Genomic DNA, 288,358 nt, shown 5'->3' on the forward strand with positions numbered 1-288,358 from the left:
ACATGATTTTAAATATATATTAAAAATGTATGCATAATTAAATTTTGTCATTTCCTTTTACTGATTTCGAAATAGCTTTCTAATGTCTGTAGGATGTATCTTTAATTTTGTGAGTTATCATCTGAGAAATAAATATGATTATTTAGCCATTTTAATTCAGTTTTATGAAAAAACTATAGGAAAAACTACGGAAGCGTATTGCATTCACTTGAGGAAAAAAAATCTACTCTGTTTTTCTGAATTAACGAGTTTATCTCAGAATTACGAGATCATTTTTCGTTAAAAAAAGTTTTTGCTCTGTTTTTCTGAATTAACGAGTTAATTATCTCAGAATTACGAGATAATTTTTCATTAAAAAAAAGTTTTTGCTCAGTTTTTCTGAATTAATGACTTTATCTCGTAATTCTGAGATAATTAACTCGTTAATTCATAAAAACAGAGTAGATTTTTTTTCCTCAAGTGAATGCAATACGCTTCCGTAAAAAACAGACAAATAAAATAAAATAAAAAATAAATCACTGATTTCTAAACAGCTTGCTAACTGACTCTTAGCCAAACTGAACGCTACAGGAAAGCTGTAAACAGAGTCTCTCTCTGTCTTCTAACAGTAGATGTTGGAGGGCTGTGAAAGCATCAGTCGCAGGTGCAGTGGGACGTCTGCTCTGCCAAATCCTTCTGTTATATTATCCAGCATCTCCAGCACCTGCAGAGAGTGAGACGAGCCCACCGGGTGTGATAGAGAACACCACACAACCACAACCACAGGCTGCATTGCTTTCCTCAGGTCAACCATCACTATTCCCTATAAATAGGGTTAGTGATCTGAATAAATCCTTGAGAGGGAGTGTGATGCAGACACTGTCACCTTAAATAGTGCAGCTATTACTTTTTGAAGCATTTATTTTGCTATTATTAGAAAATATTATAATTATTATGATTAAATTTGTTGCTTAGGACAATTTCGTAGTCACTGGATATTGTTAGGGACACGTCATAGCATCTCTATAAAACTCTTGGACACCAGACAGATCAATCACATCAGACCAAGACACTTACAAAGCTACATGCCAAATAATAACTTTTCCATTTACCAGGTTAATTAATCTACTTCAGATACTGATCTTTTGAATCACCATATTTCAATTACACCTGTTATCTATCTGAACACATCTGATGAAGCTTAATATATATGATAACTATAAATATAACTTGAGACTAACACCTAGACCTGTAAATTAAGTGAAAAATAAAAACATATGGACATGTATAAATTAATAAGCTGTTATAATTTAAGACCAACATATACACCTGTAAACTAAATGCGTTTCTATTAATGACTTAAGACCATTTATTCGACATCACAAACTACTAACGCTCTTCAGAAACAGCAATAAACCCTCCAAATAAAGCTAATAAATGCTTACTGAACACAGAAACACTAAGCATTTAACAGCACTGTTTCTAACAGCAGAGGAAAGACAAGGAATTTATGCACGTACAAAAGTTTAAAACGGTCAAGAAACACAAGGGACAGTTTATGGAACTGAAAAAGTCATTTTATTGTGATTTCAACAAGAACAGTTTATGATCTGGGTCTCTCCTTCTTGCCTTTGTACAGAGCCAGAAGAGAAACGTTGGCCACCTTCACCACCTTGAAACGAACACCGGGAATATCACCCACGGCGTGTCCCTTACGACCGAATCCTGCCACCAGAACCTCATCGTTTTCCTGGAGAGAAACCACACACTGAGAGCTGCAGACAGATATCCTCAAACTCAAATGAGTAAAGTTATTCACAGTTTACCTCAATGAAGTTCAAGCAGCCGTCGTTGGGGACGAAAGCTGTGATCTTCTTGCCGTTCTTGATCAGTTGGACCCTGACGCACTTCCTAATGGCAGAGTTGGGCTGCTTGGCTTCAACACCTCTGTCAACACGACAAACAAAGTCAGTCATTCCTTAGTTAACCCATCTATTCATCACCGTCTTGACAAACACGGCCTCTTACACTTTCTCAAGCACAATGCCTTTGGCGTGAGAAGCTCCACCGAAGGGGTTGGCCTTCAGAGCGGTGCCCAAATGGGCTTTCTTGTACTGTTTATCGTGCCATTTCTGTACGCGGCGGTGGTTCCGCAGTTTTCTAGCAGTACGCAGTCCACGACACTTGCCTGGAGGAGGAAAAAGAGAAAAAACATCACCGATCCCTCAAAATAGTTCAAATACCCAGCGTCATCCCACACATTTGGACCGGTTTACATTTGAAACACCTAACAATCTGCAAAAAGAGTAACTGGAGAAACTTATATTTACTATCAAATGGAATAGAATTGATTGTGAAAACAAGACAGAAGATGTAACTGAGCATCTTGACAGCCATCATCAAAATATAAACCATAATTCCAGGCCTTGCCGGTTCTGATGAACAGTTTTAAACAAAAACACAATTCTTCTAGTAGAGCAGGGCTGTCCAGACTCGGTCCTGGAGGGATTAGCTCCAACGTGCCTCAAAACACCTGCATGGGAGTTTCTAGCATGCCTAGTAAGAGCTTGATTAGCTGCTTCAGGTGTGTTTGATTAGGGTTGGAGCTCCTCCAGGACCGAGTTTGGACAGCCCTGTACTTGAGGTTCAAACTAGCATTAGCCGTCTTCATGCTGCCACAACTTTAAAGCAGCTAACTTATAATATACAACATGCAAGTCTGATTAACAATAAAAAAGAGGTATATAACAAATGGAAATACTGTGAGTGGGAGTGTAAATAAGATCATGTCCGTGTTTAATGCACTGTGTGTGCAGCTCTTAGCCGCTCCACGACGCCTCCGTTAGAAAACATTAAATAGCGACAAAAACCGCTTCATAGCGAGCTCCACTTTGTCGAAACTGATACATTACACTTTTAACAACACGTAAATCGAGATAATTGTGTAGTTACACCGAGTATCGAAGCGTTATGTGCCGTTTTTTCGTCGCCTCACACGTACCCATGATCGCGTGCTCTGAATCCGGACAGAAAGAAAGACCACGTGACGCCCTAAGCAAATGACTGCTGGAAGGACCCCGCGGGTAGCCAGAACGAGCGCCTGTTCATAAATCAGTAATGCTCATTTGATTGAATATCAGAGATTAAGAAAGGATTTGAATTTCTGCCTTTTTCTTTTTCATATCTCTATTTGTATTAATCTGATTTATCTCACCATCATCTAAGTATCAATCTTTACTTGATTGCGATTGAAAAAAAGCATATTGATTTATTATTAAAATATTCATGCAGAAATATGGTACTACATATTAAAGAATGCAATTATCTGAATAAAATAAATAAGTAAGTGTAAAAACTATGGTATTACCTTTCTTTTAATATTGTTTACTAGTGTTCGATTTTTTTTAATTTGTGTAAAAATACATGCATTTAAACTTTTGGTTTAATACTAAAATATATTAATATTTTTTTAACAACTATCTGTCTATGAATGTGAAATAAATACATACCCTTTGGATTTAATGCTGAATATATATTTTAATTAGCAATATGTATCTATCTATGATTTGTAAATTAATAAATAAATGCATTTTTCCTTTGGATTTAATACTGAAATGTATTATTATTTGAAAAAACTATCTATCTATGAATGGGAAATAAATAAATAAATTCCCTTTGGATTTAATGCTGAAATATATTATTATTTGAAAAAACTATCTATCTATGAATGGGAAATAAATAAATAAATTCCCTTTGGATTTAATGCTGAAATATATTATAAGTGTTATGAATATGTATCTATGAATTGTACGTAAGTAAATAAATTTTTCCTTTGGGTTTAATACTGAAAGATATTATTATTTGTAACTATCTCTCTATGAATGTGAAATAAAAAAAATAATATATAATATATATATATATATATATATATGTGTCAGCAGCACACGCTCTGTGAATGGGCGTGGATTAACCCTCCCGCTGGACGCTGATTGGCCGCCGCACCTGTCAATCATCGCTGAGGATGCTCCAGTCATCAAGGCAGCGTTCAGCATCATTTGGACTCATCTGGATGGATACATGGCATCAACGTGGCACCCAATGTCTCTTGCGTTATTTTCTTTTGTTTTCCTGCAGATATCCTCGTCTTATGAGCAGCTGTCTGCCTTTGTGGAAGGAAGGTGAGTGGATTATTGTGAATTAAACCAGAGATGTGGTCATTTAGGCATCTCGTTTATTCAAATGGTGAAACCGGGAGAAACAAAGACTATATGGCTATATATTGTGTTTATTAAATGATGATGAACTGGTCTGGCAGAGACAACTAGTGCTCGCCTTCTTTGTCCATCCTTCGTGTCTGCATTGAGACTCAACTGAAGGGCTCTTGCAGTGAAACACAAGAGAAAATCCATCAGCATCAGTTTACAGGCAAATCCACATCTGCTACTAAACCTGGAGGCAGAGATGAGAGCAGGAATGATCAGCATCACTGAAGGAATGTCAGGAATGTGGAGCATCTGTTTGAGCTTCATGCTGAGATGATAATATGAATGACAAAATATGAATTTTAAGATGTAAGTGTGATTCGTGTACCATTTATTCTTGGGCTGAGCGTCACATAAAACCATCAAGCTGCAGGATCGCATTATGAATCATTTATTTATTATATAAATGAGTCTGATGCGTGTTTATTATTAATAATTGCACTTTTGATGCACTAATGAATGAATAACTTTTAGTGTGAATGAGTTTGTTGATTTTGACTTGTTTATAGAGAGACAGGTAGATTTTATTAATCCACAGGGGAAAATCCTTCGAAGACAGCTGCAGATCATCAGAATATATCAATATGCAAAAGACCTGGTGCCATAAAAATACAGTACACACAACATGCACAATAAATGCAGCTGAGTGTGTAAAAAACGTAGAAACATTTTTATAATATATATTATTTAGATGTTCAATCAATCATTTAAATACTTGTTTGAGCATGCAATTTTAAATTCAGGTGTTTCAACAAGATGGCAGATTGGCATTTTATCTTTATCCACCAGATGGTGCCTAAGGTATTCATATTTTTGATTATTTTATTTTTTCAGAAAACCTCAATATATGTTTAAGTTGACACGTTGTAAAAATGCTGAAAGAATAAGTAAATAAACAGAAAATAAACCAGTAAAAATGCAATTTTATTTTATTATTTTTCCATAAAATTAATTTTAAATATCTATTTAATCTATAATATTTATTTAATCTTTTTATCTGTTATATCTATTTAAAAATATATTTAATTTGACGCACTTATATGTTGTTAAAATGCAGAAGGAATAAGTAAATAAACACAAAAAATTAACCAACTAAATTGTTTTACAGTTGCATTTCTTTATTTTATTTGATGGGTTTCTATTTAAGTTCTCGACGCGCTTATGCATGGAAAAAAATACGTAAATAAACACATAAATAAATCAGCAAAAAATACAAATGTGCCCCCCTAAAACATACACAAAACATGGTGTAGAAACAAAAATTGCTAGATAAATTTACAAATAAACAGCAAAAAAAGAAATTTTGAAGAAGAAAAACTGAGATAGTATTTTCTTGTAAAACAAATGCCAATAATTGTTTTATTTGAACTATTGAAAACGTGTTGTTTTCTAAGCAATAGGTATTTTTTGGGCCACATATGTCGAGTTCCTCCGCTGCAGCTTGTATTAAAACACAGATCTAATTGGCAGTGCATTGCTTCTAGGAGCTGAAAGCATGTAGCGTTTCTCCAGTTGCACAGATGGAGTTTTACTACATGTAGGCCAGTCTGGGCTTTAGCTGTGTATTAACAGATTTGATTTGGTGAAACATCTAGATGCCGTCAGAACTTGAAAGACACTCTAATCTGAGCGTCCCGAATGAAATATGCTACATGCTTTTTGAAGCAGTCAGCAGATTTCATTGATTATATAAATGTGCCAACTGTGGCCCTTCACTGGCCCACATGTTCAGGTGCAGCGCTGAACGGATAAACCACTGCCGAAGCAGACAGAAGGAGGGATTTGTGTTTCCTTCAGGCTTTCCTTCTCTGTCTGGTTGTTGTTTTGGATGGTGCCGTGCAGGTCAAGTTCGCTTGATGCAAACTCTCTGTTTTGCTAAATATAGTTATGCAACAATAACAGAACACAAACCCTCCCACATCTCCCTCGTGGGCTTCTGTTCATTTGATGCAGCCATCCGAGAGAGTGAAGCACTGATGCGGTTTATGAGAAAATCGGAAGAAACGTCACAGGTCTGCTGTTGTTTACAGGGCAGGTAAACAACAACACCTCCTGCGTGGACAAGGGCAGATCCGCACTCACAGGTCACTCCATCGGCTACGCTGAGGTCATAAATGATCTTCGATTGGCGTGACGATGCACAAGAATAACATATACATGCTTTTGGTATTGAAAAGCAGTTGTATTAAAGAAATATTCCTTAAATGTAAGTGTGTTGATGGCATTTGTGGCAAGCTGATGATAACTCTGACAAAACAGCCTTATTTTAGTATCGTTGAGATACTATAATAGTTTTATTAATATTTTGAATCAGTTTTTATTTTTATATTTTCCATTTTTATTTTAATTTTTTGTTACCATAAATGCATTTACAGAAATTAATTACACAATATTTGCGGGTTAATATATTTAAACATTATATGATATATGCAAAACAAAAATTAATTACTAAATCTAAAACCATAACAAACATTTTGGTTACTTGAAAAAAAAAAAATCTGCATTAATTGAAATAAAGTAATATAGAATTTAATTTAGTTGCCAAAGCAACATTTTGAAATAAAATGAATAAAAACTATATAGACATATTAAAAAACACACAACAAATTTACTAAAATAAAAATGTAACTAAATAAAACTGAAAAGGAAAAATATAAAAAAATATATATATTCAAAATATTAATAAAACTATAATAGTATTTCATGGATACTTAAATAACAATGATATAACAGTAATAAATGTGTATATGTGTGTGTGTATATATATATATATATATATATATATATATATAATCATTATGAATCAGTGTTATTTTAGTTTTATTTATGTGCTATTGTAGTTTTTATTAAAACTTTTACTATCTTTAATTTTTTATTTCAGTTTTTATGATTTTATTACTTAAACTTATTTCAGTTTTTATGTTAGTTTTTCATTAATCAGAATCAGAATGAGAATGAGCTTTATTGGCCAGGTATGTTTACACATACAAGGAATTTGTTGTAGTGACAGAAGCTCCACAGAGCAACAGAAAGACAGCAACAGGACAGGACACAGGTAATAAAAGAATAATATACAAATAGGCAATGTACAAAGCAGCAAAAACACAATATATAATATAGACAACTATGTATGTACAGGTCAAGTATGTGCAAATTAGAAATGAGAAATAAAGATAAAATAAGTGAGTGTGGTGAATGGATAGTGTATTATAGTTGTGTGTTCCACATTTATTTATTGAGTGTTCATGAGATGTATTGCCTGAGGGAAGAAACTGTTTCTGTGTCTGGTCGTTCTGGTGCTCAGAGCTCTGTAGCGTCGACCAGACGGCAGCAGTTCAAAGAGGGAGAGTGCTGGATGTGAGGGGTCCAGAGTGATTTTACCAGCCCTTTTGCTCACTCTGGATAAGTACAGTTCTTGGAGAGTGGGGAGGGTTGTACCAATGATTCGCTCAGCAGTCCGGACCACCCTCCGTAGTCTTCTGAGGTCAGATTTGGTAGCTGAGCTGAACCAGACAGTTATTGAGGTGCAGAGGATGGATTCAATGATGGCGGAGTAGAACTGTTTCAGCAGCTCCTGTGGCAGTTTGAACTTCCTCAGCTGACGAAGAAAGTACAACCTCTGCTGGGCCTTCCTGACAATGGAGTCAATGTGAATATCCCACTTCAGGTCCAGAGAGATGGTGGTGCCCAGGAATCTGAATGACTCCACTGCAGTCACAGTGCTGTTCATGATGGTGAGTGGGGGGAGAGCAGGGGGGTTTCTCCTGAAGTCCATGATCATCTCCACAGTTAAGATTGCACCAGACAGCCAGCTCCTTAACCTCCTGTCTGTAAGCAGACTGTAAGTCCTGGATGAGGCCGATCAGTGTGGTGTCGTCTGCGAACTTCAGGAGATTGACAGAGGGGTCTTTAGAGGTGCAGTCGTTGGTGTAGAGGGAGAAGAGCAGTGGGGAGAGTACGCAGCCCTGAGGAGCTCCAGTGCTGATCGTACGGGTGCTGGATGTATATTTTCCCAGCCTCACTAGCTGCTGCCTGTCTGTCAGGAAGCTGTTGATCCACTGACAGACAGAGTGCTGGGGGATGGTGTCTTGTAACTGGTGATATCTTTCAGACCTTTCCACACCGAAGCAGGATCACTGGAAGATAATTTGTTCCTGAGCTTGTCAGAATAATTCCTCTTTGCCACGCTGATCTCCTTTTCCAGTGTGTATTTGGCCTGTTTGTACAAGACTTTATCCCCATTCCTGTAAGCATCTTCTTTGGCCTGATGGAGCTGTCTGAGTTTTGCAGTGAACCATGGTTTGTCATTGTTGTAGATTAGATGAGTCCTGTTAGGAATGCACATATCCTCACAGAAACTGATATAAGATGTTACAGTCTCTGTGAGCTCGTCCAGATCGATGGCAGCGGCTTCAAAAACACTCCAATCAGTGAGAGAGAACATTTCATTTATATTTTATTTTATTTCACCTTTATTTCAGTTAAAAAAAATGATTTTAATACATTTAGTATTAGTTCACAATAACAACCGTGGTATGAATTTAAAAAGAACTGCATTTCTGAATTATCTGAGGAAAATGTGAGTGGTTGCTAAGGTGTTAAAGCAGCACAAATGCTGCAGGATGAGTTACACACTGAAGTGCTAGTGTAGTGACTAATGCTTGACTCTGACAGCACTATTAATTCTTCACATGCACCATAGATTATTTATGTGCACAGTTAATCGATCCAAACAGGTTTCGTCTAGTAGAGCTGTGGCTCATGCTGAAGAAAATATTCATTTATTTGTGTTATATATTTATATATGAGTCAGAATCTGTTCTCTTTCATCCTCGCTAACCAAAGACATCTCACGTCTTTCTTTGATCCCTGACCGACATTATGTGCCAGCGCCGGTCAGACTGACCCGGTCAAACATCACAATAATCCACACCACTCCAGTCCATCAATTAACATCTTGAGAAGACAAAAGCTGTATGTTTTTAACAAATCAATCATTAAGATGTTTTTAACTTTAAACTGTCTCTTCTGGCTAAAATATGAGTCCATGATCCATAATAATGCTTCCTTCAGAGAAAATCTCCTGTTGTCTCTCATAAAAATCCACCCACATATTTTGTTTAGAGCTTTTTTTGGCTTGTAAACTGTGCTTGACTTGAGTATACTTAGAGGATAAAGACTAGATGACTTTCTTTTATCAGGGAAAGCAATATTTTGGCCAACAGCAACAGTTTGAAGTTAAAATCGTCTTAATTATTGATTTAAAGGGGTCATATGATGTTATTTTAAAGATCATTATTTTGTGTATTTGGTGTAACAGAATATGTTGACATGCTTTAATGTTCAAAAAACACATTATTTTTCAAATACTGTACATTATTGTAGTTCCTCTATGCCCCGCCTCTCTCAAACTCTCAAACGTGTCGTTTCCTACAAAGTCCCTCCTTCTGACAAGCACAGTCTGCTCTGATTGGCCAACTGACCCAGTGACACCGCGTTGGAAATGTAACGCCCCTTTCCATAATTGCGAGCTTCAGCTTTCAAGTTAGTTTTATCAGTTCAAGCCCAAAACGGGAACAGAGTCACGTGACAGACACAGTGATGATGCTCGTATGTATTTGCACACAAGCTACGGTTAAGACGATTTCTGACGGGCTGTACACTCCGCTGTGATGCGACCCTGTTCCCCTCTCACACACACACACACACACACACGACGCGTTACATGCAAAACTCCACATTTGAACAGTCACTAGCAAATACTTGAACTAACAACAAAACATACTTACAGTCGCTGATTCAGAAGTGCCAGATTGTCATAGCAAAGTCAGAATTGACCTTTTTTTTTTTTTAAATAGCCTTCATGCACAGCCAGCCTTGTACTCTCCTCGGTTCACAAAACTGTTGTTCATAAAATGCGTTGCACAAATTCAAACATTTGGGTTGTGCTGTTGTGTTGTAAACAAATCTTAATCAGTGATTCCTAACTGCATCTACTTCCGGAAGGTCAAATAAAGTGCTGTCACCTAGAAACACACAGCGTCTCCCTGACACGGCTGCATCAACACTGCGGTTAATGAAACCACACCTTCTTTCTTTGCCTGAACATTTGGGCGGCATTATGCAAATATTTCCACATTGTGACGTAGACATGTGGGGGCGTGTTTAAATTAGGTGTTTTAGGGGGGCGTGGACGAGTCTTAACTTTTATAAAGCATATCTCTTTGGGTTTGAGACTTTAGTTTTCTCATCAATGCACGAACAGCTTGTAACACTCCAAAGAGAAAGGAAAACTTGAAATCACATCATATGACCACTTTAATTAATACAAACACACAGCTTTTGGCTTCTCAAGATGTTAACTGATGGACTGGAGTGGTGTGGATTACTTGTGGATTATTGTGATGTTTTTATCAGCTGTTTAGACTCTAATTCTGACGGCACCCATTCACTGCAGAGCAAGTGACGGAACGCTACATTTCTCCAAATCTGATCCCATAATGAAACAAACTCATCTTGGATGACCTGAGAGTGAGGACATTTTCAGCAAATTCTCATTTTTGGGTGAACTATTCCTCAATATGATTTCAATATGAACTCGAGCATTTCTCGTCTTATTCTCATCAAATAATCCAAGCTGCTCTCCATAGTGTTTTTATATCTCTTGCTGCATGTTAATTGACTCATTTTTGTGTGTATATTTATTTCTCCTGAGGCATTTCAGGAGAAGCGTCTGAAGCAAAGCTGACGCTTAAAGGAAATGTAACTGAGATCTCCTGAGCAATAGAAATATCCTGCGGGAACAAGGCAAAGTGTCATGAAAGCGAGTTTGTCTCAGTTCACGGACGGTGACGTTCCAGCAGTGACTCACAAAGCCTCCTGTCTCTCATTCATATTCATAACGGCAGCTCAGACTGAATGATTGTATCCGACTATAAAAATGATTTCAGTTGTTTATGAAGGTATTCATCTGATTAATAATGCACTCATTAAATTCTCATACTTACAGCTCAGATGATGCACCATCCCAAAACATCAGAATTCAACAAAGTAAGTTATTTTGATAATAACCTTGGTTTCTCGCTTCAATCCTACTGTATCATATTTGATATGCACATTTCTGAGGCCTCTAAGTGATCAAAATGATCAAAACTCAATCAACACAATCTACTCCATGCCTTCTGTCGTCTGATTGATGGTTTAGACTTTATCTAATCCAGTAAAATCTCTTTTAGTGTAATTGTACAAACATCAAGCTTCAGCTGTTGCTTCACGTGTCTTTTTGCTCTGAAATATTTACTGATTTTTATAAAGTAATCATCAGAATAGCACCAGTAATATCTCCAGATGTACACTGGATTGAAGCCTCCAAAACATCTCACATCTTCTGAGGAACGTTTATTTTTCATCTCTCAATCAGCATTGGAGTGCATTGCTTTATATGTTTGGATCATTTCAATCTCATCTTACTATGACATTTTATTGGAGATATAGATTGACAACTGATATTTATATCATTTTATGTAAGTATCTGCTATAATGTTATAAAAGGCTCATATATTGACATTACAAGCATCAGAATTTCATCACTTTTTGTCCATATAAATTGCTTTTTTTTCTTGTAACAATATACACTACCATTCAAAAGTTGGGAGTCAGTAATATTTTTTCCGTTCTTTTTTTATTTATTTGGAAAGCATGTTTTAAATCGATAAAAAAGAGTGATAGTAAAGACTTATATTGTTAGAAAATAAATTTTTGAATAAATGCTGTTCTTTTGAACTTTTTATTAATCAAAGAATCTTTAAAGTATTACAGGTTCCAAAAAAAAATAAAAAAATTAAGCAGCACAAGTGTTTCCAACATTGATAAAAAAAAATTAAATTTTCCATCGCAGAAATAAATTAGAATTTAAAGTATATTAAAATTAGCATCCAAAATAAAAGTTTTTGTTCACATAAAATATATGTGTACTGTGTATATTTATTATGTATTTATAAATACAAACACATGCATGTATATATTTAAGAAAAACATGTTCTGTTTATATATTAAATAATAATAATATAAATATATGCATGTAAATATTTTCTAAATATATAATGTATGTGTTCGTGTTTATATATACATAATAAATATACACAGTACACAAACATATATTGTGTAAATTTATTTTGGATGCGATTAATTGTGATTAATCGTTTGACAGCACTAATTAAAATAGAAAACTGTTATTTTAAATTGCAATAATCTTTCACAATATTACTGTTTCTTTAGTATTTTTGATCAAATAAATACAGCCTTGATGAGCAGAAGAGACTTCTTTAAAAAGCATTAAAAACCTGATCCCAAACTCTCAAATGGCAGTGCACACAGTTCTTTAGAAACATGCTTCTTTTTGCATATTTGTTTGAATAAATAAGATATAAATGTGATAATTAAATGAGTGTGAGTTGACCTGATGTCGGTGTTGTTGTGCAGATGGGGAGGATGCTGGCGGCCCGGTGTTTGTGGCTGAAGTGCGTCTCAGACGAGCACTGCAGGTGAGACGAGCCCGTCTGCCAGCCGAGCCAATGTGACCTTGTGCTGCCACTGGGGTGCAGATTTCCCTCCAAACGTCCAAAGCAGATCAGTTTAATCCTTCACAGACTGCATTGTCTTTGGAGAAACAGATTACAGACATGCTACATTTTTAATCAGGAATTTCACTCTGATTTAGGATATGTAATGATGCCCCAAAAGTCTCTAATTCCCTTTGCGAATATTATTTCTGTAAACTGTTTTTCATGAGTATTAAATGCATTTCAGAGCATGGGGAGAACGGGGCTAGTTGTCACATACAGATACAAGAGTATTTTTTATAAATGCCCACATGGGGGCGCTGACAGACTTTTATTCCTGCAAATAGTTTTTTAATTGCATTTAATTTAGTGCTGTCAAATGATTAATCGCATCCAAAATAAAAGTTTTATTTACATAATATATGTGTGTGTACTGTGTATATTTATTATGTATATATAAATACAAACATGCATGTATATATTTAAGAAAAACATGTTATGTTTATATATTAAATATATTTATATATGAATATAAATATATGCATGTAAATGTTTTCAAAATATATACTCTATGTGTGTGTATTTATATATACATAATAAATATACACGGTACACACGCATATATTATGTAAATAAAACTTATTTTAGATGCGATTAATCGCTTGACGCACACAATTTAATACTGTCTGTTGGCCAAAAAAATCTGGTTTAAACTATGTTACAGTTTACATATTTGCAGTTCAATCAACTGTTTGGTGGTTTATTATAAGTTTAGATATAACTTAAAAGCTAATGCTCTTTAATAGCAGGTTATATTGTGACAACTTACCCCATAGGTATGACACCTAGCCTATTGACGAAATACATTTTTTATTCAGCAAGAATGCATTAAATTGATCAAAAGTGACATTAAAGACATTTATTATGTTAAAAAAGATTTTTATTTAAAATAAATGCTGTTTTTAACTTCCTTTTTGATCAAAGAATCATGAAAAACTAAATTTATCATGATTTCCACAAAAACATTAAACAGTACAACTGTTTTCAACATTGATAATAATCAGAAATGTTCAAATCAGTATATTAGAATGATTTCTGAAGGATCATGTGACACTGAAGACTGGAGTAATGATGCTGAAAATATAGATTTGATCACAGGATTAAATTATATTTTAACATATATTCACACAGAAAACAGTTATTTTATATTGTAATAATATTTCACAATTTTTATACTTCTTCCTGTATTTTTAATCAGAAAAATGCATCCTTGGTGAGCAGAGGAGGCTTCTTTCAAAAACATTTTTTAAAAAACCAAGATGTGTGTTGCCACAATAATTTGTGCACATAAGTTCTATACTTAATTAGACCATCAAACTTGAGGATGATAGAGTACTTTGCTCATGTTACTGTGATATTATGCTCTTGTTTCAGCCGTATGGATGGCAGCTTCACACTCCTCCACGCAGAAAGTTGCTTCAGTCTCCAGGAATGTTGCCGTATTCTCCTCTGAGTGTTTCTTACAACGGAAAGACCTGCATCCTCTTCAGAGCCCGCAAACTGGCCATCAGGTACAGGAATCACAGTTTAGTGGATCTCACAGAGAGGACCTTCAGCCCAGACGCACCGGTGGACACCAAAGGCTCCTTCTGCAGCAAAGACAAAGCCATGTGAGTTCAGCTGCACACCGGTACGGCAAACGCAAATGTAGATTTTTCACCAGTGTATTTAACAAAAATAGTTCCAGACTGCATTTCACCCTAAAAAAAAAAAAAAAAAAACACTATTATTCTGTATGATTATAATATAATATATTTTGTTCTGCGTAAATTCACAATGCATTTTTGTTTTTGGAGTGAAATGTTATCTGAATGATCAAAGCCTGACCTACCTCAGCCTGGTGTAAGATGTATAATTGAGACGGAAAATTTGACAGTTAATGACAATTTTGACTTGATGGATATTTAATAATATTTTGGCATATTTTGTTATTCACCAGACTCAATCTACGTTTTGGCGATGTGGAAGATCTTAGAGGCCTCTCTATCAGGTTATTTCTTATTTATTTATTTCATATAAATACATTGTTATAATTTTATTTTAAATCATGTCATTTTTAATAATTTTTTATAACTACATTTTCAAAAATGTATTATATATTATTTTTATATTTTATTATTTATATATATATATACACTACACCACTACAATAGTGATTTAAAATTTTAGCGATATGGCAAAAGGCACCCATGTTCAATAATTAATGATGTTTTATTTTTAATATTAAAATATTTCTAAGAATCCTAAGATTATAAAGATTCATTAATAATAATATTGCAGTCAGTCACCAACAGATTTGGAATTTCGTGGAACAATATTCAAACCTCTTCTTTATGTTTTATATAATGTTAATGGTTACAATTTGTATCAAATACATTTTTTTATTTGTCATCACAGATGTGTCAATATTAGTTCATGTACAGTATCTTCAAATGTAGTTAATCCAATCAGAATTGATTTTTGTGTGTATGCTAGTAAAACAATCAGTTTGCACTTCTCATAGAAGAACAGAAATGATTTTTAAAATGCTTTGCAGTGAGATAAAGACGTGTTTATTTCCACAGGCTACAGATGTCAAACACCTTCTACGAGTCGGCGGGGCAGAACTGGTTCACTCTCGATTACGTGTACATCCATTACAACTGGACATACGAGGCCACGTTCAACGCTACAGATGTGTACGCGCCCTCCACCAACTCCTATCACTGCCAGCACGTCAGCAGCCTGCAGAAGTACGACACGCTGCTGGTGCCCAGCGCCAACACCGACCACGCCGCAAACTGGCACATAACCTTCACCGACTTCCAGGTTGGCAGGCAACTCTTTCCCTCCATCCTCCGCTGAGAAGCGCCTCATATTGGAGTTGTAGCATCTTGCGCTGTATTTTTAGCCTCTGGTGGGTGTAATGTGGTTACACAAGCTTGTGGTTTGGCGTTTTAAAAAGCTCACGGTCCAGAGTGTGTGGAAGAACACAAGGAGTTTGGGTGAAATGAAATGCTTTTTCATTTGGAATATAGAAAACTATGGATTATATTCTGCTGGAACATCAATGATCGTTTCTACATGACAGAGAAGTAGAAAAAAATACTTTGTCAAGTAGAAAAACAGACTGACAGATAGACAGATGGACAGAATGAACAAACGACAGATAGATAGATGGATGGATGGATGGATGGATGGATGGATGGATGGATGGATGGATGGATGGATGGATGGATGGATGGATGGATGGATGGATGGATGGATGGATGGATGGATGGATGGATAGATAGATAGATAGATAGATAGATAGATAGATAGATAGATAGATAGATAGATAATAGCTTTTAAAGATTCAGCATCTTACCATCTGTGGTTTCTTGTGTTTTTCCTCAGATCCAGGCATTTAACGTTCAATCCAGTAAGTTTGCGGCGGCCAGCGACTGCGCGACCTTCTTAACTCCTGCCATCCTGATGGGTCTGATCACGTCTCTGATCCTGCTGCTGGTGCTGGCCTACGCTCTGCACATGGTGGTTCATCTAAAGCACATCGATCGCTACGAAGAGCACAAGACCACTGTCTACTTCCCACGCAGCACAGAAGCGGAGAGCACAGAGAAGAACAACCTCTAGGGACCCTAAAGAGATGGACACTTCTGTGACTGTGAGCTCTGGCGGCCGGACAGGAAGAAAACGCCCATCTGAACGGAGAATCAGAGCTGTTTGGGACTGACTGCACCACGGCAGTGGCATCATTGTGGTGGGACAGTGGAAGTCCGAATCAGGCTCCTTCGGGAGCTTTAAGGCTCGGCACAACGGAGGATTTGGAAATATCAGCCAGTTCTCAGCAAAAATCTAGGAATTAAACATTCAGCGTCAGGTTACATGAGGGGAAGGAGACCTTCAGATGCGATTTGAAATAGCACAATAATCAATATATCTTGCATTTGCATCGTCTGTCTTAGCTTCTGTTTGACTGCTAAAGACCAGGTTTAACTTCAGTACTGATGCTTCTTTGAAGTCAACATGAAATGGTGTTTTGCAAGCAATTTTGCGGTTTTCATTTTAGATATTTGCGAATAAAACTTCTTGATTTGTTTCATCTGCAACTGATTGGATGGTATTATGGAAGCGCATTTCTGCCACACAATTGAAAATATCAAAACGAGTTAATATCTCGCAATTATGTTTATATCTCGCAATTCTGAGTTTTTATTTTGCAATTATGTTTTGCGAGAAAAAATCTGAATCAAGAGATTTAAACTTCAACTGAATTATGAAATAAAAAGTCACAATACCTTTTTTTATGTGTTATCCTGTGATGGAAACAAGCTGGTGAACAACATGCACAATGAATCCCAATAAATCCAGGAATGTGGATTAAGAGAGTATTTAGATTTCATGTTGACTTTGAAGTTTTAAACTGTGAATAAACCATTATGAGAATGTAATATAGTTCTAATTTGTCACTCAGTTGAATAGATGAAAAAAGCAATGCATTCCCCCATTGATTACGAAACCTAAAACTCGAATGAATAAAACACACTGTGTAATGGTTTCAATACAGTGTGTAACAGATGTTTCAGTTTTAACCATTTCCCCTTCAGGAGTTGCACAAAAACAATTGTATTAATTACTGATATTATTTTGAGAATCTGTATTTTTAAAATGATTGTGTTATGGTATTTTTGTGTAGACTGTATGTTAACTATTTTATTTTCGTGTATGTTTTTGGCTATGGTGAAGAGCAGCTTATTACTTGGATTTTTAATCGACGACTGGAGCAAAACAACAATGGAAGCAACATGACGTTTGTTGTAGTGAACATGCAGCATGCCAGTGGCTAGAGACGTTTCTGAACCAGAATAATCAGGTGGTTTGCTTTGTACCATGTAGTGTATATTGGTAATAATCATAATGTGCTAAATAAGGGATTTTTTTTTTATGTACACATGTATTTGGGAACATATTAATAGCTTAACTTTATGCAGATAAAATGGAGAGATGTGAAATGGGCTATGATGTATTAATGTTTGATGATTATTATTATTATTATTGTCCTCTCAGTTGAGTTCAATAAAACCAGCAGCACAGTTATGTTGCAAAATTATTTTGTTTCCAATTTAATCCATTTATATTAGGTAGACTACATTTATCAAATACGGTTTATTATAACAATGAGATGTTATTTGGACAAACTATTTATTACGAGCTCTAATTTGTGAACAGCGCCACCTAGTGGCATAATAAAATGCTCAGTTATGAGTTTAAAAGATCACTTTCTAAAATATCGTTAGAAGGCTTTTTAATATTTTAAATATTTATTTAAGAAATTGAAAGGCATCTATGTAGTTTCTTGTATTAAGACCCACAATTTAGCAATAAACAGATGCTAAGAGAGCAGACAGAGCCGCTGGGCAAGAAATCAGCCTGCGCGTTCCCGAGGAAAGCGTGAACGCGGACGCGTGGCAGAATAGAGCTGGGCTATATGTTGGGGATTTTAAGTATAAAGTGGAACTGAATCCTCCAACATTCACTGTATCTGAGCTCCCAGCATCTCTAATGGCTGGATTTCCAGTGTGTCCCAAGCTGGAGATCTGAGGACCTCTAAGTTCCTCTAAAGCTCTCCTAAAGCTCATATGGAGATCAAGAGTGCTGGACATAAACGTGTGTTCACACCATCCAATCTGGACATTGCTTTGAGGGTGATGTTAAAATGCACACCTGGGAATGAACCTAAGGAACTGGTATCTACAGGCGTAGTAGAAACCTTTGATAACAGGCACATGTACACTCAGAAGGTCACTGATAAGTCCTCACTGAGGGTTGTGTCTTATACCATCCTCATCTACACTCAAGCCGATCTTTCCAAAACGGCCTTGTACCCTTATTGTGCACCGTACGCTTTAGAAATGCACTACAGACAGAATCTGATCAAGAAGTGTCAGGGTACATTGTTTGCCTCCAGGAGGTGGAGAAGGGGGCTTCTATAGATAGTTTATCTCCTGCGTTGGATGCGTTTGGTTTGGAAGGGGTTTTTAGGATCAAGGAAAGGCAGCATGAAGGTCTGCCACGTATTTTAGGAGGTCTAAGTTGAAGTTGCTCCAGCAGTATGATATTATGCTGAGCGAGGCTTTGAAGACAGATCCTCTTCATCAGGAGCTGCTGGAGAGTGTCCACTAATCCCAGCTTGAAGGAGAAGATTGAAAACAGTTCAACGATGCTGCAGGTATTTCGCTGGAACTTGGTGGGTCTTTTTTGACTCCAGTTGTTCACAAAGGCTTCAAGACTTATCCAGTTGTTTTTGATTTACTAGATAGGAATTGTACCCAATTTTACAGTTTGGCATAACTAACAAAAAGTACATTTTATTTATATATACATATATATATATATATGTATAGCACTTGCACGTTGTTGCTCTTTTGTTGGTTTTGATAGCTTCTTATGTCCTCATTTGTAAGTCGCTTTGGATAAAAGCGTCTGCTAAATGACTAAATAAATAAATAAATATATAAATATTAAAATTTTATATATAAACATTACAATTTACATCATTTCCAGGTCTAGAAATCACATTTTTAAAATTCAACTACCTCCTATCTAGGATTTTTAAGACTGGAAATCCAGTTTTTTAAGAAAAAAAAATGAGATCAGTGAATTAAAATAAAAAAATATATTGATTTTTGGTTTATTTTGATCCTTGTTTTGTTTTACTTTAAATTATTTACAGTCATTTATTTTATCTCTCTTAACTTCTCTTATTCTTTTAATATTATCTTAATACATTTGTTTCTTGAATTGGAAAAAATAAATAATTTTTTTTGTTGTTTTGATTTATTCCTTGTTTTGTCCTACTTTAAATCATATCTTAATGTAATATTTATTTCTTTATCTTAATCTTATTTTATTATCTATTTATTTTGACACAGCTTTTCTCTAATTATTTTTTCTAATAAATATTTTCTTGAATTAAAATAAAATATATTGATTTTTAGGTGTTATTTTTTATTCCTTGTTTTGTCATTAAATCATTTCCTATTTATTGTAATGTAATTGTTCATTTATCTTAATCTTATTTTTATAAATTTTTTACACAGCTTTTAATTATTTTTCTAGTATTTTCTTTCTTGAATCAAAATAAAAATATCTAAATTTTAGTTGTTTTGGCTTATTTCAATTGATGTCTTTAAATAATTTATCTTTTAAATATCTTTTTATTTTAATGTTTTTCATGAATTATTTTCTTGAATTAAAATATTTTTAGTTTTAGTTTTATTTAAATCCTTGTTTTGTAATATATTAAATCATTTGAAATCATCTTGCTTTGAGGACAAACCCAACAAAAATGCATCTCTACCCGCTTTACTCAGGTGACCGTCTTGCAGTCGTTATGTGACCCGTCAAGGATATTATGTGTGGGAAACACACACCTGTACTGGAAGCCTAAAGGTGAGAATCAGTGTGAATAGAAGACATTTGCCTTACAGTGTGTTCAGGAGGAAACGTTCAACTGGTTCAGATTGCAGTGGCCCTCAAACACCTGAAGCAGGTAGTGACGGAGAAGCATCCCGGGGACGGGCTCATATTCTTGGGTGATTTCAACAGCACGCCCTCCTCCGGTCTCTTCCAGCTCGTCTGTGAGGGATCCGTCTCAGAGAATCATGACGACTGGTCCTCCAGTGGACCGGAGGAGCAGATCCAGGTGGAACTGATGAATCCGTTCCAGCTGGCCAGTGCTTGTGGGGTCCCGGCTTTCACCAACTACGTCGGGGGCTTCCAGGGGTGTCTGGACTATATTTTTGTGCTGCAGGTGGCGCAGGACATTCCTCTGCCCAGCCTTCAGGAGGTCACGACCTGCGTGGCCCTTCCGAGCGTCTCGCACCCGTCAGATCACATCGCGCTGGTGTGTGACCTCAAGTGGAAGTGAAACAATCACAAAGTTTGTTTCATCAAAAGCAAAAAACTTTTGGCAATTTCAGCTTTTTAATGATCAGATTTCAGCATTGTATTTATGACAGCTTCATTCTCACAGTTATTGTGTGATATTTATCAAATGCCAGTATTGACACCACCTTGGAAATATTAAAAGATGTATTTACCATATGGAACCGTTTAATTTTTTTTGCATTTAAATTCATTCAGCATTTTGTGTTGTTGCTTTAACTCTGCTTTTCAAACCAGAAGAATTGAAATAACCAGTTTCCCCTTTAAGGAACAGTTCATCTAAGATGCAGATCCGGGTGTGTGCACTTAGGATGGGTTAAATGCAGGGCACAAATTCTGAGTATGGGTAACCATACTTGGCCACATGTCACTTTCACTTTTTCAGCAATGTGCAACCTGTATATATATATAATTCTTAAAATGATTCATGAACCTTGAAAGCATTAAATGAGTGAATTTCTTTCGTGATCCTTCGTTATTAATACACACCCATACAACTGATGCATTTCAAACTCTTATTTGCTTCACTCTTTATTCATAATGTTTTAATGCATTTTTAAAAAGGGAACAGCTAGATGATTCCTAGCACCGGTCCATTTGAATATTTTCAAAAGCTGGGAATAAAAACAGTTGATTATATATCTTGCACATTTGCACTGGTTTGTTCTCAATAGAAATGCGAAATCAAAAGCGTATCTGGCGAGTGCATTCACATAGTAAAGCACAGCACGTTCAAGGCAACTGATTACGTACATAAAAAGGCTGCTTATTTACAACACAAACATCTGACTAGTTCCCAATATAAACTTAAGCATTAAAACTAATGCTTAAATCAATGCATGGCCAGTCTCTAAGTGTGCTACTATAAGAATTGTCTTTTATTTATTAAATGCATGCTTCTCTGAGAACATTTCCCTGGATGTATGGCATGCAAACGCCTGGGAATGAGCTGTTCGGAATGAACATAATGGAATAAATCAAGTTGAGGGAGCAAAAATAGGGCATTTTTTTATAAATACAAAAAAGTTAGCATTATTAACATAATGCTTGATGTTTATCCTTACTGTAACAAGAACCCAGAAGTACTGCAAGAGCTGCTTAACAAATCTAGTATTTTTCATACTGTGGTCAGATCTACAGAAAACTATAAGGCTACACACATCAAGTGGAAAGAATCTGGGAGAAATGTCAGAGGTCAAAGGTGCAATGAATTAAAAAAGGGAAATGTTAAAATGCACTTCTGTAGATTGATATCAGCTGTGAATTTTTGGTAACGATCAACTGAAAATGATACATGAACAGCTTCTGTGCCGCATCAACTCTGCTAATCATGTCCTTTGGAACAGCACACATCCTGCTTGAACAGGAAGTGCAGTTTAGCTTTTGGAGAGCTGCTCGGAAAGCCAGTCTAATCCCTCGTATAAACCCGTCCCTTGAGTCGCACAGGTCGCCTGGACATACCACTGATGAAAAGAACAATATAAACATTTTACCAATAGATGGATAGAGCATGCATTTAAGTGAATTAAAAAAATATATATTTTAAATGTTTTGAAAGTAGTCTCTGAAAGGCTGCATTCATTTCATAAAAAAACCCCAGTAAAAGTTGAAATATTGTTTAATATTATTACAACTTAAAATAACTGTTTACTATTTGAATATATTTAAAAATGTAATTTATTGCTGTGATCAAATCTGAATTTCTTCAGTGTCACATGATCTTCAGAAATCATTCTAATATGCTGATTTGCTGCTCAGAAAATATTTGTGGTTATTGTAAAGGTTCAAATTAATTCATTTATGTGGAAACTGTGAAATTCTACTAACTATTCACAAGAAAATAAATGTATTTAATTCAGCAAGGACACATTAAATTGTTCAGAAGTGGAAGTAAAAACATTTATAATGTTACAAAAGATTTGTTTTAAATAAATGCTGTTCCTTTGAACTTTCTATTCATCAATAAATTGATCTCAAACTGTTCTCAACATTAAAAATATTAATAGCACCCATTATTATTATTAATTGAACACCAATAATAACTAATAATTGAGCAGTAAATCAACATATTAGAATAGGATCATGTGACACTGAAGACTGGAGTAATGATGCTGAAAATTCAGATTTGATCACAGGATTAAATTATATTTTAGCATATATTCACACAGCAAAAAATTTAAATTTCACAATATTGCTGTTTTTAATATATTTCTGATCAAATAAATGCAGCCTTGGTGACCATAATGTTCCAAAACATTTTTAAAAGTTCCAAATGTTTCACCAGTAATACTTTTTAATAACCAAAAACCAGTATTACTATATATATTTTTAGTGGAGCTTATCATTATGCATGCATAACTATCATAATATTGCACATTAAGCATATAATAGCATAACTCACAGTTCTGCTCCTGAGTGCTTGCAGGCCGAGTTTGTCTGTCAACTCGCTGATGGGCATGGCGTTTGGTAGATCTTGTTTATTTGCAAAAACCAGTAGAACGGCGTCTCTCAGTTCATCCTCCTGAAGCTGTTGCAGACAGAATACGAGCAGATATTTACGGTGTTTTTAAACAGAACTACTTCACACAGACAGCTGTGCACAATAAAAGAAGCATGTGTTAGTATTCACTCATGTTGTACCGCAGGTTAGCTGTTTTTAATTTCAGAAGGGTGTTTCCTCACCATCTTCTGAAGCTCTTCTGCTGCTTCCTGTGCTCGCTCACGATCGTTACTGTCCACGACAAAGATCAGACCCTGAAGATACAACACGTCACATACTTTCAGTCAAAGAAATATTAAGCACAAGTTCCATTCTTAAAGATTTCCATGACTTCTGCAGGTTTTTGGAAGGTAAATTTAAATAAAACTTTAAGACCTTTTTAAGATAAAAACATTACTATACTGTGAAAACAACTTTTAATGCTTCTTCAGTATTTGTCGTCTTGATTTTCAGTGCAAAAGTCTAAAGATTTAATCAAAATACACCGAAAAAGTCTTGTTTTCGGTTTAACTAATCAAAATGTATGATTAAAACAAGAACAAATATCTGCCAATGGAGTCAAATCAAATACACTTAATTCACAGGAAAAACAAGTTTTCAATTCAGATATCCGTTTTTGTTTTAAGAATAAACTCAATTTTGTTTTTCCAAGAAAACAAAGACATCATATCTTCATTTTGCATTTCAAGTAGGCCTATCTTGATTTAAGAAAGTTTAGATATTTGTATTGGAAAACAAGACAAACATACGGAGGAAGATTTTTGAAACATTTAATACATTTCTTAAAGAGATAGTTCACCAAAAAAATTAAAATTCTGTCATTTACTGGGAATAATGGCATCTATCCTGCTTCTTTACCACACTTATTATAAATATAACACTTAAAACATTTGACTTATGTAATTTTACAGCATGCAAACTATAATATCTGTTGCACAGAGTAATAAAGTTTTACTATCATGACACAAGTTAGACTAGTGACTGACAATTTGGTTTTAGGCTCAAATGTCTCATTTTATTTCCCTGTCAGTGAGTTTCTACGACCTTAAGATCATCTGTAAACACATCTTTTGCACTCCTTTAGAAATGATCCACTCATAACGATTCAGGAAATAAAGAGATATTCTCTTACGAGCTTATTGATCAAAAATTCAGCAAAGAAAAAGAGAACTACACAGACAGAAGAGAAACTGTTCGGTTCTCCAAATCAAACTCTAGTAAAGGCCGTTCCAGTTCAACTTAATCCTAATAGTAACTCCAACATCCTCATGCAAAGCACAGCAACTGCAACCAGCCAAACTATAACTACACTCCCATAGTTGTTTTTCTAGCAGCTCACAAGGCTGGATGATCAAACTCAATCAGTACGGCCATGGCAGAATGAGCATTTCATCCTGCTGGAATGCTGCGACTCCATTGTTGTCTGACTATCTTAGTCCTGCTGCGATATAATGCATCTGTTTACCTGGGTATTCTGGAAGTAGTGTCTCCAAAGAGGCCTGATCTTATCCTGACCACCCACATCCCACACGGTGAAGCAAATGTTCTTGTATTCCACCGTCTCCACGTTAAAACCTAAAGGAAGGCCACAGGGTTGGGTGTGATAGCATTTCAGAGATGCACATCTTTGCAGTTGTTCCCATCAAGATGAGATTCATGTAATAAATCAATCACAAAACCTGTCAAGTGCATGTACGTGCCATGAAAAAAATTTAAATGAAATGTAAATAATAAAAAATGCTTCATTTTCTTTGAAGGTAAATATTTGATTTTAAACACAAATATGACCTATATTCACAATTATGCAAAAAAGTGCTGCTGGGGTGTAAAAAGTCCATTAATTGGTGCTCTTTGGAAGCAGGATTCTTTCGTATCATCAAAAAACTCAAATCCAAGGCACTCAAATAGTGTGAAAAAAAAGCCTTTATTCACACGGCTTAATTAAATTAAAATAGCCCCACATCATCACATAGCCGTCACCATACCTAGAGATTGGCATGGAGTACTTTCCATAAGTACATCTCTCAATGCAAATCAAACCAGCTATTAGGCTAACTGAAATAAAACCATGCCAATCTCTAGGTATGGTGACGGCTATGTGATGATGTGGGGCTATTTTAATTCCAAAGGCCAAGGGAACTTTATCAGGATGCATAGTATCCTGGATCCATGAAGTAACTGGCCTTTAAAAATAAAAATCTGCCTACCTCTATGGGAATTTAACATAGGGGTGCCCAAACTTATGCACCCTGTATTTTAAGGAAGAACATTTATTTATTTGCGATACATTATTCATTCACAAAGAAAATTGGTGTCCTTAAAGGTTGGATTTTTCCTAATTTTTTTAATTAAGGCATTAAGTTCAATTTCCAAAAGATGATTTTTTTATTCCTCTTTTTACTCAACTTTAGCATGGGTGCCTAAACTTATGCATAGCACTGTATATATAAATCTCAAAATAATCTAAAAATCTATCATAATTAAAGAAATCAATTACAAAAAAGGAGAAAAATCCAATTCTCCATTTAAAAACGGACAATGTGTTGCTTTCAAAGTGTAAATCCAGAAAGACCCTCTCTGCTGTAAGCTTTTTATCCTATCTCCTCTTCTTATTGACCTCGGAATATGTTCTATACCCACTATTTTCAATGTACTGGGGTTACCATGATTTTTATCTCTAAAACGCAAGGCCATGGGATATTGAGGATTACAAATCTGTACAGCATTCTTATGTTCTGCTAATCTCAGCTTTAATTTCCTTTTAGTCATCCCTATATAAAAGCAACCACATGGACACTCCAACCTATACACAACAAATGAAGTATTACCTTAAACTCGCGTCCTGAGTATGGTTGTCTTAACCATATTCTCACAATGATTGCACACATCTGTAATTTCCCACATTTGAACATAACCAGGTGATTGGTCTTATATGAGACAAATATAACCTATATATGTGTTTGTGAGAATATCTGCCTATTCAAAAAATACTTACTATAACCTAAAATCCATACAATATCTGAATATTGTAATTTTAAGCATATATTTTCTCTATGCAGAGATGTATATGATCTGCTATCTATGTGAGCCCACTTCTTCCACAGGATAAAACATAAACATAATAAAAAGGTGATTGCAATTAGGATTTCAACTGTCTTTTTCTTACAATTTCAAAGTCAGATTTGCAAGATAACTTTTTTTTTCTTTCTCAGAACTCTGGCTTTTTTCCTCAAGTTTAAGTTTATATTTTGCAAGAAGTCTGACATTTTAACTCGCAATTCTGAAGAAAAAACTCAGAATTCGGACTTTTTTCCCATCAGAGTTTTGTGTTTGCAACTCATGATTCTGTTTGTTTGTGCCACAGAATAATAAAAAAAAAATGAATTTATATCTCTCAGTTCTTGCAAGAAAAAGACAGAATTGAGAGGCAAAAAGTCATAATTACAGTTGTTTTTTTATTACCCCATGGCAGAAACAAGCTTCCATAGTTATCTTATATTTCTTACCTATAGTCGGAATTGTTGTGACTATTTCTCCCAGTTTGAGTTTGTAGAGGATTGTGGTTTTCCCAGCTGCATCCAGACCAACTGAAGAAGAACAGGAATCAAATCAAAAAACCTTAGTTTGCATAAACAGCTTCCTATTGCTTGGGAAACAACAAAGAAACTCTCTACAACAGCAAGTGACTGATTTACTGATTCATCAACAGTTTGAATTCATGTCAACATCTATAGGTCATAAGAGCATTCATACATGACGTGTACAGAAAGAGCTTTAAAAACATTATTTCATGGAAAATGTCAACAAAATGGCCATTTATCAAAGCTAACTCACAAAACAAACAACTTCCAACTCACCCATAAGAATTCTCATCTGCTTTTTCCCAAACAAGCGAGAAAAGACGCTTGAAATGGTCAAACCCATGTTAAAAACGGCTCAAAAAAACAAGAGAAATGTGTAAAAGTCAAAGTTCTTCGAGGAGTTAAAGTTAGCTCCGCTAGCGCTTTAGCACAGCAGCTTTCAGCGCTTCAGATCAAACTCAACCTCTGCTCAAACTCCAGCGAACATCAGCAGAGGTACAAGAACTCTTTCTTCTGTTTTCCGTCCCTCTTTCTTCTCTCTGTCCTGTTCAAAGCGTGTTTTCAGCAGCAGTTTGAGCGAGACCTTGATCTTCTGGACCACGACTTCAGCTCCAACGCGCTCGAAATGACGTCAGCGGTGCCACATCACGAAACATGATGAAGAGCGCGAGACAAAAAAAACCCCTAAAAATATGAAGAGGGCCAGACAAAAAAACCCTAAAAATATGAAGAGCGCGAGACAAAAAAACCCCTAAAAATATGAAGAGGGCCAGACAAAAAAACCCTAAAAATATGAAGAGCGCCAGACAAAACAAAAAATATGAAGGGCGCGAGACAAAAAAAAATTAAGAGCGCCAGACAAAAAAACCCCAAAAAAACAAAAATATGAAGAGCACCAGACAAAAAAAAACTAAAAAATGAAGAGCTACAGACAAAAAAAACCCAAAAAAACAAAAATATGAAGAGCACCAGACAAAAAAAAAACTAAAAAATGAAGAGCACCAGACAAAAAAAAACTAAAAAATGAAGAGCTACAGACAAAAAAAACTAAAATATGAAGAGCTCCAGACAAAAAAAACTAAAATATGAAGAGCTCCAGACAAAAAAAAACTAAAATATGAAGAGCTCCAGACAAAAAAAAACTAAAATATGAAGAGCGCGAGACAAAAAAAAACAAAAATATGAAGAGCTCCAGACAAAAAAAAACAAAAATATGAAGAGCTCCAGACAAAAAAACTAAAATATGAAGAGCTCCAGACAAAAAAAAACTAAAATATGAAGAGCTCCAGACAAAAAAAACTAAAATATGAAGAGCTCCAGACAAAAAAAAACTAAAATATGAATAGCTCCAGACAAAAAAAAGCTAAAATATGAATAGCTCCAGACAAAAAAAAGCTAAAATATGAAGGGCGCGAGACAAAAAGAAATTAATAGCGCGAGACAAAAAAAAACTAAAAATATGAAGAGCTCCAGACAAAAAAAACCTAAAATATGAAGAGCTCCAGACAAAAAAAAAGCTAAAATATGAAGAGCTCCAGACAAAAAAAACGAAAATATGAAGAGCTCCAGACAAAAAAAAAACGAAAATATGAAGAGCTCCGGACAAAAAAAAAACTAAAATATGAAGAGCTCCAGACAAAAAAAAGCTAAAATATGAAGGGCGCGAGACAAAAAAAAAGCTAAAATATGAATAGCTCCAGACAAAAAAAAGCTAAAATATGAAGGGCGCGAGACAAAAAGAAATTAATAGCGCGAGACAAAAAAAAACTAAAAATATGAAGAGCTCCAGACAAAAAAAAACTAAAATATGAAGAGCTCCAGACAAAAAAAAAGCTAAAATATGAAGAGCTCCAGACAAAAAAAACGAAAATATGAAGAGCTCCAGACAAAAAAAAAACGAAAATATGAAGAGCTCCGGACAAAAAAAAAACTAAAATATGAAGAGCTCCAGACAAAAAAAGCTAAAATATGAAGGGCGCGAGACAAAAAAAAAACAAAAATATGAAGAGCGCGAGACAAAAAAAAAAAAAACATGAAGAGACAAAAAAAAAAAATGAAATATGAAGAGCTCCAGACAAAAAAAAGCTAAAATATGAAGAGCTCCAGACAAAAAAAAGCTAAAATATGAAGAGCGCCAGACAAAAAAAAAACTAAAATATGAAGAGCTCCAGACAAAAAAAGCTAAAATATGAAGGGCGCGAGACAAAAAAAAAACAAAAATATGAAGAGCGCGAGACAAAAAAAAAAAAAACATGAAGAGACAAAAAAAAAAAACTAAAATATGAAGAGCTCCAGACAAAAAAAAGCTAAAATATGAAGAGCTCCAGACAAAAAAAAGCTAAAATATGAAGAGCGCCAGACAAAAAAAAAACTAAAATATGAAGAGCTCCAGACAAAAAAAACCTAAAATATGAAGAGCTCCAGACAAAAAAAAACTAAAATATGAAGAGCTCCAGACAAAAAAAACCTAAAATATGAAGAGCTCCAGACAAAAAAAACCTAAAATATGAAGAGCTCCAGACAAAAAAAAAACTAAAATATGAAGAGCTCCAGACAAAAAAAAAACGAAAATATGAAGAGCTCCGGACAAAAAAAAAACTAAAATATGAAGAGCTCCAGACAAAAAAAGCTAAAATATGAAGGGCGCGAGACAAAAAAAAAACAAAAATATGAAGAGCGCGAGACAAAAAAAAAAAAAACATGAAGAGACAAAAAAAAAAAACTAAAATATGAAGAGCTCCAGACAAAAAAAAGCTAAAATATGAAGAGCTCCAGACAAAAAAAAGCTAAAATATGAAGAGCGCCAGACAAAAAAAAAACTAAAATATGAAGAGCTCCAGACAAAAAAAAACTAAAATATGAAGAGCTCCAGACAAAAAAAAAGCTAAAATATGAAGAGCTCCAGACAAAAAAAAACTAAAATATGAAGAGCTCCAGACAAAAAAAAACTAAAATATGAAGAGCTCCAGACAAAAAAAAACTAAAATATGAAGAGCTCCAGACAAAAAAAAACTAAAATATGAAGAGCTCCAGACAAAAAAAAACTAAAATATGAAGAGCTCCAGACAAAAAAAAAACTAAAATATGAAGAGCTCCAGACAAAAAAAACCTAAAATATGAAGAGCTCCAGACAAAAAAAACCTAAAATATGAAGAGCTCCAGACAAAAAAAAACTAAAATATGAAGAGCTCCAGACAAAAAAAAACTAAAATATGAAGAGCTCCAGACAAAAAAAAAACTAAAATATGAAGAGCTCCAGACAAAAAAAAACTAAAATATGAAGAGCTCCAGACAAAAAAAAACTAAAATATGAAGAGCTCCAGACAAAAAAATGTTCAATATTTTTTTTCAATGTCAATGTCTATGTTCAATATTTTTCTATACAGTATAATGGCATGACTACTGTTATGTTCATTGGCTGTAATATGACTGACATTTAATAAAAAAAAAGTTTTTTAAATTAAATGAAGAGAGCGACAATTTTGTACTATTCAAAATAGAAAGGCAATTAAAACTATCCACCCGTGTTCTATCTTCAAAATCTCTGAATGATATAAAGCTGATATAAAGGTGATTGTAATTTTATATATATATATATTTTTTTTTTTCTTTTTTTTCTCTCTCCGTTGTCCCCCTGGGTTCATAATGTTTGATGTACTGTTTTATTTTTGTCATTTAAAGCATATTAAAAATAAATAAATTAAAATGTATTAATTAATTAAAAGCAACAACTTCAAATTCTTCTTTATTTACCTATAAGTGTGAGGCTTTTGAGTTGAAAATGTTAATACAGACTGAAGCGTAAACATACATGAAAACAATATATGTATGTAAAAACAAAAATATTGCATATAGTGACCTTTTTATTTTTTGTACTTTATTCTTTTTTCTGTTTTTTTTTACATTATTACATTTGTTTAATTATTTAAAAAAACATTATACCTATAATAAAATAAAAATATTATTATTAATAGCCTATTTTTAAGTTCTGTTTCAGTAATGTTTTATTTATTTATTTATTTATTTATTTTTATTCAAATGATTTTATTTATTTAACATATCATTAGGCATTAGGTTGCCTTGGTTGTTACTGTAAAGTTGCTTTAGATAAACTACCTAAACGAAAAATTTATTTTTAGTAAATTTCTAAAAAATGTAATCGATTTTTCAAACATGATTAGTTATTGAAAATGAAACATAAAAGTACTACAGTATAAATATATATTTTAAAATAAATGCATATTGGAGTAATTTGCTAGCACAGATTAATATTTTTGGAGCTGCAATTCTGTTTTTATTAATCTTTCTCTCTATCTATCTATCTATCTATCTATCTATCTATCTATCTATCTATCTATCTATCTATCTATCTAACCATCTATCTAACCATCTATCTATCTATCTATCTATCTATCTATCTATCTATCTATCTATCTATCTATCTATCTATCTATCTATCTATCTATCTATCTATCTATCTATCTATCTATCTAACCATCTATCTATCTATCTATCTATCTATCTATCTATCTATCTATCTATCTATCTATCTATCTATCTATCTATCTATCTATCTATCTATCTATCTATCTATCTATCATAATTGTGCAAAACATTAAATCTATTTCTCATGCATTTTTTTTATTCTGTAATATTTATTTATTAAAGGACACATAAGCACACTAATGTAAAAAAAACTCATTTATTGGAGATATCTGAAAGGCACAGATACATATATTTCAGATAGACATCAGTTTGTTCTTCCAAACTCCAAATACAACAAAACAAAATAAGTCAAAGGTGACATATATCAGCATGTTTTTTACAACGGTAAATTAACAGTAAATTAAATAAAGTAGTAGATAAATCAAATAATAGTACATAATTGAAAAATTCATAAAAAGGAACATAATGAAGGCAAACGTGTACATTAGAACCAAAAATAGATCGAAAATTATTTAAAATGTCTTGAAAGTGGTAAATTAACAATGCAGAATTAATTGTACTAAACTAGAATTATATATAAAAATATATTGCAATAATATCCCATAAATATTTCAATATAAAAAATAAAGTTGGAGACATAATAAAAAGACTACATTCATTTGTGATTTAGTGTCCTTTCTTCAAGTAGTTTAAACACTGAAGTGTTTTATCGTTTTGATAGTTGATCCGAGAGCCAATCCAGTCCTTCATATAAACCTGATCCTTGAACCGCACATGTGGTCTGAACAAACCACTGAGAGAGAGAGAAACACAGGTTTATTTCCCTGAAACACACTGACATGTCAAACAGAGTGTGTGTGTCTCACCTGTCTTCCTCTCAGTGCGTGTAAACCCAGTCTGTCCGTCAGCTCGTGGACCGGCATGGCTTTGGGTAAATCCTGCTTGTTAGCAAGAACTAACAGAACCGCGTCTCTCATCTCGTCCTCCGCCAGCATCGCGTTTAGTTCCTCTGCTGCCGTTTCAATCCGGTCATGATCACTGCTGTCCACCACAAAGATCAGGCCCTGAATCACACAAACACACACACTTACACTCAATACAGTACATGAAAGTAGCTGTTTAAATAATAAATCCTGAACACTAAATCATACCTTAGTGTTCTGATAGTAATGTCTCCAGAGGCGTCTGATAACGTCCTGACCGCCGACGTCCCAAACAGTGAAGGAGATGTTTTTATATTCAACTGTCTCCACATTAAAACCTAGAGAGAATCAGTCAGTTATTATCAGACACTATTCAAGCAGTCTGATTTACTTCAGTTTGGCTACAGTTGACGGTAGCCATCGACCTCCATAGTATTTTTCCAAGTCAATGGCTACCGCCAGCTGTTTAGTTACCAACATTCTTCAAAATATCTTCTTTTATGTTCAATAGAATAAAAAACCTCATACAGGTTTGGAACACCTTGAGGGTGAGTAAATGACAGAATGTTCATTTCTGGGTGACTGTCCCTTTAAATATTAGCCTACAACATTTGTGTGACCTGAAGTTTCTTACCTAGGGTTGGAATAGTTGTGACAACTTCACCGAGTTTGAGTTTGTAGAGCACTGTTGTTTTCCCTGCTGCATCCAGACCAACTTGGAGAAGAAATATTTACATTTATTCCACAATGAATATGTACAAGATTCATAATTGTAATATTTTATAGGCCATCTGTTTGCACTAGAGCGATATTTTCTCAGAAACTGAATAAGATATAGAATAAGTAAAACATGTACTCACCCATAAGAATCCTCATCTCTTTTTTCTCGAAGAGACGCGAGAAAAGCTTTGAGAAGAAGACGCCCATTTTTTAAAAAGGTGCAGGTAGAAGTCTGCTGTATTTGAGGATGAGGCTCGGGATGATTGTGTGATGAAGCTGTGTTTGTGTGCGGGTTTATATAGGTAATTTTTTTTTTTTACTTTCGGTTTGATTGACAGCTCAACACCGCCACGCGCTCCGTTTCTCTCGCGGCAAATCCAACGCGTTCCATATGACGTCACCTGCTCTTAGTCAAATAAACAAGAGTTATTTGTTTGTTTTTATATCAAAAAGGCAGTAACCTACAAGTGAAGCGCTTTAGGTGACATATGAGACAATATTGAAAATATTATTTGTGTATTTTATGAGTGACATTTCCACCACAGAATGTCCCAAACCCTAAAATAAAGAAATAAAAAGCTATAATTTGAAATAATTAACATTAGTTTGTATTAAAAGAAAAATCTTCAGCAGTAGTATATAATGTGAAATTAAACTTCAGAAATGAATTGCATTACAAAGCCTAAAAAAACACATTGAGCATGCTCGATTTATTCAGACAAGAGATTTTAAGCGCTACATTGTAACAAGATTTGTCTGAACACGTGATGCAATAAGTGACGTCATATCGAACGCGTTGGATTTGCCGCGAGAAAAACTGAGAGTGGCGGTGTTGAGCTGTCAATCAAACCAAATGTTTTTTTTTGTTTGTTTAAAAAGCCTATATAAAAACACACCATTACTAATCTGAGCCTTTTTGTTTTTTTCATCCTATTTAATTAAGTATTCATTAAATATTTTTACGGTTTATGTACTCCCTGCTCATATTTCCCAAACATTTGTTTAGTTAGGCTAAATGTTATTCAAATGAAATCAAAGACTTCAAACTGTACAAAAAAGTTTGTTTGGACACGTGACAGAGCAGGTGACGTCATATGGAACGCGTTGGATGTGCAGCGAAAGAAACGGAGCGCGTGGCGGTGTTGAGCTGTCAATCAAACCGAAAGTAAAAAATAATAAAGGCCTATATAAACCCGCAGACTCTGAACACACAGCATAACCAGTCTGAGCCGTTAACTCTAGGCGTTTATCTTCAGTCTTATTGCAAACATGGGCAACTCTTTCTCACAGATTTTCTCTCGTCTCTTTCAGAAAAAGCAGATTAGGTTGCTTATGGGTGAGTACTTTTTTTAAATAGTTTGGCTACTGTTCATGCCACTTTATTGTTATTATGTGCTTAAATAGGCTAATTTTAATGCCCATAAAGCAAAATTAGCATATGAATGATCTGATATAGACAATATTCATTGTGGAATAAATGTAAATATTTCTTCTCCAAGTTGGTCTGGATGCAGCAGGGAAAACAACAGTGCTCTACAAACTCAAACTCGGTGAAGTTGTCACAACTATTCCAACCCTAGGTAAGAAACTTTTAGTTGTTGTTAGATCATGTTTAACTGCCTTATATGGATTTATTGTCTGTTTTTATTGAATATTATCAATTTTCTCTCTAGGTTTTAATGTTGAAACAGTTCAATATAAAAACATCTCCTTCACTGTGTGGGACGTCGGTGGTCAGACCAAAATCAGAGGTCTCTGGAAATATTATTATCAATACACTGAGGTAAGAGTTTAACACAAACACGACTGTATGCAGTATGATTTTGCAGTTATATTATGTTTGAAAATGCCATTTTAATGGAGTGAATAAAATGTGTGTTTGTGTGATTCAGGGCCTGATCTTTGTGGTGGACAGCAGTGATCATGACCGGATTGAAACGGCAGCAGAGGAACTAAACGCGATGCTGGCGGAGGACGAGATGAGAGACACGGTTCTGTTAGTTCTTGCTAACAAGCAGGATTTACCCAAAGCCATGCCGGTCCACGAGCTGACGGACAGACTGGGTTTACACGCACTGAGAGGAAGACAGGTGAGACACACACACTCTGTTTGACATGTCAGTGTGTTTCAGGGAAATAAACCTGTGTTTCTCTCTCTCTCTCAGTGGTTTGTTCAGACCACATGTGCGGTTCAAGGATCAGGTTTATATGAAGGACTGGATTGGCTCTCGGATCAACTATCAAAACGATAAAACACTTCAGTGTTTAAACTACTTGAAGAAAGGACACTAAATCACAACTGAATGTATATATTATCTCCAACTTTATTTTGAAATATTTATGGAATAAATATATAATTTAATCTTAATACTTCTAGTCTGTTTTTGGTTCTAATGTACTTGATTGACTACAATATGTCTTTTAAATACGTTTTACTTATTTACTAAATAATAATGTTAAACATGTTTTATTTGTTTATTAATATTGTTATGCATCAATATTTTTTAATTTAATGCATGTTTCATAGAAAATGACCAATTTACAGTAAGTTTTACTGTTAACAATGATCATTGTACAATCCAAATCCAAACATTTATGCAAGTTTTCCTCAATTTTTTGCACAAAATGGTTTAAGCGCAACTTTTTAAAAAGATGACAACAGAATATTTGCCCCCCTTAAATTGATTTACAGGTGCATTTTTTACCTTTTATAGAGGCAAAGTTTGTCTAGCCTTATTAATCGTATGGAATCTTTTATGTCATATTCTTAACATTCCATGAAGTGTTTTTTTTATTTAATAAATAAAGCAATAAATGATGGCAAAAAAATATAACAATATTCTGTTTAATTTCAGATCATTCAATTCGCAAAATTGTTCACGAACCCACTTCGAAGTTGTGATCTAAATCAAATGATTCGTGAAAAAACACGAAAAGTTAATCAATTTGAATCACTTGAACTCAATTAAAAAAAAAAAAGATTTTTTTTTTTTTACACAATTCGACCACTGGTGGTAACCGTGAATGACAACAGTAAAATTTAGAATTAATATTTGATCAATTTTGGCTTATTTTGGGTACTAATAAACATGTCTGCTTACAATAGGCCTTTCAAATACCTTAAATACATTTTGTGTTTATTTACAAAATAAATTATTTTTAATTTTTCCATTTGAAATATAATAGAAAATAACCTACAATAATAAGATAATTACAACTGTTTTACTGTGGTAACAATTTTTCAGCGTACAACCAAACATTTATTCCAAAAATAATATCATTTTGAGTGATTTCTACACTAGAATACTAAAATTAAATGGACACTAGAATGAAGAGGCAATGCAACAGAAACCGATTTATGCCCAACAGCTCCATTATTGACATTTATTTACACCTGGAAAAAAAATATACTTGTTCTTCATGATGGTAACAGAACAATGAAATGCATTCTATTGAAAAGCTACTGTGCGTAATATGGTGGAAAAAACATTAGTGGTTAATGGTTTGATAGAAAAATATTGTTTATGCAGAAACAGCTGACTGTAGTTCGGTGTACATGGTTTACAAAAATCTTACTTTTCCATTTACATCATTCTATAATAATCACCACGGCAACAAATAAAACATCCTGTACAGTAACTACCAATATAAATGAGCAGATCAAAAATACAGATGTTAGAAAATATCCATCAGTATAACAAACAGGCATTGTGTCAAAAGCTATTCGTTATTTGTGTATTAGAATATACCTCTATAAAATTCAAGCATGTTAAAATAGGTCTGTTCTTCAAATATAAAACACCAATGGTTGCCCAACAACCAGTTTTCACAGGTTTGCACCATGTGCATAAAAGAAACTACATCCGTAAGGCGTCCCATGATTCTCTGCTGTGACAAAACAGAACCAGCATCCTACATAATAAAGCATTCATATGGATTAGATTGCGTGACGGTCTTTGGTCGTTCACCGGTTTGTCTTTCAAGCTCGAGGCACCAACAGCAAGGTTGCATTTCCATCTTTAAATATCCAACATGCATTTACTTCATGGAATATGACCAGCTGTGAAGCACAAGCCATGAAATGTGTTTTATAAGCTATGGTTATGTGCATTTTGAATAGAAACACCTAGAATATCGTCTTCTGTTGCTCAACACATTTAGCAGATAAAGTGCAACAAGCTCTTTCTTAAGGTCAACCAATCATTTAAAATGCATTTCATCCCGTCACGTGACATTAAAGCATCGCAAAACTACACACTTGGTCCTAAAAGATATGCAAAATCATTCAAATCGAACTAATCAGAAAATGAAAGGCACGAGAAAGCATGTGCATTTGAAGACTATATTGTGTGTAAGTATACAGTACAGAATCATTTTCTGAGTGATGATGATGTTTATGATATTGGAATCGAAGGAAGACCACAATCTCAATGCATCGGCACTGATGATAAAATAACTTTCAGGTCAGTGAATGTATAAAGGAAAGGAAAAGACGATGGCTATTTTCCCTTTTGTGGTTAGTCAGTTTATGAGTTAAAATTAAAATAAATACATATATAAAACTTTGCTGGGTTTGCCTTCATTATGCGAGTCAATTAATGCCAGACACCTGCACTAATGTGCTACTTGAGCTTGTAAAGATGAAATATATTCACTCTAGTGTCTCTTCATCATCAGTTATAGGTTAGTAGTGTTGGTCTCTGTAAAACAGACCCGTTATTGCAATATTACATCAGTGAACACGATTCAAAACATAGCTGACTTTCACAAAAACATTTCCAGGGAATATTTCACCCCAAAATATGATTGATAAAATATTGTATAAATAAAAGCCCATTTTGAGAGCCATTATGATTTTATGGCTTTGACATGTTCTTATTCTCTGTATCCATGATAATTCACATCACTGCATTGTATAACTTGCTTTAAATAAACTGAAATATTTACCAATTGAATACTTCTTATTCTCATTATCCATGACCGTTCTCATTACTGCATCATAACTCGATTTAAAAAAAGGCAAAACTATTACTGAAATAATATTTCACAATTTAATACTTTAATATGTCATTCTGTAATACGTAAAAAATAGATTTGTTGCATTATTGTAATGATAACTTGGGAAATGTGTTTAATTATTAAAATATCACAATGTAAAAATAAATGCAATTTTAATACAATGAAAAAAAAAATAAATTGAAAACGCTGTGGTGATTAATTACCATGAAAATATAAAATATTACTATAATGCAACAAATTCCATTTTAACAGAATTTACATATTTACATTGTGAAGTAATAAATGGTTAAATATTATTTCAGTAATTGTGCTTTTTTTACATAAAATTATGCAATAATTAGAATTGTCATAATATATATTTTATTATTAATATATACACATTTACACACACACACACACACACATACATTATATATATATATATATATACACACACACACAAAAAATTATATATATAAATATATACACACACACACACACACGCACACACACACATATATACATATACATATGTGTATGTGTGTATACCCCCTGAAGTTCAGCTGAAATGACCTGATTATAACAAAAACAATGCCACTGTATTAATTTATAGTAGGCTTCAAATAGGCTTAATTTTCTTTATGCAAAATATAATTTCCTTATTTTGGGGTGAAATATGACCTGGGCATGTTCTTGACAGGTTTCATGAGATTCACTGTTCTCGATCTTATGAAGCAGATTTGATGTTCTTCCTCCAGACGTTCTGGTGTCACAGCACAATCATTCACCGATCTCTCTTCCCTGACAGCATCTTCATGTTTAAAAGCGAAGGGAATGTTAATCTCACACGGTGAGACGTACAGCATAAAGACTCAGAATGTGTCCGTGACACGCGTGTGTCATTCTGCCATCATTCACACCTCTCGTGCTCGGGCGCAGTCACTTTCTGTGCGGTTTTGGCAATGCCAGCATTGTCCGTTCAAAGTGCAGCAGATCTGCAGCAACAATTGCACTTGAGGAGGATCCAGCAGGAATGCAGCACACACGTGGAAGTCCGGCGGGTTCGTGTTCGTTAACCCCGTCCGCTCTGCTCTGGTCTGTCAGTGCTGGCTGAGGGTCAGGGGCTCGGTGGTTTGTGCAAGATGCCCTGTAGGTCCTCTGGAAGAGACAGGATGATGCTCTCAATATGGGCCTGCAGTTTGGGTAGAGTTCCTGGTTTGACAGGAAGCTGATCTTTCTCGGCCTGAGTCTGAGACACAAGATGGAAAAGCAACGTAAATAGTGAAGTACATATTTATGCAATACATATTTATTTTATGTAAATAAAACAAAGATTGAGTAAATTTTATAAGCAAATACTATTTCAGTCTTTTTTACTTAAATATTTCACATTTAATTCAATTACTTACCTTTCGTTGTAATTGAAATTTACTAGTAATTTCTGAGTGAAACGGTTTCCTACACTGTACATTTTTTTTAAGTCGTAAACAAAGATTACTAAAGCATGTTTTACAAAAAACAAATAAAAATTAAAATTTCAGTCTACCTCAAAATTGTCAAAAAAATTAAATTCTGCTTCAAAATTTTCAGGTTTAATTCAATGCATTACTTGCTTTTTCTTTGTAATTATTTGTGAAATTTACAAGCAATTTCTGAGTGAAAATCATCTATACATCATTGCATGTGAAAATAGCTATTCTTCCAACCAAAATTGTGAATTAAATTGGAATATCGCATAAAATATTGCAAACAAAGAGCAGTTTTCATTCCATGTTTTCAAGGGAACAACATCTTCACTTCCCGTGAAACTGGAGTAAAATATCAGTTATTAAATAAGGAAAAGTTGAAAACCAGGCATGCATTCAAGACTTTTTTCCTAAATCTCTTGAAATGCAAAAAGAAATGTTGTCTTGCATTTGGATACATGCTTGTTAATTGAGTGAGACGATTCTGGGAAGTAATTTTACCAAATCAGATTTTGTCTCAGGCATTTCAAAACAATATTTTACATTGTGTGCAATGAGATTGGAGAGCTGGACTAAACGGCAGACCAATCACATGATCTGTCAAAACCAAGGCCATCCGACATATAGATGAGCTTATTTCTTCATCAGATTTGAAGTCATTTAACATAATTGTGATGTTTTTATCAGCTGTTTGGACTCTCATTCTGACGGCACCCATTCACTGCAGAGCATCCATTGCTGACGTAATGCTACATTTCTCCAAATCTGATGAAGAAACAAACTCTGCATCTTGGATGGCCTGAGGGTGATGACATTTTCAGCTGATTTTTATTTTTGGGTGAGCTATTCAGTATGAGTGCAGTACTCGCCAGTTTCTCCTTGAGTTTGAGCACCAGGTCGACCGTCTCCACCTCTGTGTGTTCCTGTATCCGCAACTGCAGGTCTTCCTCACACAGCGCCTCCAGATGAAGAGCTTCCAGCTTCTGCGTCATCTCCTTCCTGCGGTTCCTGAACCAGCCATCGAAGTTTGGAGACCTCAGGAATTGCCTGTGCGAGTCATGTTTGGAAACATTAAAGTCTCTTCTGCTCACCAAGACTGGATTTATGTGCTCCAAAATACAGTAAAAAGACTAATATTGTGAAATATTATTACAATTTGAAATGGCTGTTATCTATTTTAATATATTGTGAAATATAATTTATTCCTGTGATCAAAGCTGAAATTTTAGCATCATTACTTCAGTGTCACGTGATCCTTCAGAAATCATTCTAATGTGCTGATTTGCAGCTGAAGGAAGATTTTTGATTATTATCAATGTTGAAAACAGTTGTGCTGTCAAATATTTAGGCAAAAACAATTATATTCTACTATATATATACACCTGTAGAGGCCGATCCAGTCTCCTTTCAGTCGTGAGGTGAGCTGAGGTCCGGCCTTCTCCAGCGTTTTCATAAACTCGTCCTGGTTGAACGGCCGAAGCTGTGGGGGACTCTGGGAAATGAGAGAAGACATTGTGAGTCTTCATAAAAGTTGCAAAATCTATTCATTTCAAAGGAAAATATCTGGAAAAGAGAATTCTGTCTTACTTTCCAGGGAGAGATGCTCTTCTGTAAAGGCATCAGACTGGCCACATAACGCTCCTGCAAATCATCCATATACTATTATTATAACATTATTATATAATAAAATATCCTGAATTTACTGTCTGGAATTTAAAGCATGAGACTTCATTACTTTAGCTTGCATTTATCTTGAAGGTATTCAGAATAACGGTGTTATTTTACCATTATTTATATATTATTACAGCATTTAGTTTGTTAATTTTTAATATTTATATTTTCGGTTCATTTTCATTTTAATAATTTAGTTATTTTGTCATTTTGTATGCCGTTTTAAATATTTCAATCTAGCTTTATTTCCATTTCAGGTTTATTTTTAGTAATTTATTTTAATTTAGTATGTATTTCATATATACGAGGCAACAACTAAATTAATGCAATATTTATATTTAATTTTATTTCAGCTCTATTTCAATTAACAATAGCGATTTTAATCGTATTAGTTAACATTAACACTGTTCAGGACATACTATGGCACATGTAAACGACGTCGTTTTGCATGCAAAGAAACGTTCCTACCAGTGGAATGATGAAACTCTGCGTAAGTTCTAGGAAATATCGACGTAGAATTGCATTCTGGGCCGCTGAAGGGCGCTTCTGCTGGACTCCCTGATGTTAACAGCAAAAATACTGAATTAATAGATGCACTTGAATGTTTTAGCAGTGCTATAGTCCACCAGAGAGACACTCACCTTCTGCAGCTGCTTGATAATGTCCTCGTCTTTGTTCAGGAATGGTTTATATGCAGTGTAGACACCTGAGACCAGACGCGACACCAATAATCCTTCAGATACTTTATTTGCTTTTACAGTTTGGAGTTTATCGGTTAGAGACTAAAGTTGGTGGAGTACTAAATCAAGCTTGTATGAATTCAAAACAGAATAAATGAGAAACTTTCAGGAGTTCATTTTAAGTCTCACCAGGTTTTGAGTCCAAAGTCTTCAGATTTTTTAGTTTCTTCACTTTCATTTGTTTGGCCATCTCTCCTTTAAAAAAATGAAGATGTAGTAATAAAGAACAAAGCATGTTCAATGACCAACAATGATCTTTACGGCTAATATAAACTTTTGAGAGTCATAATATTCCTCAAATACATCCCAGTCTAATTATACATGCGGTTAGATGATATTTAAAGGTCAGAACCTGCTTGCTTCATGTCTCCGATGCGGATGATGTGAGGCCAGTGCTGGAGAGTTTTGGCGAAAAATGGGTTCGTAACTCCCAGAATGACTGAAGGCCTGCAGAAAAACACAATGTACGGTTAAGAGAGAGCCAATGAGAGCGTCACAAACACTTCCTGTCTGAATTCCAGAAATATCCTCATCCATCGATCTGAACGCAGAACAGCATCTCATCTGTCATCCGATCATTAATCGTGACACTGATTGAATTACACGCTGCGTTTGTAGGTCAAAAGAACGAGAAACTAAACATTACACACCTGTCTACACACACACACACACACACACACACACACACACACACACACACACACACACACACACACAGGAAATACGCACTATTGTTTTTATAGTTTCATTATATTCTAAAATAAAATACATTACAATAAAATATTATAATAAAATGAAATTAATATTACAATATTTAATACAGTATATTACCTGTCTTTATAAATAAAATAAAATTATTATAAATAAATGTGATGAAAACAATTAAATTATACAAATGTTATTATATTGTGTGTTTCGTATAATAATAAGGACAGGAACCGTCCTTGTTACTTCACTGGTTTTTATTTATTTTCTTTTTGGAAAAATATAATTTGTATATCTAAAATGGACTCAAATTATATTAATATAATTATGTTTTTTATTAACAGAATATAAATTTAATATTTCATCAATGAATACAATATATTATATATTAATAAATTATATAACTATATAAAATATAATTATACACACACACACACACACACACATATACATATATATACCCTCGGTGCAGCAGGCGCAATGATATTACGCAGCGCCTGAAAGTAGTCCCCAGCTATACCCCGCCCCCTGGATCTTTGTTCTGCAGTGAGGGGCTACTGAGTTACCTAGCTGGGGACTACTTTCAGGCGCTGCGTAATATCATTGCGCCTGCTGCACCAATGGTACGGCAGCAAAGTTCCTTGATTTATTACGCAAGAATAAGAGTATAGTTCCTAGCCATATCGGCCTAGAAAATTGCAACTTTTCATTTTCCGTCAGTCTTAGTACACGATGTAACTACAGAAGAGTCAAGCTTTAAATAGGAAAAATATCGAAACTTTTTGGTCATTTGTGAGCGAGATGCTAATGGTCTAATCCGATTCAATGATCTATGCTAAACTAAGCTAAAAGTGCTACCACCAGACCCGGAGAACGGCTGAATGGATTCAAAAACAGTAAAACTCAATTGTTTAACTCTAGGGGAGTTGTAAAATGAGCCTCTTTCCAAAAAAAAGTGGAGTGTTCCTTTAATTAGAAGTAGGCCAACAGTGCCCCCTACAGATTAAAACTCCTTACCAAACGGGCGTTAGGACCCGGGAGAAGCTGCTGCTTCTATCACACACCGAACGCCTCATTCTGTACGTGCTTTCATAGATTAAATGTAGAGATCCAAATCAGAGACCTCTACATCGTTTTCAGTCGGTTTCAGTGATTCCGTGTGGACGGGAAAAAAAAAAAAAGATCGGATACGGAGAAACCCGTCTTCGTGTGGACGTAGCCTTAGATACTGAATTTGGGACTTTCATTACTTGTCAGTTATAATCATCAAAATGAAAGGAAATAAACATTTGAAATATATCAGTCTGTGTGTAATGAATGAATCTAATATACAAGTTTCACTTTTTGAATGGTATTACTGAAATAAATCAACTTTTTCATGATATTCTAATTTTATGACGAGTTCGTTCAGAATCAGCTACATATAGCAGGTGACTCGATTTCCTTCTCATATATTCCCGTAGCATCAGTGTATTTGCCTGTTGAAGCCCAGCGTCCATTGACTTCTATGGAGCTGCTTTGAACAGTTTTTTTCAGTGTTTCAAAACTAGACGCTCATTGGATAAATGCTGCGATTATGTCCCGCCCCCGGACGCTCAGCGTCTCTGGGGGTGAATGGAGGAGTGGGCGGGGCTGGAGTCCGGGCTTCTGCGTGATGATTGGAGGGTTTGTCGAAAGACTGCATCTCCTTTTGATTGACAGCGATTGTGTCCTATAAGAAGTCGCTGATGCTGAAGCCATTCGAGCCAGTGTTGCCAATTTAGCGACTTTTCAGACCACCCTAGTGACCTTTTTCCCCAAAAGTGACTAGCGACAAATCTAGCCACTTCTTTGACAAACCTTAGCGAGTCTCTGTGATCGCTGGTACTGCCGCAACGGCGCGAGGTCAGCGCGCACGCATCTCTTTCTCTGTTCAGTGAGCGGCTGAGAGGAGCAGCGCGTTCAGTTCAAATAGATATTATGTTGCTTCTCTAATTTTACATGCAAATATAGCCGAAATCACAGCACAGGAATTGTCTTGTCTTATCTTGTGTGTATTATTTGATTTCATCAGACGACGGCTCGATTATAAATTAGGATTTTTGTGCAGACTAACTTCTTGGGAGGGAGAGCTGGTTATGTATTCTTAAAGGGCTGCGTTTCAGTCACTATTTCATATTTATCCCGTTGACTGACAACATAAACAGTAAAATATATAAAGGAGAACAGTTTTATTGAGAATGTGGCTGCATTAAAATACAGTATGAGCACAGAGAGACAAACAAATGTAAAAGGTAATATGACGCGATGACGTAATTAATATGGTAATTAGCGCATGACGTCACCTGGCGACATTTAGCGACTTTTCAAACTGGCTTTAGCTACTTTCCATCGAAAGAAGTTGGCAACACTGTTTCGAGCTCAGTCCCATAGTGGACTTTGCAAGTGTAGTCAAAAGACAAACTGCTGCAACCTATTTCTTGATATTTGCTTGGCGAAATTGCTGGCCAATGTTCATTATACGTTTCACACAATTATACACCACATTCCTTGTTTCAGTTTAACCTAATTCCCACATTTCCTCCGTCGAGTTTAATGTTTTTTTAGATCGTTTGTTCATTCATTCATTCATACAGTAGGCCAGGCGGTGAACTAGCCAGCTAGCAAACTGCACACGATGACAGAATTTACGTATAAATAAATGGACAATTTTTATGATGTAGGCCGAAAATGAGCTTCCCCTCTTTGAAAGACCAGCAGCCGCCACTGGTGCACGCATACATTACGTGATGAAGTCTAGACTAGAGTGCGTGCGCATTTAGAGTGTGTTCACTGCATGATTCAGTCTATGAAAATGCATTAAGAAAGATCACAAAATTCAAGATATGGGGCAGAAAATGTATATATAATTTCATATGATTAAAAATCACACGAACACTGCCGTTTTTCTTCTACAATAAGCATGATTACAAATGTGATATTGATTTTATACAACAGTTCAAGTAAATATTAAAGAGACATACGTTTTAGACACCATATTGCCTGTTTTTGACACATTTCGCCAACAAAAAATAATTCCAGACAGCTACAGCACTGTTTTGTGTCTCTGAGCAACATGTTTGTTCAATGACTCACTTATTAACAGTGACTTGCTGACACCTGCTGGCGATTTTAATTTCACATTCAAAATTCCAATCATTTCAAATATCAAAACATTATGCATTTGTAAGTACAGGTTAAAGCACTCCATGTCCCTCTGAGCTGCATTAAACAGTGTGTAAATACATCTAAATACCACTTCAGATGCAACTTCTGCAAAGATTCATTTTGTTGATACTGGTTTCATTGGTTTGGTAACAGCCTAAATGTCTTATTATTGTAATTGACTGATTAAATGTAACAATTTGATTCAAAATATGCACACTTTTAGAAAACAAATGGCATTATTAAAAGGTAAAATTGCCCATAAAAGGTAAAAATCAATTTTAAACTTATATGAAAAGATTAATTCAATTTCACACAGAATATGAAGAATATCAAAAACTGCAGCTGTCCATGGTAGTCAAATATCAGAACAATAACACATTCGGCAAAATATCATCTAATTATCGTTATCGAACAATCCCAAAAAATATCACACACACACACAGATCTTTTACACATGGTTTACTTACGGAGCTTGCGTTCGAGTGGTGTATTCCTTAAACTCACTGTCATGAATGGTGAAGTACGGCCGGAAATCACTGCAGTAGCGCAGAGGAGAGACACAACTGCATGGAGACAGAGGGGTTTTTAGAAAGAAATCTAGAAGTCAGCATCTGCTCTTTTGTGGGTGAACAATATTCTGCTCACGTTAAACACCAAGTATGTTTTGTGCGTAACAGTGTCTCTGGAGTCTCTATATCACACACATCATGTGACTTCTGACTTATCTAGCTGCCCTTCTTCAAGGTCGACCACAGCATGTGACTCAGAAAACATTCAGCTTCCAGAAACTCAGCAACACAGAGCCAGAAAACACGATCTGATGCTGTTTAGTACTGCATTACACCCCTTGTGCTTGGACGCTCACTGAATTTGTCTAGAGTTCACTCACCAATTTGCATTTTTAAAAACATTTCATGTGCAATCAGAGAGAAACATGATCTAAACGAATCATTTCAAATTACATCTTAAGGAATCTTAAGAAAAAAAAAAAAAAGGAGATTCGGCTCTAAAATATGACTGGATGGATTGTAAAACAGCACATGAATTTTATACCATATAAACACAATAATTATGTATTCCTAATGTTATTTTAGTATCAATGATATACTATTTATTTATTTATTTTATAGCTTTATTAATATTTTGAATCAGTTTTTTTATGCATGTATATTGAATATATTTAGTCATTTAATTCCGTTTTTGTCATTTTTAGTATTTAAATTTAATTATATTTATAACTTTGTTTGTTATTTTAGTGCATCAATTTAAACTAAATTAAAACAAGAAATGTTACTACTTCAACAACTTTTTTAATTTTTTTAAAGTTTATTTCATGTAATGAAAATATTTTTTATGATATTAGTAATATAGATTAATCCTACTTATTCCATTAATTATCATTAGTGATTATTCATTCAAAATTGAAGCACTGTTTTAGAAACGCCAGCTAGAAGAGGCCACGTTACAGTGATTTTAACAGTTAAGAGTTCTAAAGAGAGTTACTATAACACCACCTCTCATGGATTAATACTTTATTATTATTAGCCGTACCTGACCAATGCCAACACAGTGTCTGAAGATTCTGCCGGTGAAGGAGCCATGACTACCAACGCTTCACCGAGCAACACGAGCTCCCATAACATCTGAATATGAAAAAACACTGGATGGAAACACCTGCAACATAAGAAACAATGAAAACATTATGTGAAATTTGGAGGCAATTTGGAGTCGTAGTAAACAATTTATGACCAATACACTGAAGTTCAAAAGTTTGAGATTGAAATTAATGCTTTTACATATTAAATCGATCAAATATGACAGTAAGGACATTTACACAATAGTTCTTTATTATTTCAAATAAATGTTGCTCTTTTGAACTTTCTATTCATCAAAGAATCCTAATAAACAGAAAGCATCACAATGTCCACAAAATATAGAGCAGCACAACTGTTTTCAACTTTGATTATAATCGGAAATATTTCTTGAGCAGAAAATCAGCATATTAGAATGATTTCTGAAGGACCATGTGACAAAATATTACTGTGTTTACTGTATTTTTGATTAAATAAATGCAACCTTGGTGAGCAGAAGAGACTTCTAGTGTATGTGAACAACTTGCACTTTTCTCAGTCACCAACAGGAGGCCCAAGACGACAAGCAATAAACAAATGCAGCCAACTATGATGTATAGTACAATATGTACCAGTCACACTAGCATACAATAAACATGCTTTACCTGAAGAGATCCACTTCATGGACGGTGGGCAGGACGATGGACACCAGACTGTCGCTCTGTGAATGAAAGATTAGACTCATTACATGAGAGCAAACTGATGTGACCCCAGTGAACATGTCACATCAACAGCATGCGGTTCATACCGGCGCGGACTGGACGAGCTGAGACGTCCCAGGCTTGTCGTAACACGTGGGGATGCGCAGCTGAGGAGAGCAGACGGCAACGGTCGTTAATGAAGTGCTATGGATATTCACACACACACTGAGCTGATATCTTACAAAGAAAGAAAATACAAGTACCTTCATGACCACACCCATGATGGGGAGCGTGAGGATCTTCCCCGGACACGGCGTGGGCCAGCGGTCAATGTCATTACATGCTTCAACACAAAAACAAAACATAATCATCATTTACATCGAGTCATTTATATCATCAATACATAGATTTCAGCAAAAAAACAAGATTAGGCAACATTATAAATAGTACATACAATTTTATAATGGAGGAATGTTGCTATGCAGTTACTAAGATATGGCTGGAAAGTGAGTGTTGTATGTGGTTTCCAGAGTTTTCCAATAAGAAAAGGAAATTAAATGTTCATAACATTATGTGACCCACAGTAGTAATGAAGCTTGCTTTAGCAAACACCTCTAATTGTTATCATCATAACTGTTGGTTTTACAGTCTGTAGTCCATGTTTTCAGGACTCACCGGCCTCTAAACACGGCTCCTGTTTCTCAAAGTATTCTGGGGCGATGAGCTTCAGTAAAGAGTGGAAAAAGGTCACGTAGGGCAGCTTGCTGATGAGAACCAGAGACTGGAGCAGAGAAGTACACACATGCATACACGATGAGAGAAATGTCATGAAGCTCAAAAATCCTCTCGCAATCCAGGCCAAAATAACAGACAGATTCTTAAAGGAATAATTCAGCTATTATCTTCCATAGCACAGAAAATAGATACTATGTAGTACATTCACACTGGTATACATTCGTGGCCTAATGGTTAGAGAGTTGGACTCGTAATCCAAAGGTTGCGGGTTTGAGTCTCAGGTCCGGCAGGGATTGTAGGTGGGGGGAGTGAATGTCCAGCGCTCTCTCCACCCTCAATACCACGACTGAGGTGCCCTTGAGCAAGGCACCGAACCCCCAACTGCTCCCCGGGCGCCGCAGCATAAATGGCTGCCCGTTGCTCCGGGTGTGTGTTCACTGCTGTGTGTGTGTGTGCACTTTGGATGGGTTAATTGCAGAACACAAATTCAGAGTATGGGTCACCATACTTGGCCACATGTCACTTCACTTTCCATTTCAAATATGGTGCATTAAGTACCTTTATGACACATTAAGGGTGATTTTTGTCATTTCTGGAGTTTGGCAGCTCCCAAAAAGTTGGCCTATGTATTTTTACTGAGTGTCACATTTGATACATCAGGGCTCATATAGTATAATAGAAGTAAAAATATGGATGAAAAACAGTTGACCAAAAATGTGCAATTCAGTGCAGACGCTGATATTTATATGGCCAAAGACTGATGAAATTCTGATGCTTGTAATGTAAATCAATGTGATCTTTATAACAGTACAGCAGACTAGTTACATAAAATAATATAAATATCAGCTGTCACTCTGTATCTCCCAAAAATACTGTATGTCTAAGATGATGATAAATGCATAGTTTGATGATCAAAACATAATGCAATGCAATAAAATAAGTACAAATTGCTCAAAATTGTGTGCAACAGGTTTTGTCAGAAAACCAGTAGGGAGTGGTAAGGAAACTAGAGTAACCAACATGGTTCTGTTACTAAAGAAAACAAACTGGGTTATGTCCATTCATGTCACAAACCACAATGTTTTATTGAAGCGCAGTGAATCACCTCAAGAATTGCATAAGAAGCTGTAGGGCAGCAAAAGCCCCAGAAAGCTCCGGTGTCAAAGAGTTTAGGTGTCGAAATACTCAACAGCTTCAAAAATAACGAGAAGTAAACTCTCTTGAAAAGTTCCAGATCTCCCCTCTAATCTCCGCCTCTATTTTTAGGGTGTGAACAACGTTCGCTGGTGATAGATCAGACTCACACTTCTGTTGCGGCGATGTAGTGTTGGGACTTGTTCAGTGCTGCGCTTGATCTTAGCTGGGTCCATTTTCAGTTTTAATGTAAGGACATGGGAACCAAAACAAAGCCAAAAACCATTTAAAGCTCCTTACTGTCAAAAAACACCACTCAACTTTGCTCAAATCACTACAACACACCACTCGACCAATCAGAGTAGAGGACAGGAACATAATGGGAAACACATATGCATTTAAAAACAAGAGTGAATCCCCTAAATGATCGGTTTGTGCGTTTATGGAAATTGTGCCATCCACTATTTTTGACCAAATTAATATTAAAGTGACCATAGAGCAATTTTAACCACACCACTGTTGACCATTTTGGTTATGTTTGGGAAAGCTGCTTTGAAGGGCATGCTTTTGAAGTGTTGCCATGTTCATTTATTATAAGCGCCTTTGGGCTTATTGTTTGAGCTCAGCTTTTAAAGCAATCCAGTTCATTGAGTCAATAATGTAGGCAGGAGCAGGCCACAATAATTTGGTCTTACTTTCAATATTTGGCATTGTTTCACTTTATTATGGCTTTGTTCTTGTTTGCACTATTTTCTAGCAAGATTTGGCAACGCTGAGTCAAGATGTACCTCGTTTCCTACAGAAGAGAGACATGACTCTGATACGCATTTAAATACTGTTTTTCATAAAGGGATAGTTCACCCAATAAATTTTTTTTTTATTTACTCACCTCAGGCCATCCAAGATGTGACTTTTTCTTCAGCAGAACAGTATAAAAGATTTTCAGCTGAAACTGTGGTCCTTGGTGATTCATAAAGTGCAAGTCAATGGCTACCGTCACTTGAGAGTCAAAAAAAAGCTTATACAAGTTAATACCCTTGTCTCTTGATAAGAAGTGAATGAAGTGAAATCGTTTCACTTCATACGATCTCAATATGTCGTCAGGAGCCATGCATATTAATTGTGTGTTCCTTGATCTGCTTTTTTGACTCTCAAGTGACGGCATCTGTTCACTTGGATTTCATGAAATCACCAAGGAGCACGGTTTCAACTAAAAAAAAAAATTCTATATGATGGAAGTCAATGGGGACCAACAACTGTTTGCTTACCAACACTCTTCAAAATATCTTCTTTTGTGTTCAGCAGAAGAATGAAATTCACACAGGTGAGTAAATGATGTCAGAATTTTCATTTTTGGGTGAACTTTCCCTTTAAGCAACCAAATTTAGCTGCAGTGTGCATGTAACCAACGTTGCATAAGTTTTAATATGCACTAAAGGGCCAGGAATTAGCTCTTGGGTGGATGAGGCATAAAATGCTTCACTGGAAAATTTGAAAACAGTCGCATCCCCAGAAGCGACCTGCATGTTATAACAAATACCAGATGTCACTTTAAATTTATCACCTCTCCGATCAACATGAGACTTCAGGTTCACGTGAAGAATAAATCATCATGGTCGTACCTTCTGAAAGTAGCCTCTCTTGAGCGACTTGTCTCGCACCTGTCTGAAGTACACATACCCATAGTAATAGCCCTGATCTCTCTGGGGAAAGAAGAAAACAAGCACATTTCATATTAGTAATAATGACATGCAACAGACTATTTGCAGAAGTATCTCAGTTTAGGGCCGTCTTTACTTCATTAACAGGCTGAGTTAGGACTTGAGTTGATGTCCTCAGCACTGACCTTGAGACAGACTGGTGCATCCCGGTCGAAGTGGTCGAGGAAACATCCGAGTGACGACTTCCTGCCTGCGGCCTGCCGGAAACGGAAGCAGAACTGTGTGTCCCCGAGACAACCTGTGAGCAGAGGCACAAATACTCACGTTTATCTGCAGAACTACGCAGTGCAAACGTGCACCGGCTGAATCAAGGACATTTTATTGAAACCATGTTTTCATGCGACGTGCTTGGTTTTTTCCAAAACAAATTTGACTGCAGCCACAATATTTAGGCTGACAAATCAATCTATTGTGCATCATCTCTCGGAAATAAAGGCCACGGTACCAAATTTATGTGCTTTTGCATTTCAAAATAGCCTATAGGCTTTAGTTTACATCACAGTACAGCAAAACCACACTTGAAATCAATGAAGGCAGTTCAAATTTATTGGGAGAGAATGAACTGACATCAATTTTTATTTTCCATTACCATGAACATTTCCAATATTACAGAAAATTTATTACATTTAAAATGTGTATTTCAACTTTTTTTTTTTCCAGAGTGCACTACCAAAAACCAACACAAAAATAACAACAAAACCCTACTCAAAACCAACACATTCTTAAAAAAATATATAATAATAATAATAATACAACAATAGAAAAAGTCCATTTTGATGTCATGGGGTCTTTATAATTACTACATGAACTCTCAGTGAATCACTATGAATAACACAAAGTTTCATATATTTAAAAAAAAAATCTAAAACAAATACAAAACAATAAATAATATAGAATAGCATATAAAATATATTATTAATACTAAAATACAAAATAATGTAATATAATATAATATAATTGAATCACACCAACATTCAACATTCACCAACATTAAAGCTTCAGGTCTAAAAAGTACAAAATAAAATACAAAATAATAAATAAAATAATATATAACATGTATTATTTATATTATTAATAATATAATAATTTAATTACAGAATAACACTAACTTTCAGATGTAAAAAAAACAACTAAAATAATTAACAACAATAAAATGCATTATATTATATATAATAAATCAAAATATTAACTCAGTAAATAAATAAATGAATAAAATGATATACTAAAATATTATATTAATAATAATTTTTTTAAAATCTGTATGTGGTGTAACATGGATATGACATCCACAAAAAATTAAACACGGATGGAAAATCCATAAATTACGTAACCATCTGGAGATTATTCTGGAATAAGACACAGAAGCACCGACTCCTCCATCACTTATGATGTCTTCAGGATGGACCCGACTGTTCCGGTTCAGACTAGGACAGCCGTGTTTGTCTCTATTTCGGTCTTTTCTACATCCAGTGATGTGTGTGGGCCACAAGGAACAAGGAAGGTGGTTTGTGAGAGTGTGAATCCGGATTACTGGCTCTATCTATGGCCTGTGACTGATGGATTACATCACGCTCTCAGTTAACGCTTTCCTCAACACCACGGGAGTCTATAAAAAGCAGCGTTTATGCAACATTTACAGTCTAATCCTGCTGAGAACATCTCTGAGAACGAACATCATCTAGCTACATGCTCGTTACGTCCTGGATCTAGAAAACCATTTAAATAATCAAACGCAAGATGATCAGGATGATAATTTAATAATTGTGTTTCAATCAATAACTAGGGCTGCATGCAAGATAATTAAAGAGGCATTGTCATGGACAACACTAAAGAGAGATGTATAATAGGCTGACAAATATATCTTTATACATACTAGATACTATTTAAAAGGATGATAATTAAAAGGGCCTTATCATAGAAAACACTCTAGACAAAGAACAAATGTTGACCAATCAGGGTTAACTAAAATAGAAACTAAAATTAAATCATAAAAAATTGCTGAAATAAAATAAAAATAAATAAAAATTAAAGCTGCAGTCTGTAAGTTTTGCCTCTTTGTCGCCATCCCTGTTTGAAACCTGCAACTGCAGTTACTTGCGGAATTATCTTCATTATGTGGGTCGGTTCCAGCTCGGATGAATCTAATGTTTTGAGGAGTATGTGTGGCTGCCAGTCACCGCACCGGTGTGGATCTTGTACTTAGGAATCACAGATTCTAGCCTACGTCTTGGAATATATGACCCAAATAAGAATCTTCACCGGATATTGTCATTTGAACAAGTAACAAGTCTGCCAGTTTTGTTCTGACCAACTAAGCAAAAAAATAAATTACAATAAATCACACTACATTAAATCTAACGATTAGCTTATTTCAAATCAAACTGTGCAAATAATTATTATTTGTTCTCAAATTGTTAACGTTAACAACATAAGCATTGCGTGATTGTGTGCATGTAGTGTGTATTTGCCTTACATTTAGATTTCAATTTCTGTACAGTCTATTCTCTAATTGTCATACCATTTGAATTTCATATAAAGACATTTTTAACCCAAAAAGCTAATTATTCTTCCTTAGAACTGCAAAACTTGTGTAATCCCACGTAGGCTATCTGCATTCAGATGCACATTTAAAACTGGAATATAATCAAATTTCAATCACTTGTGTTTCATAAAAACACAAATTTCCCACAAATTCCTACCAGTACCACTCAAATGAGAAAACATTAAGCTTAACGTTGTGAATCGGGCTAAGGTAAAGAGATAGTTTTAAACACTGGCTGGTTATGCACTTGCTCAAAAATAGATTTTGGATCATTTTTAACCTAAAAAAAAAAAAAAAAAAGTTACAGACTGCAGCTTCAACTAAAAGAAAAGAAAATATAGGAAAAAAAAAATATTTCAGCTAGTTGCAACAACATTTGTCATTTTATAATTTACTTTAACTTGATGCACTAAAATACGTAAAACTAAAATAAAAATTAATAAAAAACTATTTAGATATATATATTTTAATAAAGTACTAAAATGACAAAAGCACTCTAAAACAAGCTCAAATTAAAATTTAAGATATAAAACGAAAAATGAATGAAAACTGAAGATATACAAATAAAAACTGATTCAAAATATTGAGGAAACTACATTAGTATCTCAATGATACTAAAATAATGTGACAAATATATATATATATATATTTTTTTACAGGGAGAAATTTTTATACTTTTTTTAAATATCAGTTCTTCTAAAAATGCCATTTTTCTGTAAAGTACAGCACAAAATGGATTGTTCAAAAATAGTCATGCTTGTGATGTCAGCCATAAACATTTCAATGTTTATTCAAAACATTGCTATTTTATAATTGATTTATAATTGAGGTATTACTATTCCCACTGCAAACTCCAATACAATGTACTTGCAGTTTTCTACACTGTAAAAAAACACACAAAAAAAAACATAATTGATTTTTGGAGTACGTTTTACAAGAAAACATCATTTCAAAATCTCAAGTTTAATTCAGTGTGTTACTTGCTGATTCTTTGTAATTATCTGTGAACTTTACCAGCAATTTCTGAGTGAAAATTGTTTCTATACCATATTTTTTCAGTGTATAAACAAGCTTCATACATTAATTCTCACCCATCGTATACATGTTAAGATCTTGCTAATTACCTATAAAACCCTGAATGGTTTGGCACCTCAGTATTTGAGTGAGCTCTTATCTCATTATAGTCCTTCACGTCCGCTGCGATCTCAAAACTCTGGCCATTTGATAACACCTACACTGTAAATCCTAATAAGTTCAGCTTACTTAGAAAAACTTTGGAAACCGATTGCCTTATTTTTGCAAAGCAAACTTAAAAAGAAAACTGAAGTTAACTTAATAAATAGCTGCAAGTAAAGAAAACAAACACAACCTAAGTAAATTAAATTACAAACAGGAAGTTAGTTTAACATAAATTGTTGTTAACATACTCTAGAATATTTATTAAACTTACTTAGGATTTAATAGTAAGACTACTTTATTTCATTAACTTAACTTAGTTTTATATTGTGTTCTGCAAACATATTCAACGCTATTAATCTCAACATGACTTTAATCTGCCATTTTAATAGACTGAAAAAAATACATGCAATCGGTTTCCACAATTTTTTCAGGTAAAGTGAACGTAATTTTATTAGTTGAACAAGTATGGACTGCACTTAACACAAGTCTAAAATTCTCTATTTATTTTTAGGAAAAACAGGTTTTGTTTTGTTTTGTTTTTTTACAAAAAAACTTTAAGAACATCACAAAAATGTTATTCCAAAATATCTGTGTTCTGTTAAGCACTTTCTTGAATAGACAGTATTGGGCTGTCATATTTTCTGAACGGGCACTTCAAACAGTAGCAGCATAGCAAAAAAAAATAATAATAATTAAATATAAAACGGGCCTTTACAGTCCTGAAATACAAACATTTGGAAAGGCTTTAAACTACCTAACAAAGACTGTAACGACTTACTTGAGCCATGCACTGGCTACCTGAAATTAGTGCAATTAAATATGCCAATATGCTAACATCTTGAACACTTTAAACATGGCAATGCAAGCATCCAAGGCAGAAAGTGAGAAGTTTAGCTTAAAAGCTGATTTTTCAGGGTCTGGAGCTTGGGTTTGACATTCTTCCCTCCCAAAGAAAGAAACACCCGCTGAATAAAATCAAATGTGTTCCTCATTGTCTTTGGGTAATCCAAATTTAAAGCATAGATCAAAGCAAAGAGAAGACATACAGCATGTGGAAAATTTGGGACATCATCCACAACAATTCTTCCCTCCAGAATGATTGCCCATGTTGCGTCCATTCTGAGGGCGTTTGGACGTTTGGCAGGCATGTCTTCAGTTAAAACTGTGAGAAGGCCAACATCTACTTCGCTGAAGTCAGCATCTACATCTATATCCTAAGTAGAAAAAAGGAGAATTGTGAATTTCTTTATTCAAACAAATGTTCTGCAGCATGCACTGACCAGGAGATCAAGAGCAAAGGTAAAAAAGCAAACAAACAAAAAAAAACATTTACTTGTCCTTGTGTTTGATTCATACTGATGGTGATGCGTCTCCCAAAAGCAACTATGGTGGAAAAGTTACAACCAATAGAGTTCAATTAACAACCACAGTTATCTAACAATGATTTTGGGACACGCACCTCAAAGAGGATATATTGAAGTTAACATTATGATCAACAAAGACATAAGATTCATAGTCTAAGAGTTGTAAAAACAAAACACAGTTTCAGAAATATTAAACCACTTGGTGAACTATTCTTTTAAATTCTGTTTTCTTTTCACCAGCACCTACTACATGCATTTAGACATCTTGGAATATACAAGTTCTGTAGACTACTTCATTATACTTTTACATTGTTCTGAATTATTAACCTCATACAACTGAATTAGGAATACATTGAACTTTAACAATATGGTATTTATACTGCTTGGTCCACCATTAAGATTTTAGAGCATTATCTTTTCGTTATGGAGAAATCAGCAATGTCACAAATCAAAATTGTTTCAGAAAAGACGAATACAGTATTTACTGCAAACCACCAAGAAGTTTTAGTATAGAACAAAATGGCTTAAAGGAGTTCACTTCCAGAATAAAAATTTACAGATAATTTACTCCACCTTCAACATCCAAGATGTTCATGTTTTTGTTTCTTCAGTCGTAAAGAAATTGTTTTAAGGAAAAAATATTTCAGGATTTCTCTCCATGTAGTGGACTTCTATGGTGCCCATGAGTTTGAACTTCCAAAATGCAGTTTAAATGCAGTTTCAAAGGACTCTAAACGAGCCCAGCTGAGGAAGAATGGTCTTATCTAGTGAAATGATTGGTTATTTAAAAAAAAAAAAAAAAATAAATAGTTTATATACTTTTTTTTACCTCAAATTCTCATCTTGTCTAGGTCTGCGTGTACTCTGAGTATTCCGGTTCATGACAGTTAAGGTATGTCGAAAAACTCCCATCGCATTTTCTCCAACTTCAAAATCGCCCTACAGGAGCACCGACCCAGTGTTTACAAAGTGAATGTGCAAAGATCAAACTCTTTACAAAAAAAGGTAAAACACCAATGTAGAACGATTTTAAAGTTGGAGAAGAAAATAAGACGGGAGTTTTTCTGACATACCCTAACTGTCATGAAGCGGAATACACAGTTCACACAGAGCTGGACAAGTTAAGAAATATATAAGCAATTTCTTTTATTTATTTATTTTTTTAAAATAACCAATCCTTTTGCTAGATAAGATATTCTGTCTCAGTTGGGATTGTTAAGAGCCCTTTGAAGCTGCATTTAAACTTCATTTTATAAGTTCAAACTCACAGGCACCATTGAATTCCACTATATAGAGAAAATTCCTGAAATGTTTTCCCTCAAAAAACTATTTGTTTATGACTGAAGAAAGAAAGACAGACATGAACATCTTGGATGACAAGGTGGGGAAGAAATTATTTGTAATTTTTTGTTCTGGAAATTAACTTCTCCTTTAAGAAAACAAAACACCAATAACATTACTTACAAAGCACATCCTGAGAAACTCCTCTGAGTCATCCCCCAGAAGAAGTGGAAGACTCTGAAGCACTGCAGTGCGAACATGTGTAACATTGGATGACTATGAAAAAGGAGAGACAAATAGACAAGTTATAGGTCAAAGATATCAATTATATGCAAATCATGATTCAAAGATGACATCACAAAGAAATACCGTTGAATCAACTTGTTGCAAAATTTCATCCAGTTTTTTCCCTGCTTTCCTCCTTTTTTCTGGGATATTTCAATCAAGCGAGCAGAATGCGTGTCCAATGCAGCATAGAACTCAGATGTCAGATTTTTTCCTGATATGCGGTTGAATTCTGCTAAGATCTAAGCACAAACATGGAGTTGTTAACATTCAAACACACAATTCATTAAACAAAAAAAAAACAAGGATTTAAAGAGAAAGGAAACAAACCTGGCTCTCCATGAAAAGTGCTGGCCACTTTTCCAAGATCTCACAGACAGGAGGTTCAGAGTGGACTATTTCTCTACGCCTCAGGGCAAATGTACCGTCCATCTTCTTCCCAATCAAGCTCATGTTTGGGGGCCTCTTTTTACATTCTTCTACTAGGTCTTTTCTTATACTCTCTTGACTTTCGTCGCCTTCCCCGTTCGGAAAGTTTGGCAAGAAATTTAATTCAAACCGTCTGGGTTTTTTGATGGCTGACTTTGCACCTCCCATTGTTGCACCTCTCTTTCCGACAACAGCAACATCACTACAGCCCGATTTACGCAACTTTGTTCTGTAGTTGGCCATCTTAAATTTTAGGCTGTTCTTCCACCCAGCTGAGCCTGTTGGTGAGCCCTGCTCAGTCAAACAGGGATGAGCTTTAATGAGAGCTGAGGCAACTTGGGCAAAATCTTCATCCCTGGGATACGCCTTATAGGTGTACATGGCCCCTGCAAGTGCTTCCAGTATGTCGTGCTTTATGTCTCTTCCAACATCAATAGTTGTGCCGTCTTTCATAAAAGCAAGGTTTCCCTGACGGAGACGGTACTCAACATGAACTGAGAATTTGGGTATTTCAAAATCCTCTGGCCATTCAAATTGTCGTTCAGCAGACAACTGATCTGATGTATCAGATCCAGAGAGAAGTACAGTGTCAGCTTGACTTGAGGAGGGAGATGTGTGTAGAGGAATTATTTTCAGTGTTGCTCTCTCTGGCAAATCATTAATGTCACTGACGTTACATAGCGCATTACCAAAGTCAGGGTCTTCGTATTGGACACTGAAGGTGTATGTGAGCTGCAGCTTCTCTTTCAGTGCTTGTTTCAAAGAATCAACATCAGCTGGTTTTTCAGGAATGATTACTTTTCGGATGTTAGCATCGTGCACAATAACGTGAAGTGTCATCGACATGGCTATGTGAAATTCTGAAACAAAGAAAAGAGCAGAAGTAAAAATGACAAGAAATAATACAATTCAATGTCATTTAACAGCAGATGTAATACTTCAATGTGACATAGCACCGGCCTCGGACATTATAACCAGCCAAAGGGAAGGGGTCATTTAGCTCAGAAGGCAGGACAACTTGCAGTGAATGTAAACTGCACTATTCATAAGAGCGTAAATGCTCAGTGTACCATGCAGTCTGGGGTTTGCAGAGGAACATAACATCAGTGTTGATTGTCAAGATTCTCTCAATTCGCATGAATTCTGGCAAACCTGAACAAGATCCAACTGAAACCACCATGTCTGGGCAGTACTTAATCCCATTAACAAGCTCTTTTACAACTGTGCCATCTACCTCACCATAGTGCTTTTCAATAGTTTGCCGTATTGTGTTATATAACAGTGGCTCAGACAATAAATTAATCTGATTGAACTGTTGGATAATGTCTTGTGTAGCGCTTTCAGAAATATGCAAGATTGTTTGCATTTTCAGTAAAAGTGATGCCAAATTGTGTTCCAGTTTTTGTTTTGTGTCATCCAAATTTCCATGTTCCTTATTACATTCATCTTCACTGCCAGAGCTGTCAACCAGCGGATGAGCATTATCTTCTGTGTGACCAGGTTGAGTTCTTAACATGATCCCCAATTTAAAATGTTCATGGCAGTGGTGCTGGTGTGCCTTACTTTTATGTGCATTAAACGTGGAGTAGATGTTTGTCTCAAATGAACAGTCTTTGAAAGGACATTGAACTCTCTCGTTATTCCTCAAATGAGTACGCAAATGGGCAAAATAATCTGACATGCTACATGGCTCTATTAAGTCACAAACATGGCACTTGTAACAAACTAAATCATGACCAGAACTACTTGATTCTGCAGTTCTTTGTTGGGAATGGATTTTTGATAAATGTACTTTTAATGCATTAAATGACTTAAAAGCACACGGACAGTCAGTATGGAGACATGGTATTGGAACAACTTGTGAATATGTTCCATGGCTTATGCGGTAGTGCTTAAGAAGTTGTGCCCTCTTTTCTGATGTGTAAATGCAAACCTTACATTTCCACTGCATAGCAGCTCCTCATCTATTGGAATTCTGGAAAGAAAATGAAAAAAGTTATTCCATCAATCAAATGTCAATTAAAAAAAACAGATGCAGTGTTTCTGTTTTGTTTTGTTTAATTGTAAGACACCTATTCAATATTAGTTATTTTAAAACTAACTAAAATTATCTACTTTTTTTCCCCCCAACAAGTTTACTGTGTTTTAAATTAAGGGAGACACTTCCAAAAAGAATGAAACAAATAAAATAATTCTTAACAGTTTGACTTAAGGAGCTGTAAATTCTTACATCAGGACAATAAGGTAATGCTTTTTATTTTAATGAGACATGGTATAACAAGAATATATATGGCCTTCTTAAGTTACTAATACCTGTCAGACGTGGAATGATGGGTACTGGCTTACAAACTCAACTAAAAAAAACACCTCAACATGCCCGTTTTATTTGCTGCCTACAGATTAACGTTATCGTAATCACCATAATAAGCACGCATATTTTCGTGGCAACAGGTTTGACTGGAGTGGAGTTCAACACTCCTAGCCGTGTTTTTAACACGCCGTGTCCAAGTACAAAAAAAAAGAACCTGTTTCAAAATGTCTGCCAGATATCTGACTGGATTGCGCGTTCTTTAGAGTGAATGCAACCATGTCTTTGTGCTGCCTAACGTTAGTTTGAAAGTGGCGCGCCCAGCACGTTTGATAGCATATAAATTATGCTTACATCTTATGAAAACTATTCAGTCACAGTCGCAAAATTAAAAAAGAGGTCACCATTTGACACGTTGTGTAAAATTGTCACTGAATTTCATATTATGTAAGTTAATTGTGCCACGTCACGCATTATCTTGATCAATCATCAATTCAGATTACCTGCACACTCCTGTACAAATGAATTAATTAATAGTAAGTTACTTCATAGGCGACCAGACAGCTGATACTTACAGATATCGAGCGGAAAGTAACTAGTTTGAAGAGAAATAGCTTCAAATAACGAGCTGTGTTTAAGACGTGTTACTGAAAGTTGTTAATATGAGCTAATAAAGTCCACAAAAGCATGCAATAACGAAAAAAATAACGATTAGTAAGACTAGCTAACAAAAATATCAGATAATTAGGTTCAAATTAAAAGAGATTACCTTAAATTCACCGATGTAGGTCCTCTCACTCTGAATCCTCAATCCATCTGCATTGGGTGGGGGCGGGGTGGCGCGAAGGAAAAATAATCCCCGACTACGCATGCGTAACAGCACGCCTTAGACATTTTGAGTAATTTTACTTAAATTACATTAGTTATGGGAGCTATGTGTTCAAATATTTCAGCAACAATTTAAAATTTTAAGTAAACTCAACTTTTTGGTTAAAATCAAGTAAACATACTAGTATTTCTATAGTAAGGAATACTATTTGGTTTTACAGTGTACAATATCAAAATCAACTGCGGGCGGGAGATCGTTTTCCTATTTAGCGCCCAAACTCTGGAACAATCTACCTAACACTGTTCGGGAAGCAGACGCACTCGGTCAGTTTAAATCTAGATTAAAGACCCATCTCTTTAACCTGGCTTACACATAATACACTATCGCATTTCTATAATTCAGATCCGTTAAAGGATTGTTAGGCTGCATTAATTAGGTCAACCGGGAACACTTCCTAAAACACCGGATGTACTTGTTACATTGTTAGAAGAATGGCATCTACACTAATATTAGTCAGTTTCTTTCTTATTCCGAGGTCACCGTCGCCACCCAGATCCAGACTGTATCCAGATCAGATGGTGGATCAGCACCTAGAGATGACCTCTACAGCCAGGACACCTAGATGAGCCCCAGAGACTGATCCCCAGTGAAGACCCTGTCTCCAAGACGGCCATCGGGACAAGACCACAGGAACCAGATGAGTCCTTCGCACAGTCTGATTTTGCTTTAGTCTAGATTTAAACTGCTGATTTTGTCTGGCCAGAGGAGAATGACACTATTTTGACAAACTATTTCCCGTCTAAATACTGCAAAGCTGATATAAAGCCACCCAGCTTTATATCAAGCCGATGTAAAGCTGCTTTGACACAATTTGCATTGTTAAAAGCGCTATACAAATAATATTGGCTTGACCCATCATTCTGAGTAAGACATTCACAGATTTACTGAACACAACAAACAAATGCGCAGTTGGCTGCATTGCTGCTGAGAGAGAACGAATGGCACGTAATGTCACAACAGACTCACTCTTTCACATCGCATGGGTTGGCAGGAACTCTGTTGCCACAGCAACTCGCATGCTTTTCCTGCCGTGAGTGGGTCGCCTCACCCACAGCATGCGAGAGAGGACACTAACGCACGCCACAAATATCCATATGCACAGCCTGACCCGCAGACGCCGGCATCTGACTCCAGACCTCCCTGAGGAAAACGGCTCCGGGAAACTGATATCAGAGATGAGAGACTTTTTCAAAACAGCACAATGGCAATAACTTGGGCGAATCACTGCAACATTGAATCATGGGCTATGAGAACTGGAGGTCCTCTAGTAAAAGGGCGAGTCAGATTTGCAGGTTACATCTGGATTTTTCTTCAACATCTGTCAAACAGACCATTTGCATCAGGATATCCTGTAAGCGCAGAATGTCTCATCTAAGCGTATTAATAAACTAAAATAATACAAAAATAAAATTAAAATAAATTTAGTATCTGCAATACTGTGACTTTACTTATTAATGGATGCCATAAAGTACATTACAGTTAAAATGGGTCTGTATAATTTTGGCTGCGGTTATTTGATTAGTAAAAGCAGTAATATTTTGAAGTATTATAACAATTTAAAATAGCTGTTTTCCATTTTAATATACATTATAATGTCATTTAATCCTGTGATCAAAGCTGTATTTTCAGCATCATTACTCCAGTCTTCAGTGTCACATGATCCTTCAGAAATCATAATAATATGTTGCTCAAAAAACATTTAATATTATTATTATTATATTTATCATTATTATCCATGTTTAAAACAGTTGTGCTGCTGCTTTTTTTGTGTGGAAACCATAATACTTTTAATTTGATTGTTTTATATAATGTTTGTGAAAAACAGTCAAAATAATGTTCCTTCAACATTCAGCGTAAGAGATATATTTATGCATCACTTATTCTGACCGGTACTTATTAAAATATATAAAAAAATATTTTATATTTAAAAGATTAAAACGTTCTTGCTGAAAAATGGGTAAAGCGTAGTGGCTTGATGGATAGTGGCAAAGATTTGTAAAAATTTCAAGTTACAAGTAATTAGTATTTTTAGGCTTCACTGTGATCCTTAAATAGAGTCTTTTTATGTAATTTAATGATTGATGGTTCAAAATATGATGGACTTTTTTTGGTATATGAACTATTGTTACACTGAATGATGTTTTGTCTGTAAATCATTGTAAAAATGTATGAGTCATTATTTTTTGCACAAAAAAAAGTATTAAATAGGACACATTCCAATTTATATATACATATATGTATATTTATGTATATGATAAGATTGCTTAACTAGTTTGTAAAATATAATACACATTTGCGCTTTCAACAAGACATGCTACATGCTGTAGGATAGTATACTGTATTGTAGGAGAGCTGAAGTGAGTAGAATGATGGGATAGGATGTCTGCAAATACATCAGGGTCTCCAGTTTCCGAAAGATGAGAACAGGATCACTATCACACCAGGAAATTCACTAGTGGTGAGTGAACTCTGCAAACTCGCATGTTTGCATATTTACAACGTCATTAACAGGACTGTCCTGTAATCTTCAAATCCTGTTCCTCCTCGTTTGTACCGCATCGCTATTAATAACCCAAGTTTATTACAAACTAAAGTAACACGCAGAGCTGAATCTGTGAAGATCAGAGATGCCATTTTTATCACAGCTGATACTGTGGAAAACAACACCAACTGCTTTATTTACAGTATTGACAAATGCTGAAGACTTTTGTTTGAGATAAGCAAAGCTGTTAACATCAAATGCAAAACATTAAAACTAATTTTCCATATAAAAAAAATAATAATAATGCTTCCTCCAGTGAAAAAGTACATCTGTCGTCATCTCACATCAAAAACCACCCACATATTTGTTTACAATTGGACTGATTTGGCTTGTAAACGGTGCTTGATCTGTGCACATTTCTCTCCTGATTCAGACCACTTTTTCACTGAAGAAAGCGTTATTTTGCATTATGAACTGGCATTTTAGACAGAAGCAACAGTTTTGTGTTAAAAACGCCTTAATGATGGATTTGTTTCTAACAAATACATAGCTTTTTGCTTCACAAAACATTAATTGATGGACTGGAGTCGTGTGGATTATTGTGATGTTTCTATCAGCTGTTTGGACTCTCATTCTGACGGCACCCATTCACTGCAGAGCATCCATTGCTGAGCAAGTGATGCAATGCTCAATCTCTCAAAATATGTTCCCAAGAAGAAACAAACTCACATTATATATTTACATCAAAACACACACTGCTACGAAGCAACTACAAGTGTGTGCAATCACAGATATTGATCTACTCAGTCAATGACGGTCCATTAATATCTCTAATCCAGAAGAGTCAGATACTCCACAACCCACGCTGTGAGTTTCTTTCTGAATATGCATGTGGCGTTACTGGAGGGAGATGTCAAACTCTCATCCCACACACATTAGCGTAAGACACATGGGTCATAGTACTCACTCAGATGAATTACAATCCTCTAAATCAAACCTTAACAGCAGGAAAATACACTGCTTAATCACAACACAGACACTTTGAGCACTAATAATACTCACATATAGTATAAAAAGTATAGAAACTAAAATTAAATCATAAAAAATTGCTGAAATAAAATAAAAATAAATAAAAATTAAAGCTGCAGTCTGTAAGTTTTGCCTCTTTGTCGCCATCCCTGTTTGAAACCTGCAACTGCAGTTACTTGCGGAATTATCTTCATTATGTGGGTCGGTTCCAGCTCGGATGAATCTAATGTTTTGAGGAGTATGTGTGGCTGCCAGTCACCGCACCGGTGTGGATCTTGTACTTAGGAATCACAGATTCTAGCCTACGTCTTGGAATATATGACCCAAATAAGAATCTTCACCGGATATTGTCATTTGAACAAGTAACAAGTCTGCCAGTTTTGTTCTGACCAACTAAGCAAAAAAATAAATTACAATAAATCACACTACATTAAATCTAACGATTAGCTTATTTCAAATCAAACTGTGCAAATAATTATTATTTGTTCTCAAATTGTTAACGTTAACAACATAAGCATTGCGTGATTGTGTGCATGTAGTGTGTATTTGCCTTACATTTAGATTTCAATTTCTGTACAGTCTATTCTCTAATTGTCATACCATTTGAATTTCATATAAAGACATTTTTAACCCAAAAAGCTAATTATTCTTCCTTAGAACTGCAAAACTTGTGTAATCCCACGTAGGCTATCTGCATTCAGATGCACATTTAAAACTGGAATATAATCAAATTTCAATCACTTGTGTTTCATAAAAACACAAATTTCCCACAAATTCCTACCAGTACCACTCAAATGAGAAAACATTAAGCTTAACGTTGTGAATCGGGCTAAGGTAAAGAGATAGTTTTAAACACAAAAAAAAACATAATTGATTTTTGGAGTACGTTTTACAAGAAAACATCATTTCAAAATCTCAAGTTTAATTCAGTGTGTTACTTGCTGATTCTTTGTAATTATCTGTGAACTTTACCAGCAATTTCTGAGTGAAAATTGTTTCTATACCATATTTTTTCAGTGTATAAACAAGCTTCATACATTAATTCTCACCCATCGTATACATGTTAAGATCTTGCTAATTACCTATAAAACCCTGAATGGTTTGGCACCTCAGTATTTGAGTGAGCTCTTATCTCATTATAGTCCTTCACGTCCGCTGCGATCTCAAAACTCTGGCCATTTGATAACACCTACAATATCAAAATCAACTGCAGGCGGGAGATCGTTTTCCTATTTAGCGCCCAAACTCTGGAACAATCTACCTAACACTGTTCGGGAAGCAGACGCACTCGGTCAGTTTAAATCTAGATTAAAGACCCATCTCTTTAACCTGGCTTACACATAATACACTATCGCATTTCTATAATTCAGATCCGTTAAAGGATTGTTAGGCTGCATTAATTAGGTCAACCGGGAACACTTCCTAAAACACCGGATGTACTTGTTACATTGTTAGAAGAATGGCATCTACACTAATATTAGTCAGTTTCTTTCTTATTCCGAGGTCACCGTCGCCACCCAGATCCAGACTGTATCCAGATCAGATGGTGGATCAGCACCTAGAGATGACCTCTACAGCCAGGACACCTAGATGAGCCCCAGAGACTGATCCCCAGTGAAGACCCTGTCTCCAAGACGGCCATCGGGACAAGACCACAGGAACCAGATGAGTCCTTCGCACAGTCTGATTTTGCTTTAGTCTAGATTTAAACTGCTGATTTTGTCTGGCCAGAGGAGAATGACACTATTTTGACAAACTATTTCCCGTCTAAATACTGCAAAGCTGATATAAAGCCACCCAGCTTTATATCAAGCCGATGTAAAGCTGCTTTGACACAATTTGCATTGTTAAAAGCGCTATACAAATAATATTGGCTTGACCCATCATTCTGAGTAAGACATTCACAGATTTACTGAACACAACAAACAAATGCGCAGTTGGCTGCATTGCTGCTGAGAGAGAACGAATGGCACGTAATGTCACAACAGACTCACTCTTTCACATCGCATGGGTTGGCAGGAACTCTGTTGCCACAGCAACTCGCATGCTTTTCCTGCCGTGAGTGGGTCGCCTCACCCACAGCATGCGAGAGAGGACACTAACGCACGCCACAAATATCCATATGCACAGCCTGACCCGCAGACGCCGGCATCTGACTCCAGACCTCCCTGAGGAAAACGGCTCCGGGAAACTGATATCAGAGATGAGAGACTTTTTCAAAACAGCACAATGGCAATAACTTGGGCGAATCACTGCAACATTGAATCATGGGCTATGAGAACTGGAGGTCCTCTAGTAAAAGGGCGAGTCAGATTTGCAGGTTACATCTGGATTTTTCTTCAACATCTGTCAAACAGACCATTTGCATCAGGATATCCTGTAAGCGCAGAATGTCTCATCTAAGCGTATTAATAAACTAAAATAATACAAAAATAAAATTAAAATAAATTTAGTATCTGCAATACTGTGACTTTACTTATTAATGGATGCCATAAAGTACATTACAGTTAAAATGGGTCTGTATAATTTTGGCTGCGGTTATTTGATTAGTAAAAGCAGTAATATTTTGAAGTATTATAACAATTTAAAATAGCTGTTTTCCATTTTAATATATATTATAATGTCATTTATTCCTGTGATCAAAGCTGTATTTTCAGCATCATTACTCCAGTCTTCAGTGTCACATGATCCTTCAGAAATCATAATAATATGTTGCTCAAAAAACATTTAATATTATTATTATTATATTTATCATTATTATCCATGTTTAAAACAGTTGTGCTGCTGCTTTTTTTGTGTGGAAACCATAATACTTTTAATTTGATTGTTTTATATAATGTTTGTGAAAAACAGTCAAAATAATGTTCCTTCAACATTCAGCGTAAGAGATATATTTATGCATCACTTATTCTGACCGGTACTTATTAAAATATATAAAAAAATATTTTATATTTAAAAGATTAAAACGTTCTTGCTGAAAAATGGGTAAAGCGTAGTGGCTTGATGGATAGTGGCAAAGATTTGTAAAAATGTCAAGTTACAGGTAATTAGTATTTTTAGGCTTCACTGTGATCCTTAAATAGAGTCTTTTTATGTAATTTAATGATTGATGGTTCTAAATATGATGGACATTTTTTTGGTATATGAACTATTGTTACACTGAATGATGTTTTGTCTGTAAATCATTGTGAAAATGTATGAGTCATTATTTTTTGCACAAAAAAAGTATTAAATAGGACACATTCCAATTATACATATATGTATATTTATGTATATGATAAGATTGCTTAACTAGTTTGTAAAATATAATACACATTTGCGCTTTCAACAAGACATGCTACATGCTGTAGGATAGTATACTGTATTGTAGGAGAGCTGAAGTGAGTAGAATGATGGGATAGGATGTCTGCAAATACATCAGGGTCTCCAGTTTCCGAAAGACGAGAACAGGATCATTATCACACCAGGAAATTCACTAGTGGTGAGTGAACTCTGCAAACTCGCATGTTTGCATATTTACAACGTCATTAACAGGACTGTCCTGTAATCTTCAAATCCTGTTCCTCCTCGTTTGTACCGCATCGCTATTAATAACCCAAGTTTATTACAAACTAAAGTAACACGCAGAGCTGAATCTGTGAAGATCAGAGATGCCATTTTTATCACAGCTGATACTGTGGAAAACAACACCAACTGCTTTATTTACAGTATTGACAAATGCTGAAGACTTTTGTTTGAGATAAGCAAAGCTGTTAACATCAAATGCAAAACATTAAAACTAATTTTCCATATAAAAAAAATAATAATAATGCTTCCTCCAGTGAAAAAGTACATCTGTCGTCATCTCACATCAAAAACCACCCGCATATTTGTTTACAATTGGACTGATTTGGCTTGTAAACGGTGCTTGATCTGTGCACATTTCTCTCCTGATTCAGACCACTTTTTCACTGAAGAAAGCGTTATTTTGCATTATGAACTGGTATTTTAGACAGAAGCAACAGTTTTGTGTTAAAAACGCCTTAATGATGGATTTGTTTCTAACAAATACATAGCTTTTTGCTTCACAAAACATTAATTGATGGACTGGAGTGGTGTGGATTATTGTGATGTTTCTATCAGCTGTTTGGACTCTCATTCTGACGGCACCCATTCACTGCAGAGCATCCATTGCTGAGCAAGTGATGCAATGCTCCATTTCTCAAAATATGTTCCCAAGAAGAAACAAACTCACATTATATATTTACATCAAAACACACACTGCTACGAAGCAACTACAAGTGTGTGCAATCACAGATATTGATCTACTCAGTCAATGACGGTCCATTAATATCTCTAATCCAGAAGAGTCAGATACTCCACAACCCACGCTGTGAGTTTCTTTCTGAATATGCATGTGGCGTTACTGGAGGGAGATGTCAAGCTCTCATCCCACACACATTAGCGTAAGACACATGGGTCATAGTACTCACTCAGATGAATTACAATCCTCTAAATCAAACCTTAACAGCAGGAAAATACACTGCTTAATCCCAACACAGACACTTTGAGCACTAATAATACTCACATATAGTATAAAAAGTGATTCAAATGTATGTCAAGCTTCAAAAATACATTAATGATCACTCAGAGAAGAAACATGAACTGCATTACATAAAGATACTGAAAAATGCTTCTGACATGATCACTGAATAAACTTACTGTACTCTCCATTAGCTTTCAGCTTATCGTAACTGTATGATCTAAGACTGAACATTCTGCAGTCAACAATATTACATGTTTAGGCTACGCAGGTTTAAATCTACAGCTGACAAACATCTGTGCATCAACTTAAAAAAAAATAAAAAAAACTGTAGTGAAGAAATGCAATTTACCTGAATTGGAGTCCGGGAATGACAGATAGCATATACTTGTTTTCTGAAATGAGAAACACAAAGAAGCCACTCAATATTTTAAAACTGACCATCTAAATCCATGGTTGAAACCAGCAGGATAATATATAAAAAACAAAACAAAAAACAGTTAATACCTCTTTTTCAGTGAGTTTGGAGTGGTGTGGGTAAATCACCTGCAGCAGAAAAAATATAACATGGAAAATGTGAAAAAGTTATTTTTTTTTAATTGCATTTCACAATCGAACACATAGATTGAAATATTTTATGCACAAATATTTCATAACTACTGAAAGCTTCCAGACATACTGATCACAACATAAAAGATCAGACACGGTAACATGCTCCACTGAAGTACTGCTCTAATATCCAGCTGTACTATAAAACTGCAATGAAATAAAAAGTAGCAAAAACATTTACAAAAATATTAATATATATAATAAAACAACCAGTACAGAGATTTCCCATCTATGCGAGGAGTGCATAGATCTCATCTAGCCTCCATTGCATTGTGTGCCCTTCTTGAGCATCAGTTCATGTTTTCACCTTTTGTAATAGTTATACATGAGTCCCTCAATTGTCCTCCATGTGAAAAGATGGATTTCAAAATCATACAGTCAATGTTTGAAAGGGTTCAAATATGCAGAAGATGCTGGAAAACCAAAGAATGTGCAGGAGCTGGAGGATTTTTCTGAAGAACAGCTCAGGACAAACAAGGGACTCATCATTAACAACTATCACAAAATATGTGACAGCGGTGGATCATTCAGGAAATGACACATTGTATTAAGATTCAATAGTATGTAAACTTTTGAATGGGGTAATTTTGATAAATTAAGCAATTATTTTGACTTGTGGAGTATATGTAAACATCTGTTGTGTGAAATAGCTTATTCAGGACAGTACTAAATAAAAAATAACATGCAATTTTCATGATCCCTCTTATTTTGTTCAATTATTAACATTTAGCACATTCTGCAAGGGGTATGTAAACTTATGAGCACAACTGTGTGTGTGTGTATGTGTGTGTGTGTGTGTATATCTATATATATACATACACACACATACAATTTTATACAATATACAATTTTGATGACTTAGCTATTTTTGTTAGCCACTGATGCTAGCAGGTTTTCCATTGACTTCCACACAGTTAGCCGGCTAGCAGGCTAACTCACAGATGACAACTATACAGACAATATGATTTAAATCGTCCTAATATGACAGTCTGCTGTACCTCCACAGCTTGCCCGAGCTCCAGATCGAAGCCGACCACACAGATGCAGTGCAGCCAGGAGGAGAAGCGGTCCCACGGCAGCAGTAGCGGCTCCTCTACCGCTGGAGGCCCATCGACGGGCATCTCCTCCGCCGGAGAAACTCTCAGAGTATCTTCCGGCTCCTCGATCTGTTCTTCCAGTCCCTCAGGGCCCTGAAAGGCCATGGTGATACCCTCCGTTCGGTCCAGGAGTGATCGGACTCGGTTTATTGGTGAAAGCTGGAGGAACTTGAGCTGTAAATACAAACACGTCCAGGGCGAAAGGGGCGGAGCTTGCGTCAACAGCGTGCTTACGTCATAAGTGAGGTCAAGATTTTTACGGGAGCGCGCACGCAGCCAAGGTGTCTCTGGTATTTATTAACTAGCTTGATGAGTTTGAATGGTAAAAATTTGTGTATTAGATGTGCTTTTTTATTTTCAGAATGACATTTTGTAATGTAAAGAACAATACACTATGCAATTATTTATTTTATTAGAAAAATAACATGCATATGTTCTTTGCAAACTAAATTTCTTACATTTAAATTACTTACATTTCTTACAAGCCTTAAGGAACAAACTAAACAAACAAACAAAAAAAATGTATATTTTAATAGAACTAAAAATTATATAACTTTTTTCTGTTGTTAATAATTTTGTAAATATTGTATATATTTATATGCATGTATGTGTGTGTGTGTGTGTGAGAGTGTGTGTGTGTGTGTGTGTATATATATATAAATATATATATATATAATTTTTTTTGAGCAACCCCCAAGGCTAATTGCTTAGTGTAATTTGGCCAATAAACATACATTTTGATTCTAATTATAGTATAGAATGTATGCAACTGAGAAAAACCTTAAAATCCTTTCCGAATTCCATATTTGCATGATTATGTTTAATGTAATTTATTTAATCCGATAATATAATTTTTAGGTCAAATATGGTTTGCTTTCAGCTTAAGACTATTGTAGTTGCACGTTTCTGTGGCACACTTGTTGAAAATAATAACACGTTAGGCTCTGTTGTCTATCTTTAATCAAATGAACAGAGCAGGATGGAGTTCATATGGTGGCCTGGTACTTTAATGTCATTTATAACATATATAGCCTCAGGCATCACTGAACTGGTCCGCACCATTGTTTGCATATAGATGATTAGGTCTTTGAGCTACAGTGATCACTTAATTACTTCTTATGGGTCACATTAAGAACCAAGACAAAGCAATTGGATTAGCCTGAGAAAGACATTATTCAAATCAGCACGCTCCATTTGGTATGACAGATGTTCAGTGTAATTTAGACCACAGATTCCAAGTCCAAACAGAGAGACAGGGGGTGGAGTTTGCTTTGAAACCCTCTCCTCATTTCTGAAACAAAAATACTTTCCAGGGATGATTTTGAACTCCATAAATAACATGTACTTTTACTGGGAGCCTAGAGGCACCTTCCAAAGGCTATGATTTTGCCAATATGCATTTGTTTTGTGATGTCTGTGTTTGCTAAGCGAGCTGTTTGGTAAATGAATATTAAGTAAACTCTTCCAGTTTGGCATCTTTAGGTACTTACTGGATTTTTTAAATGAATAAATTGGACCAGAGAGTGAAGGAACTCCTTCAGAGCTGTTTTTAAAAGGCATTCAAGCAAGCACCTCATGAATATGGTCTAGAATTCACCTTATATTCATAAAGGCTGTGATCATTATAATAAAATCATATATAATATGGAGATATAAATGTAAGAATAAATAAAAAAAAGTTTAAACAAACAAAACAAACATGGAAATATGAAAAGTAAAGACACAACAAATTAATTAAAAATAATTATTTTAACACTTTATTTTAAGGTGTCCTTGTTGCACATTACATGCACTAAGTAGTATAATAACGATAAATTATGCATAATTACATGCTAGTAACCCTAAGCCAAACCCTAATCCTAACCCAAATCATATAGTAAGTACATGTAGTTAATTAATATCACTCAGTGCTTATATGTATAATTACACTGTAACAAGGACACCTTAAAATAAACTGTAATCTAATTTTAAAAAGTAGATACATTAATAAATAAAGTGAAAAAGTAATACACTAAATTAATGAGGAATGAATTTAAATAAAAATGATTTGTGTTTGTTTTCGATTATTTATTTTTATATGTATTTATTTGTATATTTATTTATTGACTTATTAAAAAAATCAGCATATTGGGCCTCCATACCATCTATTTTCATTCCATATGAAAAACGTCACCCTTTTCTCTGGAAACGCAATTCGTCCACACAGTAGCCCCGCCCCCGTTGGCGCGTCACGATGGAGTCCCCGCCCCTTTCTCAGTGGTGCTCGAGCCCCGCGGCGGTTTGTGGCCGGTGTTTGTGTGTGTGTGTGTGTGTGTTTCTCTTCAGGAGGACGACTTACTTCCAATTATCCTCTCGCACACAACGATTTTTACTCCCGTTTTCAGTGTCCCCGGTAGCGGAGACCCCCACAGCCTACCGCGGGACCGTGTCACGGACTTTATTCGTTTGCGAGTTTGTTTTCTGGGGAATTTATCGCGTCCCTCAGCGAGCTAAGCTAGGTATCGAGCTCGCGAGCTAATACTGGATTTGCGCAAATTCTCCTCGCACGAAAGTTGCACAGACGAAAAAATAACTTCTTCCCCCCGGATAAATTCACTCGGAATTATTTCTGAAGTCTCTTTCAGTCCGGAGGGCTTGATAAGAAGAAGGTAAAGGCCACCGTTACCTCAGCGAAGCTAACGCGCTAATATGAAGTTAGCTAGCTAACGCTCTGGTACGCAAGAAAACACCCTCCGCGGGAGCGGTTTATAACGCTTACATGAATTTTGACAGTTAAAAGCTTGCAATTGTCGGGTTGATTAGGTCTTTGAGCTTTTGTTTTCATAGTGAAAGGCTGATCAGACTTGGGGAGTGGTGGCTTGATGATCTGTCCTGCATACTTGAGCCAAACCCACTCATGTTATTAATCTTCATTGGGGGTTTAACATTTGCGTTAGTGCGTTTTGTGCCCGTTAATATAGAAGCCATTGCCAGTTAGTCTAGAAACGCATGTCAAACGGCGGACAGTCTTATTTCTGGGGTGGGGGGGGGGTTGTATAGATTAGCTGTTCCAACAGGTTACTTGTTTATTAGCGTTACTGACTTGTTTTTTGGTCAGGCCTATGGTTGTGAAGGGGGATGAGGATGAATTGTGTAGGGAACGAGGTGTAACTGCTCAAGTTGTGGACTGTCATCTAAAAAAAACAGATTTGTATGGAATTGGGCAGCAGGTTTGGCGTCATGGGGGTCTCGCAAGGGGGCATGAAGTCGTCTACATAGTGTCCATCTACAGTCTTTTTGACGTTATGTAGTCGGTCAGCAGGAGAGCCTTGTATTTACTTAGAGTTTTTCGTATTGCTATGTGCGTTGTTCTCCTGCTAATTCATTAAAAATATTGGAGAATTGGAGCAACGGGTCAGTCTGGATCAAGAAACCCTGTCTTTCGTCTCTGGTTGGAGTAGCCCTCCCAAGCCATCCTCAATGCCTTCAGCGCTGGCCGTGTTCACCTGTCGCCCGAATTCACACCCGTTTCAGGAGCGTCATGTCTACCTGGATGAGCCGGTCAAGATCGGGCGCTCCGTGGCCCGGTGTCGCCCTGCCCAGAATAACGCCACCTTCGACTGCAAGGTGCTGTCCAGGAATCACGCTCAGGTGTGGTTCGACCACAAGACGGGAAAGGTAAGTCAGGTGTTGTAGCTCTCTTGGCAGGCAGAACAGGTCAGATTGCCTCGTAAATCAACTGCTTGTTTGACATGCAGATGAAAAATGCACCTCGAGCTCTCTTGATTTATTAGGATTTTCTGTCTAAGATGGGCTTATATACAGGAATACATTTGTGACAATGAATTAGCCTATTCATCTGTTAACTTTAATATAAATACAGCTGATCATTGTTGGTCCATAACAGATAAAACTTTCTATTTTAGTAATATGTTTATAAATGTTGAAATGAACAAAGTAGTAAATGTATTACAACTGTTTGTCATTGTTAGTTAAAGTCAACTAATGTTAAAACCTTATTGTAAAGTGTTATTTCACAAAATATCAATACAAAGCCAATTTAATTTTTCTTGGAACTAATTTAAGTTTTCTCATTGGCTCGAACCCATCTTTCTTTTTAAATTAGTATTTTTATGTAAAATGACAAACAGATAAACAAAGGACACCACAACCAGTAAGAAAGGTACAATCATAGTCCTTGAGAGAAGATTGTGATTATTAATGAGTTTAGGAGACTTTACAGTATGGGAACACTCAGCAAGAAATACTTGAAATCTAGGAGAAGTGTTAAAAGTTATTGTGAACAAAACATTCATTTGAGAGTTTTGAAGTCCCGTTCTTAAAAAAAATTAAATGGGTAAATTAAATTTTAAAAGAGAATGTATTTGATAGCTGGTGTTTTGGTTCATTTAAATGAATGCATGATGTCAGTTTTTTTAACAGGTGTATAGCTGCTAGTGTTTTGACTGATAACTAATTATTGACAGATATTAATAAAATGAATGATTTCTGTGGCCCCCCCTATATATAAGGTCAGATATTTCCACCAGTATTTGTACATAATTATGACACGGCGGATTGTTTTAAGTTCATTATTTTAATTAGCAAACTGAGAGACAAACAAAAACAATAATTTATCAAGAGGGGAAATGCTTTTTTATTTTATGTATATTTTTTTAGCATTTAACTTAATTTAGATTATTTTACTTTATTAATAAAAATATTATAATTGCAGTAGTAATATTAAATTAAGTAATTGAGCACTTTTAAATCACACTTGGAAGTTTACTGAGGCCCTCTGGTGAGTCCAGGGCCCTTGGTTGAGAACTAACATAAAGTTAACAAAGTAATGACATAAAGCATGTTTGTACTATATTTCATGTAAATAAATGGTGCTTGGTTTAAAACTTTATCTGCAGTGAGATTCATGCATTAGGCCTAAGTGTGGCTTGAGTGTTCAGTTATTTAGGGCCACTGTGTATATATATATAGGCTAAAATGAGCTAAAGTAGTGCTGAAGTTGTCTTATAAATAACCTGTAGCCCACAGGTGCCCACATTGTTGCCAACCAAATATCTAACTTGATTGAGGGCTGTGGACTGAACATTTTTACATTATATCCAGTTGTACTACATTATAATGTATTTTAAAACAAAATTAATTTGTTCTCTGCATTTCATTGCAAAAATAAATAAAAACTGTATGTTAAAATAAAACAATTAAATTAATATTAATGGCTTATCCCCCCTTCCCTGTGATTATGGTATGGTGTGCCAAATCAGAGGTCAAAGGATTAGGCATCTCTGATCTACAGAGGTGTTTATGTGGCATTAGACAGACAAGATGTGATCGTTTGCAATTACATGCAGTCTCTGTCACAGTCATTGACTCATAACATCTCTCGTGAAAGGTGACGGAGCATTTTGACAGCTACAGATGAACTGTTTGAGACTATCTCACGTAACACTGCTGTGGTAAATAAAGTAATATATTGTTGTGGCATTTTTTTGCTCCTTGTGTTGATGCTGAAAATGTCGGCTCTTAATTCTGGTCTGGCTTGTGAAATTGGATGTCCGAGGTTTTATTTGCCAAGTACATGCATTAGTGTGGCTCTCCTTTCACAGCATCGTGTGTGAATGAACATGTAAAATAATCCTGTTGAAAGCAGCAGAACATATTCCACTCCGCCTGTATTATCCAGGAACGTGCTTTTGGTGTGAGTTTTGGTTTAATGCTGGTGAGTTCTACTTTCAGATGACACATTTTGACAGTGCAAGTGCACAGCGTATTAGGTCATAACTTGTTTTCTCCCTTAGGCAAGCTTATGGTTTCTAGTGGTTTTCTTCGGTTGTTTAGAGAATGGTTTTGGGTGTCTGTGTGTAACATAAGGATGTCTCTATTTGTTGTTATTACAGTTTGCATGCGTAAAGAGGTTTTATGTATGTCTGGCAGTGTGTAGGTGTGTTTTGCCTGTAAAGAGGAAGTATTAGATGCAGTGAAGTTTTGCCGCCATCTCTCTGGGGAATAATTTCTTAGCTGTTGTGAAATAATTGTGGCTATGCTTGCTAACTGCAGTCATGTAGATTAAGGTGTGGTGTTTGAATTAAGGGAGTGCTGCACGCTTCAAAACCAGGTGAGGCGATTAACCCTTCAGAAACAAATTTTGCTCTGACTGAAATAAAAACTTTAATCTGACAAATTAAAGAATGATTATTTATGGCCCTGTATCGATATTGTGGTACGTGTGCAGCAGTGGACCTTGCTTAATTCGAGTACATGAACACCGTTTAAAATGGAGTAGAAAAGTACGAGGTTTCTAAAAAATGAATAGAGCATAACATAGGCTACAACAATTTTTAATCTGGCCGCAGAGGAACACAACTGGGTCGACTGATATAAAGAGACGCAATCCCCAAAACAGAACTTCCCACCTGCGCAATACGGAAATATCTGCTAAGTGTGTTACTTATCTTTGTCAACCTGGCAACCATGTGTACACGCGCTCTCGCCACTGTGAATAAATGCACTTGCTTTCTGAAAACACCGGTTAGCTTGCCAGTTTAGCGATCTCCACTTCAATATTCTATTCTCAGAAAAGTGTAATAAATCAATTGTTTATTTATGAGAGAGAAAGAGAGAGAGAGATGCTGTGTATGTATGAATTATTAACAGTGAAGCTGTGGCTTTAATTCCCTTAGAAACAATGATGTTACCAGCTCCTTGTTGAGAAAGATAATGTAGCTCTTGAGCGATAAAGCTATTTAATTGATCAAATTGCGGGGCAGTGTTAAAAAGTTTGTGTTGAATGTCTGTCTGAGGCCGCAACGTGATCTGTGTGAGTGACTGAGTGTGTGTGTTCGTTATAGTGAAGAAAGCGCATTAGTTTAGAACGCTTCTAAATGTATTTATTTTTTTAAATGTAGAGAGTGCGTTAATGTGTGCAATCTTAAGATGATTTTTTAAATATATATTAATATGAGTACATTATAAATTTATTAGAACGAGTACATTATTTATGGGCTTAAAAACAAGATGCAAGCAATCGGAATATTGTACCTGGTGGGGAGTGCTCAATGTAAACATGAAACGTTGCCATTACCTATATTGTACTGTGGTACAGTTATGGAGGCCCTTCATAATGCAGAGGTCAACGGCCTCCTCTGCCTGTAGTTAGCAATGGCCCTATAGTATGCAGTGTTTAATAAACAGCTGCTTTACTAAGTTCTTCTGAGGTGAAATGTAGTGCAGTCCCGTATTGTGATACATATTGTATCGTGGCCTCTGTATCGTGATACGTATCGGGACTTTGCTGGTGATACACAGCCCTAATTGAAATATAGTTTTATGTATTTTGCATGTATTTTATGTATTACTTAACCATGTGTTAATGTGTGTTTGATAATCTAGACTTCATCTCATTAGATTTTTTTATAATGCATTAGTACTTAAATAATTTTTTAGCTTACACCAAACATAGACTGTTGGAATCCATGTTTCTTGGTTACAGAAGTGAGATGCAGTGTTGTTATGGTTATATCTAATAAAATTGCAATTTATACACTTAGAGAACTGTCATTTAATGGATACACTCCTGCAATTAAATGTGCTTGTCAGTATCAAAACTTTGCAATGTGTATGTGACCTAATATAAAAGGATGTCATTTCATCATTATTTTAAGTAGTTGATTAATAACTAGAAATTGCTGTTACTTTGTTATCATTCAGGCGATTTTTAAATACTTTTGCAGAACATTTTTTTTCTCCATTGCATTAAAGGAATAGGTCACCTAAAAATTTTTAATTTGCTGAAAATTTACTCATCCTCAGGCTGTTCAAGGTTTAGACTTGCTTACCAGTGGATTCTGTGCAGTGAATGGGTGCTGTCAGAATGAGAGTAACACAAATCCATAAGTAACAAATAGATGTTAGAGATTTTAACTTCAAGCCGTTGCTTTTGGCCAAAATAGTCCATAATTCAATTTTTTACAACTTGTAAACAGTGCTTGATTTGTGCATGCACTGTAAGAAATGCTGTGTTAAATACAACCCAGTGCTGAGTAAATATTGAACAGAACACATGCTGGGTTGTTTTCAACCAACAGTTGGGTTAAATGTTTAATCCAACCTTCTGGGCAGTAACCCAACCGCTGGGTCTAAACAACCCAATCACTGGGTTCGTCCATATTTTACTCAGTGCTGGGTTGTATTTAACCCAGCATTTTTTAGAGTGTAATTCTCTCCTGTTATCAGAATCAGAATCAGAATCAGAAAGAGCTTTATTGCCAAGTGTGTTTGCACACACAAGGATTATGGATTATGGACTCTCTTAGCTAGAAATAATGGTTTGAAGTTAGAAACGTTAAGATTATAGATTTATTTCCTTGAAACGCAGCTTTTCACTTCACAAGATGTTAATTGATTTACTGGAGTGGCCTGGATTACTTGTGGATTGTGATGTTTTTATTAGCTGTTTGGACTCTCATTCTGACGGCACCCATTCACTGCAGAGCATCCATTGCTGAGACACTGATGCAATGCTATATTTCTCCAAATCTGATGAAGAAACAAACTCCTCTACATCTTGGATTTTAATCTACGGCAAATGTTCACTTTTGGTTGAACTGTTCCTTTTCCTACTCGGTCTAAATTTCTTAGATTTTATCAGCTTCTTGTTATTGACGGTATTAAGATTAAAAATCTAATACCGTCCATTTCCTCTCTGGGATTGGTTGTTCACATAGGATAGCAGTAGGGATGGCTCGATACCATAATTTTGGCTTCGGTACGATACCAGAATGTAGTACCTCGGTATCGATACTAAATCGATACCATAGGTGACAAATAATCAGCCTCAAAAGATAAGTGAATTAAAAAAAATATATTATTAATAATAATAATAAAAACAGATTAATATGTTAATACCTTTGTATCAAACTGTAACAAAAAACCTAAAGGGAACATAGGTTACAGTTTGAAAATAGGCTAACTGAAGTAATAAGATGAAAATATATTCAAATCTTATCTTTTCAGTGCAAACACAGTGCAAACTAAATGTCTCCTAAAAAAAACCTACCGGAAACATAGGTTTCATTTTGAAGAAGTTTGAAGAAAAAAAAAATAGCACTGAAGTTGCGCAATTGATGCAACAAATGTTGCTTTATTGTAAAGTGTTATTCTAACAGTCAAAGTAATATTCAAAATCATGTTATTATTTCTCTCTCTGATTGTTTTCAGATTTCAGACTCAACCAAAGACAAAGCATTAAATATAAATCTCACTCTCTCACTTGCTTCATATTAGTGGTCGGCAGTGCATCAGAAACATTCCCTAAATATCATTGATACTAAAATTAATATAGCAAAACTCTTGCTCAATTCATATCCAATTAAAATTTGATTGTATGAGATGCAAGTGCATGCATTACGTGACCAAAACTTCATTGATTCTAGCGTGTCTCACGCACATTTGCGCTTACTGTATTACATCTGAATGTGCGTTGATCAGATGTAAATAAAAGGTCAAATCAAATCTGAATTTATGAATGATGCATTCACCTGTCGATCTCTTAATTCTTTGAAAAGATCAGGATGAGCAAGCGACAAATGCTTAAAAAGATTTGATGTGTTCCTGTGGCAACATGATTTAGGCCTATAGCAACGCTTGCAAACAGGTGCAGTAAGGCCAGTTCCTTCACCTTTGTCATCTGTTTTTTATCCAAAGTAATGCCATATTTCACTTCTACTGTTCTCTTTATTTATTAATTTTGGGTGCGCTGAGTTTCATCTGTTTGATCCATCGCGTTGTTCTGTTGTCACATTTACCAGTTGCGCAGCAATTTGGGAAGCACTGCCACCTACAGGTACATTTAGCAATTGCAGCGTATGAAATACCGAATTGAGCAAAATTATGATATCGTACCGTTTGAAATATAATATATACCGGTATTTTTCCAGTATCGGTATACCGCGCATCCCTAGACAGCAGTAATGACCTGAAGAGACTTCGTTCCTATTGGCACAGTTTCTGTCGGAAAGATGTGCCAAGATGAAGCTACCTGAACTGGGCCAGCCAATAGTCGGCATAATGTGAAATGGTGCCAATATCACCACCTGTCCACTGGCTTTGTGATGCTGTGTACTACAAATGCGGGCATTGCTGTAAAGGTGGCGATTGCAACTGTATCCCTGAGAATGTTGCCGGTATTTATAGACCTCAATCAAAGCCTCAGTGTCTGGATGACTGCTCTCAGGCCTGACACTGCTATTTCTTCTAATGGATTTGGCAAAATGTCACCCATGAGAATGAAGCCAGTGTGTTTCTAAGATACACTGTCCTGCCAGGCTCTGGGCTGTCATCTGTGCTCTATTTAGACCAGTTTTTAATTAATGTGGTTCACTTCTCATTATGTTTTCCTTTAGGATTTGAGTTTGTGAATGCCCAGGTTTGCTTTGATCTCCTTGTATTGTGTTGCATTCAATTTCAGGCTGATCAATACTGTAAATGACAGCCTGAATGTTTGTAAGCCCTAATGTGTAGTGTTGCTCTGTTCATGGATACACTGTAAGTAGAAATAAGATTTGAGCTGTTTGTGTCTTTCCTTTAGCCTTGAGTTGACTTGGAACAAGCAGAAGCATTCACCTGAAGGAATAGTTCACTTGAAAATGAAGATATGCTGAAAATTCATCCAAGTTTTAGATGAGTTTGCTTCATCATAATTGAAGAAATTTAGCATTCCATCACTTTCTCAACAATAGATCCTCTGCAGTGAATGGGTGCCGTCAGAATGAGAGTCTAAACAGCTGATTAAAACCATCACAATAATCCACATGACTCCAGTCCATTATTTAACGTCTTGTGAAGTGAAAAGCTGCATGAAAGGAAAAAAAAAAGGTTTCACAGACAAGGCTTAGATTAGACCAGAATTAGGCTTTAGTTAAATTAGGACATTTAAGTAGTTTTTAAAATGTGCCTTAGAAAAAAAAAATTACTCGTCTGCATCTTGATACAAATCAATGGCACTGACATATTTTAAGTTATGTCAGTGCAGGTTGCTTTCAGTTTAGACGGCTCAAAAATGCATATTAGACTAGGCTGTGAAACCAGGCACATGTGCTTTAATTTTATGCCATCACTTCTGGCCATAATAAGTCCATAATCCATTATAACACTTTCTCCAGTGAAAAAGTCCATCTCCTGTTGTCCTCTCACATCAAAATCCACCCACATATTTGTTTAGAACTGTTTTGCCTTGTAAACAGTTCTTGATCTGTGCAGATTTTTCTCCTGATTCAGACGAGATTAATTTTTCAGTAGAGAAGGCATAATTATGGCATATAGAGGACTTGTCTTAGCCAGAATTAATAGTTTAAAGATAAAAATGTCTTGATGGTTTTTTCACTTGTTGAGTGTACATGGATGGTATGGATAGTCATATGAGTTCTGGACAGTCTGTTATTGGCTTGTTAGTTTGTTAGTTTTAGGTGATTGTTAGAATCAGTATGTAAATACCAGTATCAAATGTAAATATTACCATCTGCTTAAAGTCTAAATTAAAAAGAGCCCTTAGAATAGAATTCTACCTGGCAACTTTAGAAGTATCAGCTATTTGTGGGATTGTCCCTCCTTTTGGTCTATTACAAACATGTCTTTATCTGATGCCATGGAAACAGCAAAGAAGAGTTCATCCATGTGATGTGATGTGGGTCTAATATCACTAATCTAGGATTAATTGCTTGGAAAAAAATTGACGTTTTCATTTAACTAGAAAAATTAATTTTATTGGTCCTAGATAATGTCATATTAAAAACATTTAGCTTTTTGCTGCTTTTCTGTTTGTGCATCTGATATATTTAATTGTTCAGCAGTTTCTTAAGTCTTTTACATCTTTAATTAAATTGTTTCTCTTCATGTGTCTGTGGTATTGCTTATCATCTGTCTTTAGCATTTTTAGCTGCAGGCCGTTGCATATTTTCTGTCAAAGTGTGAGTTCTTTTGTCGAGTCTTAAAATAGTATGATGCCATTTGCGTACAGTCTGTTGTTATTATAGGCAGCACCAAGACAGGGACAACTGGCTAGCAGCTGACTTTAGCTACCGGAGCCCCCTCCTTCCTGATACGAACTCGCCCAGTGCCCCGAGGGGCGACCCACACCCTAGATCTCTAGCAGCTGTACAGGACTCTGTCTCTCTCCTCATCGGCCTGCTTCATGTCAGAAAATACTGATATTATTGAAATGCATGTCTTGGAGTTGAAAGTGCACCATCAGCATGTTCTTTATAGTGAATCAGCTTAATCACAGATATCAATTCGTTTCATTCACAGACATACACGATTTAGTGTCCTGATTCGGCAATGGTTTCTAATAATTCATACCGCACTCGTAGAAATATCAAATCTCAGCTGCAATTGTTTAATATTTGCAGACACATACAATGCCACAGACAACCGGTAACAAATCATAGGACTCTATCTGGAAAAAGACTCATGTGCGAGCGCTGTTATCTAATGAGATCTTGTCAACGCAATTAATAATATTAACTGTGAGACGTCTTAATTGGATCATATGTTATCTGTGTAAATCCATCCTGTCATAATCTCTTAAATGTGAAGTTTTCGACACCACACAAAGCTCTGACATACTTCCACAGTGCTGTAATCATAAAACTGAGTCCATTTTATCCACCCTGTTAATTCATTGGAATGCAAATAGGATGCTTATACTACATTTATATTTCAAACACGTATCAAGCCCTGTTTTAAGATACTACACTAAATTTATTTTACAAATCCTCATGTTTTCTTCCAAGCCCCTTGCTGGCGATAACTAAAATCACTACATTCTTCATTTGGTTTCTAAGTAACTGTAAACACTCTCTCAATGGTCTTATTTGTAGCTTTTAAATCAATCCCATTTTTAAACTTGGACTATTTGCAGGGCATATATCTGCCATGAGGAGCAAGCCCTTCTCACTGCACATCATAATTAACATGAGCTATCATTGAAAACATTGAATGAGTGAACGGCTAGCACTAGTTTGATATTTTCCTGACTTTTCTGTGTAGCTTGCAGCTGCTTGTACTGTTATGTCTCTGACATCACACAACTGTAGCATGAAATATGTTTGTAGATGTAGCTGGTTGCATGGTCATTCCTTTGCAATTAGGCAGGAAGTCAATTTCTGAAACCTTCACTTGCTTCACTCTTCCCTCGTGAAATTAGCTGAGACAATAACATCTTTCAAGAAACTGCTGCTCTTAACTAATTCACAACCATCAACAAAAGTATTTACTATTATGCCTACTCATTAAAAATAACCCTCTCTTTCCCTTGTTTTCTTCATCTCACCTCTGCTGTAGCTTTTTGTATTGATACTTTTGATTTGGCACATTGTACTATAGATGCTGATTCTTTTGACAGCTTGCTTATGATGTTTGCATTGGATAAGTGTCTGCTAAATGATTAAATGTAAATATTATTCCAGTCCATTCAGACACTGAAATGCATAACTCTGACAGATATAAGTGTGCTTTCTTTTATTTTCTATACTAGTTCAATGAATGGGCATCTCTCCTGGTCTGTGCCTTCGCTCTAGTGTTTTGAAAAGCTAATGATGGAAGACTTTAATGCAATAAACATTTTGGTTTTTATTAAGTTCTTAGAAGATTCATAGTATATTTGAGAACGATAGACTCTAGGCTTTAGGAAACACAAACATTGGCCAGAACTTCAGAAGTGAAGTGGATATTGATTACTGGCTGCTGAATCATAATAGGGTTTTTTTGTATGGATGTTTTTACAGTACGAGTTTATATTGACTTAGTAAATATATTGGTGGCTTTGAGTTCTTTGACCTATGTAGTGTTAATCTTGTTTTTTTTTCAAGTTTATTAACACAATTCGGTTGTTGACGACAAACAGCACTGCAATATATTAGAAAAGCATTATATTTATCAGTTATGTATTAATTGTTAAAAGGTATTTATGTATTATTCTTTGAGGTTTGTAGTGTTAATCCTATTCTTTTAGTTTATCAACAAAATGATGAAAAATATGAATGACTACAATAATTGAATATTTTAATTTAGTTGTTGACAAACACTTGTTATAGAAAAACATTAAATTGATCAGTAATTCATGTATTAAATGTAACTTAATATAGCATTTTACAATTAACTGAATACTGAATAATGCACATACTAGTAATAACGTGTAATTGTGAATATGCCATTTGCTGTCTTATTTATTGCAATTTAATACTCAACTTATTAAATGTTTGAATATTTGGTTAAAGTTTGCTGCTTGACCGTTTTTAGTCCATTTTGCAAATTAGTTTTATCTTAGTTTAAGATTTGAGTAAAATGGCCTAAAATTAATAAACATCACCTGTCCTTGTTGTTTTAAATCGTCTATATATTGTCTTTTTTCTTCAAAGACTAAAAAAACTGTGTTAGACATTACTGATGTATTGTACTATTTTGGCCAATGTTGAAAGACTGGCAGTGAACCTTCTGTTCATGAAACTACGATAGATGGTGTCTTCACAGGGCAAGCATAAGGGGTTCTTTTGTTAGATGACTTCAGGTTTTCCAGGGAAAGACCTCACTGCCTTTTGAAATCTTAAATCCCACTTAGGCTTGAGTCATTCTGTAGCCGGTAGCGAATTTGAAATCTCCACTGGGTCTGATCGAGCTTTCAGAGAAAACTGGTGCTTTATCTGTTTATAGTAAGAGTGTTTTTGCTGCAGTAATTCATTCAGGTTTGCTAAAATTTTACTTGCAAGGAGTTTGTTTACATGTTTGTTGACTTGCATCTAGGGCTGCACGATATATCGTTTCAGCGTTGAAATCGCGATGTTAGCATCCGCAGTAGTCACATCGCAGGGTGTGCGATATTTAGTATAGGTTACTGATCATTATATCTATACTGATTGTTTTCTTTGCTCACACAGACACGACAGCTGTATAGAAATACCCATTTTAAATAAATTTAGCAGCAGTGCAAGCGATTTTCAGTGCTGGAAATCCATTTAGGCTATCTTTTACATTTTTATTCCAATATCGTGCAGCCCTGCTTGCATCACATTTCCAGCATGAATGAAAAGATTTAAGCTTTCCAGGTTCATATTGATTTGTCTGGTTCTTGAGGATTGAGGTTAAGGGTGCTTTATTGCCTGACCTGCTGATTAGTAACCAAGCTTAACGGGTTAGTGTCTTTGCTATAGCTGACCTGCTTTACACAGCCTGCGCGATCGATGTTAATTTCCTCAGCCAGGCCATTTGTTTTCCATCCCTGGATTGAGCTTTTTTCAGGTAGGAGTGACTTTAGGTTTAGACTTGCTTTTGAAGCTTAAACTCTGCATTCCTTTAAGATCTCAGCATTGGCTTTCAGAGCTGTTCTCATGCAATAAATCTTGTGGCTTTTGGCTGATATGATTAAGGGAGACTAATGCAGAGCGTATGAAATTAGCTTTTGTACTATTTTGACTAGAAAAGTGAAGTAATGGATTTCACCGAATCTACTTGTAATGAAAATGAGCTTGCACCAGTTATTTTAGATTTTGTTTCATTTTAGTTTGAGTTTTATATTTCCGGTTTTCTCCGTAATTGTTTTTGTTTATTTTAATTGTTTTTATTTGTTTGTTTTTTCTGTCTATATAGTTTTTATTAGTTTTTATGTCGTTTGAGTTTTTGGCATTTAAAGTGCCTTTGCAACTAGCAGAAATAAGTTTCAGATCTCTTTTTAATATTTTATTAATATTTTATTAAATTTTTTAAATATTTTATTTTATTTTAAAGTAATTACTTTTTATGATTTTATTTGTAGTTTACAAGAAAAATACTTTTTTTTTATGTTAAAAAATTAACCAGATTGTTTTTTTATTGTTTGTTTATTTGTTTTTGCTGTTTAGAAAATATGAAACCATATGTTTGAATGGGATATGCGGAAACAAATATATTGACTTGAGTAAAAACTTAGTTTATTAGGGCTGTGTATTGGCAAGAATCTGGCGATACGATACGTATCACGATACAGGGGTTGCAATACGATATATTGCGATACTGTAAGCAAGGCGATATATTGGGATATTTCTTATTTTAGGAATAGGATATATATTTTTTAGGTAAGCTGTCATTAAGAACACACCACCATATGCAAACCTTAGCAATAAATAAAAAAGTTTAACCAGAACACACTGGGATCTGCATTTGCAATAATCAGTCCCTATAACATACAACATTATTGAACCACTTTTTGTGAAGTACGAGTAAAGGGGGAAATATTCAAGTGCTTGCATGATTCTTTAGTTAAATGTATGTATAAAATGTATTTTATAAAAATATAAAAATATATATTTATAGACTCTACTTTAAAGTTTCACAGTTTAAGTTTATAATTGTGACATGCAATGTCATAACATTTGATCTGAACAAAAAATGACATCTGCTTAATATCAATGAAAAATAAAGTGCTTGCAGGATTCCTAAAGAAAACAAAACAATTGTAAAACAATCAAATAAATACAGATAACATTCTCAGAACTTTTCAACTTGGATTTCACAGGTTTTTCAGTTTGTATTTATGTTCCGTGTGGAATCGCCGAGACCGCGACGCGAGCACCGCCCCAACAGCACAAAACACCCCCGAATTACGAGAGAAAGCTGCAGCTGTGCGGAGACTCTACCGCCCGCCGCACCCCGCGCAAAGGCTCTTCAACATGGGATGCGACAAGCGGCAGAACCGAGGTTGCACTCGCGCCGCGGTCCCAGGGCGGACATTACCACAAAAGCCCAAATGACGCCACACTTCAGCTTTGTTCATCGAAACGAGAGCTGGAACAATTCTTTCATCCTACATTACTGGCAGTGAACTATATTAACGCTAACATTAGTGGAGTGCCCTGATGCTAGTATTTCCTGTCACTGTTTAAGTTCAGAGATGAAGACTGATATCTAGCGGTCGGGATATGAACTCAAAACGAAACAACTGCCATGAATCTTGTATGATTTATTTATTTATTTTTAAATATGGATATTCTATTTTGGAGAATCGATACAGTATCGCCAAACAAAATATCGCGATACTCACGTGTATCGATATTTTCTTACACCCCTATTGTTTATTTTGAGAAAGTTGAAGGCTACTTTTTGAAAACATTAAAGGGGTCATCGGATGCAAAATTCACTTTTCAAGTTGTTTGAACAAATGTGTGTTGGAAGTGTGTACACACATCCATCCTATAATGATAAAAATCAAATATTGCATTCTTATTTAATTTTAATAAAGGGTCACTCAAATCAGTTCAAATGTGTTTTATTTGACAACTCTAACTCTCTAAACAGGCATAAACATCCAACTAGAGTAGAAATGTCTTGCTTAAACCATTCTACCAGCAGAATTGAAGTTAATGTTCCACCTCCTCCTTTCCTATGATTCCTTTTAATTATCATTGTTGTAAGTGTTAATTGCACAAATCTTCTCTGCTCTTGTTTAATACTGCCTTTCTGTAAAGCTTATATAAAACCTGCACTCAAAATAGTCTGCACATGGACTCAGTTAGGTAGAATATAAAGAGATTTCTTATAGGATGAATGATGACCTTCACACTGATCTCAGGAATACTGGCACCTGTGTGAGATGTACTGCTGAATAAGTTGAAGTCAGATTTGTGTTCGAGGCAGGCTGGTGGCAGCGTCGGATCTCTTTAGGAATGCTAATGTGCTCTTTGACGATGGGATGTGGGGGCGAATCCCTGGCAGAAAAATCATCCCTCTCTCTTTCTCGCTCACTTGTTCTCTCTCTCAGTATTGCACTCACCCCCTGTGTAGTAGCCACTTGACAGTCGCTGTGACACATGCAGGTGCATTAGTGCCGTGTCCCAGCATATTTAATCAATATTTAACACGCCAGCTGTTGATAAATGAAGGCGAGCAGAAGTTCCTCCCTAAACTGCTACCATTTGACTTTATAATTATACTTTAGGAATCGCACATTAAGTATTTTACACTACCAAATAAGGCTGAGTGAAAAAAAATGAGAACAGTTGTAAAGTAGATTGAAGTTAGTCAGACATTGTTTTAAACTGGTGTAAAATTAAATGATAAAACTAATTTCTTATTATTTTTTAATTATTTTTATATTTTTATAGAGTAAAAATATTTGTAATAAAATAATTTTATTATTATTATTGATAAGTTTGTGGCCTTTTTGCCTCAGTTTATTGCAGTTAAAAAATATGTGATAAAGTATAATTTTCTGACCACATAATGCAGCACTATGTAAATAAATAAAATTACATTTTCAAAATACAGTTTTAAAATACTATTTTTAAATATTTAAAAAAGGCAATTAAAAATACTGTAAAATTACATACTTTGTTTTCTTGCATGTGACTGTTAACCGACATCAGAGATGCCTGAACGTGAAAGTGGTGTTAAATTATTGAAATATTAGTTGATTTATTTCAGGATCTATTTGAAGAAAATATTTAATGTCAAAGGGGTTTCACTATCAAAAATGTTTCCCTGCATATCTAATTCATATGTATTTTTTAAATAGTGCCTGTATTTGAATGTTTATTAAATAATTCTTAACATATCAGTAGATATTGTTAGTTAACATCTAATTGAAGTATAAATGTTAATATTTGTGTTGCTTATATGTTGCTGTCATGTAGTGCTGCCTATCAAGTTTCATTAATCTCATTTTTACTCAGTTCCTGCTTATGCACAAGTGACATTATCATTATTGGCTTTTAGAAAATTGAACAAACGTAAAACATAAGAGATCTGTGACCACAATAACCTCAGAATACAGTCAGCACTCAGCACAACCGTTAGCAAGAGGAAATAGGAGGGAATATAGTATGTCATTTGTGCTTCTCCATTCTTTCTCATTTGCTTGTACACTTACTAGTTCTGTGTTTTTAAAGTCACTTAGAAAAGTAGAAGGACCATATGTAGCATCCAGCTATATGTGACATATCAAACCGTGAACCAGAGGCAGTTCTGCATTTCGTTTCTGTTGCTTGGCTTTCATTAAGATGCACATGAGCTAATCTCTGGTTGCTTATGAACAGATGCATCACCAATGTCATGCAGTCTCCATGCCAAAATACACGTAAGACAAACACAGACATCACATTTCACTCCCGCTATGATGAAGGATGTGATGGCGCTTGACTCCTGCTGGATCATATGGCCAATTAGTTGCATAATGCAAATTAAAATGGATGTTAAACACCTCAAAGTCAGGGTGGATCTTATCAAGTCATAACCTTGATTTCATTATATTGAAGGAGACAGCGTTCATCCTGTGGCTTAACCTGATGAACCTGTTAGCAGCGAAGCCCACATGTGACGCGTGATGTGGGATGCTGCGTTGGGCGGAAATAATGAATGTCACTCATACTGTAGTCGTGTTTGACAGTGAGTCCATTCATCCATCCAAGAGAGGAAATTCAGCAGCATTCATTTTGAATGAAGGGAGTTCAACAGAGTACACGAAACAATTACAATTCATGACGCTCCAAAGCCAGTTCTCTGGCGCCCTTGATGGCTGTTTGTTAGTATCAATGTGATTTTGAGAGCTTGCCTGGTCAACACTTAAGGACAGTATTGGTTATTTTAAGCGGCCAAAACTAATTTTTATCTGTAACTTGTATGAATAGAGGTTGCTTTTGATTGACTTTCGGTCAGATAACATTTAATTAGGGATGTTTGATCACAGTAGTAGGCCAATACATATGTCAGATGGGTGCTGGTTTTATTTTAACATTATTTATTTACTAGTATTTATTAATATTTTTTTATTGTAGTTTTTATTTTAATTTAAGTTTTATTAATTTTACTTGGTACTTTTGTAATTATATATTTTTTTGAATACTTCTTTAAAGCATTAATTTAAGTTTGAGTAATTTTAGCACTTGAACTTTTCAGTTAAAGACAACAGTTCTGTTATGTACTTTTAGTAATATTTTGAATGAGCAATTGTTTATATTTTCAGTCTTCATTTTAATTAAAATTTTAGTAATTTTATTGTGCTTTTGTCCTTTTTTTTTTGCTTATTACAATTTATTTATGAATACTGTTTTTTGTTTTTGTTTATTTTTTTTTGTTGCAATTTCTGTACTTCAACTTATTTCAGTTAACGGCAACAGTTATAATTTTTTGGTACTTTTTAATATTTTGCGTTATCTTTTATTTTTGTTTTCAGTGTTCATTTTAGTTTCACTTTCGTGCTTTTGTCTTTTTATTTTTTATTTTCTTTTATATATTTATGTATAGTGAAGGCAACATTTTTGAAGCAACATTTGATGAGTTTTTCCATCTAATATTTGTATTTAATTTTTATATTGGCTTCATTTTAATTAAATAATAATTTTTTTTTTTTTAAACAATAACAAGCTGAAATGAGTGTATAATGTTACCAGTCTAGTTAAATTATAGGCTTTTTATGTTTCACTACTGCATTAAGAATGTGTTATAACCTGTATTGTAACAATTAGGGATGCACCGATACCACTTTTTCCAGTACTCGCCCGATACTTTAATTTTTGCCGATACCGAGTACCGATACCGATATTTTTATTGTATTTTTACATTTTTTTAATATTGGGTAAAGAAAACAAATGAGTATGTAAAATGTTAGTTGATTAACTTCATTTATCAAATAGATACTGTCAAACCAAAATTTATTCAGACACCTTCAACATTTCTCACATTTTATTCGCTATAGTTTAGAAAATGCTAATAAAATATTACAAGAACTCCAAGTTAAACTGTGTCAGAACAAATTTAGCTTGATAATACCTTTCTATCAATCAATCAAAATTATTCAGACAGCTGTTGGTATGACAATATTTACACAACTATCAATACTTTGTCGGGCCACCCTTAGCCTTAATGGCAGCCTGTAGTCTCCTGGGCATGCTGTCAACCAGGTTCATGAAAGCCTGAATTTCAATTTTTGTCTGAATAATTTTTGGTCTCACTTTTGTATCAATTTTACTGGTAGTCCACTGTATGAAGAATTTTGGGGTATAATTTGTCACAGTTTACTTTATTTTGCTATCCTCAGTTACTTAAATTAACTATAGTGTCCTGCACCCACTAGTAAAAAAAATAAAAATTATATCTGGTCTCTGAATAATTTTTGGTTTGACTGTATATCCTTCGGTTATTTTTCACACTTAATTATGCCCATTAAAATGTAATTTACAATTTTTTTGTTACTTTCACGGTTAATTTTTTATTTATTTATTTGCTCTATGGTACATCATCTTAAATAGCATTAGAGCTGCTCCATTGCAGCGGCTCAGTGCTGTAACCACGCTTTTTGCTGTAATTATGCAGGGAACCACTCGTTATAAATCAATCATTTTCAGATATAGAATTTTTTATTTTTTTTCATCTGAAACATTTAGATTTCAAAGCCATATAATTGCAGAAACACGCATGAAGCAAGGAAAACACGCACAGCGCGCGCACTTATGTGTACCGGAGCAGATGAAAGGGACAGTACAGAACAGCCTAGTGCATTTCACACAGGCTGATAGTTTCACTTGTGTTTCACTCGTGTTCAATGCTTAAGGTTAAAAATAAGTTATGTTTAAAGTGAATGAATGCCCCTATATGTTGTCATATATTTACGATTTAGTTTTAATTCAAATGATGCGTGCTGAGCGAACATCAATAAAGATCACACCACAGAAGTGCACGCACGCTCTATCTCTCTCTCCCTACTGTCAAGTAACTTGTACATTGTTTTACTTACTCGTTTTTGACATTTCCGACCGAAGTATAAACTTTCCAGTGATATCTGTGAGAAAGGGATATTTACTCGACAAGCTCGCGCATCTGCGCCGCCGCGCGCTGGATCCACTCAGCGTGTTTTGCTTATCAGCTTGCTCACATCAGCTATACAGGCATTAATACTGAATGTTTAACATTATATTCATTGCATGTACATTTTTAGACATCCTTAATCTCTAATAACTACATTCTGCTGTCTGTTTTTCTGTTGTTGGTGTTTCTTTGTCTGAATATGGCACTGATCACATGCGTGGTATCGGCGTTTAGTATCGGGGCATTTTAACGAATACGAGTACGAGTACATGAGCTCAGTATCGACCCGATACCAGTATCGGTATCGGTGCATCCCTAGTAACAATGAAACTGTCAACCACTATAAACTTCTTTAAATATAGTCTGATTGTTTCTCCTCTTGGTCATTGCAAGTTTATCTTGAGTACTTCCTCTTTTTAACCATCTCTGCCTTTTGTTTTGCACTCTTCATTGTAGTGCTGTATTTGACACATCGGTGATCTTTCCGCCTCTCCTCTCTTCACAGTTCTATCTCCAGGACACCAAAAGCAGCAATGGCACCTTCATCAACAGCCAGCGTCTGAGCCGAGGGTCGGAGGAGAGCCCTCCCTGTGAGGTGCTCTCCGGTGACATCATTCAGTTTGGGGTGGATGTGACGGAGAACACCCGGAAAGGTGAGGAAAGCCTGTCAGTGTTGGCCGCAATAATGAAACATGATCCATCTTTGTGTTTGTCTGTAATTCAGGTGTGGATGTGTAAATATAAATTTTCCTTTCTGGATATAAAACTCTACATAATTTGTATTTTTTATATTTGTTTATATGTGTTGATTTTGATCATTTAAATCAATATATTTTTTAATCAATATATATATTCATATTTAATGTTATGTATATGTGCTACAATATTTTTTATACATATATAATATTAAATACTGTATTTTAACTGCTTCATACATATAAAAAATACACAATATATTGAATATTTAATATAAATATACTATTTTTTATAAATCAATTAAATTATTTAAAAAATAATTGAAATATTATATTTAATAAATATTAAATATATAAATGTAAAAAATCTTAAATATATTATAATAATTGTTATAAATAAAAATACACAGAATATACAGAGAGTACACAGACACATGCCGCTAACCCCAAACATGCATCTCCACTGGTCTGGCTGGGCCATATGTATAATGAGTTTTATATATATATATATATATATATGTATATTTATAAAATAATGCCACTTACATAATGTCATTCTTACAGATTGAATTAAACCATTTGTTAATATTTTTGGTGCTGATGAGTGTTAATTTGGGACCCTCGTTTTTGTTATTGTAATATAAGACACTATTGCATGTTTAAATATTTTGTGTTATGGGTCTAGAATCACGTTCACACAAATGCAGCCGTTGCATACTACATTTTTTAAAGATGCTGTAATGCAGAGAAGGCTTTTGAAACCCAAGACCGCTGGCTGGTTCCTGCTCTGGATGTGTTGTAACTCATGCAATGGGACGCTTTCACAATCAGATACAAATGCAAAGTAACTTACCCTTTACTTCACAACAAAGCGAAAGTACACATGAACATGAAAACCTGCATTTTAACTTGAGGTATTGAAATTAGGTTCCAGTTTTCTTTGGAAACTTGGTTCCGGTCACATTTGGGTGTTGTGCGTTTAAGTCTTTTGTGTTGTTGTGGCACAAGTTGGCTGCGTCTCATCAGAACGTCAAGAATTCTTATCAGTCCCTGGATATTTTTGATGATCAAGGCATCTTAGGCAGCCTTATATTAGTACATTATGACCTGTTTATGCTTAGGATAACCTGTAGCTCTGTTTAAATTCTTCTTATGAAAATAATGCTATTTTGTGTAACCACTGTTGTCATCCTTAATTTATGTTTCTCTTGTTGTTTTAGTCACTCATGGCTGTATAGTGTCAACCATCAAGCTCTTCTTACCAGATGGCATGGAAGCTCGGCAGCGATCAGAGTAAGTCCTGTTTAAAAAATTATTTTTCGCGGTTTAATCTTGGAAAAAGCTTCTATCAATTCTTTGCTCAACCTGGTGAGATATAATATAAGGTAACTCATGCTTACAAGCTTTATCACTTATAAAAACATGCACATAATGTGATAAAATCTCTGAGAGCTGAGGCTTACAGCTGCTGATTCCACTGATTCACTTGACCAAAACAACATTTGCCTGTGCTTGTTCAGAGGAAATGACATGTGGACTGTTAGTTTGACTGTTAGTGACCAAATGTTGTATGACGGGAATTAGTGGAGGATCAGATCTTTGCTTTTATGCTGGTTTTTGTTCCGACGTTGTATCATTTCCTTTATTTGTGATTATTTTCTCGGTTATTTAGCAATTGCACATTGCGTATTTACACGTTTTATGTCACAAGGATGCTCTGTGCTTTTTTGCCATGTAGGCAAAGCCTTTTGATTTTGCAGAATATTCCAGATGGAATCAAATAATAATTTACAGAAAACAGTCACCTAGGTTGTAAAAATTAACAAAAATATGTGTAAATGCACATAAATGTCTGTAATGTTGTTTTACTTAGTTCAGCTTTTATAAACTAAAAAAATTAGTTTATATTATTTTCTGTGGTTGTCGAGTGATGCTCAAATTGTATTTAACCCAGTATTATTATAGCTTAAAAAAAAATAAAATAAATTACAAAAATAATTTAATTAGTTTACTTTAAAGTACTAAAATTACTAAAACTGAAATAAAGAAACATTTATATAGACTAAAAAACTTTGTAAACTATATAAAAATATATATAAAACATGCAACAAAATGACAAAAATTTTAACAAAAAATTAAGACCAAATATAAAAATAAAGTATAATTGAAAATATTAACAAAAACTACAATATTGTATCAGTAAATCTAAATGTGCACTGCTTTAACACACAATATTCTTTTCAACTGTGATGGCAGTGATTCCCACATTGTTCATCAGATTTCAATGATAGCTTTTATTTTTTCATGGCCCAAAGGCCTCAATTACATTTTGTGCATGATTCACTGAGCCCCAGGCAGTTATTGATTTTTGATTGGATTTTGGTGATGCCGTGCAAACAGCAGACTGTCTAAGACGAGAGATGAGCGCAGGCACCATAGGGGTCTCGCGGGTCTCATCCGCCTCCATCTGCTCCGTTTCTACAGCATTAGTCTGAGTGTCACCAAATCCAGACAGCTTTCATTACATTGCCATCTAGGTAAATGTCAGCCAAGTGCACCAACTTGACAGTTCACCCGCATTCTCTTCATTTAGTTAAAAGGCTCTATAGCGTACCAGTATTGAAGTGCCATCCCGGGTTCAGAGCCAAGCGGTCGTGTATTTAGTAATCTGATGCTTGGCACGGCTGGTGTTTATTATATTCATGAAGAGGGATATTGATGGTCTTGTTGACGGAGGGGATTTCCTACCACCATATGAATGCTATGTTTGACAGTGCATGCATCACCGGCTATAAAAATCGTTTAACGGAAGGCATCCGTGAAGCAGATTGCTCTTGCGCCGAATGCTTCCCTGCACCCTTTGTTGCTGGCAGGACCTGTTAAACCAACTCACGTGGAAACATGGTGTGTTCTGTGGGCATCTGTGCCATTTTTGGGGCTTTAAAAGATTTTTATGGCTCTCCTCGTTTAACGTGGAAGTGCTCGCTGAATAAAGCTGACGCTTAATGCGAGCACGAGGAAATGCCAGAGAGCTCCATAAACACTGGCAGGGATGAGGGACCACACACCTTGAGTCTCAGCTGCCGGCAGCCAGTGTCTCTAAATCCACACATTAATGACTGAACCTTATTTCTTTACTCTAACCCCTCTCTGTTAGGGATGGCTCAGGGATTGTTGACTGCTTGTTTAATAATTGACTAGTCCGTTAGTTGGATCAGCTAGTGAGCTTTTTTTTTTTTTAAATGGCCTGTATAATTATTTTGGAAATGTATTAATATTTATTATAATATTTTATCAAATAATATTAATAAAAAGCACATTTATAAAATGTATTAAAGTATTTTGTATAAAATTAATAAATTAACTTATGTATACACGCATACACTTATTTATTTATTTATTTATTTATATATACATATATACATACATGCATACATATACAGTCGTGGTCAGAATTATTGGCACCCTTGGTAAATATGATCAAAGAAGGTTGTGAAAATTAATCTGCATTAATACTTTTGATCTTTTATTTTAAAAATTCACAAAAATCTAACCTTTCATTGGATTATAAGATTTTAAAATGGGGGGAAATATCAATATGAAATGTTTTTCTCAAATACATGTTGGACACAATTATTGGTACCCCTAGAAATTCTTTTGAGTAAAATATCTCTGAAGTATATTCCCATTCGTATTTACAATTTTGAGCACTCCAGGGTGATTATGAACATGAAATTATCCAGCCATGGCTTCCTGTTTCACAGAAATATAAATAGGAGGGAAAACAAAGCCCAAATTCCCTTAATCATCCATCACAATGAGAAAAACCAAAGAATGTATTTCTGATGTGCAGCAAAAGATAATTGAGCTTCACAAATTAGTGACGTGGCTTTAAGAAAAGAGCTAGAGCAGTGAAAATCCCCATTTCCACCATCAGGGCAAAAATTAAGAATTTCCAATCAACATAAAATGTTACGAAACTGCCTGGAAGAAGACGTGTATCTATTGGGCCTTTCGCACCGCAGGAACCTTTTTATAGTACCCAAACTAATTGTGGAACTACCCACTTTTTGGTGTGTTCGCACCGCGGGAACTAGGAACGGTTTTAGTTCCAGGAACTCAGTTTGGAGGAACTGAATTAGCTCCTACTTCAGAGTAGGGTCTAAAACAGTTCTAGGAACTATCCGTGACGTAAGTGTACGCTGATTGGCTAAATGCGTACGAAAACGCCCTCACGCACCATGATTTAAAACACTGTCACAGACAATATTTTGCCAAGTGTGTTATTGTGCTGATATCTGACTACTGTGGACTGCTGCAGTTTTTGATATTATTCATATTCTGTGTGGTCAGTTCACATCAGTTAACAGAAATTAATCGATTAAAATTAAATTAAATTGATTTTAAATTTTTATGGACATTTTTACCTTTAATAAATACTTTTTTTTTCTAAAAGTGTGCATCTTTAGAGTCAAATTGTTACATTTAATCAGTTAATTAGAATAATAAGACATTTAGGCTGTTACCAAACCAATGAAACCAGTATCAACAAAATGAATCTTTGCAGAAGTTGCATCTGAAGTGGTATTTAGATGTATTTACACACTGTTTAATGCAGCTCAGAGGGACATGGAGTGCTTTAACCTAGTTACAAATGCATAATGTTTTGATATTTTAAACATTGATCAAAAATGAAAAGATACTTTAAATGTGAAATTAAATCACAGCTGGTGGCAGCACGTCACTATTAACAAACGAGTCATTGCGACTGAACCGAATCATTTAAACGGTTGATTCATTCAGGAACGAAACACAGTCATGTTCCTCAGAGAGGCAAAACAGTGCTGTAGCTGTTTGGAATTATTTTTTGTTGGCGAAATAGAGCAAAAACAGGCAAATGGTGTCTAAAATGTAAGTCTCTTAATATGAACTTATTTTTTTATTGAACTGTTGTATAAAATCAATATCACATTTGTAATCATGCTGATTTTTGAAGAAAAAATGGCATTCTTCGTGTGATTTTTAACTATATGAAATGATATAAATATATAAATGTTCTGCCGCCATATATTTAATTTTGTGATCTTTCTTAATGCATTTTCATAGACTGAATCATGCAGTGAAAGAACACACTCTAAATGCGCACGCACTCTAGTCTAGACTTCATCACGTAATGTATGCGTGCACTCTGTAGGGGTTGTTTGGTTTTTGCAAAATACTCGATAATGTTAAATTGCACATTGTTAAAACAATTACGATATTATCGCAGACGATATATATCGCACACCCCTAATGGGAGGTAGCAAAATCTGACAGGGTATCACAAATCGTCAGAACACCGGCGTTAGAGTTTATCCGACGATAGTGCAAGATGGATTCAACAGATATTACGCTCCTGCGGCGCTTCTGTGAACGGAGAAAACACAAGAAAACTATAGGCTTGCATAAAAAGGAATATATATGCCTATACACTAAATATATTTCACGTAAATCATTGACAGATTAACAAAACAAAAGAAAAAATAATTATGCTGAGTTAGGCCTACGGTTCATTGTGATGCATTCCAACGTTCGCAGAAAGGAAAACGAGACGGCAGAAAGTAGTTTTCTTTATTTTGCAAAAGCTTTACAGTTTTATTTGTTTTGCAATAGCTTGACCGGTTTGTATGATGTCTTGCATCTGTATAACCAACCAGCGTTGGTATGGCCATATCGCGCTGGCGCCTCATGTGCACAAAGACACATTTTTGCGACATTGCAGCCAGTTCATTATCAAAATAAAATACAGTTAAAGGAATGTGTAAAAAGTTACAGTGCTTCGTTGTCCAATCTGTTGCGTTCAGCGTGACTACCGCCTCACTGTGCTGTTATTGCCGATGTGAAGGATGATGATGAAAGTTGATGAAAGTCAAAGCCAATAAATAATATTTTAGTATACGTCGAGAATATGGAAACATTTGGATTCGTGCCGAGTGAGAGAGGTAGGCATCAGTTTCACCTTTAATTTGTTTTTGGAATGACAAATGTTTTTATAGCCTATAGGCTATATCCTTAAGTTTAGAGGATTTGTTGTGGAGAGAAACTAATAACTGTGTTTATAATGTTTGATTTACCGGCATTTTAGCCTACATCATTTCTGAATAATAGCCTAATAAAATGTGATGCGGCTTAGCCTTTGTTTTTTTTTTTCTCAATACGCAATTTTATACAAGTAGCGTTTTTTTTTTACAATTTGCAGCAAACATTTTTAAATATCTTAAAAAAATACTTTAATGACTTTAAAGCATTAATAGATTTTTTTCTTTTGTTTAGTAGCCTACATTTAGAAATCTAAAATTCTAGAAAAGATGATGCTGTATTGGCTGTGACTAAGCGCAGCGGGTTAAGATACCATCTCTTTCTGTATTTTTTTTCTTTCTTTTTCTTTTTGTGTAAAGAAAACACTGTACTTTATTATTATTATAGGCAAAGACAATTTTAAAAATAACGGTATTAACTGTTATTTTTCTACTCAAACCGGTTTCGGAACGGTAATAATTCAGAGGAACGCAGGAACGGAAAAAAACGTATTGATTCTGCTCGGAGTGAACTGATTTACTTTTTCTTTTCTTTTTCAAGCCCTGGTTAGTAGTTTTATTATAATGTATTATTAAATCATACATTGAAATTTTATTTAATACAAAATTTAATACACAGCACATACATTTTTTGCAATATTTTAGGTATTTTATAATATTTATGTATTCATATGTGTGTGTGTGTGTGTGTTTGTGTATACTGTTCGTATTATAAATATATTAATATACTTATACACACACACATATGAATTCTTTTATTAATGTACTAATGTATAGATATACTTTAATATATACATATAATATTTATACAATGTATACCATTTAAAATATATTTATTATTAATTCACACATATAAAATATTATAAATTCATTTATTTGTATAATTTAATTCATATAATACACATTGTATTCAATTTTATTTAGTTTTTTAATGACATTTTTAACACATTTTTTAATTAAATTATTTTTTAAGTTATTAATGTAGCGTGTGTGTATGCACACACACACACACACACACAAATGTATGTAATGTATAAGTAAAAAGGGAAGTATGTAAATGGAAATATTTAATATATATTTCTCCTAGCCCACATTATTTGTTCAGATGAATTCATTTTTGTTTATATTGTATATTTAAGTTGATATTGCTCGTTCTGCAGAAATTATTTACTTGTTTTATATGAATTATTTGCAGTTGCACAAGCCTATGGTCCGATCTCTGTTCGCTCCACTCCCAGTTTTCTCATCCGCTTGGTCTGTTCAGCAAACATCAGTTGTGTCCCGTGACTGTGGTGGAGCTCCTTGGCCGAGCTCTTGACCCAGTCGCATGTTCACATCCCGCTTGTGGATGTATTTATAGAAGCCACACGCGTCTAGTTGTTGAGCTCTTGCCTTTGGAGCCCAGCCAGGCCAGTGGAGATGCGTGTTTGGTGTTAGCGGCATGTGTCTGTGCGCTCTTCTATTTATTAGAAGATGCATTCGAGGGACTGCTGAACGCGTTTGTGGTCAGGGCTTTTACTTGCAGTTTAAGGTCAAAAAGGCAGCTTGAGAAATGTTTTCTCTGAAAGCGTTATGTCCCACTAGCCTGCTGAAATTCTTTCCAGCTTGTCGACAAAAGACATCTGCTTAAGAAATCTCCCCTCCTTTTAGAGTTTCTCAGCAAAATGCCTTCACTCTTTCCACTTTATGCTGTCCATTTAGCCTCTTTGAGATAGATCTGCTTTGTTGCTCTGTGAGTAGGAATGGATAGATTTATTGAGGGACGGGAAATGAGAGCGATGTGATCGTCTTCGAGGGCTGGGCCGCTACTGATTGTTTTTATTTTCCATCTGGAGGGCGAGAAAGTCAAGCACTGGATGGAGATGTCCCGTTTCCTCCATTAGGTGAACTCGATTTCTTTCCCACTGTAATTGATCACAGATTGCAGCAGAGCACCACAACCAGAACTGGGACATTGTTTCCACTTTACTCATAGGAAATGTGGTGGATTTCCAATGTGCCAATCACACTTTATTGGTTCCATTGTGGCTTAGTTGTTTAATTTCTGCAAATGCTGTTCTGTAATATCTTCTTTAACTGTGATCTTGATGTGGAAGCTGCTTTATATGCTAAATCTTTATTGATGAGCCAGTGGTGAATCTTAGCACTTTTTCATAACTGAACTGCTCTTCTTAGCTGTTTGTTAGACATCAGATATGTTCTGAGTGGCTGTAGTTGACATTCACAAAAGTGCAGTCCAGTTGAGGCCATGTAGTTTAATATGTGACTGATTTGATTTATTAATGACTGAAGGATTGGTAGGGTTATTTCATCATGAGCTAGATATGTGGTGCTATGGATCTGGGTGAGTCTCTTGTTATTATTATTATTATTATTTTTTTTTTTTGTAGAAATGTATAAACAAACTGTGGTTGATAATGTAGTTTGCTTTGCCAGAGCCAATAATTGAAAAATGTCACCGTAATTGGTTTGATGAGTTGTTTTAAATAAAATACTTCTCGATCCAGTTCAGAGCGTTTGCTTTGGCCTTTGTTGATATCTGCAAGTCTTCATGAATTATCAGTGAGCCCATGACTGCCATATTGGAACAACCACCTCAAACAATGGTGTGTGTGTGGCTGCAGGCTTGGAACAGGAGAGTTACTGTGACTCATCTCTCTCTTACATAAACACACACTCACAAAACACTGAGCCTGAAGCCCATCAATGCTCTAGTGGGAGATGCTGCTATCCTGAATGTTCTGAACTTCAATTTAAAGAATTAGAAATAGAATTATGCCTAGTTATTTTTTAGTAGGCTATACACATTCATCTCTGTCTGTCTGTCTTCCATTGTTATATGATATGGATATTTATCATGAAAAGCCTTCCACCTGTAGATGAATGTAAACATAACTTTCTTGTTCACAAGTAAACTCCACAGAGTAGCTACTTTATTAATTTAGCGACCCATGAAATCCATTTAATTTTTCCTTAAATTGTTTTACATGTAATTTTTTTCTGGATTCTGTGTTTTTTTTTATTTCAGATTTATCATCAAAAATACTGTCTAATGAAAATAATCAATCCTAAACAATTTTAAAAGATTAACGATTTAATCTTTTAAAATGTAAATATAATTTACAACAAAACATTGTATTTTTATTTGTTTGTCAAATAAGATGCTGAAGAACTGTACAAATTAAAACATGAATAAAAATATATATCTTAGCTGTGTGATATGCCTTACAAATAATATTAATATTATTATTAATTTGAAGTACTTTTTAGTGTCCAATAGTAATATTTCTGTATATGAATATTTTTATGGATTATTCAGGGTTTTTCCTGGGTCAAAAAAGGTCTTCGGTGGTGGCTGATGGTCATCCACAGACATCCACAGTAAAAAGTACCCTCCCCACGTGATCTGCAAACCCAATACTGACCATTACTAAAATAAATGCAAAGAAACGGTGTGTGATTTTTGTTTTTTTTATTATATTTATTCATGTAAGAAAAAATAGCCACTGTCAGGTCATATAATAAGTAAGTTTCTAAAATAGGATCCTTCTTTGCTAGCCCTCACAATTATAATTATATCAATATGTAAAAAGCATTTAAAAGTAGCAATTAAAAGTTTATATTTAACTAGTAGTCTAATTTTCTACCATACAGCTGAATAAAATTAGCAGCTGGCTAACAAATTGCTTTGTGGCTGGTTTCACCTCACTCAGTCTAAAGTAAATGATTTTCCCCCGGTTTCACAGACAAGGCTGAAGCCTAGTCCTAGACAAAAATGTAAGTCTGAGCTGTTTCAACTGAAATAAACTTGCACTGACTGATCTTAAAATATATCAGTGCCTTTGTTTTGTCTCAAGATGCACCCCAGTAATGTTTTTTTCTAAGCATGTTTATAAAAATTGCTTAAATGTCCTAATTGAACTATGGCCTAATCCTGTCTGTGAAACCGGGCCTTTAACTACACATTGTCATAAATAACCTGAAATTAGGCTACTGTGGATTATTAAGGCTAAATATTTTATTATTATTGTAATTAAGGTTAAATCTTTTTCTTTTATTGAAAGTGTGTTTTATGTTAGTTGCATGTGCGGAACGCTTGTCAGAAGATAAAGAAACTTTTTTTTTTTTTCTTTTTTTTACACAATTCACAACAATGGTAATTCAGTAAAAAAAATAAAACAAATTCTCAGAATGCACCGCATGAAACATTGATTCACTCTTCTGACCTTTTACTATCCTGTCAGTTGATTTTGAGGGAGGGAGTGGAAAGACAGTTAGGGCTTGTTTACACCTGGACACTTTATTTTTGTCAGATCGGAAATCCATCTGATTTGTTACTTTTGGCCACATAAAAAACGGATATAAATCCGATCTTGAATTAGGCCTTCCGCACAATCACGTCAAAGAAATCAATAGTGCGCTGCATTTTATTCATCATCAGCCAATAACAAGATTGAAGATCGCAACAGGAGAGAGCGACATCAGCAGTGGAAAAATAAGTTACTTTACCTTCAGTTTCTTGCGCGTCGGCTTGCTGGCTGTATCCGTGGCCATGCGTGTAGCATTAGCACTGTCATATCTGACTATTACATGTCATATAGCCTAGGGATGCTCCGATCAGGATTTTTGCAGCCGATACCGAGTACCTATTTCTTGTCATGATGATCGGCCGATACCGATGCCTATTCTGATGCTTCAAACGTTATGTAATAATGTTATATAAATAATCACAAAATTATTCCTTATACAGTGAACATTTTATTATTCCTTTAAAATCGTCTTTATGTATAACAGTATGTATATCAGGACACTTAATATAAGACAAAAATAAATGCAAACAAAATGTGTCTGATGCAACCCAAGGCAGAGATGGGCACTCGAGTTAGTGACTTGGACTCGAGTCGCATTTTTCAGACTTGACTTGACCTGAAATGACTCCAGACTTTACTCGACTAGAGGAAAAGGACTTGTGAATAATTTAAAAGCAACTCGAGTCTTTTATCTTTAAATACTTCTATAGCTAAGTGCATCCGCACCCTGGCATCCATCCGGGCCACGAGCCGTAACAGCAGCACCATACAGTGAGCAGCGCATCAAAACAGCGGAGCGGATCACATAAGCGCTCAGGGTCGTTTATGGTAAATATCTTTCAGCGCTATATCCTCGTATTTTTATCTAAATTTAAACGCGCTTTATTCAAGCCCTTTCAGCTCCGTCCGCTTTCTCTCTTTCTCCGGACGCGCACCGGTGCCAAGTTCAAGAGTTGCTGCGGTTATTTTAACAACAACAGAAACACGGTGAGAGGCAAAATGATAGATTACTTTCACTAAAATACAGCAGAAAAAAAAAACAATGCTGCAAATATAGTTATTTTTCTTACTATATTTCTCCATCTATAACCTACAACTCAAACCAGATGTAAGACGTTTCTGATCTACATTTAGCATTAATAATCTGTCGGCTAAGAATATATATATATATAATTGTTGTTAGATGGCTAGGTTGGAATTTAAACTTTGAAACTTATGTCTTTTTTGCTCAAGATGAGAACATTTTGATTATCCAATGTTAGAGAGAGGACAAAACAAATAGAAACATTTACGTGACATGACATTCAGCCAATTCGTGCTCTGCATTTAACCCATCCAATGTGCACACACACAGCAGTGAACACACACACACACAGCAGTGAACACACACACACACAGCAGTGAACACACACACACCGTGAAGCAGTGGGCAGCCATTTATGCTGCGGCGCCCGGGGAGCAGTTGGGGGTTCGGTGCCTTGCTCAAGGGCACCTCAGTCGTGGTATTGAGGGTGGAGAGAGCGCTGGACATTCACTCCCCCCACCTACAATCCCTGCCGGCCGGGGACTCGAACCCGCAACCTTTGGATTACAAGGCCGACTCTAACCATTAGGCCACGATTTCCCCTTTTTTACACTCCAATATGGAGAAGTCTGATGTAACTGATAAGGTTTAATGCTGTCCAATATAAGACTGAAGAGGAAAAAAGAAATTAAAACATTTAAACTACTGAAAGAACAAAACGGAGTAGTTTGATCACGGTTATTCACGGGCTCTGCGGATAATCCGCGGGTTGGTAATAAAAAAATGCGTTCTGATTATTTGCGGTGGGTCACGGGTGGATAAAATAAATCATAAATGATGCAATATTAACTACATTTTTTAAAAATACGTGCCCGTGGAGCCGTAAAGCCTGTGCTCCGCAGATGTGTGCAGTGATGCACAGATCAGCTCTAAGGTCACTGTTAAAAAATGAACCATCCATTCATCATATCATGCAAAACATACACGACATATAGCAAATTTTTCATTGTTTCTCATAACTTCATAGCATTTCTACACCGGCGATGACTGCAGCATATGTCCCAACGCATCATATACGTCGTCAGGCGTTGACGTCATCAAATTGCGATCGGTTCATGAGATTGGCCAAATGTCTGAGTACAGATTGAGTCATAAAATGTGATTATCGGCCGATGCCGATCGAGCAGAGCATCCCTAATATAGCCTATAACACGCTCTCACACGTTTGTTTTTTTAACATTTTGGGAGGAGTAAAATGTACACATGTGGTTTCAACAAGCAGATGCATTTACACTTGTCCAGTTTCGTCTGGAATGCGTCCCAGACAAACAGTAAGTGCTTTGAGCCATCGGATAAATCACATGAACCGATCAAATACGGCTTTGGCGGGACAAAAATTTGTTCTGGCGGCCGCCAAAAAGTTTTCAATGCAGGAAAAACCCTGATTATTGTGAAGATCTTTGAGTTTCTGTATGTATTTGACTAGATTTTCTCAAATGGAAACGGTTTCAGTCTTTTGGAGCAGCTCTGGAGATGAAGTTTGTGTGTTCATGTCTCATTGCGATGCAGATTCTGAAACACCATAAGTGTCACTTGTGTTTGCACTAGACATGCAGAATTATTAGCCACTAGCTGGCTGTCATCACATTTATTTCTGCTGTGTGATTGCATTATAGGCTGTTAGATTAATCCATGCCGAGTAAAAATGTCTTGAGCTTATTTCTTGCATACTGTGTATAATATGCAAATTTGTATGTTAAACATACTAAACAAATATTAGTATGGTAGTATGCTATTCCAAACATAGCCTCTGTCTGTGTTACATGTGATATGCCATATTTATAAGGATTTTTGTGGGTCACCATTATGAACGTCCCTCGAGTGCTAACTTCCCCCATGTCTGCTGGAATGCTCTCCAACCCGTCGGCTTTGTTTCTTTGCACAAGTTACTGAGCCGATGCCATAGCGGCAGACAGCCAGAGGATCAGGTTCTGCTACTATTGTCCCGCCTGAGTTTCACTGCGTATGAAATTTTGAAAGCCCTTCAGATGAGTTTGGAACTCTGAGGGACTTTGGAGTGTTTTATTTCAGAAGAGTCTGGAACTGTCACATGACGAGCTCTTGAACTTTGACCGCTGTTAGAGGCGTGGATGTTGTCAGACTGTTTTGATTATACATAAGCGACGAGGATCCAGCCATGTTATCGAGCTGCTAAAGAGAACATGACCGCATGTGCTTCTGCTAAGTGCCTGAAAGAAAAATCTCAAGATCACAGACATGGAAGTGACGACCCACTGATGGATGTCGCACTATAAAGTCTGCTTTTCCTACTCTTCAGGTAACAAGACTTTTCCAAAAAAAGCGATCGGCAGGCTTGACGCAGTAAAAGTGGGAAAAAATGCTTGAAATGTTAATTGTATCCAGCAGGAAGTTTTTATATGGGTGTGTTGAGGCCTGAACTATCTTTACTCCTCATTTCTCTCTGTGTTTTACAATTCACTCATCTGGATAACAGTAGTTTAATATAGGTTTGAGGCTGGTTATTTAACAGTTAATATACTTAAAATCAATAATTTGTGTGTTTGACCAGGGCCATAACATTAATGGCATGCAGATTTTTATTGTTTTCTTATGATTTATATTAATGATTTAACAATAGTTTTTTTTCTCTTATTTTTTTATTTTGTTTTATTTTATAATTAAATTTCGTTTGACTTTTTCATGTTTATTTTAATTATATTATATTTTTATTTTATTATTACTTTAATTTGGCTATTTTTTATTATTTTTATTGTTTATTTTATTATTATTTTAGTTCATTTGAATTTAATTTTATTTTATTTAAGCTCCATGAATGCATTGTCCTTTCCTCTGTTGTTGTATGTCCTGCTCCAACAGGAAGTTTATGCAGGACACATTTTTAAAGGGTTTGTCCTTTCAAAAGGGGCTCATCCTTCTCACCCTAATCTGTAGTCATGGAAAATCTGGCAATACTATGGAAGTTAAAAATGCTTGAGAAACTCATAGAAATGCATAATGTCAAAGCATTTTATTGGGCAAAAAGTTGTGTAAAGTCTTCAATATTATGTTCAAATGTATATTTATGCTAATTTTATTTAGCAAAGTTTATGGATTGATGTTTTGGAAAGTCTTTGTCATGTTTGGTCAGAATGTTTTGTTGGATTAAGGGGCATCATTATGCGTGTTTTTCTAGTTCCTCATGGTTTATGCTTTATCAGGTGGTTTGCTCCATTTCTCCAGACTCCATTCGGTTAGACTTATTTCACAAAGTCCCAGTGACCGAGCATTTCATATTCTGTATCTGCCTGGTTTCTTTCTAGAGCTCAAAGTCCACAGGTATCACCGCTGACCTTTTGAACCCACAGCTTATTTGTGTCATTTAAGTGCAAGAAACTGTTTAAGTGCAGCTTTGGCAGCTGGAGAGCTGATGTGGAGTGACACAGCTGGAATCAGTCAGCAGATATGTGTTTTGATAAATAGGATGTCTGAGATTAATAGCCCTGAATTTCATGCCTTAATGAGTTGTCAACTATTGGTTTATTTTTATTGGCAGTGCTGTATGTTATATTATGTAATATTCCAAAGGCTGTCAGGGTTTGATGAGATGTGTGCCAGGGCTATTATAGTTAACTAAAAGAAATTAGAAATGAAATAAACGGCAACTGAAAGATATATATGTGTGTATGTATGTGTGTGTGTATGTATGTATGTGTGTGTGTGTGTGTGTGTGTGTGTGTGTATATATATAGATATATAGATATAGATATATATAGATATTAGGGATGTGCGCTATGACTAATTTGACTGTCGTTTAAACAGAAGTTTTGTAGTCGACTAGTCTAAAAGCTAGAAACCCACAAAAAATGGCAAAAGAAAAAACTGCATGTGTCTATATAACAGCCTACACTTGAAATACTTAATCTTTGAATCACACTGTCAAATCCCTCAATGAATTCTGCTAAACTCACGGTAATGCCGTATGCTTGCCTCGCGTTATCATTTAATTTTAGGTGGTCGTTAAACAGAAAAAAAAGGAAGAGCATACACTCAACATAAATGAGTGCATAGCTTATTTATTCAGATCGGCAAGATGGGACAAGAGGCGAGTCTGCACTTGAAAAAAAAAACAAGCTCGGCAGGAACTGAAGTCACAGGCACACACAGAGAGATAACTACAAGCAAGCAGACTGTTCGAAAAGAGCCTGGAAATCCCGCACCACCACCAAAGTGGGTCTTCGTTCAGAGGAATAGACGGCGCGGATGGGATCGTGGACTGTAGCGACGGGTTGTAGTGTATGACATGATTGACCTTTTCTGGCTTTGGCTAGCTTCCAAGCTAACGCATACGTGCCTGTATTGAATATGATTACGCATCGCTCCAGTAGAATTATTGTAAGTCAGTTTGACATTACAGAGTTTACACTAGGGCTGGGCGATAAAACGATAACGATATGTATCGCGATAGACACGTGAACGATATCAATAAAAAATGTGTTCGATAAAACGTTCAATATTTTTTATTCTTCGTCGGAAGAAAACAAAGGCTGCGAAGCAAGTTTGGTTGCATTAACAAAGGCACTCGCTCTCTGGTAACCTAGCAACGTAGGGAGTTACACGCTAACAGCCAATCATGTAACAATATCATGTTTGGTTGCGCATATCGTTGTCTCGTGTCTAAGTGTGCACGCGCGGCTGAGAGTGCACGTCTGCAGCCAGACCTGGCTGGTCTGTTGGATTCCTCTTCATAAGAAGAAAATGAGTGCCGCAGCGAGCGAGGAAATTGTAAATAAAAGAGAAAGTCAGCTCGCCAGTACGGCAGTTTTTTGGATATTATAAGTCTGACCGTAGTCAGACCAAATGTCGTCTGCAAATTATGCAAGACCATCGTCCCCGCCAAGACTGGTAATACCACGAACTTGATGTACCACCTTAAAAAAAAATATCAATAATTATCGATATCGACCGATATGAAACACTGATATCGTGATACAGTTTTCAGCCATATCGCCCAGCCCTAGTTTACACACAACGTTTCTGTTTCCTTCTAATTCAAAATAATCCCACACCTTGCTGGTTCTTCACGTGGTCATTTTTGAGCTCACCGCAACTGACCTGAAGAAAACGCATGCGAGGTCTGAGGTACAAATGTAGTTTTCCGCTCCGATAATCTAATTTACAATATTAATAAAATCTTGAAAATGAAAATCGATAGAAACTACATATATGCTTAAAATATATTTAAAACACAACTAACACTTTACCTCAAATTAAAATCAAAATAGAAAATATTAAAATCAAAATGTTAATAAACACTAATAGATACAAAATAGATAAAAAAAATAAATAATAAAAAACACTCTTTGTTTTAATGTTAAAAGCGAAAAGGTAAACGAAACACAATCTGTATCACAAAGCCTCATCTCTCATGTAGTGAGCTAATAGTTTGTATTATAAAAGGGCAATACTGTAAAAGATTAACAGTGCAAAGTTGAATCGCTTGAGTCTGCTAGCAAATATTTGTAGCTAACTTTCCTCATGCTTAGTGTCAGGAGATCCGTCCTGATCTCTCCATCAACCATTAACAATCTTTCTTTCTCTTCCAGTGTTGTTCCAGCACCACTGCCACTGGCTATTGATAAGGTAAGCGCTCACGACTGCCTTTTTCATGCATCACACATGAGCTTGTTTTTTCCAAATTAAACATTGGTCATGAATGAATGTTTTCCAGTTCATTATGTTCCTGTTTTTTGGATATCAAACAGTATGCAGCTTTGCCATGTTTTCTCAAAGCAGCTGTCTTATGAATGCCATTGATTTCCAAGTCCTAGCTTTGAATCAACACCTCGCATTACATGCCGCTATCTGAGGTTTGCATGCGGCTCTCCGTCAGGCTGTTATATGGTGTATTTGTGAACAATCCTGGAGGTGGTCCAGATGAAGTTAGATAATGCAGTTATCCTCTCATGCCATCCTCTGTGTGGGATGCCTCTGTGGAGCTTTAACAGGGAACAATTGGGTTGTGTAGCGATTCATTCCCAGAACAGAGGTGTCTTTCTTTAAGTTTTAAACATGTACTCGTGCTTAATCGTGTTAGGGTTTAAACAGGAATATAATAGCATTGTTCATTTGGTGCTTTTGGTCTAGAGTCAAATGCTATTACTGACACAATGTTGATCAGTTCTCAGCAACGCCAGACACGCCTGACTCCCAATTCACATACTGTCTGTATTACGTAATTTAGTGCATTACTAAAGTGATTTGTTTAAAGTAAGGTTGTTTGAAGTACCCTACCAATTAAAATGTTTAGGCTGGGAAAATGTTTAATTTGTCTATAAAAAGTCTCTTATGTTCACCATTGCTGCATTTAATTAATAAATACATAGAAATAAATTTTAATAAAAAAAAAATATTGCAGATGCAGTGATTCTGTGAACTGGCCTTGATGTGCTGATATGTTTTTTTTTTTTTTGTATTTGATTAACAATTTGATTTTGTGTGTGTATATATATATATATATATATATATATATATATATATATATATATATATACACACACACACATACACACACACACACACAGAGAGGAGCATTTCGCTAAATATTACACCATATACTCATTATATTTTACTAAATATACGGTTAGTCTTATTTGTTTAATGTATGTTTAAATTAATCTATTATGAAACAGGCTATGACAGCCAGTGTGTAATTGAATATATTTTAACAAATAGCCTAGATTGTTTTTAAAATGATAAGTTAATTAAAAAAAACTGCATTGTGCAATTTACATGTTTGCATACATTTGTTTTTTAAGTTGAGTGTTGATCATCTATTTAAAAATAAATAGTAATAAAATTTAAGTTTGGGTTAAGTTGTTAGACCTAATTGTAACCTTATAATGTAAAAGGGCTCCCTATAGTTTTAAGCATAAACTGTGGTAGATTTTTATCACTAAGAAAATTTAAACTATAACAATGTATTTAAAGAAAGAGCTATTTGTTCAGTAAACCACTGCTTATTTAAAAAAAGTTTAGTTTTTCCCCCTGCTGTACCGAAATCATACTGAACCGTGACGTTAAAACCGAGGTACATACCGAACCGTCATATTTGTGTACCTTTACACCCATAATATATACACACATACAGTATATTTATGAATTCAAACTCACCTTGATATGTACTACAGTTGGGCAAAAAAGTATTTAGTCAGCCACCAATTGTGCAAGTTCTCCCACTTAATAAGATGAGAGAGGCCTGTAATTTTCATCATAGGTACACTTCAACTATGAGAGCGTGTGTACACTAAAGGCCGGTCAAACAGCACATGATTCCTTAATTATCTTAGTTATCGTCTGATTGCGCTACTACTTTCAAAAACACACAAGGTTTACATATAAACCCAGTTAGTTTTGTCTAAAGTGAAAGTAAACAGCTGAGAGAGAAACAGATGCGTGCAGGTCTTACAGGGACAGAACTAAACATGCTGCCGATTGTCATTAAAGAGAGTGTTCACCCAAAAATTAAAATTCTGTCATTAATTACTCACTGTCATGTTGTACCAAACCTGTATTAATTTTTATTCTTGTGCTGAACACAAAAGAAGATATTTCGAAGCATGTGGGTAACCAAACAGTTGCTGGTCCCCACGGACTTTGATAGTAGGAAAAAATAAATAAATATGGAAGTCACTGGGGACCAGCAACTGTTTGGTTTCCCACATTCTTCAAAATAACTCATGTTTAACAGAAGAAAGAAATTCATTCAGGTTTAAAACAACTTGAGAGTGAGTAAATTACACAATTTTCATTTATGGGTGAACTATTTCTTTAATGTTAATAAAATAAAACAGAAAAATAACTCGCTGCTCCTGACTGAAGAACTTTAATACAGTTGCTAAAGTTCAGCAGTAATAAAATAACCAAAAAGTATAGATAACCGTATCGATAAGTACTGGTATCGATAAGCGGTATTGGTATCGATAAAATGTGAACGCTAGTAGTAATAATGTAATAATGAAGGATTTTTTAGGGGAGTGTGTATTGAATTCAGTCAGAGGTTTGAAGTCTGGCAGATGGATTAGGAAAAACAATTGGCGGATGACATCAGTCTGCAGAGTGATGACATCATCTGCATCTGTGATGATGGCAAGAACATGCACGTGTAAATCATTACATCAGTGCTCTCAGAGTCTCTGTCTGTTCTAATGAAGGTGGTGTGGATGGACTAGCCTGGCGTCCCCCTTAAACCCCATGAATGCAGATCTGTCAATGTCACGTCTGTTTCCAGATGCATATAGCACTTCTATATCTGACCGCAGCATCTGACGCTGTCAATATAAAAATACTCCTTCCGCCTTCTCTGCTGTGGGCGCGTCTCCTCATGTGGATTCAATAAATGTAACTAAACTTGAGTCACGATTTCATTATTTGGATCATTGTGGTTACAACTGCTAGGAATGAGGCAATTCAATTTAAGAGCTGCATATGAGGAACAAGGCCCCTATTGATTTAGACTGGGACCATCCAAGGTTATTTGACAGTTTTCTCCTTTTCAGATGTTGATTCTTTTGGTGAGACTGAAAACTGCTTTAACTGTGCTGCTTATTCAGATGCATCAAGGAACAGCGTGTGAAAAGATGCTCAGTAGATTCAAAGTGTTTTGAGACATGCAGATCTGCGATTGTGAGATGGATACACTGAGTGCAGAGATTTCTCTTTTTCACTGTTTTTTTTCTTTTTGTCATGCAGGTGTCCGCAAATACACCCAGTATGTATTCTCAGGAACTGTTTCAGCTCTCCCAGTACCTGCAGGTATGGAACAACACTGACCTCTACTGGCCATCTAAAGACATCAAGAGTCCAAATGCAAAAATTTTGCAAGTTGAGATTTGTCTATTCAGTGAACCATATAATGGTCTATAATTCTAAATTACATAATAATGATGATAATTATTATCATCAGTCAAATAAATTCAGGATTAATTATATTAATATTTATTTACTGTCTTATGTAGTATATAAATATGACATTATATACTATAATATGTATTATAATATATGCAATATATATTGTATTTTACAGTGTATATGTAGTGATAATTCAGTATATTACTGTCTCTAAACGTTGCATTTATTTGATGAAATAAACATGAAAAACTGTCAAAGTTTGAAATATTACAATTTAAAATAACTGTTTTATATTCGAATATATCTTAAAATATTAATTATTCCTGTGACGCAAGGCTGAATTTTCAGCAGCCATTACTTCAGTCTTCAGTGATTCTTCAGAAATCATTCTAAAATGCTGATTTGCTTATTTTATTTCATTAATTAACCATTCATTCATTTTTGGGAAAAAGTCTTTTTCAGGATTGAATAATAGAACAGCATTTGTAAAGATTTTTTTTGTAACAATATTATAATCTTTACTGTCAATTTTGCTCAATTTAATACGCCCTTGCTGATGTTTACTTTCGTAAAAAAAAAAAAAAAAAAAAATTTAAATATTATACACATTAGAAATCTGATGATGTTGGTGTGTTTGTGTCCTTCAGGAGGCCTTGCACAGAGAGCAGATGCTGGAGCAGAAGTTGGCCACTTTACAGAGGCTGCTGGCCAGCACACAGGAAGCATCAGAGAGCAGCTGGCAGGTACATCACACATCGCAATTAAAGAGAGACCATTATTAATTAGTCAATACAGATGGCTGTTTATAGGCTTGTTTAGTAGTGATCAGAATGTTACAATTATGACTATTTGTTCCACCATACTTCTGTGTTTGTCATCATCTCAAGGTCTGTTTATATGTCTTTTCAGGCTTTGATCGATGAAGACCGGTTACTCTCTAGATTGGAGGTGATGGGGAATCAGTTGCAAGCATATTCAAAAGTAAGGCCCATGTTTGCTTTGAGTATTTGGATGTGTGCTCACAGAATATAGTTCCTGTTTCATCAAAGCATGGTGTTTCCTCAGAACCAAACAGAAGACAGTATCCGAAAGGAGCTTGTAGCCTTAACAGAGGACAAACACAATTACGAGACGACAGCCAAAGAATCGCTGAGGCTGGTTCTGCAGGAGAAAATCGAGGTGGTCAGGAAGCTGTCTGAGGTGGAGGTAAAAACACATCAAAATAGTTTATTAATGCCAAATTAAATTATCTATACATTCTGGATTTACCTAATTAAACATAGAGAAACAAAACTATTTAATATAATATTCTGAAATGTTTTTAGTTTAAAAGAGCTGTTTTGCTATTTGTATATATTTTAAGATGTAATGCTGGATTTTCAGCATCATTACTACAGTCATCAGTGTCACATGATCCTTCAGAAATTATTCTAACATGCTGATACTACTTTCTGATGCTCAAGAAAGTAGTATGCAACTTTAAAGAATTTAAAGCATCATAGCCAGTTATATTCATTACATGTTTCCTTTTGTGTTTGTTTCAATTGATCTGTTATTGTATTGCAGAGGAGTTTGAGTAACACAGAGGACGAGTGCACACACCTGAGAGAGATGAACGAACACACACAGGAGGAGCTCAGAGAACTCGCCAACAAATACAACGGAGCCGTCAATGAAATCAAGGATCTCACCGAAAAGATCAAGGCATGTCTGAAGTTCACCCACTGACACACCCAAAATGAAGATTTTCTGAAAATGTACTCATCCTCAGGCCATCCAAGATGAGTTTGTTTCTTCATCAGCTTTGGAGAAATGTAGCATTACATCTCTTGCTCACCAGTGGATCCTCTACAGTGAATGGGTGCCGTCAGAATAAGAGTCCAAACAGCTGATAAAAACATCATAATAATCCACAACACTGCAATCCATTAATTAACATCTTGAGAAGACAAAAGCTGTGTGTTTTTAAGAAACAACTCCATCAAGAAACTGTTGCTTCTGGCTAAAATATGAGTCCATAATCCATGATAACACTGCCTCCAGTGAAAAAGCGGTCTGCATCAGGAGTAAAATCTGCACAGATCAAGCACCGTTTACAAGCCAAAACAGCTCTAAAAAACATATGTTTGTGGATTTTGATGTGAGAGACAACAGGAAAATCGACTTTTCCACTGGATGTTGTCTTGTGACGCTTTCACTTCATGCAATGTTAACTGATGGACTGGAGTGCTGTGGATTACTTGTGTATTATTGTGATGTTTTTAGCAGCTTTTTAGACTAATTTTGATTGCACCCATTCACTGCAAAGGGGTCCATTGCTGAGCAAGTGATGGAATGCTACATTTCTCCAAGTCTGAAACAAACTCACCTACATAATGGATGGTCTTGAGTTTGAGTAAACGTTTAGAAGATGTTCATTTTTGTGCTAACTATTCCTTTACATTTCTTAACGTTTATGTTCAGTTGGCAGAGGGCAAACATGAGGAGCTCACTCAGAAAGGCCTGAATGAGAAGAAAGAGCTACAGCTGAAGATTGAAGAGATGGAGGAGAAAGAACAGTCACTTCAAGCTCGAATCGAAGCTCTGCAGGCTGACAACGACTTCACGAACGAGAGACTAACAGCCCTGCAAGGTAAAACAAGCATGCTTTATTTCTCTCGGTTGAGAACGGTGCGTACCCTTATCATGGTAACTAAATAGACGAAACAGGTTGAGGAGGAGCATCTGTCAGTATAGAGCTCTTGTTTTTATTTTTGGTCATCCCAAATCTTCTCGTTGTCGTTTTCCAGTCCGGTTAGAACAGCTGCAGGAAAAAAGCATAAAGGAAAACAACAGTTTAGGTGAGTTGGAGACGCACGCGTCTGCTAGTGTGCTGCTAACCTTGCATCACGTCCTTGACTAATTCAGCATGGGAGCTCACCTTTGGTTGCCTGTTTTTCATTTTTCGTTCTGTCCCTCTTTCTTTCTTTGTCTGTCTGGCTTTGCTTCTGTACTGTCTCGAAGGCCTTGATCTTTTGCATTGAGCATGAGTGTGTTCAAGTCTATGCCTCTGTATACAGTTTAAGACCCTTCCCTCCCACTCCCACCCCCCTCATTTGGCCGTTTCTTTCCAAGTAAATTTATTTCTCAGTACAGAAGCGAGGTAGTTTAAACAATCTGAACTGATTGGCCTGTTTAGTTATTTATACTAGGCTTCTTGCTTGATAACATGGTTCTGAATGTTCAGGAGGACCCATTTTAATGTGTCACATTGCTAATTATTGATATTAATATAATTTAGTCAGTGTTTAATTAGGGCTGGCACTAAACTCTGCTGGAAGATTGGGCACCCCTGGTGTTTATGTAGTTAGTACATAGTAAGGCACTAGGGTTTGAAACGGAGCCCAAGAATCGCTTGGTTATTTATATTCCTGAACTGATTTCTAGTGCTATATTCTCTGGCAATAATATGAGAGGCAAATGAAACTACTGATGTGGTGCGCCACAGACCACAAACCTCTTGGCAGAGACGTTTCACTCATTGAACTGTCCATTTATCATTCATTTCCATGAAATATACTGATCTCAGGAATGATTAGGATGGCATAACATGGGTTTTTGATTCAGTAAGACCTTTGCTGAGAACAACAGCCTGTGCAAAGCTGAAAGTGACTGAAAACTTCAAATGCTGTCATTTGGCATCAAAATGTGTGGTTGTTAAACCACGAGTGATGTGCTCGTCATTACACAAGAAGTCGTTTTGCTGTTAAGAGCATACATGTACAGGAAACTGACTTCTTTATCTGAGATCTTTTATAATAGGACAGCCAGATGGGAAACTATAGAAGATTATAGGGGGATAATGTAATGGTATTGGGATTTTTCTGAGGGAAAAAAGTGATTACAAATTAAAATGATTTATTTTAGTTAGTTTCTGGTTTTATGTGCTTCACAGTTTGCAATTTTTTTTATCAATTTGATTCATAATTGATTATCAATATGATTCATAAATAATATGAATAAAAATTAATATAAAACAATATAATATTATTCATATTCATAAACATAAGTCGGTTATTTGTACTACTGCTAATAAATAAAACAAAATTAGAAGTATTGCTATCATAATGCTATTCCACTGTAAATTAAAAAATCATGTATTAAAAAATAATAAAACAATAGTTAACCAAATAAATGCAATAATTTTATTTCACAGACTTCAAAATTACAATAATATTTATGCCATTCTTAATTTGTTTTTCAAGTGATCAGATTAAGATTATTTTGAAGATTTTATTTAGAAGATTCCCAGAGAGATTCAGTATTTCTGAAACTTTTGAATCATTTACAAAAACATTGTTTTATTATTTTTAATATTTTTTATTTTTATTATTTTCTATTAATTATTATTTTTAATTTTTATTTCTGTAATGAGTTTCAGGTTTGCTGTGCTTGTTTGTAGGAATGCAAAATTTGGCCATGAAATTGTAATTATATACCAATTATATATATATTAAAATAATAAGAATAATGATCAGTTATTATTATTATTATTATTATTAATGTTGTTGTTGTTGTTGTTTGTAGTAGTAGTATTAGTAGTAGTACTTCTACTAAATAAACAAAATTAGAAGCATTACTTGTAATAATACCATTTTGCTGTAAATAAAACAAGTATTCAAGAAACGTAATATAACCATAATTTTATTTTATAGTATATATATAAAATTACATTGCTAATATTTATAGCTGTCTAAATTTCTTTGATTTTAAACGTTAAAATGAGAGAGCTTTAATTTTGAGGATTTTATTTTGAAGATTCACAGCCAAATTCATTATTTATGAAACTTAAAAGACTTAAAACATGACCCTTGATTCATCAGTACCAGATCATGTCGCAGTGTCTGTCGCTGAGGTGACGGGTGAATGACAGGTGTCAGTCAGTCTCTTCAGGGCATTGAGGCGCAGGTCCATGAATAGCTGCAGTCTCCCGTCTGTGTCTTTGTCATGCCCTCTCCATCTCTGTTTGGTTGCGTCTCATGCTGTATCCTGTAGATCTGGCTTCTGTTTTAATATCATCTGATGCCCCCTCGATGTGGGATTTCTTCCATTTGCTGTTCATTTAATGGAGGGTTTTTCTTTCTTTGGTAGACCACTTTCTTTTAAAGAGTGGAGGAGACTGCACTTTAATCCAACAGTACATTGAGTGTCAATGTGAGTACACCGCATTCTTTCCAACGTCTTCCTCAGCCGTACTAATGAACCATCTTATGAGCATCAAAGCAGGTTTTACTCTGTAAAGTGAGGAAGGTGTTTACAGGGACATGAACTTAAGCACCGCCCTGCATCATATTTGCTCAATATGCTTGTTTCTTACTAATATTGAGGTGCTGATTTCAAAAATAGTGCACACATCACAGTTTTTCACACAATTTGTAGAATTTTTTTTTTCTGAGAAGCATCAAGTATGGTGAAGTTGTCTTGTATTGTCCCTTAATCGACAGAAAAACACCGTAAAGACATGATTCCTGCCAACCAGATTACAGTTATTTGTTCAATTCTCAGCCAGTTTTCACATGTATTATTAATTCTGCAGATGTTATTTTATTTCTAATGGTTTCCACTTGTCCACTCTTTGTATATTAAAATGACACATTTTGAATACATTATTCATTAAAACTTTTGACATTTGACTGCATTTGTCATTTTGATGATTTCAAATTAATTAGAAAAATCTTTATTACTACTTGAATGTGATGGTTTTTAGTGGTAGTTTTGAACTCAGCATCTTCAAATTAGGTCACATTAGACCTTTTTTGGTTTGTTTCAAAATGCAGGGCTATATCAGACTTATTATTTTTTTGCATTTGCAATCAATTTAAGCTCTATCCTTTGGTGATACTAGAGAATTTTTTTCCTTATGCGGTTCATCAAATATCTTAGTAAATCTAATTTTTAATCAGTGTTAAATTCAAAAGTGGGTCTGAATCAGACTCGATAAATTATTTAAAACCACTATTGAGTTATTTAAAGTCACTATCGAGAAACATTAGTTATTAAATATTATTTATTCCAGTGCTGTCAAAAGATTAATCGTGTTTAATCGCATCCAAAATAAAAGTTTTAGTTTACATAATATGTATATTGTGTATATTTATTATGTATATATAAATACAAACACATGCATGTGTATATGTAAGAAAATGTTATGTTTGTATGTTAAATATATTTATATAATATAAAATATAAGAATATGAATATATAAATGTATAAACATGTAAATATTTTCAAAATATATACTGTATGTGTGTGTATTATATACATAATAAACATACACAGTACACATACATATATAATGTAAACAAACTTTTATTTTGGATGCGATTAATCATTTGACAGCACTAATTAATTCGTTAGGATCAGCAGACTCCTTGATTGTTCAGATGATTTCTTATTAAAAATGCGTTTTCGCAACAGACTTGCATAATAAAATAATAAATTGTGTTCTTAAAAAAAAAAATTAATCCAAGTATTTTAATTTCACAGAAATATCATTGGCTGTTGTCTAGCATAGTGAAGCCCAGTCGAATAGACCGTGGGTGACATGTTGGAAATGTAAAATAAATGCAATTTTCCCACCCTTTTTTAATAGGAAGAAATATGCAGACATCTTTATCAACCGATTTTGTCATTTGGAGGCTAAAATGTGTTTTGGTGTTGACTGTGTATTTGACAGTAGTTTTTCAAGTGCCTCGTTCCAGATCTGGTTAAATGTGGTCTTTTTTCTAACTTTCATTCAGCTTGTAATGATTAAAACATTGTTTGGCGTATTCTTTGATTTGTACTTTGCAAATTTGGAAAGTTATATTGCCATTTTATTTGTTTTAAGCAATAAAGTTCAGCACACCATGCTATATGGGAATACATTACACTATTTTGCAGAACGGAGAGGCTCTCAGGATCTGTTGTATAATCTGAAATCTGTATGTGGAGTCTCTCCGCACATAAGTGAATATCCTTCTCCAAACTCGACACGGATTCTTAATGAAAACACTCTTGCATGCCGTCTGTTCTCACTTCAGCTGACTTGGATTTTCTCTATTCCCGGGGATTTTCACTCTCACCAGCATGCGTTCTGAAGTCTGAGCTTCCACTGATGCTTTTCATGTGTCGTTTTTGCTTTGTTCTGTATGTATGGAAAAAACTACAAATGCAGTTTTGTTGCTGCTGATACTGTATTCAGTTGGGCTGCATCAGTGTCATATAATGACTGAGATTTGATATTTAATGCTAAATATTTAATAGATGCACCAGGTGAGCATGAAGATATACTGAAATGCTTTTTCTCTTTTTTTAATCAGCGGTGAGGCAGCTGAAGGAAGCGGTGGACTCATCCATTAACAAACTGTCCAACTTTGACGGTAAGAGCACATATTTGTGTTTTTATCAATTGATTTGGAAAGACACTAAGGCTGTTTTCAGACTTTTGAGGTGAACCATTTGTGGACTTGAGAATGGAGTAGAGACCTGACGTGTTTTCCTGTTTTATTCCACAGAAGTCATTGATGCGCATCTTCAGAATAACCAGACGACAGTGGACAACAGCTTGGCCAGTCCAGACAGGCTTAAAGGTATCATCACATTTCTGTCACTTTCATCAAATCTGTTTCCTTCTAGATTTAGCTTGGTTATAGGGGGAACCATCACACTGGTATGATGCAATCAGATGGCAATGAAGGCACATGGTTTCACCCCGACCTCTATTTAAAACCAAATTAAACAACTGCGCTCTCTGGGTGGCAGGAATGAGTATTATAGTTATATTTAGCGTCCTCAAAGAGCATGACCAGGTCAGAGTCATTATTGTAATGAGCTCTAATAAGATCATCATCATCAGTGAAGTTTTATCTGTCTATTATCAATATTATTAAAATAATAATAGGTGTACTACTTGTTGTGAAATTTCATTTACATTTAAAAGAGTTTAAATCAGTTGAGCCTAATAGATGAAAACAAAATTATTTGTTGACTTTGTTTGTGATTTAAAATGTTTAAAACCATTGATCTTAATAATCATAATAGTAGGGCTGTGTATTGGCAAGAATCTGGCGATACGATACGTATCACGATACAGGGGTTGCGATACGATACATTGCGATACTGTAAGCAAGGCGACATATTGGGATATTTCTTATTTTAGGAACAGGGAATAGGATATATTTTTAGGGAAGCTGTCATTAAGAGCACACCACTATATGAAAACCTTAGCAATAAATAAATAAAAATAGTTTAACCAGAACACACTGGGATCTGCATTTGCAATAATCAGTCCCTGTAACGTTCAACATTATTGAACCACTTTTTGCGCAGTATGAGTCAAGGGGGAAAAATTAAAGTGCTTGCAGGATTCTTTAGTTAAATGTATAAAATGTATTTTATAAAAGACCATATATATTTTTAGACCCTGCTTTAAAGGTTCACAGTTTAAGTTTACAATTGTAATATACAATGTCATAACATTTGATGTCATGAACAAAAAATTTGATCTGAACAAAAAATTACATCTGAATTTAAATAAAGTGCTTGCAGGATTCCTAAAGAATTTGTTGTAAAATTTTATGCTTAAAATTTTTTAAATCCATTTTGCATAATAAGTTTAAAACAAAGTATTGTTGCAACTTTTTCGTACATTTTTTTTAAATGTTTAAATACATTCAGCCTAATAATAATTATATTAATAGATTCAAAATCACAAAAGCTATTTGTTGTAACTTTTTCATTTACATTTTAAAATGTTTAAATCTATTCTATGTAATAATAATAATTGAAAAAAAAAAAGTTAGGGTTTGTTGTAATTTTTTACATTTATATTTTAGAATGTTTGCATCATTCTGCATAATAGTAATAATAATAATAAGTTTAAAGCATTTTTTGTAAACTTTTTTCGTTTACCATTCAAAATCGTCCAGCTCATTCGGCCTAATAATAATAATAATAGTAGGTTTAAAACAAACTATTTGTTGTAACTTTTTCATTTACTTTTTAAAACTTTTAAATACTTTCAGACTAAAAATAATAATGATGATAATAGATAAAAATAACAAAAGCTATTTGTTGTAACTTTTTCATTTACTTTTTAAAACTTTTAAATACTTTCAGCCTAAAAATAATGATGATAATAGATAAAAATAACAAAAGCTATTTGTTGTAACTTTTTCATTTACTTTTTAAAACTTTTAAATACTTTCAGCCTAAAAATAATAATGATGATAATAGATAAAAATAACAAAAGCTATTTGTTGTAACTTTTTTGTTTACATTTTTAAATGTTTAAATCCTATAATCAGTCCAGAAAAAAATGAGTAAATTCACTCTGGACCAGGTTATAACCTTATAAAAGCTCCTCCGTGTGAAGAGCAATGTGGATGATGTGGCATTTAGACCCTCTTTGTGATGGTCCTGTGTGTCTGACCTCTGCTGGGACGTCTGACCTTGACCTCCTCACTCCCTTCAGATTAGAGTCTGAGATTACGGCCACACACATTAGACCATAATTCACCGGTCAACCATTACCTATGATGACATCCTTTAGTTTTCATCCATTCAGTCCCACTGAGTCACTGTTCATTCTCTGCACTGAGCTTATTCATGGAACACTGAGTTCAGAATATCTATCATGTGATGTAACCGCAGGATGGGTGGTTTTTCAGGTCATATATTGATTAAATGTGCAATGTTTGGCCTGATGTCTGAGAGAAATTAAAATATCTAGACAGCATTGACTTATAGTGATTTTTTTCATTGACATTTACAACTTTCATTGAAAAGATACTGAAAATTTGAGATGCCGTTCATTCATATGTGATGCATGAACACGTTGCCAGGAGTTTTCTTTAGACCGGCATCACCTCCTCCTGTTCAAGCCCCATTTATAACTCTTTTTAGTCCACATGGATACTACAGAAGCGCAAAACTAAATCTGCAACTAGTTTAGCATGTGACTGTATGTCCCATTGGAAGCCCAGGTCACTCAAATGACCATGTGTGGGCAATAACTACCACCAGCCAGAGAGGATGAACTATAGGGGGCTCATTCACTGCCTGCTATTGCAGATCAAGAGTAATTGTGATTAAAATATAAACAGCCATCAAACACACTCCTGTTTAGATATAGTTACTGAAGCAGAGATCCTGGTAAAGGTTGTTAACGCTGTATAATCATGCTTATTTTAATGTTGTTTTGAGTTATGATTGTGTCCCCCCTCTCCTCTAAGTGGTCTCTTCCGCTCTGCCTCCATAGAAAACCAAATAGACGCTAAAGAGTGCGATATGTCAGATACTCTGAGCCCCAGCAAGGAAAAAAGCAGTGACGACACGTCAGGTACGTGAAACATGGACACATTTGTAATGTATGAATTGCTGTGTTTTGGTTACTACAGATTTCATTGATACATCCCACTTTTTTTCTCAAATATAATGAATATTATATGAAAAATTTAACTATATATTTATCTTATAAGTTATAGCTTATGTAAACGTGGTCTGATTTATTGTCTTTTATTCATGTTTTTTTGTTTGATCTTTCTTTCCTTTATTTTTAATTAGTTTTCTCTTTAATTTTTCTTTCTTTCCTTCAATTTATTTATTTTCTTCCCCTTTTAATTTAATTTCTTTTTTTTGTTGTTTTCATGTCTTTCTTTGTTTTGCCTTTTAATTTTTTATTTCTTTCCTTCATTTAAATTTTTTGTTGTTCTTTCCCTTTCTTTCATTCATCCTCTCATTTCAGACGGACAAATGGATGAACAAGAACTGAACGAGCCCCAGAACAGGGTTTCTCTTCTGAAAGGTAATCCTTCCATTCTTTTGTGTGGCAGTTTTCTTTTCAGCTCCCCTGTCTGAAACGCCAGTGCTGATGTGGGTGTGTTTGTGTGATTTGGCTGGCCTGAACTGTTAGTCACCCTCTTTATCTGCACTCATTAGAGCTCAGGGGACTGGCATGCGGCACAACTGTGCAGCTTAACAGGGTGTGTTATTCCCCAATCTGACTATATATGGTCTGCATCTGCTGGAGGCGACAGCGGTGGGACGCAAAGGTGTCCTCCTGGCAGGTGTCTCATCGTCATCTCCCTCCATCAGATCTTTCCCCTCGCCCAACTTTATGTTCCACCAGAGGACAGTCTGGAATGTAAACCAATTACAGCCCAATTAGACACTGAGTGCTTTCACAAAGTCACGTACAGCTGCCGCTTAGATGTCTGTCAGTCAGAAGAAGGGTTGCTTTCAACTGATACAATTAAATGTGTTTAGTGTTACATTTGAAAACCTTCAGAGTAACTTTAAACAGATATTCCACCCAAAACAGAAAAAGTTGTAATCATTTACTTGTTTACTTTAATGTTGTTCTAAAATCTGTATGACTGACTCTCTTTTATGGGACACAAAACTAATATATTTTAGTCAATGGGGTCCCAACATTCCTCAAAATATTATCTTTTGTGTTATGAAGAGGAAAGTCATATTTGGAACCACATGAGGATGAGTAAATGATGACAGTTTTATCTTTTACCGGATTGTCCCTTTAATTTGATTGGATTTTTAATGCTACTAAGAATATTGCTCAAACTTGGGCTTAGCGCAAAGCACCAAAATAAAAATAAAAAAGACAGTCATAGACAGGCAGAAAGTGTTGGGTGAAAGTCATTGTCTCATAGAAAAGGTTTTAAAAAACCGGTTCAAGCAGCATGAATGAACGGTGATGAAATAGACACTGCAGTGACATGAGCTGAAATGCCACTGATCTCTACTGGTAGTTTGTTTTCTAGTTGTCATAGTGGCTCCGCTGGATCGAGGTCATTGGCCCCCTTCTCATGTGGTTCATCTCAGATGTCATCAGCTCAGTTATGACTCTCAACCGCTCAGGCTGAAAATATCCAGATCTTTCATGTACTCTCAAACTGCTGAGTCACACCAGAAAGCAGGACATTTGTCTCCCACACATCCATTTTCATTTAGGCTCATCTGTTGGGTCATGTCATATGAAAACAGGATTTGAGGTTGAAGTTCTATACAGCCATACATATAACGTTCATAATGAATAAATAATCCAGAAATAAAGACCATTTATTGAAACTATACCATAAAATCAGCTCATTCAGAAATCAATATGATGTCAGTCATGAGCTCATGAATATATAAACACTCATCTTTACATATTCACTACCTGTTGAATATTCAGCAACTTGCACTCTAAGTGTTATTTGAGATGTAATTATGGGTGTTTTTTGTCCAAGACACCTTGAGTAAAACTAAGTGGACTTAAGGTGGAAAAAATGTTGCTTAAGTAGAATATGGCACCTTTAAAGGTGTTGTTAAGCTCCTGCTGGCACAGATAAAAGCCCCTGGTTGACGCTTTATGTAGTTATAGTTTGTCCATGTGTGACTCTAGTGTCATTTGACCTGGCTGGATTTACTGCTCAACACTTTCTGTATCTGTCCTAAAGAAGAGAAATGACACAGCAGAAACCTCAGTGTTGGCTGTCCAGAATGTCACTGTTCGTTTTTCTAATTAATCGGTTTCAAGCTCATATTTTCACACCTGTGTTTCCTCATGCTTTTCAGATTTAAAAAAAAATATATTTTACCAATTAGGCAAGTTCTGACTGGCCTGGTGTTTGGTTTAATTAAGTCCAAGTGGGCTGTCGTGATTACACTGAGCTCATGTCCTTTAACGGGATGTCAGATAAGGAGCACTGGCTCGGATCAGGGAGGAAGTGCCAGTTTCAGCACCTCATTGTTCGAGGGCACACTTGATGAAGTGTAGGATGTGCCAGGCAGACTCGGAGGCGGCCAAGACCAGAGGGGGATGTGTGCTGCTGGAGCTTTTCTCTACCTTATTATTTCTTCTTGATTATAGAAGGCTTATTCTAGCATCCATGTGTTTCAAGCTGAAGATAATGAGGAGTAATCTGGATAGATATTGGATAGAAACACCAGTAGAACTAACAATGTTACTGTTTTGGAACAAAAAGAAAAATCACACAGCTATATTTCCGTTTATAATTGTCATTCAGAATTTTGCTGTATTTGTCTTGGATCGTAAGACATTTGCATTTGTTTTTGTGTAATGATTTGATTTGTCTAGAAAGCTTTGGTCAAATGTGCCACTAGGAGGCGCTGTTGGATTGCTCTTTCACCTCTAGATTGCATCTACACCGAGGCGTCTGGCATGAGTTATTCAATTGCCTTAATGATGAGTTATCTGAACATATGTAACCTTATATGGCTGTGATACTCAATCTCAGCCATAAAATCCTTTTGAGACGCTCTTGATGAAATCACAGAAGGAGCAGAATGAGATTACACACCACTTCATGCCCTCTCTCATTAAATAAATGGCAAAACTTCAAAAACACCGCTAAGTAGACGAGTTCGTTACATCATTTTGCCTGAAAGCAGCTCCTTCGCCCGCAGTAAACACACTTCGTCTGACATCATGACAGATTACCAGCCCTTAAATTAGCACATGACTTCACCGACATCTGTAGAGTGTTCAGAGAGGGGGACATTCATCAGTTTATGGTCAGAGGAGGTTTCCCAAAAGCCTGTTGTTACAAGACCACATGAGAGACCAACTGGATGCTCCTCGGAGAGACTGCAAATGTGTGCTTGCTCGGCATGAAGTCTTATGAGGGAACGCAGGAGACTGTCTAATGTCTCTTTTGCTTGGCCTGGTGCGGGTCATCTCAACGGCCCATTTGTAGATCTAGCATTAGAGCTATCTGAGTGTGTGCTGGATTTGCGTAATCAGGCTTCAAGTTGTGTCCCGTAGTCTAAAGCATTTTGGATATTCTGTTGCTCGATGCAAGCCGGGTCATGCATGTTGTGCATGTGCACTCGAGTCGTTCACTGATGGACTGAGCAAACAGAAATACTTCATTCTTCACATAATGAACTGATTCTGAGCAAGCATCTTGATTTTGGTTTGTGGTAATCGTGTTTCAGTGCTTGATGTTTCTGCCCATGGGGTCGAACAGAATGTGTCGTTTGTGGCGCCAAAGGTTCTGACCCATCGTGATGGATTAGTCTCACGCTCACAGCAGCTTTGGGCTTTTAGGAGATACATTTTTAGCACTTGTATGTTATTTTATATGTCTGCAGTCCGTTTATTTGGAACTGCAGAATTTTACATTTACATTCCTGTGAAAAAGTCCCGTGGCTTTTGGAGAGCCAGAAAGGCAATATTTGTATCAAGCAATTATAACCTAAAATCACTAGATGTGTGTCCAAACTAAATATGACGACGTGAAATTGATCACAACAACAGTTTTGGTATTCAAATGTATCTATACAGTGAATGGTACAAAAACTAGCAATTTCATCATTATTGTCTATTAATTTAACACTGAATATTTTTAAATGAAGTGGTATTAAAATCTCTATAATTAAAAATATGCGTTTACATACATTTACTGTATTTAAATGCTCAAATAGTTAAATTCTGTGCTGAATTGTCTTTTCAAAACTTTCATAAGAATTCAGAAGTTCCACTTACTATATAAAAACTCTAAATGCACAGCTTTACAACATTTTATAAATCATGGCCCAATGCAAATTGTTCCTAACTAAATACTAATTATTTTTTTTACATTTATCTGAACTAATAGGTAATTGTGAAAAAATATAGTTGCAATTATTCTAATTATAAAACGAATTAAATGTAGTCATTTTTGAGTCATTGATTACATTTTTTAAGTGTTATTAAAATTACCTAACTATTTTTAAAATATGCTTTGATATAATTTTTATTATATTATTTAAATATGAATAAATACTGAAATTTTTCAACTTTTTTTTTTACGGCTGTGTGCTTATTGTTGAAAATATATTTTTTTAAATATATTTGTATGCAGATTTTTTTATCAAAAAATAATTTTGCAACCCTAAATGCCCAGAGCTACAATTTCCTAACCTTTTTCCAAACTATACCCCAATTCAAATTTTACCTGAACTGAAACCTGAACTAATGGCTTCCTGAAGACATGTGAAAAGGTGTGAAAAAATAATTTATCCTCAATATCACTGCTTTAGTCTCTGAGGGATAGAATCATTAAGAAAAGTTCAATGATTTCATAACAAGCTGCATGATTTTGAGGCGTCATTCATGTTCGGGCAGGATGAGTTATTAATGCAATACTAAGGGTGTGGAGTTTCACTTGTCAGTTTATCTCTCTTTTTTACAGCCATGTTTTTTCTTCATGCTCCCTCACTGCAGCTTCTGCTCTGTGTGTGTTTGTAGAAATGGACAAGAACCTGGAAGCTGGAGACACCGAGCAGGTCATTCCACACCTCCACCGAGAGCTGCAGGAGGCCCAGGAGCTTGCCAACACTGGCAAACAGAAATGCCTTGAGCTGCAAGGTACTGCAGTGTGCTAAACACTCCTTCAATATTGATTCGGCAGTAAAAATCGAGGGTCATGACTGCTAGCCTGGTAATACCAAACTGCTACTTCGCTTTGCTTCGTAGACAGAGTCTGGAAGGGCATATTTGACAAGCGTTTACTTTCTCGTGGGGGGGCGCTTGTCTGACATTTAAAATCATTGGTGTACCCATAAGCCGATCACATAACATTTGGTTATGACGTATGTTATACGCTGGCTCAGCCGCCTCAAACTTCCTCTGTAAACACAGGTATGCAGCGAAAACAAAACCATCGAGCGAAATTCCCGGGGTGAAGATGGCTGGGAACGACTTTTGCAGATTATGTGAAGTAAATCTACGCACCACGGCACAATTAGTGCATCTAAACTAATATTTGACAGTAGAGACAAACAAGAAAATATTTGCAGCCAACTGTCATAGTTAGGATTAGTTCTGTTAAACAGCTCTGTCGGAAATGCTGCAACTTAATTGCAAGATTACAGCATGACATGGCAATATTCAAGGACTGGAAAAGAAAGGAGACACTGACCTGGCAAATGCCGGGAATATTCTCCACAACAGAGCGAATAGCATCCCGTGTCCCCATGTCCGCTGTCGTTTTAGATTGACCTAACCTAAACTACAATCTTAAATTCGGCGCTTAACGTCTACGTCACGGCTCTCAGCCTGCCCTCTGTTCGTTGGTTGGACGGCTGGTGCGGAGCCGGCGATAATCTGGGAGCTGGTTTGCTATATCAGACTGAGTACAGAAGCGAACTGAAATTGAGCGGAAGTACGAAGTCTGACGTAGTCAGGCTACATGACTGCACTGGCATTAGTGTGAATCGCTGAATGTCTTTTTCTCATCAGCCCTGCTGGAGGAGGAGAGGAGAACCAACAGACAGCAGACTGAAGAATCTGCTAAACAGATCCGCTTCTTACAGAGTGAGTCATTCAACACTTACATGAATTGTGCTTTAGTGTTTTGACTTAATCTTCAAAAACACTTCTAAATATAATCATCAATGTGGGTAAATGGGTTGATCAGTTTTTATTCATGAAACCGAAATTAAATAAATGTATATATTTTAAGAAAATATATGTATTTTAATGATCAATTAATTGGTCTACATGTATTTACCAATCAACACTCAAATAAAAGCTGTTATATATAAACATTTAAATATAAGGCACATAAGGCATTTTTATGTAAATATTTTATTGTACTCCAGTTTGTTGTTAAAATTAATTTTTACTGTTTTTACACCAAAATCAAGATTAAAGTTTGCATTTAGCTGAAAACCACAAATATTTTATTTTGAATAATCAATTAGTTACATTTATTTAAAAATCAACACTCAAATAAAAACTGAATTGCGTATAAACTTTTAAAACATCAAATCCGAAATTAAACTTCCCATTTAGTCAAAAACCAAAAATATATATTTTTTAAAATGATTACATTTATTTAATCAACACTCAAATAAAAACTGAGTTGCATAAAAACATTTAAATTGTACATTGTTTTTATATAAACTTTTTAATGATATAATTCAGTTTCTGCTATTCGTTGTTGAAATATCGGTGGCTGTAATTAAACATTGTTTTCATTACAAAGTTATTCAAACATTAATAATGAAGACAAGAGGTTAAGTAAAATTATAATGAATATTTATTAAAGTGCATATATTTTTGAAAACGCTCTTCTCTAGAGTTATTTTTTCTAACTAATGAGTTTATAGAAAGTGAATGGCATTCCTGAGTTAAATTTGACATTTTATTGACGTCTTTACGTGGTTGAAACAGTTTGAGTGATAACATGAGACATGATGTTAAGTCATAGTTTTATTCAGCATACCTTCTGATGTTCATTCATGTTTATTTTTCGCTGTAACTAGTAGTAAAGAGGAAGAGATGATCGGTTCAGGTGCCGCTTGAACTAAGGTGCTACAGCGGTCTGTTACGACACATGAAGAAGCATCAAAACAACGTTTTTTTGTTTGAATTTTGTTATAAAAATGACAATTTGAACATTCAGACTTTTTCATATCAAAAGCTCAAAGCTTATTGCAATTATTGGATTCCAGACACACTACAAGTAATGCTTACTGAACTGAAAACAGCATCTCTAAAAAACCTCTGTTCGTGGTAATGAAGATTGATTTAAAGGAGAAATTGTGAAATCTGTGATTTCAGCCCTGCAAAACCAAATATTTTTCTGTTGTCATATTAGAATTTTTAGACCCAATACCACCCATTAATCATGGCAAAATCACTGTAACTCTTCTTTGTCTTCAGCTCAACTGGCGAAGCTCCAGTCTGATATGGAGGCTTTGCGTGAGCAGAGAGAGAACACTATCACCACCACCCGCGAGGAGCTCTACAGCGCCCAGGAGGAGATCCTGGTGCTCCGGCACGCCATGGAGGCCGCCACCACCGAGTGGGAGCGAGAGATCGCCACCCTGCAAGGAGACCTGAGTGTCGTCACCGCCGAACTGGACAAATGGAGACAGACGGCAGCCAAGTATGAAGTGGAGATCAGCAACCTGCAGGCCAGCTTCCAGCTCCAGAGCCAGCACCAGGAAAGAGCTAGCCAGCTCCAAGGTACTCCATTGGTTTTTGGCTGTTAGGAGCCCTAGCTCAGCAGAATCGCTGTTAAACCCAGACCCGTTTCAGCGGTCAGGTCAGCTTAGTATGTCATCATCGGTGCTCCTGCGGTGAACCTGCTGCATCCCTGATGTGCTGTTTGTCTCATAATGTTCCCCGTATGTCATAAATCAAGCTGACTTCAGAGGAACAATGACTGAGATCATCACTGATCTGGTGTTTTGTGATCTCTCTCTTTTCTAGCGCCTTTGATTCCTGTTAGGAAACATTTGTTTCCTTTCATTTTCATTAGAGTTCAGTTTTTCTGAATTACTGGCCATGAGAAGATGATTGAGATTGAGTTAAATGAGCTGAAAACACGCAGTACATTTTAAAAGATTGTGGTCAGTGAGATTTTTATTCAGCAAAGACGCATTAAATGTGACACTAATGACATTTATAATGTTACATAAGATTTCTGTTTCACATAAATGCTGTCCTCCTTTTGAGCTTTGTATTGATTTAAGAATCCGGAAAAAAAAGTTTCCACAAGTTTCCCCAAAAAATGTAAAATTAAGCAACCATTTACAATAACAAATATTTCTTCAGCTGCAAATCAGCATATTAGAATGATTTCTGAAGGATCATGTGACACTGTGGACTGGCATAATGATGCTGAATATTCAGCTTTGATCACAAGAATAAATTACATAAATATAGTATATTTATAGTAGGAAATAGAAGGAAAACATTCATTTTAAATGTAATTTTATTTTTACAATTTACTGTATTTTTAATAAAAAAAATGCATTTAAAAAAATCTCACAGACCTTAAACTTTTAAATGATAGTGTAAGTTCAAAGATTGTATATATCTCCCCATGGCAGAGTGTAATGCATGTGTGTCATGGCTATACTATCAAAATATTGTGATTTTAAATGTTTATGCAATGTGTTTCTTTTAGTCTGCATTTCACAAGACTGATTTCTTCACATATTGAGAAGTCACACATGCGGTATTAATTTCACTGGGGTCTTTCTCTCCAGGCCCTTTAATGTGTTGTCCAGAGTCACGGAAACCGTTTTATTATCGTCCGTCCTGCTGGGTTTATTTATTATTTATTGGATCCTTGTTTTGTTTTTCACAGAAAAATGTGCATAAAAGTGTTCTGACAGTGCTTCTGAGACCTTTTAAAGCCATTTTAGGCTATACAGGATCTCAAGCAGTAAAATTGAACATGACAGGATAAAATTAAGTTAATTAATTACTTAAGTTAATTACTAAAATAAAATTAAATCTGAAACCAAAACGTCTGGACACAGACACACTGGACAAAAGCAATATGCAAATGGTAAATTAGCCATCTTGAATATGCAAATGGTAAATTAGCCTGTTTGGAATAACGATAAATGTGATTTTGTTTTAATTTTGCGTAATAATTTAAATCAGGTGATGATTTTAACTGTTTTTATTATGATTTGCAGAAAATGTCTAAATACAGATTTAAAAAAAAAAAATTATCTAATTACAGTGACTCTAAATTTTATATAAATGTAAGAAATTATATATATATATATATATATAAAAACACTATATTAATGTATTGTATGGAGTGATATTGTATAAAAATAAATATAATACAAAGAATGTTTATATTATAATATAATTACATAATTATATATATGTATGTATAATAATTTATATATCGTTTATTATAAAGTACGTATTTTGTATGTTTTGTAATATATTTATATAATTTTTTAAAATATATTTATTAAATTTCTTTATAAATTAGTGACAATTGTATATAGTAAAATGTATTTAAAAAATAAATATTTTATTTGTAGTTTGTTTTAAACTAAATGATATTTTAATGAGCTGAACAGTGGTTGCACTAATACATTGTTATGGGGTGTGAGTAGAGGGAATCAATTTTATAATGAGTTTTTCTCTCTGTTTCTGTGTGTCAGGTGAATTGGAGAAGCTTCAGGGCGAGTGCTCTAGTCTGCAGAATGAATGTGACAGTCTGCGGGCTGAGAAGACAACACTGATGCAGAAACTTCACAGGCTAGAGGAAGAGCTCGACAGGTGGGTAGCATTCACACAAACAGGCTGTCAGTGGCGTTTAGATCGTTTCACACAACAAAAGTGAGTCACCAGGTTTTAAATGGTTTTAAAGCACATTATGCCAGATTCCACACCTGCTCTCTTAAATGAAGAATGTTTGAATCACCATATTGCACAACAACTGTATCTCTTTGTATTTTTAAAAGACAGTTTCAGTGATGCTTTTTCAAATAACTAGTTACCATTGTAATATTTCAGTACCTTTGTCCTGTACTTAATCTCTGCCCTAGGCATTGTGTGTACGTCTCTGTGCTGACGTTATCGTTGTATAAGTGACCGCTATGAGCTCATCTGCCCTAGAGCTTCACATCACTATTAGCAATGTTCTACAACATTCTTTCCCATGACACAAATTATTCCATTCGTTAGTTCGTATTCTGAAAACTCCACAGAATGTAAACGGCACAATCTTTGACTTTATTTTCCGTTCTTTGTTTCGCAGCTCCAGAGAGCGGAGCGTGAATTTGAGCAGCAGCCTGAACGCTCTGGAGAAATCCCAGGGTGACCTGGAGAATAAACTGGGCTCAATAAAAGATCAGCACCAACAGGACGCTAGCAAACTGAAGATCCAGCTGGCTCAAGCCGAAAGCTGCACCAGAGACCTGCAGAAAGAGGTACGATCAACTGAAGACCACCCAGACCTTTCACTGAAACTCAGCTGCCAAAATGCACAACACATGAATTACTTTTATTCAGCAAGGATGCATAAAAATGTATCAAAAGTGACAGTGAATACATTTATAATGTTACAAAAGATTTTTATTTCAAATAAATGATTTTTTTTTTTTTTAATTCATCAAAGAATCCTGAAAAACTAAATCCGCAGAATAATTTCTCAAGGATCATATGACACTGAAGACTGGAGTAATGATGCTAAAAATTCAGCTTTGCGTCACAGGACAAAAATTAGATTTTAAAATATATTCACATAGAAAGCAGGTGTTTATATTGTAATAATATTTCACAATTTTAGTGATTTTACTGTATTTTTAATCAAATAAATGCAACCTAGGTGAGCAGATGAGGCTACTTTCAAAGACATTAAAAAATCTTACGGACCCCCGGTTTTTGTTTTTGATGCAATGATTACATAATCTCTCTTTTTCTCTCCAGTACGACGACACTCAGGATCTACTCTCAGATCTTCGGCAGCGGTATGAGCAGACAGAGCAGGAGAAACACTCTATCAACGACGAGCTGGATCAGTGCAAGGTCAACCTCAAACTCCTGCAGGAGAAAGGCAGCAATGTGAGTCTCACAACCTACACAGTTAATTAGCAAAGCACCAAACAAACTCCCAACACATTGCTTTTCAGCCAGCATTAAGATCTTACTCCAATTAATTAGCTGTCATCCACATTACGCCATTTAACGCGGTTGTCAGCAATCAGTGATCGATCTTACTTCACTGTTGAACACACGTATACGGCATGATTTTGAGAGTCGATAGCAAAAGTTATTTGCAATTCAGCTTTTGTATGCATCATAGGTGCATTCAGTTGTTCTCTAAAAAGCTGTAGCTAAAATACCCAATAGGTTTCATAAAATTTTGTTTATCAGCTCATATTGAGTATATATTCATTAAACCCTCAAAAGACTTCAGATTTTTCACTTTCCTTTTTTTCATCATCATGACCCAAGAGAAGAATATTCCCACTATTTTTTTTAGTTTTTGTTTGTTTGTTTTTTGACACATTTTACAATTTATTCATTTTTGGCCAGTTGTACACTTCATTTTTTTTTAATTTGCTACACAAAACGGTAGTTATCACCTTAATCTCCCATAATTCCCTCAGTACAATCCCTTGCACACTGCTGATTGGAGTCACAATCGCTTCATGTGTTGTTGATTTGAATTTAACACAGATAAATTGTAGATTAATTGTTCTTTATTGTTTGCTGTGATTTATTAATGCCTTGAACACTTTCCTTGTTCCTGACATCCTGCTTCTAGATGTTCAAATGTGTTTGTGGTTCTGGGGTGTCTGATATTTTTGTTTGTGTTGATTTATGGATGGTCCCTCCCACCGCACCCCCTTATTTGGCCGTTATTGTTTGTATATGTTTGTATGTTTGTTGTAGTTGTTCGACTTCCCCAGCCTTATTTCCGTTGAATAGTTTGAAGATTGATTTTTTGTTTTATTTGTAATATCCCTTCCCTCCTCTAGCCATCCATATTGCAGCCTGTCCAAGCCATTTTCATCGGCCTATTCCTGGCTTTGCTGTATTGGTGCTTCGGCCAGTTGTGGTAGAAAGGTACACACGCTCCTGTTGAGTCTGTTTGTGTGTCTCCTGTATATCCACCTCTGTATATATCATCACATATATACGACCTGTGCATGGCAAACTCTCATCCGTCATCTCTGCACCCGCTTCGCCCCAAAATCCCTTTTCGGTGCTTGGCGACACGTGGGAACTCTTAACCAATTCCTCGTCCACTCAGAATCACCAATTACTAACCGTACACATTAACTGTCTTGTCTTGCTTGGATCGGCATATAAATCTTTGCATTTGGGGATTTTGGATGCTTTTTTCTTTTATTTTGTCTGTTTTGGGGCATTTTGGTCATCATGTCCTTCTTTTGCTCTTCTTCTTTACTTTTTTAAATTAAAGGCATATTTCATCCAAATATGAACATTCTGTCATCATCTACTCACCCTAATGTTGTTTCAAACCTTTATGACTTGGTATTATTCAAAAGAAGAGGTTTTGACTAATGTTCATGCTGCTCATTTCCATGCAATGAAGGGATAAAGTGATCACGGCTGTCAAACTATGGAAAAAACTAAACAACAGCACAATGACAGTTCATATGGCTCATGCATTATACAAGTCATACGATAGAATTTAGTGACAATCAGAAATTGCCCCCTTTTTGATGTAGCTTGTTCATGATTGTGCACATTTAAACCTATTGCATTAAGATGAGTTTTGCCATCAGTGCCACTAATTACCATTAGTTCTTGTCATATTGTAAGTTGACTACTTGTTCCCTTCTTCGGGGATGAGATTTTTTTGTTTTTATTACTTTATTAATACTTTATTTTACAGTATAATATTACTATTTCAATAGTACTGTAATAAATACATTTATTATTTAAAAAGAAAATGATTTAATAATAAAATTATTATTTTTGGTAACTGTACATTTTCATACAGGAAAAAAGCCGCTGGAAAACAGCAGCTAAAATATTATCATTATTTTTTTTACGTGTCCCACAGAAGAAAACTTAAAGTCATACAGGTTTGAATCAACGTGAGGGAGCAAATGATGCCCAATTTGTCATTTTTGAGTGATCTGTTCCTTTAAACGCAGCTTTTCTTTCTTTTGGTTTGAAGAAAGACGGTTGTGTTTGCTCTTATTTGCTTTATAACTCTTGTGAGGTTACTGGTTCTCCCAGTTTTACTTAAATATTTGTTTTTCCTGTCTTCTCCCTCGTTTTCTCTGTTTATCAGTCTATTTCTCTTGTAACTCTTTGTCTCTTACTATCACCCAGGTCTCTCTCTATCTCTTTAGCTCCAGTCTCCAGTGCTTCTGTCCTGGTTGCTCTGGTACATCTTAAAAAAATATCACCCTTTATTAATTGCATTGCTGTCGTTTCAGAGTGGATGGATGCCCTGGATGCCGGTGGTTGCCGCCGTGGTTGCTGTGACAGCAGTGGTGCTTTACCCCAACTTGTCCAAGAGCTTGTCCTGAGAACCAATCAGAACACTTGTCTCTACCACTTCCTGTCCCCAGCACGGCCCTCTGCCCAATCCCAATGTCAGCTGTAGTCCGGCCACGCGGTCTAAACCTGAACATAATACCTCTCGTTTTGACAATACAGCCCCAACGTCTGTGTAAAATGCAAATGTATATAGTATAGAAAGAAAGATGGAATAAAGTTGTAACGCATATTATAGAATAATCTCAGCGTTTGTCACTCGGATGGGAATTTTGATTATTAAAATGGCCTAAACTAGGTCTACGGTTTAGTTTTCTTGAATGGGTACCACGTTTTCTGTTAACAAGTGTTCGTTTCTTGGACTCTTCTTGTGGTTTGCCATCTTAGATGATGTAATCCAAATAGATGTACAGCCAAATGAGAATCTGAACTCTAGGGCACAGAGGGGCGAAGTGCCTACTTTACATGCTACTAGGACTAGTTCACATTGAAGTGCCACTCATGCAGCGTCTCATCGATTGGAAAAAAAGTCTAAATTTCACATCGTCTGTGCTGTTATTGTGTGTTCGACCCGACATGCTTCTAGCACAGTGATGTCTTGTTCTCTATGGCTGTTTCTCTTGTATCTTGTATTATAAGCAAATGTTCATGTCAGAGACACTACAAGTATCTAGGTGATTTTGAAATTCTACGTTCTTGACACGTTAGGATTGCGGTCAGCATCAAACGGATTGAGCGTTGACTTGGGGGGGGAAAAAAGCAAAAACAAAGAAAACGTTGTAGCTTTTTACCAACACACTGTCCTGCTGTTCGGACTGAGATGGAGCACTTTTGAGTTTCTGTCGTTAAAACTCCTACAGTACCTCCTGAAAAAGGCTCGGGGATTTAGCTGCCTTACCTGTTACATAGGTTTCTTTTTACAGAATGAAATTGGATGCAAAGGCTTTTAAATGAATGGGGAAAATGGGTGGAAGTGTCACGCTCTCGTGAAGCACAGAAATGGGTGAGAGTGAATTATTTCAAGGGTGAACGGAATGAGTTGTTTAAATGTGGATGTGCAAGCTGCTTTGAGACTGCAGGAACACGAATTAACCAATGATGTGTTTGGTGTGTGGTTCACATTTGTCTGCTGTGCTGTAAATAAACACTCTTGGAGCAAAAAGCCGAACTCATCTGGTTCAACGTGTCCAGCGCTTTGTTTTTGCATCTTTTTTTGTTTTACTGAAAAGACATACTGCAACAAAATCCATCGAACACTTCAACATGGATTTGACCACGAATGCAAAAAAGCATAGCTTGTAGCACAGAAAGGGATAGCTTTAAACCGATCTCATGCATTGAAAGCTTTTTATTTCTAAAGTCCGTTTGGAACATCGTCCTTCACGTCGGAAGAATGCTCACAGGCGTTTGTAAATATGTATATATGAATGTTTGTGTGTAAATATGTTACAGTCACAAAATAAACATTGGATCTAAATGATATCGGTCACATCTAATTTGCTGCTGAAGCCAGTTTTTAGGATATGATGCGTTGGCCTTTTCCTTTTAATCGAGATACCAGTTCTTTGTTCAAGTTTAGTTTAGTTTTATAGATGCATTTCTACCTTCATTTTGGCTTGAACACATGCAGCGTTTTTCTTTTAAATTGCAAATTAAAGTTGTGGAACTTGTTAACGATAACAGCAAACGTTAGAACTAAGATGCAAACGGTGATGTAAATTTAAAGCAGTCATAGCTGAACCCATCAAGGCTGGTTTTTGTAAGCATAAAGTTTGCATTTTGCATTCTCTGTGAGTTCATAGTGGTGGAATAAAGTTTCTCAAGTTTGTTTAAAGTTGAAAGTCTCCGCTAAACCTGGGCCTTTGGGAAAAGATCTCTTTAAACTGGTTACCAACTACCAACCAAGTCAGTACAGTACAGCACACTGCCTGTGTATATTTTTATTCGTAAATATTGTTTCTGAGGGCTTTTTTTTTCTTGAACTGAGAGCTCGGAATTACACTTTTGTTTTGAACAAAGATAGTTCATTGTCAAAATTCTATTTTGTAAAGACAGAATAATTAAACAGAGTTTCTGGGATATAGAAAGGGTATTTGCACTAAAAAGTGTGATGTGCATGACTTCAATAAAACAACTTCACTTTCCTTGACTGGTTTCATTATTGTTGGTCAACACCTATATCATGTATTTTTATATTAGAATAAACTACTAGTATTACTGTGCTTCGTTTTTCAATTTACCTACAGCAGAAGTGTCGTATATTCACAGAAAACTGCTAGCGTCGTAAAGGTGAAGAGATACAAGCTTTTGGCATAGTGTGTGAAATTATGACGTTTTTACCTTAAATGTTCACTGAAAAAAAAATACTAAATGTTAAGGTAAGTGGTTGCAAACTATTTATTTGAGCTACATTTAAATAAACTAATTCAGTTGAAAGTTAGTCAGCTAAATTTATTTAAATGTAGCTCAAATAAATTGATTGCAACCACTTGCCTTAAAAAAAAGTCTATTCAATTAATTTTTGTTTTTTTTCAGTGTTTGTAGAAATAACCACAAGATGGCAGCCCTTGCAAAATTTTTTAGAAGCTCATGTTATGTTTCTGTTTTCTTGCAATGCATTATGAAGCGTCTTTGGCGTTTACATTATATTTGTTCTCAGGACAAGATTATAAATGTGCCTTTCTCAAGCACATCTCCTTGATCTTTATTTCCAATAAGGTGTGGAATGTCTCGAATACCTTTGCTGAATTGTTCTTTTGTCTGGAAATCAGGACAGATCTGTAAACTTGAGATTCGGTTTTTCCTGCAGCGGTTAGAAGCACATTCTCAAGGAAGCCTGATAGAATGCAATCTGTCTGCACCCACTGCCAAAGCTCATAGACTCCTCTCTGACACACTCAGGGGCCCTTTGGGGCCTCGCTTTGACATGACTGTGACATGTGGGCGTATAACCGGGCCTGATTACACCCGACACACCCGTCCTGAGATTTCTGCAACATCACTGTCGTATCAGCACTGAACTCAACTCACACATGTTCTCGAGTAGCCTACTATTACACTCTTAAAATAAAAAGGGGGTTTTCACAGCGATGCCATAAAAGAACCAGTTTTGGTTCCCCAAAGAACCTTTCAGTGAACAGTTCTAAAATAACCTTTTTTTTTGTGTGTGTGAAGATGCCAATAAGAACCTTTATTTTTAAGCTTGTACCGTACCGTATAGTTTATTAGTTTAAAGATGCACTGTATAACTTTTTATTAACACACAGTTTCTCTGTCAATAATGAATGAATAAATTAATACATTTAAAAAAAACGGTCTGAAAAAATGAAAATGACTTCAAATGTTGAGTATTATTAAATGTAGAATTTCCAAATAATATGAAAATAACTGTCTGATGAGAAATAACAAAATAAAAGCCTTTCATGAATTTGCATATAACCATATTTATCTGTACATTCACATAGTTATAAAAAGAAAACTCCCTGTCTCCGCAAAATAGCTTCACTTTTGATTAATAGTACACTACTCCAGAATGTCATTGACCCAATGTCAGGGCTGTCTGATTTTCTGTTACAAAATAAAAGCCCTCCAAAAAAGCATATATGACCAGTTTTGTCTGATTTTAGATGCCTCTAAAAAGGAAACTCCCTGTTTCCACAGACCATGTTAGTTCATGTTAGCTCAGGTTCATTAAATAATAAAGTTAAACTTTTGTTAAATGTTCAAATTAATCCAATTTAGTGAATGCTTAGAACTATTTTTCATTGGCAGTTTATGCTAATTACTGAATGAACTAATGTTAATTAATGTAAAGTACAGATTAAAATATTTTAAAAAATTACAATAAATAGGCTATTAGATCTAAGTATTTAATTATTCTGGCGCTGTTCTGAACACCATTGCCAATATAAAATCTGAACGGCTGTTTGAAACATTTATGGTGTGCTTTGGTCATTTTCGCCTGGAAAAAAAAAAAGGAAATTGACAAATTAATTAATCAGAATAGTACCAAACTCTTACTTTAATAGGAGTTGCTATGGACAAAACTCACCGGGGGCCATAAGCGTGTTACAACTATTAAAATGTTTTAATGTACTTAAAATTGTATGTAAAGTACATAAAATTTATATATATATATATATATATTTTCCATTTAACTAATTTCAAAAAGCATGTTTTTTCATTGTGCATTCCAATTAATCTCAAACAGTTATTTTATTAGGTAAAATAACTGTTATTTTTATTAGGTAAAAAATAATATAACTAACAAATACAGCTAACTGCCACAATCAAACTTGATAACATAATAAAAAAAATAATTTAATCCAAAAATATGAATAATTTGTAAGAAATAATTTTCACAGTATTTTTAAGTGCCCACGATAACAATATTGTGAATGTTCCTTCTCGTTATATATTACATTAGTGAATACTGGCACATGTCGAGTGGAAACAGGTTTACTATTTAATCTGAATTGTCAGACAACAATGCATTTTTCTGAGTTTTTGGAGGGATTACGTGTACAATCCGTCTGATATGAAAGTGGTCTGTGGAAACAGGGAGTTTAATTTCTGTTGCAACCTGAACCAATAGACAAAACAGCATATTCGTTTTAGAGGACTTTTATTTTGAAATGACACATCAGTTAAAACTTGGAGTTCACCCTGGGGTGGTGGACTATTAATCTGTGGAAACAGGGAGTTTCCTTTTTAGAGTAAACCAAAATCACAGGTAGAATATGACATTTGGAGTGGTGTGTGGAAACAGGGAGTTTTTTGTGGAGACAGGGTTTTAGTTTAATAACTGTGCATTTACAGATAAAAAATGGTTAAATGCAAGTTGTAAAAGGCTTTTTTTTCTCATCAGACTGTTTTTTTTTTTTTTATTAATTAATTGGTCAATTTATATGCATATGCAACTGATATAAAATCATGCATTGAATAAATGTAATGAAATGATCAGCTCTCAAACATGATATAAATGGGAAGAAATAAAACATCAGTTTACTAAATGATTCAAAAAGAAAATTAAAAGCATGCCTTTTATGACACTATTTTATGACAAATTAGTATTTTCTCTTTCATAAGATGGTTAGCTAACTGTGCCAGGAACATATTAAAGACTATTTTGGTTCCTTTTAAAAACCCTTTAACTAGATTAACTAGAAAATACATTCAAATTATTGCTCAAAAGTTCTGGGAATCTCAGAAATAAAGCAGTAGGCTACAGTAAAACATACAGATTCATTGTAAAATATGTGCCCTTCAGACAGAAAATGTGCCTCTGATTCCAATACAATGAATAGTGCTGATCTCTAACAGCGACATCCTGATGATTCAGATGCACCTGGAAATGTGATGCCAGCACTATCAAAGATTTCATGCAGTCTGCTTTACCAGATGAGTCGGGCCGTGCCTGAGGGTCTCGGTTTGGTGCAGCCTGTGGGTTTGAGTCCAGACAGACAGAGGCTGTCATCTGCTTCAGATGCATTACTCAGCTCAGAAAGGTGAGCGATTGTGACGAGAATCCTTCAGTCATAGTAGCTTTCCATCAACCAACTGAGGCCGTCACTGAGGTTAAAAAATAACAAAAAGCCAAGACAAATGATTACAGGACAGCGAATGCAACTCATTTACTTCATGACATTTAAAAATCTCGTTTGGGCTTTATTTAAAGGAATAGCTCACAAAACAATTACACTTTGCTGAAAATGTATTCACCCTCTGGCCATCCGACGTAGATGAGTTTGTTTCTTCATCAGATTTGGAGAAATGTAGCATTGCATCACTTGTTCACCAGTGGATGCTCTGGAGTGAATGGGTGCCGTCAGAATGAGAGTCCAAACATCTGATAAAAACATTACAGTAATCCACACCACTCCAGTCCATCAATTAATGTCTTGTGAAGCCAAAAGTTCAAACTGTTGCTTATGGCTAAATTATGAGTCCATAATAACACAATATTATGGGTTATGGACTCATATTTTGGCCAGATGCGATGGTTTGAAACATCTTAATGATGGATTTGTTTAATCTTTTGTCTTCTCAAGATGTTAACTGATGGACTGGAGTGGTGTGGATTATTGTGATGTTTTTATCAGTTGTTTGGACTCTCATTCTGACGGCACCCATTCACTGCAGAGCATCCACTGGTGAGCGAGTGATGTAATGCTACATTTCTCCAAACCTGTTCCCATGATTAAATAAACTTTTCATAAGGGTTTTCACATTTGGCTTTGTTTCGAATGCTTCTCAAACAGAAGAGCTCAGCTGCTATCGTATCACAGATGTGCGTCTTTCTTTTCATTTGTAAGAGTGTGATGCAATGTTGATCCACCCTGGTGACTAATGCTGATCATGTAGTGTATGCTGCATGGGAAACAAGGGGATGGCAGAGCCGCGTGGAATAATAGCCGCTGTTGATACTGGAGTGAATATTAAGACTCCTGTCAGCAAAGGTGGGATATGAAGGTGAGAGGAAAGGCACGTATAATGAAAACGTCTGTTATGATTGTAAAGCGCTGCTGACACCTTCCCAGAGGCAAAACAAGGCCGTCAGTGTGGCGTTCAGGAGCTTGCCAAACGTGTGGGAAACATTTGTCTGGCGAATCACAAAAGTGTTTGAAGGCAGGAGAAAGTGTCCATTACAGTCAGAGATGCACCTGGAATCTGTTAGACGGCCCAGTGTGGCTTTTATCAAACAAGCAGAAAGTGTTTGGGGGCCTTTTGTGGAGAACATTTTTGCAATCAGTACAGATTTACACCATTATCTACTCTAGATTGCAATGAAAATGACATGAACACACACACACACACACACACACACACACACACACAAGCAATCTAATAATTTCTCTTAATATTTCTTATTAGAAACCCATAATAAAGCATAGATCAAATGAAAGTTTAAAACACAAACGTCTTCAATGCATGATGCTTTATACTTTGCATAAAAATTATATATCTAGATTTATATTTATAACTTTTACTTTATATTTTTAAATATGTTTATTTCATTTTTACTTATATTCGTTTTTAGCAGTGTTATTTAACAGTTAATGATCTCAAGCTTTTTATGCTTTAAATTAAAAACATAAAAAACAATAACAGTGCATGCAGATTTGTATTTTCTTTTAATTTTATCATTATTTTTAAATTATTTTGTGTTTTACAGAACACAAGCAACATTTAATCGAAATGTATAAATAATATAAAATGCTATACTTATATAAAATTGTAAATGTAGCCTATATTTCCTGTTTGACTTTTTATTTATCTATGTATATATATATATAATTTTTTTATTCTCTTACCATATCTTTTCTTGTGATTTCTTGTTAGATTGGAGCTAACTGGAGAGAGAAGGCTGTAGAAAGGCAGGTTGGGTCTGATGCTGCGCAGGTGGCGTCACGCGCTTGCAGTATATAACAGCGCGCAGGCGCGTCGCGAGAGAGAAACAGTTCGGAATACAGAGCGCACGAGCGCACACACGTCCAGAGTTATTAACTACACAGCACACGAGTATTCAGTCATCATGCCGGCCACAGAGAAGGACCTGGCGGACGACGCGCCGTGGAAGAAGATCCAGCAGAACACGTTCACTCGCTGGTGTAACGAGCACCTGAAGAGCGTCAACAAACGCGTCTCGGACCTGCAGCTGGACCTGAGCGACGGACTGCGGCTCATCTCGCTGCTCGAGGTGCTCAGCCAGAAGAAGATGTACAGAAAATATCACGCCAGACCCACCTTCAGACAGATGAAGCTGGAGAACGTGTCCGTGGCGCTCGAGTTTCTGGACAGAGAGAATATCAAGCTCGTGTCCATCGGTGAGTTCAGCGCTGAAAGATGAGGCAAAGTGTCAGTAAAAGGCTACACGTTTAACCCCTTTGCTCTGGGAGTAGCCTACCATTGTGTCGTGCTAGTAATTCGTATTCAAGGCTACTTTGGTGTTTAGTGTGAACTCCGGTTCTGTAAATTGGGACACTTTTGCCTTTGAGGTAACTGGGAAAGTTGCCCAATTAGCACAAATTAACCCAATATGTGACCCTGGACCACAAAACCAGTCACTAGGGTCAGTTTGTTTAAATTTATACATCTGAAACCTGAATAAATAAGCTTATGGATGTATGGTTTGTTAGGATAGGGCAATATTTGAAAATCTGGAATCTGAGGGTGCAAAAAATCTACATATTGAGAAAATCTCCTTTAAAGTTGTCCAGATTAAGTTCTTAGCAATGCATATTACTAATCAAAAGTAGTTTTGATATATTTAATGGTAGGAAATTTACAAAATATGTTCATGGAACATGATCTTTACTTAATATCCTAATGTTTTTTGGCATAAAAGAAATTTGTTATTTTGCCCCATACATTGTATTGTTGGCTATTGCTCCAAATATAACTTAAAACTGGTTTTGTGCTGCAGGGTCACATAGTACAGCAAGGTACTTAAATGTGAACCAGGTGCAATGCCATGATGTTTTACAGTTTTAGTTAATGTAATTGTAAGATTTATTACACCCTCATGTTGTCATACGTATACCATAGTACTAAAATGCATGTATTTCTATTGGTTTGTAAGCATTCAGTGACTTTGCAATTGTATAAACTAGAAAAATACTAGAGAAGTAGTATTTTTGTTGTTATATCTTGCAAAGTTGGTATCGGATGGATATTCATCTACTATCGTATTTATATGGCTCTAGACGGTCTACCGTATCCGGAAAAAAAAAGCATGGTAGTGTTGCAGTATTAATGTGTTTTTTTCCATCTGTTTATTGATCAAGTACTGTGGTTTACAATGGTATGTGTACAATAGGTGTGTAACATGGAAGCACCCCACAATAAAACACAGGCTGTGTATATAATTTATTATAATATTTTACACATACACATTCTTTTTCTCCTCCCAGCCTTTTCTCTCTCCTTTCTCAACGTCTTTGGTTTGTGGCATTGCATCATAAATCAAAAGCATGTCAAAGAGCTGTTGAGATGATTCATTCACCGCAGATAAGAGATAGCATCCTCCCAGTGTCTATTGATTCTTACTAGATTATCAGTCTTAACTCTGCTGGTTCTCCTTATTTGGGCTGGCGTGAGAGAGTTGCACCATTCGTTGCATTCTTATGTTCATTAAGATTTAGAAATCCAGAGAATTTCAGGATTCCAGAGGCTTAAATACTAAGATTTCACAATGCTTGTGTTTGGTGCTAAACACCTTTGGCTGGTCGGTGACATTCTTGAAGCCGATCCAAATTCATTAGGCTGCATTTCTTATGGCTTTCCGTGATTTCTCATGCTGTCACTGTTGTTTTACGTGCCAGTGCTTGTGTAAATCCTGAAAATAGATTATGCACTTACATTAAATCTCAGAACAGGTGCTTACTGTCACCTGTACAGTCGGGGTCAGGACTTTTTCTCCATATTTGCCAATCAGTTGTTTGCAAAATGCATGCAAACATTGTCATGACAACGCCCAACCTGATTTCCTTGCAGTTCTTGCCCGGTTACGTATGTTTGTGAGCAAATAAATTACATCAAAGTTCACGCTTGTGATGAAATTTAAGGTGTGTGTGCTTGTGGAAGCGTCGGGCTGGACTTCCTGTTGTACGCGTTTCTGTGTGCGTCTCCGAAGCAGAGGATGAGCTCTGGGTTATTCATCATTCTTTGCATAGAGATTTTCCCAAGCTTGATGTGTCTTTGGAGAGCTGTGGCGTGTCAATGCAGTGACCTAATATCCAGTCACCCATGCACCGCATCATTTCCATTTATCTGAGGCAGTGGGAGGAACTTGCATTCAGATCTGAAGGTGCATAAGATAAAGAGGATTGGACGGAGGGCACATTTTGTTAGTACAAAAGGTGCACAAGGACTTTTGAAAGTTTTTTTTTTAGCACACTTTAATTTTTCCCCTGTGGCTTGAAATTTGCTGCTGTTTTTGTTCCGGAAACGCACTTTTTTTTTTTTTCTTTTTTTTTTTTTTTGTAATGGCCTGTTTTTGCTGCTGTGCCATTAGGAGACACCCCCTTTGCATGGTTTGTATACACCAGCTGCTTTTTGTTTTATGAAATATAATTTTTATTTATTACATTTATTGCATTTAATTTTTTTGTTCATTTTATTTGATCATTTTGATTTATTCTTTTATTTGTCTCTTTTTCATTTTCAATTATTTATCATTTTTTCAAATATTTTTAATTCATTTTTTAATATCTTAATTTTTGTTCTATTTATGATGTATTTTTATAATGTTTTTTATTAATTTATTTATCTTTTATTTATTCATATACATTTATAGTATTGTATATATTTTTATGTTTCAAACGGTGTGATCCTTCCAAAAATACAACCCTTTGATTTGCACAATAGGTGTGTAAATGTATCTTCCCGTGTTAATGCATTCGTCTGCTGTAACCAGTTGGATGTTCAGATCGGCTCATTTTTGCAGTGTGAACTTTATAATCCTTTTGGACTGTGGAGGACATTGAGTTCTGAAACTTATAGTATGTTTTCATTGTTTTTATGAAGTGTTTTTATTTGAATGCTTATGAGTCCTTTATTGAATACTCTTCTTTGTTGCTGTTTTTACACTTTTACAGTAGTTGTGTCTCACAGGACTTGCATGGAGAAGCCCTTTAGTTCGGGATTTACACAGACACTTCCTGAATGACGGTATCTTCCGCTTCAGAAACAGTCGGTGGGGCGTTTTTCATTCACACACCCATTTAGACCCACATGGAAAGCTTGAGCTTTATCGTGAGGTTCAGTGCCCAGACTTTCCACTGTTTGGAAGGGCAGCCGTGTTCAGAGATGGGTGAGAATTCCCAGCTAAACAAACACGAGAAGGTCACAGCGTCTGCTGTTTAGACCGTAAATCTCACCGGATTACATTTGCCAGTGTTTTTGTTTCTCTCTCTAGTGTCAAAGACAAGAAGGCATAATTGAAAAGGTCAGTTGAAGAATTTTCTGGCCTCTTCTAGTCCAGAATAAGCTGTAAAATGGTCTGGACTTGAGCTGAGTGGCTAATGTCATATCATGTTTTGCTCAGCACGTAGTCCCTGTTTCTCGCCAGTTCCCACGTCATTTTGGTCCTCCTTTGTTATTTTTTTGTGTCCCCCAGGCCTCTGCGAGTGCGGTTTGACATGATCGCTATATACCGTATCAATTTTGTTCCAAAATATGTCTTTGATCATCATGTGGTCTTCAGCCGTCCCCAAAATTAGCCCCGGTGGTTCTACTGATGTTCTGAAGGCGGTTCTTGCTGAGTCAGTCAATTAGCTCTGACTCTGCTCTGACATTTGTCCTGATGTTTCCACAGTTGGAGGGAAGTGACGGCTTGAAGACGTGAATGAAGTCATGCGGGTGGTGATCAAAGTGTCTTTAGGGTTGTCCGCCATTAGTTTTCCATTAGAGAGGTGTGGGATGAGGATGTGCTGATGAATGAAAAGATGCCATGACCTCATCAGTTGGTGTGCGCTGAATGATTAAGCGTCTTCCTGTCCTGTAAATTCAGTTTGTCATTAACAGCCCATTTTATTTCTGTGATTCCTTCCCAGTAAGAGAAGAAATTATTGTTAAAGCAAATAAAGTTCACATGAAATCAAAACTAATCTTAAGATCTAGAAAACTAGGGCTTAAGCCGGGCTCACACTGTGCGATTTTTAATAGTCTTTTGCGATTGTTGCTTGTCACACTGTACGAACATGATCCCCATGTCAGACTGTAGGATCTCAGTTGTCTTAATGTCAGACTGAACGACAGTCAAGACGCGACAAAAACGGACGTAATTTTTTTTTTTTTTTTTTTTTTTTTACAAAAACGGACGTACTCCAGAAGACTTGTCCGGAGTTTTACGTCATCAATACATGACCCGCGTTCTCTCGCTATAATGGTAGCTAGCAAACAACAGCAACGTGTAGCGTTAGTTTTATTAATTACATGCCTTGATGTTAAAAAAAACCCCGAAAAAGACGACGTGTGTGGAGCAAGTCATGGCTGGGCAAAAGAGGACTTTATGGACTTCCAGTTCTACAGAGCGAACTTGAGGTAATTTTGTTATTCGAGTTTAAACATCCTGCCCCTTAATAAATAAACTTGAAGTAAACTTTACTTTGTACATATATTTTTACAAATAATGAATGGTTTGAAGTTGTCGCGCTAATTGCGTCATCAAGTTCAGTGCTCTTGGTTTGGTTCTTGGTTTGACGGTCGTCGTAGGAGATGTCACACTGCAGGAAAGTGTCTGAAATCTTCTGACACTGCCAGAATTTAATCGGAGGAAAAAAATTTATCGCAACGGCCATTAATCGGCTGTCGGTGAACATGTCAAACCAGCGATCTAGACAACCGATTTTAGCCTAGGATTATAGGAATCTTTTAGGATTTTCAAAATTTGTCTCAGACGACCAAATCGTGGCCAAAATCGCACAGTGTGAGCCGGGCTCAAGATCCTTTCCAAGTTACATCTTCCTGCTTGGCAGCTTATAATCAACACGCACACACACATACACTTGTTTCACTATCCTTATGGGGACTCTCATAAGCCTAATAGTTTTTCTACTGTACAGACCATATATTCTATTGCCCTACACCTAAACTTAGCCCTCACAGGAGACTGTTTGCATTTTTAGATTTTCAAAAAACTTAATTCTGTGTGATTTATAAGCTTGTTTACCCGTGAGGACTTCAATTTAGGTCCCCACCGTGACACAAGTCCCCATGAGTCTGTGTGTATTCAGGTTTAAGTCCCAGGCTTAAGTAGTATATAAAAACAAAAACACACAAAAGATTTTGTTTATTTTGTGCGTGTTGATTACAAAAATCACTACATATATAAAATAATATTATTAATTATTAGTTGCAAAGTTTATATGTAAACTATAAATGAATGCTGTCAAACGATTAATCGCATACATAAAGTATTTATTTACAAAATGTGTGTATACGGTGTATATTTACTTTGTATATATAAATATAAACGCATACATGTATATATTTAAGAAAAATTGTTTATATATTAAATATAAAATATGTATATACATGTAAATATTTTCAAAATATATACTGTGTGTATTTATATATACATAATAAATATACACAGTACACACGTGTGTGTGTATGTATAAATAAAACAACCTTTTATTTTGGATGCGCTAAAATAAAATCATTTTTTAATATAAATCAACATTGTTTGGGCCAAAGATATAATTCTAAAAAAAATCTGTATTCACTCACTCACTCATTCATTCATTTAATTATTGATGTATAAATTCCAATATTTGGCTCCAATATAATAAACGCAAGTTTGGGCTTTATTATTAGTATTATTATTAATATACGTATTATCGTTGTTATGTAGTATTATTATTATTATTATTATTATTATTATAGTAGTCATATTGAGATTTAAACCACGTTTTGGGTGCCAAATGTATAATAGTTTTTAATTTTATGATTATAATTATAGAATTTACTCTTTGGGAGCCAAATATATTTTAATAAATGCTATTTTATTTTATAAAAGAACACAGTGTTGCATTTCGCTTTGAAACACAGCACATTTATTTAATAAAAGCACAGTCTTCGTGATTGCATAATTGCAATAAGCCATATTGAGTTTTTAATTTCGATTTATTGTGCAGTTCTTCTCAATTGTAGCGTTACTAGTGTTCGGCTTGCTGCACGAATCGAAACCGTCGTCCTTCTGCCAAAACTAGCAACTCTCCGATGGCTTGTTAGAGAGGCTTGACCCTGGAAGATGCAGAAAGCTTGTTCCCTCTCGCATCTTCTGCTCTCAAGATAAACAAATGGGATTCTCCAGGCTCTGCTCATGCTCATGGAATTCACTGGTGTTTAATGTCCTTTAATCACAGCAGCACCCGCAAGCCACCGCGGGCCTCCCTCAGAGATCAACCCAGACCGATTCAGACTGTAATCTGCACAGAAAGCCCTGCATAAACAGAGACTGCTGCTTTTTCAGTTCCCTCTCGATATGGTTCTCAGTGAGGAGAGAACTGCATGTATGTGACACAGGTTTACTATGCTTGTTTGAACACTTTGACCAACATTTTTGTTTCTATATATCAATATGACTGTAAAATAATATTAATAAGATAAAGTAGTTGTACGCTAAAGTATTTATTATTTGTTGGTTTTTATTTGTATTACCTTGACACATTGTATTACCTCAGTAATAGAAATGTGTATGTAAGAGAATTAAATTATTTTTAATTCATTTCATATTTGGCCAAATATTTGGAAATAAGAATAATAATTTCACTGTAAAATAAATGTGTGTATATAAGATTGTTGTTGTCGTTGTTTTATTGATATTTGGCCAAATATGTTGTTAGTAATTATAATAATAATTATTATTATTTCTTAAAATCCCACTGTAAAATAGTGTGCATATAATATATTTTTATTATTGATATCTTGCCAAATATGTTGGCAATAATGAAGAAAAAAAAAATTATTAATAATAATCTCTTAATTTCACAGTAAAAATGATGATGATTATTATTATTATTATTACTATTATTTTAGTCATTGATATTTGGCCAAATATGTTGGCTGCAATAAAAATAACAAATTATTTTTAATATTTATTGTATTTCTCTGTAAAATAAAAAACGACTACATAAGAATAAACTATAAAGAGTATCACTGTAAAGTTACAATACTAATTAGGGCCGGGACTCGATTAAAAAAATTAATCTAATTAATTAGAGGCTTTGTAATTAATTAATCGAAATTAATCGCATTTTAATCGCATATAAATATTTGACCTGAGAACAGTGAGAAGTAAGTTTTTTTTATATGGATTTTTAAATTTCCCATCCACAGGGCCAACCAAAGCGGTCTCATCAGCTTCTTTGTCCATGTTCACTGTGGTTTGTTTTTGGCTGTTTCTCAATGTACATTCTTCAGCGATCTTGCGTCCTTGTGTTCTCGTTCTACGCCATCATTAACCGTCGAAGTTCAGTTCCAATTCTCAGGAACGCAAGTATAGAGGATGCATGAAAGTGCCCGCATATGTTCTTGAAACTGAGGATGCATCGAGTGCAGACTTGAGAGAATCGAGCCGTTAGAAATCCCAGAAAACGCTGTGGGCGGCCAGTGTACGGAAGCCTGTAAGCTTTAAAGTCGCTCTCACAAATACTTAACGGCTCTTCAAGTTGAAAGTAAACATTTATCGTTTTGTTTTGGTTAATTTTAATAAAGTTATAAGACCCGGAGAAAGTCTGCATTTTTATTGGCATATTAAAATGAATCTTAACAATAAAACATATAACGCTGTAAAATAAAACAATACAATTATATGAAAGTAATATCTATAATAGTATGAAATGTTTTAATAAATTTATTGTTCATTGGCCGTTTCTTATGCTGAGACTATGCGGCCAGTTAAGCAGGAATGCAGTAAGTTACAAGCAGTTTTGTGGTGCTTGGAATTCTTTATAATTAATTTAAAAACAAATATTGCCACATTGATGGCTCAAGAAGGTGTAACTGTTCAAATAACATTGTTTCATTGTAAAATAAAAATAATTATTTTTATATATTCAAGTGTAATATTTCTGTAAAGGCTAGGGACAGAAAAATGGACATGTCCATAGAATGACACATTTATTTATTTATTAATTAAATTGTGTCATGTTTATCAAAATAAAGTGGAAAAATATAGACCCCATTTTATTGATATTTAAATAGTACAGGCTTATGTTGAATATTCTTGTACACACAGACGCTGTATTAAGCAGTACATAAATTATTGAATGTATAGTCTTTCTGTTACCACATGCAAATATCTAAAACGTATTTGACAAATATATCTAACAGAAATAAAGACAGCAAACACTGCGCAAGAGTCGCGGAAATCAGAAAGTACAACTTCTCCGTTCATAACTCCTCCCTCGACTTCAAGCGGCAAATCTCGCTGATAGGTATTCGGTAAGTTCATTTGAGATGCCAGACGCCTCGTCTTGAATGAGGACGAGAGTAGAAAGCTGCAGTCACCCTTTAATCGTATTTGTGGCAGACGTATAAGTGTCTGGTTGAACTCCATACTGGTAGCGATAGCGCTTTACTATGCGGGCGGAAGTAAAAATACCCTGCTTCGACTCAAAACGGACGTTGAGTGACGTCATGTGAAAAGGGCCTACTCTCATAAGTGTGCGTTCTGTGTTCTCGCGTCCTTCCGAGTTCGTTCTTCCAAGGAAGCTTGGCAAGACCGGTCTCCACGAGAACGCAAGTCCGTTCTTTGCGTTCTTGGAATTCTGAACGCTAGTTGGTGCTCCAGTATAATCGGTCCGCCGAAACTCATCCAGTGACGTTCCGCGGTGCAAAAATAAGTGCGATTAAAATGCGTTAAAAAAAAATTAACGCGTTATTTTTGTGTAATTAATTAATCTAAATTAACGCGTTAAAGTCCCGGCCCTAATACTAATATTTATTGCTGTCTTAATGTTTGTCATTACCTTTTCATTAAACAAAAGGAACGCTGCAGGAAGGTTTATAAGTGCGGGCAGATGATGGTTCAGATTTAGTCTCTTCTCGTTGTAATGTTTGTTGCCGGTAAGAGTCGGTCGGGGATTTTTGGAGTGTGTTTGTGAAGAACTTAGTCACACATGAGCTGCCATCCAAAGCCGAAGTGGTCCGAGTCGCCCAAGATTTAAAACTTCCCCTCTGAGAGATTGAGCAAATTAAGACGTCTGAAAGTGTTCCCAGGGCAAAGGCTGATGGAAACGCGTATTATTAAAAACCAGATTGGACTGTGGTCCTTCTGAGCGCCAGCTTCCCCACCAGAGAGTTGAAAGAGATTTGTTTGGAGTGGCATTAAATTATGATTTGATTTCAGTATCATGTTTAATCCGTTGTAGATCGATTTGGAGCAAAACAAACGGTTTCAGTCAGTTCTTGTGGGTTGGATTGTCTCCTGTCATTATGGAGACGTTTGTCTCTGAATGATGTTTGGTTGAGCAGCCAAAAGCATCAGATGTTTCTCTGTGACTGGTTTAGTTTCCAGAGTGTCTGTGATTCCCGGCGGTCAGCGGGTGGCTGTCAGATGCCGTATCTTCACGCTATGCAAACAGTAGCAGGAACGGTGCAGGTGTGCCAAAGGTTCGCTCGTCTTAAGTTGCAGAGTTTTTCCTCATTCGTTGCCTCTCGGCTGCATTCGGATCTGTAGAGTGACGAGTGGGATTACTGGAGCTCGTGGCATGAGTTGCTGTGAAGGGGTCGGTTGCATTGAATCACAGCATGTTTGTGTCTTTGGCTCTGTAAATGAAGGTTTTCAGGAGTTGTTCTGACAGGCCGCTGTATGAACAGATCAAATGTTCAGGGTGTGGACGTGCTCTCTAGACTAAAGTGTTTCTTGGTTGGTTGAATTTATATTTGTTGAAGCAACAAGGCCTGAAAATATCAGTATCGGACTCCTTCATCCAATAATAATTATAATATTAATAACATTTTTGGCCTTTGTATCTTAAAGGCAGGGTATGCAATTTTTCATAAATGTTAGTATTGTAATTTTACTGTTCTATAGAATAAAATAAAAAAAGAGAATGAAAATAATACTTACCCTACAACAGCTCTATTAATACATTTATTATATTCACACAGTGTTCAAATTGGGATCTCTAATATATTCTTATGTTTTAAAAATTCTCTTCTGCTCAGCAATGCTGCATTTATTCGTACAGTAAAAAATGCATGACTGTTTCAAGAAGGGGGGTCTCAAAAATGGCCAAAAATATTATTTTACTAACTTATTAATTTTAAGTTAAATTGCGCTTTGTTGGTATAATGTCTGCTAGAATGTAAAAAAAAAAAAAAGTTCAGTGTTAAGTAAATATTTTTAAATTGTTGTTTTGACTTTTATTTTATTTGAAAAGCAGGACAAAACAAGCACATTTTGGCTATTTAATTTTAGCAATGGTGAAAAAATGGCAAAATACATGGGGGAAAAAATTATGCGAAAAACAGTCTTCGGCCAATTGTTTCATTTTGTTCGGCTTCTGCCAAGAATTTATTTCGATGCATCCCTAATACTGACATTTCAGAAATTTAAATTTAATTGTATGTATTCTATTGTATTTTTACATAATGTTTAATAATAATTATCATTATAACAGTACTCATTCTTTTAGTGAAATATTAATAATTTCTTATTTTATTACAAATTTGTTTAGTAACAATAATAAAATATAATTTAAGATATTGTCTACATAGATTTCATAGTTAATATCTTATTTCTATATGTATTATTATTATTAATACTATGCTCATAGTAATTTTAGAGAGATGAATGTCTTATTTTATTGCTAATTTTGATCATAATAAAGAATATGAATTATTTAATAGACATTTCAGTTTTTTTTATTTGATGCTATTTTATCCCATCTATCCTGATTATTATTATTATTATAATAATAATAATAATAATAATAATAATTACTACTACTACTATTATTAAATGCTCATTCTTTGCTCAATTGTGAAATATTAAAGATGTCTTTTGTTACTCATCTTTAAGTTATTATTATTATTTGTCATTGTAGTCTTGGTTATTAAAACATTTTTGGACAAATTGTCCAGCACTACATACAAGCACAGCAAATGTAATTTATTAATTTTTTTATCACAATTTGACTGTCCCTATACCCCCTGCCAAACAGTACAGCCTTGCATGTAGTCGGCCGTCCTAAACCTGTATTTATGTGTCACTCTGTGATGTTCACTTGTCTGTACAGGTAAATGCAGCTGAGAAAAGACGCCCATGTGAGTGACCTCACTAGTTTTCCCAAAGTTATCCGATCCGCTCTCAGACTCCCTGATTTGTGCACAAAGTCAAACTGTCAGAACTTGTTGTTCTGGATGGGTGTAGAGCTGCTGGCCTTTGGTTGGCCTTTAACACACAAACGCACAGAGGAAGACACAAGGTGAATGTGTTTGCATTCACGTTAAACGGACTGCATTATAGAGAGAAAGGCATTCACACAAGCATTTGGGAATTGTTCTGCAAACAGAGGGTCAAGTCACATTTATTTATATAGCAGCTTCACAGCAATAAACAAGAGAATTAAGTGTAAAGGTTGCAAGATCATCATCAATTATGAAACCAATTCAATTTAAAAAGCAGCTCTACAAAATACAGTTTTGTCATTTATTCAGCTCAATTTAGTTCAGTTCAACAAAAGTCTAGCGTTGCAAAATTCAACAATTATGAAATGAGTTCTGATCAACTGTAAGCAGCTCTACAGAAGACAGAGTTATTCACATCAGTTGAGTTCAGGGTTGATTCGGTTCGGTAACATTGTTGCAAATTAGTGCAATTATTCATCTAAATCTATCTGAATATTAATTATTTTAAACCAAAAGAGGGAAAGCTGTAGAAGCTCGTTTCCACCACAGACTTTTTATCACACAATTGTGAGTATATATCTTACAATTTGGAGTAATTTCCTCTTAGTTCTGAGAAGAAAATGATTGCAAGAAAAAAGTCATAATTGTGAAAGAAAAAGTTGATTACCTTTTTATTTTTTATTTTTTTATTTTTTTTACATCTCACTATTTTGTTTGTCTTTTTTTTTTTTTTTTTCTCGCAATTGCAAGTAAATATATAAACAGTTTGGTGTTTGTGATCCTCTTTATATCACGTGATTCTGAATCTCAGAATTCAGATTTTAAATCTCCCAATTTTCCCTTTTTTTTTCCCTTAAAATTGAGGTAAAAAGTTTACATCTTGCAGTTTTGACTTTCTGAATTCTATTCTATCTCACAATTAGTTTTTTTTTTTTTTTTTACCTCACCTCTGAATTCTGATTTTTCATCTCAAAGTTTTAGTTTTTTCCCCCGTGGAATACTGACTTTAACATCACTTTAACAAATTTATTTATTTTATTTTTTTTTGTCCATGGAGTAAAAAATTGTGACTTTCAAGTTTATACCTCAAGACTCTGATTTTAAGAATTCAGACTTGAAAGCTCACAATTTTAGCGTCTCATTTATGAAATTGTTATATTAGAAGTCATAATCAGCTTTGTTTTAATCCCATAAACAACCTTCAATAGAAAATAATTGTTGAAATAAGTGGCATACCTTTTATCGTGCAGCTAATAAAGCTTCAGATGAGTAAGTCACACCTAACAGGCGTTTTGACAGTAAGAGCCACTCTGGATGGGCTGAACTGCCGGAAGGAAACCTTGAACCCTGAAACCTGTGATTCTGCACATGGAGTTGTGTGCTAACTCTGTGGAATCCGCTATTGTTTTGGAGTCTAAAAGAAGAAACAGGATGCAGGGCTTCATTAATGCAACCCTAACCTAAATTCAGTTCCTCGCACCAATGCCAGAAGCCGCTGATGCAGAAACCTCACATTCCTGCAGCAGAACGGATTCCATCACAGTTTCAGTAAAGTGTCCCAGATACTGTCATTCTGCCCTCGGTCCCAATAACGAAACCTGAATGTGGAAAACCACGTACGGGAGCATTCAAAGAGGCGAGACCTTAAGCAAATATTTCAGGGTTGCTAAAGAACAGCTTCTGCAATAATATTCTCACGCTGTGTTAAAACATGCATGAGCGCCAGAGAAGGTGAGCTTGCCTAAAACAACCCAGCTTTCTGTGTGTCGTCTGCACGGGTTGCTTTTTTAGACGCCCGTCGTTACGTTAACCTCTTCCATTACGTTAAGTCTGAGGTTTTTCACACAGCCCGAACCTGAGGGAGTGTTTTTAGGTCAAAGCGGGAAATGCTTCTCCCATTTGCATGGTAGCAAAGATCAGATCGCATTGTTTGTAATGAAGCTTTGACCTTCGGGGGCCAATGCAAGCAGCGAAAGCAAACAATGTTATTGACGTCAGCCTAAGACAAAGCAATTTCTCTTTCTTAAAGTGACTGGCTTTGTTTCCTAGAGGGAGAAGTTTGCAAGCGTCTCTGGTTTCCTACATGAATGCCGCATGTTATCTGGATTGCATTAACACTTCAGTCACCATGTTGCTCTGTAAGCGCTCGTTCTGCTGTTCTTTAGACCCGTGCAGTGGGGTCAGTATGCAATTTTAAGTTAATCATTTACTCTCCTGACATGCCATCTGTGTTGAGACTGCGCCTGAGCGCGTCCGATGATCTCATGCAGACTTACACAATCACAGCTCGTTTTAACCTCTTCATAGGCATTTTTCAGATGCTTTGACTCTGTGATGTTCTGAATTCAAAACATCTCTTCCATGTTCTGCTTCTTGTACTTTGCAGGTCAAATGAGCACCATTTTCAATGATTTGCATAGGGAATTCTGTTTAGAGACTGCTTGTTTGAGGTCAAAAAGCCTGTTTAGGCTGTGGCTTTTCAATCTTTTAAAAGCCACGGACCCCCAAATATGATCATCCTCATGTGAGGGACCCCCATCCTAAAATTTTAAAGGCATCTGTGTAGGTTTTTGCATTAAGACACAAGTAACATAATATTATAAACGTTTAAAATATTATTTGAGAAATATTTTGTTTCTATCAAGTTCTTAGTCATTAGAGCATTTATTTATTTGTTTATTTTTACTCAATTTACTCAATTTTATTCTTTTTAAATGTAATGCTTAATTTATTAGGTAGCAATTTTAGTCAACTTTTTTATGTATTTATTTACTCATTATTTTAATGTTTATTTACTTTAGTTGTAATCTCATGTTTATTTGTTCATTATTTTACTCTGATTGTTAATCAATCTTTGTGTATTATGTAATTTTAATTTTCTATCCCTCTAATTTACTTGTTTTAATCTAATGTTTTGGGTCATTTATCTTGCTCTGTTTTAATCCATTTTTGTTTATTTTTATCAAATTTTTATTTATTTTAATCTTCTTTAATTTACCTTTTTTGTTTTAATTTTATTGTTTTTGTTCATATATTTTACTCTAATCAGTTTATTGTTTTTATCAAATGTTTAGTTATTTCAATCTAATTGTTTTTTTTAGTTTATTCATTTGATCTTTACCTTTTCATTTATATTTTTTTTACATTTTTGTTTTAATCTGTTTAACCAAACAAGTTAAAAATATAAAAACAAAAGTTTAATATTTACTCATTTTAATGTTATTTTTTATCTTTTTTTTCTTTTGTCTATTTAAAAAAAAAAAAAAAAAAAAAAAAAACTCTCAAGCACACTCTCGCTGCCCCCAGTTTAAAAACCCTTGGTTTAAGGCCGTAAAGCATAATTTAAGTGCAGCTTATAAGGTTTGTTAACGTGAACTGCTTCCTAAGAAGAGTATCACCAAGTCGAGTTCCTTGAGCAATTGTAGTCTCCACCCTTGGGTGGAAGCCAGTGTTTCTGTGCTTGTATATAGGTCGTATTGCCCGGTGGAAGGTACCAGAGCTTGTTTGATTTACAGTTTAGACTTGTCTGTCAGATCAGGGAGTGCTGGGGATTTTTAAGCACAAATAAAACAGCAAAACAAAGGGTCATATAGAAAAGCAATCTGCTTGTTTGGAAGGGGTCCAAAAGGCCAGTCATTTTTCTGTTATGTGTTTTCAGATTTCCTGCCTACTGTTATTTACTTTGGCTTGGCCGAGCCTGGATGACTTAAGATGTGTAAAAGCTTCAAAGCCTTTCTATACACTGAGGCAAGTTTAGACATTTAGGCTTTACAAAAGATTTGCTAATTTGGACTTTTTCTTCAATGCGAATTCTCTTCACTCATTTACATTTTTTACATACTGTTTTTAGAGCCCTATGATTTCCATGATGAGGAAAATGCAGACTGATTCACAGAATCCAGTCATGAAAAAGAAAGTTGCTGTATAATGCAGAAAATATTGGATGAATATATTAAAAGTTGGCCAGTGTGCTTAAATCGAATGGTGATACCGACTAGTGTCTGTGAATATTAAGCTGCAAAAAGACTAATTAGATATGAATCTATGTAGATATGTTCTGCGTGCCTCCATGAATGAATGGCGTGGTTTCATTTACTACACGCATGCTGTTAAGCTTGAGTGTTAAAGTGTCATCCAGAAAAAATCAAATGGAACGCACACAACTCTGTAAACATAAAATGGAATTTGATACAACACTAAAAATGTTTTTGTCAAACTTTTAAAAAAATTGCTGTTAAATTGTACGTTTCATTATTTAAATTAATTAGACATGCTTTTTGATTTAATACATTTTAATTTAGTTTAACCATTAAAATGCAGTCCAGAAACAAACAGAATCTTAAAAAAAATTAATGGAAGAAATGGAATTTGTAAAAAAAATAAAACTGAATTTGGGTAAAATTAAAGGAGATTTCTCAGGACCCTATGCCATTGCAAGAAAACAGTATTTGGTTGTTTTACAGCAGTACTTTGGAAACCTTTGGGCCTTGACCGACTCGCTCATGTCCGGGTTTTGAGTAACTCTTCTGGTCCACAGGTGAAAAATAACCTTTTAAACCATGAGAAATGTCATTCGGCCTTCAGGATGGCCTTTCTCCGAGTCTCAGAGAGCTCTGCCGGTTTCTGCCTCCTCTTGTCTTTTATTCCTCACCCCCGGCTCCTACAAAAGACACTTCCTGAGATTACACTGGCTTTTATACAGGAGCTCTTGTGTCTGGCTGGAAGCGGGAAACCCGAGACGGCCACTGCTACCTTCTGCTTTTGCAGGCTCTCTTGTGCTCCTGTTTGCAATAGCGAGCCAAGGATCAGCAGATACTGAATGCATAAGCGTTTTATTGGGTTCTTTTGTCATACGATTGTTCAGAAGTAATTGAAGTCTTTGACAGGAGAATATGAAGAATCATTTCAGATGAGGTATCAGTTTCTATGTTAATCAGTGTAATGAGATGCAATTTGCATTGGCAAAGCGAGCAAAAGTGAGACATTTCCATTGGAAACATTAATGACGACTGTTGGTGATGCGACAGCGTTTAACTTCATGTAAATGTGGAATGACTCCCAATAGGAATCCAGATATTAGAAATCACATGACCCTCCTCTCGCACAGTGAATGGCTGTTGTGGTTGAGTAGAAACGCCTACTAGTGATGAGAGAACTTGGCAACCTTCATTATTTCAGTATGTCAGTAATTTTAACTAGAGAAACCGTTTGAACCCAACCTAGATCCCACCCAGCTGTTCTTGAGTCTAGACAGGATTGAACATGACCATATTGGCGAACCCAAAACAATAACTTCAAAGCCGTGGAGAGATAATATTCTGCTCTATTCTTCAGTTTCAATGATTTAATAAGGAGCTTCTCAAGCCTTTATGTAATCCCTCTTATTATACTCCACCCTCATCAAAACAGCACTTATCGTGTGCAATAGTATTTTGTCTTGTTGCTTTGTAAACATCACACTCGGATGCTAGTTGGTGCTTTATATAGTTAAGTTTCAGGAACTCAGTCGGTCAATAAATCACCTGAAATTCACCCTATGATGCAGTTTGATTTTATCCACCACGATTTTCTTATTAATATGCTAATGCCACAGCTTCAGTGTCTCTCGCATTAACACATTTTAATGCATGTCAAACACCACTTGTGCTTTTTAAATAAACTTGAGCTCCCATTTCAGGCCAAAACTAGTCAAACGATATCATAGGACGTATTTATGCATAAATAATGATAAATCCGTATTTATCACTAAAAACTTTGTGATATAACACATCTAAGATGGCGCCACAGATGGCAGCTACAGTGCTCTGCTCTTCAGTGTTTTTGTTTGTTTTTCCTGTTTTTTGTTTCTCAAATACGATCAGTTTTACCAGGGATGACCTGCTGAACATTCGGCAGAACACACCACAAAATCTTTTACTGGATTTTGATTATTCGGACATTTTGCTGGACGTTATAGTTGGCGGAGCCATAGCTCTGGTCAAACGCTTCAGGAGGTGCAGACGGGGGAAGCGAGTCGGCGCGCTTGTGAAGCTTCATCAGCTTGGATTTGGAACGGCGTTGCCTACCATCCATCTGGCAAATCTCTGCTCTCTACCCAACAAAACGGACAAACTCCTGCTCTCCTGGACAAACAAGGATTTTTCTAACTCTGCTGCTCTGTGTTTCACGGCAACCTGGCTGAATGGAGACATACCGGACAGCGTGCTACATCTGCCTAATTATCAGCTGATCAGAGCAGATCGCGACGCAGAATCAACAGTGCCTACAGAGCAAACAGGTCTGTGGGTGATGCAGTCAACATGGGACTGCACTTCATCCTGCAGCATCTGGACAGACCAGGGACTTATGTGAGGATCCTGTTCGTAGACGTCAGCTCCGCTTTTAACACCATCCCAGACACCCTTCAGAATAAACTGACACCGCTCTCCATCCCCACCTCTGTCTGTCAGTGGATCGCCAGCTTCCTGACAGACAGGCAGCAGCTAGTGAGCCTGGGAAAATTCACATCCAACACCCGCACCACCAGCACTGGAGTGCCTCAGGGCTGCGTTCTCTCCCCACTGCTCTTCTCCCTCTACACCAACGACTGCACATCTAAAAAGCCCTCTTTCAAGTTCTTGAAGTTTTCAGACGACACCACACTGATCTGCCTCATCCAGGACAGTGACGAGTCTGCTTACAGACAGGAGGTTAAGGAGTTGGCTGTCTGGTGCAGTCTTAACAACCTGGAGCTTAACACGCTCAAAACTGTGGAGATGAACGTGGACTTCAGTATGAAAAAAAAAATTGTGATTTTAAATATTGATACTGAATTGTATGGAAGAGTGAAGTGACATTCAGCCAAGTATGGTGACCCATACTTGGAATTCGTGCTCTGCATTTAACCCATCCAACGTGCACAAACACAGCAGTGAACACACACACACCGTGAACACACACCCGGAGCAGTGGGCAGCCATTTTATGCTGCAGCGCCCGGGGAGCAGTTGAGGGTTCGGTGCCTTGCTCAAGGGCACCTCAGTCGTGGTATTGAGGGTGGAGAGAGCGCTGGACATTCACTCCCCCACCTACAATTCCTGCCGGCCGGAGACTCGAACCCGCAACCTTCGGATTACGAGTCCGACTCTCGAACCATTAGGCCACGACTTCCCCAAGAGCTGTGATTAATATTTTAGTCCATATCGCCCAGCACTAGAATCGACTAGTTAAACATCACTTATTGCTGCACATTACTTTCTGCAAGATGACAGTCATTGGATACACAGCTAGAATATTTCACAGCAGATTGAAGTGGGAAGTGTGACCACTGTCTCTAGCGGAAAAGGTTTATTTTAACGGAGTGTAACGAAGCGCAAATAGCCCATCTTGTTGGCAAAGGGTATTTACACTAGCTCCGCCCACTAACGTGTGATTGAACACTAAAAAAAAGACGTCAATTCAGCATCAGTTTCAGTGGCATAGATGGTAGGCGTTTGCCTTTTTACGCGATTGACCCGAGTTCGAGCCCACCTTTTGCTGAATTTTTTTTTTTTTTTTTTTTTTTTCTTCCTTTTCAAATCTGATATCACATCAGAAAGGCATTTATTTTCAATAAAAATGAAGGAAATAGTCAAAGTTGAAAATAAAAGTATCTGGTAGGGTTAGGGTAGGTGTAGGGAGGGCTTTATTGTCCCAATAAGGTGGCATCCACAACAGTATAAATAGAATCTATAGCTATTTACACTTGGTGTAAATGGTATCTATTGCTAAAAAAATATGCTATTTGCACTTGGTGTAAATAGCATATCGTTAAAAATACTGCTATTTTCACTTGGTGTACATAGCATCTATCGCTATTTACACTTAGTGCAAATAGCCGCTGCCTTATGTTAAAGCAGCCTCTCGTGTTGGCTGGCTGTTTTTGCATCCGCACCAAATCCTGGGATAACTCCACCAACAAGCCTTCAAACGGCAGAGTGAGTGAGATTCAAACAATGTGTCGTGTGTAAACCATATGGTCGCCTCCCAGCAGTTAAAGTGAGAACATCATCTGTATTTCCTGTATGACGGTGAGCTCATCGCTCTGGAGTCACACATGGGCCGCAAACACATGCCATTAAACTCCAGCCTTTCATCAATATGGAGGAACTCAAAGCGGACTGGCGGCGTTTGCGTTGTTTCAGGATCCACATACGTGTGTGAAGCCAAGGCTTCTCAGAAACCCTGTGTTTGTGCTGAAATAAATATGAATGAGAAATAAGCTGCTGTCAGCATGTCTGGGTTTGTTGGGCAGAAACGGTACAGTACAGTAACTTCAACACTGAAAACTTTTTTATTTTTTTATTGATTTGAGGGCATTTTTCTTACTCTTTTTCATATTGAATCTGAGAATAGCTGATCCAAGTCCGTCTGTTGCAGATTAGGTCGTAGTCAAAACACTAAAATGAAAATTAAAACATTTGTTAATTGACATGAAACTAAACTAAAATATAAATATTAGATTAAACTCAAACTAAACAAATTAAGAAATAACTGAAATAAGTTTAATACAATAACTAACCGGAAATAAAATAAAAACTAAAACTGAAGTTCAATCTGAATAGTAACATTTCAAATAAAATAAAAATAATGAATGACAAAAGCACAAAAAATGGTAATCATGATAGTTGTCTTTTGCATCTATTTAATTTTATTGAAATAATCCTTTTCAAATTCATTAGAAGCAGCATACTGTAAATGTTATTTGCAAAAACAATTAAATTGATTCGGTTAAAGTATGAACATGGTTCCATGTTTGATAATCAAATATAAACAGATTTGGATTAATACAACTGCATAAATCTCATCCTTAATTCATGTATGGCTGACAAATGTATTGCATTAAATTTATTAGTTGAAACTGTGTAATGCAAATGTATAGACATTTTATATGCAATTAAAAATACATAAATATTAAATTTAGTCCTAAATATTAAGTGCATATACAATGTGTACAATTGTTTTAAATGAACTCTGTTATGACTGGCATAGTAATGTGATCCTGGCGGTTGGGTTTCTGAATACTGAATGGATGTTACTATGTGAATGTGGGCGGGATATGTTAATGAGCTCATGGTTATGTCATCTTGAGCATTTCTGAACTCGCTGTTTTGTAGTTTAGTTTTAGTATGTGTACATGGTACATTTCAAATGCTTTAACTTCAAAATGGCAAGAGACATCCTATTTTTCATTATGACCATTTAAATAGTTTTTCTTCACTCTTATTATTTGTAGCTTGGTAATCTCGTATTAGAACTCGCATGCTACAAATCTGCAGTAATTTGAGGATGCATTAGAGTAATGGCTTTTAATTGCAGGTTATTGCAGGCTGTTATTGAGTGCTGGTTTTCCACACTACCAGCGAGTTATTTCCTCCCTCTGACACAGACCAGAGCCTGATAATAGTGTGTAATCGGAGAAACTCTCTCTCTCTCTCTCTCTCTCTCTCTCTCTCTCTCTCTCTCTCTCTCTCTCTCTCTGGGTGTGTGTGTGTGTCTGTTTGAGGCTGTTTTGGTGTAAAGCCCACCTGTTATTTTTTTTATTTTATTTTTTTTCCTGTAATCTATGGTTTTTTTTTTTTTTGTTATTCTGTCCGCCTCAAACTTTAAAAATAAAAACGTGTTCTGGTCATATTACCTATGACCTATTACCATATTGCTATTGCTGTTTTTATACATTCTATAAAAATGTATTCTAATACATTCAGTCCTGAAATTAATATTTTAAATAATACAAGATGTTTTATTGTATGCATTATGTACACTTATTTATTTTTTTTATTTTATTTTTTTATTTACCTCATGCATTTTGGCATACAAACTAAGTGTTTGCAATACACTCAACTTTTATAAAATCTTTTAAGTATTTAGCATTAGATCAGTGAACAATTCTGATGCTTTAACATCTAATGAAAGCAAACTTCACTGCTGTGGATCCATTAGTGTTCACTGAAGCAGGCCGCTCAGGTGTTTAAACTCAAATGAGGGTCATTTCCCTCTCCTGACTGTTTTTCTTCATCTTATGTGGAGTTTTTAGAGTATTATGATGTCTCTTGAGAGTTTAACAAGCATTTTGGTTTTTCTTTTAACGTATCTGTATGTTTGGTGGAGCAGAAGCTGTTAATTATTTCAAGTGGCGCATTATGAAGCTGTGACACAATAGTAGCTGGTTTGGGGTGACCTGATGGGACTGCTAATGGAGGGTCTCGGGTCAGAGTCTGGTCTCTGATTGGCTGCTGCAGGAGGGGGCGGTTATGATCTCATGGGAAAGGAATGTGCTCCTGTAGGTAGAGCGTCCCGTGTTCCCGTCACAAGCGACTGCGGATGATGTCATTTTTGACTGCTGTTTTCCCAATTGGGAAAGTTGCTGTTTATTATGCAAATAAAAATAGGCTTGTTTGTGGTGTTTGCTGCTGTAAGTCAAGCGTCACAAATGACAAATCAAATGACCTTGATGTGTTTTTGTGAAACATTGCATCATGCCAGCAGGTTTTGCATGTGTATGTGCAAGCGTTGTTCTTCTAAGAATATAAAGATGTAGTTTTGTTGGCCATTTATTTGAATGAATGCGTTTTTCATCCCAAGCCGTGAGCATGTGTCTGCAGTGAAAGTGAGCCGATTACTGCAGTCTGTGGAAATGTAGCAGGACTCTGCTGTGCTCAGTACAGCCCTGTAAGATCCTGTTTCATGTCATTCATTCACATCAGCACTTTTAGATTAGAGGCCTGAAACCTGCTATTTGAAGAGAATGAGCGTGATTTAGCAAGTTTTACTACTATTTCTAGTCTGTTCCATCAGTGCAAAATGATATGTTATAAAGTGCATGATGAAACTCCTATGATGTCATGCAGTTATAATGTCTGGGCATGTTGGTATCTCAATGAAGTAATCTTGCCTCCTCCAACATCTATATATATTTATTTAGTAGTGCTGTCAAACGATTAATCCATCCAAAAAAGTTTTTGTTTACATAATGTTTTTAATTTTGGTGTGTGTGTGTGTGATGCATGCACAGTATATATTTTTAAAATATTTACACGAGTATACGTTTTATATTCTTGTATATACACATTTAATATATAAACATAATTTTTCTTAAAAATATACATGCACATGTGTGTAGTATTATGCACACACAGTATACACAATCTAAATATTAGTGCCATCAAACGATTAATCTCATCATGTTTAGTGTATTTAATAATAATAAAAGGCATTTGAAGTTTATTTTTAGGACTATAAAAATCGTTTTCATTGACATATGACAATTATGCAGCAACTCGCATTAAACCATGAGTTTGAAGGAGAAATGTGCTTAGCTGAAATATTTTTCAGATTATTCTCTTTTATTAGATTTTTTCATAAACAAATGGCTTGATTTTTCTTTTGTTATTTATCTATCTATCATGATTTTGCCAATTTTACTACTTTTCTAGCCTGTTCAGTCAGTGCACTTTTTTGCAAAATAATGTTATAAAGATGGAGATGAAACACGCATGATATCATGTGGTTATTATGCTGTTTTACAGACAGCTTCAGTCAGTGAATCATGCTGATTATTACAGTATCTTGATTCAATAATCTGCTTAACTCTTCCAACATCACCACCCAAGTTGGCTGATCGCGGCATCTTAAGAGAACGATTTGTAATACTTTCCAGAATGGCATAATCAGCGTTTGCATGTATAGCATGTTGGACTGCGCTCGTTCCCATCTGTGGGTTGTGACATCCTCACCCATGAGGTAATGAGCCGAGCTGCAGGAAATGAGTAATCTTAATTTTTATGGGGATTCATAATGCTTTCGAAGCCAAATTAAGAGCCAAAGTCAAGTCAGGCTCTCGTAAAGGAAACGCAGGTGTCTCTGAGAAATGTTGCGTCTGATATGAGCCACAGACACCATCCACAACATAAAGAGCCTTTTTTTTTCTCACGTTTTAATCCAGTGTTTAACAAAGGAAGCTGTCTGCTTTATTTATGGATCTGCTTTAAGAGGCCCGCCAAACAAACGGCTCTGTTTCCAAGTGTTCCCGCAGTGGCTCTGATTTAATGCATTCAGTATCGTTTAATCACCCTGAAAGGCTCATCGCAGTGTTTTCAGTTTCCCCGTGTGAGCGTGGATGTTTGTCTGGGGAGGCTCTCTGTAACTCTTGGCTTTTGTGGATGAATGTTCAGCAGTCGCATGACTGCCGTGACACAGGAATTACTCTCAAACCCCTCGGTGCCAGTTTTATTTTAATTACATTGTCACGGGATGAATGTGTACTTGAACAAGATGTTTTTATGAATTAAAACCTAATCTCATTTTCTTTCGAAAACCATGTTTTTTTTTTTTTTTATTTGGTTAACGTATTTGGCATACAATATTTACTTGAAACGGAGTTATCAATATTTTCCCCTGAAACTGAGTATTTAAATAAATTGACAACACATTTGCATGCTCACAGTTCTCTGATGTCAAATAACAAACGATTTCTTTATTTTTAGCAAGTCATCTTTTTTTTTTTATTTTGAATAGAAATAATAATTTTATTTTTAGGGTGTATTTTAGGTTTTTATTAAAACGTTTTTTATTTTATTTTTTTTTTTTTATTTTTTTTATCCATTTTTATTTTACAATTCTTTTTCTTTTTAAATCGGCATTTTTATAATTTTATTCAATTTCAGGAAGCTTTTTTAATTTATTTTAATTTAATTCACTTCACAAATTATAATTTTTTTATTAATTGAAGTTATTTAGATTTATATATATATATATATATATATATATATATATATTAAATCGTAAATTTTTTTTTTTTTTTTTAGTTTTAATTTGACTTTATTTTAAAATTTAATTTAATCTTTTTTTCCCCCAGTTGTTTATCAACTCTCAATCCCGATGGGGTTTCTGTCCCCCAGTTTGGGAAACCCTGCCCAAAGGAACAACAGTGCTGATAGATATCAGATCAGTTTAATTAATTGGTGTTGTAACATTTTTCCTTTAACAGACACAGAGGTCAGTCATGATGTTTGTCGTTCCTTTTGTTCACATACTTGGCCACGAGTCAAGAGTTGCTTCCTGTTTACGGCGTCCAGGTGCATTTAACCCCACATTCACTCAGAGATTGACTGGTTCTGATTGAAGGATTGGGATTTTTGTCTACTATAAAAGACATTTGGTTATATAGTAATATTGTGAAATATTTTTACAATTTAAAATAACTGTTTTCTGTGGTAATATATTGTAAAATGTAATTTATTGGTATTATCAAAGCTGAATTTTCAGCATCATTACTCCGGTCTTCAGTGTCACATTATCCTTCAGAAATAATTCTATGCTGATTTACTGCTCAAATTATTATCAGTGTTGGAAACAGTTAACATTTTTGTGGAAGCTGTGCTGCATTTTATTTTTCAGGATTCTTTGAATAGAAAGTTCAAAAGAATAGCATTTATTTGAAATAGAAATCAGCTTGCAGCGTCTGTATTTAGTTTCTCTTTGTTGAGGTACAGTAACTCTGGATCTGCAGCACTTTTTCTTTCATTTGTGCTTTCTTTTTCATCTACGGGAAAACCTGTGTATTTCTGAACAACATTTGTTCATCAGGTTTTCATCTTGGCCATGATCTACATGAGGAATGTGAACTGCATGCTATAAGCTTGTGAAGATTGATAGTCTTTGTTTATCTGTATCCCATTCCTCCATGCGTTCAAAGAGCTCTTAAAGAAATAGGCTAGGTCATATAAAAAAAATTAATTTGCTGAAAATGTGCTCACCCTCAGGCCAGTCAAGACGTAGATGAGTTTTTCTTCATCAGATTTGGAGAAATGTAGCATTACATAACTTCCTCAGCAATATATCCTCTGCAGTGAATGGGTGCCGTCAGAATGAGTCCAAACAGCTGATAGAAACATTACAATAATCCACACCGCTCCAGTCCATCAATTAACATCTTGAGAAGACAAAAGCTGCATGTTTGTAAGAAACATTAAGATGTTTTTAACTTCACATGAGCCATCTATCCATAACACTTAAGTGGTCTCGTCTGAATCAGGAGAGAAATCTACACAGATCAAGCACGGTTTACAAGTCCAAAACAGCTCAAAACAAATATGTGGCTGGATTGTAATGTGAGCGACTTTAACTGGAGGAAGCATTATTATGGACTCATATTTAGCCGGAAGCAACAGTTTAAGTTAAAAGCATCTTGATGGATTTGTTTCTTACAAACATGTAGCTTTTGTCTTCTCAAGATGTTAACTGATGGATGGAGTGGTGTGGATTATTGTGATGTTTGGACTCTCATTCTGACGGCACCCATTCACTGCAGAGGATATATTGCTGAGGAAGTGATGTAATGCTACATTTCTACAAATCTGATGAAGAAACCAACTCCTCTACATCTTGTGTGGGCTGAGGGTCAGCAAATTTATATTTTTGGCTGTCCTTTTGTGCATGTCATCGTACAAGCATGGTATTTTAGGAGTATTTCTCAAATTTGCTGTATTGTCATAAAAACATTAAACTCGCTAAGTTGAAGTTCTGTATTTTCTGGAGTTGGAGAGAAGCTGTGGCGCTCTTCCTGAGATCCGTTCAGAGCTTGTAAATCAGATGTTTTATAAGCATTTTAGTGGAAACACTTGACGGGTCCATTGAGGCTCTTTATGAGCTCCGTGTTGTTTCTTTGAGTTTTCTTTAACACAATACAGACAGATGGAGATGATTTGAAGTTGACCCTCAGCCTCTCTGTCCTGTGATCGGTTTGTTTTGATCACCTCAACTGAATCAGTTAGGGACTGTTCTGCACCGTAATCTGGGTGTTGAAGTGTGTGTCATTTACACAGAACAGGTGTGTGTTCGTCTCATCTAATGAAACATGTGTTGTTCATGGTTCCTCTTCAGTTGTGTCCTGCAGCGCAGGTGTGGCTCAGCAGTTTCTGAATGGAGCAGGAAACCCCTATTGAATTACCAGCAGGCATAACTTTTACAACACAAACACACACTCATGTTCTCCAAAAACAACCTGCGTCTCTAAGGAACTGCCATCATTTGTCAAAGAAATGCAGATAAATGGTACAATAGATCCCTTTTTTATTTTTTATCTACAGTAGTATTTCATTTGCAAGGCAGCATTGTGTTAAACGGCACAGGATCAAGGACCTTAAGTATAATTAAGTAACAATTGAGTGAAAATAAGAGTAAAAATTATAATTAAAAAAATCTGTAAATAATTTTAAAACTGAAAAAAATTATTGACAAACATGCAAAAAAAAAAAAAAAAAAAATCAGGAAGGGGCCAACACTTTTTCACACCACTGTACATGCATACACACACACACACACACACGCGCACACACACGGGTCATATATATAAATTTTCCCTTTTGACAAGTAGGTAATATAATTCATTTATTTTGTTGTATATCTTTACGTTTAATTTAATTTGTTTAAGCTCTATTTTTTTTAATGTATAGCTTTCTCTTCCAGCCCTATTAGCAGAGCCTCCTCTGGTGATTAAGTGTGAGTGTTTGGCGATAAGCGGTGGATTGTGTGTAAACCGGTCCTGCCTGTGCTCTCCCTTTAGTGTTGTTTCGTTTGCTTTGTCTCCATGGAGACCAACACAAGCATTCAACTCTTTTCCTTAATCATTTATCTCTGAGAATACAGGCGGATTTTGGTGGACTTTCATTTTACTCCTTACGAGGCGATCACCTGCTGCTTTTGTTTAAATATTACTTGTTTTAGTTTCACTGATACTTATGACTATTGTCAGCTTGACAGGCACTCGAATAATGCGATACTTGGCCTGGTGAGTCTCATGAGAACATGTCTGGGGCATTTCATGCCAAAGTTAAAGAGGGAGGCCTTTGAAGCCCTAGGATCATCGACAACAACAACATTTTGTTTGCATTTTGACCATTATTTTGATGACAGCATTTTTTTCAAAGTTATCCATACTTTTCCCATGTTTTTAAATTACTGCAATAGTAAAGCATTGTAATTTCATAGGTGTATTTACTGAACTAAACGTGTGCTGTTTGGTTTTTTTATTTTATTAAAAATAAAAAGTAAAATTGTAAATAACAAAAATATAAAAAAGTGAAATCAATATTTTTTAATTTTTTTTTTTAAATATATAAATTATGTATATAGTATGTGTTTTATGCATTAATGAAAATACAGAGGTTACTGAAGTCATATCAATGTAAAAAAATGCTCCTAATAATAGGCTTTGTTTGTTTTAATGAAAAATATTATTTCCAGGTTTTTAATTTGTGGTGTAATGTCGTGTGGACAGGTTTTGTGTGATTTCATCCTACCCTCAGATATACTTCAAACTGATTTTCTGTGTCTTTCTGGAGCGTTTTCCCTTTCCCAAGCCTCTCATAATGTTGAGTTTGAGTCGTTGCGGGATCAGAGCTGTAATGTGGATCTGTATGACGGCGGTACGGGTGGAGTCTCGGCGTTACTCTGCTCGCCTCAAACACATTTCCAGATGGGCCGCTGTCAGACGGCCAGGCTTAACTTTGACAGCTTCAACTCATCTCACTTCTTTTGAAAAATCTCAATGAACCATAAATATCCCTGTGCTCTTAGTTGAATCTGATCATCGAGGCTTAAATTCATATGTGCTGGTGGAAAATAATTTAGGGCTTTTCCAGAACATCTCCTTTATCTTTCTGAATGCTGGCCTGCAGGAAGACCTCGACTAACAAGGTCCTTCGGGTTGATATGTCTTGTTTTAACTGTTGATAAGCGAGGGAAAAATACCTTGGGTTTCGCTTCTGTCCATATTTATAGCGAGATCAGAGAGTTTGTGGGGTGCAGCTGTGTGTCTCTGGTGTAATGGTTGGTTGGGTCCAGGAGACCCGCCCTGAGGAAATCTGCTGCCTCTTTTTCTCACTTAATCTCATGAAAGCAGAGCCATGGGAGACTCGCCAGCCCGGGGAAGCAATGAAATAATGGAGCAATCATTTACAGAAGGTTACAACTGTGCAAAACGGTTTCTAACCTCTTTGTTTTCTCATTTCGTATGGTGTGCCGCAAGGTTACGCCCTCACCTTCTTAAGTTTGTTAGTCAGGATGAGGAAGACTACTCTATTTTCTTGTTTTAATTGTTTCGCATGGTCACATTCCAGCCCACATATCAACTGGACATAACATTATTTTCATAACAATTATGCACACTGTGTCTCTTGCAGTACCCATTGTTTCTTATTAGCTTCATTTTAAGTGTTTAACTGTAAATCACTGTACTACATTTTTTTTAAGTTGGCATAAATCATAAGTTAATGGTAATATGACACATGCTAAAATGACACAGCATTTATAGCATTACACCAAACAACGATTTATTTGCATCCACAACTTTTATTACCAATATTAAAGTATTGTAATATTAAAATATTTTGCATTACACTTATGAATATAATTGCTATGTTGCTATAAATTGTAATATTCTTCAAAAACTTATGAATACTAAGAATGTTAATTATAGCTTTATTCATAAGTGTAATGCAAAAAATGTCAAGTATTCAAATTAAAGTTTTTGATAAATTATTTTAATAATGTATTATTATTATTAATTTAGTACTTAATGCTATAAAATACAAATTTAATAATAACAGCAGTAGTAGTAATAAATAGTAGTAATAATAATAAGAATAATAATAACATTATTATTATTATTATTATAGTAATGAGTATCAGGGATGTAATTGTCATGAAAATGTCAATGCTAAAACGTTTAAATATCTTGATGTTCTTAATTTCCTTTGTATTCAAAACATAATTTCCTCTGTCTGTCTTGTGATCTTTGGATCCTTGTGAGTTTTTCAATAAGTTTAGTTTGATCTTTCAATGTTAAACATTAGCGGCTTTTAAGATTCAGCTCATGTGACTTGCATGAAAAATAAACACTTTCTTTCTAATCTTTCCAGGTCTGTCAACATTTATATCAGAAGAAGAACAGTATAAATTGTAACGGCATGACTCAAGGTGTTTATGGCCTGTTATGAATGCGACCGTTTGATTAAACTGATAGTTTGATCCTCTGTGTAGAGAATCTGATTTGCTCTTCAGTGGGCGTATTACAGAAAGTTTCTCATCTTAGGTCTTAACTTAAGATATGATGTTAAATTAGGATTTTTTGCAAATTCGTATTACAGAAGCACATCTTGATTTGGGATTCTTATCCTATCTTACAAAATAGTATCTTATCTCTAGTTAGGAAATCTTAAATGGCATAATCAAGCTGGACAATCTACTCTCAGGTCTGTTACAAAGCAACCAACACTGCTGATGATGAGAGAAACAAAAGCTACTTCACTTGCAAAAAAAAACCGTAAGGCATTAGTCACTTGCACTAACCAGTAATGCTCCGTGGCACTTTTGCTGGTCTCTATAATGCTGGCTGCAATTTCTGTGCTAACTGTAATATGTTGTGCGGCAGTCTGTAATTATAAGTGTTTTGTCATCAAAATATAATCTTCAGGGTCCTCCAAGAGTCTTTCTACCATTAAACATCTTTGTTCTTCAACTATTAATAAATGTAATACCATTGTCGGACAGCACAGTTGTAAGCATTTTTTTCCGTTAGCTTTCAAATAATTTTGAGGTTAGGACAGCTGTGGGGTTGTCCTAAAGTTAAGACAGTTTTTAGGGTTTTTTGTCAAGTTAGGAGGTTTCTGTAAGACCCCTTTCCTATCTGTAGTTAAGATAACGCACTTATGCTGTTCTGTAATAGCTTTTGTCCTAAATGTGGTCCTAACTGAAATTACCATGGTTACCAAACAGATAAGATTTTAAAGTTAGGATCTTTCTGTAATACGCCCCCAGGATCACATCATGTTTGGTGACGGTGGCTCCAGCTGCTCACATCATGCTTCACTTTCATAAGTGTTTGTTGATTTTCTCCAGGCCGGTTCCCAAGGAGATATCAATAATAAAGCTCAGGACATTTCTAACCTTTGCGAAGTCAGTCTTGACCCATGCTGGTGCTTCAAACTTTGCAAATGCATTCAAGAGGAATTGGAGCAGGTTTTTTAAGGTTGTTTATGATTGCTCCTTGCTCTGAAGCATTACTGAACAGGCTTTTATTACAGGGTCATGTATTATTTTGTAAGTGATCCTCTATATCGTCTGTATGTGGTCAGGGACGGTCTTGACTTCAACCGTTGCTTGTTATCTTGGTAAACTCATTTTCTCTTTTTGTGTGTGATACTGTCTTTATGGTTTGTATTATATACTTTTTTATATATATATTTTTTTTATAATATAAATTTAAAACGTAAATTTTTTTTTTTTTTTTTCTAAAATAAAAAGTACAAAAGGTGAATATGGTTGCGTGAAAAACTAAATATATACAGATTAATTTACATACACTATTTATTTATTTAGATTTTAACAAAACTGATATTTATCTTTCTCAGTAAATAGTCTTTCTCTTTTGTTCTGATGTGCTCCTAGATCTTCACGGTTTGTTCTAGTACTGTAAGTGCATGTTTGCTCTGATAGTACTGACTCATGTCAGGGTGTATTGTGCCGATGATCGCTTGTGTATTCTCGTAATTGGATTGTGTCAGTGTTTGGACAGCATTTTGGACACATTCGTAATCAAGCTTTTTAGCCATCTGTTTGTGTGTTTCTGAGTGTTTCTGAATGAGTGTTTCTGAGACTAATGGAATTGCAGGACCAACTAACAAATCGTCAAATGTGCTGGTGTTTTTACAAGCGCTCAGCTAAAGAGTTTTAAAGTGAGCATCTCAGATTTCCTGTCATGTAGGAAATGCTTGTAGTAGTATTGTGCGTGTGTCCTTCCAAGCTTGTTCAGGCTGGATTTTCTTTGGGACTTCCCTGTGTTTTATTGCTTCTCCTCAAATGACCTCCTAAAACAATGATTGGCCCGGATGACCTTCTGCTCGCTCGTGCTGCTTTTTGGTTTCATTTTTGGAGGGAAACAAACTGACAGATATTGGGTCATCTACATTTTGTTTGTTTATTAAATAAACATTTAATTATTAAAAATGTATAAATTTAGTTTTTGTACATAAAATGCATTATATAAAATATGTAAGTAAATGGATAATTTATTAATGAGAATATTATAATATATACACGTACACACACACACCAAATATATGTGTGTGTGTGTGTATATATATATATATATATATATATATGTATACACACGCACACACTATAGAATAAAAAAATTGTTATAGAATTAAATGCATGATTTATTAACTTGTTCATATATGTAACATTAATATATTTATTATTAACTATATAATGTAAATATTAATACAAATATTATGCATCCTTTTAAATACATTTAAATATGTAAATATGTCATAATTCATGTTTTTATTAATTTAATGAATATACCCAAACAAAGTAGTTCATAAAATATTATGTTTTGATATCATAATTTGGTCTGTAACCTGGTCAGAGCTGTCACTCAATGTCACAGTTTCAGTCCAGCATGAACTGCATACAGTGTTTGCATTCTTTTGTTTGTGTTTTTAACAACTTCGGTTCATCTATAATTCATCACTGGTTTGATGCAGCTCCTGCTGCCATGGTAACCCTCATTCTGCTGTTCTCTGAAAGCGCTCCGTCGGCGGCCGTGTTTGTTGTTATTGTATTGTTGGGCCGTCCGGTGGCGAAGGCGCTCCTCATGGAGATCCCATTAAACAGGAGCCTTGTGAAGGCGTGACGGGATGGGGGTCAGTGCTAATGAATTATGCTCAGTCCAGAGAGGAACTGAGCACATTTCCAGCTTCTCAAACGCTGCCAGAGCATTCCACCGTCTGCCTCGTGGTACCAGCGGCGACGGCGCACTGATCCGGTCACTGGGTCAATCCGCACTATACAGACTAATGGAAATGTAGAGAACAAACATTGAGGGATCAAAGTTATTTCTATTTATCTAATTTGTTATACATAAGCTCTCAGAAAAATCTACAAATGTTCTCCTTTTAAGGTACTTTTGAAAACCACCTCAGTGACCGCTTTTATTTGTGTCGGAGTGAGTATAACACAGTTTCATACAAATATATTAAAATCTACATTTGAAAAATATAGATTTTATTTCAATTAAATAAGTGAAAATGGTGTAATTTTGTTATTTGATATTTTATGAATTTCATATTGATTTTAAATATATTAACTTATAATTAGTGTACATTTTAAAAATTAATTAAAATGAAATTATTAAATGTCTATTTGATATTTTATTTTATTGAAGTATATTATATTGATATTTATTACATATATTTTAATATTTGTTTTTAATACGTAAACAAAGTATACATATAAAAAAGTAAATGTGAATCTATTTTTAGATTTTGAATTTTACAAAAAATTGTGTATATATAGTGTGTATTTATATATCTCAGTGATCATTAATCAATAATTGATCAATAATTTAATACATTATTTATTTGAATGATTATATAATTTTAGTTTTTTAAATAAAAACAAACAAACCTGAATGTCCAACTGTAAGTTCAAGCTGCATTAGTTTTGTTTCGTGTCAGATTTGCTCTTGATATTTGGCTGTGTGCTGAAGTTCAGCTCCACTCCTGAGGTTTGCAGTAGACGACTGATAGTGTGAACACTGATGATTTCTGCAGTGTTAACAATCACTAACTGCTGCGATTCCTCCTGCAAACATCTGCTTTTGTCCGAGATGACAAATGAACTCATATGAAGTGTGCTAAACGCTGCTTTATCTTCTGAGTGCTCATTTACCGTAACTGAGCACAAATCTTCATCTTAATTGCTTGTTTTCTTCAGGATCAACTGTGAAAGATCATGTGTGTTTTTTTTGTTTTTTTTTTTTTTTTTAAATAACATTTTATTACCTGTGATATAAGATCAGTTCTCAGGGATGGGTTTGCAGTGAATCATATTCCTGACGGGTGTAATGTTGATCGATTGTTTATTCAGTGATCCAGGCACCTCAAGTCTAGTTCTTTCTGCTTTGCTGAAAAGCCAAGTCATTTACAAATACAATACTCCACCCCATATATCTATTTATTAGTCCAGTCAGTGTTTGCTGTGGTTCATTATATACACTGTTATACAAGCTCTGTATTGTTCCTGTCACATTTACAACTCTGCTGCATTTATATCAGAGCTGTTTTCTAAAGCCAACATTTTATATTTATAAATAAACTGTTAATATATAAATTTAAACTTATTTGTCAATTTTTATCAATTTTACAAATGTTGATATTACACATTTTAGGTTCATTTATTTTTAACCAATCAAACAAGAAATAGACTATAAATATATAAACACATTTTAAATGTTCTTATTTCTATTTATATATTAATTCATTCATAAACTACTTTTTCATTAATTTTAATAATAGTTCTAAAAAATATTAATAAATCACATGTAAATTTAAAATGATATATTTATCATTTTTATTTAATTACGTATTTGTTTGCTTGTTCGCTATATTCATTCAGCTATTTTCATTACGTTTGCTTTGCTTATTCACATTCACTTGTTTTTTTATTTAATTACGTTTTCACTTTATTTATTGTAATGAATTGTATTTTTTTTATTACTCATTTGCTTGCTTATGTTCAAGTCGTCTTTTATTAGTTGTGCATTTCTAATTTATTTTACTTGTATTTTAATTTGTTTGTAATTTATTTTAGTACTTTCAGTGGCTTCAATAATGTTTATTATTATTATTATTATTATTATTATTATTATTATTATTATTATTATCACTCAATCTTTCTATTTAATGTCCCCCAACAGACAGCAAAGCGATTGTGGACGGGAACCTGAAGTTGATCCTGGGTCTGGTATGGACCCTCATCCTCCATTACTCCATCTCTATGCCCGTCTGGGAGGATGAAGATGATGATGAAGCCAAGAAACAGACGCCCAAGCAGAGACTCCTCGGCTGGATCCAGAACAAAGTGCCTGACCTCCCCATCTCTAACTTCAGTCGGGACTGGAGGAACGGCCGGGCGCTGGGCGCTCTGGTGGACAGCTGCGCTCCAGGTGAGCAGAATCTGCGCAGAACGTTTCGTTCCTGCCGGTCAGCTGTTGTTGTGTTTATTGGACAGCTGTGCGTTTGCTGTGTGTTTGTATAGATACGGTGGATCGACTGTAAAACACAGCTGTGAATGAGTCCAGAACTGTGTGTGCAAAGCACTTCTGTCGTGGTACAACATTAATGTTTCCTAATATTTGCGATTCAGTTTGCTGAGAGAAACCTTTTTGGTGCATGTTTTCGCATTTTATGGTCATTAAACAATTCTAGAAAAACCTTTTCATACTTGGCACTTCATTAATAATACATTTAATTTTCGGTTTTTAGTCTTTGTACAACAATTCTGCCAAGACGAGTGGGCCAAAATTCCTCCACAGCGCTGTAACAGACTCATTGCAGGTTATCACAAACGCTTGATTGCAGTTGTTGCTGCTAAGGATGGCCCGACCAGTTATTAGGTTTAGGGGGCAAGCACTTTTTCACACAGGGCCATGTGGGTTTGGATTATTTTTACCCTTCATAATAAAAAAACTTCATTCAAAAACTGCATGTTGTGTTTACTTGTTATCTTTGATTTAATATTTAAATTTGTTTGATCTGAAACATTAAAGTGTGACAAACGTGCAAAAAAATGAAAAATCAGGAAGGGGGCCAACACTTTTTCACACCACTGTATGTATAATTTATTAATGCATTTAATAAACTAAGTTTTATTCTTAGTACATTGTATAATATTAATTTAATAATAATATAGGTATTAATATAAATTAATTAATTTTGGTACTTAATTGTTTGCTAATTTATTAATTTATTTATTATTGTTGTTATTATTAATATATAGCTTTCATTTAAATTTTGACAGCTTGTGAATCCTGATTCACATCCAGTAATTTCAATAATCTTTGTGCTTTTATTTTTTACATGAAACGTCTGGGCTTTCAGATTGTTAATTTTCTAATGAAATTTAAGCAGTGTGTCTGACACTCTATAATGTGACGTGACGGATCGCTGTAGTGTCTCCGTTCAAGCGACAATGCAAAGCGCAGTAGTTTTTATACATTTAATTTCTTTATATACAAATCAGTTTTTGATTATTGTTTAATAATAATTAAATCAGATAAATTTATTATTTAGAAGTAGTAATATTATTTAACACCTTAGCAACCTGTTTAACTGTTCGTCTTGTGGTATGTTTGTGTTTTTCAGGCCTGTGTCCTGACTGGGAGATCTGGGACGGGGAGAAGCCGGTGGATAATGCCACGGAGGCCATGCAGCTCGCTGATGATTGGCTGGGAATCCCACAGGTGAGCTGGCGACCTTTGACCTCTAGTGGATCAGGATGAGATTTCAGCAGCGCAGAGGCGCCACAAATCTGTTAAGAGATACGTGTTTGACTGGTCCACATGTTCCTTCCCCTCCATTCATGCTAACAGAATAAGACACGCACGCACATGTGCGCACACACACACCCACACACCCATCAGTATCAGCTGCACTGTTTGCCACAGAGTTAATATGATTTTCAACACACCTCAATCACACCTCAGCAAACACGTCTGCTTCACTCATCACCAGCCTGGTCTTGTTCTCGTGTTTGAGTTTTGTGACCTCAGTTCAGTAGGTTTAGATTTACTGTAATATTCTGGCTTTATGTGAATGCTAAAATACTTTCAGTTGCATTTTTTTAAATATTCTTCATTTTGAATTAATGGTGAATTAATAAATGTCAGGATTCTAATGTTTGAATCGGGGGTTATTATAGAAAAAAAATAAAAAAAATAAATAATTAATCCTTTTGAAATAAAATAAATGGTAGCTAAAATAAAAATTTAATTTAAAATAACTAATTTTATTTCATTGTTTAATAAATGTTTACTGAAATAAAGTTAAATATATTTTTTTATGTTTCTTTTTGCCAAAGCACCATTTCTCATTTTTAGTTTACCTTGAAATACTAAAACAGCTAAAACTAAATAAAAATAAGAAATAATTTTAATTGTTAATTTTAATATTAATTAATATTGTTACATTTAAATAACTAAACTAATTAAATGTAATTATACAATGAATAAAATTAGTAAACACAATTATGAAATTAAATGTACTTTTTAACCTTTTTAAATTAATTAAAATAATTATATCTAATTATACAATTAATCAATTTATTGAAAAAATGCATTAAAATAGTTTAAAATGTATTAAGTTATCAAAAAAAGGAACAAAATTATTAACTTTAGAATAAAAGGGAAGAAAATATAGAAATAAATCCTAATTAAAAATATGAACAGCTATAATAGTGCATCAGTGTTACTAAAAATAACATTGTTTTGGATAAACGGGTAGTCCAGCCTTCAAGCCAAATGTTTCTGAAATAAATGTGCTGCACATTAAACCAGGTGAATGTTTTTTGCACACTACTTATACGTTATGTCTGTGTTTGCAGGTGATTGCTCCAGAGGAGATCATTGACCCCAGTGTGGACGAGCAGTCAGTCATGACGTATCTGTCTCAGTTCCCCAAAGCCAAACTGAAGCCCGGAGCTCCTCTCAAACCCAAACTCAACCCGAAGAAGGCACGCGCTTACGGCCCAGGTGAGCCGGCTTTGTCACCTTACAAACTTGCACTAGTGTTGTTGTTTACATAGAAGCGCCCAGCGTTATCTTCAAACGGTGAGATCTGTCTGAACGGCCACACAAATACAGATAGCTATCATACCAGAGATTCAGGATATTGTAATTGTCATGAAGACTTTCTTTTTTCTAGTGACATACGGCCAAGTATGGTGACCCATACTCGGAATTCGTGCTCTGCATTTAACCCATCCAACGTGCACACACACACAGCAGTGAACACACACACACACACACACACACACAGCAGTGAACACACACCCACCCGGAGCAGTGGGCAGTCATTTATGCTGCGGCGCCCGGGGAGCAGTTGGGGGTTCGGTGCTTTGCTCAAGGGCACCTCAGTCGTGGTATTGAGGGTGGAGAGAGCGCTGGACATTCACTCCCCCCACCTACAATCCCTGCCGGCCCGAGACTCGAACCCACAACTTTTGGATTACGAGTCCGACTCTCTAACCATTAGGCCAGACTTTCTCCGATACTTGACGCCTCACAGAATCGTTAATGTGACGTAATGGGATTGTTAAAATAGCATGTTATCTGCTGTGATCTGATGTCTCAGTTTTGTCATGTTCACTACCGCTCAAAAGTTTGGAATAATTAAAAAATTTATGTTTTTTGAGTGTCTGCTGCTCACCAAGTCTGTATTTATTTAATCAAAATGGAAGGAAAAAATATTATACAAATTTAAAAAACTTTTTTTTTCTGTTGTAGTGTTTTGACACACAATTTATTCCTGTGATCAAAGCTGGATTTTCAGCATCATTACTCCAGTCACATAATCCTTCAGAAATCATTCTAATATGCTGATTTGCTGCTTAAATATTATTGGTTGTTATTATTAAACAGTTTTTGCTGATTTAATATTTTTATGAAAATCATGGTTATTTGAATGGAAAGGTCAAAAGAACAGAAAATTTAAATATTTTGTAACATTTATAAATGCCTTTACTGTCAATTTTGATCAATTTAATGTGTCCTAAATAAGTATTATTATTAATATTTTAAATTCTACCTTAATTGTTTGAATAGTATTGTATCATAGTTTTCACAAAAATATAAAGCAGCACAACTGTTTTCAACATGGATGATAATCAGAAATGTTTCTTGAGCAGCAAATCAGCATATTTTCATGATTTCTGAAGATCATGTGACACTGAAGACTGGAGTAATGATGCTGAAAATACAACTTTGCATCACAGAAATCAATTACATTTTACTATATATATTACAACAAAAAACTTATTTTTAATTGGAATATTTCACAATTTTTACTTTTTTTTTTTTTTTTTTTTTTTTTTTTTTTTTCTTTTTATTAAATGTAGCCTTATTGACTTATTTCAACAACACTTAAGCAATTTTTTATAAACCATAATTATTGTAAACTTTTGACCATTAGTGCAAGTTAGTACCGTTTGAATACAGCTGCTCCTGTTATGTTCAGGACTGATGGATGGAGTGAAAATGTGCTTCTTACATGTTGTAAATTTGCCTAAAGCTGTAAAACTGGTGGCTAATGAGTTTAAGAGTTGATTCTCACACCAGAGGTGACCTCGACACATTTTCTGTGACCAGATTTACTAAAGTGAACTACCTCATCAGTCTTGATAAATCTTCACCTCTCTTTTTGAACGAGCATATAATTTACGACAAATAATGAAAGCGTCACATTAGTGTTATTTTTGCATTTAAGTGATTATGTCCTCTCTGAAAGCACTACAAATAAAACAACTCATTTAAAACGCGACACAGTCACCCTTGTTTCCTACATCACACATAGAGGACTGTAGTTTTTAGTGGCAAATTGAATCAGTGTATGGAAATAACCTGTTTTATGAGCTCAGAGGGATCGTGTGTTTGCAGCTTTGTGCGGTTTGCCTCAAACTATAAACTAAAAGGAGTAATTTTAGACCGTTACTTTTGAAGGTTTGTCGACCACTGCGGTTTCTATCCAACATCAGACAATAACTACTGTTTGTGTTTCTTTGTATGCATAAATTATGCAACATTTGCTGTGCACAAGTAGAGGATTCATGAATCAAATCCACATCATAAATTCATGACCACTTTTTATTAGTTTTTTTTTTTTTTATATTTTGGCCCACAGGCCTTCAGAGCTGAACGACTATAAATGGGAAAGATCTGAATTTAAATGCAAACAAAATGTAAAACTTATTGAAAGTGTTTTAATTAGTTTAGGTGCATTATTTATTAAAAGTATTTTATTTAAAATTAATTTGCAATCAACCAGTGAGGAAGCTGGTATAAATCAGATAATAAAATATTCACCAATCATGATGCATACAGTAATCAAAGGCTTTCCTGTAGCTCAAATAGTAGAGCATGGCGCAAGCAACGCCAAGGTCATGGGTTCGATTCCCAGGGAAAGCAAGAGCTGATAAAATGTAAAAACTGTAACTTGAATGCAATGTAAGTCATTTTGGATAAAAGCGTCTGCTAAATGCATAAATGTAAATATAAAATCTCCAAATATGTGAATAAATAACGTAAATTTGCATGTACACATCAATGTTGATTATAAAATTTAATAGCTTAATGATTTATAAAAATTATTTTTAATGAAGGTTCTGTATGTTTTAAAGGTCATTCATGCAACGCTTAAAAGGGGCCTTTAAAGGCGTCCAAATTGATTTATTGCTTAGGTTTTTGGTGACAAGTTGTTGGTTTAGTGTTGCCGTTTTTTTCGTGCATTTGTGAATCTGATTTATATACTGTATGCTTATGTAATCAATAGTAGACCTCTAAATGTACAGCAGTGCAGTAAATATATATTTCACAATGCGTGTTTTGTGAGTCTAGTGGAGATGCTAATGGCACAGTGTGAAGGAAATGCTGTAAATGCTATCTTAGGACTGTTGAAGCATGTCATTTTTGTTTTAACAGCTCTGTCGCATCCGTTAAAGGCTGTAATTAGAACAGAAATCCACTTCTCATTAGCTGAAATGAACTTGTTTCCTGAATCACATGTTTTCCAGAGTAAAGTCCTGAATGGTTTTGTTTTGTTCGCCAGGCATCGAGCCGACTGGGAACCGGGTGATGCGTCCGGCCGTGTTCACAGTGGACACCTTCAGCGCGGGTCAAGGCCAGGTCACTGTCTATGTTGAAGACCCAGAGGGCCGCAGAGAGGAGGTCAAACCTGCGCTCAATGAAGGCAAAAAGACCTACAGCGTGACGTACATCCCTCAGGTCATGGGACCGCACAAGGTCTGCATCAGTGTTTCTCAACCCGTTCGACTCAAAGGCCCATTATATAGCGCCAATATTCAAAGGCCCCATGCTTTTTCCGGTTCTGTGTGATTTACCCCCCCCCAGTGAATAAACAATATTCACAAAGAAATTAGTACTCTTATTCAGAAAGAACACATTAAGTTGTTCATAAGTGACAGTAAAGTCATTTATAAACTTACAGAAGATTAACGTAAAGCATTAAAAATTGTAATGTTAAAAATGTACTAGTTAATATATTAGGTTTTTTATATACATTATATAAATATACATATGTACTACATAATACATATACATTTGTGCTTTAAATATATAAAATGTTATCTTTTAATTACAAGTATAAAAATAAAGATAAAAATTAAATATAAAAATGTTAAATTGCATTTATATATTTAATATACAAATACATTTAATTTTTTTTATCTACTATATTCTTTACTATATTCTGTACTCATTATATACATTTATATATTATGAATATATATCAATGCAGTGTTTTTATTATAAATATAAAAATTAATTGTGAAAATGTATTTATTTAAATGTTATTATTTCACATGACTTTTCCAGGTCTAGAAATCCCACTTTTAAATATGTCCAAGTTTTTCTAGACTGGGAATCCTTGTCCTGCAAAGAAACCAAGAACTGTTGTGAATGCATTAAAAGTTGTCGTTTTCATTATTTTTTTGTATTCCTTTAAATTAGGGGTGGAACGGTTCAACTTTTTCACGGTTCGGTTTGTATCACTGTTTTAGAGTCACTGTTTCGGATATGGTTTGGTATGTTTAGGGAAACACTATACTGTCAAATAACAATAAAGAAAATAAGAATCTATCTAACTACAAGCAACAGCACAAAAAAAAATTAAATAGAGTAAAGATAGAAGATAGTTTTTAAGTACAGAAATTGAATAAAGTAATCAAATGTAAAACAGCATTGCATATTTGACTGTATAAATTAAAGATTAATCTTTATTAAAGTTACAAAAGCTCGTTCTCTTCTCACTGCGCGCTTGAGCTCGCGCCCTCTGGCTTTTAAAAGTTTAAAGCTTACATGAGTTTAGTTTGAACACAGATATCAATGTATGCTGTTCAGGTCTCACCTGTGTGTGCGCGTACTATCAGCAGCCTGGTGATGATGGTAATAATGCTCATATTCCAGCATACAGCACTCGCATTGAACAAGTGAATGGTTTGTCCACTTTGGGGGGTTTTTTCATCGCTGTTATTGTAATGTACTGGGAAGCCAGAATGCGCATCCATTAACAGAAACCTACATTAGCCCTGTTTGTTTTACGTATTATTTATAACAAACCATATTACACATGCGTTGTCAGATTTAAGTTGAACCGGTCCTAGCATGTGCCGAACCGTTCGGTTAGATTTTCTTACGGCAAACCGTGCCACCCCTACTAAATGATTTTACGTCATTTTCAGGCCCCCCCCTAGTTGTTATAATAGTCATATAGGTGTGTGTTTGTGTAAAAACAATCAAGTTTATTATGTATAAACTCAGAACTGTTTCCATGCATTATTCTGTGAAATATAGGCTCTTTTATGTTCACTCCACAGGTCACTGTGCTTTTCGCTGGACAGCAAATCCCAAAGAGCCCGTTTGAGGTGAATGTGGACAAAGCCCTGGGAGATGCCTCTAAAGTGACGGCTAAAGGACCTGGACTGGAGCCGCTGGGCAACATCGCCAACAAAGCCACCTTCTTCGACATCTACACTGCAGGTCTGACTGTGCAAACTTGAAGTTGAGCTCACTTTCTTGATGAAAACAAGTCTTGAAGCCACTGTACTCTCTGTGTTGATCAGGTGCCGGAGTGGGTGACGTGACGGCTGTCATCAAAGACCCTCTGGGTAATAAAAACACTGTGGAGGCCATCATGGAAGACAAGGGCGAAAGCGTCTTCCGTTGCACCTACAAACCCATGCAGGCTGGCCCTCACACCATCAACATTACATTCGGAGGCATAGCCATCCCTAAGAGCCCCTTCAGCGTCAATATCGGCCCAGGTATTTCATGCGATTACATGCAGACATTACCCAGCATCCTCTTTCTCAGCTGGCAATTGTTTAAATGTGCTGTCGGTTGAAGGAAATGGAATGGTTTATTAGTGCTTTTGGTAAACAACGCACTGTGCTCATAACTGTGAAGTGAATTAGCGCTGTGTTTTTAGGGTCTCAGACGTGTGCATTGCCTCATGCACTTGTAATTGCATGTAGTTATGAGATTCTGCAGTTCTTTTACACGCGCTATAAAATGCATGTAAATGTAACCGCAGTTCACCAGCGCGCTCATTTGTGGTGTGTGTGATGCTGCCAGCTTCATTAAATATGACCTGTCACGCCATTATGGTCAGGCTTAATTTCCGGCCCTTTGTTTTAATTTGATTGCTTTTTTTAGGCTACACACAGACACACACACACATCATCAAATGTACTTTATTACAAATATAAAGATTTGTAGTGAAATAACATTTGCATATTTATTTAATATAGAGGAGCACTGGCCCCAGCTTAAATCTGATTGGCCCCTGAAGTGCTCCTGTCCTGTCACTCATCGCTGATTTACGTTAGCCGTTTGAAATTCAACCCGTGTACCGCATCTTAAGCTTTACTTGTAAATGTGACGGTCCATGTGTATAGCCCTGACTGATTTTAAAAATGTAATTTTGGGCACCCCTGAAATGGGTCGAGTCATTGATATTACCTGATGTTACAAAACACTGCTCATTCAAGGACATGCATTTAATGCATAGACGGCGCAAGAGCATAACGCACAGTAAGTGTCTAAAACGAATGTGCACAGTTACAATTTGCGCTATTTAACTTAATGCTGTTGAACCTACTTTACAAAGAAAACTATTTGCTAAAATTAAAGCGTGCGGTTTCTCGGGTGGAAGTTGCGTTCGTTACTATAGCAACGTTTCAGAATCATCACTGACATGTAGAAAAACTGTAGCATTTTGTTTAAAATGAAAGTAAGATGAAGATCCTTACGTCACATAGAAACCTGTTTGGCTGAAAATAGTGGAATAGTGTGGAAAGTGCATAAAATTCTAATGTAGTCTGTGTGGAAGCATCGTATGATTCTTGGTAAAACTGAAATTAGGAATTAAATTATTACTGGTTTCACGATGACATTTCAACTGTTAGTTTTACCGTTTTACATTTTGATTATCATTCAAACTGAATTTGATCATTGCTGTAATGTATGGTGTAATTCACACTCGAAGCCAGAGGCGCAGACTCGTATAACTCGTACACGTTATCACAGTATGAAAATAATGTATTTTTTGCCTCATTAATAAGAAGCCTCATCACATAAATTGTTTCAAACAATTGTCTTGTGTTGATGACTAAACATGCTAGCCCTTATGCAAATAGGAACAATTATATTTTATGAATACTTCAGGAAAGATAATCGACTTGAGACCATAAAAAAAAAAAAAAATTGTTTTTAAAGGAAGAAAGGAAATTTTAGAGATTAAATGAAGTTTGACCAAAGAAATGTGGGATCAAACAGTGTGAGCAATAAATAAAAGACATTAGCATCATGATTGAAGACATGTAAGAGTCTCCTATCGGGGAGAAGTGTGAATGTGTGCATGGAGACAAAGCAGTTTGGGCAGCACAAGACAACAAACTGCATGGATGCTTAGATAATGTGAGTAACTATTAGTTAGCATTTTAGTCAACTCTAAACAAAATCACATGGCATGCTCTAAAAATATTTCATGAGTTATAGAGTTATCCTCAGATTTGAAAAAGAACATGGTCAGATTTGTGGCTTTGCCTGCATTGTGTTTCTAGACAGCAACAAGGCTAATTTTATTTTTATTTTTTCTAAGGTATTTAATGTAAATAATATTTCTAAACTGTAAATTCAAGCCCTTGTAGCTATGTTTCTGACTTAAGGACAACAAGCTGCCAAGTGTCTTCTTTAAATTGACACTACGGTTATACTTTTTAGACATTTCCAGTATTTTAACAATACTGATAACCGCTATCAATTTGGTCATTATAATCGTGATATAAAATTTTCATACCGTTTTATTTCTACACTGCAATAAGGTTGAACAATAGTTAACAATACAGAACAAAGCATTTAATTTTAATTTCCTATGTAAATGTTTATATATACTAATTAATTTGTAGTATTAAAATAAAATGATGTAGCAACATTAAGAACTAACATGATCTAACACTTAAAGTATATTTATAATTTAAATTAAGATGAAAGAGACCTAATTTATAATGTTATACGTTACATGTCCAAATAACAATGTATACAGCCTTGTATAGCGTGTCAGTGAGTAATTGCCGAATAAGTAGATGGATTCAACCTCCTGAGCAAAAACCGCTGAATTTTCAGCAGCGGTCACAAAAAAAGTAACAAGATATGTAGTGTCAGTTTCCTACAATGTTCAAGAACAACATTAAGCTGTACATATTGTATTTTATCATATGCTCATGAATATTCTTGTTGTTGGAACCCAAAACTCAGTGTAAAAACGAACTCCAAATTGGCAGGGAAGCCCGTTTTTTCTCAAATATTGTATTATATTTTATGCATGTATTTTATTCTTAATGAAATCATATATACACACACACATACATAGGCCTACATATGGAAATATTTAAGCTGTTAAAGTTTCCAAAGACTTGAAAGGTAAACTTGGCCCCTCTCTGTAAATGGTGGCCCCTGCTTCTAAAAAATCCTAGATCCGCCTCTGCATACTATATACATTCATATATTATATAAAATGTAATCTTTTTAGGTTTTGTGTCAGATTGTTAGATGGGTCAGTGCTTGTGAAACACTTAAATATTAGGCGTAATTTAATGCGCACTTTTGCATGATTTTTTTAGTTTGTTTTAGATTTCTAAGATAACAAAAGAGATACATTTGTTAACTTTTGGCTAGTGTTATTCTAGTATCATTTAAGATTCTGTTTGATTCATATTTTGAATCAGTTTTTTTAAGTTTGTCATTTTGTTTTGAGTTGTCATTTTTCTTAGTTTTTGATTTTTAATATGACTATAGATATAGTTTTATTTAAATTATGTTTTATTAGTGCATCAAGTCACATTTAAATGAAAATGAAGAAATATTTGTATTTATTTCAGTGCAGGTTTATTTTATTTTGAGTAGCAAAAGTAAACCGTATAGTAACCCTGGTTCCTGCTGTAGTTTTTGTCCGTTCTCTGAGTGCTTTCGTTGTGGACTTGGGAATCTGTGCGTCACTGAACATTTTAAACCTTGTAAAACACCAAATTCCTTTTCTCTGAAACAGCTTTTCCAAACGTGCAGCAATTTAGTTTAACAGAAGCTGACTTTAATTGATTTTCCTGTGTAGTTAAACGTTATCATGCTGCTGATTTCACAGGCTTGTTTTTGCAATTTGTAGAATTTTACTGTTCAAAACCGAACCGCGAGAGCATTGTTGACTCCAGTGATGAGGATTGCATGATTGTTTCTTCGGCTTTCAAACACATGAGTCTTCATAGCTTGACGTGTGTGTGCTTTTTGTGTTTCATCTCAAAGAGTTTTAAATAATTTATTTCACATTTTTTATTATTATCGTTATTAGTATTAGAATCCATCCGAAAGATCCACGAAACCTTGCAGCCGTAAAGAGTGACTTCTCTTTTTAATGTCGTTCGGTGGGATATAAGCTCTGTTTTTCTTTCCTCTGTAATTGACGGTTTTGTGGTTTTGTACGGCTGGTAGCTTTAGTGTTCCCGTAGGATGCTGTTGATCATGTTGGATTAAAAGCGATTGTGGTGGGCAGGTTTGGATGAGCGTGACCTCGGGAAATCAGCCACATGTGCCGTAAACCCAAACGAGACCCACAGGAGAACTAATGGTAGTTTGACTTTTACAGCACAAGATGTCATTTCAGGACATTTCACAAGCAAATTAAAGAGCTTTATACAGCCATTATGTGCTTTTAAAATAGCACTATTGGAATTTGCTAATCCTAAAAACTCTACTATGAATAAAGATGGCAGAAAAAAAAAAAATAAACAAATAAATTATATATGTGTGTGTATATGTGTGTATATATGTATGTGTATATGTATAATTATTCTATATGAATGTAGTACATACTATATGAGTATATATTTTATAGTATATACTCAAATTATATACATTTATATATTATAAATATAAAAATGCAATATTTTTAGGATAAATATAAGCATTAAGAGTGATTTACATTCTATTTGCATATTCTATTTATTAAATGTGCAAATAAATTAAATTTAATGGTCTGTGCTATGTATTCTCATTATATACATTTATATATCATATAAAATGTCATTTTTATTAAAACATAAAATGCATTAACATAATTATATTTATTTGCATATTTATTTATTATTGAGATTTATACAGCACTTTAAAGCTGAATAAAGCTTTCCATTGATGTATGGTTTGTTATGATAGGACAATATTTGGCTGAGATACAACTATTTGAAAATCTGGAATCTGAGGGAGCAAAAAAATCTAAATATTGAGAAAATCTCCTTTAAAGTTGTCCAAATGAAGTTCTTAGCAATGCATATTACTAATCAAAAATGAAGTTTTGATATATTTACGGTAGGACATTTACAAAATATCTTCACGGAACATGATTTTTACTTAATATCCTAATGATTTTTGGCATAAAAGAAAGTGTTAATTTTGACCCATGCAATGTATTGTTGGCTATTGCTACAAATATAGCTGTGCGACTTATGACTTTTTTTTTTTTTATATAAGCAATCATAACTATATATATATATATATATATATATATATATATATATATATATATATATATATATATATATATATATATATATATATATATACATACAAAAAACATTTTATTCTGTCTTTTATAGTACATGTACTATATTGTATGCTCATACTTTTTTATTATTCTTTCTTTGTTTTTGAGCCAGAGGAAAACCGCTTAATGCATTTTATAGCGCAAGCTGTTATTTCAGAACATTTCACAAGCATTTATCCAAAACATCATTATGTGCTTTAATAATAACACTCAAAACTCTGCAAAGTTGGAATTGGGCTCTTGATATTTCCTAATTCTGAGAACTCTGCTATGAATAGAAAAAGCAAAGGCTGGAAATAGAATGAAGTTATTAAAGTAGATGCATATCCTCTGCAGTGCTTTTATGAAACCGAACAGTTCCTCCAAAGGTTTGTTCTCCTCTGCGGGTGTATTTTTAGAGCTCAGGGTTGATCATCATGCAGGGCAGTAAGTGTATGTTAGTGAATCAGACGGGACGCTCGTGAATGAAGCTCTGTGTCTTGGTGGCTGCGCTCGGCTGTCCCGCTCCACCCTGATGGGCCCGGCTCCCACATCTGAACCTAATGAGAGAGAGCAGACGGGGAAGACCTCATCCAGCCTCTCTCTGTCAGAGATGCTGTTACACTGAATGTGGGTTTTGGCTCCCTCTCTGTGGACTCTGTTTTGGTGCTCTGGAAACATTACAGGACTCTTTAATGTACTGTATGATGGTAGGGTAATAATGGAGTGTTTAATTGTACGTGTGCTCTTACGCAGAGAGATTTTTCATTTCATTTGTAGGCTGTGCAGACGTTTGAGGGAGGGGTTTTAAAGGGTTTTAGATGATTTGAAGATCATTATACCATGACATTTTGAATTTGTGACTCTGATTGGCTGACAGATGTTGATTTTCTTTAACGACATTCTTCAATTGTCTATGCAAATAAATATAAATGTTTTATTTGTCTAAGTTTAATGTATAATAAAGCAAGGTATACATTTCTAAAATTAAAATGTATTTATTTGCATATATAAAAACAATGTTTGTAATATAAAAAGTGAAATATATATATATATATATATATATATATGCGCGCGCGCGCGCACACACAATATTCTATACTGATTATAAATATCTCAAATATTTTTATTATAGATATATACAAATGTATAGTAAAATTACATTTATTTGCATATTTACTTATTAAATATTTTTGCTTAATTTAATAATCTCATTTATAGATTTTAAATCATGCTTTTGCACATTTAATAAAACATTTTATTTTAATTCTCAGTAAATGAACCGCTTGTGCGTGTTTGTGTTTCAGCATCTGTTCCCGGAGCGTGTCGAGCCACCGGTCGAGGTCTGCAGCCCAGAGGGGTGAGAGCGCGTCAGGTGGCTGATTTTAAGGTGGACACCCATAACGCTGGCAGTGGAGATCTGAAGGTCACTGTTAAAGGACCCAGTGAGTGAACAACTAACACACAATCAATCTGTTACAGACTTTACAAAACCCTAAAACACTCAATTTCCCTCTTTTTGAGAAACTTCCCAATGTCTCCTGCTCTAGTAATCTCAAGTAATGAGTTGACATGTTGACTGAGTATTTGGAGTGAGCAGGGACAGTTTCCCAGACTCTGGTGCTCAGATGAATTATCTACACACATCAGTTTCCATCAGCAGGTCAAGCGTCAGCTCTACTGACTGTGATTAATGACCTGAACGCCTCACTGACCCCACTGTGACTTACAGGATACAAGTTTATCTCTGTGGCATCTGAGGAAACTTGCTCCTGCTCTTTTTTTGAAATTTACGTTTTATCCCTGCTGTTCTTCTCTAATGGTTTGTGATTGAATAGTTGAAGTTTCTCATGTTTTTCATGTATTGCAGAAGGTCTAGAGGAGCCTGTGAAACAGAAGGACGCTTCAGACGGCGTTTACTCGTATGAATACTATCCACACACACCTGGCAAATACAGCGTCAGCATCACCTGGGCCGGGCAGCACATTCCCAAGAGGTACCCATCACACCTCTAAAACTCATGCTGCTTTTACCTTCTAAGCCAGAGCCACTTCACCTATGACTCCATTGTGCTCAAGGATATCTGATCGTTGTTTTAGTGCTACCAATCATAATGTACGGGTTGAAACGTTATTTGTTTAATTATTTATTTTGTTTGAAGTAAATCTACATAGATTATTATACATATTTATACATATAAACAAAAGTAAATTTTTATTTGAATTTTGTTCATAAAATCTGTATAAAGTGGGTACTACACATTGCCTCAGTATAAATAATATACATAATTTAAATTATTTAAAAATAATATTTTGTTAAAATTAATTTGATTAGAATTAAAGTAAATTAAAGTGGGTGCTACACATTACCACAGTATAAATTATACTATAAATAATAGGTGTTACTTTAGTATAGGGACCAGTTGTCACTAATAACTAGTTGCATATTAACATGCAAAAATATTAGCATTAACATAAATACAATTTTAATGAAATTAAAATTAATTTTTATTGTAATTTTTTTTTAATTAAATCTGCATATCTTAAAGTGGATGCTACAGATTGCACAAAATAAATATTTAAAAAAGTTGCATTGCATTAAGTAAAATTATAAATTATATTTTGTATAATTATTCTCAATACGTTCTCATTATTGTAATTTTTTAACATTTGCATAGAGTACTCCACATTGCCATGATTTAAATAATATTTAACATAACTATATAATTCTTATTACTCTCAACAGGTTCTCATTATTGTAGTTTTTAATTTAAAACTATTTCTTTATTTATAAATCTGCATAGGTTGGATTGACAAGTCAAAAATATTAATAATTTGCATCACATTAATTCTAAAGAAAATGTCTCATTTTTACGGAAATATCAAATTTTCTTCACAGCTAAATGCATAAAAAGGTCGTAAAATAGACTTAGTTTATATAATATAATATATATTTTTTTTCCTTTTGATTTTGGAGTGATTTCTGCAGTCGTAGTGTTTGTTGTAGTGCTACCAGTGCTATTGTACAAGTGTTATTCAGTTCTGCCAACCGGATAAATCTGATCATGATTGTTTGGCTATGAAAGCATAGGCGTATATAAACACATGAGGCTTGGAGTAAATGTGTGTGTTTGGTCTAAATCAGAACAGACTGTTATAGATGATCTGTGCATGTGCTGGGATTCAAATCAAGACCATTAAGGATCATCGGGGAATTTGTCTGATTGCAAACGGCTTGTGTGTACATGTGAAAGGGTTTAATGTTGAGTATGATGTAAGACCGTATGACAGTATATACTACATGACCATCCATTTTTTAAATATTTAATTCACTGGATTATGGAGAAAATGATATTTAAAGTACAGAACATGTTGTAATTGTTAACTATTAAAATCTTTTTGTTAGTTGGAAGAAAGCTGAATTAAAATAAGTATATATAAAATGAATAAATATTAGATGGGAAACCAACTTAAAACAAGAAATAAAAATAAATTAAAGCTAAATATAAATATTTACAAAAAATAAATGAGATACTTTTAAAGAGTATTAATGAAAAACTTAAAATAAGTTTAGGTAACAATTACTAAAACAAATAAATATAAATTAGAATAGAAATATTAAACAGAAATATTTAAAAAGTAATAAAATTAAAAATATGTAAGTATGTAAGTAAATATGTAAGTAAAACTAAGTTTAAGGTGGAGTACTAAAATGAATAAATATAATTAAAATTAAATAGACAATTTAATAAACTAATAAAAATATGTATGTGTTAGATGAAAAATGACTAAACAAATGACTAAAACTGTAATAAATATATTTAAAGCTAAATAGAAATGCATAACACTAGATGAAAAACTTAAAAATAAATAAATAAATAATTAGCAGTACTAAAAATACTAAAATTAAGAAATGTAAATTAAAGCTAACTAGAAACATAATAAATCTAATAAAATAAAAAAATATATAAGTATTAGATGAAAATAAGTAAGTTAAGATTGGAGTACTAAAATAAAAAATAAAAGTATAAATGAAAGCTAAATAGAAATAATATACAAATATTAGATGAACAAGCTCGAGTCGGAGTACCAAAATTACTAAAACTGTAATAAATATAAGCTGAATCAATTAATAAATACTATAATAGCATATAAATAAAACTGAAATAAGACTGGTACATAATATAAAACATACCTGGTTTGAATTTCCAGTAAAACCAAATATATGCTGGTCTATCACAGCATGAATGATTTTATTATTGTAACTGTAGATGAGGTTTTGCTCTTGATATGTAGGTCATGTGCACTGCCAAGCAGACTCATTAGTGTGCGACTGGAGGAAAGCAGCATGACGACATGCTCTCCAGTGCGAGTCTGTCAGAGCTCTGTAAACGCAGCGTCACGCGGGACCACAAAGGACACGGTCGGTCACTCTGTACAGAGTAAACATCTTACTTAACAGACTGAGGAACGCAAATGACTGCTGCTGTCGGAGCTGGATTTGTTTTCGCTTGGCATGCGCTTCTGCAGAAACATGCTGCTTTGTGTTAGAAAGCGGCTGCTGCAGCACCAGAAATGCCTTTTTTAGGTGTTTTTCGCATTTGGCAGATGTTTTATTAGATGCCGTGGTGTGTGGCCTCTCTGGTGATCACATGCATGGCGGATGGGCCAATCAAATTGCTGTGCTGCTGGAGCCGAAATGGCTGAGTGAAGGAGACAGGCTGCATTGAAGACAATCGGCCTGCTGTTCACCTGGACGTCAGCGGCAGTCACGCATATATATATATATATACACACACACACACACACACACACACACACACTGAGGGAAGCGGAGCCGTGACCCCTATTCAAGTGAAATATTCTCCCGCTGTGTTTCTTCTATTAACACACTCTCTCAGATGGAGGTTTCCGCTGACATAGAGTCCGAGCGCAGATTTCTGACGTGTGTTTGTGTTGGAAATGGAATGTTCTCACTAACTAGAGACATCAGTGCTGTTTGTGCTGCTGAAGCTGTCAGGTTAACACGCGTTTGGTTAAATAAGGTGCTTAGCTGTGCGCTTATTTGACACAATGGTATTTTGACATTTAATAGTAATTTATCTTGTGGTATTTCACCTCAAATTAAGAAAAGTACATTAAACATAATTTGCATAAAGAATTTCTGCAATTTCACATTATTTTCATGACAATTAATTAAGCTTTGATTGAATTTTTTTTTTTTTATTATTTTTATTTATTATATTATTTTTTTCTGTAATTGCTTTCATTTAAATGTTTAATTTAAAAAAAATATTTGTAAATTTTTAAATGAGCATAGACTGCATTGCCACGATTAAATTGTATAAAAATTGCATCACATTAATTGTGAAGAAAATGCACTTAAGTTTTTGGAAATAAATACATTGCATTTTTTTTTAATTATGTATCTCATTGTAATTTTTTGTAATTATTGTAATCTTATTTTATTTGTGTATTTATAATTTTGTTTCAATTTGTAATTTTTAAATCTGCATAGATTGCACTGCAACAATTTAAATAATAAATAGTTAATAATAAAATAGTTATTTTACTTTAAATCCTTAGTTTCTTATTTTTTCCATATTTATTTTTTTGTAAATCACTTATTTTTCACAAATAATGGTCCTCAAATTGGCTTCGTTTTGTTATACAAAATATGATTTATTCAATTATTTATTTGGATTTTGGAGTGAAATATTATCTGGACATGAACTTGTACTGTACATATCTCAAATAACATTAGTTTTCTTGTTCAGTCCTTTCGAGGTTCAGGTGGGCCCTGAGGCCGGACCACAGAAGATCCGCGCATGGGGTCCGGGTCTGGAGGGAGGCGTTGTGGGAAAATCTGCAGACTTTGTGGCTGAATCCATTGGGACTGATGTTGGAGTTCTCGGTGAGATCACAGAATCCTCTGATCAGACACGTGGCACATTTTATTATACAGTAGTCACACTTAGATCAGGATCCACAACATGTTTCCTCAGCCTCTTATGTAAGTACTTTAAATACTTTTCCTGCTGTAGGCTTCGCCATTGAGGGTCCGTCTCAGGCCCGGATCGAGTGTGATGATCAGAATGACGGCTCGTGTAATGTGAGGTACTGGCCCACCGAATCGGGCGAATACGCCGTCCATGTCACGTGTGATGATGAAGACATCGAAGACAGTCCCTTCATGGCCTACATCGTCCCTGATAACACAGCCAACAACCCTAACCAGGTACATGGCAGTGGAAAATATGCATCTCACATAAAAGAAATGACATTAGTTTCATAACGTTTCCCCCCAGAATTCTTATTATTGTAATGTGTCCTTCACAATTAAAATGATAAAAATTGTTAGCCTGTTTTGTTATAAAAAAAAGTATATAAAAACTTGTTCACAATTATTGCAATGCAATTTTTAAACTATATGTATAAAATAAAATATTGAAATTAAAGCAATGTGTAGTACCAGCTTATAAAACTTATTAAAACAATTCTTCAATTACTGTGATGCAATAAAAAAAAAAAAAGATAATCCTCAAAAGGTTATTGTAATTTAAATTTTAAACTTAATTTTTCATTTTTAATCTTTAAGTATAGATTGCATTGCCACAATTAAAAAAAAAAATATATAAAAAAGTACAATTATTTATTAAATCTGTTTTGCATATAGTATGCTATATGTTTTGAATTTTAATTTGTGATTTGAATTGCATGTTTCTTAAGATTATCATGATGAGCAAAACACTGCATTTTGTTTCAAAATACTTGGAATTTGCCTTTTTTTTTTTTTTTTTTTTTTTTTTTTTTTAATCAATGAATCTATTTTCTTTTGTTTGGTCTCTCATTAGGAGAATTATCCATCATTTATTTTTAGTAAATTTTCATTTATTTTAGTAGAGTATTTCTGTACTGCAAAATCACAAACACAAAAACAAATAAAGATTAATAATTCAGAAATTTGAAATAAATAAATAAAATGCATTAAACAAATATAAAATAAATCAAATTATTGCATTGTTATTGCAAAAACGACATTGCATTTGTGCGTTTATTATGTTTGTTTTTCACACATGTGCTTGTTTGCAGGTCAGGGCTTATGGACCAGGACTGGAGAAGTCTGGCTGCATCATAAACAAACCTGCTGAGTTCACCATTGAGGCCAAAGACGCCGGAAATGGACCGCTGAAAATCATCGCACAGGTTCGGTTGAGCATCAGCTAATAAATGTGAGCGACACAAACCAATCTGAACTGAACTCACCCATGTTGCATTTGACTTCATTTGTTTCCCAGGATGCAGATGGCGTCCCCATCGACGTGAAGGTGAAGAGCAAAGGAGATAACGTGTATTCCTGCTCGTACACACCGACCTCGGCCATCAAACACACACTGGCACTGACCTGGGGAGGCGTCAGTGTTCCCAACAGCCCCTTCAGGGTAAGAGCGACCGAGACCGAGGGCAGAACCGTTATCACAAACACAGAGGAGACTTCAGCTGTCAGTACTAACATGCTAGAGCAACTAATCACACTCACTTCAGCTGATGCTCCTAACACTTCAGCAGCCAAATATAAACCGGTCATCATCATAACCACCTCCGTTATGGAGCGCCACTGCTATTCTGTCAGATAATTTCAGCTGATCGTTTAGATTTTAATGCGGAATATGAGAGATTGCATTGGTGATTTGGCTTTAGGGAATGAAACGGAAAAATGCACATAATGTTTAGTTGATTCATCTGTAATTGCATTGCATGTTTCTTAAGATAAGTAAGATGATCAAAAGCATTGTATTATTATTATTTTTTTCCCTGCATAATCACTTTTTTAATCCGTAACTCATATCAAATTGAATGCATATTATTTTTAATCAATTTGTTTTCTTCTGTTTTGTTTCTAATTAAGAGAATTATCCGTCATTGCTTAGAGTATTTCTGTTCATGCAAAAGCACAATCCAAATACATTTCAGTATGTTTGTAATATTAAGTTATTTTTAAATTACTTATATTTCCAAAGATTTAGCACAGTATGAAATTGTATTATATTATAATGTTATACACTGACTGCTTTGACTGTAACATGGTGTTTTGTGGGGTTTGCAATCCACAGTTGCTTTTTCCAGAAGTTAAAAAAGAAAAAACTTGATCAAATATTTAATATTAAACTAACTTATTTATATTCACTAATAAAGGATGAAGGACAAAATAAGTTTGACTGAATTAATAATAGCATGTTAAATGCACACATGAATTGAAGCATTATTCCATTATGAATTGAGTAAAATATAGTGTTACAAAGTTCAGAGTGAACATTTGTTCATACATCACTCTGTATTCATGCTTTTGTGGCCCTTACGGTCCATTTCACAAAACAAACTCACAGCGCAGTTTTAAAGAATGTAACTAGCTTTTACTTGACTGATTATGCAAACATTTCACAATGTCAAACTCTGGAAAAATGCAGCTTTCGAACCGAGTACTAACATGTTTATATTTACAGAAGGGAAAGGGGACTTTTCATTTACTTTTATCCAACAAGTGTTTGATTCATGACTGAATTCATGTTTTAAAAATGTTGCATTCAATAAATTCTAATAATTAATGTTTGTTGTGTGATTTATGTGAGATTGTGTTCATTTGCATGCTCCTGGTTATCTTGGAAAAATAACTCATTTGTAAACACTTCAAAAATCCTTTCTGCATCCTGAAATGCATCAGATGTTTTTAGACTTGCTTTGCATTATTTTTTTGTTCTGTCAGAATGTGCAATGAAGTCTGTTAGCTGTGTGTTTATTACTTGCTGCCATTAACATTCAGGAGGCTTTATTCCTGTAGGTGAATGTCGGAAAGGGAAGCCACCCTCACAAAGTCAAGGTGTTTGGCCCAGGAGTGGAGAGAAGCGGACTGAAGGCTCACGAACCAACGCACTTCACCGTGGACTGCACTGAAGCTGGAGAAGGTGATTCACGTTTAGCTCATTCACTAAATTCAGGGCTGTTTCATGTGTGAGTTACACAGTGTGTCTTGTGTTGGTGGTTTTTCAGGTGACGTCAGTGTCGGAATCAAGTGTGATGCTAATGTTATCAGTGATAAGGAAGTGGATGTTGATTTTGACATCATTCCCAATGCCAATGACACCATTACTGTCAAATACATTCCTCCTGGAGCGGGACGCCTCACGATCAAAGTGCTTTTTACTGATCAAGTGAGTGACGACCATAGAAATATGTAGAAAACATGATCATTTTTTTAATCTTTAGAAATGTTTTCATTTTAAAAGATTATTTCAGGGCATTCCATGTTAAAGTATCATAAATGTATTTAGTATTTTTTAATTTAATTTGAGTTAATATTAATTTATTTTTCCAATGTATTGGAAAATCATGTTATAATTTTTCGTTTAAAACTATTTATTTATTTATATTTAAATGCAAGACACAATTGGATGGTCAGAATGATTCTGTGTTATAATTGTATTGTATTTATTTGTTTATTTAAAATTTGCCATCCAGGTGGGTAAATAATTGTATGTCATAAATGTATATGGTATTAGTTATTATTATTTGAATATATTTATTTTAATGAATTCAAAATCCAAGTGAATCAATAAATTTGACGACATGATTTTTCGATTTATTTATTTAAAGCCATTATTTTAATTAAAAATCCAGGCCGATTGGAAAATCGTATGTCAGTTTTATTTTATTCATTTATTTATTTTAAGACATTTATTTTTTTATTTATTTTAAAGACAAATCCAAGTCAATTAAAAAATTGTTGTAGTTATTTCATTTATTTAGTTTCTGATATTTTATTCATATTTTAATGCAAGATCTAAAATTATGGACTTGACAATATTATTTATTTGTTTATTTATTCATTAATTCATTTTAATCCAAGAAAATATGATTTCTGAATCTTTCCAAGTATGGTGTTTTCATGTTAAATCATCCGTTTCAGGAAATCCCGGTCAGTCCATTCCGTGTTAAAGTGGACCCCTCACATGACGCATCCAAAGTGAAAGCAGAGGGACCAGGACTCGCCCGAGCAGGTTTGTTGTCTGGTTTGATGATAAACGGTTTGATCTTATCAAGAATCTGGGTTTAATTGGATGACTTTTGAGTCTCTGTTAATTTTTCCTGTCTGTATCTTTGTACCATCAGGTGTGGAGAGTGGAAAACCAACACACTTCACCGTTTACACCAAAGGAGCTGGCAAAGCCCCTCTAGACGTGCAGTTTTCTGGACCTAAGAAAGGACAGCCCGTTCAAGACTTTGAGATCATTGACAACTATGACTTTTCCCAAACCATCAAATACACACCGGTTCAGCAGGTAGGGATCTGCAATGGAGAAACACTCATTTAAAAGCAGTTCACTGAATTTAAATGGGCGAATTGGACATCTTTCAGTATTTATCTTCTGGCATCATCATTCTGCTTTGCTCTACCAATTCAGGGAGAGATGGTGATAACAGTAACCTTCGGTGGAGACCCTATTTCTAAAAGCCCCTTTGCTGTGGGTGTTGCCGCTCCGCTGGACCTTAGCAAGATCCAAGTGGATGGCCTGGAAAATCGTATGTTGTTTTTTTTTTTTTTTTTTTTTTATTCTAAAATGTACATTTTAATTCAAATGTCAGTGGATGGCTTGGAAAATTCTTTTTTTTTTTCATTTTGGATAATCATATGCTATTTATTTATTTTAATTTTAGACAATCCTAGGTTTGTTTTATTTATTTATTTATTTATTTATTTATTTATTTATTTATTTAATTTGTTTGCAAAACCCCATTTAATGTTATATTCCAGGTGTGCAAGTGGGTGAGGATCAAGAGTTTGCCATTGGTACAAGAGGAGCAGGTGGACAGGGCAAACTGGAAGTCAAGATCACCAGCCCTTCAGGGAAGTCCGTGCCCTGCGTGGTGGAGCCCCAAGCAGGTAAAGGAGCCAGTCTAGTGAAGTACATCCCCAAAGAGGAGGGCGTTTACGTGGTGGAGGTAGTCTACGATAGCAATCTTGTGCCAGGAAGCCCTTTCCCAGTTGAAGCCGTGCTGCCTCCTGATCCCAGCAAGGTATGTTGAAGCAAAACTGATTTGACTTCGTTTAGAAGAGGAAGAGATCATAACTTAGTGGTTTTGTCTGTGCAGGTCAAAGCATTTGGTCCCGGACTGAAGGGTGGTCTTGTAGCAAGTCCAGCTGAGTTTACCATTGACACCAAGGGCGCTGGAACCGGTGGACTCGGTCTGACTGTCGAGGGTCCGACTGAAGCCAAACTCGAGTGCTCCGACAACGGCGACGGCACCTGCTCTGTGTCATACCTCCCGACTGAACCCGGAGAGTATCAAGTCAACATTCTCTTCGAGGACGTCCATATTCCTGGCTCGCCCTTCCACGCAGACATCCAATACCCGTTTGATCCTACCAAAGTGGTGGCATCCGGATCCGGGCTGAAACGAGGCAAAGTAGGCGAGATCAGCGTGCTGAACGTAGACTGTGCCAAAGCTGGACCAGGACAGTTGACTCTGGAGGCAGAGTCTGATTCTGGAGCCAAATCCAAGACCGAAGTTGTGGACAACAAGGACGGGACCTATACAGTCACCTACGTCCCGCTGACGGCCGGTATGTACACGCTACTGTTGAAGTACGGAGGGAAGACCGTCCCCAACTTCCCCGCCAAAGTGACCGTGGATCCAGCTGTCGATACCAGCAAAGTGAAGGTGTTTGGACCAGGAGTTACAGGAGAAGGTATTGATATAAATATCAAGATAAAACACCATTTTATCTGATAATTTTTATACTATGTTTCATTTCAATAATGTCTGTTGAAAAAAATAAAGAAAATCATCTATAATACCAGGGTGTAGCCAATAGATGCCTGTATAGTAGAGGTGTTCGATATGGCGATTTCTGATCGTGGACGATAAAAATGGCTCCACGATCTGCTTTTGAAGAAACATCAGCGCACATTATATCAGCTACAGTTCTGGCGTCTCCGTCTCTATATACTGTACATTACCACATACAGCAGTAGAGCTACTCTGACAGGACACTGCACTTATTCACGATCGCAAAAGTACGTTATTTGCACACAAGCCTTGCTGGTTAAATGTTTAATTCACGCGCTGGTCTGATGTGCGCTTTTTCTGAGCGCATACACCTGAAGCACCGCACTAAAAAGCCTGTCTAACAGCGCCTGATTACTCAGCTGTTATCTTTTGCGCTAATACTGTCAAAACACACAAGGTTTAGAAAAAAATAATAGAAAAATCACTCACTATTCTTGACTGAAAAACTTTAATACAGTTGCTTTAGGAATCAGTCCATCTAGTGTTTTATTTTTGTATTTGTTCATTCAATTTCATTGAATGCTCTGCTAAATACACCTATTGAACCTGAAAATAAAGCACTGTTTGTTTTATTTGTATATTATGTGTATTTGTGATTGTATCTTTGTTCTTATTTTTTAATAAGAAAGATAAAATAATGACACAGATTTTTATCTTCGCCCACTTTGGCCTAAATATCTGCCATGTCTTTTTTTTTGTTGTTTTTTTTTTGTTACCTTGAAAGGCTTTGCCTTTCTAATTTGGCTGTAATGCTCAGACAACTTGTAAAACCAAAATAGTAAAACCAACATGACAGAATCGTGATTTTAAAATCGTGATATTTAAAAAAAAATAAAAAATTTGTGATATTATATTTTTACATATCGCCCACCCCTACCGTGTAGCCATATATATTCAGAGCTGTGTATTCCTTAGCTACTGAGCCGTGTTTTCAGGCATAATTGCGTAGTTTTTGTTATCCCTTCGTTGTTGTGCACATTTTTCTTTTCTGCATTTTGGCTGATTTGTAGATTTTGTACACACAAACATCTTTGTATCTTCATATTTTTGCTTATATCCCATTCATTTTATGTTGTGACTTTTTTTTTAATTTTTTTAATTTTATTTTTTTTAACTCCCATTTAGCTTTTTTGAATTAAGTCCACAGGTTTTGGGGGGCCACATAGCAACTGCCATAAAGGTCACTGAGTTTTGTGCTATTCCAATGAAGTAGCAATTTTTTAAATTTCCAAACTTTTTTTTTTGGGGTCTAAAATTACCGAACAACACCAAGAGGGTTAAGGATGACTGCATCTTGTAGGCAATTGAAAAGCTTCTGTCTTTTGCCTGCTTTTTGCCTTCCATGATTTCTAGAACCTTCTGTCCATTCCTTTTTCTTGTAGCCAATGGAAAAGCATCTGAAAAGGTGTTTTTCTGTAAGATTTATCTTCATGATGTTGGCTTGCATGATTTTTGGAGACTTTTCCTTTTGGTTTCGTAACAAAATCTGTTTGAAAAGATGATGTTTTGCAGGCCTGCATGTGTTGTCATGCTCTTAATGATGTAATCCTTCAGTGCAATATGGCCCTGAAAAAACAGTTTTGCTGAAAGATGATTTTAATTCAAAGGAGATGACATTTTTATAGAGGAGATGCATTGTTCTGTGAAACCTCTTCAGTAAAGTCAGTGTTCTCATCTCTCTGCTCTGCAGGTGTTTTCAGGGAGGCCACGGCTGACTTCACTGTGGATGCACGAGCTCTGACCAAAGTTGGTGGAAAACACATTAAAGCTCATGTGACAAACCCGTCAGGTGCTGCTACAGACTCTGTTATTAGTGACAACGGTGACGGGACTTATAATGTGGAATACACACCATTTGAGAACGGTATGATGCACAATATCCTACTTAAATGTCCTGAAAAATCCTCTGTTAGAATTGTATTGGTTTATTTATTTATAAGATCTAATTGGATAGCCTGACAGTTTGTTTGCTTAATTAATTTTTTTTAATACAATTTGATGACTTGGACAATACTATGTTTTTATTTATTTGTATATTTATTAATTAATTAATTATAAAAGATCCAATTGGATGGACCTGACAGTTATTGATTGATTGTTTCATTGATTGGTTGATATATACTCTTTCTTCCCCACAAACACTGGTTTACATTAGTTTCATGTTCTTGGCAGACGTCTTTATCCAAAGCGACAAGCTGAATGTAATGCAAGCTATATGTTTTATCAGTGCATTCAATCCCTGAGAATTTAACACACTTTATAACAGCGCCATGCTCTTCTGGGGTGTGCACTGCCAGTCCTGGAGAGACGCAGTCCTGCAGAGCCTCCAACCCTAATCAAACACACTTAAACAAGCTACGAAAGGTCTTTAGGGTTACTAGAAAGCAACATGCAGGTGAGTTTTTATCAAGATTGGAGCAAAACTCTGCAGGACTTTGGCTCTCCAGGACTGATGTTGGACACCGCTGATCTACTGTTTGAGATACGGGAGCGCTACAGGTTTCATCTTGCTCTTGTGTATTTTGAAGAACAGCATTAAAGCTTGCCAGAAAATATAGCTAATTTAGCAAGATTTATGAGGTGACAGGCTCGTTCTCAGTGGCAGCATGGCAATGTTTGATTAAGGCAAGATGCTACAGGAGAAATCATTGTTTTTCTTACAATCTGAGTGTGATTTGTCTTTTGTCTGCCCGCCACAGGAGTCCACAGTGTGGAGGTTCTGTACGATGAGACTCCGGTTCCAAAGAGTCCATTCCAGGTCGGGGTGGGCGAGGGCTGTGACCCCTCACGTGTGCAGGCCAAGGGCCTGGGTCTGGAAGAAGCACTGACTGACAAACCCAACAAGTTCTCCATCGTCACCAGGTTAAAGAGTGCCACAAATCATGCTGTACATTTGACATTTCATTTAACTGTTAGATTTACCTGCACTATACTGTCAAAAAGTTTGGGTCAGTACCTTTTTTCTTTTTTTTTATAGAATAAATTACTTTTCATCAAGGATGCAATAAATTGGTCTAAAGTGACAAAGTATTTATAGTGTTACAAAAATGTTTAAAAAAGTTAAAAATGTTAACATTTGAAATAAATGTTGTACTTTTGAACTTTCTATTCATCAAAGAATTAAATGTATTTTGAAGGATCATGTGACACTGGAGTAATGATGCTGAAAATTCAGCTTTGATCACAGAAATAATTTACTTTTTAAAACATTCACATAGAAAACAGCTATTTGAAATCAGTGTTATAGTTAACTAAAACATTTTCATAGCTTGAAACAAAATAAATATTACCTGAAATAAAATAAGATAAATAAACACAAACCTTACTTTATTTTATAAACTTATTTTAGAACATCAAGTTAAACTAAATGAGGAAAAACTCAAATAAAATTGATAAACTACAAACATTTATCAGAAACTAACACAATTTACTACATTTACACATTACTAAAACTTTAAAGTTAAAATGAAAGCAGAAAATGTAAAAAATAAAAACTCATTCAAAATAATAACTATAATGCTAAAATAACATTTTAATATTTTTATTTTAATGTTTTATTATTGTAATTGTAATATTTCACAATAATAATGTTTACTTTGTTTTTGATTAAATAAATGAGCATGAGACTTCTTTCAAAAACGTTAAAATCTTAACCTCAAACTTTTGAACATTAGAGGAGATCTTGTTCTGTATTCTGTCAAGAACATAAATATAATAAAATGACCACCTGAGACCGTCTAATCAGCCATCTTTTGATCCGTGCAGAGGAGCTGGTATCGGTGGATTGGGAATAACCGTGGAAGGTCCATCCGAGTCGAAGATGTCCTGCAAAGACAACAAAGACGGCAGCTGTAATGTAGAGTACACCCCGTATGTGCCTGGTCTTTATGACGTCAACATCATGTATGGAGGACAGCACATTCCCGGTACGTGAAACTGATTTATTTTTTACCCCCATGCACCACTTAAAGTACAGAAGAAACCTGAAGAAAGCATTACTGGAGCTTTGAGAGATGCAACTTGACATGTTTTTAACCAGAGTCCCACTTTCCCCTGCAACACCTCTTGAATTAGGAGATCTCGCGGATCTGAGGAGAGCAGCTACCGCATTCTCACTGCTGAACATTACAAGCTCGCGTTTCATTGAAAACAATCACCGCCAAGACCACATAGTGCGATTCTCCCACACGAACGCTGCTTCCAGATTGTTTAAATCAAGTCTATAGTTACTAGAGCAATATTTTAGAGAGTCGTTGTGTTATCAGACTACAGGCTTGTGGAAACAAAATCCAAACTCACTCAGAAAACGTAAGCAGCTGCATAGCAATGAATAAAACATGCTAGAATTGTGGCAGCCTTTTTCTGTAAACAAAAATATATACAGATCTTGTTTGAGTTGTCATTATTGGCTTCTCACCCGCTTCCTGTGACTTCGGCGTTAATCTGATTTATTCGCCGTTTCTTATAATAGCTGTGTTTTGAATTGCATTAGCATGCATGGAGGCACTAGTCGGTGTCTGAATGTAAAGGTTTTATCTCTGTTTGCGGTATAGGAAGCCCGTTTAAAGTGCCGGTGAAGGATGTTGTTGACTCCAGTAAGGTGAAGATCTCTGGGCCTGGTGTCGGTTCTGGAGTGAGAGCTAAAATCCCACAATCCTTCACTGTGGACTGCAGTAAAGCAGGTGTCGCTCCACTCTCTGTGGCTGTAACTGGACCTAAAGGTAAAAATGCATTTACATGAGGCTTATGCATTTCATTGATTTTATTTCCCCCCCCTTGTGTTGGGCTTATTTATGGGCTTTAGGTTTTTTTTTACTGAAATAAATATTTGCCTAACGCACAGTATATATGTAAATATTTATTTATTTATTTCAGTTTTTTTATGAATGAAATATTCACATACTGCAGAGTATGTATGTAGACTAATTTATTTGTTTGTTTTTTTTAATCCATGGGGATTTTTTTATTAGTTTTTTGTTCTGAATTATATACTAACCTACTTTTTAAATACTAGCATGCATACATTTTTTTGCGTCAGTAAATAATAGCATACTGCGTGGTCTATAGTTAAATTCTGTATGTATTTATTTATCATTCATTCATTTATATTAATTAATTAATTAATAATACATTTTATTAAATAATAGCATGCTGCACAGTATATATTTTAACATTTTCTTTCTTTATTTAATTTATATGAATTTATTTTTTGCGTTCTGAATTAAATTCTAGCATACTGCACAGTATATACTTAAACTTAAAAAAAAAAAAAATCTTTATTTTTTTAAACTTATGCAACAAATGGTTTATAACAGAAGTGTGCTGCTTTATCATTCTCACTACATTGCTTGTTTAATTCACTAAGATTGGTAGCAGTTATCATGTAAATAATTAGGTTATTTTGCTTTTGGCAGATCAATCATATAACCGGGTTGTTGTTGTTTGCAGGTATAGCGGAACCAGTTGAAGTCACAGATAACGGTGACGGCACACGCACAGTGGCTTACACGCCGTCTGTCGAGGGCTCATACTCGGTCGCGGTCAAATACGCAGACGAGGAAGTTCCACGCAGGTAACTGTCAGATTCACTCGCTCTGTTCTCACCCGCTGTGAGCACTACTGTTCTCTTAAGTCAAACCAATCCCTCAAACATCTCTTTCAGTCCGTTCAAGCTGCGCGTTCAGCCTACTCATGATGCCAGTAAAGTGCGTGCCAGTGGCCCCGGGCTCACCACTGGCCTCTCGGCCAGCTTCCCGGTGGAGTTCACAATTGACGCCAAAGACGCCGGCGAGGGCCAGTTGTCTGTGCAGATCACTGTGAGTCCTGACGTCTCCATTTTCTGCTTTCTCTTGTGGTTTGAACAAACGTCAAAGCGTTACAATACGTCTGATTATTATTAATGTGTTTTTTTGAGATTGATTCAAAGATTTTGAATTTCAGTTGGCCAACAGACTGTAAAATCACATTTGGATTTAGTTTTTAAATTGAAGTGGAAAAGATGAATGAGGATCCGGGAGTATCACGTAGGAACAAAGTATCTTTCTCTGGTTACTTTATCTTAAATTACTGCTCCAGTAACTTATTTCAAAAACATTAAAATATATACAGTATATATATTATTTAAAAATTTTGACTGGTGGTTTTGGGAGAATGTGTTTATATTATATTATATATTATATTACTTTATATAATATTTTATATTATATTAGTATTTTAAACTATTATATAGTTTTTATAAAGAAACATTTTGAATTTAGTTATTATTGTAGTAGTATTTTAAATTTAATATTATAACTTGTATAGCATATTTAAAAATATATATATTTTAATTGTTACAAATATTTATAGTATAAGTAATTTATACTACAAGTATTATTAGCATTCGTAGTAGTATTTTAAAAGTATGATTCATACTTAAGATTCACTGATAAACATTTTAAATTATATAGTTACGTAATTATATGATATAATTTATTATTATTAGGGTTTTAAAATTAGAACTGGAACTTAGTATATTTTTATAGAAATATAAATTTAAGTTATAGAATTATTAAAAACATACAGTGCATCATAGTATTTGAATGATTTATAATATTTTTATAGAATATACATTTTAAATTAATTATTGAAAACATTACAATATTATATTATTGTTTATAGTGTTATTACTATTTTAAAATAATGATTTATTGTATAGTATATTTTTATAAAAATATATTTTGGATTATAAGTAAAAATTTCATTACTTTCTTCATAAAAATACTGTATAATAGATATTATCTTACTTTTATTCATATATATTTTTATTTTCTTAAGCTAATATTTTTGTAGTATATTTTATAATATTTATACTATAAAAAATATCTATCTATCTTTATTTGAAGTAGAATGTTTGTTTTCAGTCAGCCAGCAGACAGAAAATCACATTTGGATTCTGTTTTTGACTTGCAGATCCTCATTCATCTTTTCAATTGCAAGTATCACATAATAGCATATTGTGACATTCATCTTTCATACATCTTTCTCTTGGATGCAGCATGTTATTTTATCTTTTGAGAAGTTACTGCTCTAGTGATCCAATATGAGATTATATTTTTCCATTTGGACGAGAGTTTCTGACTCTGAATGCATTCAGCGAGAACGAAGCGGCCAGCAGTAAGATAAATGATCGTAAAAAATAAAAGCCAAAATGATCGTTTGAATAAAAGCCAAACTGCAGCAGGAAATCCAGGCGGAAACTGAAACTCTTCCTCCTCCGTCCCGTTTCTCATTGAAGCTCCTCTCAGTGTCATTTATAGTGTTTCAAGCTGTTTCTCTGTTTCAGGAGGTTGAAGGTCCTGCAGTCTTTTCATGCTGTTTCTCCTGTGTTTCAGGATCAGGATGGTAAACCCAAAAAAGCCAATATTCAGGACAACCGCGATGGAACCTACAAAGTGTCTTATCTGCCGGATAAAGTGGGCCGTTACACTATTGTGATCAAGTATGGTGGAGACGAGATCCCGACTTCTCCATATAGAGTGAGAGCGACCACTACAGGAGATGCCAGCAAGTGTACAGTCACCGGTACGTCTGCACTCATCTGGGGATTTCTAGGCCTTGTTCTGGACATACAGCTAATGTATTTTTATATTAGAATTTATATTTTCTCAATTATTTAATATATTTTTTTAAATATTACTTTTTTAGATTTCTTTATATTTATGTATTTATTTTAATAGAATATTTTATTTATTTATTTAGTCATTTAGCAGACACTTTTATCCAAAGCGACTTACAAATGAGGACATAAGAAGCTATCAAAACCAACAAAAGAACAACAATGTGCAAGTGCTATTACAAGTCTTGGTTAGCCTAACGCAGTACAGATAATAATTATTTTTTTTTTTTTTATAAAAAGACATATAGATAAAATTAAATTAGAATAGAGAGTGCTAGAGAGGGTCAAGTAAAGATGGAACAGATGAGTTTTTAGCCGTTTCTTGAAGATGGGTAAGGATTCGGCTACTCGTATTGAGTTGGGCAGGTCATTCCACCAGATGGGAACAGTTAATGAAAAAGTCTGTGAAAGTTTTTGTGTGTCTTTGGGATGGTACAATAATGCATCGTTCACTTGAAGAACGCAAGCTTCTAGAGGGCATATAAGTCTGAATTAATGAATTTAAGTAAAGGGGTGCAGAGCCAGAGGTGGTTCTGTAGGCAAACATTAATGCCTTGAATTTAATGTGAGCAGCTATTGGTAGCCAGTGCAAATTGATGAACAGAGGCGTGACGTCCGTTCTTTTCGGCTCATTAAAGATTAATCTTGCAGTGGCATTTTGGATTAATTGTAGAGGTTTAATAGCATTGGCTGGAAGACCTGCCAAGAGAGCATTGCAATAGTCAAGTCTGGACAGAACAAGAGCCTGAACAAGGAGTTGTGTTGCATGTTCCGAGAGAAAGGGCCTGATCTTCTTAATATTGTATAATGCAAATCTGCAGGACCGGGCAGTTTTAGCAATGTGGTCTGAGAAATTCAGCTTATCATCCATCGCAACTCCAAGGTTTCTGGCTGTTTTTGAAAGAGTTATGGTAGATGAGCCTAACTGGAAGATGAGATTGTGATGAAGCGATGGGTTAGCTGAAACTACAAGCAGTTCTGTCTTAGCTAGGTTGAGTTGAAGGTGATGGTCCATCATCCAGCAAGAAATGTCTGTTAGACGCGCTGAGATGCGAGCAGCTATCGTCGGATCATCAGGATTGAATCAGAGGTAGAGTTGAGTGTCATCAGCATAGCAGTGATATGAAAAGCCATGTTTCTGAATGACAGAACCTAGTGATGCCATGTGGACAAAAGAGAATTGGTCCAAGAACTGAGCCCTGAGGCACCCCAGTAGCTAGATGTTGCGACTTGGATACCTCACCTCTCCAAGATACTTTGAAGGACCTATCAGAGAGGTAAGACTCAAACCACTGGAGTGCGGTTCCTGAGATGCCCTTTCTCAATAGGGTTGACAAGAGGATCTGATGGTTGACCGTATCAAAAGCAGCAGACAGATCCAGCAAGATAAGTAATGAAGATTTGGAAGCCGCTCTTGCAAGTCTTAGGGCTTCAACAACAGAAAGCAAGGCAGTTTCGGTCGAATGTCCACTTCTGAAGCCAGATTGGTTACTGTCCAGGAGGTTGTTCTGTGTGAGAAAGACAGAGACTTGGTTAAACACAACTCGTTCAAGTGTTTTTGCAATGAAAGGAAGAAGGAAAACTGGTCTATAGTTCCCTAAAAGAGTTGGGTTAAGTGTTTTTTTTTTTTTTTTTTTTTTTTTTTTTTATAAAGAAGTGGAGTTATTTGAGCCTGTTTAAATGCTGAAGGAAAAATTCCAGTGTGAAGGGATGTATTAACGATATGAGTGAGTGCAGGTACAAATGCTGGAGAAATGGCTTGAAGGAGATGAGATGGAATAGGATCAAGCGGACAGGTAGTAGGATGACTGGAAAGTATGAGTTTAGAGACCTCTGCCTCAAGAGAGTGGAGAGAAGGATGTGAACAAGTGTATGTTTGCTGGTAAGATGTTTGATAGATCGTGGTGTGGAAAATTGTGCAGTGATGTTTGCAATTTTTTAATGAAGAATGTGGCAAAGTCGTCAGCTGTTGGAGATGATGATGGAGGAGGAGGAGGACAAAGGAGGGAGGAAAATGTTTTAAAGAGCATGCGAGAGTTAGGCGAATTGTTAATTTTGTCATGATAGTATGTCCTTTTAGCAGTGGAAACATTAGCAGAGAAGTCAGAGAGGGAGTGATCAATATAAATTAAGGTCAGAAGGATTTTGTGATTTGCGCCATACCCTTTCCGCAGCCCTGAGTTTAGAACAAGGTTTTTGGAGAACATCAGATAGCCAAGGGGCAGAAGGGATGGTACGGGCTGGCTTGGAAGATAAGGGGCAGAAAGTATTTAAACAAGACGTCAGAGTGGAACAAAGTATCAGTAGCACTGTTAGCATCAAGAGAGGATAACTGTTTAGGGGGAGGAAGTGAAGAAGAAACCATAGCAGATAGCCGGGAGGGTGAGAGTGAACGCAAGTTAACTCCATTTCATATTTATTCTTTTCATAATTAACATTTACATATGCAATATTTTACATTTAATTAAAATATGTATTATATATAATATATTATTAAAATGTAAAATGTTAATGTTAAAATAAAAATTTATAATATTAAAGCTTACAAAATGTTACAATATATTTTGTAAATATTTATATAATATATAAAGTTTATAATTTATAGGTATTTATTGTTACCTTTTATTCTATTATATTATAATTCTATATTTGTATTAAAATTTTCTCAAATTTAAATCAATTTAGAAATATCAATTAATTTTATTTTATATTTTCTTTTTGTAATTTAAAAAAAAAATTTTTTTTTTTTAATTGTTTGCCTGAATAACTATGGGAAAATACATCATCTGTTTTTTTCGTTTTTTGTTTTAATCAAACCACATTTGTATGTGGTTTGGATTTTATTTTTGGAAATGCATTTTAGTTTGAAAACGGATTAAATTGTAAGTTTTCCATTTTCTATCCACTTCTCACAATGAGCTGCTAGTATTTGATGTAATAGAAAGTCTCTTGCTGCAGCACTGATGCCTGCGTCATCAAGAAGTCTTGAAATACTAATTTGTGGTGAATATTGCTAATAACTATTTACTTTTATGACTCTAGACCAACTTGACCAAACAGATAAGTGGGATAAAAAAAGTATATTCAAACATGTTCCGCCACAATAACAACTAACCCTACAATCTGTTAAATGCTTTTAAATCTTAACAATCTCAAATTTCAAAATTGAAAACACACCAAGAGTAAACAATGCTGTAATGGGAGGCAAATCTCCAAAAACAATCCTTTAGCAAATCTTCAGCGAGGCAGTCACTCACACATCATGGGGGTCTGTGTCCTCAGGACCTGGCATCGGGCCGACCATCGGCATCGGAGAGGAGGTCGGGTTTGTGGTGAATACTAAAGGAGCGGGGAAGGGGAAGGTCTCCTGCATCGTAGTGACTCCAGACGGCACTGAGGTGGAAGCTGAAGTCATCGAGAACGAGGACGGCACCTTCGACATCTTCTACACGGCTCCTAAACCCGGGACGTACGTGATTTACGTGCGCTTTGGAGGGGAGAACATCCCCAGGAGCCCCTTCAAAGTCATGGTGAGAAGAAAACGCTGATAACATCAGCTCTTATGAGGAAGCATACTGAAGAGGTTTTTAAGGAGCTGGAATATAGTTCAGCGCTGTGTCATCGTATCCTCATCTGGAGTTCATTGTTTATTCCTGTATTAAGATGTAGTTTCTTTGCATTATCAAGACAAATGATCGCACTCGTTTTATTAATGCTTTCATATTTCCTGATGTTATGGGAAGGTTTTGATTTAGGCCTGAAACATGCACGCAAACGCTCGATTTCATGCATCTTTGCATTTCAGATTGTCTCAAAGCAGAATTTATAACATAATTAAAAACATAATGCATTCTCAGAGAGCTGAACGATAAATCGAAATAGCGATAAGGCTGTGATTTAATTAAATACATGTGCTGTTCAAGGCAGCTTTTAAGTATTAGAATTTAAATGTTAAAGGTTTACTGTGAAATTAATATTTTTCTTTAATTTTATTTTACAGTAAAATATTATTCAATAGTAATATTCGTTATTTTGTTTAATAGTTGTAATAATAATAATGGTAAATAAGTTTTTATAAAATAAGAATAAATATTAGTAAATTAAATTTTTAAACAAAAGAAAATAGTACTAGTGCAATGTATTTTACTGTAAAATATTTACCAAAAATAGCAGTTTTACTGTAAATATTTGTACATTTAATGTATAGCTGCATTAATTAATTCATTAATTTATTAATTCATTCATAGATTAAGTTTTCATTTTCAGTTGCTTCAAAATTTGGCCAATAATGTAATTATATATCAATATGACTACTGGATATGTATTATTATTATTATTATTATTATTATTATTATTATTATTATCATCAATTCATAGTCATATCAATATATAATCACACAGTTTTGAGCCAAATTCTTTAGTTTTTTTAATTACAATCACAATTTTAGAAACAATGCAATTAGATTTTTCTTCAAATCATTCTCAGCGTTTCTCAAGCAGACGTTTATGTAAACTGTGACATATAGTTACTACCACAGCAACAACAAATGTACTGTACAACTGGTTTGGCACAATTTGCTGTGTGCGTTTGACTCAGTTTCTTTGTGTTCCTCATGCATCTGAAGTTTCATGTCCATACATATCATTTCCCAGGCAACAGATGAAGTTCCCGTGATGCAGCAGCAGTCAGTCCAACAGCAAAAGGCGGCACCAGGCGTCGGCTTCCAGCCCTGGGTACAAAGAGTCGCATCTCTCTCACCCCGTCACCCTTCGCTCTCTTTCAGCCTTTGTTCTGAGCTCCAGCTTCCAGCCGGTCACCTCTCTGTCCTCATGTTTGTCTCTGTTCTTGACCTCCTATCTTTCATTCAATGGGGTTTCTGTTCAGTTCCTCTTTTTTTGACCACTCAAGCATCGTTTTTTGCAGGAATTGTTTGGAATTGTTACTCATCGCTCTTTATTTCCTCCTCCTCTAGTTGATTAGTCTTGAACAACTCTACGCCTGAGTGTTCAGACTGATCAAGTTTTGTTTGGGGCGGACACCAGGTTTAAATTGGTCATTAAGACATTAACTTCTCTGTGCTTCTCTGCTGCCCTAATGTAGTTTTATTCATAAAGTTTAATAGACGTAATTTCCAAAGCCACAAAGCAGATCTGTGTAACACACTGTCAGAACACACACACTACTGTTCAAAAAATTGAAGGAATTAATATTTTTATTCTGCAAGGATGCATAAAATTAAGCAAAAGTGACCATAAAGACATTTGTTGCAAAAGCTTACCATTTCATATAAATGCTGTTCTTTTGAACTTTGTGTTCATCAAAGAAATGAAGCATATTAGACGGCATAAATTCTCTCATAGTTCCCTAAAGTGCTGTCTAGTTAATCAACTCGCTAGGTTTTTTTGGGTAGTGATATAGTAATAATCTGTACTTAAACTTCACACATAGTCTGGTCATAATGGTTACCTCAATTCCCTCCAGGGGAAATGGGGAAAAACAGAAAGTGTGATTTATCAGTAATTCATCTTCCTGGTGTCTGTATTAGATGTCTCAACATGTTTCCTTCTATGCACACTATCGCTTTCCTCATTTCTCCTGTGTTTCCCATGGTTATGGGGGTTTTTCTTCTCTCTCTGCTTTGTCAGGTGTGCTGGGGGCCGATCTCCGTCTTCCAGCGTTTTGTCTAACACACGTTTGTCTTGTGCTGTGGCTGATTCAATGGGCTGTTAATGTCTTTTCTTGTCCACAGCACTCTGGCTTTTTGAATGGATCGCACAGACTGACTAAACGTGGAAATGTTTGACAGGCCGCTGTAACGGATGCGTCTGTAGCGTCCGCTCTCATTTACTCAGATTTCTGCCTTGCAGGTTACAGATGGCACGTATATTCCTGCCAACAGCGTGAACGGGATGGGATACAGGCCTTTTGATATGGTGATTCCCTTTACCTTTAGGAAGGGAGAGATCACAGGTGAGAGATTGCAAAAGACACCTGGAGCCGTTGTATAAAAACTCTTAAGAAAACTCTTATTCAGCGGCTTGTAAGTTAAATTTGAGACAAATGAAAGGGTTTAACTTTACTTCAAGGGGTTTTGTGCAATCACTTGAAGATCTTAAAAAAATAAAAATAAAAACATACCAGGGTCATATTTTACCCCAAAATTAAAAAGAGGAAAAACGCAGAAAATGCAAGAAAATCATTCATCTTTTTTGGATCATTAAGATTTTATTTTTTGGGGCGTTATGAAATTACTTTCTTGTAAACTAAGCCCACTTTCTCAAACTTCTCATTCCTGTAATGCAAAATAATCATCAAAAATATTTTCACAACTTTTATTTCTTTATTAACATAATAGGCTATACAACAAACACTGTTGTACAATATTTTGGTACTGGGGTTATTCTATTTATTTTTAAAAAATATTTTATAATATTGATTTACCATAATAACCAACAGTGACAGCAACACAACACGCATAAAAATATTTTTTTGCTATTATTATTATTATTATTATTATTATTATCATTATTATTATTATCATTATCATTATCATCATCATCATCATCATCATCATAAAGGCCAAACAAAAAGAACTGGAATAAAGTTTTAATACTAAGAAATATACTTTTTATGTATTATATAATTTATATAATATATATTTTATTTAGATTTTTTCACATGGTAATGAAATTTGTTAGAAATGTTTCAGCTCTGGTAGTTTATTTTATTATTTTTTTTTATTTTTTTTGGTGAATTGCTTTTTTCATAAACAATAACCAACAATGATAACACAACAAACTAAATAAAAAATAATAATTTTACTATTAAAATTCTGTAGATACAACAATATTTCCATTGACATTTATCATGATTCGCCTGATTTTGTTGCTTTTTAATTGAAGATTAAGAAATGTGTCATTAAAATAATGTTAATGTCTTAATTGTCCTTTTTTTTTTTTTTTTTTTTTTTTGGACACAAAATATAGCAGATATTTTCCATTTTGTGGGATTCACTCACATTAGAAGTGATGACCTGTAAATCTGCAGTAATATTTGTTAAAAAAAACAATCTAAACTCTTAATGTTTGTCTTCCAGGTGAGGTTCACATGCCTTCAGGTAAAACTGCCCAGCCTGAGATCATCGACAACAAAGACGGGACGGTCACGGTGAAGTACGCGCCCACAGAGGCTGGGCTCCACGAAATGCACATTAAATTCAATGGGACGCACATCCCAGGTCAGAGTCCACACACCATCTCTTCATAATAATTCATTTTTTTAAAGAAAATAGAGATTTCCATTTGATTTTCTGTACAAAAGTTTTTTTTGTTTTTTTTTTGTGGTTAATAAAAAAAAATCACACAAAATATTTAATTTTATTTATTAATTTAATTAATTTAATTATCATTTGCTCACCTTCAACCCGTATAAGGTTCTTTTAAAATGATTTGGCAGCAATTTTCCACATTATAAGTGTTTGTTGTCCGGTAAAGACCTTGGACATTCTCATTTTGTGCTTCTTATCGAAGGTCATATATGGGTTATAAGAACGACATGAGTAAATGACAGGATTTAGATTTTTCTGTGTACTAACCCTTTAATAGCAGCTCTGGGAAGCGTGCATGAGAGTGAGTCATGCCGTCTGTGATGAATGTGCTGTCAGGATTTGTTTTGAGGCCTTCGCTCCAGTCCCAGAGCTGCATGGGAGCGTTTGGGTGAAGGTTGAGAAGGCTTCACCTTTCAATAGATTGAGGTTGACTGAGGGCGGACTGATTTATTCAGCGTGGTGAAAGACTTCATGGGTGACTTCAGCCGTGAGGAATCTGTGAGGAGCTCTTGTGTTGCTGCAGATCCTCATGTATGTGCTTGTTTTATGGCTGGAGTTTGGTGTTTTCCAGTCGCTGGTCCGGTGCCATCAGAAACCTCAGTCAATATCACACGAATGTGAGAGTAGAGCATCATCCGATGGGCTTGTTTCTCCATATAAGGCAGGAAGAACATGTTTATAGAGTTGAATCATCCAATCTACTTGAGGATATCCTTTTTTTTGTAAATGGCTTTTCAATGGTTTTTCATAAATAACCAACAGTGACTGCAATACAACAACACAAGCAATAAATAATAATTTACTATTAAAATGATATACAACAATTAGAATTATAACCCGTTTTTTTTTTTTTTTTTTACCTGAAATTGTTTAAAAAATATAATTTAAATGTTTTGATTCCTTTTTAAATTATAACTTTGTGAAAAAAGCTTATTAAAAGGCGCTTTTTAATAAATAAATAGTACATTTTGGTTTACTTTTCTGTACAAAATATATATTTTTTTTCTTTTTTTTTTTTTAATGGCTGTTTATTTTTTATGAAATGTATTTAAATTGTTTAAAAAGTATAACTTTGATATATCACAATGATTTATTTTATTAATTTAAATTAAATTTATTTTTTAATAATTTATATGTATTAATAACAATTTATTTATATATATATATATATATATATATATATATATATATATATATATATGCGCATGCATACACATTTACATTTAGTCAGTCACCAATTGTGCAAGTTCTCCCACTTAAAAAGATGAGAGAGGCCTGTAATTTTCATCATAGGTACACTTCAACTATGAGAGACAGAATGGGGGGAAAGAATCCAGGAAATCACATTGTAGGATTTTTAATGAATTAATTGGTAAATTCCTCGGTAAAATCAGTATTTGGTCACCTACAAACAAGCAAGATTTCTGGCTCTCACAGACCTGTAACTTCTTCTTTAAGAGGCTCCTCTGTCCTCCACTCGTTACCTGTATTAATGGCACCTGTTTGAACTCGTTATCAGTATAAAAGACACCTGTCCACAACCTCAAACAGTCACACTCCAAACTCCACTATGGCCAAGACCAAAGAGCTGTCGAAGGACACCAGAAACTAAATTGTAGACCTGCACCAGGCTGGGAAGACTGAATCTGCAATAGGCAAGCAGCTTGGTGTGAAGAAATCAACTGTGGGAGCAATTATTAGAAAATGGAAGACATACAAGACTACTGATAATATCCATCGATCTGGGGCTCCACGCAAGATCTCACCCCGTGGGGTCAAAATGATCACAAGAACGGTGAGCAAAAATCCCAGAACCACACGGGGGGACCTAGTGAATGACCTGCAGAGAGCTGGGACCAAAGTAACACAGGCTACCATCAGTAACACACTACGCCGCCAGGGACTCAAATCCTGCAGTGCCAGACGTGTCCTCCTGCTTAAGCCAGTACATGTCCGGCCCGTCTGAAGCTTGCTAGAGAGCATTTGGATGATCCAGAAGAGGATTGGGAGAATGTCATATGGTCAGATGAAACCAAAATAGAACTTTTTGGTAAAAACTCAACTCGTCGTGTTTGGAGGAGAAAGAATGCTGAGTTGCATCCAAAGAACACCATACCTACTGTGAAGCATAGGGGGTGGAAACATCATGCTTGGGGGCTGTTTTTCTGCAAAGGGACCAGGACGACTGATCCGTGTAAAGGAAAGAATGAATGGGGCCATGTATCGTGAGATTTTGAGTGAAAACCTCCTTCCATCAGCAAGAGCATTGAAGATGAAACGTGGCTGGGTCTCCAGTCTCCAGATCTCAACCCCATAGAAAATCTTTGGAGGGAGTTGAAAGACCGTGTTGCCCAGCTACAGCCCCGAAACATCACTGCTCTAGAGGAGATCTGCATGGAGGAATGGGCCAAAATACCAGCAACAGTGTGTGAAAACCTTGTGAAGACTTACAGAAAACGCTTGACCTCTGTCATTGCCAACAAAGGGTATATAACAAAGTATTGAGATGAACTTTTGTTATTGACCAAATACTTATTTTCCACCATAATTTGCAAATAAATTCTTTAAAAATCCTACAATGTGATTTCCTGGATTCTTTCCACCCATTCTGTCTCTCATAGTTGAGTTTACTTGTCTAAGGTAAATATGTCTAAGGCATTTCTTTGTGAAGTTCACTCATCTTCTTTGTGCTTATTGGTTAAGAGCAGTTATGTTATTTGCACATTTGTTTTTATATAAACCAAAATATAATGCATTTCGTTACATAAACTCCTCTACGAATAATTTATTTATTTATATTCTGTTGTGTGTTTTCTCTCATTGTATTAAATGCTCATTTGTTTTCTTATCAGAGAGTCCTCTGCAGTTCTACGTGAACAACACTAACAGTCCTAACGTGACTGCGTACGGCCCGGGTCTGGTCTACGGGACCACCAATAAAACCGCCATGTTCACCATCTACACTGAAGATGCATCTGAGGGTGTGTACTGTACAAACACATCATGCTCATGCTGCTTCAGCATTTATCTCTAAACCTTCTGCATATAAAACATGCTGTGTTTTGTGTCAGGCGGTCTTGATTTGGCCATTGAAGGTCCATCCAAGGCTGAGATCAACTGTGTGGACAACAAAGACGGCACTTGCACGGTTTCATACCTGCCCACGCTGCCTGGAGATTATAATATACTCGTCAGATATAATGACAAACACATCGCAGGAAGCCCCTTCACAGCCAGAATCACAGGTACACCGCTAAAAAAATAAATCTGTGACATTCACGGCAATTAAAACAGCAGTGGGGGTTGCAAGAACTTTACCGTAAATACAATAGAAACATTTTGGGATTTATGGAACTAAGTTGAAATGTACAAAAATGATGGTACTTAATTTGTTATTAATTTATTAATACTAGATGTTGTTGTGATATTTATTATTTAATAATAATAATGATGATGATAATAATAATTATTATTATTGTTATTTCATAAGTTTTCATTATCAATAATGAAAATATTAGCCATTTTCTTTATCTTTAACTCATTCTATAAATATAATAATTTTATTTACACATTTATTTTATAGATTTTATTTAATAATAATATTTGTTACTAATCTTTTTATTTTATAATATTATTATTATAATATTAACTTAAAACTAATATAAACAAGATACACAAATACAAAACACCATCATATTAACACATGGCACTAAAATAATGCAATACATGTTAATTTATTAATTATTATTGTTCATTTAATAACTTATTATTATTATTATTATTATTATTATATCTAACTTTTTTAATTAATATTAATAAAGATAACTGTTATTGATAATTCATTCATTTGATAACTCGTATGTATATATTTTAATAATATTAATTTTATTTAATAATAATAATAGCTATTGTTTTTTTTCTGTTTTTGTTGTTATTATCATTATCATTATCATTATCATTATCATCATTATATGTATGGAAGATGCACAAATGCAAAACACCATCATGGTAACACGCATGACACTAAAATAATGCAACAAATGTTAATTTAACAACAGAAAATGTACCAAACCCTAATCTACATAACTGATAAGAAAAATCTATAAAAAATGTTATTCAAAAATTATCAAGTGAAGTCACACAGGGAATTTAGTTTTTCTTTCCCACTGTATATTTTAAGATCACTTGTTCTTTCACTTCCAAAAGCTGTACATCTGACTAATAATAATAATAACTTTATTTTTATATAGTGCCTTTAAAACGGTTTCTCAAAGCGCTTTACATAATAAAACAAACAAGTGAAAATCCAGCACACAAAAGACCACCAATTAAAAACAAACTAAGATATAACTTAAAATCAAAACAGTCAAGAGAAGGATGACCTAAAAAAATGAGTTTTTAATTAAGACAATAAACCAGCTTGTGAGGATCTTAAATGACACTTGGGTGTATATAAAGTTTAAAGAGCAGACAGATATTGAGGGGCCAGACCATGCAGTGCCTTATATGCGAGCATAAGAATTTTAAAATCAACTCTGAACCTGACCAAAGGCTTTAGAATTGGTGTAATATGCTCATTTGTCCTGGCACCAGTCAGGATCCTAGCAGCTGAGTTTTGCACACATTGCAATTTAAGTGTGGTTTTAGGAACTCCAACAAGAAGTGAATTGCAGTAGTCCATGCTAGAAAAAACGAGGGTGTTAATAAGCCTTTTAGTCACAGGGAGGGATAGCATAGAACGGAGTTTAGCAATATTTCTGAGATTAAAAATAGTTTTTTGGCAGTATACTGCACATGATAGTCAATTTTTAAATTTAGTCTGCGACTCCAAAACGGAACCATCAATGCTTAAAATTATTGAGCCAGCTTTACGAAGCTGATGGGAGGAGCCAATGAACAAGACCTCAGTCTTATCATTATTAAGACACAGGAAATTTTCGGACATCCATATTTTTATCTCAGAAATACAATGTGTTAAAGGAACATCCAAATTTTGACCAGGCCTAGAATGAATATAAATCTGAGTGTCGTCTGCATAAAAATGATTATTAAGCCCAAATGATCTTAAAAGCAGACCGAGTGGACATATGTAAATGCTAAAAAGGGGCCCAAAATTGAACCTTGAGGAACACCCATGCGGACAGGGCCCATCTCAGAAAAGGATGTGATTAACAGTATCGAAAGCGGCAAGATCAAGAAGAATAAGAATAGAGAGACTGAATTAGCAGATCATTGGTGACCTTTACCAAAGCTGTCTCAGTACTATGAAATTTTCGGAAGCCAGACTGAAGGGGTTCAAAAAGATTATTTACTATGAGATGATTGTGTAGCTGCAAAGCCACAACACGTTCTAAAATTTTTGCAAGGAATGGAAGGTTTGATATAGGACGATAATTATCCAAGTCAGCATTATGCTTCTTTGGAACAGGTGTTAAAGCAGTTTTCAGTGCTGCTGGTACAACACCAGTACACAGAGAATCATTAACAATGCTGCGAACAGCTGATCACAAAGAGTCAAAACAAGACTTAAATAAGCTTGTAGGGAGGGGATGAATCAATCAAGTGGTGGCTTTCATACGTGATACCTCCCTAGTAAGCAGCTCAGAGTCAATTTGAGAAAAAGTTGTAAACAATGTGCCATGGAAACAAGGCGGGCAAACTGTAGAAGATGCAACTTGAATAAGTTTGTAAACGTTGTCAATTTTGGAACTGAAAAAATTAAGAAAATCATTACACAACTTAATTTGAGACCGGTAGAGAAATACCTTCATTTAACTTTGAGAAGTCTGTGAATAGTATGGAAGAGATGCCTGGGATTACTTTTATTATCTATAATCTGAGAAAAATAAACCGATCTGGCAGACTCTATTTCAGTTCTATATTCCCCCAAGTGGTCTTTCCAAGCTTGATAAAACACATTTTCAGACCTGAGTCATGCCACTTGTGCTCCAATTTACGACTGTAATCTAGTTGGTCTACTTGACTTCTGTAGTAAGATCTGTTTTTGGTCTCTTTAGAGGACAATAAGAGGAAGTCTCAGGTAAAGCTGGGCTCCGCTGCGGATTTCTCTCTGGATATCAACGAGACTGATCTCAGTCTGCTCACGGCGAGCATCAAAGCCCCGTCTGGCCGTGATGAGCCCTGCTTGCTCAAGAGGCAACCCAACAATCACATCGGTAGGGCTGGAACAATGCTCCGATTCTTCCTGCCGACTGGGAGTTTTCTATGATAACACCTGACTGGTCTTTTCTCCTCAGGCATTTCCTTCATCCCAAGAGAAGTCGGGGAGCACCTGGTGAGCATCAAGAAGAATGGCCGGCACGTAGCTAACAGCCCCATCACCATCGTGGTGGTCCAGTCTGAGATCGGAGACGCCAGCAGAGTCAAGGTCTTCGGTCAGGGTCTGGTGGAGGGACACACCTTCGAGATGGCCGACTTTGTGGTGGACACCAGGGAAGCTGGTGAGTAAAACGTTTTTATTTTAATTTTTTAATTTTATTTTTTACTTAACTGTTATCAAACTTATATTTTTTATTTATATATATTTTTTATAATTATGTAATTATATTAACCACCATTAATTATTTTATTTTAATAATAAAATCATCATAATCATCATCACCATCATCATAATAGCTATTGTTATAATGTTGGTGTTGCTTTTTTTATTTAAATTTATACAATTTTTATAAGTTTTTGATGGTAACTGTAATTATGATTATTACTGTCTTTATTTAATAATAAACTGTTTAAAATATTAACGTTTTTATTTAATTTTATAATAGCTATTCTGTTTAATAACTATTAAAGGGGCCCTATTATTTGCAAATAAACATTCCACTATTAATATAAGCCTGTTATCTTTACAGAAAACTACTGTTTCCAAGTCAGTCATCTGATTGTACTGTGCATAATAAATTTGTTTATGAATTACACAGAAGGGGAGCACTGCGGGATAAAAATAACAGCATAGCTGGTCTCATGCTATCACAAACTTTATAAGTTCCACTTCTGAGTATGAGCTCGACATCTGCAAACGATCGACTCCCATTGCTTTCATATGCAACTTTTAACTACCACATTCCTATTCACAATCATTCTGATAGCACTTGAAATCAGCATCAGTGAAAACACACAGAGACAGTGATAGCTGTAGCAATAAGCCTTACAGAGTGCCAAGAAGCTCTTTCAGAATAGCAATTTGGAAAATTGACGGAGCTGGAGCTGACGTTCGCGCACGAAGCATTGGGATTGATTCCTAAACCTCTAGGGGACGTTACCGATTTTTTTTCCGGGATATTTCCTTGGAAAATGAAATTTAACCACAGTGTCCTCGGCTCAGATAAGGGGAGATTATGGCGACTCATATGTTCATTAGTGCATCCCAAAACACAACACTTGTAAAGCCTCTTTGGTGCTGATATTGTATATAACTCCAGTAATGTCGGACCGCATCTTCTCACTCAGGGCTGTGTTTATGCTAATAGGACAGAGAGCGTCACAAATGGGCAGGACTTTTTCCCCTCGGTGATGTGAACAGAGGGAGAATCTGAAACGGCTCATTTGGAGAGACTGTTTGATTTATTGGTTTTAATAAAAAAAGAGTTGGTGGATTTTTAACATTATAGGCTGGTTGTTTTCACACACTGCGGCCACACAACTGTATTCAAACAGCTTATAAAAGTGATTTTTGCGTAATAGGTCCCTTTTAAGATTATCCATTTGTGTAATACATTTATTTAGTAAAAATAAGTACTAAAGTAATTAAATTTAGTCAATTATTATTTTTTTAAGTTTCATGTTTTTATTCATTTTTGTTGTTTATTAAATAATTTTCTAATAATTACTATCTCATTTATTTTTCATAATTATTATTTTATTAATTTACTAATATTTAATTTAACATTTAAATTTTTTGTATATATTATTATTATTATTATTATTATAATAATAATACAGCGAAGTGCTTAACCCCACCTTGAGACTTCTCTAAAGAGCTAAATATCATAGTTTTGAGAGTGGGTTGTTTTCACCTGGTTAACTAACAAACCAACCACCTTTTAGCAACTGCATATCAACATATTCCCAAAAACAGATGATTTTAATATTTCTCCAAAATAAACAGGTTCATATGAGGTTAAAAGCATCATGTTACAGAATGTGGTGCTTCCCCTCACATTTTTTCCCTTTACAACAAATATATTCAATGCTAAATGTTAAAAATTACTGTTTCTTCCTAACCATGTAACCTGCCTAACCGAGCTACATAAACACTAAATAAACCAGGTCTGCCAAACGTCTGGCCGTTAATGATGTTTTCTCAAGCGCTCAAATCCACTTAAGTGCTGAGAATATAATCCAAACAGGTTGTGCAAAGCGGCTCAAAGCTGGAAATAAGAAAGTAATTGTAATTGGTACCACAGCGGCTAATTATTTCCCACTTGCATAAAGAACTTCAAATATTTATACAATTAGTCCTTAATATATATCACACACTATTAAACTTGTCATAAGTCTTGTAGGATCAAGACTGTGTTTATTTCTCATGCATTCAGGTGTGTTTTCTATTAATATTGATGGCATGATGCATCTGATCTTTGGTCTGAATTGCATTAATGTCTTCATAGGTTATGGTGGTTTGGCGCTGTCCATTGAGGGTCCCAGTAAGGTGGACATACAGACCGAGGACATGGAGGATGGCACTTGTGGCGTCTCATATTGTCCGACTGAGCCAGGCACCTACATGGTGTCCGTCAGGTTTGCAGAAGAGCACGTCCTTGGTAAGAGATCGTGCATGAAGCATCATTCAAACCTTCTATATTTTTTAGAATGTGCTCCAAATAAAGTGTAATTTGACCTGTTTATAGATTATTTGGCAAAAGACAAAAAACAATTCAAAATGGAGTATTAAGCATTTAATCACTTTCTTGCTGTTATTCTACAAAAGAGACCAAACTGTTTAATACTAGATGTGAATGTAATTTTTATTTAATTATTTTGTAAGACCTTTTTACCTTTTGGCACAAATAATTTAATTTTACTGTATATGTGTGTGTGTGTGTGTGTATATATATATATATATATATATATATATATATATATATATATATATATATATATATATATATATATATATATATATATATATATATATATATATATATATATATATATATATATATATATATATATATATATATATATATATATATATATATATATATATATATATATATATATATATATATATATATATATATATATATATTTATATATATATTTATTTATTTGCCCTGTGAGTTTGATTTATTTGATAATATTTCTTTAATTATTTTTCTGTCACAAATTAAGAAAATATATTTTAAGTAAATAAACCTTATTTATACAAAACTTATAATGTCCTCCAAATTAAGGTGTAATTTGACTGAAAGATTATTTGGCAAAAGACAATATTAAAAATTGAGTCCTTAGCATTTTGCGCAGTATATACTGTGTTTTCTTCTGTTATAAAAATACTGCATGATACAGAACACATTATGCAGCAATTAATACTTATAATATATATTTCAATTTTAATATCAGTGCGATTTTTCTTTAAATCAGTAAGATTTAAAAAAAAATTGTTAGAGCAAGGGTACATTAAATTGATCAAAGATGACAGCAAAAAAAAAAATCTAATAAATGCAGTTCTTTTGAGCTTTCTATTTTTCTAAGAATCCTGAAAAAATTAATGTATCGCAGTTTCCACAAATATATGAAGCAGCAGAACTGTTTTCAACATTGATAATCAGAAATGTTTTTTTTAGCAGTAAAGTAAAATTCAGCTTTGCATCACAGCAATAAATTACATTTTAAAATATATCCAAATAGAAAACTGCTATTTTGAGTTGTAGTAATATTTACAATTTTACTGGATTTTTTATCAAATGAATGCAGCTTAGTTGAGCAGAAGAGACGTCAAGTGTTATTCCTGTCATTGTATGACATGTATTGCATCTCTGTGTTCACAGGAAGTCCGTTTAGCGTGAAAGTGACGGGTGAAGGTCGTATCCGTGAGAGCATCACTCGCCGTCAGAAAGCCGCTTCTGTCTCTAGTGTTGGAAGCGTTTGTGATCTCAATCTGAAGATCCCAGGTATGAAGCTTCCTCGTATCACGTCAATGAAGATGTCAAGCGCACATCTGTCCTTGTTCAGATTCCTCTTCCAATCCAAAACTGGAGTTTTAGTGAAAGATGTGGTATATAATTCACGCCTAATCTACATTATGTTAAAAGGCTTGCTTTATTGGTTTGTTTAACACACTCTCGGACAGGAACCCCAGCCAGAAAGCACAAAACAAACGAACGTGCTGTTGTTTTGCTGGCTCAGGTCATGCGTTATAGCATTGAGTCTCTCCATACTTGAGTAAAAACACATGGCTCTGTGAAACAAGGCAACATATGCAGGCCGTGCTGAGCGGATTGAAGTCTCTGCTGTGATTTCCCCTCAGACCAGCATAGCTGGTGCTGCCAGTCACGTCAGCGGTGCGTGCTGCTAACACGCGTCTCGCGCTGACTCACTCAAGTGAGGACTGTTGTGAGGAGGTTTGCTAAATCTGCACTTCCTGTATGAGTCTTGGCGTAGTCTGAAACGTCTTTTTGTTTGAGAGAGGGCAGTTTTCTCCTCGTTTTGCTTGAGTAGTAATGCTAACAAGCACAAACGGTGTCAAATCAAATCAATCAAGTGTAAAACAATTTTACATTTTTAACAAAATTTCTTGAACTATTTTATTTTACCTTTTGGCACAAATTTATTGTAATAAACAATGCTAGTTAACGTTTTCCTTTTTTCTTTTCTTTTATAATTTTGTTTTCTTTTAAATATTAAAAAATATATTTTTTCAAGTAAACAGTCCAGTGAGATAATACTTGAACGATAGATGGATGATAGATGCAAGTTTGTCCTGTGAATGTTTTTTATTTTTATTTTTTTTATATAATTGGTATCATTTTTATCATTATCAGTTTTATCTTTGGAGAAAATGAATTTGTCAATTGTAATCAAACATTTTATTATATATAAATAATAATTATTACAATTATTAATTATAATTAATTATATACATGTGTGTATATGTATATGTATGTATATGTATATATATGTATATGTGTGTGTGTGTGTGTGTGTGTGGTTTAAAAAAAAAATACATTTAAATAATAAAATACTACTTGAAGGTTAGGTGTATTTTATTTTTATAATAAATAGAATATAATAAATTAATCCAGTAAGATACCATATTAAGGTTTAGATTGATATTTGATAGATGTGAATGCCATTTGTGTAATTTAAAATAATTTTATTCTATTTTTTTTTAAATCATATTATTTTGCCTTGCGCACATTTTTTCAAGCAAATAATAAACTAATCAAATATTTCCAGTTAGATGAATATAGATATGCTGTATTACAATAACTTTATTATAAGCGGTATCATTATGTAAGGAATAATTGACGATGGACCGTTGAATTATTAAAAAAAATAATGCACACCCGATGTGGTGATGCGGCCATGACGCGAAGCATTCGTCCGTTTTTTTTCTACTTAAAACGCTATTGTGAGTAGGATTATTTCTTCCGCATCTCTTCCAACGCCTCCCTTGCTAATTCCAAAACGTCATTTTAAACCGTAATGGAGGCTCGAGCCGTTGATAGCAGACTAATGTAGTTACATTTACATTTACATTTACATTACATTTATTCATTTAGCTGACGCTTTTATCCAAAGCGACTTACAATTGCTATATATGTCAGAGGTCGCACGCCTCTGGAGCAACTAGGGGTTAAGTGTCTTGCTCAGGGACACATTGGTGTCTCACAGTGGATTCGAACCCGGGTCTCTCACACCAAAGGCATGTGTCTTATCCACTGCGCCATCACCACCCCAGTTAATGCAGTTAATAACTAAGTTATGAGAGAGAGAGAGAGATTACCTCTGAGAGTCTGTCTCTCAAAAGTGTTCGGCAGCAATGTCTCTTACGTTAGTTATAGTGAAACTTGAACAGCGCCATTGTTCTTACCTCGCTTGTGAGAAGTCATGTACTTTTTAAGTTGTTAAACTATGCTACTGATAAAATCGTTAGAGTAGCGCTAACAACATTAGTGCGTCTGTAAACGTGTGTGCAAACTGTCTGTGAGGGAAAGCGTGAGAATGCTTTCTGTACATAAAACGTAATTTTGTGGCAAAAACATTAAAATAATCTGTCATTTGTATCCTTATGTTTACTATATTTATTTGTTCGGCCAGTGTCGTTGTGGGTTTTGGTTCTTTTGCTGTTTTAGGCTGTAAGGACCTTTTGAAATAACGCAAATCATTTGGAGAAGTGATATGGACATGTAATGCGGTGCCTGGAACTACGTTTGCACACCTAAGAACGTTCGTCAACCAATCAGATTCAAGCATTCAACGGCCCCATAGTATAACATGTTTTAAGATGCATGTATTTTTATATCACAGTTTTGTAAAATGACAGCTGTGCATTCTATTTTGCAGTAGAGAATGTAAATGACCATGTGCGTTTTGTCATGTCACCGTCGCGTCACTCTCAGTGTGAACAGGCCTATAGATGGCCAATTAAAACTAAACCGGATCATGCAGACTGCTTCCATATGTGACTTGTGAGATCTGTCCTGGTTAATGAGGCCGCGGTGTAATGGAGGGTTAGCGGTGATGTTATACAGGCCACACAGACGTCACTTCATACCGTATGAGCTCATTCACGCACACTGCTGGATTTGACCGACTCTGATCTCACATACTCACTCTTGAAGTGTTTTCATGGGACTTAAAGACTTATAGAGTTTAAATAACATGCATACATGGCAAAATATCAGACATGCTTCCTCTATACTCTTATCTGTTTTTCCCACTTGACTGTTTTTCTCGTCTGATGCACTGCCTGTTCTGTCCTCTATCTTTCCTCACTTGTTTCTGTCTTGTCTTTTTTCCTGCTGTTTTCTGCGTCTGTGACTATCAGTGACCTGGTTTCTTCTGGCTTTGGCTCGTGAGCTGCTCTCACGCGGCGTCTATCGCTCGCACTGCTCTATTCGGCTCGGGGTCAAAGGTCAGAGCAGCTCAGGGTGGACCCGCTTCATCGTGGGCCGAGTGAGGGTCAGCAGGATTGGCACGGCACCCGTCAGAAGGCCCTGCGGAGGGCTGGAGGGTGCGTTTTAAACACGCCGCATGTGGACCACGAGGTTGGCAGAACGCGCTTGCTTTTGATACTCGTGTGTTTGTGTTTGCATGAACCAGAGCTGCTTTTTTTGCTCATTACAACTTCATAAAAATGTAGATTTATTTACTTATTGTCCTTTTGCCATTGCAAACCTTAATTCAGAATTTAAATTTAATACTAATGTAATGTTATTTAAAGTAAAGAAAAAAAAAAAAGGAAAATTAATCTTTTTTCTAAAAGATGCACAAACAAAAAATTACTAAAAATAGTGAAAATAAAAAATAAATAATCAAATAAATCAGAACTTAAATTCTAATAGTATATCAATGTTACTAAAATAACACTTCTTCTGTTGAACGTGAAAAGAGATGTTTAGCCAAATGTTCATGCTGCTTTCAGTCTTTTTGTGTTGCATAGTAGAAAGTCAGTTAAACGGGTTCAGATCAACATGAAAGTGAGTAAATAATGACTGTCGTTTTAATAAAAGCCGAGAGCAGGAAGGCTCAGGTCTCTGTATGTTGCTTGCAAAACCATGAGAACGAGCAGAAGTCAGACCAGCTGAGAGCCGTTCCTCCGTCCTGTCTGTCAGTTCTCCCAAGAGTCCTTCTGCTCTCCGTTTTCCACAGAAATCGATCTCCAGGATGTCTCGGCGCAGGTCACCAGCCCGTCGGGAGCCACGGAGGCGGCTGAGATGGTGGCGGTGGGAAATCACACCTACTGCGTGCGCTTCGTGCCTCATGAGATGGGCGTTCACATGGTGAGCGTGAAGTACCGCGGGCAGCACGTGCCGGGAAGCCCCTTCCAGTTCACTGTCGGCCCGCTGGGAGAAGGAGGAGCCCGCAAGGTGCGAGCCGGAGGTCCGGGTCTGGAGAAAGCCGACACTGGTGTGCCAGGTATGAGCGCTCATTAATCTTATTATGGTGTTTTTTTTTTTCTTCCTGGTTTTTATTTTCATTTTATTATTTTAATATAATTTTAATTCTAGTTTTAAAAACAGGTGGGGAAAGGGTGAAAAATATGGTGTAACAGTGTAAAAATGGTAGTATTTCTTATACTGCCTTTATTTTCATTTAATTTTAAACATATTTGGCATTTTTAAATCACCGTATTCGTTTATAATAGCCTACCTTAAGTGTTTTCTATGGGGGAGAAAAAGCTTAACGTGCAATGTTAAACTGGTAATTACATGGTTTTTTTAAATGGTGGAAATCTTTAAATGTCATCTAGACATAAAGAAATTTAATTATTTGCTTTTTTTTTTCTAAAATTACACGTTATAAAATATAATTTTTATGGTAGTATTTGTTGTACTTTGTTGTAATTTATTTCAATAGTTTAATTTAACTTAATTTTGTGAAAAGGTTTGGAAATTTTGAATGTCTTTGAGATTGAGCTATATAAAACTCCTTTAAACATCCATTCATCTCATTCTTGTTGTGGTCATGCAGCTGAGTTTAATGTGTGGACGCGTGAGGCGGGCGCCGGCGGTCTGTCCATCGCTGTTGAAGGCCCCAGTCGTGCAGAAATCTCCTTTGAGGAAAGGAAGGACGGATCATGCGGCGTCTCATATGTAGCTCAAGAACCTGGTATAAAAACACACACGCAACCTTTCTGTCCCGTGCTCCCTTTGAAAAGCTGAGTTTCCCCAAGCAACTGATCTTCAATCTCTTTGCAGGCGACTATGAAGTGTCTATAAAGTTCAACGACGAGCACATTCCCGACAGCCCGTACCTGGTGCCTGTCTACGCTCCTGTAGACGACGCTCGGCGACTTACTGTTACTAGTCTTCAGGTGAGACATGAGGAAACATCGACACACAGACACATGTCCGCAGCTATTCGACTCTCAAACTAGCAGCATTTACACTGGAAAACAGTCAAACAGCGTCTTCTACTCAGTCTTCTACTCACCCATGCTGCATTTATTTGACTAAAAATACAGTAAAAACAATAAAATTGTGAAATATTATTACAATTTAATATAGCTGTTTTCTATTTGAATATATTTTAAAATATAAAAAAAATTTGAGTCAAAGCTGAATTTTCGGCATCATTACTCCAGTCTTTAGTGTCACACAGTACTTCAGAAATTAATTCTAATATATTGATTTACCGCTGAAGAATAATTTCTGATTATTATCAGTGTTAAAAACCGATTATTGACGTACTGTGTATATATAAGCAGCTTTGGAGCAGATTTATCTGGTGAAGTCGTCTTTGAATAGCTGTCGGACATCAGTTGTCTTTGTGTGGGCGCACTGGTGTTTCTCTTGTTTCATTTAAAGGCTTTTAACAGAATCCTCTCTTGTGAAGCTCACGGTAGGATCAGTTAAAGCAGAGAGAGGAAGACACCGACTGCTAGAAACCTCCATCCGACCCTTTCCCATCATTCTCTGTAGATTAGCAAACCCTGTAGTTCATGTTCTCTTGTCAAATGTTGGCCGTCTCTCTCTCAGCTTTAGCTGATCTTAAGTGAGTTCAGGTGAGATTGAGTAATTAAATATGTATTATTTGTATAATAATTTTTATAAATTTTCTTTATTTTTCAGTTTTTGATTTATTTGTTTGTTATATTTTGTTATTTTTATTTATTTTATTTATTTTGAGCAAATAAGCATTTTGATTATTTTAGTATTATGCCACTTTTAAAACATTCAAAACCATATAACAGTATATATATCATTTAAAATTCTAATTAATTCTTCATTTAAAAACAGTTAATACTTAAAATATATTGCTCAAATGTTTGGGGTCAGTAATGATTTTTAAAGAAAGTTATTCTAAATTAATACTTTTTATTCAGCAAGAAGGGATTATACCGATGAGAAGTGTCAGTAAAGACATTTATAATGTTATAAAAGAATTTTATTTCAAGTAAATTCTATTCTTTTGAACTTTCTATTCATCAAAGAATTCTGAAAAACAAAATGTATCCCTTTTTTTCTACAAAGCATGAAGCAGCACAACTGCATTCAACGTTTTAATGATAATCAGAAATGTTTCTTGAGCAGCAAATCAGCATATTATGCTGCATTCACTTGCATTCAATTATCATAAATACGAGTTTCCTAGTCGGACATTTTCCATGTAAGGCCTCTCTAAGGCCGTTCGTGTCCAATTTCCGACTAGGAAGCTCGTATTTACGATAATTCCGATAGCAAGTGAATGCAGCATAAGAATGATTTCTGAAGGATCATGTGACACTGAAGACTGGAGTAATGATAATGAAAATTCAGCTTTACATCACAGGAATAAATTACATTTTACAATGTATTCACATACAAAACACTTATTTTAAATTTGAATACGATTTCACAATTTTGATTGTATAATTGATCAAATAAATGCAGCCTTGGTGAGCAGAAGAGACTTATTACTGACCCCAGATTTTGAATGGTAGTGTATGCACATGAACAGCCCTTCCCAGAATGCAGTGGTGTGTGTGAGATGTTCTAAGATGTGGGTTCACTAATGTAGGAGTCGGGTCTGAAGGCGAACCAGCCGGCATCATTTGCGGTGCGTCTGAACGGAGCAAAAGGCCACATCGATGCTAAAGTTCACAGTCCGTCCGGAGCCCTGGAGGAGTGTGTGGTGTCTGAGCTAGAGCAAGGTCAGAGGATGAGGAGCTCACATGCTCTTTAACAACCTCTTCTAACTAGATATGATGCATTAGATAATTTTCTGTCATAACTAAAAAAAAAGAAAGGACTTCATTACATTTTAAAATAGGTGTTTTAAATCATGAAACCACATTCACAGCCCAGTTTACCACCATAAAATAATGCTTTTCACTCAGAAATATCTCGTTATGAAAGTAGAGGTGTATGTTAAATTCAGAATCGGAAACCAGATTCACAACTCATATTTACAAGCATCTTGTCACCCAACATTCAGCTGTTGACTGTTTGCAAATTAACACGCAAACTTAAATATAAAAAATATCAATTTAAATATAGAAAATATATTAAATATAAACTTAAATATTAACTTTACACACTTCTGTATTTAAAAATGTTAATTGTATAAACTTAAATACAGAAATTATGAAATATAGAAACTTAAATATAGACAATTTCATATATAAACTTAAATATTAAATACATGAACCTAAAAATATTAAAATTGGTGAACTTGTATAAATAGCAAATATATAAACTTAAATATTATGTAAAATTCAATATTGAACATGTTAAATATATATATAAACTTATTAATTAGCAATTTTATCATCTGGTTTGTTTACTTTTTGTTTTTCATACTAGTGTCTATTAGCATGCATTGTCCCTATTAAATAAATACATGTAAATATTGAAAATATGTAATATATAAAGTTAAAATATAGAAAATGTTAAATATGAAATGCATAAATTTCAATATTGAATTGAATATTACAAATTAACTTGTATATTAAAGTTCAGTGTAAAAAATATAAAATATAAAGTTAAATATAGAAAGTATTTAATACTTAAATATTAAATATAAATTTTCATTAATTACAAACCTGAGTATTGACTGAATTTACAAACTTAAAATATTAAATTGATAAACTTAAAGATTAAATCCATTAAATAATAAATAAATATATAAACTTAATGAAAATGGATAACAATGCATAAACTTCAACAGAAAAAATATTTAATGTATAAACTTGTGTGTATATATGTTCAGTGTTGCAAATATTAAATATGTAAACGTAAATATAGCTAAATTTGATAAATAAACTTAAATATTAAATATATAAACTTCAATATTTGAAAATGTTAAATATATAAGTAAATATATGAAATATTAAATATATAAACGTCTCATATGAACTGAGTCCCTGATTCGCATTTTGTCATTTGTTTCAGTAGTTCTGTTCATGTTTTGGCTCTCTGGTTAATTTACTCTATTCTCCAGACAAGTACGCGATCCGTTTCATCCCACGAGAGAACGGCATCCATGCCATTGACGTGAAGTTCAACGGGACGCACATCCCGGGCAGTCCGTTCCAGGTGCGTGTGGGAGAACCGGGACAGAGCGGGGATGCGGGACTCGTCACGGCTTACGGCCCCGGTCTGGAACGAGGAAGCACAGGTGACACACATCGCTTGCTGGCACAGGGCTAAAAACTATTCTGAGCAGTTTCCCTGTACGCCGTCACTCTGTGTTTTCCACACTGTGAATACTGATTGTTCCATGTTTCTTTTGACTTGGCGTGTGGAGAGGAAGTCGGGCCGCTGCGCGCTGTCACTCACGCTGAACGCACTTATTGTCTCAGCAGAATGATTTAAACAGAAGGATTTTGGATTACCTAAGATATTTCTCATGGATCACATCCAGAACAAATCTATGTCTTCATTGTAACTTGTCTAGTGGCGAGTTAGTGTAAAGCTCACAGAGACATTCAACCCTGCGCAAAAGGTCGCAGCATTAATGTGTTGCCTAGAAATTGATTTCAGCTGTGTAAGACTAAAGAAAAGCCACAGGGTTAACTTGGAGGAAAAAATACGTCAGAAAAGCCTCTGGTTCCCGCTGCTGGTGTCTGATAATGTCCGTGTAAACACAACAGACGACTGATCGCCGTTTATCGTTTACAGATTGCTCAGAATAAAATACAGACACACTTTACAGCACTTACAGGTGTGATACCGGGTATATTATGCAGCTTTAAACATTTCCTATTTCTACATCAGTAGCAAAATACTGTAGACTGTCACATGACCTCATTATGTTGCCTGTTTAATTCATTATATTGTTATATATATAAATATATTATATTGACTAAATAAATTACTGTTTAAATGCATTTATATATAATTAAATATTACAAATGAATAGGCCCTATAAATTTATATTTATAGATTTGACCATGTTTAATTAATTCATTATATTGTTAAATAACTAAATTAATATTTATATATCATTAAATAATATAAATTTTTATAAATTTGTCCTCATGTTTAATTAATTTATCATTATTATTAAATAACGAAATAATTTACTGTGTATATATATTTATATATCATTAAAAAAACTAAATTAATAATACATTTATATTATATTCTGTTTATATATTATTTAACTCACATTTATAACTAAATGACTATTTCTACATAATATAAATGAATAATATATTTAATCACATTGTTGCAAATGCCTTCAGTTCTCAGAAATGTTGTTTTGCTTTTGTCTAAAATTGTCAACTCAATACTTGATTGGAGTTTTTTTGTTGTTTTATTGTTCGAAAATAAATGAATGAAATGAATGTTATCACTTTGGATGTATTTGTCATACTGGATATTGGAGGTCAGGTCAAGCACATTGCATTGCACTGCTTCACACAGTGTGCTGCTTTGTTCACTATGCAGTTTGGTAAATGCAGTAGGATGTTTTGGTTTCCAAGCATAAAATCTACTGCGCATACTGCATGCTAAAGAAAGATAGTATGCTATTCTCAACAGTCATTGTGATGCCACCTTTGATGGCTGACAGGAAACCGAAGCGAGAATATTGTAGTTGTCATGAACCAGTTTATCATGTGTGCAAATACACCATCGTGCATTCTCTCACACATCATACTGAATCTCACGCCTCGTCTGACAGGTAACCAGGCCGATTTTACCATCAATAACACCAAAGCGGGACCGGGATCTTTGGCCGTCACCATCGAGGGCCCGTCTAAGGTGAAGATGGAGTGTCAGGAGTGTCCCGAAGGCTTTAAAGTGTACTACACGCCAATGGCCCCTGGAAACTACATCATCACTATCAAATACGGCGGCCCCAACCACATCAGCGGAAGCCCGTTTAAAGCCAAAGTCACAGGTGAGGCGAGCCGGACCGATCGGAGCTGAAGTGATGGAGTTGTGTGTGATGGTGTTGATGACTGTCTGGTGTTCAGGGCCACGGCTGGTGAACGTGACTAACGCCAGCGAGATGTCCACTCTGATGGTGGATCCGGTGAGCAGGGCAAGCAGTGTGAACTCCTACAGCGCGTCTCCCAGCGTCTCTGACGCCAGCAAGGTTCTCAGTCGAGGCCCGGGTCTCAGCAAGGCCTTTGTGGGCCAGAAAGCGTCTTTCTCTGTGGACTGCAGTAAAGCAGGTGAGATCTCGGGTTATTACTGGACATAACTTGAGCATGAGCCAGATAAATGTTTATTACAGGGAACAAATGCATATGCATTCAACAAAATGCAATAAAATGCACTTTATATACTGTCTTATGTACACTGAAGTGTTTGTTTGTTTCACATTATTTTTATTAAATGAACTACGGATTATGAAAATTTGGGAGAATAGATAATTTTATTAAATAATATTCTTTAATAATAACAATGACAACAATAATAACAATAATATAAAAAAATCTTAATTTTAATATTAAATTATATATAAATGTGTATATAAAACATTTATTTACATTATCATATTAATACAATTAAATATTATAGTAATAATATGTAAATGTATATTAAACATGTTGATATTATATTTTTGTTTTATATTATTTATATTAATATATTTAAAAACATGTTATTTACTATTAATTTAATACATTTTATATAACATTTATTTTAGCATAATATACATAATATACGATCATAACTCTCTATCATGGCAATATTGCCTAAATTACATTTTATACAGGCATAATTGTGTTTTACCATTTGTTGTCTCACATGTATTTGTTTGTTTCCAGGGAAGAACATGCTGCTGGTCGGTGTTCACGGTCCTCTGACGCCCTGCGAGGAGATCCTGGTCAAACACATGGGAAACATGCAGTACAACATCAGCTACGTCTTAAAGGAGCGGGGCAACTACATCTTGGCTGTGAAATGGGGAGATGAACACGTCCCAGGCTCCCCCTTCCAAGTCACCGTCCCATAATTCCCTGCGGTTAATCAGAAACCCCTCCTGACAGAGAGAAAGACACTGTACAAAAACAACTAAAAGACCTTCTTCATTCTGTTGAACTATGCACTTGATCAGGTTTTTGACTGGAATGTGACACATTATGACTGTAACGCTGACGGCATGTTGTTATGATGCATGAATTGTACATTACTTCTATTTGTGGATTTAGTACAGCATTGCAAGTCTTAAGATGAGTGTGAAGAAGTTAAAAGACGGTGTATGAACAAACTGATCGGGGTTTCAAACCCAAGCGTCTCTTTACTACTGATATTGACTCGAATCGTTCATCTCTTTCTAACATACTGTCTCTTTTAATTCACCTATTATAACCTTTCTTTTGTGTTTGATTCTCGCTGCATAAACTGAACTGTGACGTTCATTCGCTCATAAAGCATCATCCATCACTTCAAATCAAGCGCTTCTGTATTCATTTCAACTGGTTTCAATGCTACATATTGAATAGTTTACATAAAACTATTTTAGCAAATCCCTCAACAGCAGGTTTTTTACACATTTAATCTGATTTTCTGGCTTTTTGAAGACGCTAATATACAAAAGTCACAGTGATAGATTTATGCAGGTCTTTCTCATTCTTTAAGTTTGTCTTAATTCTACTAGTTTTGATACTCCAGTGGTGAAGTATTTTGTAAGTGTTTTAAGGGCAAGAGGGGACATTTAATTGTATTTTGTATTTAGCCACTGGTGCCTTATTGTGAGAAACGTGAACAGATTTGATGTACATTTGCTTATTAAAACTGACTGCAATAAAGAATTCAAGATTAAAAATAGTGTCTCATTATTTATCAACAGTGAAACTTTCAGAAAATTCTTGGAATGTTTCCTGTGAGGGGGAGTAAATGGTCAAAAGTCTTTTGGAGTGAACTGTTCCTTTAACTCAGTGACTCTGTTCTGTTTAGAATTCCAGTAACAGGAAGTGCATTGGCCACCTTGATTGAGAATGTTCCATTGTTACCATAGAAACGACCCTAAATAACAGAAACCTGTATATTTGTAGTTCCAAAGGTCATGTGCATTATTCATGATTTCCTTTGCTTTGTTTAGGCAGGAGGAAGTCGATGTAATTGAGTTAGTTTGTGTAATTTAGGATTATTAATTTGACTAACTCACTGGCTGATTGTGTTTTATGTTCTGAAATGTTCTGCTGCCTCCTTCAGGACAGATCTGAGTATTACAACACCTGCTTAAAGGGTTAGTTCAAACTAAATGATTTAGAATATTTATATAAATAATTATCATCGTTTAGTCATATTCAAGTTTCATACATGTATTACCTGATGGGAAAAAAATAAATAAAATATAGCCAGTGTTTATATTGTTAACTAAAACTATTAAAAGTCATTTTCGCAACTGGAATAAATATATAAATATTAAATAAATTTTAACTTTTGCTGTCAAGGCAACAATTCTAATTTTCTGAACTAAAATTATAACTGTATAGGCCTACTAATTTTTAAAAGGAATAAAAATTGCAAAAGATGACTGTAATTGAAATTAAAGCTGAAAATGTAGAAAGTATGCAATTCGAAATATTAGTATTATTATTATTATTGTCAAGTAAAAATGGACGAAGATGTGAAAAGTGAAGGAATTGACAGCTGGTTTGCTTGCTGGTTTATGAACTGTTTTGTTTTAATATTTTAAGTTTAATTTTGTATAGTTTTTTTCTTTTTGAGAGCCCGAAAATAATGTTTCGTACTCTCCAAGGCTGTATTTGTTTGATTAAAAATACAGCAAAAACAGTAATATTGCCAAATATTATTACAATTAAAAATAACTGATTTCAGTTTGAATATATATTAAAATGTAATTTATTTTTGATACAAAGCTGAATTCCTCAGCATCATTACTCCAGTCTTCAGTGTCACATGATCCTTCAGAAATCATTCTAATATACTGATTTACTGCTCAAGAAACATTTCTGATTATTATTATCAATGTTATATATTTTTGTGGAAACCCTGATATATTTTATTTTCAAGATTCTTTGATGAGTAGAAGGTTAAAAAGAACAGCATTTATTTGAAATTGAAATTTTTTGTAACATAAATGCCTTTATTCTCACTTTTGGTCAATTTAATGCATCCTATCTAAATAGTATTTATAATAATAATAAAAAAAGCTTACTATCCACAAACTTTCGAATAGTAGTGCAGGCCTATATAAAGACAAATATTATTAGGATTATTGGTGGTGGTGATGGCGCAGTGGATAAGACACATGCCTTTGGTGTGAGAGACCCGGGTTCGAATCCACTGTGAGACACCAATGTGTCCCTGAGCAAGACACTTAACCCGTAGTTGCTCCAGAGGTGTGCGACCTCTGACATATATAGCAATTGTAAGTCACTTTGGATAAAAGCGTCAGCTAAATGAATAAATGTAAATGTGATAAAATGGTTGCATGCAATATTAAGTATATTCACTTAACTGTAATGGCTAAATGTCAAGCACTAAACTAAACTTGGTTTCCTCAGGTGGTTATGAGATTGAGTGTAAGACACAAGCCTACGGGAGATCCGGGATCGTAAGGAGCACTTTCTACGCCAGGAATGGCATTTTTAATATTCCCACAGCTACTGATCAACTAAGGATGAAACACCAATGAATGTTTATCTTGAACAGACAGTATTCACCTTAAACCTACTTAAATCTAATACTCTGACCCACAGTTTCACAGACAAGGCCTAGTCCTAGACTAAAATGTAATGTTTCAACTGAAAGAAACTCGCACTGACTGATCTTAAAATATATCAGTGCCTTTGTTTTGTCTCAAAAAGCACACCAGTAATGTTTTTTTTCCTAAGCACATTTATAAAAATGACTTAAAATGTCCTAATTGAACTATGGGCTAATCCTGGTTTAGTCTAAGCCTTGTCTGTGAAACCGGGCCTGAGTCATTTACTCAAGTAAATCTTTTATTTTAATGAAATAAATCATATAAGTATGCATACATTATCAATGCATTGATAAAAATCCCTATGATTTGAAATCATCTGATAGAACATTTATTGTTGAAGGCTGTTTTAGAACATGCAAACGTCAATAAAAAGCACTTATACATGGAGTTAATTAATGGAGAAATGTAGACGGGTTAAAGTGTTAACAGGCTTGTAAACTAACTCTACTGTCTCACAGCAACCAGTAAAACAACACTGCTGACCGCTGGTTCATAATTAACATTGTCATTATCATTCAATCAAACATTTCTGCTCTTCTCTACAAAAACACAGGAAAAAAGTAAAGCACTGAACACTCGCTTTCTGTTAGAACTCATTTGTTTTCTTGTAAGTTGTTTCTCATCTCATCTGTAGGACTAATGAAGCAGGCAAGCAGTAAAAGTGTAAATGGAGACGGTTGTTATCCTCTCATCTGCGCTTGGTTTACAGTGATGCAGAGTGGGAAATGATCGCTCACTGCCAGAGCCTGCAGAACAGACACAGCTGTTAGAGTGCTTTACTGACAAGTTGTCACAGCTTACTCGTAATGAATATTTCTCAAGGTTAGTTTATTTTGTCTGGTTTATGTATTGTAAACTTTGAAGTCTTAACAACAATAAAAGTATGTTGCACGTTATTAATCCAGGAGAAAAGATAGTTGAACACACTTTAACTATAGTGCTGCATGTTTGACACTGATGTGTGAATAATACCTCTTTGAAAAACAGTACTAATTAAAGACATATTATACAAACACAGCATATATCTGCATTTAACAACATTTAGCGATTTATGAAAAAGCACAATATTAAATGGCCAACAGAGATTAAACTCTGTGTTTGAAATCAATACGCAAAATTACTGCAAGAGAAAAAAAAAGCATAACTGAGATATAACCTATGTGACAACTTGCCCTGTTCTCCCTTAATCATGTCATTTTGTCAATTTTCCTTTCTTTTCTTCTAGTGAGCATCAGAGCTCAGTGACTTCTGTTTTTGTTACTTATGACACAACCGTTCAAAAGTTTGTGGTTAGTAAAATGTTGTTTTTAAGAAAAAATAATTAATTCAATTAATCAAAGCTGGCTTTAAAGACATTTATAATGTTACAAAATATTTATATTTCAACGAAATGCTGGATGCTTCCACAAATATATTAATCAGCACAACTGTTTTCAATACTGATAATAATCATAAGTGTTTCCTGAGCAGCAAATCAGCATATTCGAATGATTTCTAGAGTAATGATGCTGAAAATTCTTGAAATAAAATTGAAAAAGTTGAAATAAAATGTTTATATATATATAAGTCCATACTTGGTGAGCAGAAGAGAATTCCTGTAAAAACAAATCGGACTAACCCCGAACTTTTGAACAGTAGTTTAGAATCTCATTAGATTATATTTACCTCCTGCTCAGTGAGGCCAAATTCCTCTTTAAAGTTGAACACCTCCACTGATTCAGGATTCACAGCCTCAATCATCCTCTCTCCACGGAGGACGACCCTGCAGCACACAAAAATGGGAATGTGGTGGTCATCACATGACGTTAACGGAGATTTCATAAAATCCTTTTATACTAAACCACTATGAGCACACTTCTTACTAAGGCTGCAACACCCAGGTCATCATGGGTTCAAATCCCAGGGAAAGCGTGAACTGAAAAAATTGCTCACGTTGAATGCAATGCCAGTCTCTTTGCATAAATGCATCTGCTAAATGCATAAATGTAAATGTGACCTGACCCTAAAATCTAGGAACGTTGTTCCAAGACCAACAAGGTTGTTGGTTCATGGCCTTATAGGTGTCGGCAAGTTAGCTTTATAGATTTATATTTATCTGCCCACCTGTCATAAGCACATCTGGTCGATTCCTTCACTGACGTGTCCAGCTTGTCACCTGTCAGCCACACAAACTGAGTTTCCGAGCGCAGACGGATGTTCACCCACTGTCTCTTTGGAACGTAACCACAGGCGGCATTAAAATCCCCCATAATGATGAAGTTCTGACAAAGACAAAATGGAAACTGAGTGAGGAAACAGGAACTCAGAGACTTTGAGAGTGAAACCAGGTACACAGAAGACCATGAAAAAGAAGGACTTTGTTTGGCATGTGTGGTTAGAATACTATTCTAATATGAGTATTCCAGTATGAGAAATTGATTTTGTGGATGGTCGATTTTACTGTGGAGGCAGTGAATATTATATAACCAAATATGGCAGATATTATCACAGCTAACAAGGAACATTCTCAGAAAGTTCTGGCAAAGTTATGAGCAAACATTCTTTCAGTAACATTAATGAAATGTTTGGTCAGAGTTACATGGTCTTTAATAATTTTAATCTTAAAACGTTAGCACAATACATTATTTATACATCATTCACAAAACGTTTTATCTGAAACATTTTAGTTAAATGTTTATTTGTTCTTGTTTTAAAAAAAACTTGTTTTAGAACGTTCAGAGAACATTTAAAAGTAATATCCCCATAATGTTTCCAAAATGGAATGTTCCTTTAACATTCGAACAACCGCGAAAAATCTTTGAAAAACCTTTGAAAAACTGGAAGTTTGGAATGTTCAGATGACATTCAGAAATAACGTTTCTATAGCTTAAGTGAACGTTATCAAAACGTTTTTCGAACATAATTTAGTTCGCTGGGGATCTGGATGGAGAAGCGCTTACGTCTGATCGCCACAGCTGGGAAACGTTCTGATAAACGTCGTACAGTTCATCGATTTCTTTCACAGCCGCTCCTGGAGCCGTGTGAATAGGAATAATGACGAAATCCTTGATTTCTGTTGAAAGACAGACGGAAATATGTTTGTCATCATTTTTATGGAGGTAAGATTCACTTTTTACTCAGTAAATGTCTCACCAGTTTTTGGTGAGGAAAACCACACGACGAACGGCTCTCGAGCAAAAGCGTCTTCATCCCCGGTTTGAGTGTCTGGATACTGATAGACGGATTTCACAGACAGTATATTCTGCCTGAAATCATCAGAAATGATTATCGCAACTTGATTTTTTTATTTTCTTTTTCCAGATGCATATAGAAGCCCGTTTCCGTCACAAAATAGCTAATAATAATACAAAAAAACATGGTTACTAGCTGTGGTTTTGCTACACTAACCATTGTTTATCAATGTAAAATAAAAAGAGCAAATGGGAGAAGCAGATGAACACACAACAGCATAACAACAAAGTTAGAGTGTAAAATGGATAATTCAGCTGAACTGTGCTCGTATTAAACACGTTGGCTCTTATATGTTCTTACTCCACACATTAAATGTGTGTCCTTGAAAGCACAATTTTCTAGCGTATGTAATTTATCTTCTCAGGTAAAATCACTGATGTGGCCGAAATGACAATAACTGTGGCTACATACACACACACATATATATATATATATATATATATATATATATATATATATATATATATATATATATATATATATATATATATATATATATATATATATATTCAAAATTATTGCTAGAGACAACTTAGTGGCCGATGGATATTGGTAAGGACATGTCCATAGCGTCCCTACTAAATTCTACATCCTTGATCCTCATGCATTTTGCTGCTAAATTGGTATGACCATGTGTTTGCATGCTGTATAACATTAATAATAATTTAATATTTGTTAATACATTACACATACCTGTAAATGAAGGCATATTGCTCCTTGTATGATTTTCTCCCGAGTCTCTCACTAATGACAGCGGTAAATTCATTTGCTCGTGTCCTGGACCTGCTGTGGAGACAGTTTGTAAAGTTTTAGATTTTTTTTTGTATTAATCAAGACTGGTTCATTTTATGTTGGTTATCTCATGTTATAAGGAATGTCCTAATGTCTGATGTATTTGAGCAGAGGAGTGTATTTACCTGTTCAGGTGAGTCATGAGTTGATCAAACGCTTTTCCTTTTGCATCTTTGATCTCCAGGACAAGCATTAGGTCACAGCGACTGATGCTCTGCAGTGTGACAATCTCAATTAATTACATTCATCACTGTTTGTTTATGCCTTGAAAATCACATTACAAAGTATCCTCATCCCATCACCACAATCGGAACATTTGGAACTTTGGGAGGAGTATTCAGACCTTGAGCAATCAGAACAATGCGGCGACAAAACGTCTTGTTCCTCTGTGTTCTCCTGCTTTGACACACTAGATAGTAAAACAATGCAGCTTCTGGGCTCACTATAATAACATGCAATGATGTTTAGTAGCATAATATTATCTGGTTTGTTATGAAATGACATTTTCTTAAACAGTAAGTCAGTGGTTTGCAGAGTGGGATTGCAGCCAAATCTTGTATTGGAGAGTGTTTTTCCATAAAACCATGAAGTTCATTATGCATTCAACTAAAACACAATACAATTTAAAATAGTGAATTATGAAATATACATTCAAAATAGCATTCAAGCGTTTTGTCATTTTGCATTAGTTATTGAATGCAAAATTAAACATAAAAAGTTCACCTCCACTATGATGTTCAGCACATCTGGTTTGGAGATTTTGCTCTCTCCGAATGATTTTATGTTGAAGGAGCAGATCTTGAGAGCCGCGGCTCCTCCGAGGTTCAGCAGCAGGACCAGAGTTCTCAGCATCACTGTCAGTTGAGATATGAGGAAAATCTGTGAAATTCCTTCAATTATACTGTATCCAAACCCTTCCTGACTTCAACTTCTTGGCCATGTCTATTTTTGCATTCTGACTCAGGGAGGTATGAGTTGATTCCTGTTTTCAGATGATTTTACATGTGTTATTTCTCTTGTATTTAAATAGGGTTTTGTGCTTAAGGTAATCACTGAATAATTTAAATAATATAATTCAATATAATTATTATATAATTCACATAATATAATCAACTCACTAATCAGTTTGGCAGGTTATAATTAATAAATGGTGTCCTCCAACCATTTTGGTGCTATCTGCAAAGGCATTCAGTATAATATTATATTTATATTTTAGAAAATATAATGGATTTTGTGATATAAAATTCAATAAACAATATTGCAGGATTCCATTTTTATTTCATATGTCAGGCTTTCCAGCTCAAATAAAAGAGAGAAAAAAGGAAGAGCTAAAATTAGAAATAATCACCAGTGTAGGTAAAATAATCACATTTATCTTTGCATGAAAAACAAGAAATGTTACAACACAGAAAAAGCTATGTATATACATACATACATACAGTGGGGCAAATAAGTATTTAATACACTGCCAATTTATCAAGTTTTCCCACTTACAAAGAATGGAGAGATCTGTAATTTTCATTGTAGGTACACCTCAACTGTGAGAGACATGAAATAAGTATTTGATACAATAGAAAAATAGAACTTAATATTTGGTACAGAAACCTTTGTTTACAATTACAGAGGTCAGACGTTTCCTGTAGTTCTTGACCAGGTTTGCACACACTACAGCAGGAAATTCAAGATTCAAGATTTTTTATTTGTCACATACACAATTATCCAGAGTATAACCAGGAGTGAAATGTAGGTCAGGTCCACTCCAAGGACAGTGCAATTATATAGAATACAAATATTAAGAAAAAGAAAAGTAGAAAAAATAAAAGAATAATATAAAATAAAAGATAAAAAATATAAATGTGCAGGTCAGTATGTTGTTGACTTAAATAGTAATAAAGAGGAATGTGCAAAAGAATGTGCAAAAAAGTTGTACAGGGTATTTAAATAGCAGCAATATGAGGTAGAGAAAAACTATGACTAGCTTATTTATATGGTGACATTTACATGGAGTCAAGTGATGTTATGACACAGAGTTAGAGTTTAGGAGCCTGATGGCCTGGGGGAAGAAGCTCCTCCTAAGTCTCTCAGTTTTTGCCATCAGGCTACGGAAGCGCTTGCCAGATGGAAGCAAAGTGAATAGACGGATACCAGGGTGATTTGAGTCCTTGATGATTTTGACAGCTCTATTTTTGCAGCCTTTGAGGTAGATGTCTTGCAGAGAGGGGAGAGCAGACCCTGAGATGCGCTCAGCTAAGTGCACAACTCTCTGTAGTGCTTTGCAGTCCTGATTGGAGCTGTTTCCATACCACACTGAGATGCACTGTGTCAATACACTTTCTATGGTCCCTGAATAGAAAGTTTTCAGGATTGCTGGTGAGACCCTGAATTTCCTCAGCTGTCGCAGGTGGTACAGTCTTTGCCTAGCTTTCTTAACCTGTGTTTGGATGTGTGTAGTCCAAGTCAGGTTCTCGGAGATGTTTGCTTGGTAAGATGGTACTTGAAGCTACTCACCCTCTCCACAGGGGTCCCACTGATCATAAGAGGAGTGTATGGCTGCTGCTGTCTCTTCCTAAGGTCCATGATCAGCTCTTTAGTTTTGCTCACATTCAGAGAGAGACAGTTGTCCTGGCACCATGATGTGAGTCTCTCTACCTCACCCAAGTATGTGGTCTCATCATTGTTGGAGATGAGGCCCAGAACCACAGTATCATCAGCGAATTTGATGATAGATGTGGAGCTGTGAGAGGACACGCAGTCATGCATGTAGATAGAGTAGAGCAGGGGACTGAGGAAACAGCCCTGTGGGGCTCCTACGTTCAGGGTGATGGAGTTTGAGGTGAACTGGCCAACTTTCACCACTTGAGGTCTGCCGGTAAGGAAGTCTTGAATCCAGTCACAGAGTGAGGAGTTTAGGCCGAGGTCTGTGAGTTTAGAAGCCAGCTTGATGGGGACTATAGTATTGAAAGCTGAGCTATAGTCAATGAATAGCAGCCAAGTGTTGCTGTCCAAGTGTGTGAGGGAAGAATGGAGGACGTGAGAGATGGCATCGTCAGTAGATCTGTTTGGGCAATAGGCAAACTGAAGAGGGTCCAAAGTATCAGGTATGGAGGAGCAAATGTGGCTCTTTACAAGTCTCTCAAAAATCTTCATGACTATAGATGAGAGGGCAACTGGGCGATAGTCATTCAGGCAAGAGGGTTTATTGTTCTTTGGCACAGGGATTATGACAGATTTTTTGAATGAAGTGGGAACCATGGCGGTAGCAAGGGACTCATTAAAGATAGAAGTGAACAAACCAGCGAGCTGGTCAGCGCAGGACCTCAGAACACGGCCGGTTATCCCATCAGGTCCGGCTGCTTTCCTGATGTTCACTTTCTTTAGCACCCTCCGAACCTCATCCTCCAACACGGTGATTACAGGATTATCGCTGCTCTGCCTGCTGCTTCCTGACGCGCTGGATGCAATCGAAGCGGCCGTAGAAGATGTTTAACTCGTCGGCCAGCAACGGATCTGCTCTCACCTCCGCGTAGGATTTGTTTCCGAAGGCACAGATGGTCCTCAGTCTCCTGCCACATCCGTTGAGAGTAATTGAGCTGGAAATGAGACTCAGTTCTCTCTCTATATCGGTGTTTGGCGGCTCTTACTGCGCGTCGGAGAGCATAGCACGATGCTTTGTACTCGCTCATATTCCCGGTCAGAAGAGCCTCTTTGTAAGCGACAGTGCGTGTGTTAACTGCAGCACGGATTGTTCTGTCCACCCACGGATTCTGATTGGAGAATGTCCTTATCGTTATTGTTTCTGTAGCTTGCTCGGTTAGCGTGTTTACAAAGCTCAATGCTACATCCGTGAACTCGCTGACGTCAGAAGAACTCGCCCGGAACATGTCCCAGTCGACGTCATCAAGAGCCGACTGCAGCATAGCCTCTGAGTGGAAGGACCAGCGCTTCACTACTCTCTGCAACGGGGGTTCCTGAATGAGCCTTTGTTTATATTCCGGTGTGAGGAAAATGGCAGCATGGTCCGATTTGCCAAAAGCCAGTAGTGAGCGGGCTTTGTGAAGTGAAGTGACATTCAGCCAAGTATGGTGACCCATACTCGGAATTCGTGCTCTGCATTTAACCCATCCAACGTGCACACACACACACCGTGAACATACACCCGGAGCAGTGGGCAGCCATTTTATGCTGCGGCGCCCAGGGAGCAGTTGGGGGTTCGGTGCCTTGCTCAAGGGCACCTCAGTCGTGGTATTGAGGGTGGAGAGAGCGCTGGACATTCACTCCCCCCACCTACAATTCCTGCCGGCCGGGGACTCGAACCTGCAACCTTTGGATTACAAGTCCAACTAGTATGGTTGTTGGAGTATTTTTTTTTTTGTGGTTATGCATGAGTTCTCTCGGTTAGATAGGGTGAGTGTTCCAGCTGGGTTGAATATTCAATCCTTCCTTCGGGTTCACTTTTTTTGTTATTTTTGCCTTTTTTATTTTCGAGGTTATTCTGGGTGGAGACTTGTTCTCTGTCGGGGGTAAGCAATTCACAACTGTTGATCATTGATTTGTATGGTCTACAGTTGTTGTTTTTGTGCTTTTAAAGTCGCCTTGTGCCCGGTAGACCTCAGAAGATAGATAGGGATGAGGAAATGTTAGGCGGGTGTTTCTCATGTATTATGTTAGGCTTAACAACCATGCTGAGTTTTTGGGAGGGAGTAAGAGGAGAGCATTTAAGTTAGGTGAGTTAAAAGTACTGCTACTTGTGTTTGTTTGGTCTGTGATCCTAACTTTAGTGTGCTAGCAGCTTTTGTGTGAAGTTCCTTTGTGGACTTGAGTGTAGACTAGTTCCCAGTATAATATTTGTGATTAGTGGCATTAGAGAGCAGTTGCTTGTTTGGGATGAGTAACTTTTTGTAGTTTACTGGGTCCGTTAATTCTACTTTCGGGTTTAAAGCTTTAAAGCTATTGTGTGAGAAAGTAAATTTGCTGCTTCGTGTTATTTTTGTAGTTTTGAACTACTGTGGACCTGTGGTGTTAACTGTACATTTGTGCAGGAAGTAGTGGAAAAGTTTCCATTTGTGTTTCATGCTTTTGTTGTTAGCACTTTTGTTTAGTTGGAGTTGAGTTTAGTAATGGCTTCTTTAGAGGATTTCCTGAAGGAACCTTCAGATGAGTTGCTTGAGTTTTTTACAAAGGATCAACTCTTGCAACTAGCTTCTCATTATGAAATTGTCCTTACCAGTAGTGAAAAGCGTTTAAAGGATAGTGTAAAAGACATCATTAGAAATGTGTTGATGGATAATGGCATTTTGGAAGTTAGGCCAGTTTCCTTACAACCCATGGTTGCTCCTTTGTCTGAAGCTGCAATTCAATTGAAGCTGAAGGAGCTAGCTTTACAGGAGAAACAGCTGGAGGCTAGCGAGAGGGAAAGGCAATTTAAAGAGAAACAAATGTATCTTGAACATGAACGGTTTCTGAAGGAGTTTGAGTTAAGGACCGCTTCTGAAAGATCAACTTCTGGAGGTGATGCTCCTTTGTTTGATGTTGGTAGACATATTAAGTTAGTGCCTCCCTTTCTGAGAAAGATGTTGAGATATAGTTTTCTCACTTTGAACGTGTGGCCACCACATCTAAGTGGCCCAAAAATGTGTGGACTTTGCTTTTGCAAAGTGTTTTGATCGGTAAAGCTCAGGAGGCTTACTCTGCTTTGAGCCTTGAGAGGAGCACTGATTATGATGAAGTTAAAGCAGCTATACTGAAGGCATACAAGTTAGTTCCTAAAGCTTACCGCCAGCGCTTTAGAAGTTGTGTTAAACTTGCTCATCATACTTATGTTGAGTTTGCAAAGCAGAAGGAGAGTCTGTTTGATCGGTGGTGTACATCTCAGAGGGTGGAAAGTAGGGAGCAATTTAGACAACTTATTTTACTTGAAGAATTTAAGAACTGTCTGCCTGAAGTGGTGTCTGTTTATTTGAATGAGCAGAAGGCAGTAACTTTAGAACAAGCTGCTATCTTGGCAGATGAGTTTGTCTTAACTCATAAGGTAAATTTTGGTGATAAACGGGTAAAGTCTCCGAGTAGGGGCCAGAACAATAGGTTCCGATTTGGAAAGTTTCCTGTTTTATCTCCTGTTAAGAAGTTGGTTGGTGATAGTTCAACTTCAGAAAGGGTCTGTTTTTATTGTAAAAAACCAGGTCATTTTATTCGAGACTGTCCTGTTCTAAGTAAGAAGCAGAAATCAACAAAAACTGTAGCGTTTGTAAGTTCTCCAGTGTTAAGTCTACCTTCCTCATCTTCACTTGCAAATGTTCCATCTGAGAAAGTGGAATGCAAGAATGGTGAGTTGGCTGGCTCATCATTTTTGATGGATGGTTTTGTGTGTTTGTCTTCTGACCCTGAACATAGGCAAGCTATTAAGATTTGGAGAGATACTGGAGCTTTCCAAACTGTCTCCAGGATGTTTTACCTTTTAATGAAAATTCAGCTCAAGGTTCGGAGGTGATTGTTAGAGGTTTTGGTGGAGGATTTTTGTCTATGCCTTTACACAACATTAATCTACAGTCTGATTTAGTCTCTGGTAATGTTGTGGTTGCTCTTTGCTCCCACATACCAATAGATGGGGTGCCTTTTCCAGCGTCTGGTGGTAGAGTGCAAGTTGTTCCTGAAGTAACTTCCACCCCCTGTAAGATCGATAGTCCAGATGAGTTTGAATTGGCATATCCAGACACATTCCCTGTTTGTGTTACAACGCGTGCCATGTCAGCTAAGAGGAATGTTGGAGGCAAGTCTCATACAAAACAATCAGAGATTCCACTTTATGATACTTTTATGGCCCAAGGTGATGTGAACTTCATAGATTTTGGAAAAATGGTTCCATCTCGAGAACAATTAATACTGGAGCAAAAGCAAGATCCTACCTTGTTACCTATGTTTGAAGATGTGGTACCAGATGAAACATTATCAAATGTAACTTCTGGTTATTTTATTAGTGATGGGGTTTTGATGAGAAAGTGGACAGATTCAAAAATGTCAAGTCAAGATGATTGGAGTAGTGTGTTTCAAGTGGTTGTACCAGACGTTTATCGATCTGATATTTTGTATCTTGCTCATGGTCATTGTTTATCTGGCCACTTGGGTATTAGGAAAACTTTGGATTGTGTGTTAAGGCACTTTTTCTGGCCTGGAGTAAGGTCAGATGTGGCTCAGTATTGTAGATCATGTCATGTTTGTCAGATTATAGGTAAACCCAACCAGTCTATTCCAGTAGCTCCATTGCATCCTATTCCTGCCATTGGAGAGGCGTTTGAACAGATTTTGATTGATTGTGTTGGACCTCTCCCACGTACCAAGTCAGGTAATCAATATCTTCTCACAATTATGTGTGCAGCAACCAGATTCCCTGAAGCTGTCCCTTTGCGTAAGGTCACGGCTCCTGCTATTTCTAGAGCCCTTGTTAAGTTTTTCACAATGTTTGGGTTACCTAGAGTCGTTCAGTCGGATCAAGGGTCTAATTTCATGTCTCATCTTTTCTCCCAGGTGTTGAAACAGTTGTCTATTCAGCATAGCACCTCATCTGCATATCATCCAGAGTCACAGGGTGCACTTGAGCGATTCCATCAGACCCTCAAAACTATGTTGAAGACCTACTGCAAAGAGTTTGAGAGAGATTGGGTTGATGGTGTGCCACTACTCCTCTTTGCAGTTAGAGAGGTGGTTCAGGAATCCCTTGGTTTCAGTCCAGCTGAGCTTGTGTTTGGCCATACTGTGAGGGGGCCTTTGAAGTTAATAAAGGAAAAGTGGTTAGCTTTTGAACCTTCGACTCCCACTAACCTTTTGGACTATGTGTCTAATTTTCGTTTTAAACTTAGTAGGGCCTGTGAACTGGCCAAAGAGAATTTAAAAGCAGTTCAGGGGAAGATGAAGACATGGTATTATCGAAAGGCTAGGTATCGTGTATTTTCTTCAGGAGACCAAGTGCTTGTGCTTTTACCAGTACTTGGTTCTGTGTTACAGGCTCAGTATAGTGGGCCATACATCATTGAACGGAAGGTTGGTGAATGTAATTACGTAGTTAAAACTCCAGATCGTAAAAGGAAAACCCGCATGTGCCATGTTAACTTACTTAAGCCTTACATTGGCCGTAATCAAACGGCATGTGCAGAGGTTAAGGCTTTTGCTGTGCTGAATGTTCCATCTACTGAGACAGAAGGGAGTGTTGCCGTTTCTGGGGTTGCTCAGGGTAGATTGTCAAATTCTAAAATTTTGGCAGATTTGGATTCTTATCTGTCTTATGTAAATCCTTCCGAACGTACTGATATTATTCAGTTGATATCTCAACATTTGGCCCTGTTTTCTGATGTTCCAACTTGTACTAATGTCTTAGAGCATGACATTGATATAGGTCAAGCTACCCCTATTAAACAACACCCATATAGGTAAATCCTGTGAAACGCCAGCTTTTGCACAAAGAGGTACAGTATATGTTAAAACATGGCATAGCTGAACCATCTTCTAGTCCTTGGAGTTCACCATGCTTACTGGTTGAGAAGCATGATGGTTCTCTTCGTTTTTGTACAGATTTTCGCAAGGTAAATGCTGTCAGTAAGCCTGACTCTTATCCTCTTCCACGACTAGATGATTGCATCGATCAAGTTGGTTCTGCATCTTTTGTTACAAAGCTGGATCTTTTGAAAGGCTACTGACAGGTTTTGCTTAGCCAGCGAGCCCATGAGATCTCTGCCTTTGTGACGCCAGATCACTTTGGCCAGTATAAGGTTATGGCCTTTGGAATGAGAAATGCACCTGCTACTTTCCAGCGTTTGGTAAATAAGGTGCTGGAAGGAGTAGCAGGTTGTGAGGCTTATCTTGATGATTTGGTTATTTATAGTTTTTCCTGGCCTCAACACTTGGCCCAGCTTGAAGATGTGTTCAAGCGGTTAAAGGCTGCAAACTTGACTTTGAACCTTTCTGAGTGCGAGTTTGGACAAGCCACTGTAACTTACTTGGGCAAAGTTGTTGGCCATGGACATGTGTCTCCAATAAGAGCAAAAGTAGAGGCCATCGTGAACTTTCCAGTGCCATCATCGTTATATTTAGGTCACGTCCCAAAACCATTCAAGGGGGCGGTTATTAAGCCTCTTATTAAGAAACCACAACTAGATTCAAATGAACTGGCAAATTACAGACCCATTTCAAATCTTCCGTTTATGTCTAAAATTTTAGAAAAAGTTGTGTCTACTCAATTATGCTCCTTTTTGCAAAAAAATGATCTCTATGAAGTATTTCAGTCAGGTTTCAGGCCCAATCACAGTACAGAAACTGCACTTGTTAAAATTACGAATGACTTACTACTTGCTTCAGATCAAGGCTGCATCTCATTGCTAGTATTACTTGATCTTAGTGCTGCGTTTGACACTATAGACCATAATATACTCATAGATCGATTACAAAACTATATTGGTATTCAAGGACAGGCTTTAAGATGGTTTAGATCCTACCTGTCCGATCGCTACCACTTTGTTCATTTAAATGGGGAGTCATCTCAATTATCACCAGTAAAGTATGGAGTACCACAAGGATCTGTCCTAGGTCCTCTGCTATTTTCAATATACATGTTGCCCCTTGGAAATATTATTAGAAAACACGGGATAAGTTTTCATTGCTATGCTGATGATACTCAATTATATATCTCAACAAGACCAGATGAAACTTCTCAACTGTCTAAGCTAATAGATTGTATAAAAAGTGTAAAAGATTGGATGACCAATAATTTCCTCCTACTAAATTCAGATAAGACAGAGATATTACTTATTGGACCAAAAAACAGTACACAGAATCTCGTGGATTATAATTTGCAACTAGACGGATGCACTGTTACGTCCTCTAAAGTCAAAAATCTGGGTGTTATATTAGACAGCAACTTGTCCTTTTAAAATCATATCTCCCATGTTACAAAAACAGCATTCTTCCATCTCAGGAACATTGCTAAGCTTCGAAGCATGCTACCTGTTTCTGATGCAGAAAAACTAATTCATGCATTCATGACCTCTAGACTGGACTACTGTAATGCATTGCTAGGTGGTTGTCCTGCATCTTCAATAAACAAGCTACAGATAGTCCAAAATACAGCGGCTAGAGCTCTTACCAGATCAAGAAAATATGATCATATTACTCCAATTTTACAGTCTCTGCACTGGCTACCTATTAAGTTCCGTATCATTTACAAATTATTATTACTTGCCTATAAGGTCCTAAATGGTTTAGCACCTGCGTACCTAACTTGTCTTCTACCACGCTATAATCCAACCCGCTCTCTAAGGTCGCAAAACTCTGGACTTTTGGTAGTACCTAGGATAGCAAAGTCCACTAAAGGAGGTAGAGCTTTTTCACATTTGGCTCCCAAACTCTGGAATAGCCTTCCTGATAACATTCGGGGTTCAGATACACTCTCTCTGTTTAAATCTAGATTAAAGACACATCTCTTTAGCCAAGCATTCACATAATGCATCTTATAATCTTGTACTGCAGTTATATCTGATCAGACGTACATTATTATTATTCTTTAGCTTGGGTTGAACAATTCATTTTTGCTTGGATGGAACAGCAGCTACGCTAATCATGTCTCTGCTTGTCTCTCCGTTTTAGGACTAAGCTGATTTGTCAACGGTGCAGCAACAGTAGCAAAATTTCTACAAAAACTCCTATAATATCCTGCCATTCCTAAAAAACGCTTTAATTCTCTCTGTGAAGATGTCAAGTCAAGTCACCTTTATTTATATAGTGCTTTTTACAATGCAAATTGTGTCAAAGCAACTGCACAATATCAAAAAAGGAAAATAATGTGTCAATAAGTTTAAATAGTGTCTTTGCAATCAGGTCGACGATATCGCTGGAAATGAAGCGTCCCCAACTAAGCAAGCCAGAGGCGACAGCGGCAAGGAACCAAAACTCCATCGGTGACAGAATGGAGAAAAAACCTTGGGAGAAACCAGGCTCAGTCGGGGGGCCAATTCTCCTCTGGCCAAACAAACCAGCAGTTCAATACCAAACTGCAGCAAGTCAGATTGTAAGGGCTCAGCTGGTTCCAGTGGTCTTTCCCGATGGCTGTCTAAGTGGCGGGGTCCTCAATGGGGATCTGTCTCTGGCGCTCATCCAGGTGTCTGGCCTCCACCTACGATCAGGGCCACATACATCATCTCCCGGCGCTGATCCTCCATCTCAGGTGTTCGTCATCTCAGATCATGTAATGGTTGGATCCAGACTGAAGTTCTGTAATTCCTAAAGGGCTCATTGAGTAGTTCTCCTATTCTTGTTGCTCCTGATTTTAGTCAGCCTTTTAAGCTAGCTGTGGATGCTAGTGACTTTGGGGTGGGTGCTGTTCTGCTCCAAGATGATGCAATAGGACTTGAGCATCCTTCGTGTTATTTCTCAAAGAACTTCGATATCCATCAGAAGCATTATTCTACAATTGAAAAAGAAGCTTTGGCTCTTATTCTTGCTTTGAAACATTTTGATGTATATGTCTCATCTTGCGTTGAACTTATTGTGTACACTGATCATAGTCCTCTTACTTTTCTCCACACTATGAGAAATTCTAACCAGCGCTTAATGCGATGGAGTTTGTTTTTGCAAGGTTATGATCTTATATTTTGTCACATTCGTGGAAAGGATAATGTGTTGGCAGATGCCTTATCAAGGACGTAAGTGACAGTGTAAGTTATCAAATGTTAGTGTGGCATTAGTTGTTATATAGCAACATTTTAAGGGTGGGAGTGTTATGTGGGAGTGTTCTAACTTGTGTTTTGTTGCAGTTACTCAGTAGCCTATCTGCAATCAACAGGCTAATTGATATCACCTGAGAGGAGCCCTTTTAAACTCCAGGACACTTGTTCACTCTCTCTCTCTCTCTGAGTCTGCAGCCAGTTTGGCAGTAGCTGGTCTTGTTTTCGTCACAGTCCCTCTTCTTTTCTTTTTTTGTTATTTAATAAATCTTATTTTATTTGGTAAACTAGTTTTGTGTCCTTGATGTTGCCTCCCTTGAGCCAGGGTTGTAACACCAGCCTCTGCTGTTCTGTCCGTCCGTAAAACAGAGAAGTTATCACTCGGCATAACAGCAGTGTCCGGGGCCGAGAGCCATGTTTCTGACAAACACAGGATATTACAGTCCCTTATGTCCTGTTGGAAACTAACCCTGGCTCTAAGATCGTCCATCTTATTCTCCAAAGATTGGACATTTGCGAGCAGAATGCTCGGAAGAGGAGGACTGTGAGCCATTTTCCTGAGTCTGTCTCGAATCCCAGCGTGTTTCCCGCGATGTTTCTTGATCCGTCACCTCGGAGGGTTATTGTTCATCTCTGCGTTCCGAAGAATCTCGAATGGCCAACGCTGGATTCGTGGCTAAAGTGTCCTGGAACAGGTAAGTGTAGCGGTTTCCAATGTCCAAAAGTGTTTCTATGTTATTGGTGATCAGTGCAGATGTGAAATGTGTAAAAAGAGAAAGTAAAAGTAAGTAAAAAAGTAAATTAAAGCAAAATCTAAGCGGAGCGGCCTGGACGGCGTCCGAACCCACCCCGAACCCATTTTGTCAATCCATTTTGGCCCACGCCTCCATACAAGTCTTCTCCAGATCTTTCAGGTTTTGGGGCTGTCGCTGGGCAACAAGGAGTTTCAGCTCCCACCATAGATTTTCTATTGGATTCAGGTCTAGAGACTGGCTAGGCCACTCCAGGACCTTGAAATGCTTCTTACGGAGCCACTCCTTAGTTGCCCTTGCTGTGTTTTTGGGGTTATTGTCATGCTGGAAGAAGGAGGTTGTTGCCCAAAATCTCGCGATACATGGCCTCAATACGGTGCAGTCGTCCGGTCCCCTTTGCAGAAAAGCACCCCCAAAGCATGATGTTTCCACCCCCATGCTTCACGGTTGGGATGGTGTTCTTGGGATTGTACTCATTGTACTCATCTGACCACATGACCTTCTCACATGCCTCCTCTGGATCATCCAGATGGTCTTTGGCAAACTTCAGATGGGCCTGGACATGTGCTGACTTAAGCAGGGGGACCTTGCGTGTGCTGCAGGATTTTAATCCATGACGGTGTAGTGTGTTACTAATGGTAACTGTTGAGACTGTGGTCCCAGCTCTCTTCAGGTCATTGACCAGGTCCTCCCATGTAGTTCTAGGCTGATCCCTCACGTTTCTCAGGATTATTGATACTCCACGAGGCGAGATCTTGCATGGAGCCCCAGTCCGAGGGAGATTGACAGTCATCTTGAATTTCTTCCATTTTCTAATAATTGCACCAACAGTTGTTGCCTTCTCACCAAGCTGTATGCCTATTGTCCTGTAGCCCATCCCAGCCTTGTTCAGGTCTACAATTTTGTCCCTAGTGTCCTTAGACAGCTCTTTGGTCTTGCCCATAGTGGAGAGATTGGTGTCTGATTGATTGAGTGTGTGAACAGGTGTCTTTTATACAGGTAACGAGTTCAAACAGGTGCAATTAATACAGGTAATGAGTGGCGGATAGGAGGGCTTCTTAAAAACAAACTAACAGGTCTGTGAGAGCCAGAATTCCTGCTGGTTGGTAGGTGATCAAATACTTATTTCATGCAATAAAATGGAAGTTAATTATTTAAAAATCATACAATGTGATTTTCTGAATTTTTTTTAGATTCTGTCTCTAACAGTTGAGGTGTACCTATGATGAAAATTACAGATCTCTCCATTCTTTGTAAGTGGGAAAACTTGAAAAATCGTCAGTGTATCAAATACTTATTTGCCCCACTGTATATATACAGTCATGGCCAAAAATATCGGCACCCTTGGTAAATATGATCAAAGAAGGCTATGAAAATTAATCTGCATTGTTAATCCTTTTGATCTTTTATTTTAAAAATTCACAAAAATCTAACATGTCATTGTTTATAATATAAATTTAAAATGGGGGGAAATATTACGAAATAAATGTTTTCCTCAAATACACTTTGGACGCAATTATTGGCACCCCTAGAAATTCTTTTGAGTAAAATATCTCTAAAGTATATTCCCATTCATATTCACAATTTTGAGCACTCCAGGGTGATTATGAACATGAAATTATCCAGCCATGGCTTCCTGTTTCATAGAAATATAAATAGGAGGGAAAACAAAGCCCAAATTCCCTTAATCATCCATCACAATGAGAAAAACCAAAGAATATATTTCTGATGTGCAGCAAAAGATAATTGAGCTTCACAAATTAGTGATGTGACTTTAAGAAAAGAGCTAGAGAAGTGAAAATTCCCATTTCCACCATCAGGGCAATAATTAAGAATTTCCAATCAACAGAAAATGTTACGAATCTCCCTGGAAGAAGACGTGTGTCTATATCGTCCTAATGCACGGTGAGAAGGAGAGTTTGAGTGGCTAAAGACTCTCCAAGGACCACAGCTGGAGAATTGCAGAAAAGAGTTGAGTCTCTGGGTCATAAAACCTTTAAAAACAATTGCCAAACAGCACCTACATCACCACATGTTATTTTTTGAGGGTTTCAAGAAAAACGTCTTGTTTAGACACATGGGATCATGAATTCAATTATAATGGATTCAAATACCAACAGATAAAAAATCAATAAGTGACTTACTCTGTTAGAAATCTTATAATGGCCATGTTTGGATCTTCCAACCGTACAATAATCCAAACACAAACCTCAAAAACAACACAAACTGAAGAGAAGAAGCAGCAACATGGAGCTGGGAATCTAAAGGGTCTGGAGTGATTATGGATGAAGGAATGGTCTCTGATCTCTTGTCAGGTGTTCTCTAACCTCATCAGGCATTATAGGAGAAAATTTAGAGCTGTTAAACTGACAAATGGAGGTTTCAATAAGTATTGAATAAAAGGGTGCTTAATTGTGGCCGATGTGTATTAGAGAAAAACATTTATTTTATAATGATATTTCCCCCATTTTAAATTCTTATTCTCCAGTGAAAGGTTAGATTTTTGTGATTTTTTTTTTTTTAATAAAAGGTCAAAAGGATTAACAATGCAGATAAATTTTCACAGCATTATTTGATCATATTTACCAAGTGTGCCGATATTTTTGGCCATGACTGTGTGTGTGTATATATATATATATATATATATATAAGTATTTATGTACAAATTATAAAATAATATTAGTTACTCAGTAGTTATTCAGCAGTTGGAGTATCCAAAGATGTCAAACTGACTAAAAATGTGTTTGAAGGATGTCAAACCCTTTGATAGTAGCACTAGGCCCTTTCAAACATTAAAGACATCAAACAACAAAGATGGGCACATTCAAAGCCACATGTGCACAGGACAATGGATTAACACTCTGCGCTGTGTGTTTTGTGTGTTTAAGTGCACTTTAATATATTTTAATGGTACACTTTCTTATTTAAAATAAAACAAAGCAAAGAACAAGTGTCTTATCATTTACAGGGCTGCCAACTTTTGAGTTCATCTTAGAGTGAGATTTTGGGGGCGGGGCTTGGTTATGGGGGAGGGGCTTATGGAGGGGCGTGGCTTGGTGTGGAAAAAATACAAACACAAAATCAGTGCAGTAGCAGAAGTGTATTAGGTATATATTGATTGTCAAAGTATTTGGTATCTGTACAGAATTTCTTGGGAGATTTACATTACATTTAATTTTCACAAACATTTTACAGAAATAGGATTAACATGTTATGTGATTATTTAGATAACATCCTATAACAGAAAATTCAAATTTATCCATACTGACACCACCACCAGTCAAATATCTGGACATGATTGATGAGTTGTGATTGATATATAAATAAAATCATTTAAATATGGGCTGTCATTGACTTGACATTCTGTTCTTAGAAAGCAATAATTAACATTAACTACTAGGCATATCCAGATATTTGTCATGTTTTTTTATGATAAAGTTATGTAAAATAACTGCTCAGTGCTGCAAAACAAACAACTCTGCTAATGCTAACTTAATTCTATATAAACTATAACAGCATATTAGCTACTAGCCTAAACTGGACGGAGACACACGGGGCGCCCTGTAACTCACTGACCTGCCTGCGGTCACAATTCACACGGTGCAGATGGGAGGGAGAACGGCTGACTACACAGTTTATGGGAATAAATTGTGTATTTCCCTCACAATTGTCACAAAAAACTCACTACACTGTCTGTCTGGTCTCTCTGCGCGTTGCTTTGCGAGATCATGCGGCGCGATTTTTTTTTTCTTCTCACTGCTGCACGAGTCTGTGTGAGAAAAGGGGGGTGTGGCGTGAGAGCGTGAGAATTGGGTCAATTGCGTGAGTCTCACGCTGAATGCGTGAGAGTTGGCAGCCTTGCATTTATTATACTACATAGCTTTATACATCACTAGTTGTCTGCGACAATGTTGATCTGCCGTGGTACAAGTCCTTGTGCAGATTGAAAGAATGCCATCATCTCCTGTTTGGCAGGAGAAGACGTGACTAGCAGATGTCCAGTGAGTTGCGGTCTGTGACTAGCGGTCTGCATGTGTACTGCACGTGAACGCGGACGATGACACAGAAGTTTAAATGAAAACAAACTCTCAGCCTACGCCGTAGGTCTGACACAGAAGTATAAATTAGCCTTTGGTGTGCTGTGAGAGACCAGGTAGGTACGGCTGTCGATCATTTTGCAGTAGCACTGGCCCCTTTCAAATGCCAAATGCAAACAATGGATTTGCAATTCATCGCCTGAACCACTCGCCACCTAGTCTCGTTCCCAGCTGCTGGCAGTGGAGACGGCAAGTGCTGCGGAGGTGGTGCCAGCCGTGGAGATGGTGAGGGGCACAGAGATGGTGTGGGATTTTTTGAAGGGCTGACACGTAGAGCCAATAGGGCTCCATAATGGCTGGACTCAATGTGTTGGAGGAGTCCAACAGCACCCTGGACCCTGGCCCCACAGCTGTCACACCTCTCTTCAGCGTGGTAGTCAGACAGGTGCTCTTGAGAACTTCTCTGTCTCCACAACCACACTACACAGAGAGCACTTCACCCCGTTTTCGCTGTGCTGTCCCTGCCTCCTCTGAGCTGCTGCCTGCCTTTACCTTAGGCTCTGCCTCAATCAAGGCCTTATCTATTGACTGGGAGAAAATGAAGATTAGGAACAAAAGAAGGTCATACTATTCATGTTAAATAATTTCACCAATTATTTTGCAGAACTGTGCACTCCGAGAATAAATCGGGGGATGGTCCATAAAATAGTCTATAACATGATACAGGGACTTATCATGCTTTTGATATAGTATATCATATTTATGGAACCCACAAGTGCACACTATTTGCCTGCCAAACAGGTCCACCTTATCCCCCCTTTGCAGAGGACAGGCATCAATCTGCTCCAGGGCCTCCTTCCATTTGCTGCTTCCAGGCCTTTTGCCTGTACTGAAATGGAAGGTGCCCTAAGCATACCTATGGCAGATGTAATTGCAATAGGCAAAAGATTTGCCTGTTTTGGTCATATCTGAAAAATATTGTGGAACAAATCAATGTAGTTGTGCATTTCTTGGCAGTAGCAATCGGCTGTGTTAATATAGCAATGGTATAATTGAGTTTTTGGGATTGAACATCTATTTTGATAGCATTTAAAGTTTAAATATACTTGTATATTTGTGTATAATAATGTTCTATTTAAATTTTTATATTGTTTGAACAAGCTAATATTATCTAGCTATAATAGAATATGAATGAATAGAATAGAATATGCTTTATGTATAAATGTAAAATATACATAAAATAATAAATATAAAAATATACAAAAGCAGACATGTTGAGTGGTGAAATATTTGGAAGGTTAATAGTTTTCTGCAGTAAATATATTCCTACTTTGCAAATAGCGTATGATGTAAAATTACAAAAACTGTTTGTATATAAAGATTTGTGGAAATCAAAAACTAGATATTTAATGAATACCTGGAATAATAAATGATTAAAATAAATTCAGCAAAGAATCACTCAATATTTCATGAATGAAATAACATAATGAATGAATGATAAAATTAAATTTTTGCAAAGATATAAAAAATAAAAACTCAATCAGGTAACTTTAGACCCATGTTATACATCAAAGAGTTAACTAGCGTTAGTTAGTGATAATTGATACACGTCAATGTTAAATTAGCTCGCCTTGCTAAGTGTACCGATCAGAATAACCTTTATTCCAAATCACAAATTAATGTTTGAACAAACAAGTTAACACTAGTGTCACGGATTTGTAATTTGAAACGCTTACCTTGAATCTCCGGATAGCAGATGTCCAGTGAGTTGCAAACAGCTGGAATGACACAAAACTCATTCAGCCACACTCAGCTGCGAGATTGTCATGTCCACTCGATTGCTGATTGGCTCTTTCCTCTTGGTAGGAATTAATTGGCTCCTTTGTGCCATCTGTTCGAAGGTTTCGGATTTGCCTTGGGACCTGTTTGGATTTAGTTAGGAGGTGTTCGCACCTCATTCGGACTTTCGTTAGGACTGTGTTCGGAAGTATTCCGACCTCGTTCGAAAGTATTCAAATGTTGTTCGGAAGTGTTAGGAAGTGTTCAGCTGGCCGATTGCTGGAAGCTACGGCCACCTTGTCCACCTGCGCTTTGCAGTTATTTAAAATTCCTGATTCAGATCACACTCTTTTTTGAGTAAAGAGAGAAGAGTGAATAAGCCTTCTTGTACGTGACGCTAACCTATTCCGTAAACACACCACGCAGCAATAAGGGTCCGTCTGCTCTGTTCTCTATAGCTCTCGTGAAATAATGTCATACAACGATCGATCTGCAGAGTGCAAACAGCCAAAACCTGGATATTTTAGGCAATATAGAAATCCGGGTAAGGGTGGGTCCTGTAAAAATGGCCCGTATGGTCACCCTAGCCAGAAGGCTGATTGCATATCAGTTTGAAGCTTGTTACCACTCTGTCGGTCCACGTCCACATAGGTGCACAGGAGAGGTTGCGACCCTCATTGGCATTCTTTCGCAGAGGCAATATCGTAGCCTATGAGGTTTATCCGAGGCGTGATCATTGCTGGTTGAAAACTTTACCCAATACCCCGCCTGGTTGACTTGAAATACAGTCAGCCTTGGAAATTTTTGCCAGCCTTTCCAGAGGCTTAACATCTGTTTGAGAAAAGTAGGCTTGCTTTTGTTTCTTTCACGTGTATGTTCTTGGTTCTCGTTCGGTGGGCTCGTTCTCACGCATAAAGATGAAATTTTTCTGCAGCTGTCATTAATTTCCCGGGCCGTTAAAGCTCACTGTGACGTGTCCTAAAACAGGTTGTGCAGATGCAGATCTGCCTGATCCACTGGGTTCTCTGTGACGTGTACTAAAGCCTTCAAGCGGCAAAGACGGGATTCAAACCTACACGTGCAGAGCACAATGGATTAGCTGTCCATTGCCCTAACTGCTCGGCCACCTGTGAGGCGCCTTTACTTAAAATGCCTGATTCAGATCACTCAGCACTCAACAAACTGAATTGAGTGTATCAGACAAGGAAGATGCGCAAAAGGTGCAGAGCGGTGACGTTCCCAGGTCCTGTGTTAAAAACCACTGCTATACCTATTGATCGACGAGGATGGGAATCGAACCCACGCGTGCAGAGCACAATGGATTAGCAGTCCATTGCCTTAACCACTCGGCCACCTCGTCCACCTGCGCTTGGCAGTTATTTAAAATTCCTGATTCAGATCATCAGCAGAGCGCTGAACAAACTGAAATGTTCATGTCAGACAAGGAAGATGCTGAGCAGTGGGGTCCCCAGGTCCTGTTTTAAAAGCACCACTATACACCATCGATGATGGGATTTGAACCCACGCGTGCAGAGCACAATGGATTAGCAGTCCATCGCCTTAACCACTCGGCCACCTCTTCGTGTCTGTGCGTAACTGACCGGAAGCTGGACTCTGTCGTTTTCCTTTCAATAGGACAACGTAAACGCTGACCTTTCGTGTGCCGTGAGAGGCCAGGTAGGTACAAGTGTCAATTGTCAGCATCGACCGACAAGGATGGGACTCGAACCAACATGTGCAGAGCGCAATGGATTAGCAGTCTTAACCACTGGCTGCTGGACGCTGTTCTGTTTTGCTTGTCAGCAGTTCCCATTAACACCACGGAGACCAGGTTCAACATAACGTGTTGTAAATGGTTGGGTGCATGTGAGAGGTAAGTGTCCTTGCGCTCTTCATTATCCTACCCAACCCCCCAGGGGGGCTCGTAGTATCGATCCCAACCTCGACCGTGTCTTCGGAGACTGAACTGTATGACTCCACCCCTTTTTTGCAAGGACACCCATAATTCTCTCTCCCCAGGGTTCAGGAAAGCTAAGCACACTCTTTTTTGAGTAAAGAGAGAAGAGTGAATAAGCCTTCTTGTACCTGACGCTAACCTGTTCCGTAAACACACCACGCAGCAATAAGGGTCCGTCTGCTCTGTTCTCTATAGCTCTCGTGAAATAATGTAATACAACGATCGATCTGCAGAGTGCAAACAGCCAAAACCTGGATATTTTAGGCAATATAGAAATCCGGGTAAGGGTGGGTCCTGTAAAAATGGCCCGTATGGTCACCCTAGCCAGAAGGCTGATTGCAAGGCAGTTTGAAGCTTGTTACCACCCTGTCGGTCCACGTCCACATAGGTGCACGGGAGAGGTCGCGACCCTCTCTGGCATTCTTTCGCAGAGGCAATATCGTAGCCTATGAGGTTTATCTGAGGCGTGATTATTGCTGGTTGAAAACTTTACCCAATACCCCGCCTGGATGACTTGAAATACAGTCAGCCTTGGCAATTTTTGCCAGCCTTTCCAGAGGCTTAACATCTGTTTGAGAAAAGTAGGCTTGCTTTTGTTTCTTTCACTTGTATGTTCTTGGTTCTCGTTCGGTGGGCTCGTTCTCACGCATAAAGATGAAATTTTTCTGCAGCTGTCATTAATCTTCCGGGCTGTTAAAGCTCACTGTGACGTGTCCTAAAACAGGTGGTGCAGATGCAGATCTGCCTGATCCACTGGGTTCTCTGTGACGTGTACTAAAGCCTTCAAGCGGCAAAGACGGGATTCGAACCCACACGTGCAGAGCACAATGGATTAGCTGTCCATTGCCCTAACTGCTCGGCCACCTGTGAGGCGCCTTTACTTAAAATGCCTGATTCAGATCATCAGCTTCTTAGTAGAGCATTCAACAAACTGAATTGAGTGTATCAGACAAGGAAGATGCGCAAAAGGTGCAGAGCGGTGAGGTTCCCAGGTCCTGTGTTAAAAACCACTGCTATACCTATTGATCGAAGAGGGTGGGATTCGAACCCACGCGTGCAGAGCACAATGGATTAGCAGTCCATCGCCTTAACCACTCGGCCACCTCGTCCACCTGCGCTTTGCAGTTATTTAAAATTCCTGATTCAGATCATCAGCAGAGCGCTGAACAAACTGAAATGTTCATGTCAGACAAGGAAGATGCTGAGCAGTGGGGTCCCAAGGTCCTGTTTTAAAAGCACCACTATACACCTTCGATCGACGAGGATGGGATTTGAACCCACGCGTGCAGAGCACAATGGATTAGCAGTCCATCGCCTTAACCACTCGGCCACCTCGTCTTGTCTGTGCATAACTGACCGGAAGCTGGACTCTGTCGTTTTCCTTTCAATAGGACAACGTAAAAGCTGACCTTTCGTGTGCCGTGAGAGGACAGGTAGGTACAAGTGTCAATTGTCAGCATCGACCGACAAGGATGGGACTCGAACCAACATGTGCAGAGCGCAATGGATTAGCAGTCTTAACCACTGGCTGCTGGACGCTGTTCTGTTTTGCTTGTCAGCAGTTCCCATTAACACCACGGAGACCAGGTTCAACATAACGTGTTGTAAATGGTTGGGTGCATGTGAGAGGTAAGTGTCCTTGCGCTCTTCATTATCCTACCCAACCCCCCAGGGGGGCTCGTAGTATCGATCCCAACCTCGACCGTGTCTTTGGAGACTGAACTGTATGACTCCACCCCTTTTTTGCAAGGACACCCATAATTCTCTCTCCCCAGGGTTCAGGAAAGCTAAGCACACTCTTTTTTGAGTAAAGAGAGAAGAGTGAATAAGCCTTCTTGTACCTGACGCTAACCTGTTCCGTAAACACACCACGCAGCAATAAGGGTCCGTCTGCTCTGTTCTCTATAGCTCTCGTGAAATAATGTAATACAACGATCGATCTGCAGAGTGCAAACAGCCAAAACCTGGATATTTTAGGCAATATAGAAATCCGGGTAAGGGTGGGTCCTGTAAAAATGGCCCGTATGGTCACCCTAGCCAGAAGGCTGATTGCAAGGCAGTTTGAAGCTTGTTACCACCCTGTCGGTCCACGTCCACATAGGTGCACGGGAGAGGTCGCGACCCTCACTGGCATTCTTTCGCAGAGGCAATATCGTAGCCTCTGAGGTTTATCCGAGGCGTGATCATTGCTGGTTGAAAACTTTACCCAATACCCCGCCTGGATGACTTGAAATACAGTCAGCCTTGGCAATTTTTGCCAGCCTTTCCAGAGGCTTAACATCTGTTTGAGAAAAGTAGGCTTGCTTTTGTTTCTTTCACTTGTATGTTCTTGGTTCTCGTTCGGTGGGCTCGTTCTCACGCATAAAGATGAAATTTTTCTGCAGCTGTCATTAATCTTCCGGGCTGTTAAAGCTCACTGTGACGTGTCCTAAAACAGGTGGTGCAGATGTGCCTGATCCACTGGGTTCTCTGTGACGTGTACTAAAGCCTTCAAGCGGCAAAGATGGGATTCGAACCCACACGTGCAGAGCACAATGGATTAGCTGTCCATTGCCCTAACTGCTCGGCCCCCTGTGAGGCGCCTTTACTTAAAATGCCTGATTCAGATCATCAGCTTCTTAGTAGAGCACTCAACAAACTGAATTGAGTGTATCAGACAAGGAAGATGCGCAAAAGGTGCAGAGCGGTGAGGTTCCCAGGTCCTGTGTTAAAAACCAATGCTATACCTATTGATCGATGAGTATGGGATTCGAACCCACGCGTGCAGAGAACAATGGATTAGCAGTCCATCGCCTTAACCACTCGGCCACCTCGTCCACCTGTGCTTTGCAGTTATTTAAAATTCCTGATTCAGATCATCAGCAGAGCGCTGAACAAACTGAAATGTTCATGTCAGACAAGGAAGATGCTGAGCAGTGGGGTCCCCAGGTCCTGTTTTAAAAGCTCCACTATACACCATCGATCGACGAGGATGGGATTTGAACCCACGCGTGCAGAGCACAATGGATTAGCAGTCCATCGCCTTAACCACTCGGCCACCTCGTCGCATCTGTGCATAACTGACCGGAAGCTGGACTCTGTCGTTTTCCTTTCAATAGGACAACGTAAAAGCTGACCTTTCGTGTGCCGTGAGAGGCCAGGTAGGTACAAGTGTCAATTGTCAGCATCGACCGACAAGGATGGGACTCGAACCAACATGTGCAGAGCGCAATGGATTAGCAGTCTTAACCACTGGCTGCTGGACGCTGTTCTGTTTTGCTTGTCAGCAGTTCCCATTAACACCACGGAGACCAGGTTCAACATAACGTGTTGTAAATGGTTGGGTGCATGTGAGAGGTAAGTGTCCTTGCGCTCTTCATTATCCTACCCAACCCCCCAGGGGGGCTCGTAGTATCGATCCCAACCTCGACCGTGTCTTCGGAGACTGAACTGTATGACTCCACCCCTTTTTTGCAAGGACACCCATAATTCTCTCTCCCCAGGGTTCAGGAAAGCTAAGCACACTCTTTTTTGAGTAAAGAGAGAAGAGTGAATAAGCCTTCTTGTACCTGACGCTAACCTGTTCCGTAAACACACCACGCAGCAATAAGGGTCCGTCTGCTCTGTTCTCTATAGCTCTCGTGAAATAATGTAATACAACGATCGATCTGCAGAGTGCAAACAGCCAAAACCTGGATATTTTAGGCAATATAGAAATCCGGGTAAGGGTGGGTCCTGTAAAAATGGCCCGTATGGTCACCCTAGCCAGAAGGCTGATTGCAAGGCAGTTTGAAGCTTGTTACCACCCTGTCGGTCCACGTCCACATAGGTGCACGGGAGAGGTCGCGACCCTCACTGGCATTCTTTCGCAGAGGCAATATCGTAGCGTATGAGGTTTATCCGAGGCGTGATCATTGCTGGTTGAAAACTTTACCCAATACCCCGCCTGGATGACTTGAAATACAGTCAGCCTTGGCAATTTTTGCCAGCCTTTCCAGAGGCTTAACATCTGTTTGAGAAAAGTAGGCTTGCTTTTGTTTCTTTCACTTGTATGTTCTTGGTTCTCGTTCGGTGGGCTCGTTCTCACGCATAAAGATGAAATTTTTCTGTAGCTGTCATTAATCTTCCGGGCTGTTAAAGCTCACTGTGACGTGTCCTAAAACAGGTGGTGCAGATGTGCCTGATCCACTGGGTTCTCTGTGACGTGTACTAAAGCCTTCAAGCGGCAAAGACGGGATTCGAACCCACACGTGCAGAGCACAATGGATTAGCTGTCCATTGCCCTAACTGCTCGGCCACCTGTGAGGCGCCTTTACTTAAAATGCCTGATTCAGATCATCAGCTTCTTAGTAGAGCACTCAACAAACTGAATTGAGTGTATCAGACAAGGAAGATGCGCAAAAGGTGCAGAGCGGTGAGGTTCCCAGGTCCTGTGTTAAAAACCACTGCTATACCTATTGATTGACGAGGATGGGATTCGAACCCACGCGTGCAGAGCACAATGGATTAGCAGTCCATCACCTTAACCACTCGGCCACCTCGTCCACCTGCGCTTTGCAGTTATTTAAAATTCCTGATTCAGATCATCAGCAGAGCGCTGAACAAACTGAAATGTTCATGTCAGACAAGGAAGATGCTGAGCAGTGGGGTCCCCAGGTCCTGTTTTAAAAGCACCACTATACACCATCGATCGACGAGGATGGGATTTGAACCCACGCGTGCAGAGCACAATGGATTAGCAGTCCATCGCCTTAACCACTCGGCCACCTCATCGTGTCTGTGCATAACTGACCGGAAGCTGGACTCTGTCGTTTTCCTGCAGCTCCTTTCAATAGGACAACGTAAAAGCTGACCTTTCGTGTGCCGTGAGAGGCCAGGTAGGTACAAGTGTCAATTGTCAGCATCGACCGACAAGGATGGGACTCGAACCAACATGTGCAGAGCGCAATGGATTAGCAGTCTTAACCACTGGCTGCTGGACGCTGTTCTGTTTTGCTTGTCAGCAGTTCCCATTAACACCACGGAGACCAGGTTCAACATAACGTGTTGTAAATGGTTGGGTGCATGTGAGAGGTAAGTGTCCTTGCGCTCTTCATTATCCTACCCAACCCCCCAGGGGGGCTCGTAGTATCGATCCCAACCTCGACCGTGTCTTCGGAGACTGAACTGTATGACTCCACCCCTTTTTTGCAAGGACACCCATAATTCTCTCTCCCCAGGGTTCAGGAAAGCTAAGCACACTCTTTTTTGAGTAAAGAGAGAAGAGTGAATAAGCCTTCTTGTACCTGACGCTAACCTGTTCCGTAAACACACCACGCAGCAATAAGGGTCCGTCTGCTCTGTTCTCTATAGCTCTCGTGAAATAATGTAATACAACGATCGATCTGCAGAGTGCAAACAGCCAAAACCTGGATATTTTAGGCAATATAGAAATCCGGGTAAGGGTGGGTCCTGTAAAAATGGCCCGTATGGTCACCCTAGCCAGAAGGCTGATTGCAAGGCAGTTTGAAGCTTGTTACCACCCTGTCGGTCCACGTCCACATAGGTGCACGGGAGAGGTCGCGACCCTCTCTGGCATTCTTTCGCAGAGGCAATATCGTAGCCTATGAGGTTTATCCGAGGCGTGATCATTGCTGGTTGAAAACTTTACCCAATACCCCGCCTGGATGACTTGAAATACAGTCAGCCTTGGCAATTTTTGCCAGCCTTTCCAGAGGCTTAACATCTGTTTGAGAAAAGTAGGTTTGCTTTTGTTTCTTTCACTTGTATGTTCTTGGTTCTCGTTCGGTGGGCTCGTTCTCACGCATAAAGATGAAATTTTTCTGCAGCTGTCATTAATCTTCCGGGCTGTTAAAGCTCACTGTGACGTGTCCTAAAACAGGTGGTGCAGATGCAGATCTGCCTGATCCACTGGGTTCTCTGTGACGTGTACTAAAGCCTTCAAGCGGCAAAGACGGGATTCGAACCCACACGTGCAGAGCACAATGGATTAGCTGTCCATTGCCCTAACTGCTCGGCCACCTGTGAGGCGCCTTTACTTACAATGCCTGATTCAGATCATCAGCTTCTTAGTAGAGCATTCAACAAACTGAATTGAGTGTATCAGACAAGGAAGATGCGCAAAAGGTGCAGAGCGGTGAGGTTCCCAGGTCCTGTGTTAAAAACCACTGCTATACCTATTGATCGACGAGGATGGGATTCGAACCCACGCGTGCAGAGCACAATGGATTAGCAGTCCATCGCCTTAACCACTCGGCCACCTCGTCCACCTGCGCTTTGCAGTTATTTAAAATTCCTGATTCAGATCATCAGCAGAGCGCTGAACAAACTGAAATGTTCATGTCAGACAAGGAAGATGCTGAGCAGTGTGGTCCCCAGGTCCTGTTTTAAAAGCTCCACTATACACCATCGATCGACGAGGATGGGATTTGAACCCACGCGTGCAGAGCACAATGGATTAGCAGTCCATCGCCTTAACCACTCGGCCACCTCGTCGCATCTGTGCATAACTGACCGGAAGCTGGACTCTGTCGTTTTCCTTTCAATAGGACAACGTAAAAGCTGACCTTTCGTGTGCCGTGAGAGGCCAGGTAGGTACAAGTGTCAATTGTCAGCATCGACCGACAAGGATGGGACTCGAACCAACATGTGCAGAGCGCAATGGATTAGCAGTCTTAACCACTGGCTGCTGGACGCTGTTCTGTTTTGCTTGTCAGCAGTTCCCATTAACACCACGGAGACCAGGTTCAACATAACGTGTTGTAAATGGTTGGGTGCATGTGAGAGGTAAGTGTCCTTGCGCTCTTCATTATCCTACCCAACCCCCCAGGGGGGCTCGTAGTATCGATCCCAACCTCGACCGTGTCTTCGGAGACTGAACTGTATGACTCCACCCCTTTTTTGCAAGGACACCCATAATTCTCTCTCCCCAGGGTTCAGGAAAGCTAAGCACACTCTTTTTTGAGTAAAGAGAGAAGAGTGAATAAGCCTTCTTGTACCTGACGCTAACCTGTTCCGTAAACACACCACGCAGCAATAAGGGTCCGTCTGCTCTGTTCTCTATAGCTCTCGTGAAATAATGTAATACAACGATCGATCTGCAGAGTGCAAACAGCCAAAACCTGGATATTTTAGGCAATATAGAAATCCGGGTAAGGGTGGGTCCTGTAAAAATGGCCCGTATGGTCACCCTAGCCAGAAGGCTGATTGCAAGGCAGTTTGAAGCTTGTTACCACCCTGTCGGTCCACGTCCACATAGGTGCACGGGAGAGGTCGCGACCCTCACTGGCATTCTTTCGCAGAGGCAATATCGTAGCGTATGAGGTTTATCCGAGGCGTGATCATTGCTGGTTGAAAACTTTACCCAATACCCCGCCTGGATGATTTGAAATACAGTCAGCCTTGGCAATTTTTGCCAGCCTTTCCAGAGGCTTAACATCTGTTTGAGAAAAGTAGGCTTGCTTTTGTTTCTTTCACTTGTATGTTCTTGGTTCTCGTTCGGTGGGCTCGTTCTCACGCATAAAGATGAAATTTTTCTGTAGCTGTCATTAATCTTCCGGGCTGTTAAAGCTCACTGTGACGTGTCCTAAAACAGGTGGTGCAGATGTGCCTGATCCACTGGGTTCTCTGTGACGTGTACTAAAGCCTTCAAGCGGCAAAGACGGGATTCGAACCCACACGTGCAGAGCACAATGGATTAGCTGTCCATTGCCCTAACTGCTCGGCCACCTGTGAGGCGCCTTTACTTAAAATGCCTGATTCAGATCATCAGCTTCTTAGTAGAGCACTCAACAAACTGAATTGAGTGTATCAGACAAGGAAGATGCGCAAAAGGTGCAGAGCGGTGAGGTTCCCAGGTCCTGTGTTAAAAACCACTGCTATACCTATTGATTGACGAGGATGGGATTCGAACCCACGCGTGCAGAGCACAATGGATTAGCAGTCCATCACCTTAACCACTCGGCCACCTCGTCCACCTGCGCTTTGCAGTTATTTAAAATTCCTGATTCAGATCATCAGCAGAGCGCTGAACAAACTGAAATGTTCATGTCAGACAAGGAAGATGCTGAGCAGTGGGGTCCCCAGGTCCTGTTTTAAAAGCACCACTATACACCATCGATCGACGAGGATGGGATTTGAACCCACGCGTGCAGAGCACAATGGATTAGCAGTCCATCGCCTTAACCACTCGGCCACCTCATCGTGTCTGTGCATAACTGACCGGAAGCTGGACTCTGTCGTTTTCCTGCAGCTCCTTTCAATAGGACAACGTAAAAGCTGACCTTTCGTGTGCCGTGAGAGGCCAGGTAGGTACAAGTGTCAATTGTCAGCATCGACCGACAAGGATGGGACTCGAACCAACATGTGCAGAGCGCAATGGATTAGCAGTCTTAACCACTGGCTGCTGGACGCTGTTCTGTTTTGCTTGTCAGCAGTTCCCATTAACACCACGGAGACCAGGTTCAACATAACGTGTTGTAAATGGTTGGGTGCATGTGAGAGGTAAGTGTCCTTGCGCTCTTCATTATCCTACCCAACCCCCCAGGGGGGCTCGTAGTATCGATCCCAACCTCGACCGTGTCTTCGGAGACTGAACTGTATGACTCCACCCCTTTTTTGCAAGGACACCCATAATTCTCTCTCCCCAGGGTTCAGGAAAGCTAAGCACACTCTTTTTTGAGTAAAGAGAGAAGAGTGAATAAGCCTTCTTGTACCTGACGCTAACCTGTTCCGTAAACACACCACGCAGCAATAAGGGTCCGTCTGCTCTGTTCTCTATAGCTCTCGTGAAATAATGTAATACAACGATCGATCTGCAGAGTGCAAACAGCCAAAACCTGGATATTTTAGGCAATATAGAAATCCGGGTAAGGGTGGGTCCTGTAAAAATGGCCCGTATGGTCACCCTAGCCAGAAGGCTGATTGCAAGGCAGTTTGAAGCTTGTTACCACCCTGTCGGTCCACGTCCACATAGGTGCACGGGAGAGGTCGCGACCCTCTCTGGCATTCTTTCGCAGAGGCAATATCGTAGCCTATGAGGTTTATCCGAGGCGTGATCATTGCTGGTTGAAAACTTTACCCAATACCCCGCCTGGATGACTTGAAATACAGTCAGCCTTGGCAATTTTTGCCAGCCTTTCCAGAGGCTTAACATCTGTTTGAGAAAAGTAGGTTTGCTTTTGTTTCTTTCACTTGTATGTTCTTGGTTCTCGTTCGGTGGGCTCGTTCTCACGCATAAAGATGAAATTTTTCTGCAGCTGTCATTAATCTTCCGGGCTGTTAAAGCTCACTGTGACGTGTCCTAAAACAGGTGGTGCAGATGCAGATCTGCCTGATCCACTGGGTTCTCTGTGACGTGTACTAAAGCCTTCAAGCAGCAAAGACGGGATTCGAACCCACACGTGCAGAGCACAATGGATTAGCTGTCCATTGCCCTAACTGCTCGGCCACCTGTGAGGCGCCTTTACTTACAATGCCTGATTCAGATCATCAGCTTCTTAGTAGAGCATTCAACAAACTGAATTGAGTGTATCAGACAAGGAAGATGCGCAAAAGGTGCAGAGCGGTGAGGTTCCCAGGTCCTGTGTTAAAAACCACTGCTATACCTATTGATCGACGAGGATGGGATTCGAACCCACGCGTGCAGAGCACAATGGATTAGCAGTCCATCGCCTTAACCACTCGGCCACCTCGTCCACCTGCGCTTTGCAGTTATTTAAAATTCCTGATTCAGATCATCAGCAGAGCGCTGAACAAACTGAAATGTTCATGTCAGACAAGGAAGATGCTGAGCAGTGTGGTCCCCAGGTCCTGTTTTAAAAGCTCCACTATACACCATCGATCGACGAGGATGGGATTTGAACCCACGCGTGCAGAGCACAATGGATTAGCAGTCCATCGCCTTAACCACTCGGCCACCTCGTCTTGTCTGTGCATAACTGACCGGAAGCTGGACTCTGTCGTTTTCCTTTCAATAGGACAACGTAAAAGCTGACCTTTCGTGTGCCGTGAGAGGACAGGTAGGTACAAGTGTCAATTGTCAGCATCGACCGACAAGGATGGGACTCGAACCAACATGTGCAGAGCGCAATGGATTAGCAGTCTTAACCACTGGCTGCTGGACGCTGTTCTGTTTTGCTTGTCAGCAGTTCCCATTAACACCACGGAGACCAGGTTCAACATAACGTGTTGTAAATGGTTGGGTGCATGTGAGAGGTAAGTGTCCTTGCGCTCTTCATTATCCTACCCAACCCCCCAGGGGGGCTCGTAGTATCGATCCCAACCTCGACCGTGTCTTTGGAGACTGAACTGTATGACTCCACCCCTTTTTTGCAAGGACACCCATAATTCTCTCTCCCCAGGGTTCAGGAAAGCTAAGCACACTCTTTTTTGAGTAAAGAGAGAAGAGTGAATAAGCCTTCTTGTACCTGACGCTAACCTGTTCCGTAAACACACCACGCAGCAATAAGGGTCCGTCTGCTCTGTTCTCTATAGCTCTCGTGAAATAATGTAATACAACGATCGATCTGCAGAGTGCAAACAGCCAAAACCTGGATATTTTAGGCAATATAGAAATCCGGGTAAGGGTGGGTCCTGTAAAAATGGCCCGTATGGTCACCCTAGCCAGAAGGCTGATTGCAAGGCAGTTTGAAGCTTGTTACCACCCTGTCGGTCCACGTCCACATAGGTGCACGGGAGAGGTCGCGACCCTCACTGGCATTCTTTCGCAGAGGCAATATCGTAGCCTCTGAGGTTTATCCGAGGCGTGATCATTGCTGGTTGAAAACTTTACCCAATACCCCGCCTGGATGACTTGAAATACAGTCAGCCTTGGCAATTTTTGCCAGCCTTTCCAGAGGCTTAACATCTGTTTGAGAAAAGTAGGCTTGCTTTTGTTTCTTTCACTTGTATGTTCTTGGTTCTCGTTCGGTGGGCTCGTTCTCACGCATAAAGATGAAATTTTTCTGTAGCTGTCATTAATCTTCCGGGCTGTTAAAGCTCACTGTGACGTGTCCTAAAACAGGTGGTGCAGATGTGCCTGATCCACTGGGTTCTCTGTGACGTGTACTAAAGCCTTCAAGCGGCAAAGACGGGATTCGAACCCACACGTGCAGAGCACAATGGATTAGCTGTCCATTGCCCTAACTGCTCGGCCACCTGTGAGGCGCCTTTACTTAAAATGCCTGATTCAGATCATCAGCTTCTTAGTAGAGCACTCAACAAACTGAATTGAGTGTATCAGACAAGGAAGATGCGCAAAAGGTGCAGAGCGGTGAGGTTCCCAGGTCCTGTGTTAAAAACCACTGCTATACCTATTGATTGACGAGGATGGGATTCGAACCCACGCGTGCAGAGCACAATGGATTAGCAGTCCATCACCTTAACCACTCGGCCACCTCGTCCACCTGCGCTTTGCAGTTATTTAAAATTCCTGATTCAGATCATCAGCAGAGCGCTGAACAAACTGAAATGTTCATGTCAGACAAGGAAGATGCTGAGCAGTGGGGTCCCCAGGTCCTGTTTTAAAAGCACCACTATACACCATCGATCGACGAGGATGGGATTTGAACCCACGCGTGCAGAGCACAATGGATTAGCAGTCCATCGCCTTAACCACTCGGCCACCTCATCGTGTCTGTGCATAACTGACCGGAAGCTGGACTCTGTCGTTTTCCTGCAGCTCCTTTCAATAGGACAACGTAAAAGCTGACCTTTCGTGTGCCGTGAGAGGCCAGGTAGGTACAAGTGTCAATTGTCAGCATCGACCGACAAGGATGGGACTCGAACCAACATGTGCAGAGCGCAATGGATTAGCAGTCTTAACCACTGGCTGCTGGACGCTGTTCTGTTTTGCTTGTCAGCAGTTCCCATTAACACCACGGAGACCAGGTTCAACATAACGTGTTGTAAATGGTTGGGTGCATGTGAGAGGTAAGTGTCCTTGCGCTCTTCATTATCCTACCCAACCCCCCAGGGGGGCTCGTAGTATCGATCCCAACCTCGACCGTGTCTTCGGAGACTGAACTGTATGACTCCACCCCTTTTTTGCAAGGACACCCATAATTCTCTCTCCCCAGGGTTCAGGAAAGCTAAGCACACTCTTTTTTGAGTAAAGAGAGAAGAGTGAATAAGCCTTCTTGTACCTGACGCTAACCTGTTCCGTAAACACACCACGCAGCAATAAGGGTCCGTCTGCTCTGTTCTCTATAGCTCTCGTGAAATAATGTAATACAACGATCGATCTGCAGAGTGCAAACAGCCAAAACCTGGATATTTTAGGCAATATAGAAATCCGGGTAAGGGTGGGTCCTGTAAAAATGGCCCGTATGGTCACCCTAGCCAGAAGGCTGATTGCAAGGCAGTTTGAAGCTTGTTACCACCCTGTCGGTCCACGTCCACATAGGTGCACGGGAGAGGTCGCGACCCTCTCTGGCATTCTTTCGCAGAGGCAATATCGTAGCCTATGAGGTTTATCCGAGGCGTGATCATTGCTGGTTGAAAACTTTACCCAATACCCCGCCTGGATGACTTGAAATACAGTCAGCCTTGGCAATTTTTGCCAGCCTTTCCAGAGGCTTAACATCTGTTTGAGAAAAGTAGGTTTGCTTTTGTTTCTTTCACTTGTATGTTCTTGGTTCTCGTTCGGTGGGCTCGTTCTCACGCATAAAGATGAAATTTTTCTGCAGCTGTCATTAATCTTCCGGGCTGTTAAAGCTCACTGTGACGTGTCCTAAAACAGGTGGTGCAGATGCAGATCTGCCTGATCCACTGGGTTCTCTGTGACGTGTACTAAAGCCTTCAAGCGGCAAAGACGGGATTCGAACCCACACGTGCAGAGCACAATGGATTAGCTGTCCATTGCCCTAACTGCTCGGCCACCTGTGAGGCGCCTTTACTTACAATGCCTGATTCAGATCATCAGCTTCTTAGTAGAGCATTCAACAAACTGAATTGAGTGTATCAGACAAGGAAGATGCGCAAAAGGTGCAGAGCGGTGAGGTTCCCAGGTCCTGTGTTAAAAACCACTGCTATACCTATTGATCGACGAGGATGGGATTCGAACCCACGCGTGCAGAGCACAATGGATTAGCAGTCCATCGCCTTAACCACTCGGCCACCTCGTCCACCTGCGCTTTGCAGTTATTTAAAATTCCTGATTCAGATCATCAGCAGAGCGCTGAACAAACTGAAATGTTCATGTCAGACAAGGAAGATGCTGAGCAGTGTGGTCCCCAGGTCCTGTTTTAAAAGCTCCACTATACACCATCGATCGACGAGGATGGGATTTGAACCCACGCGTGCAGAGCACAATGGATTAGCAGTCCATCGCCTTAACCACTCGGCCACCTCGTCGCATCTGTACATAACTGACCGGAAGCTGGACTCTGTCGTTTTCCTTTCAATAGGACAACGTAAAAGCTGACCTTTCGTGTGCCGTGAGAGGCCAGGTAGGTACAAGTGTCAATTGTCAGCATCGACCGACAAGGATGGGACTCGAACCAACATGTGCAGAGCGCAATGGATTAGCAGTCTTAACCACTGGCTGCTGGACGCTGTTCTGTTTTGCTTGTCAGCAGTTCCCATTAACACCACGGAGACCAGGTTCAACATAACGTGTTGTAAATGGTTGGGTGCATGTGAGAGGTAAGTGTCCTTGCGCTCTTCATTATCCTACCCAACCCCCCAGGGGGGCTCGTAGTATCGATCCCAACCTCGACCGTGTCTTCGGAGACTGAACTGTATGACTCCACCCCTTTTTTGCAAGGACACCCATAATTATCTCTCCCCATGGTTCAGGAAAGCTAAGCACACTCTTTTTTGAGTAAAGAGAGAAGAGTGAATAAGCCTTCTTGTACCTGACGCTAACCTGTTCCGTAAACACACCACGCAGCAATAAGGGTCCGTCTGCTCTGTTCTCTATAGCTCTCGTGAAATAATGTAATACAACGATCGATCTGCAGAGTGCAAACAGCCAAAACCTGGATATTTTAGGCAATATAGAAATCCGGGTAAGGGTGGGTCCTGTAAAAATGGCCCGTATGGTCACCCTAGCCAGAAGGCTGATTGCAAGGCAGTTTGAAGCTTGTTACCACCCTGTCGGTCCACGTCCACATAGGTGCACGGGAGAGGTCGCGACCCTCACTGGCATTCTTTCGCAGAGGCAATATCGTAGCCTATGAGGTTTATCCGAGGCGTGATCATTGCTGGTTGAAAACTTTACCCAATACCCCGCCTGGATGACTTGAAATACAGTCAGCCTTGGCAATTTTTGCCAGTCTTTCCAGAGGCTTAACATCTGTTTGAGAAAAGTAGGCTTGCTTTTGTTTCTTTCACTTGTATGTTCTTGGTTCTCGTTCGGTGGGCTCGTTCTCACGCATAAAGATGAAATTTTTCTGCAGCTGTCATTAATCTTCCGGGCTGTTAAAGCTCACTGTGACGTGTCCTAAAACAGGTGGTGCAGATCTGCCTGATCCACTGGGTTCTCTGTGACGTGTACTAAAGCCTTCAAGCGGCAAAGACGGGATTCGAACCCACACGTGCAGAGCACAATGGATTAGCTGTCCATTGCCCTAACTGCTCGGCCACCTGTGAGGCGCCTTTACTTAAAATGCCTGATTCAGATCATCAGCTTCTTAGTAGAGCATTCAACAAACTGAATTGAGTGTATCAGACAAGGAAGATGCGCAAAAGGTGCAGAGCGGTGAGGTTCCCAGGTCCTGTGTTAAAAACCACTGCTATACTTATTGATCGAAGAGGGTGGGATTCGAACCCACGCGTGCAGAGCACAATGGATTAGCAGTCCATCGCCTTAACCACTCGGCCACCTCGTCCACCTGCGCTTTGCAGTTATTTAAAATTCCTGATTCAGATCATCAGCAGAGCGCTGAACAAACTGAAATGTTCATGTCAGACAAGGAAGATGCTGAGCAGTGGGGTCCCAAGGTCCTGTTTTAAAAGCACCACTATACACCTTCGATCGACGAGGATGGGATTTGAACCCACGCGTGCAGAGCACAATGGATTAGCAGTCCATCGCCTTAACCACTCGGCCACCTCGTCTTGTCTGTGCATAACTGACCGGAAGCTGGACTCTGTCGTTTTCCTTTCAATAGGACAACGTAAAAGCTGACCTTTCGTGTGCCGTGAGAGGACAGGTAGGTACAAGTGTCAATTGTCAGCATCGACCGACAAGGATGGGACTCGAACCAACATGTGCAGAGCGCAATGGATTAGCAGTCTTAACCACTGGCTGCTGGACGCTGTTCTGTTTTGCTTGTCAGCAGTTCCCATTAACACCACGGAGACCAGGTTCAACATAACGTGTTGTAAATGGTTGGGTGCATGTGAGAGGTAAGTGTCCTTGCGCTCTTCATTATCCTACCCAACCCCCCAGGGGGGCTCGTAGTATCGATCCCAACCTCGACCGTATCTTCGGAGACTGAACTGTATGACTCCACCCCTTTTTTGCAAGGACGCCCATAATTATCTCTCCCCAGGGTTCAGGAAAGCTAAGCACACTCTTTTTTGAGTAAAGAGAGAAGAGTGAATAAGCCTTCTTGTACCTGACGCTAACCTGTTCCGTAAACACACCACGCAGCAATAAGGGTCCGTCTGCTCTGTTCTCTATAGCTCTCGTGAAATAATGTAATACAACGATCGATCTGCAGAGTGCAAACAGCCAAAACCTGGATATTTTAGGCAATATAGAAATCCGGGTAAGGGTGGGTCCTGTAAAAATGGCCCGTATGGTCACCCTAGCCAGAAGGCTGATTGCAAGGCAGTTTGAAGCTTGTTACCACCCTGTCGGTCCACGTCCACATAGGTGCACGGGAGAGGTCGCGACCCTCACTGGCATTCTTTCGCAGAGGCAATATCGTAGCCTATGAGGTTTATCCGAGGCGTGATCATTGCTGGTTGAAAACTTTACCCAATACCCCGCCTGGATGACTTGAAATACAGTCAGCCTTGGCAATTTTTGCCAGCCTTTCCAGAGGCTTAACATCTGTTTGAGAAAAGTAGGCTTGCTTTTGTTTCTTTCACTTGTATGTTCTTGGTTCTCGTTCGGTGGGCTCGTTCTCACGCGTAAAGATGAAATTTTTCTGCAGCTGTCATTAATCTTCCGGGCTGTTAAAGCTCACTGTGACGTGTCCTAAAACAGGTGGTGCAGATGCGCCTGATCCACTGGGTTCTCTGTGACGTGTACTAAAGCCTTCAAGCGGCAAAGACGGGATTCGAACACACACGTGCAGAGCACAATGGATTAGCTGTCCATTGCCCTAACTGCTCGGCCACCTGTGAGGCGCCTTTACTTAAAATGCCTGATTCAGATCATCAGCTTCTTAGTAGAGCACTCAACAAACTGAATTGAGTGTATCAGACAAGGAAGATGCGCAAAAGGTGCAGAGCGGTGAGGTTCCCAGGTCCTGTGTTAAAAACCACTGCTATAGCTATTGATCGACGAGGATGGGATTCGAACCCACGCGTGCAGAGCACAATGGATTAGCAGTCCATCGCCTTAACCACTCGGCCACCTCGTCCACCTGCGCTGTGCAGTTATTTAAAATTCCTGATTCAGATCATCAGCAGAGAGCTGAACAAACTGAAATGTTCATGTCAGACAAGGAAGATGCTGAGCAGTGGGGTCCCCAGGTCCTGTTTTAAAAGCACCACTATACACCATCGATCGACGAGGATGGGATTTGAACCCACGCGTGCAGAGCACAATGGATTAGCAGTCCATCGCCTTAACCACTCGGCCACCTCATCGTGTCTGTGTATAACTGACCGGAAGCTGGACTCTGTCGTTTTCCTGCAGCTCCTTTCAATAGGACAACGTAAAAGCTGACCTTTCGTGTGCCGTGAGAGGCCAGGTAGGTACAAGTGTCAATTGTCAGCATCGACCGACAAGGATGGGACTCGAACCAACATGTGCAGAGCGCAATGGATTAGCAGTCTTAACCACTGGCTGCTGGACGCTGTTCTGTTTTGCTTGTCAGCAGTTCCCATTAACACCACGGAGACCAGGTTCAACATAACGTGTTGTAAATGGTTGGGTGCATGTGAGAGGTAAGTGTCCTTGCGCTCTTCATTATCCTACCCAACCCCCCAGGGGGGCTCGTAGTATCGATCCCAACCTCGACCGTGTCTTCGGAGACTGAACTGTATGACTCCACCCCTTTTTTGCAAGGACGCCCATAATTATCTCTCCCCAGGGTTCAGGAAAGCTAAGCACACTCTTTTTTGAGTAAAGAGAGAAGAGTGAATAAGCCTTCTTGTACCTGACGCTAACCTGTTCCGTAAACACACCACGCAGCAATAAGGGTCCGTCTGCTCTGTTCTCTATAGCTCTCGTGAAATAATGTAATACAACGATCGATCTGCAGAGTGCAAACAGCCAAAACCTGGATATTTTAGGCAATATAGAAATCCGGGTAAGGGTGGGTCCTGTAAAAATGGCCCGTATGGTCACCCTAGCCAGAAGGCTGATTGCAAGGCAGTTTGAAGCTTGTTACCACCCTGTCGGTCCACGTCCACATAGGTGCACGGGAGAGGTCGCGACCCTCACTGGCATTCTTTCGCAGAGGCAATATCGTAGCCTATGAGGTTTATCCGAGGCGTGATCATTGCTGGTTGAAAACTTTACCCAATACCCCGCCTGGATGACTTGAAATACAGTCAGCCTTGGCAATTTTTGCCAGCCTTTCCAGAGGCTTAACATCTGTTTGAGAAAAGTAGGCTTGCTTTTGTTTCTTTCACTTGTATGTTCTTGGTTCTCGTTCGGTGGGCTCGTTCTCACGCATAAAGATGAAATTTTTCTGTAGCTGTCATTAATCTTCCGGGCTGTTAAAGCTCACTGTGACGTGTTCTAAAACAGGTGGTGCAGATGTGCCTGATCCACTGGGTTCTCTGTGACGTGTACTAAAGCCTTCAAGCGGCAAAGACGGGATTCGAACCCACACGTGCAGAGCACAATGGATTAGCTGTCCATTGCCCTAACTGCTCGGCCACCTGTGAGGCGCCTTTACTTAAAATGCCTGATTCAGATCATCAGCTTCTTAGTAGAGCACTCAACAAACTGAATTGAGCGTATCAGACAAGGAAGATGCGCAAAAGGTGCAGAGCGGTGAGGTTCCCAGGTCCTGTGTTAAAAACCACTGCTATACCTATTGATCGACGAGGATGGGATTCGAACCCACGCGTGCAGAGCACAATGGATTAGCAGTCCATCGCCTTAACCACTCGGCCACCTCGTCCACCTGCGCTTTGCAGTTATTTAAAATTCCTGATTCAGATCATCAGCAGAGCGCTGAACAAACTGAAATGTTCATGTCAAACAAGGAAGATGCTGAGCAGTGGGGTCCCCAGGTCCTGTTTTAAAAGCTCCATTATACACCATCGATCGACGAGGATGGGATTTGAACCCACGCGTGCAGAGCACAATGGATTAGCAGTCCATCGCCTTAACCACTCGGCCACCTCGTCGTATCTGTGCTTAACTGACCGGAAGCTGGACTCTGTCGTTTTCCTTTCAATAGGACAACGTAAAAGCTGACCTTTCGTGTGCCGTGAGAGGCCAGGTAGGTACAAGTGTCAATTGTCAGCATCGACCGACAAGTATGGGACTCGAACCAACATGTGCAGAGCGCAATGGATTAGCAGTCTTAACCACTGGCTGCTGGACGCTGTTCTGTTTTGCTTGTCAACAGTTCCCATTAACACCACGGAGACCAGGTTCAACATAACGTGTTGTAAATGGTTGGGTGCATGTGAGAGGTAAGTGTCCTTGCGCTCTTCATTATCCTACCCAACCCCCCAGGGGGGCTCGTAGTATCGATCCCAACCTCGACCGTGTCTTCGGAGACTGAACTGTATGACTCCACCCCTTTTTTGCAAGGACACCCATAATTCTCTCTCCCCAGGGTTCAGGAAAGCTAAGCACACTCTTTTTTGAGTAAAGAGAGAAGAGTGAATAAGCCTTCTTGTACCTGACGCTAACCTGTTCCGTAAACACACCACGCAGCAATAAGGGTCCGTCTGCTCTGTTCTCTATAGCTCTCGTGAAATAATGTAATACAACGATCGATCTGCAGAGTGCAAACAGCCAAAACCTGGATATTTTAGGCAATATAGAAATCCGGGTAAGGGTGGGTCCTGTAAAATTGGCCCGTATGGTCACCCTAGCCAGAAGGCTGATTGCAAGGCAGTTTGAAGCTTGTTACCACCCTGTCGGTCCACGTCCACATAGGTGCACGGGAGAGGTCGCGACCCTCACTGGCATTCTTTCGCAGAGGCAATATCGTAGCCTATGAGGTTTATCCGAGGCGTGATCATTGCTGGTTGAAAACTTTACCCAATACCCCGCCTGGATGACTTGAAATACAGTCAGCCTTGGCAATTTTTGCCAGCCTTTCCAGAGGCTTAACATCTGTTTGAGAAAAGTAGGCTTGCTTTTGTTTCTTTCACTTGTATGTTCTTGGTTCTCGTTCGGTGGGCTCGTTCTCACGCATAAAGATGAAATTTTTCTGCAGCTGTCATTAATCTTCCGGGCTGTTAAAGCTCACTGTGACGTGTCCTAAAACAGGTGGTGCAGATGTGCCTGATCCACTGGGTTCTCTGTGACGTGTACTAAAGCCTTCAAGCGGCAAAGATGGGATTCGAACCCACACGTGCAGAGCACAATGGATTAGCTGTCCATTGCCCTAACTGCTCGGCCACCTGTGAGGCGCCTTTACTTAAAATGCCTGATTCAGATCATCAGCTTCTTAGTAGAGCACTCAACAAACTGAATTGAGTGTATCAGACAAGGAAGATGCGCAAAAGGTGCAGAGCGGTGAGGTTCCCAGGTCCTGTGTTAAAAACCACTGCTATACCTATTGATCGACGAGGATGGGATTCGAACCCACGCGTACAGAGCACAATGGATTAGCAGTCCATCGCCTTAACCACTCGGCCACCTCGTCCACCTGCGCTTTGCAGTTATTTAAAATTCCTGATTCAGATCATCAGCAGAGCGCTGAACAAACTGAAATGTTCATGTCAGACAAGGAAGATGCTGAGCAGTGGGGTCCTATTACGTCCGCTAGGGGTGAGACGCAATAAATAAAAAAACAAAAAAAAACTTCCAGCAGGCCGTCAGATCAAAAAGAACCCGAACAAATCACAATAAATTATAAAGTAAATTTATTATGGATTACAAAAGAAGATAAGAAACACCAATAATTAGTGGATCTCCCAAAGAGACCCACAACCCAACCAGAAAATCATTAAAGCAATACAATTAAATATAAAATTAATTAATGAAGTGGCATTTTTCGTCAGAGAGACCCAAAGCCAAAATAACAAACAAAACCCAATCTAATCAAATAAAACGGCAATATAAATAACCTACCACAAAGAAAAGAAAAAATAAATACAACCAACCTTACCTAAACTACCCTAAACATAAACATCATGAAAAATGAGGATTAAATCAAAAAGGCAGGTCTCTCCTACATTTCTACCACATTCCAAACTAAACAACAAAGAAAGAAAAGGACAAAAGAAACACTAGAAACACATTTGGTCTGGCGGCTAGCAGGAAGCCCGGAGCAGTGCGACCGGCCCGATGTCACACCAACTCGCTTCTGAGAAACGGAAGAGGCGTTTTAAAGGAAACCGCCAGCTGATCATCCAAT

General features: G+C 36.5%; 10 protein-coding genes and 1 pseudogene across 22 annotated transcripts; 5 read left to right on the forward strand and 6 right to left on the reverse strand.

Moving 5' to 3' along the window:
• Nucleotides 1–1,534: 1,534 nt before the first annotated feature.
• Nucleotides 1,535–3,052, reverse strand: LOC306854680 (small ribosomal subunit protein uS12). The gene is made up of 4 exons (XM_079392886.1): nt 2,981–3,052; nt 2,008–2,167; nt 1,806–1,926; nt 1,535–1,729 (listed from the first exon to the last, which is right to left on the reverse strand). Exons 1-4 carry the CDS (start codon nt 2,982–2,984, stop codon nt 1,583–1,585), a joined length of 432 nt encoding a protein of 143 aa, XP_079249012.1. The 5' UTR covers nt 2,985–3,052; the 3' UTR covers nt 1,535–1,582.
• Nucleotides 3,053–4,042: 990 nt separating this feature from the next.
• Nucleotides 4,043–17,944, forward strand: LOC306855470 (V-type proton ATPase subunit S1-like). The gene is made up of 7 exons (XM_079394214.1): nt 4,043–4,157; nt 11,251–11,291; nt 12,723–12,784; nt 14,237–14,472; nt 14,802–14,852; nt 15,427–15,670; nt 16,238–17,944. The coding sequence occupies exons 1-7, from the start codon at nt 4,057–4,059 to the stop codon at nt 16,472–16,474; spliced, it is 972 nt and encodes a 323-aa protein (XP_079250340.1). The 5' UTR covers nt 4,043–4,056; the 3' UTR covers nt 16,475–17,944.
• LOC306854755 (2',5'-phosphodiesterase 12-like) lies at nt 17,647–20,771 on the forward strand (annotated as a pseudogene). Its single transcript has 4 exons — nt 17,647–17,683; nt 18,231–19,070; nt 20,215–20,293; nt 20,341–20,771. The product of its transcript is annotated as a 2',5'-phosphodiesterase 12-like (transcript).
• A 20-nt stretch (nt 20,772–20,791) lies between these two features.
• Nucleotides 20,792–27,770, reverse strand: LOC306854707 (ADP-ribosylation factor 5-like). The gene is made up of 6 exons (XM_079392926.1): nt 27,146–27,770; nt 26,795–26,875; nt 24,754–24,863; nt 23,471–23,542; nt 23,190–23,315; nt 20,792–22,251 (listed from the first exon to the last, which is right to left on the reverse strand). Exons 1-6 carry the CDS (start codon nt 27,210–27,212, stop codon nt 22,165–22,167), a joined length of 543 nt encoding a protein of 180 aa, XP_079249052.1. The 5' UTR covers nt 27,213–27,770; the 3' UTR covers nt 20,792–22,164.
• Nucleotides 27,771–31,559: 3,789 nt separating this feature from the next.
• Nucleotides 31,560–33,230, reverse strand: LOC306854709 (ADP-ribosylation factor 4-like). The gene is made up of 5 exons (XM_079392929.1): nt 33,099–33,230; nt 32,873–32,953; nt 32,467–32,576; nt 32,182–32,379; nt 31,560–32,108 (listed from the first exon to the last, which is right to left on the reverse strand). Exons 1-5 carry the CDS (start codon nt 33,163–33,165, stop codon nt 32,022–32,024), a joined length of 543 nt encoding a protein of 180 aa, XP_079249055.1. The 5' UTR covers nt 33,166–33,230; the 3' UTR covers nt 31,560–32,021.
• A 997-nt stretch (nt 33,231–34,227) lies between these two features.
• Nucleotides 34,228–35,780, forward strand: LOC306855290 (ADP-ribosylation factor 4-like; the record flags this gene model as incomplete). The annotated part of the gene is made up of 5 exons (XM_079393867.1): nt 34,228–34,294; nt 34,458–34,538; nt 34,632–34,741; nt 34,851–35,048; nt 35,124–35,780. The coding sequence occupies 5 exons, from the start codon at nt 34,228–34,230 to the stop codon at nt 35,208–35,210; spliced, it is 543 nt and encodes a 180-aa protein (XP_079249993.1). The 3' UTR covers nt 35,211–35,780.
• Nucleotides 35,781–38,937: 3,157 nt separating this feature from the next.
• On the reverse strand, nt 38,938–71,802 carry LOC306855363 (protein DENND6A-like). 2 transcript variants are annotated; one of them, XM_079394018.1, is made up of 19 exons: nt 71,504–71,802; nt 70,404–70,442; nt 70,249–70,291; nt 51,712–51,824; nt 51,488–51,568; nt 48,672–48,777; nt 48,260–48,339; nt 48,104–48,163; nt 47,961–48,016; nt 47,276–47,398; nt 46,192–46,287; nt 42,186–42,280; nt 41,963–42,028; nt 41,735–41,799; nt 41,562–41,651; nt 41,010–41,063; nt 40,805–40,914; nt 40,292–40,469; nt 38,938–39,205 (listed from the first exon to the last, which is right to left on the reverse strand). In XM_079394018.1, the coding sequence occupies exons 1-19, from the start codon at nt 71,705–71,707 to the stop codon at nt 39,074–39,076; spliced, it is 1,791 nt and encodes a 596-aa protein (XP_079250144.1). In that variant the 5' UTR covers nt 71,708–71,802; the 3' UTR covers nt 38,938–39,073. The 2 variants fall into 2 exon arrangements, with proteins under 2 accessions (XP_079250144.1, XP_079250143.1); XM_079394017.1 differs by lacking the exon at nt 38,938–39,205 and having other exon boundaries at nt 40,048–40,469.
• LOC306855364 (sterile alpha motif domain-containing protein 3-like) lies at nt 55,736–61,794 on the reverse strand. The gene is made up of 6 exons (XM_079394019.1): nt 61,744–61,794; nt 60,605–60,641; nt 58,568–59,526; nt 58,322–58,479; nt 58,136–58,228; nt 55,736–56,521 (listed from the first exon to the last, which is right to left on the reverse strand). The coding sequence occupies exons 3-6, from the start codon at nt 59,510–59,512 to the stop codon at nt 56,515–56,517; spliced, it is 1,203 nt and encodes a 400-aa protein (XP_079250145.1). The 5' UTR covers nt 59,513–59,526; nt 60,605–60,641; nt 61,744–61,794; the 3' UTR covers nt 55,736–56,514.
• Nucleotides 71,803–73,860: 2,058 nt separating the features above from the next.
• On the forward strand, nt 73,861–140,378 carry LOC306854859 (sarcolemmal membrane-associated protein-like). Of its 9 annotated transcripts, XM_079393121.1 has the most exons (24): nt 73,861–75,259; nt 93,930–94,077; nt 95,340–95,412; nt 111,155–111,191; nt 114,300–114,362; nt 115,106–115,201; nt 115,368–115,439; nt 115,524–115,664; nt 116,025–116,162; nt 116,922–117,090; nt 117,248–117,298; nt 119,589–119,651; nt 121,799–121,858; nt 121,994–122,068; nt 124,738–124,818; nt 125,224–125,283; nt 129,733–129,852; nt 130,726–130,800; nt 132,154–132,459; nt 134,412–134,529; nt 135,011–135,182; nt 135,682–135,816; nt 136,737–136,824; nt 138,174–140,378. In XM_079393121.1, the coding sequence occupies exons 1-23, from the start codon at nt 75,062–75,064 to the stop codon at nt 136,818–136,820; spliced, it is 2,535 nt and encodes an 844-aa protein (XP_079249247.1). In that variant the 5' UTR covers nt 73,861–75,061; the 3' UTR covers nt 136,821–136,824; nt 138,174–140,378. The 9 variants fall into 9 exon arrangements, with proteins under 9 accessions (XP_079249247.1, XP_079249248.1, XP_079249250.1 ...); XM_079393123.1 differs by lacking the exon at nt 119,589–119,651 and having other exon boundaries at nt 73,868–75,259; XM_079393120.1 differs by lacking the exon at nt 136,737–136,824 and having other exon boundaries at nt 73,885–75,259.
• Nucleotides 140,379–145,688: 5,310 nt separating this feature from the next.
• LOC306855201 (filamin-B-like) lies at nt 145,689–241,535 on the forward strand. Its single transcript, XM_079393689.1, has 45 exons — nt 145,689–146,060; nt 179,878–180,126; nt 181,325–181,422; nt 182,562–182,709; nt 185,780–185,973; nt 187,566–187,728; nt 187,812–188,012; nt 194,128–194,265; nt 194,691–194,817; nt 198,598–198,734; nt 198,865–199,058; nt 199,913–200,026; nt 200,119–200,262; nt 201,660–201,783; nt 201,869–202,029; nt 202,785–202,875; nt 202,988–203,157; nt 203,281–203,398; nt 203,631–203,893; nt 203,969–204,566; nt 206,358–206,531; nt 207,367–207,529; nt 208,433–208,593; nt 209,221–209,388; nt 210,116–210,239; nt 210,330–210,483; nt 212,041–212,230; nt 215,607–215,854; nt 216,978–217,058; nt 218,193–218,295; nt 219,422–219,562; nt 222,505–222,633; nt 222,724–222,897; nt 225,670–225,828; nt 225,910–226,113; nt 228,280–228,432; nt 229,663–229,785; nt 233,489–233,755; nt 234,311–234,448; nt 234,538–234,653; nt 236,339–236,471; nt 237,761–237,937; nt 239,447–239,665; nt 239,742–239,942; nt 240,540–241,535. Exons 1-45 carry the CDS (start codon nt 145,769–145,771, stop codon nt 240,725–240,727), a joined length of 7,812 nt encoding a protein of 2,603 aa, XP_079249815.1. The 5' UTR covers nt 145,689–145,768; the 3' UTR covers nt 240,728–241,535.
• Nucleotides 241,536–243,300: 1,765 nt separating this feature from the next.
• On the reverse strand, nt 243,301–248,338 carry LOC306855202 (deoxyribonuclease gamma-like). 3 transcript variants are annotated; one of them, XM_079393690.1, is made up of 8 exons: nt 248,198–248,338; nt 247,600–247,688; nt 247,376–247,468; nt 246,584–246,696; nt 246,391–246,503; nt 245,555–245,712; nt 245,117–245,213; nt 243,301–244,197 (listed from the first exon to the last, which is right to left on the reverse strand). In XM_079393690.1, exons 1-8 carry the CDS (start codon nt 248,324–248,326, stop codon nt 244,132–244,134), a joined length of 858 nt encoding a protein of 285 aa, XP_079249816.1. In that variant the 5' UTR covers nt 248,327–248,338; the 3' UTR covers nt 243,301–244,131. The 3 variants fall into 3 exon arrangements, with proteins under 3 accessions (XP_079249816.1, XP_079249817.1, XP_079249818.1); XM_079393691.1 differs by having other exon boundaries at nt 243,760–244,187; XM_079393692.1 differs by lacking the exon at nt 248,198–248,338 and adding an exon at nt 247,818–247,916 and having other exon boundaries at nt 243,760–244,197.
• Nucleotides 248,339–288,358: the final 40,020 nt, after the last annotated feature.

Source organism: Barbus barbus (assembly GCF_936440315.1).
Source record: "Barbus barbus genome assembly, chromosome: 35".
Taxonomy (NCBI): Eukaryota; Metazoa; Chordata; class Actinopteri; order Cypriniformes; family Cyprinidae; genus Barbus; species Barbus barbus.

Excerpts from the sequence above, each read along its gene's own strand:
- LOC306855202 (XM_079393690.1), bottom strand. The coding sequence starts at position 248,326 with ATGCTGAGAACTCTGGTCCTGCTGCTGAACCTCGGAGGAGCCGCGGCT. Across the intron at positions 247,689-248,197 it reads TGCTGAACATCATAGTGGAG|AGCATCAGTCGCTGTGACCT; the intron begins GTGAACTTTTTA and ends GTCACACTGCAG. Across the intron at positions 246,697-247,375 it reads CAATATGCCTTCATTTACAG|GCAGAATATACTGTCTGTGA; the intron begins GTATGTGTAATG and ends TGATGATTTCAG.
- LOC306855364 (XM_079394019.1), bottom strand. The coding sequence starts at position 59,512 with ATGTCGATGACACTTCACGTTATTGTGCACGATGCTAACATCCGAAAA. Across the intron at positions 58,480-58,567 it reads CACTTTTCATGGAGAGCCAG|ATCTTAGCAGAATTCAACCG; the intron begins GTTTGTTTCCTT and ends GTTTGTGCTTAG. Across the intron at positions 58,229-58,321 it reads TGCAACAAGTTGATTCAACG|TCATCCAATGTTACACATGT; the intron begins GTATTTCTTTGT and ends CCTTTTTCATAG.
- LOC306854859 (XM_079393120.1), top strand. The coding sequence starts at position 75,062 with ATGCCTTCAGCGCTGGCCGTGTTCACCTGTCGCCCGAATTCACACCCG. Across the intron at positions 75,260-93,929 it reads TCGACCACAAGACGGGAAAG|TTCTATCTCCAGGACACCAA; the intron begins GTAAGTCAGGTG and ends CTCTCTTCACAG. Across the intron at positions 135,183-135,681 it reads CCAGAGACCTGCAGAAAGAG|TACGACGACACTCAGGATCT; the intron begins GTACGATCAACT and ends TTTTCTCTCCAG.
- LOC306854709 (XM_079392929.1), bottom strand. The coding sequence starts at position 33,165 with ATGGGCGTCTTCTTCTCAAAGCTTTTCTCGCGTCTCTTCGAGAAAAAA. Across the intron at positions 32,954-33,098 it reads AGAGATGAGGATTCTTATGG|TTGGTCTGGATGCAGCAGGG; the intron begins GTGAGTACATGT and ends TTCTTCTCCAAG. Across the intron at positions 32,109-32,181 it reads ACGCACTGAGAGGAAGACAG|TGGTTTGTTCAGACCACATG; the intron begins GTGAGACACACA and ends TCTCTCTCTCAG.
- LOC306855470 (XM_079394214.1), top strand. The coding sequence starts at position 4,057 with ATGGCATCAACGTGGCACCCAATGTCTCTTGCGTTATTTTCTTTTGTT. Across the intron at positions 4,158-11,250 it reads TCTGCCTTTGTGGAAGGAAG|CTCAGATGATGCACCATCCC; the intron begins GTGAGTGGATTA and ends TCATACTTACAG. Across the intron at positions 11,292-12,722 it reads AAACATCAGAATTCAACAAA|ATGGGGAGGATGCTGGCGGC; the intron begins GTAAGTTATTTT and ends GTTGTTGTGCAG.
- LOC306855363 (XM_079394018.1), bottom strand. The coding sequence starts at position 71,707 with ATGGCCTTTCAGGGCCCTGAGGGACTGGAAGAACAGATCGAGGAGCCG. Across the intron at positions 70,443-71,503 it reads AGCTCGGGCAAGCTGTGGAG|GTGATTTACCCACACCACTC; the intron begins GTACAGCAGACT and ends TTTCTGCTGCAG. Across the intron at positions 48,164-48,259 it reads TCATGGGTGTGGTCATGAAG|CTGCGCATCCCCACGTGTTA; the intron begins GTACTTGTATTT and ends TGCTCTCCTCAG.
- LOC306855201 (XM_079393689.1), top strand. The coding sequence starts at position 145,769 with ATGCCGGCCACAGAGAAGGACCTGGCGGACGACGCGCCGTGGAAGAAG. Across the intron at positions 215,855-216,977 it reads GGAGCCCCTTCAAAGTCATG|GCAACAGATGAAGTTCCCGT; the intron begins GTGAGAAGAAAA and ends ATCATTTCCCAG. Across the intron at positions 233,756-234,310 it reads AGCCGACACTGGTGTGCCAG|CTGAGTTTAATGTGTGGACG; the intron begins GTATGAGCGCTC and ends GTGGTCATGCAG.
- LOC306854680 (XM_079392886.1), bottom strand. Across the intron at positions 1,927-2,007 it reads GGCATTGTGCTTGAGAAAGT|AGGTGTTGAAGCCAAGCAGC; the intron begins GTAAGAGGCCGT and ends TCGTGTTGACAG. Across the intron at positions 1,730-1,805 it reads GCTGCTTGAACTTCATTGAG|GAAAACGATGAGGTTCTGGT; the intron begins GTAAACTGTGAA and ends GTTTCTCTCCAG.
- LOC306854707 (XM_079392926.1), bottom strand. The coding sequence starts at position 27,212 with ATGGGTTTGACCATTTCAAGCGTCTTTTCTCGCTTGTTTGGGAAAAAG. Across the intron at positions 24,864-26,794 it reads CACAACAATTCCGACTATAG|GTTTTAACGTGGAGACGGTG; the intron begins GTAAGAAATATA and ends GCCTTCCTTTAG. Across the intron at positions 23,316-23,470 it reads CAGAAGAGCTTCAGAAGATG|CTTCAGGAGGATGAACTGAG; the intron begins GTGAGGAAACAC and ends TGTCTGCAACAG.